At 44.4% G+C, this 279,361-nt stretch overlaps 7 protein-coding genes and 11 pseudogenes across 51 annotated transcripts, besides 30 other annotated features; 1 reads left to right on the top strand and 17 right to left on the bottom strand.

Annotated features, from left to right (window-relative positions):
• Positions 9,260-86,294, bottom strand: ZNF331 (zinc finger protein 331). 30 transcript variants are annotated; one of them, XM_047439053.1, is made up of 13 exons: positions 85,433-85,633; positions 76,482-77,566; positions 76,199-76,331; positions 69,880-70,005; positions 67,445-67,673; positions 66,845-66,912; positions 51,774-52,204; positions 50,247-50,313; positions 33,621-33,684; positions 25,737-25,766; positions 20,144-20,225; positions 17,799-17,925; positions 9,260-12,832 (listed from the first exon to the last, which is right to left on the bottom strand). In XM_047439053.1, exons 11-13 carry the CDS (start codon positions 20,150-20,152, stop codon positions 11,577-11,579), a joined length of 1,392 nt encoding a protein of 463 aa, XP_047295009.1. In that variant the 5' UTR covers positions 20,153-20,225; positions 25,737-25,766; positions 33,621-33,684; positions 50,247-50,313; positions 51,774-52,204; positions 66,845-66,912; positions 67,445-67,673; positions 69,880-70,005; positions 76,199-76,331; positions 76,482-77,566; positions 85,433-85,633; the 3' UTR covers positions 9,260-11,576. The 30 variants fall into 30 exon arrangements, with proteins under 30 accessions (XP_047295009.1, XP_047295005.1, XP_047295007.1 ...); XM_047439049.1 differs by lacking the exons at positions 25,737-25,766; positions 51,774-52,204; positions 69,880-70,005 and having other exon boundaries at positions 76,482-76,670; positions 76,834-76,928; positions 77,381-77,566; positions 85,433-86,294; XM_047439051.1 differs by lacking the exon at positions 51,774-52,204.
• Positions 11,474-12,673: an enhancer, noted in NCBI's record as "P300/CBP strongly-dependent group 1 enhancer chr19:54080110-54081309 (GRCh37/hg19 assembly coordinates)". NCBI's record gives its function as "activates an origin of replication core promoter dependent on BRD2, BRD4, P300/CBP, MED14 and CDK7 cofactors, with strong dependence on P300/CBP, by STARR-seq in HCT116 cells {active_cell/tissue: HCT116}" and the evidence as "EXISTENCE:reporter gene assay evidence [ECO:0000049][PMID:35650434]".
• Positions 35,366-35,565: an enhancer, noted in NCBI's record as "active region_15071". NCBI's record gives its function as "activates an Ori minimal core promoter by ATAC-STARR-seq in GM12878 lymphoblastoid cells {active_cell/tissue: GM12878}" and the evidence as "EXISTENCE:reporter gene assay evidence [ECO:0000049][PMID:35858748]".
• Positions 35,636-35,685: an enhancer, noted in NCBI's record as "active region_15070". NCBI's record gives its function as "activates an Ori minimal core promoter by ATAC-STARR-seq in GM12878 lymphoblastoid cells {active_cell/tissue: GM12878}" and the evidence as "EXISTENCE:reporter gene assay evidence [ECO:0000049][PMID:35858748]".
• Positions 51,140-51,656: an enhancer, noted in NCBI's record as "H3K27ac hESC enhancer chr19:54041127-54041643 (GRCh37/hg19 assembly coordinates)". NCBI's record gives its function as "activates a minimal SCP1, AML or CMV promoter by ChIP-STARR-seq in primed H9 embryonic stem cells {active_cell/tissue: H9 hESC(primed)}" and the evidence as "EXISTENCE:reporter gene assay evidence [ECO:0000049][PMID:30033119]".
• Positions 51,305-51,354: an enhancer, noted in NCBI's record as "active region_15069". NCBI's record gives its function as "activates an Ori minimal core promoter by ATAC-STARR-seq in GM12878 lymphoblastoid cells {active_cell/tissue: GM12878}" and the evidence as "EXISTENCE:reporter gene assay evidence [ECO:0000049][PMID:35858748]".
• Positions 67,483-68,256: an enhancer, noted in NCBI's record as "H3K27ac-H3K4me1 hESC enhancer chr19:54024527-54025300 (GRCh37/hg19 assembly coordinates)". NCBI's record gives its function as "activates a minimal SCP1, AML or CMV promoter by ChIP-STARR-seq in naive H9 embryonic stem cells {active_cell/tissue: H9 hESC(naive)}" and the evidence as "EXISTENCE:reporter gene assay evidence [ECO:0000049][PMID:30033119]".
• Positions 68,257-69,030: an enhancer, noted in NCBI's record as "NANOG-H3K27ac-H3K4me1 hESC enhancer chr19:54023753-54024526 (GRCh37/hg19 assembly coordinates)". NCBI's record gives its function as "activates a minimal SCP1, AML or CMV promoter by ChIP-STARR-seq in naive H9 embryonic stem cells {active_cell/tissue: H9 hESC(naive)}" and the evidence as "EXISTENCE:reporter gene assay evidence [ECO:0000049][PMID:30033119]".
• Positions 68,567-68,766: an enhancer, noted in NCBI's record as "active region_15068". NCBI's record gives its function as "activates an Ori minimal core promoter by ATAC-STARR-seq in GM12878 lymphoblastoid cells {active_cell/tissue: GM12878}" and the evidence as "EXISTENCE:reporter gene assay evidence [ECO:0000049][PMID:35858748]".
• Positions 69,031-69,805: an enhancer, noted in NCBI's record as "H3K27ac hESC enhancer chr19:54022978-54023752 (GRCh37/hg19 assembly coordinates)". NCBI's record gives its function as "activates a minimal SCP1, AML or CMV promoter by ChIP-STARR-seq in naive H9 embryonic stem cells {active_cell/tissue: H9 hESC(naive)}" and the evidence as "EXISTENCE:reporter gene assay evidence [ECO:0000049][PMID:30033119]".
• Positions 84,361-84,586: a silencer, noted in NCBI's record as "fragment chr19:54008197-54008422 (GRCh37/hg19 assembly coordinates)". NCBI's record gives its function as "represses an EF-1alpha promoter that drives an FKBP-Casp9 reporter gene in an ReSE screen in phorbol 12-myristate 13-acetate-treated (for megakaryocytic differentiation) K562 erythroleukemia cells {active_cell/tissue: K562(+PMA)}" and the evidence as "EXISTENCE:reporter gene assay evidence [ECO:0000049][PMID:32094911]".
• On the bottom strand, positions 85,246-86,137 carry VN1R103P (vomeronasal 1 receptor 103 pseudogene; annotated as a pseudogene).
• ZNF813 (zinc finger protein 813) lies at positions 93,274-121,796 on the bottom strand. The gene is made up of 4 exons (NM_001004301.4): positions 121,740-121,796; positions 105,692-105,779; positions 102,771-102,897; positions 93,274-99,154 (listed from the first exon to the last, which is right to left on the bottom strand). Exons 2-4 carry the CDS (start codon positions 105,704-105,706, stop codon positions 97,443-97,445), a joined length of 1,854 nt encoding a protein of 617 aa, NP_001004301.2. The 5' UTR covers positions 105,707-105,779; positions 121,740-121,796; the 3' UTR covers positions 93,274-97,442.
• Positions 93,297-93,697, bottom strand: RPL39P37 (ribosomal protein L39 pseudogene 37; annotated as a pseudogene).
• Positions 96,247-97,446: an enhancer, noted in NCBI's record as "MED14-independent group 3 enhancer chr19:53995337-53996536 (GRCh37/hg19 assembly coordinates)". NCBI's record gives its function as "activates an origin of replication core promoter dependent on BRD2, BRD4, P300/CBP and CDK7 cofactors, and independent of MED14, by STARR-seq in HCT116 cells {active_cell/tissue: HCT116}" and the evidence as "EXISTENCE:reporter gene assay evidence [ECO:0000049][PMID:35650434]".
• On the bottom strand, positions 109,164-110,247 carry TPM3P6 (tropomyosin 3 pseudogene 6; annotated as a pseudogene).
• Positions 120,452-121,014: an enhancer, noted in NCBI's record as "H3K27ac hESC enhancer chr19:53971769-53972331 (GRCh37/hg19 assembly coordinates)". NCBI's record gives its function as "activates a minimal SCP1, AML or CMV promoter by ChIP-STARR-seq in naive and primed H9 embryonic stem cells {active_cell/tissue: H9 hESC(naive and primed)}" and the evidence as "EXISTENCE:reporter gene assay evidence [ECO:0000049][PMID:30033119]".
• Positions 121,015-121,576: an enhancer, noted in NCBI's record as "H3K27ac hESC enhancer chr19:53971207-53971768 (GRCh37/hg19 assembly coordinates)". NCBI's record gives its function as "activates a minimal SCP1, AML or CMV promoter by ChIP-STARR-seq in naive and primed H9 embryonic stem cells {active_cell/tissue: H9 hESC(naive and primed)}" and the evidence as "EXISTENCE:reporter gene assay evidence [ECO:0000049][PMID:30033119]".
• Positions 121,015-121,752: a biological region, named in NCBI's record as "H3K27ac hESC enhancer GRCh37_chr19:53971207-53971768".
• Positions 121,513-121,752: an enhancer, noted in NCBI's record as "active region_15067". NCBI's record gives its function as "activates an Ori minimal core promoter by ATAC-STARR-seq in GM12878 lymphoblastoid cells {active_cell/tissue: GM12878}" and the evidence as "EXISTENCE:reporter gene assay evidence [ECO:0000049][PMID:35858748]".
• Positions 121,823-121,952: a silencer, noted in NCBI's record as "silent region_11011". NCBI's record gives its function as "represses an Ori minimal core promoter by ATAC-STARR-seq in GM12878 lymphoblastoid cells {active_cell/tissue: GM12878}" and the evidence as "EXISTENCE:reporter gene assay evidence [ECO:0000049][PMID:35858748]".
• On the top strand, positions 126,376-126,561 carry VN1R102P (vomeronasal 1 receptor 102 pseudogene; annotated as a pseudogene).
• On the bottom strand, positions 131,268-157,545 carry ZNF761 (zinc finger protein 761). Of its 5 annotated transcripts, none has more exons than NM_001008401.4 (6): positions 157,501-157,545; positions 144,310-144,528; positions 143,192-143,302; positions 142,246-142,333; positions 139,891-140,017; positions 131,268-134,879 (listed from the first exon to the last, which is right to left on the bottom strand). In NM_001008401.4, exons 4-6 carry the CDS (start codon positions 142,258-142,260, stop codon positions 132,781-132,783), a joined length of 2,241 nt encoding a protein of 746 aa, NP_001008401.3. In that variant the 5' UTR covers positions 142,261-142,333; positions 143,192-143,302; positions 144,310-144,528; positions 157,501-157,545; the 3' UTR covers positions 131,268-132,780. The 5 variants fall into 5 exon arrangements, 4 of the variants coding, with proteins under 4 accessions (NP_001008401.3, NP_001276880.1, NP_001276881.1 ...); NR_110551.3 differs by lacking the exon at positions 131,268-134,879 and adding an exon at positions 139,196-139,650 and having other exon boundaries at positions 144,406-144,528; NM_001289951.2 differs by lacking the exon at positions 144,310-144,528.
• Positions 131,268-194,380, bottom strand: ZNF765-ZNF761 (ZNF765-ZNF761 readthrough). The gene is made up of 13 exons (NM_001350496.2): positions 194,336-194,380; positions 191,499-191,586; positions 187,338-187,464; positions 166,027-166,467; positions 164,382-164,458; positions 164,078-164,199; positions 163,314-163,511; positions 162,593-162,781; positions 162,310-162,442; positions 143,192-143,302; positions 142,246-142,333; positions 139,891-140,017; positions 131,268-134,879 (listed from the first exon to the last, which is right to left on the bottom strand). The coding sequence occupies exons 11-13, from the start codon at positions 142,258-142,260 to the stop codon at positions 132,781-132,783; spliced, it is 2,241 nt and encodes a 746-aa protein (NP_001337425.1). The 5' UTR covers positions 142,261-142,333; positions 143,192-143,302; positions 162,310-162,442; positions 162,593-162,781; positions 163,314-163,511; positions 164,078-164,199; positions 164,382-164,458; positions 166,027-166,467; positions 187,338-187,464; positions 191,499-191,586; positions 194,336-194,380; the 3' UTR covers positions 131,268-132,780.
• Positions 144,857-157,555, bottom strand: TPM3P9 (tropomyosin 3 pseudogene 9; annotated as a pseudogene). Its single transcript, NR_003148.3, has 2 exons — positions 157,501-157,555; positions 144,857-147,733 (listed from the first exon to the last, which is right to left on the bottom strand). The product of NR_003148.3 is annotated as a tropomyosin 3 pseudogene 9 (transcript).
• Positions 145,399-145,693: a silencer, noted in NCBI's record as "tiled region #10215; K562 Repressive non-DNase unmatched - State 17:Gen3'". NCBI's record gives its function as "represses a minimal TATA promoter and a strong SV40 promoter by Sharpr-MPRA in K562 cells {active_cell/tissue: K562}" and the evidence as "EXISTENCE:reporter gene assay evidence [ECO:0000049][PMID:27701403]".
• Positions 157,589-157,668: a silencer, noted in NCBI's record as "silent region_11010". NCBI's record gives its function as "represses an Ori minimal core promoter by ATAC-STARR-seq in GM12878 lymphoblastoid cells {active_cell/tissue: GM12878}" and the evidence as "EXISTENCE:reporter gene assay evidence [ECO:0000049][PMID:35858748]".
• ZNF765 (zinc finger protein 765) lies at positions 162,208-194,380 on the bottom strand. 3 transcript variants are annotated; one of them, NR_146721.2, is made up of 8 exons: positions 194,336-194,380; positions 191,499-191,586; positions 187,338-187,464; positions 166,027-166,467; positions 164,382-164,458; positions 164,078-164,199; positions 162,593-163,511; positions 162,208-162,442 (listed from the first exon to the last, which is right to left on the bottom strand). NR_146721.2 is itself a non-coding variant. In NM_001040185.3 (4 exons), the coding sequence occupies exons 2-4, from the start codon at positions 191,511-191,513 to the stop codon at positions 180,402-180,404; spliced, it is 1,572 nt and encodes a 523-aa protein (NP_001035275.1). In that variant the 5' UTR covers positions 191,514-191,586; positions 194,336-194,380; the 3' UTR covers positions 177,520-180,401. The 3 variants fall into 3 exon arrangements, 2 of the variants coding, with proteins under 2 accessions (NP_001035275.1, NP_001337424.1); NM_001040185.3 differs by lacking the exons at positions 162,208-162,442; positions 162,593-163,511; positions 164,078-164,199; positions 164,382-164,458; positions 166,027-166,467 and adding an exon at positions 177,520-181,831; NM_001350495.2 differs by lacking the exons at positions 162,208-162,442; positions 162,593-163,511; positions 164,078-164,199; ... (1 more) ...; positions 166,027-166,467; positions 187,338-187,464 and adding an exon at positions 177,520-181,831.
• VN1R101P (vomeronasal 1 receptor 101 pseudogene) lies at positions 165,840-166,731 on the bottom strand (annotated as a pseudogene).
• RPL39P36 (ribosomal protein L39 pseudogene 36) lies at positions 175,987-176,389 on the bottom strand (annotated as a pseudogene).
• LOC124904793 (putative zinc finger protein 137) lies at positions 178,482-179,654 on the bottom strand (annotated as a pseudogene).
• Positions 194,311-194,510: a silencer, noted in NCBI's record as "silent region_11009". NCBI's record gives its function as "represses an Ori minimal core promoter by ATAC-STARR-seq in GM12878 lymphoblastoid cells {active_cell/tissue: GM12878}" and the evidence as "EXISTENCE:reporter gene assay evidence [ECO:0000049][PMID:35858748]".
• Positions 202,939-223,824, bottom strand: ZNF525 (zinc finger protein 525). Of its 5 annotated transcripts, none has more exons than NR_145446.2 (5): positions 223,635-223,824; positions 218,188-218,310; positions 217,233-217,314; positions 213,633-213,759; positions 202,939-204,559 (listed from the first exon to the last, which is right to left on the bottom strand). NR_145446.2 is itself a non-coding variant. In NM_001348156.2 (4 exons), exons 2-4 carry the CDS (start codon positions 217,245-217,247, stop codon positions 207,510-207,512), a joined length of 1,440 nt encoding a protein of 479 aa, NP_001335085.1. In that variant the 5' UTR covers positions 217,248-217,314; positions 223,770-223,824; the 3' UTR covers positions 202,939-207,509. The 5 variants fall into 5 exon arrangements, 2 of the variants coding, with proteins under 2 accessions (NP_001335085.1, NP_001335086.1); NR_145445.2 differs by lacking the exon at positions 218,188-218,310 and adding an exon at positions 205,473-208,807 and having other exon boundaries at positions 223,770-223,824; NR_145447.2 differs by lacking the exon at positions 218,188-218,310 and having other exon boundaries at positions 223,770-223,824.
• Positions 202,946-203,349, bottom strand: RPL39P35 (ribosomal protein L39 pseudogene 35; annotated as a pseudogene).
• Positions 214,757-215,327: an enhancer, noted in NCBI's record as "OCT4-NANOG hESC enhancer chr19:53877455-53878025 (GRCh37/hg19 assembly coordinates)". NCBI's record gives its function as "activates a minimal SCP1, AML or CMV promoter by ChIP-STARR-seq in naive and primed H9 embryonic stem cells {active_cell/tissue: H9 hESC(naive and primed)}" and the evidence as "EXISTENCE:reporter gene assay evidence [ECO:0000049][PMID:30033119]".
• Positions 219,224-219,723: an enhancer, noted in NCBI's record as "H3K4me1 hESC enhancer chr19:53873059-53873558 (GRCh37/hg19 assembly coordinates)". NCBI's record gives its function as "activates a minimal SCP1, AML or CMV promoter by ChIP-STARR-seq in naive H9 embryonic stem cells {active_cell/tissue: H9 hESC(naive)}" and the evidence as "EXISTENCE:reporter gene assay evidence [ECO:0000049][PMID:30033119]".
• Positions 219,724-220,225: an enhancer, noted in NCBI's record as "H3K4me1 hESC enhancer chr19:53872557-53873058 (GRCh37/hg19 assembly coordinates)". NCBI's record gives its function as "activates a minimal SCP1, AML or CMV promoter by ChIP-STARR-seq in naive H9 embryonic stem cells {active_cell/tissue: H9 hESC(naive)}" and the evidence as "EXISTENCE:reporter gene assay evidence [ECO:0000049][PMID:30033119]".
• Positions 223,427-223,486: a silencer, noted in NCBI's record as "silent region_11008". NCBI's record gives its function as "represses an Ori minimal core promoter by ATAC-STARR-seq in GM12878 lymphoblastoid cells {active_cell/tissue: GM12878}" and the evidence as "EXISTENCE:reporter gene assay evidence [ECO:0000049][PMID:35858748]".
• Positions 223,527-223,776: an enhancer, noted in NCBI's record as "active region_15066". NCBI's record gives its function as "activates an Ori minimal core promoter by ATAC-STARR-seq in GM12878 lymphoblastoid cells {active_cell/tissue: GM12878}" and the evidence as "EXISTENCE:reporter gene assay evidence [ECO:0000049][PMID:35858748]".
• Positions 223,887-223,936: a silencer, noted in NCBI's record as "silent region_11007". NCBI's record gives its function as "represses an Ori minimal core promoter by ATAC-STARR-seq in GM12878 lymphoblastoid cells {active_cell/tissue: GM12878}" and the evidence as "EXISTENCE:reporter gene assay evidence [ECO:0000049][PMID:35858748]".
• Positions 232,623-255,780, bottom strand: ZNF845 (zinc finger protein 845). 5 transcript variants are annotated; one of them, NM_001321522.2, is made up of 5 exons: positions 255,737-255,780; positions 248,604-248,758; positions 248,207-248,294; positions 243,897-244,023; positions 232,623-238,711 (listed from the first exon to the last, which is right to left on the bottom strand). In NM_001321522.2, exons 3-5 carry the CDS (start codon positions 248,219-248,221, stop codon positions 235,941-235,943), a joined length of 2,913 nt encoding a protein of 970 aa, NP_001308451.1. In that variant the 5' UTR covers positions 248,222-248,294; positions 248,604-248,758; positions 255,737-255,780; the 3' UTR covers positions 232,623-235,940. The 5 variants fall into 5 exon arrangements, with proteins under 5 accessions (NP_001308451.1, NP_001308453.1, NP_001308452.1 ...); NM_001321524.2 differs by having other exon boundaries at positions 248,604-248,705; NM_001321523.2 differs by having other exon boundaries at positions 248,604-248,697.
• Positions 234,973-235,936, bottom strand: LOC107987264 (putative zinc finger protein 137; annotated as a pseudogene).
• Positions 255,292-255,381: an enhancer, noted in NCBI's record as "active region_15065". NCBI's record gives its function as "activates an Ori minimal core promoter by ATAC-STARR-seq in GM12878 lymphoblastoid cells {active_cell/tissue: GM12878}" and the evidence as "EXISTENCE:reporter gene assay evidence [ECO:0000049][PMID:35858748]".
• Positions 255,652-255,701: an enhancer, noted in NCBI's record as "active region_15064". NCBI's record gives its function as "activates an Ori minimal core promoter by ATAC-STARR-seq in GM12878 lymphoblastoid cells {active_cell/tissue: GM12878}" and the evidence as "EXISTENCE:reporter gene assay evidence [ECO:0000049][PMID:35858748]".
• Positions 255,772-255,991: a silencer, noted in NCBI's record as "silent region_11006". NCBI's record gives its function as "represses an Ori minimal core promoter by ATAC-STARR-seq in GM12878 lymphoblastoid cells {active_cell/tissue: GM12878}" and the evidence as "EXISTENCE:reporter gene assay evidence [ECO:0000049][PMID:35858748]".
• Positions 255,772-256,664: a biological region, named in NCBI's record as "H3K27ac hESC enhancer GRCh37_chr19:53836118-53836982".
• Positions 255,800-256,664: an enhancer, noted in NCBI's record as "H3K27ac hESC enhancer chr19:53836118-53836982 (GRCh37/hg19 assembly coordinates)". NCBI's record gives its function as "activates a minimal SCP1, AML or CMV promoter by ChIP-STARR-seq in primed H9 embryonic stem cells {active_cell/tissue: H9 hESC(primed)}" and the evidence as "EXISTENCE:reporter gene assay evidence [ECO:0000049][PMID:30033119]".
• On the bottom strand, positions 273,486-274,392 carry VN1R6P (vomeronasal 1 receptor 6, pseudogene; annotated as a pseudogene).

Here is a 279,361-nt window from a genome sequence, read left to right as displayed (position 1 = left end):
AAAAAAATAAAATAAAATAAAATAAAAATAAAGAGGCACATAGAGTAATGGAACAGCATGGAGAACCCAGAAATGAAGCCACACACCTACAACCTTCTGATGGCCAACAAAACTGACAAAAACAAGCAATGGGGAAAGGACTTCCTATTCAATAAATGCCACTGGGATAACCGGCTAGCCATATGCAGAAGGTTGACACTGGGCAGGGTGTAGTGTGGCTCATGTCTGTAATCCCAGCACTTTCAGAGGGCAAGATGAGATACTTTCAGTCCAAGAGTTCAAAACTGACCTGGGCGGGCTGGGCACGGTGGCTCATGCCTGTAATCCCAGCACTTTGGGAGGCCGAGATGGGCGGATCACCTGAGATCGGGAGTTTGAGACCAGCCTGACCAACATGGTGAAACTCTGTCTCTACTAAAAATACAAAAATTAGCCAGGCGTCGTGGCACATGCCTGTAATCCCAGCTACTCAGGAGGCTGAGGCAAGAGAATTGCTTGAAACCAGGAGGCGGAGGTTGCGGTGAGCCGAGATCGCGCCACTGCACTCCAGCCTGGGTAACAAGAGTGAAACTCTGCCTCAAAAAAAAAAAAAAAAAAAAAAAACTGACCTGGGCAACATGGCCAGACCCTGTCTCTGCAAAAATTAAAGAAAAATTAACTGAGAGTGGTGTTACGTGTCTGCAGTCCCAGATACTCGGGAGGCTGAGGTGGGAGGATTGCTTGAGTCTGGTGGGCAGAGGCTGCAGTGAGCCAAGATCACGCCACTGTACTCCAGCCTGGATGACAGAGTGAGACTGTCAGCACTCATAGCGCTGCAATCAACATATGAGTACACATGTCTTTTTGGTAGAATAATTAACGGGATTTTCTTTTCTTTTTGAGACAGGGTCTCCCTCTGTCACCGAGGCTGGAGTGCAGTGGCGCAGTCTCAGCTCACTGCAGCCTCTGCCTCCTGGGTTCAAGCAATTCCCCTGCCTCAGCCTCCTGAGTAGCTGTGATTACAGGTGCCCATCACCACAACCGACTAATTTTTGTATTTTTAGTAGAGACAGGGTTTCACCATGTTGGCCAGTCTGGTCTCGAACTCCTAACCTCAAGTGATCCACCCACCTGGGCCTCCCAAAGTGCTGGGATTACAGGTGTGAGCCACTGCACCTGGCCTAGGATTTTCTAAAAAAAAAAAAAAAAAAAAAAAAGAAAAAAGAATGAAACTGGACTCCTACCTTTCACCATATTGAAAAATTGACTCAAGACTAAAGATTTAAATGTGAGATGTCCAACTGTAAAAATCCTGGAGGGGGCTGGGTACAGTGGCTCAAGCCTGTAATCCCAGCACTCTGGGAGGCCAAGGTGGGCGGATCACCTGAGGTCAGGAGGCCAGTGTGGGAGAATCACTTGAGCCCAGGAGTCCAAGAGCAGCCTGGGAAACATAGCAAAACCCCATCTTTTTTTTTTCTTTCCTAGTTCAGTTCACTGCAACCTCTGCTTCCCAGGTTCAAGCAATTCTCTTGCCTCAGCCTCCCCGGTAACTGGGAGTCTCACTCTTTCTCCCAGGCTGAAGTGCAGTGGTGCGATCTCAGCTCACTGCAACCTCTGCCTCTCTGGTTCAAGCAATTCTCCTGCCCCAGCCTCCTGAGTGGCTGGGATTACAGGCACCCGCCACCACGACTGGCTAATTTTTATATTTTTAATAGAGACGGGGTTTCGTCATGTTGGTCAGGCTGGTCTCAAACTCCCGACCTCAGGTGATCCGCCCACCTCGGCCTCCCAAAGTGCTGGGATTACAGGCATGAGCCACTGCACCCAGGCCAGAGTCTTGCTCTGTTGCCCAGGCTGGTCTCAAACTCCTGTCCTCTAGTGATTCTCCTGCCTTGGCTTCTTTTTTTTGTTTTGTTTTGTTTTGTTTTTTTAATTTTTTTTTTTTTTTTATTGATCACTCTTGGGTGTTTCTCGCAGAGGAGGATTTGGCAGGGTCATAGGACAATAGTGGAGGGAAGGTCAGCAGATAAACAAGTGAACAAAGGTCTCTGGCTTTCCTAGGCAGAGGACCCTGCGGCCTTCCGCAGTGTTTGTGTCCCTGGGTACCTGAGATTAGGGAGTGGTGATGACTCTTAACGAGCATGCTGCCTTCAAGCATCTGTTCAACAAAGCACACCTTGCACCGCCCTTAATCCATTTAACCCTGAGTGGACACAGCACATGTTTCAGAGAGCACGGGGTTGGGGGTAAGGTCACAGATCAACAGGATAAGAATTTTTCTTAGTACAGAACAAAATAAAAAGTCTCCCATGTCTACTTCTTTCTACACAGACACGGCAACCATCCGATTTCTCAATCTTTTCCCCACCTTTCCCCCCTTTCTATTCCACAAAACCGCCATTGTCATCATGGCCCGTTCTCAATGAGCTGTTGGGTACACCTCCCAGACGGGGTGGTGGCCGGGCAGAGGGGCTCCTCACTTCCCAGTAGGGGCGGCCGGGCAGAGGCGCCCCTCACCTCCCGGACGGGGCGGCTGGCCTGGCGGGGGGCTGACCCCCCCACCTCCCTCCCGGACGGGGCGTCCTGCCTTGGCTTCTAAAGTGCTGGGATTACAGGTGTGCACCACTGTTCCAGGATCTTTTTGTACATTCTAGGGGTAAGAGTGGTTTTCACATTTTTCTTTTTTTCTTTTCTTTTTCTTTTTATTTTTTTTGAGACAGGGTCTTACTCTGACTCCCAGGCTGGAGTGCAGTTCTGAAATCACAGCTCACTGCAGCCTTGACCTCTCAGGCTCAAGGGATCCTCCCACCTGAGCCTCTTGAGTAGCTGAGACTACAGGTGAGCGCCATCACCCCCTTCTAAGTTTTCCATTTTTTGTAGAGATGAGGTCTCTCAATGCTGCCCATGCTAGTCTCTTGAACTCAAGAGATTCTCCCGCCTTGGCCTCCCAAAATGCTAGGATTACAAGCGTGACTCACCATACCCTACCAGTTTTCACATTTTTTAAAGCTTGTAAAAATAAAGAGGACTACATGACAGAGAACATATGCGCCCTGCAAAATATGTGTCTAGTAAAATATTTACTAACCGGCCCTTAACAGAGAGTTTGCTGACCCTTGGTGTTGTGAAAACTTGTGAAATAAATGACTCCAGGTTTAGTGCAAACTCAGGTGAGGACACCCCATACATTTGTCCAAAGAGCCTGTGAAATGTGCGCAGAGTTATTCTGTTGATCTTGCTGCGTGCATGGGTTCAGATGGGGCTTGTTTTGGTGATGAGTTTCACTCAGCCACAGGTGCCTAAAAGAGATCAGAACCTTCCCAATTGCTCCTCGGCTTCTATAACTTTGTGTAATTACTGCCTCTCCAGACAATGATGTCTGCTCTGTAGCAAATAATTTCTCATAAATTCTTTATTTCTTATTTTACACATAATAATTACATGTGTTTATGGGATATGGAGTGATAATTTGATTTCTGTACACAATGTGTAATGATCAAATCAGGGTAATTAGCATATCCATCACCTCAAACATTTATTATTTGTATTGTGAACATTCAAAACCCTTCTAGCTTGTATTTATTTATTTATTTTTTATTTTTTTTGAGATGGAGTCTCACTCTATCACCCAGGCTGGAGTGCACTGGCGTGATCTCGGCTCACTGCAAGCTCTGCCTCCTGGGTTCACACCATTCTCCTGTCTCAGCCTCCCGAGTAGCTGGGACTACAGGTGCCCGCCACCATGCCCACCTAATTTTTTTTTTTTTTTGTATTTTTAGTAGAGACGGGGTTTCAGTGTCAGCCAGGATGGTCTCGATCTCCTGACCTCATGATCCCCCTGCCTCAGCCTCCCAAAATGCTGGGATTACAGGCGTGAGCCACCGCGCCCGGCCTATTTATTTATTTTAGAGACAGGGTCTCACTCTGTTGCCCAGGCTGGAGTGCAGTGGCGCAATTACAGCTCACTGCAGCCTCGACCTCCTGGGCTCATGGGCTCAGGTGATCCTCCCGCCTCAGCCTCCTGAGTAGCTGGGACTACAGGTGGGTGCCACCACATCTGGCTATTTTTGTATTTTGTTTTTTAGATATTATACATATAATATTTATGTAATTTTTTTAAGTAAAAAAATTTTTTTTGGAGACAGAAAGTCACTCTGTTGCACAGGCTGGACTGTAGTGGCACAATCTCGGCTCATTGCAACCTTCACCTCCTGGGTTCAAGCGATTCTCCTGCCTCAGCCTCCTGAGTAGCTGGAATTACAGGTGCACAACACCACGCCAGCCATGTATGTATATCCTTTTGCCATTATCGTATACCACACTGTTTTAATTACTATTGCTTTTTAAAATTTTTTTGAAATCCAGGCCGGGTGCAGTGGCTCCATCTGTAATCCCAGCACTTTGGGAGGCCGAGGCAGGTAGATCATCCGAGGTCAGGAGTTTGAGACCAGCCTGGCCAACATAGCAAAACCCCATCTCTACTAAAAATACAAAAATTAGCCAGGCATGGTGGTGGGCACCTGTAATCCCAGCTACTCGGGAGGCTGAGCAGGAGAATTGCTTGAACCTGGGAAGTGGAGGTTGTGGTGAGCCGAGATCATGCCACTGCACTCCAACCTGGGTGACAGAGTGAGACTCCGTCTCAAAAAAAAAAAAAAATTGAAATCCAGAAGTGTGAGTCCTCCACTGTTCTTTATTTTGGCTATTTGGGGTGTCTTGAAATTCCATACAACTCTAAGAGTTGGTTTCTCCATTTCTGCAAAAAATTGTCATTGAGTATTTTATTGATATTGCATTGAATATGTATATATTGCTTTGGGTAATATTGTTATCTTTGAAATTTTATTTAAAAAAATAATACAGAGATGGGATCTTGCCATGTTGCCAAGGCTGGTCTGGAACTCCTGGGCTCAAGCAAACCTCCTCCCTCAGCCTCCCCAAGTGCTAGGATTACAAGCATGAGCCACCGTGCCCAGCCATCATCTTAACAATATTAAATCTTCCAATTCAGGACCATGAAATATCCTTTCATTCCCAGCACTTTGGGAGGCCAAGGCGGGTGAATCACCTGAGGTCAGGAGTTCAAGACCAGCCTGGTCAACATGGCGAAACCCTGGCTCTACTAAAAATACAAAAATTAGCTGGGCATGGTGGCAGGTGCCTGTAGTCCCAGCTACTCAGGAGGCTAAGGCAGGAGTCTCTTGAACCGGGGAGGTGGAGGTTGCGGTGAACTGAGAGTGCACCACTGCACTCCAGCCTGGGCGACAGAGTGAGACTCCGTCTCAAAAACAAAAAAAAACCCTTCCATTTATTTAGGTTTTTTAAAAAAATTATTCTACAACTTCAACTGTTTTGTAGCTTTTGCGTACAACTCATGTACCTCCTTTTTTTTTTTTTTTTTTGAGACAGAGTTTCACTCTTGTTGTCCAGGCTGGAGTGCAATGGGGCGTATTCTCGGTTCACTGCAACCTCCGCCTCCCGGATTCAAGCAATTCTCCTGCCTCAGCCTCCCAAGTAGCTGGGATTACAGGCATCTGCCACCACACCCAGCTAATTTTGTATTTTTAATAGAGATGAGGTTTCCCCATGTTGGCCTGGTTGGTCTTGAACTCCAGACTTCAGGTGATCTGCCTGCCTCAGCCCCGCAAAGTGCTGGGATTACAGGCGTAAGCCACCAAGCCCGGCTCAATAATGACTTACTTTAGTAAAGCTCTTTGACTTCATGGTTACCCTTTACCCCATGGCTTTTACTGCTCTTTGTAGTTTTTTTTTTTTTTTTTTTTGAGAGAGTCTCACTCTGTCGCCCGGGCTGGAGTGAAGTGGTACACCCTCGGCTCACAGCAACCTCCGCCTCCTGAGTTCAAGCGATTCTCCTGCCTTAGCCTCTTGAGTAGCTGGGATCACAGGCATGCGCCACCTTGCCCGGCTAATTTTTGTATTTTTAGTAGAGACGGGGTTTCACCATGTTGGTCAGGCTGGTCTCAAACTCCTGACCTGAGGTGATCCGTCCACCTCAGCCTCCCCAAGTGCTAGGATTACAGGTGTGAGCCACTGTACCCGCCCTGTTTTTTTTTTGTTGTTGTTGTTACTGCTCTTTGTAGGGTTTTTGTTTGTTTTGTTTGTTTTTTTGTCATTATCCAGGCTGGAATCCAGTGATGCAATCATCACTCACTGTAGCCTCCACCTCCTGGGCTCAAGCAATCCTCCTGCCTCAGCCTCTTGAGTAGTTGGGACTACAAGTGAGCACCACCACACCTGGCTAATATTTTTATTTTTTGTAGAGACAGAATCCCACTATGTTGCCCAAGCTAGGGTAAACTTTATTATTATTATTATTTTTTTTTTTTTATGAGACGGAGTCTTGCTCTGCCGGCTAGGCTGGAGTGCAGTGGAGCGATATTGGCTCACTGCAACCTCTGCCTCCTGGGTTCCAGCGATTCTCCTGTCTCAGCCTCCTGAGTAGCTGAGATTACAGGCATGCGCTATCACACCTGGCTAATTTTTGTATTTTTAGTGGAGACGGAGTTTCACCATGTTGGCCATGCTGGTCTTGAACTCCTGACCTCAGGTGATCTGCCCACCTCGGCTTCCTAAAGTACTAGGAGTATAGGCATGAACCACTGTACCGTCTCCACTAAAAATACAAAAATTAGCCACTCTGTAGCTCAGGTTGGAGTGCAGCGAGGCGATCTCAGCTCACCGTAGCCTCCTGGGTTCAAGCCATTCTCCTGCCTCAGCCTCCTGAGTAGCTGGGATTACAGGCGTGGGTCACCACGCCTGGCTAATTTTTGTATTTTTAGTAGAGACAGGGTTTCACTAAGTTGGCCATGCTGGTTTTTAACTGCTGACCTCAGTTGATCTGCCTGCCTAGGCCTCCCAAAGTGCTGGGATTACAGGCATGGGCCACTGCGCCTGGCCACCTCCGGGATTTTTTTTTTTTTTTTTTTTTGAGATGGAGTCTTGCTCTGTCTCAAAAAAGTGCACTGGCTGGATCTCAGCTCACCGCAACCTCCGCCTGCCCGGTTCAAGTGATTCTCCTGCCTCAGCCTCCCGAGTAGCTGAGATTGCAGGTGTGCACCATTGTGCCGGGCTAATTTTTGCATTTTTAGTAGAGACAGGTTTTCACTGTGTTGGCCAGGCTGGTCTCAAACTCCCGACCTCAAGTGATCCACTCGCCTCAGCCTCCCGAAGTGCTGAGATTACAGGCGTGAGCCACCGCGTTGGCCCACCTCTGGGCTTTTTATATAAACTTTGGATTTTGCTCCTTGAGCCAAGAGTCCTGCCTGACACACATTCTTCCCATATTTCCTTCTGGGAACTAACCCTGTCCACCCAGGCTGTCTTCCTGTGCCTTGGCTGTGTCCTGTAAGGCCAGGCCAGTGCTGCCTTTCTGCACAGCCTCCTCGTTTCTCAGTATTCTCCCTACCCCTACTCCCACATTCCTCCAGCCTCCTCTCACTGTCTTCCACCTGCTTCTCCTCTTCACACTCCTTCCCCTGCCCTTCTCCTTACCCCACCCAGCTCCTCCTCTGTTTATGCGGGAATGCTGGGAAGAGCAGTGGCCCCACCATGCGTGTTGCTCTTGGTGGCAAGGAAGGGACCCTGGGCCCCTTCTGCTGAGGCTGGCGTAGGGTCCACAGGGGAAAGGGGCACTAAGCAGGACGGTGCCGCCTATGAGGTTGATTCCTAAGGGTACTGAAGCCTAGACCAGAAAGATACCCAGCTCTGAAACCTGGGTCTGGAACCCCTTCCCCAAACATGCTCCCTCACTTCCCCACCACCCCTGGAGAATCTGAATCCTTAACCTAATGCTGAGGTATTTGTAATCCGAGAACTAAGCAGCTTTGATTGAAACGTAACCCTACCCTTGAGGTAAATCAAACAAGCAGGACTTCAACCCTATATTCTGGATCCTTTGCCAACCTTTATAGGACACCCCTGAGCTCTAACCACACCACCATCCCCCGTGCCTAAGGCTCTCCTGCAGGATGTAGCGTCCGCCCTCCATCTCCGCAGCTGCTCTCAGGAGCACTCCAGTCCTCTCCCAGCCCCAAGGCCTCTCTCCAGGCCTCTATCCCTTCTCTCCCAGAATTCATCCCTGAGCTCTAGCCAGGCCCTCCCATGCCCATTAGCCACTCCTCTGCCCCGTCAAACTCACTCCCATGGGGTCTAGAGTCCTCCCCAATCCATATTCTCCGATTCCTACTATGGGCTCTGGTCCTTTCCCTAAGGTAATCCTACCCTCAGCCTAGGACCATCTTAAGATAGTTCAGGTCTCTCCCCTGAGTCTGTGTCCGCACCTCCCCCAGGACTCTGTCAGAGGTGTTTGAACCAGAGCGACTCCATTTTGAGTGCGGGCTAGGAAAATGAGGCTGAGACTTGCTGGGCTGCATTCTGAGAAATGTAGGCAATTCCGAGCCTCCAGATGTTTACGGTTAAGGGAACAAATTATTAACAGTTACTAAACAGACCCACACTTGGGAGTGTCCAGATATCCTGATATCTGGAGAACAAAGGCATTCCTAGTTTTGCTTTAAAGATAATATCAATTCTTGCAAAATAATGAAGAGAATGAATCCTTCATCACAAACCCTTGTAGCAGAGCACGTCTCCCCATATATGTGAGCATTGGACCTAGGGTGGATGCGTTCCTCCTAACGTCAGGAGCGTCCAACACTGTCTGTGGAGTAGCTGTCCTTTCGCCACTTTTTCTGTTTTTGAGATGGAGCCTCCCTCTGTCGCCCAGGCTGGAGTGCAGTGGTGTGATCTCAGCTCACTGCAACCTCTGCCTCCCGGGTTCAAGTGATTCTCCTGGCTCAGCCTCTCGAGTAGCTGGACTGCAGATGTGTGCCCACACACCTGGCTAATTTTGTATTTATAGTAGAGATGGGGTCTTGCCATGTTGGCCAGGCTGGTCTTGAACTCCCGACCTCAGGTGATCTACCCACCTCGGCCTCCCAAAGTGCTGGGATTACAGGCGTGAGCCACCGCACCTGGTCCCACCACTTTACTTTCTTAATAAAGTTGCTTTTGCTTTGCACTGAGGACTTGTCCTGAATTCTTTCTTGTGTGAGATCCAAGAACTCTCTCCTGGGGTCTGGATTGGCACCCCTTTCCTGTAACAACTCTACTCTGGGCCCTGACCCCGTCCCCAGGACCAGTCCGCTCACCTCCCTCCCGCGCTGTCCCTGCTGTGGGCACCGCTAGGGTTTAGCAGAGGTCCAGTCTGCTGGCGGGGTTCCTTCTTGAATAGGTCGTGTTTGAATATCCAACAAAGAGACCTGCTCATCTTTGATTTTATTAATATTTGATTGACAAATAATAATTGTATTATATTGATGGAGTACAATGTGATGTTCTGATACATGTATACAATGTGGAAGGATTAAATCAAGCTAATTAACATATCCATCACCTCGCTCCCTTATCCTCCTTCTTTGTGGTGAGACATCTGAAATCAGCCTTGTTATTGTGATTTAAATTTAATCATCCTGGTGACTGTCTAGAGTGACAGCACATTGTGGTTTTACTCTACAGTTCCTTGAGGAGCAATGACATTGAATACATTTTCACTTACTTATTGGCCATTTGGTGGTCTTCTGTTGAGACGTGCTGAAGTTTTCTCCCCTTTAAATTGATTTTTTTTTCAACTTGAGGGATTCTTTATATTTTCTATGAGAGTTCCTTTGTCAGGTGTACCTTAGAGCAAACATCTTCTTCCAGTCCTGTTTCTTGTCTTTTCCCTATCTTAACAGCATCATTTGATGAACAGAACTTTGTACTTTTGATGAAGTGTAACAACTTTTTATGTTTGCTGTGTTTTGTGTACTAAGAAATCATTGCGTAACCCACGGCTGTGCCAATAATCTCTTAATGTTTTCTTCTAGAAGACTCAATGGTCTTTTCCAGACTCATTGCACCCACAGGGAGTTTTCTTGTAAAAATTCACTAATGGCAACACAAATGGTAGTAATGATCATAAAAACAACAATAGTTATTATTTATTAAAATTACACAATATTCCAGTTACACTTTCAAAGACTTTACATGTACCAAACATTTAATTTCCATGATAGCAGTCTCAGGTAGATGTGATTATCCTTATGTACAAATAATGCACATAGTGTCTGTGTGCTGGACAACGCACAGGGGTAGTGAGCCTTTGGCCCAGTGTCTCACAGGGAGGAGGGCGGGGGATGGTGGGGACAACTGGTAGAGTGGGTGGCATGACCAAAGGCTTTCTCACGTGTTACATTAGCAGGGTTATTCCACAGATGCCACGGAGTAAAGACAGAATGGTACTGGTAGTCTTTATGTATTCATTAAACTAACCCACACAATAAAAACATCTACACCAAAAACAAGATCATTCAGAAAAAGTGATTTTTCCACTCTTCAAATTTGCCTCTAGAATGACTTCTGATATTCTGTAAGCAGAAGAGTGATCAGTGGGCTAGGTGCAGTGGCTCACGCCTGTAATCCTAGCACTTTGGGAGGGCAAGGTGGGTGGATCACCTGAGGTCAGGAGTTGAGACCAGCCTGGACAACATGGTGAAAACTGTCTCTACTAAAAATACAAAAATTAGCCAGGTGTGGTGGTGCATGTCTGTAATCCCAGCTACTGGGGAGGCTGAGGCAGGAGAATTGCTGGAACCTGGGAGGTGGAGGTTGCAGTGAGCCAAGACCGTGCCACTGCACTCCAGCCTGGGCAAGAGTGAGACTCTGTCTCAAAAAAACAAAAACAAAAACAAAAACAACAGTGATCAGTGAAGCCTTACGTTAAACTGTACCAGGAATTTTCCTCCTGTTGAGGAAGGAATGGATGTAGTCTAGAGGCCTTCCTATATTCTTTGTACAGCAGTCCCCTCTCACCTGAGGGGGGTACGTTTGAAGACCCGCAGTGGACACCTGAAACCACAGATAGTACGTTTTTTTCCTGTACATATATACGATACTATATACTACATTTTTTCCTGTACATACATATCTAAAGTTTAATTTATAAATTAGGCACAGTAAGAGATTACCAACAGTAACTAACAAAATAGAACAATTGTAACAATATATGTAATAAAATTATGTGAACGTATCTCTCTCCCAAAATATCTTATTGTCATGTAGATCTTAGCAACCTCAGTATATGATTTTTTTCTTTTCTTTTTTAAGTTGAGAACTTTCACCTTTTCATTTAAAAGGAAGCACTTTGTGGCTTCTCTTTGGCATATCCGAATCACCAGCATCACTACTCCTGCTCTCTGGGGCCACTGTTAAGCAAAGTGAGGACTGCTTGGGCACAGGCACTGTGATGCTGGGATAGTTGATCTGATCACCAAGACGGCTACTAAGTCACTAGCAGGGTGGGTGGCGTATACAGCGTGGATGTGCTGGACCAAGGGATGACTCACATCCCCGGCCGGCTGGAGCCGGACAGCGAGAGATTTCATCACGCTACTCAGAAGGGCACACCATTTGAGACTTAAAATTCTTTATTTCTGGAATTTTCCATTTAATATTTTTGAACTGCAGTTGACTGCAGGTAACAAACTGTGGAAAGCGAAACCATAGATACGAGCGGGCTACTGCGTTCAAAAGGCTCTTCAACTGTTGTGGATCCTCTGATGTTCTCGGAGATGGTTTAGGTGGTTACATGCCTTCCCGCACTCCTTACATTCGTAGGATTTCGCCCCACTGTGCGTTTTCTGATGTTGTGTAAGCTGATGGCCGTGACTAAAGCTCTTCCCACATTCTGTACACCCATAGGGTTTCACCCCGGTATGAATTCTCTCATGTTTCACGAGGCTCGATCCATAAATGAAAGCCTTCCCACACTCCTTACATTTATACGGGGTTTCGCCTGTGTGGATTCTCTCGTGCTGAGTGAGGTGATAGCCACAATTGAAGGCCTTCCCACATTCTGTGCACTTGTACGGCTTCTCGCCCGTATGTATCCTCTCGTGCTTAACGAGGCTCGAACCCCAGCGAAAGGCCTTCCCACACTCCTTACATTCGTGAGGCTTCTCACCGGTGTGGATCTTCTGATGCTGAGTAAGGTAATTGACTCGAGTAAAGGCCTTCCCACATTCTTGACATTCATAGGGTTTCTCACCTGTGTGAATTCTTTTATGCTGAATGAGGCTTGAACCACAAATAAAAGCCTTCCCACAGTCTTTACACTCGTAAGGCTTCTCCCCACTATGAATTCTCTTGTGCTGAATAAGTTTATACACACGGCTAAAGGTCTTCCCACAGTCTTTGCATTCGTAGTCTTTCTCCCCAGTGTGGAATCTCTGGTGCTGAGTGAGCTCATCACCACGCCGAAAGGCCTTTCCACAGTCTTTACATTCATAGGGTTTTTCACCAGTATGAATCCTCTTATGAATAACGAGGCTTGAGCCCCATCGAAAAGCCTTCCCACAGTCTTTACATTCGTAGGGCTTCTCCCCAGTATGAATTTTTTGATGTTGAGTAAGCTGATTGCCCCAACGGAAGGCCTTCTTACATTCTTTACATTCATAAGGTTTCTCACCAGTATGGATTTTCTGATGTTGACTAAGTTGATAGCCACGACTAAAGGCCTTCCCACAGTCCTTACATTCAAAGGAATTCTCCTTATGATGTCTCTGATGTGTTCTAGGAGGGGTGCCTTCTCTAGTAGCAGGTCTTTTGACATAATTGATGATCATCTGATTGACATACCTCCCTCTGGAGCGCTGTGGTCTTTCAAGCGTACCTTCACATATCCAGTTACGGCCAAGGGATTTACTTCTTCTATCTGAATTCCTTTTGGAAGCCCTTATTTCATGAATGTTTTTTTCTGTAGGTAAACTCTTATTTTCATATGCTGACTCCAAATCTGGGAAAAAAGAACATATTTTCTTTCCTTTAGAGGGACACAAGTACAAACGAACCTAACCACAAACCAAAAACTCGTCTAATAGAAATAAAAATTATCCAGTAGAATAAATGTGAATCACCCAGGGCTCTTGTTAAAATGTAGATTCTACTTCTGGTACAATACTAACTGAGAATTCATTGGAGACATCTATTTTAAAGTCAGACATGAAAAAGGTCCCGACAATTAGTCCTATTATTTCCTATTTTGAAGATGAAAACAAGTATTTGTAGATGATGTGATGATATACTTGGAAAACCAAATATAGAAGTACTGTAACAAAACAATATGCAGTTGGATGGCTGTGTGTAAAGCATTCTGAAACTGATACACGTATATGTCAGTAGTATTATTAAAAGTAACTGGTAAAGGGCCGGGAGTGGTGGCTCATCACGCCTGTAATCCCAGCACTTTGGGAGGCCAAGGCAGGCAGATCACCTGAGGTCGGGAGTCCGAGACCAGCTTGACCAACATGGAGAAACCTTGTCTCTACTAAAAATACAAAATTAGCCGGACATGGTGGCGCATGACTGTAATCCCAGCTACTCGGGAGGCTGAGGCAGGGAAATTGCTTGAACCTGGGAAGCAGAGGTTGCAGTGAGCCGAGATCATGCCATTGCACTGTAGCCTGGGCAACAAGCATGAAACTCTGTCTCAAAACAAAAACAAAAAAACAGACTGGGCACGGTGGCTCACGCTTGTAATCCCAGCACTTTGGGAGGCCGAGGTGGGCAGATCATGAAGTCAGGAGTTCGAGACCAGCCTGGCCAACACGGTGAAATCCTGTCTCTACTAAAAATACAAACATTAGCTGGGCATGGTGGTGGGTGCCTGTAATCCCAGCTACTCCGGAGGCTGAGGCAGGAGAATCGCTTGAACCCGGGAGGCAGAAGTTGCGGTGAGCCGAGATTGTGCCACTGCACTCCAGCCTGGGTGACAGAGCTAGACTCCATATCAAAAAAACAAAAAACAAAAAACAAAAACAAACAAACCCTGTCTGTACTAAAAACGCAAAAATTAGCCAGGCATGGTGGTGTGAGCCTATAATCCCAGCTACTTGGGAGGCTGAGGCAGGAGAATCGCTTGAACCCGGGAGGTGGAGGTTGCAGTGAGCCGACTGAATAAGACTCCGTCTCAAAAAAAAAAAAAAAAAAAAAAGCAACTGGGTAAAAGAATACAACATTCAAAAGCAACAAAAAAGATAATTTACGAGACTAAATTTAATAAAAAATGTGAAAAAGTTTAGAAGAACAATAAGGAAAAGTTTAGAACTTGAGCATCAATAAGGAGGCTAACTGCAAAGGACTGAGAAACAGCAAACGTTTAAATCTATAAGTTCATAATGATACTACAAAATGTTAAATGGCCAGCTCTGGAACACGCTAGGAAACCAGACCTTTATTATAAAAACTGGCAATTGGCTAGGTGCAGTGGCTCACGCCTGTAATCCCAGCACTTTGGGAGACCGAGGTGGGTGGATTACTTGAGCTCAGGAGTTCAAAACCAGCCTGGGAAACATAGCAAAACCCTGTCTCTACAAAAAAAATACAAAAATTAGCCAGGTGTGGTGGTGTACACCTATAGTCCCAGCTACTTGGGAGGCTGAGGTGGGAGGATGGCTTGAGCCCGGAAGTCAAGGCTGCAGTGAGCCCAGACTGCACTACTGCACTCCAGCCTGGGAATCAGAGTAAGACCCTGCCTCAAAAAAAAAAAAAAAAAAGAAAAGAAAAAAATACAACATAAAAACTGACAAAGAAAAAGAACAAAGTTTTTATCCTTCTTATCCAATATGAACAGTGCCACTGCATGAGCAATTAGCAGATGAAACAAAGTTTCTCTTTAAATTATAACAGCTGATAAATGAAGGGGCAGTGATAGGCGCGCACCATTTGAGCCCCCAGTGTGATGAATGTAAGCAGTGCCAATGACTGCCAATGGCAAAGAGGAGCTACAACCAGACACCAGGTGCTTCATGGTGGTGACACATTAACAACACCCGGGAAGCAGTACTGCCAACACCTAGATATGAGAAAAAGAAAACGGGCACTTAAAGCGAGGCTAACCCACTTTCAGGAATGATAAAGGGCAGAGGACCCTGTCACCTCTACCCGCTACTAAAGGCGTGGCCCACAGACCAGCAGCACCAGCAGCACATAAAATGGGGTTAAATATGACAGGAAAAACAAGGTGACAGGGAAATGGGGTGAAGATCAAGTTCGTGGTAAGATCTTTCTTTCCTAGAGGCTTTGGGCCTGAGCTCTTGGAGAAAGCTCTCCAACACCTCAGGGTGTGCCTGTTCCCTGCCCTGTGGGGATGCTCTTTGTACGGGTGGCTGACTGGCTCCCACTTTCCTCCGTATTGTTGTCTTGTCTCTTCCCTCACAACCATCAAGGCTCTTTCCCTTAATTCTATAAGACAGTACCTCTGGCTTAGAAATTATATGCCCTCCTTTAAAAAAACGAAATGCTAGAGGACATAGAACTTGAGGAAAAATTTCAAGCTCAAAACTTCAAAAATTCTTTAAAAATTATTTTTATTTTTTGAGAGGGAGTCTTGCTCTGTTGCCCAGGCTGGAGTGCAGTGGCATGATCTTGACTCACTGCAGCCTCTGCCTCCCAGGTCCCAGCAATTCTCCTGCCTCACTCAGTCTCCTGGGTAGCTGGGATTACAGGCGCACACCAGCACACCGGCTAATTTTTGTGTTTTTAGTAGAGACGGGTTTTCACCATGTTGGCCAGGCTGGTCTTGAAGTCCTGACTTCAGGTGATCTGCCCGCCTTGGACTCCCAAAGTGCTGGGATTATAGGCGTGAACCACCATGCCTGGCCTTAAATTTTTTTTGATTGAGTATTAATCAAATTTATAACAACCAGAAGTCAAAATGCTATTGAGCCAGGTGCAGTGGCTCACGCCTGTAATCCAGCCTCTTTGGAAGGCTGAGGTGGGTGGATTCCTTTAGCCCAGGAGTTCAAGATCAGCTTGGACAACATGGCGAAATCCCATCTCTAAGAAAAAACACAACAATTAGCCGGGTGTCGTGGTGTGCACCTGTGGTCCCTGCTACTCAGGGAGATGAGGCAGGAAGATTGCTTGAGCCCAGGAGGTTGAGGCTGCTGTGAGCTGTGATCGCGCCACTGCACTCCAGCCTGAGTAACAGAGTGAAAAAAAGAAAAAAATCTCAACTTAAAAAAAAAAAGAAATGCTATACCTCTACCTCCCGGGTTCAAGTGATTCTCCTGCCTCAGCCTCCCAAGTAGCTGGAATTACAGGCATGCGCCACCACACCCGGCAAATTTTTGTATTTTCAGGAGAGATGGGGTTTCACTCTGTTGGCCAAGCTGGTCTCGAACTCCTATCTTCGTGATCCGTCTGCCTTGGCCTGCCAGTCTTGTGATCACAGGAGTGAGCCACCGCACCCGGCCTTATTTTTTATTATTTTTGAGACAGAGTCTCGCTTTGTTGCCCAGGCTGCAGCACAGTAGCGTGATCTTGGCTCACTGCAACCTCTGCTTCCCAGGTTCAAATGATTCTCCTGCACCAGCCTCCGGAGTAGCTGAGATCACAGGCGTGCGCCACCATGCCCGGCTAATTTTTATATTTTTAGTAGAGACAGGGTTTCACCATGTTGGCCAGGCTGGTCTCTAACTCCTGACCTCCAGTGATCCGCCCACCTCAGCCTCCCAAAGTGCTGGGATTACAGGCGTGAGCCACTGCGCCTGGCCGAGAAAAGGTCATATTTTAAATTTCTGTAGGCATTATGCCTGGAGGCAAGTGGAACATGGTGGCTGGCAGCAAGGAATCTGGGGACCAAAACTGTTAAATCTGATTCTAGCTCCTGCTCCCTCCGTCTGACTGCATCACTGTGTTTCAGTATCCTCATCTCCAAAATAGACAATGATTGTGCCTGTCTCATCTGCCTGTGAGAACGAAATGCAATGTACTTACACACACAGTGCTTAGCACAGTGCATGGCACACAGTAAGCAGTTTATATATATAATATATACTATATATGTATATATTGTATATGTATATATGTGTATATATAATATATATGTGTATATATAATATATATGTGTATATATAATATATATGTGTGTGTATATATAATATATATGTGTGTGTATATATATAAAATATATATATTCCTATTTGTTTATTGTTTTAGCGATGGGGTCTTGATCTGTTACCCAGCCTGGAGTACAGTGGTATGATCATAGCTAACTATAGCCTTCAACTCCTGGGCTCAAGTGATCCTCCTGCCTCAGTCTCCCGAGTAGCTGGGATTACAGGCAGGGTCACCACAGACAGCTTAGCCATTAATATCATTGTTGTTATTTTTGCTAGAAGAAAAATAAGTTTCCAGGGATGTTTGCAAGATATTGTCATTCAATGTTTAACTCACAGTTCGGGGATTGTAACTTTCAACCTCACTTCAGGTATGGTATGTAAGAAATGAAATACGCCCACTTTGGTTTTACACAAATTCTGTTTGTCTGATCTACTGTACTTCAAACACATAGGCTGGTTTACTAGAACAATTCAGGGCACTGTGTCCACATGTTTTCCCTAGACGTGGGTCCCTAGAGTAACACCGACCACCAATAGCAATTTGGGTATAAACATACTCTCACAGGACAAACTGGCTCCTTTGAAGATGGTCATGAAATAAATATCCCAGAATTCCCACTCATTCCACGGACATTAAGGAAGTGAGATGATTACGGGGGAGTCGACAAAGGTGGGAAGGTAACCGATGGATGGGAGGGGAAGGTTGTGGTGCTCACGGCCACATCAATAAGGCTCAATACATTCCTTGGGGACAGGAAGAAGAAATTCAACTAGTTTCTTGAAAGGCGGTCCTGAAATTCACAGGGGAGAGCGGATATTCCAGGAGGCAGTCTAAGTTATCTGAGGCGTGCAACTCACCCAGTGAGACCAAGTTACTGTAGTTCTCCAGCATCACGTCCCAGTACAGGTCCCTCTGAGCAGAGTTCAGACAGGCCCACTCCTCCTGAGAAAAGTCTATGGCTACGTCGGCGAACGTCACCAAACCCTGAAACAGAAACCCACACGTGCATGATGAAATGAAAGGAAACAGCTTCCAGATGAAGGAGACAGGAGGCCACCCTCTGGGTAGGGTGAACACCGTGAGCAGACTGAACACCCGTGACATCGGCAAGGGGCGGTAAGGACATCACTGTAACTGTGACGGAAGCAGAATGCCTGCATGTCACTGAAGAGCTCTACCGCTGCAGAGAAAATGACTTTACTGTGCAGAATCCTCAGTTAGTCAAACCTGCCAGGAAGTGGATAAAACAATCCAAGTTTTCTTCTTGCTTACAAGCAGTGTCTGCTACGTGCCTGCCTTATAAGTTCTCAACAAGTGTGGATTCCTACAGCATTTTTTCTTTTAAGGGGGGAAGAAAAATCAAGATTTCTGTTTAAGAACTTTTATTTTAGAAAATAGGGTTTGCTGGGGCTGGGCGGGGGGCTCACGCCTGTAATCCCAACACTTTGGGAGGCCAAGGCAGGCGGATCACGAGAACAAGGCAGGCGGATCACGAGGTCAGGAGATCGAGACCATCCTGGCAAACATGGTGAAACCCCATCTCTACTAAAAATACAAAAAAATTAGCCGGGCGTGATGGTGGGCGCCTGTAGTCCCAGCTACTCGGGAGGCTGAGGCAGGAGAATGGCATGAACCCGGGGTGGTCAGAGCTTGCAGTGAGCGGAGATTGTGGCACTGCACTCCAGCCTGGGCGACAGAGCGAGACTCTGTCTCAAAAAAAAAAAGAAAAGAAAAGAAAAGAAAAGAAGATAGGGTTTGCTGGGTGTGGTGGCTCATGCCTGTAATCCCAGCACTTTGGGAGGCTGAGGCAGGCGGATCACCTGAGGTTGGGGGTTCGAGACCAGGTTGACCAACATGCAGAAACCTCGTCTCTACTTAAAATACAAAATTAGCTGGGTGTGGCGGCGCATCCCTGTAATCCCAGCTACTCAGGAGGCTGAGGCAGGAGAATTACTTGAACCCGCGAGGCAGAGGTTGAGGTGAGCCAAGATGGCACCACTGCACTCCAGCCTGGGCAACAAGAGTGAAACTCCGTCCCAAGAAAAAAAAAAAGAAAATACGGTTTGCATGTTTGAATGTTTTCAAGCCTCCAGTTCATCATGCCAAACTACATTTTAAGCAGTCTTCCTTTTAAGCATTTAAAAAATTCCCACACAGGTAAGTCAGACTGTTTATTACAGTTATTCACTTAGGTTGCCCAAAACACCTAAGGCTTTCTCCGATTCTGGGGTATGTGATCATCTCCTACTTCCATACTGGAAGATCTTCATATTTATTACCATCCATAACCCTGCCTTTCCCCCGTTCCTGATTTTTTTTTTTTTTTTTTTTTGAGACAGAGTCTTGCTCTGTTGCCCAGGCTGGAGTGCAGTGGCATGATCTTGGCTCACTGCAACCTCCATCTCCTGGGTTCAAGCAATTCTCCTGCCTCAGCCTACCAAGTAGCTGGGATTATGGACACATGCCACCATAGCCTGCTAATTTTGGTATTTTTAGTACAGATGAGGTTTTACCATGTTGGTCAGGTTGGTTTTGAACTCCTGACCACAAGTGATCCACCCACCTGGGCCTCCCAAAGTGCTGGGATTACAGGTGTGAGCCACCACACCCGGCCCCCTGTTTCTGATTTAGAGGATAAGGATGTCAGATGACTTAGAATCATCTTGTGGTCTGAGAGATCCATTCAATAATAAAATTTATCCTCCAGTTTCCCGGCAGGAACATGACCTCTGTTCAAAGGTCCTAATCACAGCCCCATCCCTTTCCAAAAGTCCCATAAAGCTTGGGATCTGAGCACATACTAAGACAGACCGGCGAATATGAGCATTCCCTCTTATCTACGCAGAAAACATGATCAGTGGAGGATCTGTTTCTCATGTGGTCAGATGGGACCAACATATCTAACTCATCAAACCACAGACTTGACTTAAATATTTCCCTCAAAGGACTTTGCTACTTCACTGCTCCAAAATTACCCTTGCCAAAAAAGGGAGCAAACAGGAGATACTTAATCACCTGCTCAGTGATTTCCCAAAAAGGCAGACACGGAGCTACGTGGCATTATCATTCACTGGAATAGAAAGAGCTGGGAAACAGGTAATTATAAAGAGCTTGACTAGATAAAAGGCTTCAGATAATTCACAAGCAGATGCACAGAACGCAAATATCATAGCTCAAGAAGGAAAGAGAAATATACACTTACCTGGGCCATTGTTTTAGAACTGAAGAACTGATCAGTCTTCTCGGGGTTTCCACTGAAGAAGACAAATTCCGAGAGGCTAGAGCTAGGGGTGGAAAAAAAGAGATTAAAACGAGGTGCATCTGGGGTCCCCATAGTGATGTAATATGACCTTTTGGCTCCTCTGTCTTGGCTTCCCAACACAAACACATAACCGTGACATATCTGGGAAAGGTGAAGAGTATCATGGATCAGGCCAGGTGCGGTGGCTCACGCCTGTAATCCCAGCACTTTGGGAGGCCGAGGTGGGTGGATCACAAGGTTAGGAGATCGAGACCATCTTGGCTAACACGGTGAAACCCTGCCTCTACTAAAAATACAAAAAATTAGCCGGATGTGGTGGCACGTGCCTGTAGTCCCAGCTACTTGGGAGGTTGAGGCAGGGGAATCGCTTGAACCCGGGAGGCGGAGGTTGCAGTGAGCTGAGATTGCGTCACTGCACTCCAGCCTCTGGTGACAGAGCAAGATTCTGTCTCAAAAAAAAAAAAAAAAAAAAAAAAGAGTATCATGGATCAAACCTAAACCAAGCTCTCAATGAAACCTCAGGAAACCTAGCTGCACACAGCAGAGGAGGCTTTACTTTTTTTTTTTTTTGCGCCTCAAAGACAGGCCCAGACAATTTAACAGGAGGGCTCCATTTCTGGCCAGCTCCCTGTCGGGGACGGATGGGTGGGATGTAGTAAAGAATGTGTACTTGCCTAAAAAGTAGTCTGGCCTTTGCCCTCTGGTGCTGAAAGGTAATCTATATTACCTCTAAGAGGAATGTCTTTGTTTCTGATGGGGGCTTGCTATGCCAGAAATACTAATCAAGGGATTCGGGGTAGGAGCTTTTGGTCACGCAGTATCAGCTGACCTGGACACTAAGATTAACCATGTAGACAGTTAATCCACCAACCAGTCAATCATGTCTACATGCTGAGGCCCCAATAAAAACTTCCAACATCAGAGCTCTGGTGAGCTTCTCTAGTTGGCGATAGTTGGTGCCTGTTGTCACACATCAAAGACAGCAGAGTAATGAGTCCTGACTCCACAGGGAGAAGACACCAGAAGCTCTGTGTCTGGAACCCTCCTGGACTTCAACTTACGTACTTTTTTTTTTTTTTTTTGAACGGAGTCTCACTCTGTTGCCCAGGCTGGAGTGCAGTGGCACGATCTCGGCCTACCACAACCTCTGCCTCCCGGGTTCAAGCGATTCTCCTCAGCCTCCTGAGTAGCTGGGACTATAGGCACATGCCACCATGTCCAGCTAATTTTTGTATTTTTAGTAGAGATGGGGTTTCACCATGTTGGCCAGGCTGGTCTCAAACTCCCGACCTCGTGATCTGCCCTCCTTGTCCTCCCAAAGCGTTGGGATTACAGGCATGAGCCACCACACCTGGCCACGTACTTCTTTCCTTGGGTGATGACAATCTGTATCCTTTCCTTGTAATAAACTGTAACCATGAGCATAACATCTCTCAGTGAATTCTGTGGGTCCTTTTAGTGAATAGTTTTTTGTTTTTTTTTTTTAAGACAGGGTCTCACTCTCATCCAGGCTGGAGTGCAGTGGTACAATCTCAGCTCACTGCAGCCTTGACTTCCTGGGCTCGAGCAATCCTCCCACCTCAGCCTCCCGAGTAGGTGGGATTACAGGTTGCACCACTGCACTTGGCTAATTTTTTTTTTTGTAGAGATTGCGTCTCACTATATTTCCCAGGCTGGTCTTGAACTCCTGGCCTCAAGTGAGCTTCCCACCTTAGCTTCCCAAGGTGCTGGGATTATAGGCATGAGTCACCATGCCTGGCTCTAGTGAACTGTTGAACCTGAGGGCGGTTTGAGGAATCCCCACCAAGCTTGCAGTGGTGTCAGAAGTGAGGGTGGTCTTCTATGCAGACCATACCCATGAGCCTCATAGATTAGCTAACTCTGGATGGGGGGATTGTGATCTAGGATCAGACAGTGGGTGCTCAGAGTATTCAGTCTCATTCTGAGCCTACCCTGGCCCCTCCAGACAAGCTTCCAGGGTGAACAGGGGCTGTATTATCCAAACTTGGGCCTCTTCTGGCCTCTAGATTGGGTGATGTTACTCACAACATGGCAGGTGGACAAGAAACTGCTCAGGTAATATACAGAACTGTTTTTTTTGTATACCAGAGGTGACATCTGAGAGCACTTTTGAGTCCAGAAAAGCTGACAGCATAATTACACACAGAATATCAAAGTAAAATAGTAAATGATTACTGAATGTTAAGTTAGAAAGATATTTAAAGACATGAGAGATATTTCAGACATACTCTCAGTAAAGTTAGGTTACCAAAACAGAATGACACAATAACATTTGTAAAATTCCATATATAAAAATACACACACACACGCATCTGTCTATATATACACATACACATACACATGTATATATATGGAGAGAGAGGGAGAGGAGGAGAGAGGGAAGGAGGGAATGCAGAACCATACACGCTGACAAACCAACCCTAAGATATCAGTAGAAAAATAAATAAAATAGAGATATAAAAACAGAGAAACAGAAAGAAAAAATCCGGGAAGTTCTACGACCCCTTATGCAAAACAGTTAACACACTGAACTGGAAACTGCCATGCTTAGGCTGCTCGCAACACTGGCCCATGGCGTCTGAAAACCACACCCGAGTGTTCTCACTCTTCTTTCACGTGTAAGAGTGGCTCGCTGTGCCTAAACTGAGCCTGGTTCCCTGCTAACCTGTCCTATGCAACCTCTCCCTCTTCTGATTTTGCTTTGTATCCCTTCGCTGGAATAATCAGTATAAACAATGTGGTTTACACGGAACCCTTGGTTTCCTCCGGGAGTCCAGAAGATTCAGATTGTGCGAGGCAGTGTGTGCATGAACCCTGATCAAAACCTTGCACTACCATACAAAAATTAGCTGGGCCTGGTGGCGGGTGCCTGTAAACCCAGCTACTTGGGAGGCTGAGGCAGGAGAATCACTTGCACCCAGGGGGCAGAGGTTGCAGCGAGCCGAGATCATGCCACTTCACTCCAGCCTGGACGAAAGAGCAAAACTCTGACCCAAAACCAAACCAAACCAAACCAAACCTTGCACCAGCAGACTCTGGTGAGCTTCCCTGGTCGATAACATGGAACAGGTGTTGTCACAATGTGATGCTGGATGAGCCAGGCACATCCGGTGTGATGCCCCTGGGAGAGGACTGAGGAAGAGGGAGCCTGGTGCCCTGCTAACCTGTCCTATGCAACCTCTCCCTCAGCTGGTTTTGCTTTGTATCCCTTCACTGGAATAAATCGGTCACGAGTAGGTCTAGATGGTGAGTCCTGTTGAGTCCATCTAGAGAAACAAGGAACCTGGTGGTGGTCCTGACAGCTCCTGACACACCCCGTGATCTTGAGTGTCTTCATTTCAGTGCACCTATTTGTTGCAACAAAAGGCATGCATTCCCTTATCAAATATAAATGTGTACTGATTTGAAATGTAGTCAGAGGCAATTAGACTCTCCAAAGACAAAGAAGGTTTCTTTTTTTTTCTTAAAAAGTCTACTCCTAGCCATGGTGGCTCACTCCTGTAATCCCAGCACTTTGGGAGGCTGAGGCGGGCGGATCACCTGAGGTCAGGAGTTTGAGACCAGCCTGGCCAACATGGTGAAACCCCGTCCCTACTAGAAAAATACAAATATTAGCTAGGTGTGGTGGTGCGTGCCTGTAATCCCAGCTACTCGGGAAGCTGAGGCACAAGAATTGCTTGAACCCAGGAGGTGGAGTTTCCAGTGAGCCCAGATCGTGCCACTGCACTCCAGCCTGGGTGACAGACTGAGACTCTGTCTCAAAAAGAAAAAAAAATAAAAATAAAAAAGGATAAAGGACAAAAAAGGCCAGACATAGTGGTTCACACTTGTAATGCCAACACTGCGCTTTGTGGGGCCACAGTGGGAGGACTGCTTGAAGCCAGGAGTCTGAGACCAGCCTGGGCAACATAGCAAGACCCCATCTCTACAAAAAATTTAAAAAGGAAAAAAATTACCTAAGGTATAAAGCCTAGAAAATAAATTCCATTTATCCCAACAAAGAGTCAGTATATTCAGAATCACCTGGTCATGAATTATCAGTGGCTGTCCACAGAATGATGTCCCCTTCCTGGCACCTCTCTGAGTGTGTGACCTGGAATTCTCCACCGGCCTTGACCACAGGCTGCCTTGAGCTTCTTCTATTTAGTTTCCCTTGCTGGATTATAAACACTGTACAGGCAGCAGCTGAGTCCACTGAATCAGACTCTCATTCCAAGTACGAATAGCCACAGCATCTGGCATATTGCAGGCACTGAACAAATGTCTAATTTTGACTAAAAATTCCACATTCTGGAATTTATGACAAGGAAATAGCTATAGTAGTATATGAATGCATGCCTAAGAATGTTCAAAAAATCAGTTTTTTCTAGGAAAGATTGTCTTTTAAACTGAGATAAATGTAGATACACATGTAGTTATAAGAAATACTAGACAGTGGTCTTTTGTACCCTTGACCTGATTTATGCCAACTGTGACACCTTGCAAAATAACAGTAAAATATCACAACCAGGACAATAACAACCCATGGATCTTATCCAGATTTTCCAGCAGATAATGTTTAAAAATGAAAACAACTGAAATATCTCATAGTAGAGAACACATATATAAATAATGTTATATAATGATATGGAATACATTTACTAATGATATTGATGCAGATTAATTGAGAAAAAATTTCTGATGAATTACCAAGGGAAGAAGGTAGATTTAAAAAATTATGTATAGTCCGGGCACAGTGGCTCATGCCTGTAATCCCAGCGCTTTGGGAGGCCAAGGCGGGTGGATCACTTGAGGTCAGGAGTTCCAAAACCAGCCTGGCCAACATAGCAAAACCCTGTCTCTACTAAAAACACAAAAATTAGCCGGGCATGGTGGCACATGCCTGTAATCCCAGCTTCTTGGGAGGCTGAGGCGGGAGAATCGCTGGGACCCGGGAGGCAGAGGCTGCAGTGAGCCGAGATCGCACTACTGTACTCCAGTCTTGGCAACAGGGGAAGACTCCATCTCAAAAAAAATAAAATAAAATAAAATAAAAAGGTACGTATAATCTGGACAGAGATGTTTTGCTGAAATTAAGGACACAGGCTTGGATGAACTGGCCCAGGTCAGAAATAGAGGCAGTCAAAACTCCTGTGCTGATCAGTAGTGGGATGGTACCTGTGAATAGCCACTGTATTGCAGCCTGGGCAACAGAGTGAGACTCTGTCTCAAAAAAAAAAAAAAAAAAAAAGAATGCAGGCTCTGTGCTCTTTTTTTTTTTTTTTTTTTTTTTTGAGATGAAGTCTCGCTCTGTCGCCAGGCTGGAGTGCAACGGTGTGATCTCGGGTCACTGCAACCTCTCCCTCCCGGGTTCAAGCCATTCTCCTGCCTCAGCCTCCTGAGTAGCTGGGACTACAGGTGCGCGCCCACGCCCGGCTAATTTTTGTATTTTTAGTAGAGATGGGTTTTGCCACCGCACCTGGCAGCTCTGTGGTCTTTCAGGATGCAAACCTGAGCTCTGATGATTACTAACCTCACAGTGTCGGTTTCCTCACTGGTAAAGCTGGAATAAAAATACCACAAGGTATGACTGCATGAACTATTAACTAAGATAATCTATCTACAACATGCAGTAATACACAACAATTATTTAATGTAAATTAGCTGTTATTATTGAAGATCAACATTACACATCTCAAATTTTATAAAATAATCAAGTCTGCTTTTTTTTTTACTTACATTAAAATATATTTCTCAAGCCAGTTGCCAATATAATGAATGCAAACTAAAAACAATTTTCAGAGCTTAATGTGTGAAGAATGAAATTCTGTTCATTAGCAAAACTAGCAATAAAGATTCTAAGACACATTTAGGGAAATGTTGCCTCTCCACCAGTAAGTAGAGAAAAGAGACATGATTCTGCATTAAAAAATCCAGCTTGGCTGGGTGCGGTGGCTCACACCTGTAATCCCAGTACTTTGGGAGGCTGAGGTGGGTGGATTACGAGGTCAGGAGTTCAAGACCAGCCTGCCCAACATGGTGAAACCCCATCTCTACTAAAAATACAAAAATTAGCTGAGTGTGGTGGTACAAGCCTGTAATACCAGCTTCTTGGGAGGCTGAGGCAGGAGAATCGCTTGAACCCGGGAGGCGGAGATTGCAGTGAGCTGAGATCACGCCCTTGCACTCCAGCCTGGATGACATAGCAAGACTCCTTCTCGGGGACGGGGGGTGGGGGGGTGTGGAATCCAGCCAGCTTACAGAACCTATTTCGAGAAGATGCCAACTTGCAAACATTAGCAAGAGGGTGAATCTGGTTTTTTGTTTTTTGTTTTTTTAAGAGACAGTCTCACTCTGTTGCTGAGGCTGGAGTGCAGTGGCGCAATCTCGACTCACTGCAACCTCTGCCTCCCGAGTTCAAGCGATTCTCCTGCCTCAGTCTCCTGAGTAGCTGGGATTACAGGCATGCGTCACCATGCCCGGCTATTTTTTGTATTTTTAGTAGAGATGGGGTTTCACCATGTTGGCCAGTATGGTCTCGAACTCCTGACTTCGTGATCTGCCCACCTCGGCCTTCCAAAGTGTTGGGATTACAGGCATGAGCCACAGTGCCCGGAGTTTTTTTTTTTCTTTTTGAGATGGGATTTTGCTCTTGTTGCCCAGGCTGGAGTACAGTGGAGCGATCTTGGCTCACTGCAACCTCAACCTCCCAGGTTCAAGTGATTCTCCTACCTCAGCCTCCCAAGAAGCTGGGATTATAGGCGCTTGCCACCATGCTTGGCTAGTTTTTGTATTTTTAGTAGAGATGGGGTTTCACCATGTTAGCCAGGCTGGTCTCGAACTCCTGACCTCAGGTGATCCACCCGCTTTGGCCTCCCAAAGTGCTGGGGTGACAGGCATAAGCCACTGCACCCGGCGTGAATCTTGTGTTCTATGTGAAATGGAAGATACATGTGAACATTTTTAACTATTGCCATCTTATCACCTCATTATTTTATCTTGCAAATGTTACTTACACAGTCTTTGTTACTTGTATCTATAACCTTGCTAATGTTACCCAGAAAGTCCATATTTGTAAGGCACCTGATGATTACTTAGAATTTATCAGTGATTACTGTCATGTTCTGGGAAAGAAACATTACAATTCTAGAATCTCTAGCTATTTTATCTTATTTTTTGAGACAGAGTCTTGTTCTACCATCCAGGCTGGAATGCTGTGGCACAATCTCGGCTCACTGCAACCTCCACCTCCCAGGTTCAAGCAATTCTCCTGCCTCAGCCTCCCAAGTACCTGGGATTACAGGCGCGCGCCACCACGCCTGCCTAATTTTTGTATTTTTTGTAGAGACGGCGTTTCACCATGTTGGCCAGGCTGGTTTCGAACTCCTGACCTCAGGTGATCTACCTGCCTCAGCCTCCCAAAGAGCTGGGATGACAGGCACAAGCCATTGCACCCGGCCTTCTAGTTTTTTTTTGAGATGGTCTCACTCTTTCACCCAGGCTGGAGGGCAGTGGTGGGATCACGGCTCATTGCAGCCTTAACCTCTTGGGCTGAAGGGATCCTCCCACTTCAGCTTCCTAAGTAGCTAGGACCATAGGCACACACCACCATGCCTGGCTAATTTTTTAAATTTTTGGAGAGATGAGGTCTCACTATGTTGCTCAGGTTGGTCTCAAACTCCTGGCCTCAAGCAATCATTCCACCTTAGAATCTTTAATTTTAAAGGCTTTCTTGATAATTTGCTGCTACAGATTAGATTTAAAACTAGATTTAAAGAGTCTCTGGAGTAGTCACATGATTAATTAGCAAAATTCCAGCTCCAGAAAGAAAACACATACCTGCTTAAGGGCAAAGAGGAGGACTAGAAACATTAATTACAAAAACGAGGACCAGAAACAGTAATGACCTGTGGATCGCACAATTACGGGTAATTTAGAGAGTTTTCTCTAAGAGCTCCTCAGGGACTAATTTGTTTTTTTTTTTTTTTTTTGGCCAGCAGGCCTGCATTAATCCCATTATAATATAAGAAATTTACTGAGATAGTCCCAAATTAAAAGAAAATGCCAAACACAAACATAGTTATGGGGGAGCAGGCACACTGTAGTCATTAAGGAAACTCTGAATGGATAGGCCTGCCTCTCAAATGTGTGTATGTGTGCACATATATTTTGCGACAGGGTCTCACTCTGTCGCCACTGGAGTACAGTGGTGTGAACCCAGCTTACTGCAGCTTCGATCTCCTGGGTTCAAGTGATCCTCCCACCTCAGCGTCCCTAGTAGCTGGGACCACAGTTGCACATTACCACGCCTGGCTAACTTTTGTATTTTTGTAGAGGTGGGATCTTGCCACTTTGCCCACCTCTCAAATGTGTCTCTATGGTAATTCCAGTACTTTCAAATATGTTACCTTGTATGGCAAAGGAAAATTAAGGCTGCAGATGGACTTAAAATGGCTAATCGGCTGCCTCTAACATACGGAAGATTCTCTTGAGTTATAGAAGCAAGCGCAATGTAATGACCAGAGTCCTTAAACTTAGAGGAGGAGGGTCAGAGTGGTGTGACGGAAAAAGGACTTGTCTTTTCAGGCTTTGCTGATGGAAGAAGGGGTCACGAACTAAGGAGTGTGGGCGGCGTCTAGAAGCCAGCAAAAGCAAGGACACAGAATATCTCCTACAGCCTCCAACAACCTGGTTTTAGCCCGGTGAGACCCACTTCAGACTTCTGACCTCTATGACAGTAAGATAATACATTTGTGTTGTATGACGCCAATAATCTACAGTAATTTGTTAAAACAGCAAAAATAAACTGATATAAGGCCTAATATTGAAAAAGTAGTGTCACTGAATCAGGCATAACCTTCCTGTTATGGAACATCCTTTCACTGTGTCTCAGTAATACAATCAGACCTTGTGATATAATTGTGTGTATGTTTGTGTATATGTGTGTCTATCTGTGGGTGTGTATATGTGTCTGTATATATATGGTGTTTATATATGTGTATGTGTGTGTATATGGTGTGGGTGTATATATATATGTGCATATATATGGTGTGTGTATATATGTGGGTGCATGGTGTGTGTATATATGGTGTGGATGTGTATATATGTGTGTATATATATGGTGTGTGTATATATGTGTGTGTATGGTGTGTGTATATATGGTGTGGATGTGTATATATGTGTGTATATATATGGTGTGTGTATATATGTGTGTGTATGGTGTGGGTATATGTGTGTATATATGTGTGTGTATGGTATGTATATGTAGGTGTGTATATGTATATATGAGGTATGCATGTGTATGGGGTGTGTGTGCGTATATGTGTGTGTATATATGGTGTGTGTATATATGTGTACGGGGTGTATATGTGTGTGTGTGGTGTGTATGTATGTGTGTATGGTGTGGGTATGTATGTGTACATATGTGTGTGTATGGCATGTGTGTGTATATGCTCGTGTGTGTATGGTATGTATATGTGTATATGTATATATGTATATACGTGTGTTATGGTGTGTATATATGTATATACGTGTGTGTATATATATATGTATATATGGGTATGTGTGTGCATGTGCGTATGGTGTATATGTGTATATATGTAGGTGTGTATATCTGTGTATATATGGGGTGTGTATATGTGTGTATGGTTTTTATATGTGTGTATATATGTAGCTGTGTATATATGGGATGTGTGTGTATATGTGTGTATATATGGGGTGTGTATGTACATGTATGAATGTGTATATATGTGTGTATATATGTAGGTGTGTATATGTGTGTATATATGGCGTGTGTGTATATGTGTGTATATATGTAGGTGTGTATATATGCATATATATGGTGTGTGCATGTGTGTATGGTGTGTATATATGTGTGTATATATGTATATATGGTGTGTGTGTACGATGTGTATGTGTGTATATATGTAGGTGTGTATGTGTATATATGGGGTGTGTGTGTATATGTGTGTATGGTGTGTATATGTGTGTGTCTCTATATGTAGGTGTGTACATGGGGTGTGTTTGTATACGTATGGTATGTATATATGTAGTTGTGTATATGTGTGTGTACATGGGGTGTGTGTATGTATGGTGTGTATATATGTGTCTCTATATGTAGGTGTGTACATGGGGTGTGTTTGTATATGTATGGTGTGTATATATGTAGGTGTGTATATGTGTGTGTACATGGGGTGTGTGTGTATGTATGGTGTGTATATATGTGTCTCTATATGTAGGTGTGTATATGTGTGTATACGGGGTGTGTTTGTATATGTATGGTGTGTATATATGTGTCTCTATATGTAGGTATGTATATGTGTGTATATATGGGGTATGTGTGTGTATATGTGTGTATGGTGTGTATATGGTATGTGTATATGTGTGTATGGTGTGTATGTGTGTGTATATATGTAGGTGTGTATAGGTGTGTATATGTGTGTATATATGGGGTATGTGTGTGTATATGTGTGTATGGTGTGTATATATGTAGGTGCCTATATGTGTGTATATATGGGGTATGAGTGTGTCTGTATGTTCTTGTCCATGGTTCCTGGCTCATAATTCCATAACCCTTGGTAAAATCTTAATATTAGGGCACTTTCAGCCTCAGAAGCAGGCCTCGGGAAGCAGAATCTCTCTCTCATCTTCTCTTGCCCTCCTTTCACCTGCCCAAAGCAGGACTCTCACTCCAGAGAGGGTCCTGCCCTGTACCTGTAGGAAGGAATGCTGCACTGAGAGGCCAAGAAGAATCTGAACAGACGGGCCTTGAGTTTCCCCACTCAATCAATTAGCATTAAATCAACTCTTATTTGTCCAATCACGTTTCAACACATTCGTGCATGCTTCAGTCACACCTATCCAATGAAGTCTCCATAAAAGGCCTAAGAAGACAGGGTGAGGAGAGCTTCTGGACAGCTGAACAGGAGGTGGCTGCTAGGAAGGTACAAAAGAACTCTGAAAAGGTGGCGCACCCCAATTCCACGGGAACAGAAGCTCCTGTGCTTGGGACTCTTCCAACCCTAGTCCTACATATCTCTTCATCTGGCTGTTCATTAGTATCCTTTAAAATATCCTTTGTAATAAACTGGTATATGTGTTTCCCTGAATTCTGAGTCAATCAAATACACTAATAGAAGCCAAAGAGTATAAGAACCCCAACCTGTAGAGGGTTGGCAAGATGTCCCAGAGGCCTGGTCTTGTGGCTAGTGGGGCAGAGTGGGACAGTCTTGCTCACAACCTGTGGAATCTGATGCCATCTCCAGGTAGATGGTGTCAGAACTGAACTGCAGGACATCCGGCTGATGTCCACTACAGCTTGCTTCTCCCCACACATTTAGTCACAAAGCTTATTTTTTTCTGAGACAGAGTCTCGCTCTGTCACCTAGGCTGGAGTGTGGTGGCGTGATCTCAGCTCATCACAGGTTCACAGCCTCCCAGGTTCAAGCGATTCTCCTGCCTCAGCCTCCTGAGTAGCTGGGATTACAGGCATGCGCCACCACACCCAGCTAATTTTTGTATTTTTAGTAGAGACAGGGTTACGCCATGCTGGCCAGGCTGGTTTCAAACTCCTGGCCTCAAAGTGATCTATCCGCCTCGGCCTCCTAAAGTCCTGGGATTACAAGTGTGGGCCACCGCACCCGGCCAAGTCACAAAGTTTTCTGTGTTGATTATCGTTGTGGTGTGAGAGAAGAAAAATGAGTTGGTTTTGTACACACTGACCCTGAGCACAATACTGTACCTAAATAGCCTCTGAAGATACCTGACAAAACTAAGTATTTTATTCCTCCCCAGATTCCTATATTGAAATTCTGTTCCCCAATGTGATGGTATTAAGACGTGAGGCCTTTGGAAGGTGATTAGGACATGAGGGAGGAGTGCTCAGGAATAGGATTAGTGTCTTATAAAAACGATCCCAGAGAGCTCTCAGCTCCCTTTCACCATGTGTGGCCATGGCACGAGGGTGGTCGCCTGCAACCTTGAAGAAGGCCTCACCGGAAGCTGCTTGCACTGGCACCCTGGTCTCAGGCTTCCAGCCCCCAGAACTGTAAGAAATAAATGCTTGCTGTGGCCGGACACGGTGGGTGATGCCTGTAACCCCAGCACTTTGGGAGGTGGAAATGGGAGGATTGCTTGAGCTCAGGAGTTTGATACCAGCCTGGGCAACATGGCAAGACCCTGTCTCTATAAAATATTAAAAAATTGGCTGGGTGTGGCGCCTCACGCCTGTAATCCCAGCACTTTGGGAGGCCGAGGCAGGCAGCAGATTGCTTGAGCTCAGGAGTTCACGACCAGCCTGGGCAACATGGTGAAACATTGTATCTACCAAAAAAAAAAAAAAAAAAAAAAAAAAAAGAGCCAGGTGTGGTGGCTCACACCTGTAGTCCCAGCTACTCAGAAGGCTGAGGTGGGAGGATTGCTTGAGCCCAGAAAGCAGAGGTTGAAGTGAGCCAAGATTGTGCCACTGCACTCCAACCTGGATGACAAAGCGAGACCCCGTCTCAAAATAAAAATAAAAATATACAGCCACATGTGGTGGCACACACCAGTAGCCCCAGCTACTTGGGAGGCTGGGGTGGGAAGATTGCTTGAGCCCAGGGGGCTGAGGTTGCAGTGAGCTATGATCACACCACCGCACTCCAGCCTTGATGACAGAGTAAGACCCTGTCTCAAAAACAAAACAAAACAAAAACAATAAAAAAGGCCCAACATGGTGGCTCACATCTGTAATCCAAGCACTTTTTGAGGCCAAGGTGGGAGGAAAGCTTGAGCTCATGAGATCAAGACCAGCCTGGGTAACATAGTGAGACCCTGTCTCTAAAAAAAAAAAAAATTAAAAAAAAAAAGTTTGCCCTTTTAGTCACACAGTCTATGGTACTTTGTTATCACAGACTGAATCAACTAAGACAAGAATTAAGAGGTGTGTGCAAAATAGACAAGAGACAGTTTAGTACAGAGAATATGTGCTTAATAAATGTGACCAGGCTCCTCTCTTCCTTCACTGAATAATCAGTCGTCATCTTGGATAGGATATTTACAAAACGTCTAATTCAATAGGATTTCCTTTTTTTTTTTTTTTTTTTTGAGATGGAGTCTCGCTGTGTTGCCCAGGCTGGAGTGAAGCGGTGCGATCTCGGCTCACTGCAAGCTCCGCCTCCCGGGTTCCCGCCATTCTCCTGCCTCAGCCTCCCGAGTAGCTGGGACTACAGGCGCCCACCACCACTCCCGGCTAATTTTTGTATTTTTAGTAGAGACGGGGTTTCACCGTGTTAGCCAGGATGGTCTCGATCTCCAGACCTTGTGATTTGCCCACCTCGGCCTCCCAAAGTGCTGGGATTACAGGCGTGAGCCACTGCGCCCGCCGACTAAGTCTCATAAACACATATGATTTAATTAAAAAAAAAAAAAAGATACTCACCTGACCTAAGATGTTTAACGATTCGTCTTCCTCCTCGGGGATGCTTTTTCTGAAGGATGCTGGCCTGGGGAAAACAGAACCAGAAGGGTAACACCTGCCATACCTAATAAAACCAATGAGAAATACGAGGCCCCGAGATGGAGTTTCTGGGAGATTCCTGAAGAGCACGCTGTGGTAACTGAGATGATGAAGCGTGGAGCTGCCCCTCTCCCTGTCTCCCACATCAGGGACGTGTCCCTCTACAGGAGGAATTCTACTCCTGAGGCCACCGTCTCCTGTCACTCAGGCGCCCTGAGTGGAGAGCACTTCTAGCTCTGAAAGCGTCACCTCATGGCTGTTTCTGCCTTCTTGTTGGTGAATTTCCTGGCAGGGCTCAGGCACTCCCGTCCTTCCGCGGCCCTTGTTCTCAGGCAGGTACCGCTTGGTTAGGAGGTGAAGGCAGGGGAAGCAGCAGAGACGCTGGAGCTACAGGTTGTGCTGTCACACACACCTGCGTCACCCAGAAGGCCCGATCATCCATCCCAGCACAGAGAAGCTGGAGCTACAGGTTGTGTTGTCACACACACCTGCGTCACCCAGAAGGCCCGATCACCCATCTCAGCACAGAGACGCTGGAACTACAGGTTGTGCTGTCACACACACCTGCGTCACCCAGAAGGCCCGATCACCCATCCCAGCACACAGAAGCTGGAGCTACAGGTTGTGTTGTCACACACACCTGCGTCACCCAGAAGGCCCGATCACCCATCTCAGCACAGAGACGCTGGAGCTACAGGTTGTGCTGTCACACACACCTGCGTCACCCAGAAGGCCCGACCAACCATCCCAGCACAAGCCTGCACTGATGGCTCAGCCTCACCACAGCACACACTGGCCTGAGACACATCTGCGCCCCTCATACCCACTAACGCCCAGCACGGCCACGCTGCCGGCCCCGCCACTCCACACAGTGCAAAGGCACATCCGTGGGCCACGGAGACCCGTCCTGATCGCCGCCCCCACATATCCCCCAGAGCGCACCTCACAGAACAGAGTCCCGGGGACGCACTGCCGAGGTTCACAGGTGCGGGTTCCGTCGCCCCAAAGCCTCGGGAGCACCCCAGCCCTAGTTATGGGGAGAGCCCGGCTGCGTCACCCCACACCCTCTCCAGCAAGTGCGTCACCGCTAGAAGCTCCGTGCCCGTCTCCCCTTGGAGCCATGGGCGCCAATCTCACCTGCGCGGACTGGCGGAGACACAGCGGTTGCGTCACCGGTGCAGAAGCGCACCGAGCACGGCCCCCATCACCCCCAATGACGCTTGCGTGCACCCGTGTCACAGTTACGGGAGATAGAGCCGCCGCGTCAGCCTCGCACTCCCACGCAAGTGCGTCACACAGTCGGTCCCGCCACCCATGGAGGCCAGCGCGCATGCGCACCCCGGACTCGGGAGGGGCCTCCCGCACCCAGCGGCCGGAGCGCGCAGGCAGCAGCAGAGCCCGACACGCATGTGCGTGCACACAGATCCTGACACGCATGTACACCCAGACCGCGACATGCACGTGTACGCGCACACAGACCCCCAACGCATGCGTGTGGCCAGACCTTGATCCGCATGTGCGACCAGACCCCGACACACATGTGCGCGTGCACAGACGCTGACACATGCACACACTGACACGCGTGCGCGCCCTTCCCACTCCTTCCTTCTTTGGCCTCTCCCGAAGCCACAGGCGCACTCGGCGGTCCCCCTACCCCCATGCTTGGCGCGCACCCCTGGGTTCCTCCTAGGAAGCGAATGCCCTACTCAGGCCCAAACACACAGGGGCTTCGGGAAGGGGTGAGAGGCTTGAGGAGGGCGATGTCTGGGGAAACCAGAGCCCCAAGCCCCGTGTCCCAGCATGCAGCGCCTTAAGTTCCTGGGGGGCCTCTGGGAAACGTAGTCTGGGCCGGTCCCAGGCAGGGGCCTCAGGGCGCGTTCCAGGCAGGCAGCCCCACACTGAGTCCATCTTGCTCCCTGCAGACGCCCGTTCCCGGCTGGGAGAGGGGCTGTGTCACCCCAGCTGGGAGCCCGTCTGGCCTCTGAGTGGGGTGATGCCGGGTGAGCCATGGCTGTCATCAGAAGGGTATCCTCTCCTAGCCCCTCTGGAGCATCACCTGGAATTCTCTGCAGGCCGCCAGCACAGGCTGCCCGAGGTGCTATTCGGTGTCCCTTGCTTGCTGGATTGTAAACAATGTACAGGCAGCAGTTATGCCCAGTTAGTCCCGCTCTCATTCCAAGTACTAATGTCACAGGGTCTACAGGATGTTGCAGGTACTACTTAACCACAGTCTCATTTTGACTCAAAATCCCACTTTTTAGAATTTATCCCAAGGAAATAGCTAGAGTAGTACACACATGTATGCCCAAGATGTTTGGAGATTATCTTGTGTGGGAAAGTTTTTCTTTTAAATTGATACAACCGTAGATTCTTAGGTAGTTGTACACATAATACTGAGAAAGCCTATGTATCTTTCACCTGGTTACACCAATTGGTGATTATAGTATACAGTATAATATCACCGCCAGGACATTCACAATGACATCATCCATTGATGTTATGCAAATTTCAAGACACTAATTTTTTTTTTTTTTTTTTGAGATGGAGTTTCACTCTTGTTGCCTAGGCCAGGATTACAGGCATGAGCCACTGCACCCAGCCAAGACAGTAATTTTTAAAAATGAAAATCTTGCAGAAGATAGAGGAAAATATCACAGTAGAGTACAGAATAAATAAATTAGTCTGTTATATAATGGCATAAAATACATTTACTAATAGTGATACTGATTCATGTAAATTGAAAGACGGTATCATTAATTACTAAGAGAGGAAGGTAGGTTTGAAAGGGTATGTATAATTTGGGAGGAGATATTTTGGTGAAATTAAGAACATAGGCTCTATGTTCTTAATTTCTATAACTTTCAGAATGTGAATCTGAGCTCTAACAGTTATTAACTGCTTGTTTCCTCACTAGTAAAATTGGGATAATAATACTATAAGGTATGACTGTCTCAGCTATTAAATATCAGAATATCTAATACATACGGCAATATGTAAAGATTTTTTAAGTTTGTGGTTACTATTGAAGATCAGTAACATTACACTGATCCTGAATCCAGTTTTAAAAAAGAAACTCATCTGCTGTTTTTAATTTTTTTGAAACAGGGTCTCGCTTTGTCACCCAGGCTGGAGAGCAGTAGTGCAATCTCAACCACACTGCAACCTCTGCCTCCTAGGCTCAAGTCATCCTCCCACCTTAGCCTCCCAAGAGCTGGGACTACAGGTGCACGCCACCACATCTGGCTAGTTTTTGTAATTTTTTTTCTTTTTTTTTTGGTAGAGACGGGGTCTTGCTATGCTGCCCAGGCTGGCCTTGATCTCCTGAGCTCAAGCAATCTGCCTCCTTGGCCTCCCAAAGTGCTGGGATTACAAGCAAGGGCCACTGCACCCGGCCTGCTGTTTTTTTCTTATGCTAAAATATGTACTTGTCAAACCAGCTGTCAATATAGCAAATGCTAACTAAAAGGAACTTTCAGAGCCTGATGTTAAGAATGAAATTTGTTTTGTTTAAGCATGTTAGGTAAAAATATTCTAAGACACATAAGGAGGAAATGTTCCCTCTCACAAGCGAGTAGGGGAACAGAGAGATGATTCTGCATCAAAAATTGTGCTCAAATAATATGATCTTAGAAGATGCCAAACTGGGAACATTAGCAAGAGGATGAATCATGTGTTCCATGTGTTATAGGACATTTATGCAAACCATTTTAATTGTCATCGTACTCAATTTCACTGATCTTGGATTTGTTATTTGTATAGTGGGTATTTTTTACTTGTACATATAATCATGGAAATGTTACTTGTACAAGCAGATTTGTAAGGCAACAGGCGTCAGTGATTACTGTCATGGTCTTTGAAAGAACCATTAAAATCATAGAAAATTTAATTCTGAAAGGCTGTAGAGCCATCCCTCAGTATCCAGATTTGTTCCAGAACCCCCCTGAATATCAAAATCCTCGAATGCTTCAGACTCTTATACAAAGTGGTATAGTATCTGCATATAACCTATCCACATCCTCCTGTACATTTTAGATTCTAGATTCTTTATAAATTATCTTATATGCTATGCTAATAATTTTCATACTGTATGGTTTAGAATAATGAGAAGAAAAGTCTGTACATGTTCAATACAGATGTTAGCATCTGTAAAATAGGATGCAAACCTCCTATTTTTTTTCCCAAGGATATTTTTGATCTGTGGCTGAATCCACAGATGCAGAACTCATTCCAAGGGTGCACTATATTTTTTGATAATTTGTTGCCATGGGATTAGTTTCAGATGATGTGTCTCTACTCCTATAAGGTGTAAATATATGAGAGGTTTTCCAAAACAAGACAAAGATCACTGGCACACCCCTCCCATCCCCACATGCTCACAGGTATAACGTGACCCGTGGCTGGGCTGGATGCCTTTCACAAACTACCATTTGGAAAGTCTTTGATTCATTTACTTTATCAATTAGAAGGATTTAATGTTCCAGAAACAAAAGCACATACATGTTTAGAGGGGAAGTGGAGGACTATAAACATATATACCAAATATGATTAACAGTAATTATCTCTAGATGGAATTATGGGTAATTAATTTTGAGATTCTTCTTTATGAACTCCTTAGAGGACTGAATTTTTTTGCAGTTGGCCTGCATTAATCCCGTTATAAGGAGTGAAAGTTAAGGGAGTCCTAATTTTAAAAAATGATTGGCCAGGCGCAGTGGCTCAAGCCTGTAATCCCAGCACTTTGGGAGGCCAAGGTGGGTGGATCACGAAGTCAGGAGTTCGACACCAGCCTGACCAACATGGTGAAACCCCATCTCTACTAAAAAATACAATAATTAGCTAGGCATAGTGGTGCACACTACTCAGGAGGCTGAGGTAGGAGAAGAGCTTGAACCCGGGAGGCGGAGGTTGGGCCGAGATTGCACCTTGCACTCCAGACTGGGTGACAGAGCAAGACTCTGTCTCAAAAAAAAAGAAAAAAAAAAAAAAAGATTAACGGCCAGGCATGGTGGCTCACGCCTGTAATCTTAGCACTTTGGGAGGCCAAGGTGGGCAGGTCACTTGAGGTCAGGAGTTTGAGACCAGTATGGCCAACATGGCAAAACCCCATCTCTACTAAAAACACAAAAATTAGCCTGGCGTGGTGGCAGGAGCCTGTAATCCCAGGTACTCGGGAGGCTGAGGCAGGAGAATCGCTTGAACTTGGGAGGCGGAAGTTGCAGTGAGCCAAGATCGGGCCAATGCATTCCAGCATGGGTGATACAGCGAGACTCTAACTCAAAAAAAAAAAAAAAAAAAAAAAAAGACAAAATAGACTTTAAATCAAAAACTGTAAAGAGAGGCAAAGAATGTCATTATATAATAAAATTAGTCCATCAGTCAAGATGATATATTAATTATAGATATGTATGCATCCAGCATTGGAGCTCTTAAATACATAAAGCAAACATTAAGAAATCTCAAGGGAGGGTTAGATTTTAATACAATGACAGAAGAGGACTTCAAATCCTACTTTCAACAAAGGAAAGATCATTCGGACAGAAAATCAACAAGTAAACATTGGACCTGAATTACGCTTTAGACCAAATGGACCTAACAGTTGTATTCTGCACCATCTCTCTAATAGCGGCAGCATGTACATTCTTCTCAAGTACACAGGAAACATTCTCCAGGATAGATCATGTTAGGACATGATACAAATCTTAAGAAATTTACAATGACTGACATCATATGAATGACCTTTTCCAACCACAAGGGCATAAAACTGGAAATCAATAACGGGAGAAATTTAGGTAAATCAAAAAATATGTGGATATTAATCGACATGATGCTAAACAACCAATGGGCCAGGGAAGAAACTGTAAAAATATTTTGAGACAAACGTAAATGTAAACACAACATCCTCAAATCTTAAAGAAGGCAAGAGAGGCAGTTCTAAGCCGGAAGTTTATAGCAGTAAATACTTATATCACGAAAGAAGGAAGATCTCAAACAAACATTTCAAGGAACCAGAAAATGAACAAATGGAGTCTAAAGATAGGAAGGAAGGAAATAATAAAGATTAGAGCAAAAAATAAATAAAATACAGACTGGAAAACAATATGAAAAGATTTTTAAAAAAAAATTTTTTTTTTTTTTTTGAGACAGAGTCCCCACTGTTCCCATACATAGGATTTCTAACGTTAGAATCATGAGGCTTTTAAGAATTGCACAAGATGTTTCTCAGGTCCCAAATTCCAGTGAAATAGCTGATGCCAAGCAGTCTGAAGACAACCACAGAGGAACAGAATCAGCATGAGAATAGTTTCTTCATCTTCCTGTCTCATGACTCCACACTGCACTCTTTAAGCAGTGATTTCCACACTTTAAAACCCTTAAAAACCCTAGCTCCAAACTCCCTGGGAGGACGGATTTCATTTTCATCCTACCTCCTTGTTCTGCAGCCTTACAGTAAACCGTCTTTCTTTGCTGCAACCTGCTGTATTGACATGCTGTGCTCATGGGGCAACGGACCTATTACGGTTATAATACTGGCATGAAAACACACACAATGGAAGAACAGAGCTCAGAAACAAATCCAAACTCATGGTCAACTGATCTTTGACAAAGGTGCCAACATCACACAATGGGGAAAGGACGATCTCTTAAATAAATGCTGTTGGGAAAACTGGATATTTGCATGCAGAAGAATGCAACTGGACCCTTATTTTACTTCATAGAGAAAAATGAGGCCAGGTGCGGTGGCTCACCTGAGGTCAGGAGTTTAAGACCTGCCTGGCCAACATGGGGAAACTCCGTCTCTACTAAAAATACAAAAATTAGCCAGGTGTGGTGGCAGGAGCCTGTAATCTCAGCTACTGAGGAGGCTGAGGGAGGAGAAATCACTTGAACCTGGGAGGTGGAGGTTGCAGTGAGCCGAGATCGTGCCACTGCACTCCAGCCTGGGTGACAGAGTGAGACTTGGTCTCAAAAAAAAAAAGAAGAAAAAGAAAAAAAGAAAAATGAAGTCAAAATGGATTAAAGACATAAAAAGTAAGACCAGAAACTGTAAAACTACTGGGAGAATACATAGGGAAAATTCTCCTTCACATCGCCCTTGGCAATGAGTTTTTAGCTATCACACCAGATCATCCTACAAAAGCAAAAATAAGCAAATGGGACTACATCAAACTAAAAATCTCCCACACAGCAAAGGAAACAAAATGAAAAGGTAGCCTATGGATTGGGAGAGACTATTTCAAACCATATATCTGATAAGGGGTTAATATCCAAAATAGGGCTTGGCATGGTGGCTCACACCTGTAATCCCAGAACTTTGGAAGGCCGAGATGGGAGGACTGCTTGAGCCCAGGAGTTTAAGATCAGCCTGGGCAACATGGTGAGACCCCATATCTACAAAAAATTGAAAAATTAGTCGGGCATTGGCCGGGCACCGTGGCTCACACCTGTAATCCCAGCACTTTGGGAGGCTGAGGCAAGTGGATCATGAGGTCAGGAGATCGAGACCATCCTGGCTAACAGGGTGAAACCCTGTCTCTACTAAAAATACAAAAAAAAAATTAGCCGGGCGTGGTGGCACGCGCCTGTAATCCCAGCTACTCGGAGGCTGAGGCAGGAGAATCGCTTGAACCCGGGAGGCGGAGGTTGCAGTGAGCCGAGATCACGCCACTGCACTCCAGCCTGGGTGACAGAGGGAGACTCCATCTCAAAAAAAAAGAAAAGAAAAGAAAAGAAAAATTAGCCGGGCATGATGGCATGTGCCTGTAGTCCCAGCTACTTGGGAGGCTGAGGTAGGAGGATTGCTTGGGTCCAGGAGGTGGAGGATGCAGTGAACTGTCATTGCACCACTGCACTCCAGCCTGGATGACAGAGCAAGACCCTGTCTAGAAAACAAACAAAAAAAAACAAACAAAAATGACAAAACATAGAACTCAAACAACTTAACAGCAAAAAACCAAACAACCCTGATAATAAATGGGCAGAAAACTTGAACAGCCATTTCTTGATAGAACACATACAAATTGCTATAGGTCTGTGAAAAATTGCTCAGGATCACTACTATTATTCAGGGCAACAAAAAGTTAAACCACAATGAGATATCACCTCATACATGTAAGAATGGCTTTTATTAAAAAACAAACAAAAAAAATAACATGTTGGCAAGGCTGTGAGGAAAAGAGGACCCTTATACACTGTTGGTTAGAATGTAAATTAGCCATGATGGAAAACACCGTGGAGATGCCTGAAAAAACTAAAACTATCAGATGACGCAGCAATCCCACTCTGGGTATATATCCAAAGAAAATGAAATTAGTATGTCATGGCGATACCTGTGCTCCCGTGTTCACTGCAGTAGCATTATTCACAGTAGCCAAGATAAGGAATCAACCTACATACTCATCAGGAATTAATAAAGAAAGTGTGGTAGAGATAACACAATGCAATGCCATCCAGCCTTTATAAAGAAGGAAATCCTGTTATTGTGACAACATGGGTAAATCTGGAGGACATTGTACTAAGTGAAATAAGCTAGACAGACAAATCCTGCATGATGTCATTACATGTGGAGTGTAAAAAAAATCCAACTCACAGAAGAAGAGAGGTGGTCGTCAGGGCCTGGGAGGGTGATGGGGAATGAGAAGATTAAAGGAGATAAAGTGGGAATAATTTCTGGAGATTTATTGTCTAGCATGGTGACTAAATATAATGAATAATATTGAATATGCCAAGAGACTAGATTTAAATGTTCTCATTGCAAATATGATTATCAGTGAGTTGAGGGAGGGATATGTTAATCAGCTTGATTTAATCTGCAGTATAAACACAGATCAAAGCCTCTGTAGACCATAAACATACACAAATTGCCATTGAAGACAGCTGCCAACCTCTGCCCTAGATCCAGAACTCATACTCAACATTAAACCATATGGTTTCTCACAGTTCACACAAACGGGGAACTGAAGAAAAACAGAAGCTGTCCGCCCAAAGAAGTCCAAGTGAATAGAACAAATTTCGATTTACTGCATATTGAAAAACATCTCTGCCTTTGATGACACAGAAATTAGCTCAAACTCCGCTCTTAAAGGCCTCACAAAACTGACAACTTTGCCAGGTACAGACTAAACAAACTAACTTTCTCTTTTCTTGTGCTCTAAAAATCAGTCCCATGGAAAAGACCAAAGATATCTGTGTTTGACTCCACCTAAAAACGAATCCCCTCCTTACCCAAGCACACTGTAAAATAAAGCGCGCTAACATGAACCTCTAGGAGGGAGTTGTTTTTTTTTTTTTTAGGGGGGATTTTTCTATACCATCAGATCTTAGAAAACCAGAGCACACAGCAGGATGTCAACAATTTGACAAATGGGTTTGTGGATACTCAAAGGAGAGGGCTGGTCAACCAGGGGGTACAGAGAGGAATATACCTGCCTGGCCCTTGCCACATCCCCTGGGGAGGAATTACTGGGATAAATTGCTATTAGGGAGGATATTTGGGGCCATAAAGAGTAAAGAGTCCTAAGTCATATAAACACAAATCATTTAATGAACAAAAAAGGTAACTCATGTGGAGAGCCGACTTTCAGATATATAATATTAGGTCAGTGCAAAAGCAATTGACATTAGACATAATGGCAAAAACCGCAATTACTTTTGCACCAACCTAAATAATAATTTTTTTTTTTTTTTTTTTTTCCCCCTCAGGATGCTTTTTCTGAAGGATGCCAGCCTAGGGGAAAGGAAGAATGAGAACCTAGGGTCTTTCTGGAGCACAGGCTGCATTAGCAAATACCCTCCAGGGCACGCCTGTCCCCAGGCCACAGCCGAAACCAATCCGAATGGAGAGGACACTGGCATTTGTGAGTTTCAGAGTTCTTGGGGACTAACGTGTATTTACTGGATTCTAGAACACGTGATGCTCCCGACACTCACCTACCAAGTTAGTCACCTCTCCCTCCACAAGGACTCCCACTCCTGAGGCTTCCCGTTACTGTGACACAGGAGCCGGTACGGAGAACACGTCCGGCTTGAACACTTATCTATGACAATGGCTGTGCCCTTTGTGTTGGTTCAGTTAATGACAGGGTCCTGGCTCTCATGTCCCACTGGGGGCCGCTGCTCTCAGGCAGGTACCACACTGTTGGAAGGTGAAGGCAGAGGAAGCCCAGAGACAATGGAAATACAAGTGGCAGACTGTGAGTCAGTGACTGATCTAGGACTGTGGCTGGGTGATCGGGAGTGTGGCCTACTGAGTGTCCATGAGTGGATGTGACTGGCGCTGTGTCACCCCAGCTGGGACCCCGTCTGGCCTCTTGAGTGGGGTGATGCCGGGCGAGCCACGGCTGTTCTCAGAAGGGTATCCTCTCCTAGGCCCTCTGGGGCGTCACCTGGAATTCTCTGCAGGCCACAGCACAGGCTGCCCGAGCTGCTGTTCGGTGCCCCTTGCTTGCTGGATTGTAAACAATGTGCAGGCAGCAGTTATGCCCCGTTAGTCACGCTCTCATTCCAAGTACTAACGTCACAGGGTGTGGCATAGTGCGGGCCCTTAACAAACATCTAATTTTGACTCAAAATTCCACATGTGGAATTTATGGGTCCAGGAGGAGGAAACAGTTAGAAAGACAAGAAAACAGAAGTACATAAATGTATGTGAAAGAGCGATCAAGAAAAATTTTTTTCTAGGTAAGTTATTTTTCTAAAAAACTGAGATAACTGTAGATTCACATGTAGTTGTAAATAATAATACAGAGAGATCCAGTGCACCCTTAACCTGACTTACACCAGTAGTGATACCTTATAAAACTACAGTACAGGCCGGGCATGGTGGCTCATGCCTGTAATCCCAGCACTTTTGGAGGCCAAGGCAGGCAGATCACAAATTCGACACCAGCCTGGCCAACATGGTGAAACCCCGTCTCTACTAAAAATACAAAAATTAGCTGGCTATGGTGGTGGGAGCCTGTAATCCCCGCTACTCAGGAGGCTGAGGCAGGAGAATTGCTTGAACCCAGAAGGTGGAGGTTGCAGTGAGCTGAGATTGTGCCACTGCACTCCAGCCTGGGTGACAGAGAAAGACTCCGTCTCAAAAAAAAGAAAAACAAAACTGCAGTACAGTATCACAGCCAGGATAGTGACACAGATTCCCTCCTTGATCTTATCTATGATTTCCAGAGAATACAGTTTCAACAACGAAAAAAATAGCAGTATCTCACAGTAGAGGATGGGTTAAATTATGGTCTGCTATATGATGGCATGGAATACTAACAATATTGATTCTTTTTTTTTTTTTTTGAGACGGAGTCTTGCTCTGTCGCCCAGGCTGGAGTGCAGTGGCGTGATCTCGGCTCACTGCAAGCTCTGTCTCCTGGGTTCACGCCATTCTCCTGCCTCAGCCTCCCGAGTAGCTGGGACTACAGGTGCCCACTACCTCGCCCGGCTAATTTTTTGTATTTTTAGTAGAGATGGGGTTTCACCGTGTTAGCCAGGATGGTCTCCATCTCCTGACCTCGTGATCCGCCCACCTTGGCCTCCCAAAGTGCTGGGATTACAGGCATGAGCCACCACACCCGGCCTAATAATATCGATTCTTATTGAGAATTTTTTTTTTTTTTTGAGACGGAGTCTTGCTCTGGCCAAGCTGGAGTGCAGTGGCGTGATCTCAACTCACTGCAACCTCCGCCTCCCGGGTTCAAGCGATTCTCCTGCCTCAGCCTCCCGAGTAGCTGGGACTACAGGTGCATGCCACCACGCCCAGCCAATTTTTGTATTTTTAGTAGAGATGGGATTTCACCATGGTGGCCAGGACGGTCTCGATCTCCTGACCTTGTGATCTGCCCACCTCGACCTCCCAAAGTGCTGGGATTACAGCCATGAGCCACCGCGTCTGGCTTGAGAAAATTTTTATGATGAATTACCAAGTGAAGAAGGTAGATTAAAAAGGTGTATATAATTTGGGCAGAGATGTTTTGATGAAATTAAGAATACAGGTTGTGTGGTCTGACTTTAGAGATGTGAATCTGAACCCTGGCAGTTAGCCTCATAGTGTCTGTTTCGTCACTGATAAAATGTAATAAAAGTACTACATGGTATGATTGTTACAACTGGCAAGTATGATAATCTATGTAAAACACTCAATAATATGTGACATTTGTGTAATAGAAGTTACCTGTTATTATTGAAGACCAACTCATGTCGGCCAATCTCCTTGCTTTTTTTCTTTAAAAAAAGTTTTTCTTTTTATAGTTTTTATTTTTAAAAAATTCATAATAAGGCTGGGCGTGGTGGCTCATGCCTGTAATCCCAGCACTTTGGGAGGCCAAGGCAGGCGGATCGGATCACGAGGTCAGGAGTTTGAGACCAGCCTGGCCAACGTGGTGAAACCCCGTCTCTACTAAAGATACAAAAAACTAGCTGGGCATGGTGGTGCGCGCTTGTAATCCCAGCTACTCAGGAGGTTGAGGCAGGAGGATTGCTTGAACTGGAAGGTGGAGGTTCAGTGAACCAAGATTGCACCATTACACTCCAGCCTGGGAGACAGGGCGAGACTCCGTCTCAAAAAAATAAAAAAATTCATAATAGAGACAGGGTCTCACCATGTTGCCCAGGTTGGTCTTGAACTTGTGGGCTCAAGCGATCCTCCTGCCTCACAGCCTGCCAAAGTGCTTTGGATTACAGGTGTGAGCCACCATGCCTGGCCCCCTCCTTTTTTTTCTAATGGTAAAATGTGCCACTGGGCGCGGTGGCTCATGCCTGTAATCCCAGCACTTTCGGAGGCTGAGGCAGGTGGATCACCTGAGGTCGGGAGTTCAAGACCAGCCTGACCAACATGGAAAAACCCTGTCTCTACTAAAAATACAAAATTAGCTGGGCGTGGTGGCACTTGCCTGTAATCTCAGCTACTTAAGAGGCTGAAGCAGGAGAATCGCTTGAACCCGGGAGGCAGAGGTTGCGGTGAGCCGCGATTGCGCCATTGCACTCCAGCCTAGGCAACCAGAGCGAAACTCTGTCTCAAGAAAAACAAAAGTGCCTTCCTTGAACCCGCTGTCTGCGTAATCAATATTAACCAAAAATAACATTCAGAGTCTGATGTTAAGAATGAAATTCATTTTGTTTAACAAAATGAATACATTAGCAAAAGAGATTCTAAGAAATATAACGAGGAAATGTTCCCTTTCCATCAGCAACTAGGGGGACAGAGACATTGTTCTGCATAAGAAAATCTAATTTAATGACTCTAATCTGAGAAGATGCCAAGTTGAGAACATTAGCAAGAGGCTGAATTTTGTGTTCCACGGGATAAGGGAGATACATATGAGATACTGTCATCTAATTCTTTTTCTATCTTGGAAATGTTACTTATACAGCCCATATTTGTTACTTGTACAAATAATCTTGCTAATGTCACATGGAAAGTCCGTATCTGCAAGGCACCCAGTGATTAGTGTTCATGGGTGATTATTGTGATGTCCTGGGAAAGGAACATTAACATTCTATAATCTAATTCTAAAAGGCTGTCTTTCTTGAAAATTTGTTACCATAGGTTAGATTCAGATGATGGATTTCTAATCCTACAAGGTAGAAATATGTGAGATATTTCAAAACAAGGCAAAGATCACTGGCATAGCCCTTCCCCTCCCAACACACACACAGGTGTAATGCGACTCATGGCTGGGTTGGATTCCTTTTATAAATTAAGATTTGGAGTCTCTGACTCATTTATGATGAATTAGCAAGATTCAATACTCCAAAAACAAAACACACACATGCTTAGAGGCAAAGAAGAGGCCTAGAAACATAAATACCATTTCAGATGTTTTTTTCTTGTTTTTTTTTTTGAGACACTGTCTCCCTTTGTTGCCCAGGCTAGAGTGCAATGGCTCACTGCAGCCTGGAACCCCTAAGCCCAAGTGATCCTCCCACAGCAGCCTTCTGAGTAGCTGAAACTATAGGTATGCATCACCATGCCTGGCTAATCTTTTTCAATTTTTTATTTTAGTAGAGATGGAGTCTCACTGTTGCCCAGGCTGGTCTCAGACTCCTGGCCTCAAGTGATCATCCCGCTTTGGCCTCCCAAAGTGCTGGCCATTTAAAATGTTCATCAGTGATTATCTCTGGATGGTACAATTATGGGTAATTTGGAGATTCTTCTTTAAGGGCTCCTTAGGGACTGTTTCTTTCTTTGCCCCCAGCAGGCCTGCATTAATCCTATTATAAGAAATATAACAAGATAGGAGCAGGGTACAGTGGCTGGTGCCTGTAATCCCAGGTACTTGAGAGGCCGAGGTGGGAAGACCACTTTAGCCCAGGAGATTGAGGCTGCTGTGAACTATTATCAACCCACTGCACTCCAGCATGGGCAACAGAACACAACCTTGTCTATAAGGAAAAAACAAAACAAAACAAAACAAAAACACATAAAAGAAGAAATATAGGCCGGGCACGGTGGCTCACGCCTGTAATCCCAGCACTTTGGGAGGCCGAGGCAGGCAGAGCACCTGAGGTCGGGAGCTCGAGACCAGCCTGACCAACAAAAGAGAAACCCCGTCTCTACTAAAAATACAAAATTAGCTGGGTGTGGTGGCGCATGCCTGTAATCCAAGCTACTCAGGAGACTGAGGCAGGAATTGCTTGAACCCAGGAGGCAGAGGTTACGGCGAGCTGAGATCACGCCATTGCACTCCAGCCTGGGCAACAAGAGCGAAACTCTGTCTCAAAAAAAAAAAAAAGAAAAGAAATATGATTATTGTTCTCTCGTTGCCTCTCTCAAACATGTCAATATGGTAATGCTGGCACCTATGATGATATTACCTTACATGGCAAAGGGGAATTAAGGTTGCAGGCGGACTAAAATTGCTAATGGGCTGACACTAAAATAGGGAAGATTATCCTGAGTTACCTCAGCGGGCCTAATGTAATCACCAGGGTCCTCAAAATGAGAAGAGGGTGAGATGAACAGAAAGAAGTAGGGTCAGAGTGACGTGATGGAAAAGGGACTTGGCCTGTCTTTGCAGCTTTGATGATGGAAGAAGGGGTCACAAACCAAGGCATGTGGGGCAGTGTCTAGAAGCCAGCAAAAGCAAGGACATAAAATACCTCCCACAGGGCAGGCTCGGTGGCTCACACCTGTAATCCCGCACTTTGGGAGGCTGAGGCCGGCTAATTAATCACCTGAGGTCAGGAGTTCGAGACCAGCCTGATCAACAAGGAGAAACCCTGTTTCCACTAAAAATACAAAAATTAGCTGCGGATGGTGACATGTGCCTGTAATCCCAGCTACTCGGGAGGCTGAGGCGGGAGAATCACTTGAATCTGGGAGGTGGAGGTTGCAGTGAGCCAAGATTGTGCCACTGCGCTCCAGCATGGGCAACAGAGCAAGCCTCCATCTCAATTACAGAAAAAAAAAGACTATCTCCTAGAGCCTCCAAGCACACACACCTCCTAGAGCTCTGCCAAAGAGCCTCCAAGCACACACATGTCCTCCGTGAGAGGACACAGCAAGATGGTGACAGTCTCCAACCTGGAAAAGGGCCCTCATCAGAACCTGACCATGCTGGTACCCTCTTCTCAGACTTCCAGCCTCCAGAACTGTGAGCAATAAATGTTTGTGGTTTCAGCCACCGGTCTATGGTACTTTGTTACAGACTAAGGTAAGAATAAATTAAGGAGTGTGTGCAAAACACAATAGAGTATGGTACAAAAATGCGCTCAATAAATGTGGCCAGGCTCCTCTCTTTTGAAGGATTCATGAATAATCCTAAATAATATACTAAAATGTCATGTTGGATAAGGTATTTACAAAAATCTTATTCAATGGAATTTGTAGGCAACTGAAGCATTTCCTTCATTTACTATTGTTAATAACTATTAGTAGTGTTTAATATTATGTCAGGTGCATTTTTCTTTCTTACGGTTATAACTAAACTTACTTCTTTGTAGCTGCAGAGTATTCCATGAAATGAACGTGGTATAATTACTTAACCATTTCCACCATCCTGAACAATAATTGTGGTCAAGGTACACAGCCTTCGATTGTAGACCAATGGGTCTAAATGTCTTTGGGGCATGTCCATCCTTCTTAATGCCATGAAATTACAGAGTATCTCCTTAGGGTGGTGGTGGTGGGGGACAGATACACTAACACTGATAATCACATACAGTAAATATACACAGAATGTCCCTTGGAAAGTTGTAAGTGGAGTTAAAGGCAGGCCCTCAGGTTAAGGATAACAGTTCTAGGCCATTTGAGGCTGTGGTTCATTTTGTGAACCTGCAAACACCCATCCCAGTTACCTTCATATGTACGTTGCTCCTGATGTACAGACATCCAGACTTAGCACAAAACAGCAGCACTCACTGTGCACTCCCACTCAGGGGTGCGCGTCTATGGGTTTTATGCGTGTTAATGCATTTCACCCTCCTCACAAGCCTATCTTCAGAAGGCTCAAAAAGCTAAGAGGCAGAAACAGGACTCAAATCTTGGTCATCTACCTTTAATGTTTGGTCTTAAGTCTTATAAACACATATCATTTAATATAAAAAAAAAAGGATACTCACCTGACCCTTTCAGATGTTTAACGATTCGTCTTCCTCCTCGGGGATGCTTTTTCTGAAGGATGCTGGCCTGGGGAAAACAGAACCGGAAGGGTAACACCTGCCATACCTAATAAAACCAATGAGAAATACGAGGCCCCGAGATGGAGTTTCTGGGAGATTCCTGAAGAGCACGCTGTGGCGATTGAGATGATGACGCGTGGAGCTGCCCCCCTCCCTGTCTCCCACATCAGGGACCTGTCCCTCTACAGGAGGAATTCTACTCCTGAGGCCACCGTCCCCTGTCACTCAGGTGGCCTGCATGCACAGCACTTCTGGCTCTGAAAGCGTCACCTCATGGCTGTTTCTGCCTTCTTGCTGGTGAATTTCCAGGCGAGGCTCAGGCGCTCACGTCCCTCCGCGGCCCTTGTTCTCAGGCAGGTACCGCTTGGTTAGGAGGTGAAGGCAGGGGAAGCAGCAGAGACGCTGGAGCTACAAGTTGCACTGTCACACACACCTGCATCACTCAGAAGGCCCGATCATCCATCCCAGCACAGAGACGCTGAAGCTACAGGTTGTGTTGTCACACACACCTGCGTCACCCAGAAGGCCCGATCACCCATCCCAGCACAAGTCTGCACAGCTCAGCCTCACCACAGCTCACTCTGTCCTGAGACACATCTGCGCCCCTCATACCCACTAACGCCCAGCACGGCCATGCTACGGGCCCCACCACCCCACACGGTGCAGAGGTGCATCCGTGGGCCACGGAGACCCGTCCCGACCGCTGCCCCCGCACAACCCCCAGAGCGCACCTCACGGAGCAGAGTCCCAGGGACGCACCGCCGAGGTTCACAGGCACGGGCTGCGTTGACCCAAAGCCTCTGGAGCACCCCCGGTCACCAGTTATGGGGAGAGCCCGGCTGTGTCACCCCACACTCTCCAGCAAGTGCGTCACCGTCAGAAGCCCCGTGCCCGTCTCCCCTCGGAGCCACGCGCACCAATCTCACCTGCGCGGACTGGCGGAGATGCAGCGGCTGCGTCACTGGTGCAAACGCGCACCCAGCACGGCCCCCATCGCCCCCAATGACGCTCGCGTGCACCCGTGTCACAGTTACGGGGACAGGGCCGCCGCGTCAGCCTCGTACTCCCACGCAAGTGCGTCACACACTCGGTCCCGCCACCCCCTGGAGGCCAGCGCGCATGCGCACGCGCACCCAGCGGCCGCAGCGCGCAGACAGCAGCAGAGCCCGACACGCATGTGCACACAGACCCCTACACGTATGTGCACGTACCCAGACCCCGACACGTATGTGAGCGTACACAGACCCCCGATACATAGCGTGCTCAGCTGTTGACGTGCCTGTGCGGGCACACAGACCCTGACGGGCGTGTGCGCACGCACAGATGCCGACACGCATGTGCAGACACAACAGAGCCCGACACACACGTGCGCCTGCACAGATGCTGACACGCGGACACACTGACACGTGTGCGTGCACCCCTCCCATCCCTTTCCCTCCTCCCACTCTCCCAAAGCCGCAGACGCACCCGGTAGTCCCCCAACGCTGGGGCCTCGGGAGAGGGTGAGGCTAGAAGAGGACGCGGGGCCGTCGGGGGAAACCAGAGCCCCAAGCCCCGTGTTCCAGCATGCAGCACGGCGTACTCCTGGATGGTCTCTGGGAAATGTAGTCCGGGACGGTCCCAGGCAGGGGCCTCAGGGCGCGTCCCAGGTCGGTGCCGGAGCGGGCAGCCCCAAGCTAAGCCCTTCCTGGTCCCTGCAGACGCCCCTTCCCGACTGGGAAAGGAGCTGTGTCACCCCAGCTGGGACCCCGTCTGGCCTCTTGAGTGGGGTGATGCCGGGCGAGCCATGGCTGTCCTCAGAAGGGTATCCTCTCCTAGCCCCTCTGGAGCGTCACCTGGAATTCTCTGCAGGCCGCTAGCACAGGCTGCCGGAGCTGCTATTCGGTGTCCCTTGCTTGCTGCATTGTAAACAATGTACAGGTAGCAGTTATGCCCCGTGAGTCCCGCTCTCATTCCAAGTACTAACGTCACAGGGTCTACAGGATGTTGCAGGTACTTAACCACAGTCTCATTTTGACTCAAAATCCCACTTTTTGGTATTTATGCCAAGGAAGTAGCTATAGTTGTACACAATGTTGAAGTATGTTCACAAAATGCTTTTTTTCTGAAAATCTTTTTCTCTTTTAATTAGATAGACTTTAGATTCATATGTAGTTACAAGAAATAAAATTGAGAGATCTTGTGTACCTTTCACCTGGTTACCTCAGCTGGTGATTGTAGTATATAATACCACAACCAGAAGATTAACATTGATGTAATCCACTGACGTTACCCAGAATTTCCAGAGAATAATTTTTTGTTTGTTTGTTTGTTTGTTTTGAGACGGAGTTTCGCTCTTGTTGCCCAGGCTCAAGTGCAATGGTGCGATCTCGGCTCACTGCAACCTCCGCCTCCTGGGTTCAAGGGGTTCTCCTGCGTCAGCCTCCCCAGTAGCTGGGATGACAGGCATGCGCTACCACGCCCGGCTAATTTTTTTTGTATTTTTAGAAGAGACGGGGTTTCTCTATGTTGGTCAGGCTGGACTCGAACTCCCGACCTCAGGTGATCCGCCTGCCTCGGCCTCACAAAGTGCAGGAATTACAGGCGTGAGCCACCACACCCAGTCGAGAATAATTTTTAAAAATGAAAATCTTGCAGTGGAGGATAAAGGAAAATCAGATTAAACCATGGTCTGTTATACAATGACATAGAGTACATTTCCTAATAATACTGACTCATTAATTAAGAAAACTTCTGAAGAATCAACAAGGGAAAAGGGTAGGTTAAAATGGTACATATAATTTGAGCAGACATGTTTTGGTGAAATTAACACAGGCTCTGTGGTCTGATTTGAGGGTGTTAATCTGAGCTCTGATAGTTATTAACTTCACAGTGTGGTAAAGTTTCCTCACTGGTAAAACCACAAGAAAGATAGTACAATGTATGACTGTTTGAACAGGATCATCCACATGAAACACACAGTCATATATAACAATTAAGATAAGGTAGCTGTTATTACTAAAAAATCAGTAACATATCTCAATCCATTTTCATAAAAGTAACAAGTCTGCTATTTCCTTTTAACTAGGGAGACAGAGACATGATAGTTCCTTAAAAAATCTAGTTTAAAGATTCTTATCAGCTAGGTGCAGTGGCTCACACCTGTAATCCCAGCACTTTGGGAAGCCAAGGTGAGCGGATCACTTGAGGTCAGAAGTTCAAGACCAACCTGGGCAACATGGTGAAACCCTGTCTCTACTGAAAATACAAAAATTAGCCGGGCATGGTGGTGAGATTGTAATCTCAGTTTCTCAGGAGGCTGAGTCAGGAGATTCGCTTGAACCTGGGAGGCAGAGGTTGTAGTGAGCCAAGATTGCGCCACTGCACTCCAGCCTGGGTGACAGAGTAAGACTTCATCTCAAAAAAGAAAAAAAAAAAAAAAGTGAACATTTTAAACTAGTGCTATCTCATTCTATTTCATATACCTTTGAAATGTTACAGTCAATATTCGTTACTTGCACATATAACCTTGGGAATATTTCCAAAGTCCATATTTGTAAGGTATCCAGTGACTATTTTCATATTCATCAATGATTAATTTTTCAAAGCAAGGAAACATGACTGGTATCTCTCTTCTCTCCACATGCACACAGACATAATGTGACCCGTGGTTGGGCTGGATTTCTTTTACAAACTATGATTTGGAGAGTTTTTGCCTCATTTACATGATTAATAGGATTCAATGTTCCAGAAACAAAACACACACATGCTTAGAGGTGGAGGGGAAGACAGTAAACATACATACTAAGTGTTAACAGTAATTATCTTTAGATGGTATAAATATGGGTAATTACGGCCGGACAGTGGCTTACACCTGTAACCCCAGCACTTTGAGAGGCCAAGGCAGGTGGATCACTGGAGGCCAGGAGTTCGAGACCAGCCTTGGCCAACATGGCGAAACCCCATCTCTACTAAAAATACAAAAATTAGCTGAATGTGTGGCAGACACCTGTAATCCCAGCTACTCAGGAGGCTGAGGCAGATCTCTTGAACCCGGGAGGCAGAGGTTGCAGTGAGCCGAGCTTGTACCATTGCACTCCAGCCTGGGCAACAAAAGCAAGACTCTGTCTTAATAAATAAATAGATAAATAAATAAATAAGGGTAATTTTTAGTTTCCTCTTTGTGTGCTTCTTAGGGGAATAATTTTTTTTTTTTTTTTTTTTTGGTTACAGGCTTTCATTAATCCCATTATAAAGTATATAATTATAGGGAGCCCCAAATTTAAAAAAAGATTAGTAAGGAAAACAGACCATTGTTATAGGGGAGTGGGTACATTCTAGCTATTCAGGAAAGTTTGATGGACAGGCCTGTTACTGGCAGAATATATCCACATCCTACATCTGGAACCTGGGAATATGTTATGTTACAAGGCAAGATAAAGAAGGTTGCAGATGGACTTAAATTGCTAACCAGCCACCCTTCAGATACGGAGATTACCCTGAATTATCTAGGTGGGCCTGGTGCAATTACAAAGTTCCTTAAAAGTAGGTGAGGGAGTTCTGAAGAAGAGAAACATGTGATGACAGAAACAGGTGGGGAATGAGGTGATACAAGAAGAACTTGACTTGTCTTTTCTGGGTTTAAAGGTGTAGGATAGGGCTGGACGCAGTGGCTCACACCTGTAATCCCAGCATTTGGGAGGCCGAGGTGGGCGGATCACTTGAGGTCAAGAGTTCGAGACCAGCCTGGCCAACTGGTGAAACCCCATCTACTAAAAAAATACAAAAATTAGCCGAGTGTGGTGGTGCATGCCTGTAATCCCAGCTACTCAGGATGCTGAGGCAGAAGAATCGCTTGAATCTGGGAGGTGGAGTTTGCAGTGAGCTGAGATGGTGCCACTGCACTCCAGCCCAGGCAACAGAGTGAGACTCTGTATCAAAAAAAAAAAGTAGGATGGGGTCATGAGCTAATCTGGGCAGCCTCTAGAAGCTGGGAAAGGCCATGAAAGAGAATGCCTCCTAGAGCCTCCAAAAAGCAACACAGTCTTCAACATGTTGGTTTTAGCCCAGTGAGACCCACTTTAGACTTTTGACTTCTAGGACTTAAGATGTCACCCCCTGATCTTGAATGACCTTTCACTGTGTCTCAGCAATACAGTTGTCTTAGTCCGTTTTGGCTGCTATAACAGCTGCTATTACAGGCATGAGCCACCATGCCTGGCATATTTTCCTAATAACATTTTCTTTTCTCTAGCTTACTTTATTGTAGGAGTATTGCATATAACACATATACCATTCTATATTTGTGTTAATCTACTTTATGTAATCAATAAGGCTTCCATTCAACAGTAGGCTATTACATTTTTAGGGAGTCAAAAGTTAAATGTGGAGTTTTGACTGCATGGTGAGTTGTCGCCCCAGCTCCATGTTGTTCAAGGGTCAACTGTACGTATATCAGACAAAATAGAATTTAAGTCAAAAACTATAAGAAGAGAAAGAAAGTCATTATAGAATTATAAAGGGATCAATTCATGAAGAAGATGTATCAATTGTACATATGTATGTACCCAACATTGGATCGTGTAAATATATAAAGCACACATTATAAGATCTGAAGGGACAAACAGACTGCAATACAATAATTGAAGGGGACTTCAAATCCTACTTTCGACAAAGGACAACTTATTCAGCAGAAAATCAATAAGGAAACACTGGAATTGAATTTTACTTTAGACCAAATGGACTTATCAGATGTATACAGAGCATCCCTCCCAACAGCAGCAGAATACATATTCTTCTCCAGCACACATGAAAGATTCTCCAGGACAGATAACATATTAGGCCAAATAACAGGTCTTAAGAAATTTAAGGCAACTGAAATCCTATCAAGCATCTTTTCAACCACAGTGGTATTAAGCTAGAAATCAATAACAGGAGGAATTTAGGTAAATTCACAAATATGTGGAAATTAAACAACATGATAAGTACCAGTAGGTCAAGGAAGAAGTTAAAAGTTTAATTTAAAAATATTTTGAAATAAATGCAAAAGGAAACAACATACCAAATCTTGAGAAACGCAGGAAAAGCAGTTCTAAGAGGGAAGTTTATAGCAATAAACACCTACATTAAGAAAGGAGAAAGACCTTAAACAAACATTACTTCTCAAGGAACTCGAAAAAGAACAAATGACACTCATAGTAATGAAAGGAATAATAAAAGTCGGAATAAAAATAAATGGAGACTAAATAAACAATATGGGAAGATTAATGAAACTAAGAGTTGATTTTTTGAAAAGATAAACAACATTGAAAAACCATGAGACTTTCAAAGACAAAAAAGGGAAGACTCAAAAATCAATAAAATCAGAAATGAAAATGGAGACATTACAACTCATACCACAGAAATACAAAGAATCGTGAGAGACTACAATGAACAATTAGATGCCAAAAAAGTTGGATAACCTAGAAGATTAATTCCTAGAAACACACAACCTACCAAGATGGAATCATGAATAAACAGAAAAATCTGAACACATCAGTAATGAGTAAAAAGATTGAACAAATAATACAGAATTTCTGATCAAAGAACAGCCCAGGACTTGATGATGGCTTCATTGCTGTATTCTACCAAATATTCACAAAATATTCTTCTGAAACTCTTCCAAAAAGTTGTAGAGGAAGGAATGCTCCCAAGTTGCTGCAGTATTATTCACAATACCCCAGGGGGAAACAAAAAAAAATCAACCTACATGTTAATCTGTAGAGGAATGGGTAAAGAAAATGTGGCATATATCACAATTAAATACTATTCGCCTTAAAAACCAGGAAAATCCAGTCATTTGTGATAACATGGGTGAACCTAGAGGACATCATATTAAGTGAAATAAGCCAGGCATAGAAAGGTCCACCTGCATTATCTCACCTATTTAAGTGTCAAAAAGCTGAACTCATAGAAGCAAAGAGTGGAATGATGGTTACCAGAGGCTGGGACAGGGGTGGGAATAGGGAGATGAATGGCTACAAAGGCTAGAGAGGAGGAATAAATTCTGCGTATCTATTTTATAACCTGGTGACTATAATGAATAACAATGTATATTTGAAAATTGCTGAGAGATGTTAAATGTTCTAATCACAAAAATGATAACTAGTAAGGTGAAGGGTATGTTATTCACTTTGGTTTCATCACTCCATAATGCACACACATATCAAAACATAATGTTGTACATAATAAGCACATAATTTGTTATTTATCAAATAAAAATAAAAAATAAAGGATGTCATTTTAATAAACAAAACAACAATAATCCGAATAAATAAATAAAAAGAAGAAAAATACAGAACTATATGTGGCCCATAAATCCCTTTACTGCTGAACGTTTTACAGAAAAAAATTTGCCAACTCTGTCCTAGATCCAGAACTCATACTCAAAATCAAACCACATTGCTTCTCACTGTGCACACAAAGCAAGTGGAAAAAAACAACTCTGAGGCTGTCAGCTTCAAAGAAAATCTAGTAAACAGAAAAAATTTCAATTTATTGATTACTTGGAAAACATTTATGCCTTTGATGACACAGAAGTTTGCTCAAACTCCACTCTTAAAAGCCTCACAAAGCTGACAACCTTGTCACGTACTCAAACGATCTACTTTCTGGCTGTGATATGAAAATCAGGCTTAGGGAAAAGACTAAAGATAGGTGGTGTTTGATTCCACTTAAAAACGAATCTTTTCCTTAGCAAACCACATTCTAATATCACGCACTAATGTTAAGCTCCAGGAGGTATATTTTTCTATATCATCAGATTCTTAGAAGAGCAGAGCACACAGAAAAAGCTACACAGTTTGCCAAAGAGGCACATGAATAACATTCAGAAGAGAGACTTGGTCAATGGGGAGTACATTGAGGGATATCCCTGTATGAACCCCCAACACCTCTTTGGAAAGGATGACCGGGATAAGTTGTTATAGTGAGAATATTTAGGGGCAAGGAAAGTAAATAGTCCTGTCTTATAAACGCTAATCATTTAATGAATAAAACGTAACTCACTTGAACCTTGATTTTAAGATGGGTAAATGATTCCTCCTCTCAAGGCGTGCTTTTTCGTAAGAATGTTGGTTTAGGGGAAAGAGGAGGATAAGACTGAGAAGCTAGGGTCTTTCTAGGTGCGCAGCCTACATTAGAAAATACCTCATAAGGCACAGCTGCCCTCAGGCCATATCTATGACAATCAGAAGTCAGAGGGCACTGGGATCAGAGTGTTTCAGAGATTCCTGGGGTCTACATTGTATTAACTGGGGTTATAGACTGTGTAGCTGACCTCCCTCTGTAAGGATGGTCACCCTGCATGGGTCCCATTGCCCCCAAGATACTCGCACACCTGTCACAATTATGGGGACAGAGCTGGCACATCAACCCCACACACGCCCACGCAAGTGCGTCTTCTACTCACACATCAGGTCCCGGTTACCCCTGCGGATGCCAATGTACATGCACACACAGACACATATTTCCACATGTGCTGGAGCACTGACTGGAAAAATGGCCAAAATGCCAAGTGATGCCCTGTACATACCGACAGTTGTTTTGAGGCTGCTTCCTTTTACGTCTGAGGGGAGTGTGAATTTTACCTCTGAACTTGTCCTTCAAGCCATGATGGCCCAGCAGACAAGCATTAATTCGCCTTACCCTATTGGTCTTCCCTTTGCATCAAACATTATTAGAAAAATACAAGTTATAAAACAAATTGTATTTACCTACACATGGAACCTGTGAATTCAGAATTATTTGGTTATAAATCGACATCCGTGGGCGGTATGGCTTGAATACTTGCCCCGTCTAAATCTCCAGTTGAACTGTCATCCCCAGTGCTGGAGGTGGGGCCTGGTGGGAGGTGAACTGTCATCCCCAGTGCTGGAGGTGGGGCCTGGTGGGAGGTGAACTGTCATCCCCAGTGCTGGAGGTGCGGCCTGGTGGGAGGTGTTTGGGTTATGGAGGCAGATCCCTCATGTCTTGGCCATGGTGAGTGAGTTCTTGCAAAATCTGGTCATTTAAAAGTACATGGCATCCCCCGCACCTCCCGCCAGCGCTGTGTCCCAACCTTACCCCTCCTTTTGCCATGTGACGTGCCTGCTCCCACTTCACCTTCCAAGTAAAGTGGAGTAAAAGCTCCTGAGGCCTCCCTAGAAGCCAAGTGGATGCCAGATGTCGATACCATGCTTCCTTTTCAGCCTTCAGAAGCATGAGCCAATATAATCTTTATAAATGACCCAGTCTCAGGGATTTCTTGATAGCAATGCAAGAATGGCCTACCCGAGCGGGTGCTGTCAGAATGATGTTCCCTTCCTAGCACCTCTCAAGGTACATCACCTGGAATTCCCCACAGTCCGTGATCACAGGCTGCCCTGAGCTGCTTCTACTCAGTTTCCCCTCCTTGCTGGGTTATAGACAACATACAGGTAGCAGCTGTGTCCTTTTAGTTATTCTCTCATTCTTCGTGCTAATATCACAGAGTTTGGCGTACTGCAGACACTTAACAAGTCTTGATTTTGACTCAAAATACTGGTTTTCAAAATTTATCTGAAGGACACAGCTATAGTCATACACAATTGTTTGTGCAAGAATATTCAGGGAATTTTTTCTCTGTGAATTTTCTTTAGAATGGAGATAAAGATTCACATGCAGTTGTAAGAAACAATACAGCGAGAGAGATCCTGTTTACCTTTTACCTGATTTATACCAATGATGATTGAACTACAGTGTAATACCACAACTAGGACACTGTCATTGATGCAATCAATTGATATTATTCCACTTCTCCAGAGAATAATTTTTTTTTTTTTTTTAAAAGACAGAGTCTTGCTCTGTCGCCCAGGCTGGAGTGCAGTGGCATGATCTCGGCTCACTGCAAGCTCCACCTCCCGGGTTCACGCCATTCTCCTGCCTCAGCCTCCTGAGTAGCTGCGACTACATGCGCCTACCACCACGCCCGGCTAATTTTTGTATTTTTAGTAGAGACGGGGTTTCACCGTGTTAGCCAGGATGGTCTCGATCTCCTGACCTCGTGATCCACCCGCCTCAGCTCCCAAAGCGCTGGGATTATAGGCGTGAGCCACCACGCCCAGCCTTCAGAGAATAATTTTAAAAAAATCAAAAAAATAGGTTGGGTGCGGTGGCTCATGCCTGTAATCCCAGCACCTTGGGAGGCCAAGGTGGGCGGATCACCTGAGGTCAGTTGTTTGAGAGCAGCCTGGCCAACATTGTGAAACCTCGTCTCTACTAAAAATACAAAAAAATCATCCAGGCGTGGGGACAGGCAGCTGTAGTCCCAGCTACTCGGGAGGCTGAGGCAGGAGAATCGCTCAAACCTGGGAGGCGGAGGCTGCAGTGGGCTCTGATTGCGCCACTGCACTCCAGCCTGGGCAACAGAGCGAGACTCTGTCTCAGAAAAAAAAAAAGAAATATCTGACAGTAGAGGACAGATTAAATAAATTATGATCTGCTATATCATGACATAAAATACATTTACTAGTGATACTGATCCATATAATTGAGAAAGCATTTATGATGTATTACCAAATGAAGAAAGTAGATTTAAAAAGGTACATGTAATTTGGGCAGAGGTACTTTGGAGAAATTAAGAACACAGGCTCTGCAGTACAACTTTCAGGGTGTGATTCTGAACTCTGACAGTTACTAACCTCGCAGTGTCTTTTTCCTCACTGGTGAAACTGGAATATAAATACCATGAGATATGGCTATCTCAATTATCAAGTAAGATAATCTACATAAAACATAGTAATACATAACAATTACTTTACATAAGTTAGCTGTTTTTATTAAAGATCACTGACATTACATATCCCTTAATCCATTTTTAGAAAAGAAACATGAGGCTGCTGTTTTCTTATGCTAAAATATGTGCTTCTCAATCAGCTATCAATATCATGAATGCTAACTAAAAATAACTTTCCAAGCCTGATGTTAAGCATGAATTTATTTGAATCAGCAGAATTAGCAAAAACGATTCTAAGACACGTAAGAAAATGTTCCCTCTTTACCAGCAACTAGGGAAATAGAGACATGATTCTGCATCAGAAATCAAGTTTAAAGAATCTAATCTGAGAAGAGATACCAAATCAAGAATATTAGCAAGAGACTGAATCATGTGTTCTATGTGATATGGGAGATTCGTGTAATTATTTCAAATTGTTGCCATCTTAGTCATTTCATATATTTGGATTTCATATACCTTGGATTTGTTACTTGTACATATAATCATGGAAATGTTACTTGTGTATATTTGGAAGGCATCAGATATCACTGATTATCATTCTCTGTCAAAGAAACATTAAAATCATAGAAAATCTAATTCTGAAAGGCTTTCTTGATAATCTGCTGTCATGGGATTAGTTTGAAATGGCGTATCTCTAATTCTATAAGGTGTAAACGTGAAGCCTTTCAAAGCAAGAGAAAGATAACTGGCCTGCCTCTCTCTTCTCCACATGTACACAAATGTAATGTGACCCATGGCTGGGTTGGATTTCTTTCACAAACTAAGATTTGAAGAGTCTTTAACTCATCTACATGATCAATTAGCAGGATTTAATGTTCCAGAAACAAACATACACACGTGTTTAGTGGGGGAGTGGGAGACAGGACACATACCTGTTAACAAAATGTTAACAGTAAATACAGTTAACAGTAAATCCTCACCTCTTTCTCTTCTTCTGGCACCCCTCATCTACTTCTAATACCCTGTGATTACATTGGGCCCACTGGCACAATTCAGGATAATCTCCCTATCTTAAGGTTAGCTGATTAATAACTTCAGTCCATCTACAACTGAAATTTCCCTTGCCGTGCAACATCACATATTCCTGCATTCATGAATTAGGGTGTGGACATTTTTGAGATACACTTGTTATGCTTCCCACAAGCCTATCCATTCAAACATTTATTAATAACTACAAGGTACCAGCACCTTCATAACTCTGATTTTTTTACCTTGAGTAATCATTTTTTTAAATTCAGGACTTCCTTAAGTTATATTTCCTTTTTTTTATTTTTTAAGATGGAGTCTCGCTCTGTCACCCAGGCACAATCTCGGCTCTCACTGCAACCTCCAACTCCCGGGTTCAAGTGATTCTCCTGTGTCAGCCTCCTGGGTAGCTGGGATTACAGGCACATGCCACCATGCCTGGCTAATTTTTGTATTTTTAGTAGAGACGGGGTTTCACCATGTTGGTCAGGCTGGTCTCAAACTCCTGACCTCGTGATCCGCCTGCCTTGGCCTCCTAAAGTGCTGGATTACAAGCATGAGGCACTGCGCCCAGCAAGTTATATTTCTTATAATGCAATCAATGCAGGCCTGGTATAAAAAAAATTAGTTCCCGGGCCAGGCGCGGTGGCTCACGCCTGTAATCCCAGCACTTTGGGAGGCCGAGGTGGGCGGATCACGAGGTCAGGAGATCGAGACCATCCTGGCTAATATGGTGAAACCCCGTCTCTACTAATAATACAAACAACTAGCCAGGCACAGTGACAGGCGCCTGTAGTCCCAGCTACTCGGGAAGCTGAGGCAGGAGAATGGCGTGAACCTGGGAGGCGGAGCTTGCAGTGAGCCAAGATCGCACCACTGCACTCCAGCCTGGTGACAGGGCGAGACTCCGTCTCAAAAAAAAAAGAAAAAAAAAATTTCTACGCCAAAAAATTGAATAATGTAGAAGAAATGAATAAATTCCTAGTAATATATAATCTATCAAGATTGAATCATGAAGAAATACAAAATCTGAACACACTAACAACAGGTAAGGAGGTTGAATAAGCAATAAATATCTCCCATGAAAGACCAGAACCTGATGCCCTCACTGCTGAATTCTACCAAACATTCGAAGACCTAATACAATGCTTCTCAAACTCTTCCAGAAAATCCAAGAGAAGGGACTATCTCCAAGCCCATTTTATAAGAACAGCATGACCAAACCCAACAAGGACACTGCAAGACAAGAAAAATCACCGGCCAGTACCTTTGATAAACCTAAAAGCAAAAATCCTCAGCAAGATACTAGCAAACTGAACTCAGTAGCATATAAAAAGGATCATTCAACATGATCAAGCGGGATTTATCCCAGGAATGCAAGGATGGTTCAACATATACAAATCTATAAATCTGATATAGCACATTAACAGAATGAAGGATAAAATCCATATGATCATCACAATAGATCCAGAAAAAGCATCTGACAAAATTCAACAGGCTTTCCTAACAAAAACTCTCAACAGATTAGGTATTGAGGAATGTACCTCAATATAATATAGGTGATATAACACAAGCACATAGCTAACATCATAATCAATGGTGAAAAGTTGAAATATCAGGAACAAGACGAGGATTCCCACTCTTACCACTTCTAATCAATGTAGTACTAGAAGCCTTAGGCAGAGCAATTAGGCAACAAAAAGAAAAGCCAATCAAATAGGAAGTGAAGAAGTTATACTGTTCCTGTTTGCAGATGACATGATCTTATACATATAAAAAACCCTAAAAGCTCCATCAAAAAATGACTAGAAATAATAAATGAATTCAGTAAAGTTGTAGTATGCAACGTCAACATTAAAAAATCAATAGTATCCCTTACAAAATCAATGTGCAAAAGTCACAAGCATTCCTATACACCAATAACAGACAAACAGAGAGCCAAATCATGAGTGAACTCCCATTCACAATTGCTACAAAGAAAATAAAATACCTAGGAATCCAATTTACAAGGGATGTGAAGGACCTCTTCAAGGAGAACTACAAACCACTGCTCAACAAAATAAAAGAGGAAACAAATGGAATTCCATGATCATGGACAGGAAGAATCAATATCGTGAAAATGGCCATACCGCCCAAGGTAATTTATAGATTCAATGCCATCCCCATCAAGCTACCAATGACTTTCTTCACAGAATTGGAAAAAACTACTTTAAAGTTCATATGGAACCAAAAAAGAGCCCGCATTGCTAAGACAATCCTAGGCAAAAAGAACAAAGCTGGAGGCATCACACTACCTGACTTCAAACTATACTACAAGGCTACAGTAACCAAAACAGCATGGTAATGGTACCAAAACAGAGATATAGACCAATGGAACAGAACAGAGGCCTCAGAAATAACACCACACATCTACAACCATCTGATCTTTGACAAACCTGACAAAAACAAGAAATGGGGAAAGGATTCCGTTTTTAATAAATGGTGCTGGGAAAACTGGCTAGCCATATGTAGAAAGCTGAAACTGGATCCCTTCCTTACATCTTATATAAAAATTAATTCAAGATGGATTAAAGACTTAAATATTAGACCTAAAACCATAAAAACCCTAGAAGAAAACCTAGGCAATACCATTCAGGACACAGGCATGGGCAAGGACTTCAGGACTAAAACACCAAAAGCAATGGCACCAAAAGCCAAAATAGACAAATGGGATCTAATTAAACTAAAGAGCTTCTGAACAGCAAAAGAAACTACTATCAGAAGGAACAGACAACCTACAGAATGGGAGAAAATTTTTGCAATCTACCTATCTCACAAAGGGCTAATATCCAGAATCTACAAAGAACTCAAACAAATTTACAAGAAAAAAACAAAAAACCCCATCAAAAAGTGGGCCAAGGATATGAACAGACACTTCTCAAAAGAAGACATCTATGCAGCCAACAGACACATGAAAAAATGCTCATCATCACTGGTCATCAGAGAAATGCAAATCAAAACCACAATGAGATACCATCTCACACCAGTTAGAATGGCAATCATTAAAAAGTCAGGAAACAACAGATGCTAGAGAGGATGTGGAGAAACAGGAACACTTTTACACTGTTGGTGGGAGTGTAAATTAGTTCAACCATTGTGGAAGACAGTGTGGCGATTCCTCAAGAATCTAGAACTAGAAATACCATTTGACCCAGCAATCCCATAACTGGGTATATACCCAAAAGATTATAAATCATGGTACTATAAAGACACATTCACACATATGTTTACTGTGGCACTATTCACAATAGCAAAGACTTGGAACCAACCCAAATGTCCATCAATGACAGACTGGATTAAGAAAATGTGGCACATATACACCATGGATTACTATGCAGCCATAAAAAAGGATGAGTTCATGCCCTTTGCAGGGACATGGAAGAAGCTGGAAACCATCATTCTGAGCAAACTATCACAAGGACAGAAAACCAAACACCGCATGTTCTCACTCATAGGTGGGAACTGAACAATGAGATCAATTGGACACAGGGTGGTGAATATCACACACCAGGGCCCGTCGGAGTTGGGGGGCTGGGGGAGGGATAGCATTAGGAGAAATACCTAATGCAAATGACGAGTTGATGGGTGCAGCAAAACAACATGGCACATGTATACCTATGGATTAAACCTGCATATTGTGCACATGTACCCTAGAACTTAAAGTATAAAAAAAAAATAGTATCCCTATAGACTAACAACTATTTGAAAAAGAAATCAAGGCTGGGCATGGTGGCTAACAGACAAATGAATTGCATCATTAAAAAACTTATGCACAGCAGAGCAATCAACAGAGTGAAGACAGAACCTATGGAGTAGAAGGAAATATTTGCAAACCATACATCTGACAAGCAGTTAATATTCACGATATATAAGAAACTCACACAACTCAAGAGTGTGAAAAAAAAATTTGATTAAAAATTGGGACAAAGGCAGGGCATGGTGGCTCACACCTGTAATCCCAGGACTTTGGGAGGCTGAGGCGGGCAGATAACTTGAAATCAGGAGTTTGAGACCAGCCTGGCCAACATGATGAAACCCCGTCTCTACTAAAAATACAAAAATTAGCCAGGCATGGTGGTGGGTGCCTATAATTCCAGCTACTTGGGAGGCTGAGGCAGGAGAATCGCTGCAACCCAGGACGCAGAGGTTCCAGTGAGCTGAGATCATGCCATTGCACTCCAGCCTGGGGGACAAGGGCAAAAGAAAAAAAAAATAAAAAAAAAATATAGTATATTTGAAAATTGCTAAGAGAGTAGAGTTTAAATGTCCTCATGACAAAAATAATAATTAGTGAGGTGATGGATATGTTCATCAGCCTGATTTAATCATCTCATAATGTATACATATATATAAAAACATATACACAATAAATACAATTTGTCATTTGCCAATTATATAAAAATTTAAAAAATTAACCATGTTAAAAAATAACTACAATAATAAAAAATAAACAAAAGACCAAAGATATCTGGTGTTTCCTTCCACCCAAAAATAAATCCCTTCCTTACCAAACCACACTGTAATATAAAGTGTTAGAATTAATCTCTTCTGTACCATCAGATTCTTAGACAATTTTTAGACATTTTAGAAGAGGGTAGGTCAATGGAGTATACACGGAGGAATGACCTGCACCGCCCTGTCACATCCCTTGGGGAGGAATTAGTGGGATAAATGACTATTTGGGAAGAAATGGGCCCAAGGAAAGTAAATAGTCTTAAGTTGTATAAATACAAATCATTGAATGAACAAAAAGCTAACTCACCTGAAACCTTACTTTAGGACATATAACACTTCTTCTTCCTCCTCCGGGATGCTTTTCCTGAAGGCCAGCTGGCCGGAGGGGAAAAGGAAGATAAGAATGAGGCACCAGGACCTTTCTGGATCACAAGCTACGTTAGAAAATAGCGCACACGTCCAGGCGCGGTGGCTCACAACTGTAATCCCAGAACTTTGGGAAGCCGACGGGGGCGGATCATGAAGTCAAGAGATCGAGATCACCTATGCCAACATGGTGAAATCCCGTCTCTACTAAAAATACAAAAATTAGCTGGGCATGGTGGCGTGCGCCTGTGGTCCCAGCTACTTGGGAGGCTGAGGCAGGAGAATCGCTTGAACCTGGGAACCGAGATCGCACCACTGCACTCCAGCCCTGGGCGACAGAGCAAGACTCTGTCTCAAAAAAAAAAAAAACAAAGAAAGAAAATAGGGCACACTTGTCCCCAGACCACAGTTAAAATCAATCAGAAATAAGAGGGCACAGGCATGTGAGTTTTTCAGAGAAATGCTGGAAAACTCTAGGAACTGGGGTTCTGAAACATGGAGCTGCCCCTCTCACCACCTCCCCGCCTCCCATGTCAGGTACCTCTTTCTTCCCCAAAAGGAATTCTATTCTTGAGGTTACTTCCTCTTGTCGTCCAGGTAGTGTGCACGGAGAGCACTTCTGGCTCCAAAACTGCCATCTCGTGACTTGTGAAGCCTTCTTCTTGGTCATTTTCACAATAGCGTAGAGCCTCTCACGTCACTTTGGGACCACTGCTCCCTAGCAGGTACCACATGGCTGGAAGGCCAAGGCACAGGAAGCAACGGAGACACTAGAAAGACAGGTGACATGGTCGCACACACCTGTGCTCACTCAAAAGGCCATGCACCCAGGCCCGATCCCGACCAGTCACAGCCGCACACTCGCTGGCCCTTTCACACCCACAGACGCTCACACCAGAGGGACACTGCCTGTCCCTGTCAACCTGACAGAAGTGCAAAGGCACATTTCAGAGACACGGAGACCCGTCCTGGCCGTGCCACCTCTGCAGACCCCACCAGCATTGACCTCGCACAGAACGGAGGTGCAGAGACACAGCCCGGCTGCGTCACCCCTACAGATGCCCTTACAGCCCGGCGCTATGGCCCTCATAGACGTCTACACACACCTGTGTCACAGTTTATGGGGACAGAGCCCGGCCGCGTCAACCCCGCATGCATCACGGCTTAGGGGAACGGGGCTTGTTCGCATTACCCCACAGACGAAGACAATTATCTCAGTCACTGGGCCACGGCGGGGCCCCACCAGGCAGCCTCTGGCTTATTCACACACACACACACACACACACACACACACTCACACACACTCCCACTTCCCTGCTCGCCGCTCCCGAAGCCTCAGGCCGAAGCTTCTTCATTTTAGGGCCTCCGCGTCCCGAGTGGCTCCCTCACCGCCATTCCCCGCGGAACCCTGCCCTGGCTTCCTCCTGGGAGGCAAATAGCTCCCGGCTCGAGGCCTAACCACACCCAGCACATCAGGAGGTGAAACAAGGTCTCAGGCGCAGTTGGGATAAGATCCAGGAGAAACCATTTTTAAAAATCCCGCGAGCATGAAGCACGCCCCTCAGCCGGCCACCCGGCTCGCTCCTCATTGGACTGTGCCCCAAGGCCCTCTGGGAAATGTAATGCGAAACCAGAGAAGCTTCGACGCAGCTGGAAGGGCGCCCGTCAGTGTTTCCCAGCATGCAACTCTACACGGCGCAAATGGAGCCGTGACCCAGAGGCCTCTGGGAAATGTAGTCCATAACCCGGAAATCCACAGAGTTGGAAGCGGCTGTCAGGATTTCCCAGCATGCAACTCTACGCGACCCTAAGGGCGTCCTGCCTTGAGGGCTTCTGGGAAATGTAGCTCATAACCCGGGAATCGACGTATCTGGAAGGGCGCCCATCAGTGTTTCCCTGCAGGCAACTGCACACGGCCCTAATGGAGCCATGCCCCAGAGACCTCTGGGAAATGCTCACTACGCGGGAATCCTTAGCGCTGGAAGCGCGGCCGTCAGAATGCTTTTCGTCGGTGTCTCCTCCCACTGTTAGAGCAGCTGCACCCCCCATAGACTTCTGGGAAAGCGTATTTCAGACTGGCAGAATCTTCAAATGCTGGAAGCCCTGTCGGCCTTCTCCTGCCCTGAAACTTTGCTTGCTCCTAAGGCGCACCACAAAAAATTCCTGGGAAAAGTGGTTCAGGCTCTAGGGGCCTACAGTTATAATTGCTTACAACTTGCATTTGGGATCCGTCCATAGGGAAGGCGTGTCCCCGCGTCCTTCTGGGAAGGAAATGTAGTCTGAAACGACCAGAAATCACGCCTGTAATCTCAGCACTTTGGGAGGCCGAGGCGGGTATATCACCTGAGATCAGGAGTTCGAGACCCTCCTGCCCAACATGGTGAAACCCCATCGCTCTAAAAATGCAAAAATTAGCCAGGCGTGGTGGTGTGTGCCTGTAATCCCAGCTACTTGGGAGGCTGAGGGAAGAGAATCGCTTGAACCCAGGAGGCAGAGGTTGCAGTGAGCCGAGATCACACCACTGCACTCCAGCCTGGGCGATAAGAGTGAAACAATGTCTCAAAATAATAATAATAATAATAATAAGCCCGGAAAGCTTAAAAGCTGTGATTTGGGAAAAGTTCAAAAATTTCCCAGCATGCAACATGGCCCTCCTTAGAAAAGAGCTGTGCCTCCAGAGCGTTCTTGGAAATACAGCCCCGAGCTGGAAATGCCTCTAGAAAGTGTTAGGTAGGGTGTTTACATGTGAGATTTTGGGGACGTTTCAGCACTGCCCTTTCCCCCACCCCCCAGTAGATTGGGGAGCTCCAGGCATGTGTGTAGGGACCTTGAGTAGGTTCCACGGGAGTGACCTGGTCCTGACTGGGTCTGTGCCAAGGCTCTCTCTGTAAGGGCAGGACTTTGCGTTTCGTTCTCTGATGCTGTCCCAGACTTGGGAGCACTGCCTGGCTCTTCAGATGTCTCTGTGAGTGTTACCTTGGTATGGGCGGGAGAGGCCTGGGCTGTATGGCTTGCTGCCCGGCAGGATATTGACAAGATGTTCTTATGATCAGGCGGTTTGGCCCTTTTTCCGGTGGGATCTCATCAGGATGTTCCTTGGACCTTTGCCAAGAAAGATATGATAGGGATGGTTTTTGTAGTTGGGCCTTTGCCCAGTAGGACATGATGAGAATGTTTCTTTAATTGGGTCTTTGTTCGCCTTGTGGTCAGGTGGTTAGGCAGGATATTTCTCACTGCCTGAACCCCTGTGAAATGTTTCACTTTGACCAAGGTCTGCAAAAGAGCAGGGGGCTTCCGAAATGGTGCAATTTAGACAAACACTGGGGTGTGAGATGCTTTGCCCTAAAAAATATATGCTGTTGTTGGGAGAGAATCATTGGTGGGTGTGACTGGATTTGTGATTGTGTGGACTCATCAGGGAGCCTCCTGGAGCTCAGGTAAGGGAGGGCGCCTGTGAGGTTTTTGGCCTTCATTATGACATGGATGAGATTGTATGTTTCTATGAACGTGTGGGTAAGACTACTGTATAGAGTACCCTTGACATAAGTAACTCCATCTTAGAAAAAGACTCCATCTTGCATTCCACAGGGCACTTTGCCAACAGGGACAAGATGTTTTGCTTAATAAATAAATAATAAAGACTGCATCCAACCAGATAAGGATATAAACAAGCACATTCTTCCACCATCTGTCCTCCCCAGAGGACTCTGTGGCCATAAAAGGAGCAAGGCTTCAGTGGCTTGAAATAACCATCTTAACTGCAACCGTCCTGCTGTCATTTGTGATGAGCACTTGGCATCTGCTGCTGAAGCCTCAAAGACTTCTTGCAAGACCAATGGGCCTGCCCAGCCCTGACCAAGGGTTTTGTTACTCTCCTTGGACTGACTTGTTAACCCTTTTCTCCTATCTCTTTTCTCTTGATGTTAAACATTACTTTGTTTATTGTGAAATGTTTAATCTATAACATTTATATATATTGATTAAGTACACTACTATGTATGGTTTGCAATATTGACTGACTTGTGAAGTGGCTTGAGCCTGCGTGTCTATGGCTCTGACTACCAAGTGAAGGGGCAGTACCAAAGAGAATTGCCTTGTATTAGTCAGGGTTCTCCAGAGAGACAGAACTAATAGGATATATGTCTATAGGAAAGGAAGTTTATTAGGGAGAATTGGCTTAGACGATCACAAGGCCCAGTCCCATGATAGGCCATCTGCAAGCTGAGGAAAAAAGAAGCCAGTAGTGGCTCAGTTCAAGTCCAAAAGCCTCAGAAGCAAGGAAGCCAACTGTGCAGTCGTCAGCCTGTGGCCAGAGGCCACAGGGCCCCCGGCAAACCACCAGTGTAAGTCTAAGAGTCCAAAGACCAAAGAACCTGGAATCTGATGTCCAAGGGCAGGAGAAGCAGAAGGAAGCATCCAGCACGGGAGAAAGATGAAAGCCAGAAGACTCAGCAAGCAAAGGTATCCCACCTTCTTCTGCCTTCTGTGTTCTACCTGAGCTGGCAGCCAATTGCATGGTGTCCACCTACATCGAGGGTGGGTCTTCCTCTCTCCATCCACTGACTCAAACATCAGTCTCCTCTGGCAACACCCTCACAGATACACCCAGAAACAATCCTTTACCAGCTGCCTAGGCTTCCTTCAATCCAATCAAGTTGACACTTAATATTAACCATCACAAGCCTCTTTGGGAACTCCAGGCGGCTCATGGCTTTTGTGATTGAAATAGCATCAATCAAAGCCTGACACTGTGGAAAGATACAAACGTGTGTGGACCTGGTTATCTCTGGACCACTGGTGGTTTGCTGGGGGCTCTCGGGCCTTTGGCCACAGGCTGAAGGCTGCACTGTTGGCTTCCTTGCTTCTGAGGCTTCTGGACTTGGACTGAGCCACTACTGGCTTCTTTCTTCCTCAGCTTGCAGATGGGTTATCATGGGACTTTGCCTTGTGATCGTGTGAGCCAATTCTCCCTAATAAATCAGAGATAAACCAAATCTCAGCAGACTTGAACCTGCGTGGGGAGAGTAATGAAGACATAAACAGTCTCCTGGTCTGGGCTGAGTTGTCTGTTGATCTTGCAAAGAAGAATCTTTGATGTGGGTAGAAACTTTGGCAGCAGATGTCAAGTGCTTATCACAAATGACAGCAGGATGGTTGGCAGTTAAGATGGCCGTTTTGAGCTGCTGAAGCCCAGCTTCTTTTATGGCCAGAGTCCTGTGGGGAGGACTGATAGTGGAAGAATGTGCTTGTTTATGTCCTTATCTGCTTGGATGCAGTCCTTATTATTTATTTACTAAGCAAAACATCTTGTCCCTGTTGGCAAAGTGCCCCATGAAATGTAAGATGGAGTCTTTTTCTAAGATGGAGTTACTTATGTCAAGGGTGCTCCATACAACTACTAACTATACAACTACTATACAACTCTGTACATCAGGTGTTTTCATTTTGATGGTTGTGCTGTTGTGCGCGTTTTCTAGTGGTTTTACAGAGCTCTGTTGGGGGATTTGTCAAATGGCATTGCAAGTCATTACTGTCCATGATGATCTTAGCCTACTCTACCACGTGTGCCTGTGGAATTAGATCTCTGTGAGTGTGTACTTGTGAACATAAGCCCAGTCTCATCTGAAACAAAGTGAATAATGCTGTTTCTTTTGAGAACATCAAATTTGTTAAAATTTGGTATACAAATTCTCAATTTATCTGGCACTAAAGTAGACATTTCATATTGAATCAATATATTGTATTTTTATGGAGAAGTGTGTAAGTCAACACAACCTGTTTTTTAATTTTTAAATAAGAAAGTAGAATAAAAAAGATGTCACTTTAATTAATCCAAAATAAGCAACAAAAAAGCAGCAGCTACTTTGTCTCTTTCACAAGTTGTAAGGAGTTAGCTTCCATTTTCTTGTGCTGTTTAGGGGCCTGGATAACTATATTTAAAAAGCTCTGGACTACAGATGTAACTTTTCTCTTGGACATAGGTTTAGGGCCTAGAATCAGGAAGTCAGGGACCCTCCTGGGTGTTAGGTGAGGCATCCTGGATCTTTTCATTCTCTGAACAAGAAAGGTTGACTCAGAAAACAGAAGTGCTCTGTTTAAGAGTCTTCAGTTTATCCTTCAGAAACTACTTGCATTTTTTAAAACCATAGGCAATTAATACTTTTTTTTTTTTTTTTTGAGATGGAGTCTCGTTCTGTTGTCCAGGCCAGAGTGCAGTGGCCCATCTCGGCTCACTGCAACCTCTGCCTGCTGGGTTCAAATGATTCTCCTGCCTCAGCCTCCTGAGTAGCTGGGATTAAAGGCACGCACCCCATGCCCAGCTAATTTTTGTATTTTTAGTAGAGACAGCGTTTCACCATGTTAGCCAGGCTGGTCTCGAACTCCTGACCTCAGGCGATCCGCCCACCTCGGCCTCCCAAAGTGCTGGCGTTATGGGTGTGAGCCACCACGCCCGGCCCAATAAATACATATTTTAATGAGCAGTCTAAAATACAAAACTAGCCTGCCACATCTTAGTAAGGACCTCGTTTCTGAGGCCTCCCCAGAAATGAAGAAATGAATATCATGCAATATTTCTCTTTCTGTGTCTTCCTTATTTCTCTTGGCATAACATCTACCAGCTTTTTTCTTGTTGTCATAAATGGCAGAATTTCTGTGTTTTCATGGCTGAATAATATTTTAATGTGTATATATCACATTTTCTTTACCCATTTGTCCTTTGAAGGAAATTTAGGTTGTTTCCGTGTCTTGGCCATAGCAAATAATACTGTGGTGAACATGAAGATGGAGACAGAAAGGGTTTAAAAGGAGCTTCGAAAGAAGTCAGGGCAGCCAGGCACAGTGGCTCATGCCTGTAATCCCAGTACTTTGGGAGGCCGAGGAAGGCGGATCACCTGAGGTCGGGAGTTTGAGACCAGCCTGACCAACACAGAGAAACCCCGTCTCTACTAAAAATACAAAATTAGCCGGGCGTGGTGGCACATGCCTGTAATCCCAGCTACTCAGGAGGCTGAGGCAGGAGAATTGCTTGAACCCAGCAGGCGGAGGTTGCAATGAGCCGAGATCGCGCCATTGCACTCCAGCCTGGGCAACAAGAACGAAACTCCGTCTCAAAAACAAACAACCAACCAAACAAAGTCAGTGCTCCACAATGAACGAAGGATGGAGGGTGACAGAAATGCCCATGTTAAAATGACACAAATGCTGCTGTCTTACTGAAGTTTGGTACTTTCTGTGGGATAGATACTTTTCACTTTGTTCTGTGGCTTTGGTAAATTTCAGAAGTCTGAAATGATTGATTTTAGTGACTTTGCGAGTGTTTTCATCATTTTGCAGAGGAGACTTGGTTTCTTGTGGTTTGCATTCATCAATGTTAGAAGCTGATCTCTCTATTCAATCTTGCAGTTTTAAGTAATGCATTGAACAGTCACATAACAGAACGCGGAGCAGGAGAACTAAATTTCTAGTGTAATCAGAATGGCAGGCACTAAATGAATTATTTTACAATAAGCCTGTGTCCTTTTTATTAACTGTTCAGTGAAGAAGTTTGGAGTCTATAAACTTGTAATAAATGTGGCCTGTAAGAACTACAAATACTGGAAAGCTTCTCTGAGGATGTAATTTCTAATTTGATGAAGAAAACATTCTCTTTAATTAACTTGGCAAGGAGAAGGCTTTGGCGGGGCACCATGGCTCCCGCCTGTAATCCAGCACTTTGGGAGGCCGAAGCGGGTGAATCAGGAGGTCAGGAGATCAAGACCATCCTGGCTAACATGGTGAAACCCCATCTCTACTAAAAATACAAAAAATTAGCCGGGCGTGGTGGCGGGCTTCTGTAGTCCCAGCTACTCGGGAGGCTGAGGCAGGAGGATGGCGTGAACCCGGGAGGCGGAGCTTGCAGCGAGCCGAGATCGCGCCACTGCACTCCAGCCTGGGCGACAGTGTGAAACTCTGTCTCAAAAAAAAAAAAAAAAGGAGAAGGCTTCAATAAAAAGAAAAGCAACTATGCCTGGGGCGGAGCTGGAGTGGAAATAAGATGGCAGACATTGGACGTCATTGAAGGCCTAGTGATGTGGTTTTAGTCCATGTGCCAAGAGCAAAAAGTTATTTAAAATATATTAGTTAGGGCTAGGCGCGGTGGCTCACGCCTGTAATCCCAGTACTTCGGGAGGCCAAGGCGGGTGGATCACCTGAGGTCAGGAGTTTGAGACCAGCCTGACCGATATGGTGAAACCCCGTCTCTACTAAAAATACAAAAAAATTTGCCGGGTGTGGTGGCATGTGTCTGTAATCCCAGCAACTCGGGAGGCTGAGGCATGAGAATCACTTGAACCTGGGAGGCAGAGGTTATAGTGAGCTGAGATCGTGCCACTGCACTCCAGCCTGGGCAACAGAGCAGGACTCCGTCTCAAAAAAAAACAGAGAAAAAATATATTAGTTATTGGGGAATATCAGCATATATAAATGTGTTTTCAGGCAAAAACCACAATAACCTGGATACAGACACATGGAAATATATTAGGAATTTTTTCAGGTGTTCAAGAGGGAGCTGTGAAATATAACTTAGTGATATTGGGGCATGATAATGGGAGAAAATATGTTAAACCATATATACCCTATGCGTGATAAGGAGTTTATATCCAAAATATATAAGGAACACCCACAACTCAAAAGCAAATATGATAATAGTAATAACCCTATTAAAGATGAGCAAAGGGGCTGGGCGTGGTGGCTCACACCTGTAATCCCAGCACTTTGGAAGGCCAAGCATAGTGGATCACCTGAGGTCAGGAGTTTGAGACCAGCCTGGCCAACATGGTGAAACCTCATCTCTACTAAAGTACAAAAATTAGCCAGGTGTGGCGGCTAATCACGCCTCCCCGGAAGGCGGAGGTTGCAGTGAGCCGAGATCGTGCCATCGCACTCCAGCCTGGGCAACAGAGTGAGAATCCATCTCAAAAACAACAACAACAACGAAAAAAAGTAAAGGGCCTGAATAGACTAATCATCTGGAAAATGCCAATCAAAATCACAGTGAGGTATCACTTCACATGTCTTAGGATTGCTATTATTAAAAAGACAAAAGGTAACAAGTGGTGAGGATGCGGAGGAAAAAAAATACCCCTGTACGTTGTTGTTGGGACAGTCAATTGGTAGAGCAATTATATTTTTAAAAATTCTAAAAAACATGGAGTTGCCTTACAAGTTATAATTTAATTTTACTCAAAACAATATGAGAATTAAAATTCTTTTTAATTTTAAAAATCAAAATGACCAAACAATCCAGCAATCCTACCTCTGAGTATGCGTCTGAAGGAAATGGGTATTTCCAAGAGCTATCTGCACTCCCACGCTTGCTGCAGTGTTATTCGCATCAGCCAAGGCACGTCAGCCGTATGAGGGTCCTTCATGATGCACGGATAAACACACTGTGAGACAGACAGACAGATTTCTCAGCGGCTGAGAGGGTTTTAGAGATCCTGACACCCAGAGAGGAACTGGGGACAGAAGAGGATGCAGCTTTCCATTACCAAAGCTGAGGAGGTCCAGAAGGAAGAGGAGAGGCCAGTGGGGCTCACCTGCAGGAGCCTGCTGAGACTCCGGAGCATGGTCCGTGGGAACGATTCTGATGCTTCTCAACCATGTGCTTCCTTAGCAGAGAACTGTCTAGATTAGCGGTTCCCAGCGTTTTTGGCACCAGGGACTGGTTTGGTGGAAGGCAGTTTTTCCACAGACGGGGGGATGGTTTCAGGATTAAACTGTTCCACCTGAGATCATCAGGCATTAGTTTGATCTCATAAAGAGCATGCAACCCAGATCCTTCGCATGCACAGTTCACAGTAGGGTTGGCACTCCTCTGAGATGCAGTGGCGCTGCTGATCTCACAGGAGGCAGAGCTCAGGTGGTCATGCGCCCTCACCCACTGCTCACCTCCTGATGTGCGGTCCAGTTCCTAACAGGCCACCCATGGGGACCGGTCCGCAGCCCAGGGGTGGGGATCCCTGGTCTAGATTAGTGCAGCTTGACTTTGGAAAAGAAACAAAAACCCTCTGATGTGGGCACAGCAGCCACATCACGCAGACCCATGATGCCCAACTTAAGAGCTCCCCGCGGGCCCTCACTGGGTAAGGGAAGTAAGCAGCCCAGATCCTGCTACCCAGGAGACCACCTGCCACCACTTCAGAAAAGCCAGGGGATCTCCCTGCACTCTAGGTCTGAGGCCATTTGTGAAGACGTAGCTCAGGTGCTTGCAGATTCAGCAGGCACATTCCCCGCTGACCCCAGAGCAGCTTTCTGGCCTCACCCAGCTCCGGGGCCTCTGTGCACCATGGTGCAGACCTTCCAGGCCTCGGCCACGCAGGCATCTCTGTCTTCCCTGCTGAGGGTGGCTTCTCCCAGTCCCACTGGCGCGTCCCTGGGGCCCATCCCTGGATGAAGGAGAAGCTCAGCGCTCCTCCCAGGATGGAGAGAGGCCCACCTCTTCCCCGGACCGGAGATAACAGACCCTGTTGGTGGATCAGATTGGGCTTGAGATGAGGTGCCCAGCCCTGTCCAGCAGAGGGTGCTGCTCTGAGAGTCAGAAGAAAGACCTGCCCCTTCTCAGATTCCTCCAGATGACCAGCAGGGATGACTTTAGACACACGGTGTTAATACATGCTAGAACCTGCGGAAGGAAAATAGGAAAATAACTTGAACGATATACTCAGAATGGTGAACTCTGTGGTTCATTGAGGATGAAGTTCACTATTCAGTTTCGTGTGAGATATTTGCTGTCTTTTGGATGTCTCCTGAGAGTCATGCATTTCTGTAGAATCACAGCAAATATTAGGGTGTAATCATCCATATGTGTTTGTATATTATAAAGTATAGCAAAAATAAATATATATATTTATATCCTTCTACTTTAATTGAGAAAAGGCTGTGTCTCTTCACTCTCTCACCTGCAGTCCATGAGGGACTCAGACCCACAAACCTGAGACGCATCTCTATTGAGAAAGGTTATCTTTTTACGCTTGATGACATCATGGCAAAACCACCATGTTATTGTTTGATTTTTCTTTCTTTTATATCTAAACTGAGTCAAGATGTATTAAATGCTTATTGATTATATTTATTTAGTTTATTTAGTTTTTGGCTCATATGATTTACTTGGATTTAAATTTTCTTCTATTTTATAGTTTTAATTTACCCTGTTTTACTATAGGATATTAAATCTAACATACATATTGTCACTTGTTTTACATATTGTTATATGTTTTCCTATTTTCATTTTACACTGCGATAATGCAATCTTTTACCATATAAATGTATATATTTTTATGTAGGGAATATATAAGTAATTGGGTATTCTTTTGTCTTTTCCTTATAATTTCCATATTGTATAGTATGAGATAAATATTAATATTTTCTAAGTATTTTATACTTTAGATAATTACATATTGATCCATAGGGAGGTTGTTTTGCTGCATGCGTGGGTTAGATAATGTTTTCTCTTCACTTTTGCTTCATCTCCACCCTGATTTCCCTCAACCCAACAGCTCTTGTTGTGGATATGGAATAGTAGTCATTCCAGTGAATGGGGAAAATTGAATGGTTGATGTTAGGAATCAGTTTGAACCCATGACATGGCCTTAAATTACACGCAGCAGGTATTTACATATATATGAGATAATAATTTACAAGTTAGATTTGGGGTGGGGATGCAATTACAAAATAACAATAAAATAAAATATACTTAGGAATAATTTTAACAAATATGTTAAATGTATATAAGAATTAAATAGAAAATTTCTGAAATATACAAATGTACACATAAGAAGTTACAGCATGGACTTGGGTAAAAAAAATCAATATTATAAAAATCAATTGCTCATAAGCTAATTTATAAATTTAATTTGGTTCAAATATAGATACATTCAGTTGGGAGTTATGGATGTTATTGCAAGAATCTCATAGGTGAAAACACAAATAAGAATAATCAAGAAAACTCTGAAAAAGAACGAAATGAGGGTAGCTAGTCTTGTAAGACATGTTGGTTGATGGGCAGACTGATAGATGGGTGGAGCTCACAACTCAGAAATAGACTGCAGTGCATAAGACACATTACAAAGTGACAAAATCGATTCTTTACAACACATAGTAAGATAAAGGTCTGATTTAAAATAAAGCTACATGGCAAAAAAAAAAAAAAAAAAGTTCAAGTTTCGATCAGGTTAATTCTGGCAGGTTGTGCTGGGCCTTCTGAGATTTCTGGGGATGGACAGCTCCCACTCCTACCCCGAGTTCCCTAATCTGCCATTTTTACTGAAGTCACTCCCCACCATCACTCGAACTGAAAGTGGGTAAAATGTTTCCTCTGAATCCTTTTTCAAGAAACTCAGAAGAAAGAAAGCCTATCTATACATGGTCCTCAAGTGACTATTGTAAGTGTTTCTCTGCCAAGAAAGAGCAAAGACTGTCACGCCCACAGAAGCAGGATGTTCCATCACATAGGACACTTCTCCATGAGCTCTAACATGGTTTACTCTGTGTCCCCACCCAAATCTCATGTCTAATTGTAATCCCCACGTGCCAGGGGCAGGCCTGGTGGCAGGTGATTGTATCATGGGGGCGGATTTCCCCCTTGCTGTTCTGCTGATAGTGCGTTCTCACGAGATCTGATGGCTTAGAAGTGTGTGCTTTTCTTCACTCTCTCTGTCTCTCCTTTTCACAATGGTAAGACATACCTTGCTTCCCCTTCTGCCATGACTGTAAGTTTCCTGAGGCCTCCCCATCCATGTGGAACTGTGATTCAGTTAAGTCTCTTTTCTGTATAAATTACCCGCTCAGGTAGTTCTTTGTAGCTAGGGGAAAACAGACTAATAGAAGCCCAGAGTTTCATCTTCCACATGTGATCAGAGCTTTCCCAGGCTCTGCATTGCTCTGCAGATCAGCCCTACCACAGAGGCTTAGCTGTGAGAATCTGACCTCGGAAGTGGCTGCTGAACCTGTGTCCTGCTACTCTGCTCTCCTGCAGGGATCCTGCCTGCTCTAAATAATCTCTTCCTGGGCTCTAGGATCTTTCCTGGATCCATCTACTTCCTGTGTATACACTTGTAGTATCAGACACAAGCTTTGATTCTCAGGATTGGCAGGATTGGACTCCTGCCATCTCCAACCACCTTCTCTACACGTATGGTGTTGCAATCTGTTCTGAGAGACCCCACCTCAGGGTATCTCTGCACCGACATGATGAAATTAGTACAGTGGGAAGAGGAACAGAAAAGAATCAGGCTATGTTGGAGGCTGGGTCTGGGGTTCCATTACTTGATTTGTTTCTCTGGTTTATCCAAATAGGAATAAACATACATTCATCTCTACGTGGAAGAAAAACAGGAGGAGGAGACGCAGCTCACAGAGGAAGGAGGGCAGATGGGTACCGAAAGGGCACACTCCTCACTAGAATCCCAGAGGGAGGGAACAGTCCCAAAGGATTCTTCTGGGTGACGTGGAGACCAAACGCACAGGAACCCCCAGCACCTGCCCTGTCATCTGGCTTAACTGAAACTAACACAGTCCTGGCCCAACATCATTTCCAGGGAGACTCTTTCTGGGACTCACGGAGGTGATTATGAGGGAAAAAAGGTGATGAATGTCCCTCCATTCTTCAGTGCTCCTAGGACCTAAGTTGACTGCTCTCCAGGTTTCAGGTTGTCACTCTCCCTCTCCCTCCACAGAATCAGTCAGTCCCATTCTGGTACCTATAATTTCATCTTTATTCTCATGATCCCCTACTGTCTCCAAGACATTTTGTCCCTAAGAGCAAGGTGAAACAGGGATAAAGATTTTTGTATAAAACTTAATTGTAACTAACTTTGAGTCCCATAACTCGCTTTTAGCTGGGCTGCCACTCATCGTGGGCAAAGTAGACTGGCCTGTTCAGAGAAAGAATGACATATTGTGCCTGGAATGGTCAGAGAGAGAAATCTCATATTTTGGAAATAGATTCATAACCCCCAGTGATTTCATCCTGATCCTGGAGGCTGTCAAGAAGAGATCATTCCTGGAGGCTGTCAAGAAGAGATCACGTCAAGAAGAGACATCCAAAAGGATGTCTCCTTCTGGAGACAGCCACATTCAATCAACAAATTCCCTAAACAACATTGATGGATCAAGAGGGGAAACAAGGAAGTAAAATCAGACAGTTGGCCCATTTTTAGTAGATTTAGTGATTAAAGACTCAGTATGTCAGAGTGAAAATGGTCCCAAAAGTCTAAAAGGTGACATGAATGAGTTTCAAGGGTCACGTGGTGCGGCTGGAGTCAGCTGGCGTGACATGATTGAAACCTCCAGAAGTGGGTCAAAAGTCCAATGCACTCATTCTGCCAGGAATGGTCAGGGGCCTCCCCAACCGCCAGATAAACAGATCAACTTTCACCAAGAACCACAAGCCCGGCCTGCAGTGACAAGCTCTGCATGAGACAGATTCAGGCTCTGTCCAGAGCTTGATTTTGGTCAGGTGCTTCAGAAAACAGTCCTTTACCATGGACTCCTAAATCACGGATGCAACTGTTAGATCAGCAGCTGAGATTGTTTCCAGTTTGCAGCCTCAAAGAGGGTATGCTTCCTCAGACAGTCTCTAGTTTGAATGGGGATGAACAAACAGCTAGAATGTGGGCAGTGGCCAAAACCCTGAGTTTTGATGATTTTTTTTGTAACCTCCATGTTCAAGCGATTCTCCCACCTCAGTCTCCGAAGTAGCTGGGATCACAGGTGCCTGCCACTACGTCCAGCTAATTTTTTGTATTTTTAGTACAGATGGCATTTCCCTATGTTGGCCAGGCTGGTCTTGAACTCCTGGCCTGAAGACATCCGCCTACCTCAGCCTCCCAAAAGGCTGGAATTACAGGCTGGAGCCCCCACACCTGGCCCCAAGTCTGACCGTTGAGCGGAACAAACGCCCCTGCTGCAGGTTCCACGTGGCTGGCACTGAGCCCGAACAGCCTCTGCTGTGGCCACCGTGAGGAATCTACTTCCCTGACCCATCAGTGAACCTGGACCAGGCATTTAGGGGTTACATGGTAAATTTGGGACCCCATAATGCCATAGCTTTGCTTCAGACCGTGGAGAAGGGCATAAAATTTTCACCGATGATAGATCTTGATTTTTCCTTTAGAGCTGAGATGTTGCTGGGCCGGTCCATTTTCCTCCCAGAATACACCATTTCTGTGTCATAAGCAAGGCTTTCGGGGGGTTTTGTAGAGTTTGGACTAACCCATCTCAAAATTGGAATATCAAGGTGGGGAGCCCCAAGCTGTCTGTGGGACAGGATTTGGTGATGACGAGAGCTCAGCAGCAAAGTAACAGATAATGTTCAAAATCAGCGTGACTATTATTGTGTCAGGATTGCGTCAGGGCAACTAGGACCCCACAGGCACCTCTAGGTGGAGGCTGCCTCCCTTTTCCAGAGGCTGCAGATGACAAAATCATTTTGTCATCTACAACTTTTGTCGACCACTGAAATCATTGAGCAATGTAAGTCTGCTCACATACTTTCAATAAGCCTGCCCCGGAAAACAGAAGGCTGCATTTCTTTGGGTTCTGTCAGTTACCTCTGCTGGCAGGGCGGGGATCACACCCCACACAGGAAGATTGAGAGCAACTCCTCTCACCTGCCGAGACACACAACATCATCTGCATAGTGAGGATTTGGGACATCAGAGGCTAGAGGCACTCATAGGAATCCTAATGACTCGCCCCCAACGGGTGGCAAATGGCAGGAGAGTTAGTCTCACACGTCCCTACCTGCACCCAACCCAGACTGGAATAATTTCCTCTGGTACATAGGGACACGAAGCCCAAAAACACACAACACATCAATTCCTACTGTCTATTCTGATGCAGAAACCGAACAGGACATTGAATTAGCACAAAAGACCCTCTTTCCGCCCTCACTGGGAACCCTGCCTAAACCCTGTCTGTTGAGTTTGTTTCTTGTTTTTGTGTTTTGTATTTTTTCTCCGTGTAATCACAGACTAATAAGTATAATACACTATACAATGGCATGGGTAAGGGACTGCGAAGGGCCAGTAGACCAGAGGAAGCTAGGATAGGAGTGTGTGTGAGAGAGAGAGAGAGACAGAGAGAGAGAGAGAGAGAGACAGACAGAGAGAGAGAGAGAGAGAGAGAGAGAGAGAGAGAGACAGAGAGAGAGAGAGAGAGAGAGAGAGAGAGAGGAGAGAGAGAGTGTGTATGTGGTAGGGGCCAGGACAATGGGGGAGGTGTGATTCTTTTCTTTTTTTTTTTTTTTTTTGAGACGGAGTCTCGCTCTGTCGCCCAGGCTGGAGTGCGGTGGCGCGATCTCCGCTCACTGCAAGCTCCGCCTCCCGGGTTCACGCCATTCTCCTGCCTCAGCCTCCCGAGTAGCTGGGATTACAGGCGCCCGCCACCACGCCCGGCTAATTTTTTGTATTTTTAGTAGAGACAGGGTTTCCCCATGTTGGGCAGGATGGTCTCGATCTCCTGACCTCGTGATCCACCCGCCTCGGCCTCCCAAAGTGCTGGGATTACAGGCACTAGCCACTGCACCCAGCCGGTGTGATTCTTTTTTAGCTTTTCAGACCATGGTCTGCGCTGCACTTTTTTTCTTTTCTTTTTCTTTTTTTGAGATGGAGTCTTGCTCTGTCGCCAGGCCAGAGTGCAGAGGCACGATCTCGGCTAGTGCGACCTCCGCCTCCCATGTTTAAGTGATTCTCCTGCCCCAGCCACCCGAGTAGCTGGGACTACAGGTGCCCACCACCACGCCCAGCTAATTTTTGTATTTTTAATAGAGAGGGGGTTTCACCATGTTGGCCAGGATGGTCTCGATCTCTTGACCTCATGATCCACCCACCTTGGCCTTCCAAAGCGCTGGGATTACAGGCGTGAGCCACCACGCCCGGCCTCTGCTGCATTCTTAGCATTGCACCATCCAGCATTTGGTGACTATTCAGGGCCAGAAGCTTGTCTCTTTCTGCCTGTTTGCAGCCACACTTCACCCCACCATCCTTAGCACCTTTACCCACCCCTGCGTCTACTGACCCTTCTTGCTGGAATCCACGTACGTTGGTGACTTAAATCCTTGCATGCAACAGGACTAAAAGTGTTTCAGTCCAGGTATGGTGGCTCACGTCTGTAATCCCAGCATTTTGGGAGGCACAAGCGGGCAGATCACTTGAGCCCAGGAGCTCGAGACCAGCCTGGGAAACATGGCACGAGGCTGGAGCCCAGGGCGGGGAGGTTGCAGTGAGCCAAGATGGCACCATTGCACTCCAACCTGGGGGACAGAGTGAGATTCCATCTAAAAACAAAAACAAAAACACAACAAAATGAAAAAACGGAGTTTCAATGTCTTCCTCCCAAAAACCTCTAAGCTGATTCCACTCTTTCCACAGACCTGCTGTAGTGCGGTGTGGGTGGAGGGAGGGATCAGAAGGTACAGAAAAAAAAGACTGCTCCCTCCTGGCAAGCACAGCACTAACAAGCCTCGTGTGCTTACAGTTTATGACAGCCTGTTGGCCGCTGTCAGCTCAACCCCATGAACTCAGCATCAGCTTCGGGGACTCTTCGTCCTTTCCTGCTCCTGCCAGGAGGAGAATGAGCAACAAATAAATCACATTCGGACAGTTCATTTCAATCCTCCCTCTCACACAACAGCCCCATTCCAGGGTTAGAGAGTGGAGGAATTTTACTCTCATTTCACTCCAGTTTGGGTGAGAGAATTTGCTGCTTGTTCCAGAAAGCCGTTTTCTGTCCGCTAACCACACCGGTGAAGAACCTTTCTACCTTCCTCTTACACAAAGTCACATCTGTCCCAGCATCACCAAACCTATCAGAAATTGCAAAAGGTTTTAAATTTTAACCTTACTTGCAAGCCAACAAGTAAGATTGTCAGTTTATGGATGTTGACTGAGGGCATGAGATTTCTGGATCTGAGAAAATATATATTTTACTATTCATCACGAAAATGACAGCAAGAACTTCGCATCTGCGCACATTCCCCCCGTCTACTCCGAGGGACACAGAGATGAGGCACGTGTGTTTGTGCACCGTCACTTTCTTATAACGTTTACGTTTCAGTGTCTTCCTCCCGAAAACCTCTAAGCTGATTCCACTTTTTCCACAGAGCTGCTCCAGGGCGGTGTGGGTGGAGGGGGGATCAGGAGGTACAGAATAAAACAGTGGCCCCTGCTGGCAAGCACAGCACTAACAAGCCTCGTTTCATAACCGTGTTTATGGGTCTCTAGAGATCAATGAAGAAACATAAACATTGTACAAACATGTCCAATTCACATATTTCTGATAAGATTAGGGGGTTTTGTGTTACTTATCTAAGCAAAGCAAAGCTTGGATACACAGGAGTCCCCACTCATGAGAAGAAAGGGGCTGACAGCTGGGAAACCTGCACTGATCATTGCAGAGATGTTCACCACCAGCTGACTGGGATTATTCAAAAGAGCCAAACAAACTTGAAAGGTGAAGAGAGAGTGTAAAAGGACACAAACGTGCTCACCAGGAGGATGGTTTTGGTAGCTCCGGACTCAGGGGAGGATGTGGGGGAGACGCTGGTCCTATGAATGTGCTGGACCCGCCGCTTGTGCCTGTGCAGGATGCAAACGATGGAGCTGCTGCCCCAGAGCATGAGCCCCAGGCAGATCACATCAGGGAAGGACAGCAGTGCCGCGTCAGCGACTCTCTGGTGTCCTCGTGATCAGCAGCAGAACAGTATCCCAGATCTTTTGTCTTTGTGGTATTTTTGTTGCTCCACTTGCCGGTCACGTGCATGAGAACAATGATATTGACCAGGGAGGAGCCAGCTGAGGAACACACAGGAGCCAGCGTGCTTGGGGGCGTTCCCTTTAAGCTCTGCCCACCTGAGCTCCTGGGGCTGATGGTGATGGCCTGGGAGACACTCAGGAGGCAGGTGCTGCCAATGGACACTCCCCTGACAACTCTGTGGACACAAAAAAGAAATTTACATCCAGAATCACTCCGGAAATGCCTAAACCCAAAAGCTGCCATTGTCTGTGGGACTCCTCTAGGGAGGAGGAATACGGTGTTGGCTACAATTAGGTGTCTGATCATCAAATCTGTGGACCTTAACCTGCACCCAGTGATGTAAAAGGACAGATAATGGTAAATAAGAGAGAAATCCCCAGGATTCCAAGTACAGTCTGCGATAAGAAGATCGTTCCCATGGCCACATCCCAGCAGCCATTCTGTCAGTTCCCACAGGCTGCTACTTATCTTCAGAGACACAGGATCCTGCAGGGAACGTGATGCATGAGCGACATTTAAAAGGCAGCTGGTACTTGGTGGGGGCTGAGGTAGGAGGATCCCTTGAGCCCAGGAGATTGAGGCTGCAGCGAGCCGAGATCCCGCCACTGCACACCAGGCTGGATGACAAAGTGAGACCCTGTCTCAAAACATAAAAAATAAAAATAAAAAATAAAGTCAGCTGAAATGCAATAGAAATACTTAATAAAGTTACTTTCTAGTATGAAGAGTTTGCCATATTTGGATGTGTCCCATTTTAAGTGTATTTGCAATGAATTGCTCTTTGCTATGAAGAACAGACATGTATTCACCTCCATATTCTTCATAATCTATGAGCCAGGTACCACCATTATAAAGACAAAGAGGACTCAAGCACAGAGAGGTGACATGATTTGTGTAAATTCACACCGTGTTTGGAGTAGAATAGGGACTGATCTTGTCTGGGCTGATTTCAGAGTGCATTAACCACCATGCTCTACTGTCAAAGCCAGTTAGCGGGGTTCTTCCAATAATGAACATACATATTTAATTTTTTTTTTTTTTTTTTTTTTTTTTGAGGCGGAGTCTCGCTGTAGCCCAGGCTGGAGTGCAGTGGCGCGATCTCGGCTCACTGCAAGCTCTGCCTCCCGGGTTCACGCCATTCTCCTGCCTCAGCCTCCCGCGTAGCTGGGACTACAGGCGACCGCCACCTCGCCCGGCTAATTTTTTGTATTTTTAGTAGAGACGGGGTTTCACCGTGTTATCCAGGATGGTCTCGATCTCCTGACCTCGTGATCCGCCCGCCTCGGCCTCCCAAAGTGCTGGGATTACAGACGTGAGCCACCGCGCCCGGCCACATATTTAATTTCTATTTTATACCTTGTCTCTATATTTTACGCAGGTGACATTTAATTTTATAATTTTGGTTTTGACCAGTTTCCATTGATGTATAAAATATTAGCCCATAGACTGATAGCAATTATGAATAAATCTTTAAAGACCTTGATAAAATGTAGATACACTGATTGGAGTATAAAATTATAGGAATCTGCCTCACGACTAAATTAGATTTAAAAAGATTGACCCCATATCAGGATAGCCACAGAGACTTACTTCTTTTTACACCAGGAAAGAAAGTACGATGGCACCTACCACAGGAATTAATGGACAATCTGATATCATGTCCTAACTACGTAATGTGACATACTAAAGGATCATAAAATAGAGTCGGGTAGAAATTATCATTCTTTTCAGTTCATATACTCATAAATTAATGAGTATATAAATTAACTAAAATAGTAAGTGTTGAGATTTGTCAAAGGTGTTAATATAGAATATATATGGAAAATTAAATCTGTAAGCCATGGGATCTTGTGCATTTGATAAATTGAAATGGTAGATTTGGAGATTAAGTGAGATTTCCTTCATTTTTAAAAGACTTTTAAATTCAGGGGTACATGTGCAGGTTGGTTACATAGGTAAACGTGTGTCATGGGAGTTTGTTGTATAGATCATTTAATCACCCATGTATTAATTCTAGTACCCATTAGTCATATTCCCTGATCCTCTCCCTTCTTTCACCCTGCACCCTCCAATTGGTCCTAGTGTGTGTTGTTCCCCTCTATGCATCTCTCTTCTCATCATTTACCTCCCACTTACAAATGAGAACGTGGCATTTGGGTTTGTGTTCCTGTGTTACTTTGCTAAGGAAAATGGCCTCCAGCTCCATCCGTGTCCCTGCAAAGGACATGATCTCGTTCTTTTTTGTGGCTGCATAGTATTCCATGGTGTATAGGTACCACATTTTCTTTACCCAGTCCACCAGTGATGGGCATTTTGGTTGACTTCATGTTTGCTATTGTGAATAGTGCTGCAACGAACATACACATGCATGTGTCTTTATAATAGAACAATTTATATTCCTTTAGGTATATATCCAGTAATGGGATTGCTGGGTCAAATGGTATATCTGTCTTTAGGTCTATTTTCTGGAAGACAGAGTGGTGAGTTCCAAAATTTCTAATGTGAACTAATGGCTTCATGTTCTTCCTTTTACTTTTTTTTTTTTATCTCTCAAAATCCTTCTTAGGTACTTTGCCTGATTCCATTTATCTGCATATAACTTAAAAGATCAAAGGTCTAAATATTATAAGGAAATCTACTTTGGGTGGAAAGACTTCTCAGGGATTCAGAGAATCCACTGAGACATACCTGGTGTGCGTTCAGTCCCTGATGTACCAGAGCTCAGTATTTCCTGCTTCCTTCTTGTGAGACCCTCTCTGCCTCCAGGGATCAAGAAGAAAGAATCTCCCCAGACACTCCAAAATCCCTTTGGAGATGCTATCTAGGAATTAGTAAACGTTTTCTTGGTAATTACAACAGGGAAATGAAGTTTTTAAAAAAGAATAGCTTCCCAGGACTGCACTGTCACAGCTGTGACAGGTAAAATGATCATTGCGGTTGTGACAGCAGGTGAGGTCACAGAATCACAAGCCCATATCTAGCAGCCTGGCTGCTGCCCTCTCATATAATGCTGACTGGCATGACCAGCACACTGAGCTCACCATCCAGACAGAGGGGTGGGTCAGGTGAGTATTTTCTATTTCAGTTTGACAGGTAGAGTCCGCAGTAGAAGGAGGTATATAAGAAGTCCAGATATGGCCGGGTGTGGTGGCAGACGCCTGTAATGCTAGCACTTTGGGAGGCCTAGGCAGGCGGATCACCTGAGCTCAGGAGTTTGAGACCAGCCTGGCCAAGATGCTGAAATCCCGTCTCTACTAAAAATACAAAACTAGTTGGGCGTGGTGGCATGCGACTGTATTCCCAGCTACTTGGAAGGCTGAGACAGGAGAATTGCTTGAACCCGGGAGGCAGAGGTTGCAGTGAGCCAAGATCGCAACACTGCTGCCCAGCCTGGGCTACAGAGCAAGACTTGGTCTCAGAAAATAAATAAATAAATACATAAATACATAAATAAATGGACTTGTGAGCACAACTGAATACCAAATTATATAGAAATTTCATAGAAACATTGTTTAACAATATTTAAATACATATTACTATATAATTATATTGATGTTTAGTTATATAACTATGTTAAATACAGTATCACCAATATAGTTTAGTAATATATAGTATACCAGTTTCTCTTAACAGAAATATCCCAAATGATAATAATTTTCTAGCTAGATTGACATATTATTTTCTCAGTGCCAAAAAGTTTACTGGTCCTATGATGTTGTAGCCAGGTCTCCAACTCCTGGTGCTACTCCTGTGTTTATGTTATGTTGCCAAAAGTTTGGCTGGTAATTTACTGATTAATGAAGGCTAACAGTCATTTGAATTTTTTTTTTTTTTTTTTGAGACTGAGTTTCGCTCAATTGACCAGGCTGGAGTGTAGTGGCGTGATCTCGGCTCACTGCATCCTCCGCCTCTCAGGTTCAAGCGTTCCTCGTACCTCAGCCTCCTCAGTAGCTGGGATATAGGCACCCACCACCATGCCCAGCTTCATTTGACTTTGAAAGAGAAACCTGTGTGTAATCCCAGCATTTTGGGAGGCCGAGGCAGGCGGATCACTTGAGGTCAGGAGCTCAAGACCAGCCTGGCCGACATGGTGAAACCCCATCTCTACTAAAAATACAAAAATTAGCCAGGCATGGTGGGGAGTGCCTGTAATCCCAGCTACTCTGGAGGCTGAGGCACGAGAATCGCTCGAACCTGGAGGTGGATGTAGCAGTGAGCCGAGATCCTGCCACAGCACTCTAGCCTGGTCGACAGAGCAAGACAGGCTCAAAAAAAAAAAAAAAAAAAAAGAAGAAGAAAAGAAAAATAAAAGAAAGTTATCCTGGATTATCTGGGTGGGTCCTATGTGTCCTTAAAGAAGAAATATATGTCAGAGAGATGCAATAGTGGAGGAAGTTAGGACTCAGGAGCACGAGAGTGATTTCACATGCTGTATATTGAATATATGGGAACCAGGAGAAAGAAATGAATTCTGACAACAATCTGAATGAGCTTAGAAGTGAATTCTGCCCCCACAGTCTCTAGAATAGAACCCATGGCTTTGACTTTGATTTTGGCCTTGTGAGACCAGACAGAGTACCCAGAAAAACCTGACACATTTCTCATCTATGAACTGTGAGAAAATAAATGAGTGCTGTAGTAAACTGCTGGCTAAACCGTGGCAATTCATAAATAGAAAATACACATCTGAACAAATGTAACGATAAAACATTTAAACACTAAAATAAAAAGCAACCATTTATATCATAGAATATCTAATATCAATTTCATAGAATATCTAAAATTGCATCTGAAATCACATACAAAATATATATGTATATACACACCATTCAGATATTCATTATTCAATATTTAAATATATATTTGCAGAGTTACATTTCTAATTCAATAGCTTTCACCAATCAGTGATGGGGTTTTTTGTTTTTTTGTTTTTTTGTTTTTTAAGATGGAGTTTCACTCTTGTTGCCCAGCTGGAGTGCAATGGCGCAAGCTCAGCTCACCGCAACCTCCGCCTCCCAGGTTCGAGCGATTCTCCCGCCTCAGCCTCACTAATAGCTGGGATTACAAGCATGCGCAACCACGCCCAGCTGATATTGTATTTTTAGTAGAGATGGGGTCTCACCATGTTGGTCAGGCTGGTCTCAAACTCCCAACTTCAGGTGGTCTGCCTTCCTCGATCTTCCAAAGTGATGGGATTACAGGCGTGAGCCACTGCGCCCGGCCAATCAGTGATGAAGGGGTGGCCTGCCCCTCCACACCTGTGGGTGTTTCTTGTCAGGTGGGACGAGAGACTGAGAAAATAAATAAGAGACGGAGACAAAGTATAGAGAAAGAACAGTGGGCCCAGTGGACCGGCGCTCAGCATATGGAGCACCCGCCAGCACTGGTCTCTGAGTTCCCTCAGTATTGATCATTATCTCTACCATCTGGGAGAGGGGATGTGGCAGGACAATAGGGTAATAGTGGGGAGAAGGTCAGCAGGAAAACATGTGAGCAAAGGTCTCTGTGTCATAAATAAGTTTAAGGAAAGGTGCTGTGCCTTCATGTGTACGCACACAAACATCTCGGTGTAATAGAGAGCAGCATTGCTGCCAGCATGTCTCACCTCCAGCCCTAAGGCGGTTTTCTCCTATCTCAGTAAATATAATATACAATTGGGTTTTACACCAAGACAGTCTATTCCCAGGAGGAGCAGGAGACAGATGCCTTCCTCTTATCTCAACTGCAAAGAGTCCTTCCTCTTTCACTAATCCTCCTCAGCACAGACCCTTTACGGGTGTCAGGCTGGGGGATGGTCAGGTCTTTCCCTTCCCACGAGGCCATATCTCAGGCTATCACATGGGGAGAAACCTTGGACAATACCTGGCTTTTCTGGGCAGAGGTCCCTGCGGCCTTCTGCAGTGTTTGTGTCCCTGGATACTTGAGTTTAGAGAATGGTGATGACTTTTACCAAGCATACTGCCTTCAAGCACTTTTTAACAAAGCACATCCTGCACAGCCCTAAATCCATTAAATCTTGAGTCAACACAGCACACGTCTCTGCCAGCACAGGGTTGGGGCTAGGGTTACAGATTCACAGCATCTCAAGGCAGAAGAATTTCTCTTAGTACAGAACAAAATGGAGTCTCTTATGTCTACTTCTTTCTACATAGACACAGTAACAGTCTGATCTCTCTTTCTTTTCCCCACAAGTGATGTTTTCATACCAGTTGCAACAGATCTACGCATTTTTTAAAATGCCACATCAGATTCCATGGTGACTGTGAATAAACCATGTCATTGCAACACTCCCTGTTTACACATTGACAGAGCTGAGTGTGTCCGTCTGTGCCCTGCCAGAGCACACATCATACCATGTGGATCACGCTGATTGAGCGCCTGCGGTGACCTGTGTGGTCCTTGGATAGAGGATTATTGGACCATGGCGACTGCACATTCTCCCCAAGACAGACAACTGATAACAGACCTTAGAATAGCCATAAAATGCCACATCCCGACAAATGCGCACCCAGGTAACTCCACCCAGTACTGCCTTCTCTAGGCCCCTGTCATCCCGTAGAAGGCCAGACAAGAATGGGATTTGCAAGAATGTCTAAGGTAGTTTTCACTGGGAGCCCGCAGTTTGTGGAGGGAAATGGGAACTGCTTTATATGGGCTTTTCCCCAGGGTGTGTGTGTGTGTGTGTGTGTGTGTGTGTGTGTGTGTGTGTGTGTGGTGGGGAGGGTCAGTCCATCCTACATCCCCACTGCTGTAGGAAAATGTGGGGGCATCTCTGGGAAGGCACCTGAGGACCGAGTAGAAACTCATATTTTGTTCTCCACGTAGGAACTTATCATACCTGAGTCTCTTCTGTGGCAAAGGATTATTATAACATATGATGTTTGCTGGAAGTTTTTTTTTTTTGAGAGGGAGTCTCACTCTGTCACCCAGGCTGGAGTGCAATGGCGCAATCTCGGCTCACTGCAACCTCTGCCTCCTGGGTTCAAGCAATTCTCCTGCCTCAGCCTCTCAAGTAGCTGGGATTACAGGCGCGCACCACCGCACCCCGCTAATTTTTGTATTTTTAGTAGAGACAGGGTATCTCCATGTTCGTCAGGCTAGTCTCAAAGTCCCAACCTCAAGTGATCCACCCGCCTCGGCCTCCAAAAGTGCTGGGATTACAGGCATGAGCCACCGTGCATGGCCTCTACGTAGCTTTATTTTAGTCTTTGTGGCTATCTCATTTAGGAATAAAATGGGAGGCAGGTTTGTCTGATGCAGTTCTCAGGTTGACTTTTCTCTTTGGCTTAGTAATTTTTATTTTCCTTTCACGAGCTTGTGACAGACATAATGCTTTGACACACTGATATTGCTTAATATAGATTTTTCCATAACAGTAAAGTCCAAGGGTCTCTCATGAATTGGGTTAGGGGAGATGAGAACATTCCCAGGAGACTCCTGGTCTCAAGCAATCCTCCCATCTCAGCCTCCCAAAGTGCGAGGACCACAGGTGTGATCAGCTGACCCAGTGGAGTCTTGATCTCAAAAAAAAAAAAAAAAAAAAAAGCAAAACAGAAATTAAGGTACTCTATGCAATTACATCATTTGCCTTTTTTATTTTGAAATGAAAAGTCTCACATATTTATTACTGAACCCACCCAACTGACGTGTTCATAGCAGATTCAGAGAAAAAACATATTCCCAATAAAACATTTCCAACACTCCAGATAGTGGTGACATTTTCAGCTTGATATGGTAACGCGATTGTAATGCTCACACAGCATAAATATGTGTGCCATCTCACGTGCAATTCCTTATAGACCCCGCTTCGTTCTTCTCCAATGTCTCCTTTTGGAGTCGTACCTGATTTTATTACCAGTTTTGATCTGAATCCACTGGGGGAATGGAATGATTTTGCTTTTGTTTCTTGGCCAGGTATTGCTTAAATCTGAAAGTCCTGTGAGATCTGGCGAGAAGGGGAGTCAAGTACACACCACGAGAGGAGACAGGAAGAGAAGGGGCTTGACATATTTTATTTTTTATTTATTTATTTTTTTTTGAGACAAAGTTTTGCTCTTATTGCCCCCATCTTGGCTCACTGCAACCTCCGCCCCCCAGGTTAAAGCGATAATGCAGCCTCAGCCTCCTGAGTAACTGGGATTACAAGCACCCGCCACCACACCCAGCTAATTTTTGTATTTTTAGTAGAGACGGGGTTTCACCATGTTAATCAGCCTGTTCTCAAACTCCTGACTATTGTTTCTGCTGTTACCTGTCAGTCCTCTTCATTGTGGCACAAACAAGATAAATTTTTTTGTAAAACTGATGTGCAAGGGGCATGGTGGCTCATGCCTGTAATCTCCACACTTTGGGAGGCTGAGGTGGGCAGATCGTGAGGTCAGGAGTTCAAGACCAGCCTTGCCAACATGGTGAAACCCCGTCTTACTAAAAATACAAAAATTAGCTGATGTGGTGGCACGCGCCTGTAGTCCCAGCTACTAAGGAGGCAGAGACAGGAGAATCACTTGAACCCGGGAGGCAGAGGTTGCAGTGAGCCGAGATTGCACCACTGCATTCCAGCCTGGGAGACAGAGCGAGACACCATCTCAAAAAAACAACAACAACAAAAACAAACAAAAAAACTGATGTGGATGGTGTGCCTGCCACTCCATGCATCACCTTCAACATTGTCTTGTCCCAACTCAAACTAAGTTATCCATTTACAAACTGTTTATTTCTTCTGGGCATCATCTCCATAATCTTTTCATAAAGCATCAATGATTTCATTATTCCTCTACCCAAACTTTACAAGAAGTATTTTTTTTTTTGAGCCAGTATCTCGCTCCATCACCCATGCTGGAATGCAGTGGCATGATCATAGCTCACTGCAGCCTCAACCTCCCAGGCTCGAGCTATCCTCCTACCACAGACTCCACAGCAGCTGGCCCTGCATGCATGTGCTACCGTGCCCAGCTAATTTTTGTATTTTTTGTAGACAAGGGGGTTTCACCATGTTGCCCAGGCTTGTCTTGAATACCTGGGCTTACATGACCCACCTGTCTTGGCCTCTGAAAGTGCTGGGATTACAGGCCTGAGCCACTGCATCTGGTCTCACTGTAAATTTGATGCTCCTTTTTGTTTCAATTTTAGCAGGATTTATATTGCTTTGATAGAGTCTCTTTTCTTTTCTTTTCTTTTTTTTTTTTTTGAGACAGAGTTTCGCTCTTGTTGACCAGGCTGGAGTGCAATGGTGCAATCTCGGCTCACAGCAATCTCTGCCTCCCGGGTTCAAGCCATTCTCCTGCCTCAGCCTCCAGAGTATCTGGGATTACAGGCATTTGCCACCATGCCTGGCTAATTTTGTATTTTTAGTAGAGATGCTGTTTCTCCATGTTGGTGAGGCTGGTCTCGAACTCTGGATCTCAGGTGATCCACCCACCTTGGCCTCCCAAAGTGTTGGGATTACAGGCATGAGCCACTGCGCCCGGCAGAGAAAGTCTCTTTTAAAACTCATGTCTTATCCTTCTGGGTGCCTCAAACTAGGACCTGTTCAGACATAACAGATTCGTACCAGTTTATTTTGGTGCAAAAACTGGGAAATTCATACACAATTTTCTCATAATATGCAAAATATGTATTTTTCCATGAACTTCTTGAAGACCCCTTGTACTAAAAAGCTGTATTCAAGAGGATGTAAAAAGGACTGTAGATACTCAAGTGCCACTTATTTCTGGGATGCAAGGATGGTTCAACATAGTCAAGCAAATCAATGTGATATGCCACTTGAACAGAATGAAAGATGAAAACCACATCATCTCAATAGATGGAGAAAAAGTATTTCACAAAATTCAAAATCCACTCATCATAGAAATTCTGAACAAAATAGACAGAAAAGGAAATTTACCTCAACAATAGAAAGGCCATCCATGAAATGACCAACGAGTAGATAACGAAGCAGGGAACATGGAATGATTTTCCTGTAGGATCTCACATGATGGAAGAATGCTCTCACCCCTTCTATTCAATAAATACTGGCTGTCCTAGCCAGAGCAATGAAATAGCAAAAGAAATCAAACCCATCCAAATCAGAAAGAAAGAAGTAAAATTATATGTGTTTGTAGATGACATGATCTTCTGTGTAGAAAATCACAAAGACTCAACCAAAATACTACTGGAAGTAATAAACAGATTCAGTGTATCTGCACAGTACAATATCAGCACCAAAAATTAGCTGAATTTCCATACATTAACAATAAACAATTTTAAAAGAAAATTTAAAAACACTTCCATTTGCTAGAGAACTTAAAGTAAGAAATACTTAGGAATAAAAGCAAAAAGATGAGAAGTTTGTAACAATAAACAATTTTAAAAGAAAATTTAAAAACACTTCCATTTGCTAGAGAACTTAAAGAAATAGAAATAAAAGTAAAAAGGTGAGAAGTTTGTACCTTGAAATCTACAAATATACATCAATATGATTAAAAACATATACAGACATATAACCCATATTGATGGATTGGAAAAATTAATATTGTTAAATGATTATATAACCCAATGTGATTTAGATTCAACACGGTACCCATAAAAATCCCTATCAGTTTTTGTTAAAGAACAAAAAGCAAACTGGGAAAAGTGGCTCATGTTTGTTGGCCAGACTGATCTGAAACTCCTGACCTCAAGTGATCTACCCGCCTTGGCCTCCCAAAGTGCTGGGATTACAGGTGTGAGACACTGTACCTGGCCCAATCCTCTTAACATAAACACTTTAATGTCAATTACTGCTTGATGGTTTGCTCTACTCATTGCATTTGGAACAATTATCTCAAAATGAATTTTCTGATATTCTGCAAGGAGTGAAGTCAGACTGAAAACCTTGCCACACTGATGACATTTGTAAGATTTCCGTCCAGTGTGCATTCTCTGATGTCTAAGGAGGTGTGAACGTGAAGTAAAGGCTTTGCCACAATCATCACACGTGAGGTTTCTCTCCTGTATGAATTCTCCTATGTTTTGCATAGGATGAAGCTTGACTGAAGACCTTGCCTCAATCATGACATTTATAAGGTTTGTCTCCAGTATGAGTTCGCCAATGAACTGCAAGGTATGGACGATGTCTGAAAAATTTGCCGATTATTACACTTGTATGATCTCTCTTCCTTATGGGTTCTCCAATGATTTGCAATGGTTGTAGCGTTACTGAAGACTTGGTGACAATCATTACATTAGTCAAGTTTCCTTCACCATGGATTGCCTGATGGTGAGTAAGTGTTGACTGCTCATTAAGGCTTTGCCAGACTCATTACACTTGTAAGGTTTCTCTCCAGTATAAATTCTAGGATGTTGTGCCAGGTGTGAGTCATGCCCGAAAGCCTTGTCACGAACTCTTACAATTTTATGGTTTCTCTGCAGTATGATTTATTTTATGTCTTTCAAGGTTTGACTTGTGACTGAAAACTCTGTGATATTCTTCACCTTTGTAAGCTTTCTCTCCAGTATGAATTCTCCTGTCTTTTGAGGCTCGATTTGCCACTGTAAACTTTGTCACATGCTTCACATTTCTAAGGTTTCTCTCCACTATGAAGTCTATGATGACGTGGAAGGTGTGCTTGTTGATTAAAAATTTTGCAACGTTCATTACACTTGTTTCTCTCCAGTATGAATTCTTATGAATTACAAGGACTGAATTGTGACAGAAGGTCTTGCCACACTCATTGCACTTGTTTCTTTCCAGTATGAATTGTATGATGATGTGCAAGCTTTGCTTTTCAATTAAAAGCTTTGCCACACTCATTAAACTTGTAAGGTTTCTCTCCAGTATGAAGTCTATGATGACGTGCAAGGTTTGCTTTTTGATTAAAAACCTTGCCACATTCATTACACTTGTAAGGTTTCTCTCCAGTATGAAGTCTATGGTGACGTGCAAGGTGTGCTTTTTGATTAAAAACCTTGCCACATTCATTACACTTGTAAGGTTTATCTCCAGTATGAAGTCTATGATGATGTGCAAGGTGTGTTTTTCGATTAAAAACCTTGCCACATTCATTACACTTGTAAGGTTTCTCTCCAGTATGAAGTCTATGATGACATGCAAGGTGTGTTTTCCGATTAAAACCCTTGCCACATTCATTACACTTGTAAGGTTTCTCTCCAGTATGAATTGCCGTATGAATTACGAGGGCTGAAATTCGACTGAACGTCTTGCCACACTCATTACACTTGTAACGTTTCTCTCCAATATGAATAGCCTTATGAATTACAAGGGCTGAATTTCGACTGAACGTCTTGACACACTCAGTACACTTGTAGGGTTTCTCTCCACTATGAAGTCTATGATGACGTGCAAGGTTTGCCTTTTTATTAAAAACCTTGCCACATTCATTACACTTGTAAGGCTTCTCTCCGGTATGAAGTCTACGATGGCATTTAAGGGTTAACTCCTGACTGAAGGTCTTGCCACATTCATTACACTTATAAGGTTTCTCTCCCGTATGAAGTCTATGATGGCATGTAAGGGATGACTTCCGACTAAAGGTCTTGCCACACTCATTACACTTGAAAGGTTTCTCTCCAGTATGAAGTCTACGATGGCATGTAAGGGATGACGTCTGACTAAAGGTCTTGCCACATTCATTACACTTGTATGGTTTTTCTCCAGCATGAATTCTCCTATGTCTTTTAAGGTTTGATTTGAAACTGAAAGCTTTGTCACATTCTTCACATTTGTAAGGTTTCTCTCCAGTATGAAGTCTACGATGGCATGTAAGGGAATACGTCTGACTGAAAGTCTTGCCACACTCATTACACCTGTAAGGTTTCTCCCCAGTGTGACATCTACGATGGCACACTAGGTTTCGCTTCCGATTAAAGACCTTGCCACATACATCACATTTATATTGTTTCTCTCCTAAATGGATTATTTGATGTTTCCTTAAGAGTGAGCTATAATTAAAGGCTTTGCCACTCTCATTACATTGGAAAGACTTTTCTCTCATGTGTACCTCCTGTTTTTGTGTGAGTAACGAAGAATTCCGGAAATTATTCCCATAGTTATTAGAAATATGGGTTTTGGGCCTACAAGAAATTCTTTGGGATGTTGAAATTGAGGAAGCATCGTTGATAGACTTCTCCACTTGATTACCAATTTTCCCTTGGGTCTGAAACATGTGGAGTTCAGGCAGATGCGAATGAAAGCTTGATCCAAGCTGATCTTTAATAGGCTTGTTTCCAGCATGCCTTTGATCATATCGGTCTGCACTACCAGTCAACTTTTTGATTTCTGTCATGGGTGCTTCATGGCTATTTCTTTCATCTTCTTGCCACTGAAACTCTAAGTTATGAATATCTTTATCAATTTCCTGAAAGCGAAAGTCTCCAGTGTGATGACTTTCATGTCTTTGCAATGTCCCTGTGTGGATCACTTCTCTATTGCCTTGTGCTGTTGATGAGAACTCCTTCATCATGCATTTGGAAGAGATATCTACAAAATATAAACACGAATAGGTTTCCAGTTCAGTACAGATGGTAAATAATACTGAAATGTGTAAATGTGACACAAAAAATACTCATTTTAAACTTCCCCAACATGATCTTCAAAGTTTAGGAACACAAAAGCGTAAGATTCTTTATTAGATAAAGGGCTATTACATGTGCTTCAAATCATCTCTACGGAACCCTATTTCCAATATCACGACAAAACACTGACAGTGCACAAATGTGTATAAGCCTAAAGTAAGGAGTATTTTTCCACTGTGACCGTAAAGTGTCTAACAGTTTGCAAAAAACATATCACCGTCACACCAATGAAAAGTATATATTCTTCATATTTACAGCATATTTGCTGTATACAAATAAATGCTAAAGGACCACATGATATACCATATTGGTAAATAATCCACAACAAGCTCATGTAAGGATAACCAAAATCAATGGAAATTCTGTATTGTCAAACAATCATAGCACTGAAAAGGTAAGAAACGATTACAAAATGTAGCCAGGCGTGGTGGCCTACGTCTGTAGTCCCAGCTACTCAGGAGGCTGAGGCACAAGAATCGCTTGAACCCAAGAGGCAGAGGTTGCAGTGAGCTGAGATTGCAACACTGTACTTCAGCCTGGGTAACAAAGTGAGACTTAATCTCAAAATAAAAGTTAATACAATATTTTTCTGAATTACTGTCATAAAATTACCTATACCTATGCAGAAAAGGCACGTTATGACGTTCTTTTAAAAATTTTTGTATTTTTTTATTTTCGAGATGAAGTTTCACTTTGTCACAACAGGCTGGAGTGCTATGGCCCAATCTTGGCTCACTGCAACCTCCACCTTTTGGGTTCAAGCCATTCTCTTGCCTCAGCCTCCTGAGTACCTGGGATAATAGGCACATGCCAGCATGCTTGGCTAATTTTTGTATTTTTAGTAGATAGAGGGTTTCACCATGTTGGCCAGGCTGTGGTCGAACTTTTGACCTCAATGATCCACCCGCCTCAGCTTCCCAAAGTCCTGGGACTACAGGCACGAGCCACAGTGCCCCAGTTAATGTGACATTAATGCCAGGCACGGTGGCTTATGCCTGTAATCCTAGCACTTTGGGAGGCCAAGGCAGGCGGATCACCTGAGGTCAGGAGTTCGAGACCAGCCTGACAAACATGGAGAAACCCCGTCTCTACTAACAATACAAAATTAGCCGGGTGTGGTGGCTCATGCCTGTAATCCCAGCTACTCGGGAAGGCTGAGGCAGGAGAATCACTTGAACCCAGGAGGCAGAGGTTGCAGCGAGCCAAGATCACGCCATTGCACTCCAGCCTGGGCAACAACAGTGAAACTCTGTCTCAAAAAAAAATGACATTAACTAGTGGACTGTGTCAGTTATATTGCATACCACATACCGAAAAGCTTTATGTACAATCATAAAAATTAGTTAGTAAAATATTGTAACTCATAAAACTAGCAAGCAAATAACAAGTACATTTATACAACCTGCAGAATTCTAAACAATTCCCTGTTAAGAAAAAAGCCACAACTTCTATATACCACCAGAACACAATATAAGAACTGAAATACATGTTAAGATCACTACATGTTAATTTATGAGGTCAAAAATATACACAGCATTATAAGGAATAAGAATTGACTAACGGCTGGGCGCGGTGGCTCACGCCTGTAATCCCAGCACTTTGGCAGGCTGAGGCAGGAGGATCACGAGGTCAGATCGAGACCATCCTGGCTAACACCATGAAATCCTGCCTCCACCTCTACAAAAAAAAAAAAAATACAAAAAATTAGCCGGGTGTGGTGACATGTGCCTGTAGTCCCATCTACTTGGGGGACTGAGGCAGGAAAATCACTTGAACCCAGTAAGCAGAGGTTGCAGTTAGCCAAGATCATGCCACTGCACTCCAGCCTGGACAACAGACCAAGACTCCATCTCAAAAAAAAAAAAGAAAAAAAAGGAAATGAAAGAAGTCTAAAGAGTCACTCCAACCCACAAATATATATAAAGTTCTCCAGTAAAGGTAAATTAAAAGACAGACAGGCAGGGCGCGGTGGTTCACACCTGTAATCGCAGCAGTTTCGGAGGCTGAGGTTGATGGATCACCTGAGGGCAGGAGTTTGAGATCGGCCAGACAAAAAAGGAGAAACCCTGTGTCTATTAAAACACAAAATTAGCCAGGCATGGTGGCACATGCCTGTAATCCCAGCTACTCGGGAAATTGAGGCAGGAGAATCACTTGAACCTGGGAGTTGGAGGTTGGAGTGACCCAAGATTGTGCCACTGCACTCCAGCATGGGCGACAAGAACAAAACTTCATCTCACCAACAAATAAATAAATAAATGAATAGGCAAATAAAAGTACAGATACAGAAACTGTTGTAAGTGTACCTTTTCTTCATAATTCAACTTTTTTTCTATTATTTAAAAGAAAAAAAGCATGAAAACACAATATACATATATGTTGATGAAAATGCAACATACACAAATAATTCTGACATAAATAAAGAGTTCTGGTGGAGAAAGAGAAGTTTTTGCAGGTTATGGAATTTTTTTTTTTTTTTTTTGAGACAGAGTCTTGTTCTGTTGCCCAGGCTGGAGGGCAATGGCACAGTCTCAGCTCACTGCAACCTTCACCTCCCAGGTTCAAGCGACTCTCCTGCCTTAGCCTCTTGAGTAGCAGGGCTTACAGATGCCCACCACAGTGTCCGGCTAATTTTTGTATTTTTAGTAGAGATGGAGTTTTGCCATGTTAGCCAGACTGGTTTTGAACTCCTGACCTCAGGTGATTTGCCTGCCTTGGCCTCTCTACGTGCTGGGATTACAGGCATGAGCCACTGGGGCACAAGGATCGGTTGAGCTGGAGAGGCAGAGCCAGTTGCGGTGACCCAAGATCGCACCACTGAACTGTAGCCTTGGCGACAGAGTGAGACTCCATCATAAACAAACAAACAAAAAAAGTAAATAAGAAGGGAGTCAAAGCATGTCTACACAAAAAAGCAATTAAACACAAAAAGTAGTAAATGAGAAATGAAGAACAAAAAAAATCTACAATACAGATAATATGTAACAGAAATGCAATGGTAAGGTCTTCTCCATCAGTAATACTTCAAATGTAAATATTTAACTCTGCACTCAGAAGGCAAAGACTGGCTGAATCAACAGGAACCAACTACATGTTTTCTACAGAAGACTCATATTGGCCTTAAGGACATACATATGCAAAAATTTTAAAAGTAAAAGCCAATAATTAGTTATGGGGGTTGGTGCCTGTAATCCCAGTTACTCAGGAGGCTGAGGAGGATCTCTTGAGCCCAGGAGATCAAGACCAACTTCAACAACGCAGTAAGAACATTCTCTAAAAAAAAAAAAAAAAAAAAAAACTAAAAAAGTAGCCGGACATGGTCACATGCACCTGTACCAGCTACTGGGGGAGGCTGAGGTGGGACAATCACTTGAGCCCAGGAATTCAAGATCGCAGTGAGCCATGATCACACCATTTCACTCCACCCTGGGTGACAGAGCAAGACACTGTATCTAAAAACAAGAGAAAATACAAAGATACACAAGGGCACATCCCCACTTCTGGAGGGAAGTTATCCTCACCCAGGGAGACCAGGTTCCTATAATTCTCCAGCATCACGTCCCTGTATAGAGTCCTCTGAGCAGGGTCCAGGCATTTCCACTCCTCCTGAGAGAATTCTATGGCCACATCCCTGAATGTCAATAGACCCTGAAATGAAAACACATTTTAAGGAAATTGTTATGGGAGGAGTTCTTATCTTCACAGAAAATGAGAAGAGGAGAGAGGGGAAAGCATGGATTTAATTGCAGTGAATGTTCTGACAAATCCGAGTAAGGGGTTCTTCACCACATTTTGTCTTCCCAGCTGTGTTTTATTATGCTTTTTTTTTTTTTGAGGTGGAGTCTCACTCTGCTGCCCAGGCTGGAGTGCAATGGCACAGTCTCCACTCACTGCAACCTCCACCTCCCAGGATCAAGCGATTCTCCTGCCTTAGCCTCCTGAGTAGCTGATATTACAGGCACGCACCACCATGGCCAGTTAATTTTTGTATTTTTAGTAGAAACGGGTTTTCACAATATTGGCCTCAAACTTGTGACCTTGTGATCTGCCTGCCTCAGCCTCTCAAAGTGCTGGAATTACATGCGTGATCCACCGCGCCCGGCCCAGAAACTTTTATTGACACAGCAAGTGACATTCAGTATCTAGATGAGACAGAGTATGGGTGATGCCTTCAGAGATGACAACGTCCACAGTGAAAGATCAGAAACTAAAATCCAGCTGGGCATGGTGGCACACGCCTGTTATCCCAGCTACCCGGGAGGCTGATGCAGCAGAATTGCTTGATCCCAGGAGGCAGAGGTTGCAATGATCCAAAATCGCACCATTGCACTCCGGCCTGGGCAACAGAGACTCCATCTCAAAACAAACACACAAACAAACAAACAAACGAAAACAAAAAAACCACATAAAAATTAGCCTGGCATGGCACCTGTGGTTCCAGCTACTTGGGAGCTTGTGGTAGGAGGATGGTTTGAGCCTGAGGGTGGAGGTTGCAGTGAGCTAAGATCACGCCACTGTGCTCCAGCCTGGGCAATACGGTGAGACCCAGTCTTAAAATAAAAGAAAATACATGAAAACTAGATTTCTCAAAGTATGAAAATCCATTGTGTGTGTATGTGTATATATGTCATGACATACATGTATATATCACGACATGCATGTATATATCACGATATATATCATGACATACATATGTCATGACATACATGTATATATGTCATGACATACATATATGTCAACAAAATAATGAAACCTACAGAGACTCACAAAAAACTAGATGTTAATACAAAGGGTTGTCATTTTCCCCAGATTTTCAAACTGTAAAAGTTGTTCAAAATATATACATTTGTGTGTGTGTATATGTATGGAGATGTATATGTGTGTGTATATTGTATATGTGAGTGTGTATATAAAGTTTTTACAAATATAAAAAGTAGCAAGTTTTGTTGAACTGAAGAGGGATCTCATCTTGCTGGAAAAGGACACATTGGCAGTTGGGGGCAGGGTGGAATCCTCTCAGATCTAAGAAAACAGGAAATGCCCCATCCTAGAGGAAGCAATCACCCTTTCAACTGCCTGACCTGGAGGGATCTTCAGATATCTGTAGTAATGCAGGTGTGCTCAGCTAATTTTTGCAAAAAAGTATTTTTTTTTAATTTACAGCAGAATTTTTTTTAAGTCTCATAGTGATGCAGAAATACACGTGTATGAGACTTGCTCTGACACCTGACACCGAACTGACAGTAGCGGCTCCCCAGTGAGGCTGGAAGGAGGGTGGAGGACGTGACAGGGAAAGGAGATGCTTTATAGCAAAAAGTCTAAGCTGCAGCTTTGCTTGGAGTTTTACCACAAAACAAATATATACATCATGTGATGGTTAAATATAAAAATATGTATTTAATAATAATTGGTGGGGCTGGGCACGGTGCCTCGCACCTGTAATCCCAGCACTCTGGGAGACTGAGGTGGGCAGATCACCTGAGATCAGCAGTTTGAGACCAGCCTGGCCAACATGGTGATACCCGTCACTAATAAAAATACAACAAAATTAGCTGGGCGGGGTGACGCACGCCTATAATCCCAGCTACTTGGGAGGCTGAGGCAGGAGAATCACTTGAACCTGGAAGATGGAGGTTCCCATGAGCCAAGATCATGCCACTGCACTTCAGCCTAGGTGACAGACCAAGACTTCATATATTTAAAATACAATAATATTATCATAATTTAATAATAATGACAATACAAATTATAACCATTTTCCTGAAAACACCTGTTTCACAAGCCTCTCCACAGTAACCCCACAGTCTCCATGAGCGTAATGTGCTAAGAATGGTTGAATGAATCTCCTGCTATGATTCAGGTTGATTTCCTATTCTTAAAGTAATGATGGGATAAAACATCTTCTATCATTCATGTCTGTATGAACTTTCCATTCTAATTACTAAGATTTTTGGAGTCAGAAACACAGTAACTCACTCAAAAAACTAAAAATGTACTATAAAATCAGGCAGAAAACATTTCCCCATATTGGTTGCCTTTTCTAGAATTTACCACGTACTTTGTGCACATGAATATGTGACTTCCATTGGCAGCTGCTCTAATCCTAGTCCACAGAGAGCTGAGAGAGCATCCACATGTGGCCACTGAACAATCCCTGCTGCCCAACAGCACTGACACCATGGGACCCTCACCCCGTCTCCATCCATGTCTGGGTGTGAGCCCTTCCCAGGACCATGCCCAGTGCAGCCTCTTCCCAAGTTCATGTCACTCGGTCACAAGAGATGGAATCTAAGTGAGAAAAGAGGGACTGAGGGAAGGCATGGGTGAATGTGAGCAAACCTGTCAGGCAGGATGCTTCAGACTCAGAGAAGATTCCCAACTCCAAGGCCCAGCATTTCTGAGGGGAAGGAGACAGAACAATCCACCAAAAATATCATCTCACCTGAGGAAGAGCCATCCCTGACTCCTTTGCTTTCCTCTTCCTCTTCCAGGTTTCTTCCTCACATACCAAGAGTCTTTAGAAGTCAATCCTGAATGTTAGAAATATGTTGTTTATTGCTCAGAATCAACACATCCCCTCCCTGTAACACAACAACACATACAAAGGAGACCTCATCCTGAGGAAATACGGTCCCCTATGCTGCCGACCACACCAGGGACAATAAACTCCTACAGGAAAACTCCCACTCCCCTCCCGGAGAAGCCCACACACACGCTGCAGCAGTGGGGAGCTGGGGTGGGATGAGCTCCCCTTTAGGGCACAGACCCAGGCCTGACCAAACCTCATGCAAAGGCTGGGTGCGGTGGCTCATGCCTGTCATCCCAGCACTCTGGGAGGCCGAGGTGCGTAGATCTCTTGAGCTCAGGTTTGAGACCAGCCTGGGCAACATGGTGAAACCCCATCTCTACCAAAAATACAAAAACTTAGCCAGGCATGGTTGTGCACATCTGTGTGTCTGTGGTCCCAGTTACTTAGGAGGCTGAGGTGTGAGGATCGCTTGAGCTCAGGAGTTCAAGACCAGCCTGGCCAACATGGTGAAACCCTGTCTCTACTAAAAATACAAAAATTGAGCCGGGCACGGTGGCTCGTGCCTGTAATACTAGCACTCTGGAAGGCCAAGGAGGGTGCATTACTTGAGGTCAGAAGTCAGAGACCAGCCTGGCCAACATGGTGAAACCCCATGTCTACTAAAAATATAAAAAGCAACTGGGCTTGGTGGGTGTCTGTAATCCCAGCTACTCAGGAGGCTGAGGCAGGAGAATCACTTGTACCCAGGAGGTGGCAGTTGCAGTGAGCCAAGATCGTGCCACTGCACTCCAGCCTGGGTGACAATGTGAGACTCAAAAATAAAATAAAATAAAATAAAATAAAAATAAAAATACAATAATTAGCTGGGTGTGGTGGCACACACCTGTACTCTCAGCTACTTGGGAGGCTGAGGCACAAGAATCACTTGAACCCAGGAAACAGAGGTTGCAGTGAGCCAAGATCACAAGACTGCACTCACAGCCTGGGCAATAGAGTGAGATTCTGTCTCTCAAAAAAAAAAAAAAAAAAAAAAAAAAACAAAAAGCATTCCTGATGTGATTGATGCAGAGATAATAGAACCTGAGTAACGTGATAGAGACTGACGGGCAGAGGGAACATCAGATGGGGGTGGGAGGGCATGGGAGACAGCTCTGAGCCTAGACCTGAAGGAGGAGAAAGGGACAGTGCCGTGATCATTTAGGGACATAGAGTAAGAGGAGGGACAATGACCAGAGACAGGAAGGGTTTTGATGTTTGGGAAAAGAGAAAAGCAAATGTGACTGGGGCAGAGGGAGTCATAAGATGAGGGCAAGCTCCCAGGAGGAGGCTGGACACTGGCAGGGGCCCTGGTCACAGGGCTGTGGAGCCACAGTGAGGAGTTGGCCTTTTGTCCTGGGGAACACGGGAAGCTGGTGGAGGGTTCCCTGCCAGGGACTGACGTGACCTGCTTTAGATTTTGCTGTGATGTCCTCATACAGAGAAAGGCCTCGAAGATGGTCTCTGTGTCTGAGTCTACAACTCTGTTTCTTCCATTCTTTTGCATTTTTTTATTCTTTTTTATTTTTGGGGTACTGCATCCCATTTAAAATTCTAATTACAACTGGGCACTCCCCTCTCCCATGAGAAAAGCCATACCCAGACACGTACTCTATTTTGCCAATCATTTCAGGGACCAGGGTCATTCAGGTTGAGCTTTTCTGGTCTAGCCCCTCATCTCCTAGTTGCAGGGAGGCTCACTGGGGCTCAGAGAAAGAGAAATTTTCACCAAGCTACCCTGAGAATGTCTGAGATGAGTGAAAATGTGTGCCTGAATTCTTCTTACATTGGGGCCTGGAAATGCTAATGGGAAGGGTTGGTCTTCATCACCCCTATCCTTGAAAATTAGAGAAGCATCTTTCATATGCCTGGGCTAAAGAAACTTCATTTGCAAGGTTCTGATGCCATTGATTCCCAAATTTTAATTTTTCCTTACAAGAAAATCACAGTAACATTTATAAAACACAGAAGTGTGAACACACAGCTATTGACCTTGAAAACAGTGAAAGAGGGTCAGCTGTAGAACTAAGACATAAGCAAAGTTTTTCAATCAAGAATACATGGGTGGCCAGGTTCAATGGATCATGCCTGTAATCTCAGCACTTTGGGAGGTTGAGGTGGGTAGATCACCTGAGGTCAGGAGTTTGAGACGAGCCTGGTCAACATGATGAAACCCCATCTCTACTAAAAATCCAAAAATTTAGCTGGGCATGGTGGCTGGGTGCCTGTTGTCCCAGCAACTTGGGAGGCTGAGGCAGGAGAATCACTTGAACCCAGGAGGCAGAGGTTGTAGTGAGCCTAGATCACACCATTGCACTCTAGCCTGAGCAACAAGAGTGAAACTCCATCTCAAAAAAAAAAAAAAAAAAAGAATACATGGGTGCTTTTAGAATAGCATTCCATGTTGGGGAAAAGCTGAGGCAGGGCTTGCTAGTCTGACATAATATAAAAAGAGTCTTGGAACATGCCAGGGTCCAGGGCCTAAAACCCCTCGTGGCCTCTGGAATGTGCCCAGACTTGCTGCTTCCTTGCTTCTAGCACTCCCAGGCTCATAAAATGATTGTATCTTAAACTAGAAGAACATGATCTCAAGTTCCCCATGATCTCAAGTCGCAGAACATGTTCCATATAAATGCTAAACTGACACATCTATAGATCATGTGCTTGATGCACCACTTCCTACCAACCCCCACATCCTCACCACCTGCTTCTTTGTTTGATCACCAATAAATAGTGTGGGCTTCCAGAGCTTGGGTCTTTTGCAGCCTCCATACTAGCATTGGCCCCCTGGACCCACCTTATGCATTCTTAACTTGTCTTTTCTCATTCCTTTGACTCCGCCAGAGTTCGTAGCCCCCATGGCCTGGTGTTGGGTCTGGCCACCCCAAAAGTTCCATGCCAATCCAACCCATCTTTCAACATTAGTCCAGAATGGACCAGAGGGCCTTGAGGGAAACATGCACTTAATAGCTCACAGCTCAAGATGTCCACAGATGACATAAGGAAAGAAAACTGAAAAATACACTAACTGGTTAAACTACATTTTGATGTTAAGGTAAAAGGTCACTGACATCTTTACCAGGTAGGCACTGAAATAATCAAACTTCTGTATTCGGTACTAAAGGTTTTCAATAAATAATAAAGACTAGAAAGCATGCAGACCTTGATCTGAACCAGATGCAACTAGTTTCAAACAGAAACTATTTAGAAATTGTCTTTCAAAAATCTAACAAATTCTGGGGTCAACAGGTAAATAACTGGGAAATGTACAGAAAAAAAATGATGTGAGCTGATTATAGGATGTGACAAAGGCATCTTCCAGAAGTAATTATGTTTTTTTTTTTTTTTTTACATCACAACATGCTTTTTAAAGACATGCATTGGGCTCACATTCCCTTAAATGTTGTTTGCAAAGGTTCTCAGCCTCTAGCCCAGCTGGAATCTCCAGGAAGAGGCAGAGACAGTTTGGTGAAAAAGAGGCAGGGGAGGAGGGGGTGGTGAGAGGAGAAAGCAGCCTTCCAATTGAAGATCAGCCCTCAGGTAAAGGTCAGCTTCGGGCAGGCTGGCCTCAGGCGGAGTCAGGGTCAGAGGAAGGAGCAGCAGCAGGGTGGGACTGGGGCATTCTACATCTCATTCAGGTCAAGCAGAGTCTGGTCCAGCATCCTTTGTGTACAGAGGTGTTCCTCTTTGGTGCATTTCAGTTTATCTTCCAAGTCATCAATTGTCTTTTCCAGCTTGGCTACTGATCTCTCAGCCAACTCAGCATGGGTCTCTGCCTCCTCGAGATTATCAGTAAGAATCTTCATCTCTTCCTCACATTTGTCTTCTTTTTGAGGGTACTTTTCTTCAGCTGCACTCAGACACTTCAGGTTCTGGTCCATCAGTCTGATCTGCTCATCCATCTCTCAGCAACGGGACTCTGCCAGCTCAGCTCATTCTTCTGTGCATTCCATGTCTCTTTCAATGATCACCAACTTACGAGCCACCTCTTCATACTTCCCATCTGCCTCATCTGCAATGTGCTTAGCTTCTTTGAGTTGGATTTCCTGGAGTTCCATCTTCTTCATCTTTTAAGGCCCAGATTTCAATAACCTTTGTATCTCTCTCACTCTCATCAGCAGCTTTTCCCGCTTCTTCCAGCTTTTGCAGGGCAGTGGCCAGGCGCTCCTGAGCACAGTCCAGCTCCTCTTCAACCAGCTGGATCCTACCGTTCACGGAGGCCACTTCAGCCTCAGCCTGTTCCCGGGCCCACCTTTCTCTCTCAGCTTCTCACTGGAGGTGCTCAGCTCACTCCTCATCATCTGCCTGCAGCTGCAGAACCTGGATCTTGCGCTTCACTGCCTCGATGGTGGTGATCCCAGCCATGGTGCCCACCCAGCTACTGCTCACACTCCGGTTCCTGCCTCCTCCATTCGGCATTGCAGCCTCCTCTCCATGATTATGTATTAAAAGAGAAATTTTGAAAACTAAGATTTATCTCAGCTGGGCGTGGTTGCTCACACCTGTAATCCCAGCACTTTGGGGGGCCGAAGCAAGTGGATCACCTGAGGTCAGGAGTTCAAGGCCAGCCTGGCCAACATGGTGAAACCCCATATCTGCTAAAAGTACAAAAATTGGCCTGGTGTGGTGGCGTGGGCCTGTAGTCCCACGTACTCGGGAGGTTGAGGCAAAAGAATCACTTGAACCCAGGAGGCAGAGGTTGCAGTGAACTGACATCATGCCACTACACTCCAGCCTGGGTCACTGCATAAGATTCTGCCAAAAAAACACAAAAAACAAAAAACAAAAACCTACAATTTATCTCAAACTGAAAAAAAAAAAAAGCAATGAAGAGGAAACAAAGAAAATAAAGTAAATCTATTACACATAAGAACAAATGTACTTTTGATGTCCCTTTTGTTTTTTATTTTATTTTTTGTTTGCTTGCTTGTTTTTGTGAGATGGAGACTCGCTCTGCCACCCAGACTGCAGTGCACTGGCACAATTTCGGCTCATTGCAACCTCTACCTCCCAGGTTTAAGCGATTCTTGTGCCTTGGCCTTCCCAGTAACTGTGACTACAGGTGCACACCACCACGCCTGCCTAACTTTTGTATTTTTAGTAGAGACCAGGTTTCACCATGTTGGCCAGGCTGGTCTTGAACTCCTCACCTTAGGTGACCCACTCACCTCCATCTCCCAAAGTGCTGGGCTTACTGGCAGGAGCCACCACGTTTTGATGTCCCCTTTAAAAAGTACTATGTAGGCTAGGTGCGGTGGCTCATCCCTGTAATCCCAGTATTTCGGAAGGCCAAGGCAGAAAGATCCTTTGAGCTCAGGATTTTGAGACCAGCCTGGGAAACATAGCGAAACCCGTTTCTACAAAAAAAAAATACAATACTTGTCCGACTTGGTGGCTCACGCCTGTGGTCCCAGCTACACAGGAAGCTGAGGTAGGAGGATCGCTTAAGCCCAGGAGGTCGAGGCTGCAGTTAGAAGAGATCATGCTGCACTCCATCCTGGGTGATAGAGCCAGGCCCTGTCCCAAAATATTAATTATTAATTAATTTAATTAAAAGTATTATGTAATAACAGAAAGTCATTTTTTTCCCACTTCATTGCCCTACTTCCTACCCCAGCCCTGCGAAAAGGGAATAGAGTGATTCACAACTGAATAAGTCACTGCTCTCTGGCTGAATAGGGATTCCAAGTGGAAGCTGACCTCTATGCCAAGATTTATACAATGTACATGCCTTATAGATAGGAATTTTTAAGTTCTCAATCTCATCTGTATAATTTAAACAAATTTTAAGTTATTAGATTATATACACAGAAGTCAACATGTCACAAGTAATCATACCCAGTGAACTCACCCACTCATCTGAACACAAAGTCCCCCACCCCTTTTATTCTTTTGAGACAGGGTCTCACTCTGTTGACCAGGCTGGAGGGCAGTGGCATGATCTCGGCTCACTGCAGCCTGGACCTCCTGGGATCAAGTGATCCTCCTGCCTCGGCCTCCAGAGTAGCTGGGAGTACAGGTGTGCACCATCACATCTGGTTAATTTTATTTATTTATTTTGGCAGAGATGGGGGTCTTACTATGTTGCCCAGGCTGGTCTCATATACCTGGACTCAAGCAATCCCCTTGCCCCAGGCTCCAAAAATGGTGGGATTACAGGAGTGAGCCACTGTGCCCAACCCCTTTTTCAGGCACCAATGCAACCTCACACTCAAGTAGAAGAAAAATTATTATTCCAGTTAGTTAAAGACATTCCTGGAGTACAGGCTGAGGACAACCCACGTGGGTTAGCTGTAAATCATGCGCCAGTAGTAGCAGAATCAAAACCAGGAGCAACTCCTGTTTCAGGTTCGTCAGTACCCAGTTCCCCAAAAATCCATACAGGGCATCTGCAAGCGTTCAGAAAGGCTCTATAAACATAAGATTTTAGTCCAATGCTAGTCGCCTTAGAACACTCCACTTTTGACAGTTCAGAAGCCATTGCCAGGGCCAGGGTCTAATGAATATAGGCTGGTGCAAGATTTGCATGTTGTAAACCAGGCCACGGTAACTATCCATCCAGTGGTACCCAACCCGTACACTGTGATAGGACTCCAGCAAGTGCTACCTAGTTTACAGTCTTAAACTTAAAGGATGCTTTCTTTTATATCTGTCTGGCACCAGTTAGTCAGCCTATCTTTGCATTTCATAAGACAATGAAGCGTCACAGTTCACCTGGACTAGACTCCCACAAAGGTTTAAAAACTCTCCCACAGCCAGGCGCGGTGGCTTATGCCTGTAATCCCAGCACTTTGGGAGGCCAAGGCGGGTGGATCACGAGGTCAGGAGATCGAGACCATCCTGGTTAACAAGGTGAAACCCCGTCTCTACTTAAAATACAAAAATTAGCCAGGCGTGGTGGCGGGCCCCTGTAGTCCCAGCTACTCAGAAGGCTGAGGCAGGAGAATGGTGTGAACCCAGGAGGCGGGAGGAGGCGGAGCTTGCAGTGAGCCAAGATCGCACCACTGCACTTAAGCGTCGGCGACAGAGTGAGACTCCGTCTCAAACAAACAAAAAAACTCTCCCACAATCTTTTTTTTTTTTTTTGAGATGGAGTCTTGCTCTGTTGCCCAGGCTGGAGTGCAGTGGTGCCATCTCAGCTCACTGCAACCTCTGCCCCCCGGGTTCAAGCAATTCTCCTGCCTTAGCCTCCAGAGTAGCTAGGATTACAGGTGCCAGCCACCGCATGTGGCCAGTTTTTGTATTTTTAGTAGAGACCGGGTTTCACCATCTTGGCCGGTCTGGTCTTGGACTCCTGACCTCGTGATCCAGCCACCCCAACCACCTGAAGTGCCGGGATTACAGGCGCGAGCCACCATGCCCGGTTCTCTCCCACAATCTTTAGAGAAACATTGGCTTCAGACCTCATGGCTTATACCCTGCCAAATAGCAACTGCACCTTGTTGCAGTATGCAGATGAGCTTCTTTTGCCGGCCCCAATCTAAGAGGACTGTTATCGGGGAACCCAGGATCTCTTCCATTTCCTATAGAAAATAAGTTACAAAATATCAAAAAAGCAAGCCCAAATTTGCCTTGAAGAGGTTCCATATATCTAGGTGTCATAGTGAGCCACAAGGAACACTGGCTTGGCTATGAGTGGAAGCAAGCCATTTGTGCCCTTCCAACCCCGGCCACCCAACGTCAAATAGGAATTTTTAGAGGCAGCAAGATTCCGGATTCCAAATTGTTCACTGATGGCTAAGTCGTTAATAGGAAGCCACAAAAAGAGGAGAAAAGGAGCCCCTCCTTTGAAAACCTAATCAAGAAATAGACTTCAAGCAGGTCAAGGAAGCTTTAACTCAGGTCCCAGCCTTAAGACTATGAGACATAACTAAGTCTTTCTATATGTTCATGAACAAAAAAACAATGACTATAGGGGCTCTGACTCAACTTATAGGATCGTGGCATCGCCCAGTGGCACATTTATCCAAACAACCAGACTCCGTGGTGTTAAGATGGCCTCTTTGCCTTAAGGCATTAGCTGCCACCATCTTGTTAACACAGGAAGCTAGCAAATTAACTCTAGGACAGCAACTAACCGTCTGGGTGCCACACTGAGTCATAACTTTGATGGATCAAAGAAGGCACCATTAGTTATCAAACCTGAGGATGACTCAGTACCAAGGGCTTCTATGTGAAAACCCTTACACAATTTTAGAACAGTAAACACCCTAACCCGGCTATTCTGCTCCCAGTCGAACAGGCAGCTCCTCTCCATAACTGTGTCAAAACAGTAGACGAGGTATTCCCCAATGAGAAAGATCTTACAGACAGACCCCTCAGAGACCCAGATGTCAAGTACTTCACAGGTGGAAGTAGTTCTGTGCTAGAAGAGTTTGGACATGCCGGGTATGCAGTGGTAACATCAGACTCAGTAGTAGAGGCTCAGCCTCTGCCTACCGGAACATCAGCTCAAAAGGCAGAATTAATAGCCCTGACAAGAGCACTGTTGCTAGCAAAAGAGAAGTCAGTATTTACACTAATTCTAAGTATGCTTTTACTACCTTGCATGTACATGGAACTATATATAAAGAGAGAGGACTTTTATCAGCTAGAGGCAAGAAATAAAGTACAAAGAAGAGATTCTACAGCTCTTAGAGGCAGTATAGGCTCCAGAGAAAGTAGCTATAATGCACTGCAGAGGGCACCAAATGGCAAGGATGCCAGAAGCCACAGGAAACAGAAAGGCAGAGAGGCAAAGCAGGCAGCAATGATCACGCTGCATTTTAAAGAGGAAGCCTTAGCTATGCCTCTCCTCCCAGAACCTCCTCTCCAAGACAACCCAAGTTATACTCCAAATCAAAGATCCTGGTTTGCCCAAGAAGATAAAAAATATATTAAAAGAAGGTAGTAGAAGTTCTTTGATAGGAGACTAGCCATTCCAAAGATGTTAGCTCCTAAGTTTGTGAAGCAAACTCATCAAGAAACTCATATAAGAAAAACAGCATTAGCAACGTTATGAAAGTGCCATTTCTGGTTTTTTTTTTGAGATTGAGTCTCGCTCTGTCACCCAGGCTGGAGTGCAGTGGTGCAATCTTGGCTCACTGCAACCTCTGCTTCCCGGGTTCAAGTGTTTCTTCTGCCTCAGCCTCCCCAGTAGCTGGTATTACAGGCACCTGCCATCATGACTGGCTACTTCTTTTGTTTTTTCAGTAGAGACTGGACGTCACCATGTTGCTCATACTGGTCTTGAACTCCGGACCTCATGATCTGCCCACCTTGGCCTCCCAAAGTGGTAGGATTACAGGCATGAGCCACCGCGCCCGGCCACGAAAGTGCCATTTCTATGTGCTGTGGCTCTCTGCTGTCATTTGAGCCATTTGTAAACAATGTTTAACCTGTGCTCAGAATAACCGTTATGGGGGCCCACTTGGCCCCCAAGAATTCAAGAAGCAGGAGCCATGCCTTGTGAAAACTTGGTTATAAACTTTACCGAACTGCTCCGTGCATCCGACAGAGGATGTCGGTATATGCTAGTGCTTATTTGTACCTTTTTCAAGATAGGTTAAAGCTTTCCCCACCAGGACAGAAAAAGCATGAGAAGTGACTGAAGACTTCTTCCCAGGTTTGGACTGCCTCTATCTCTAAAGTCAGACAATGGGCCAGCATTTGCAGCTGAAATAGTGCAAGATTTAACAAGACTGCTAAAAATAAAATAGAAGTTACACATAGCCTATTGGCCGGAAAGTTCAAGAAAAGTAAAATACATGAACCAGACGTTAAGCAGCTACTGAAGAAATACTGCCAAGAAACTCACCTGAGATAAGATCAGGTCTTTCATATGGTTGTCCTCTGAGTCAGGTGCACCCCCACCAAATAAACTAGGTATTCACCTTATGAGAGTTCGTTCAGTCGGCCTCTCCAATCATAAGTCAAATTAAAAGTGATCTCCAAGAACTAGAGGAATTAACTTTAAGAAAACAAATGCAGGCTTTAATAATAGCCATGCAAGAAGCCCATAACTGAATATGAGAAAGAATGCCGATAAGTCTGACAGATCCAGTACACCGCTTAAACCTGGAGACTCTGTTTAGGTTAAAAAGTAGAATCCAACTTCTCTAAGACCCATATAGAATGGGCCCTATATTGTAATCTTGTCCACTCCCACTGCTATTAAATTTGCAGGAATCATGCCGTAGATCCACCACAGTCAGCTGAAACTGGCAGCTCAGGGCAAGTGGACCAGCCAGCAAGACCCAGACCATCCAACTCAGCTGATCCTGAGATGAGACCAAGCTGCTGCTGAGGACGACAGCCCTGCTCTGGTCACTCTGGAGGCTGACCAGTCTATGCACAGCTGAAGCTGGAGGGGACGACAAGCCCAGCTCTAGTCACACACCGGAAGCTGACTAGCCTATGCACAGCTGAAGCTGGAGGGGACAAGCCCTGCTCTAGTCACACACCAGAAGCTGACTAGTCTACGCACAGCTGAAGCTTGAGGACTCATCAAGCAAGTAAATGTGGTTAGAAATCTTAAGACTAGTAGTTTTCCTTGTAATACTAACTGTTTTATTATTGTTCTGTCGTTGTGCTCAACCTCCTCTGCCAGGCAAGGCCCTCTTCTGTCCTTGCTGGATATGAACATGCTGTACACTGTTTTGCTGTTGCTACCCTCCTTAACCATGGTAGAAAAAGCAACTATAGAAATGTGTCCCCACTGTACACATACTACCTACCTGGTCAGGGAACAGGATAACTAAGACTCTACTGCACCATACTTATTATGAGTGTACAAGGACTCGCTTAAGAACTTGTACTTATAAAGGCCAGGTGTGGTCACTCATGCCTGTAATTCCAGCACTCTGGGAGGCCGAGGCAGGTGGATCACCTGAGGTCGGGAGTTCGAGACCAGCCACACCAACATGGAACAACCCCGTCTTGAATAAAAATACAAAATTAACCAGGCATGGTGGTACATGCCTGTAATCACAGCTATTCAGGAGGATGGGGCAGGAGAATTGCTTGAACCCAGAAGGTGGAGGTTGTGGTGAGCCATGATCATGTCATTGCACTCCAGCCTGGGCAACAAGAGTGAAACTCCATCTCAAAAAAAAAAAAAAAAAAGAAAGACTTGTACTTATAATCAGACCATCTACTCAATTTGTGACCCAGGAAATAACCAACCTTATGTATGTTATAACACAAAGTTTTCACCTGGTGAATAGTTTAAAATACATGCAAGGTCAAAAGAAAGTTCCCTCTTAAACCAAACCAAGGTCCCTCCCTTTTACCGATGGCCTATTTCTCTGTATTTTGATGCTTGTCCAGCAGCAGACCTAGACTCATCCGTCTGTGGTAACCTACCTGTATAAAGATACTATAGAAATGACTACAAATATGTATGCATGCCACCTTGTCCCCTGGGACCCAGAAAAAGATTCTCAGTATTGCATATCGTGGCACCCCAGCACACAACAAAGGCCAATTATGCTTATCGAAATGCCAGTAAAACCAGACTGTGAAACAAAAACCTGTCATCCAGTAAATTTCACCATTCTAAAGCCAGACCTACCCGTGTGGACTGCAGGTTACCCCATACATGTCTCCACACACACCTACCCAGAAACCTACCTATATGTTATCAAAAAGGAACCCGGACCAGCAACAATTCCGAGTTTTTAAATCATTCCATAAGCATGCAGACTAGAAGTTACGAGAGCATCATCCTTTAGCTAAAAACCTGTTTGCTCGGCTAGCTGAAAACATTGCTAGCAGCTTAAGCATTTTCTCATGTTATGTTTGTAGAAGGACTAACATAGGAGACCAATGGCCTTAAGAAGCAAAAGAGTTAATGTCACAAGATAATTTAACTCTAACTGACTCTTCCCCCGAACCGATGCACCTAGCACTTTTTTTTTTTTTTTTTGAGACAGTCTCACTCTGTCACGCAGGCTGGAGTGCAGTGGCGTGATCTCGGCTCACTGCAAGCTCCGCCTCCCAAGTTCACGCCATTCTCCTGCCTCAGCCTCCCGAGTAGCTGGGACTACAGGTGCCCGCCACCAAGACTGGCTAATTGCTTTTTGTATTTTTAGTACAGACGGGGTTTCACCGTGTTAGCCAGGATGGTCTTGATCTCCTGACCTTGTGATCCACCCGCATCAGCCTCCCAAAGTGCTGGGATTACAGGTGTGAGCCACCGCACCCAGCCTTAAGCCCCTAGCTCTTAAAAACTTCCATTATCAGGAGATACTGTGTTGCTCACTAAGGAAAAGCTTTTACAGACTCCCTAGAAGAATTAACTTGTTTAAGACAGGAATATTATAATAAAACACTAAAGAAAACTTTGTGGCAAGGCAAAGATGACTCCAGATCACCTCATCCAAACCCATTCTCCTGTTTCTCTTCTCTAAACCACACATAGTATCAGCTTGAAGCTCCAAATACCTGGCAAGCACCCTCTGGTCTCTATTAGATCTGTGCACCAAGGGCCTACCGACAGTTGCCAGGAAAAAGGACAAGGGCTTGTGTACTTGAAACAATTAGACCATGTTTCTTCTCACTCCCACTGCAACAGGGAGAAACTTGAAGGTATCCTGTCTACAATAAAATTAAAGAAAAAAACAAAAGAGATATAGACATAAGAAAAGACATAAAAATAGAAGACTAGAAAGACACAGATTGGCCCCCTGAAAGACTAATTCAGTACTCTAGGCCAGCTACCTGGGCACAAAATAAGTCATAAAGGTACCGCACCCCAATTTACATGCTTAACCGCATCATAAAGTTGCAAGCAGTACTTGAAATCATCACTAATGAAACAGCAAATGCATTAGACTTACTGGCCCAGCAAGCCACAAAAATGAGAAATGCCATCTACCAAAATAGATTAGCTTTCGACTACCTCCTAGCCCAGGAAGGAGGAGTATGTAGAAAGTTTAATCTAACTAATTGCTGCCTAGAAATCAATGACAATAGGAAGGCTGTTATAGAAATAACTGCAAGAATAAAAAAATTATCCCATGTTCCAGTCCAGACTTAGACAAAGTAGACTCCTGAGTCCCTCTTTAGCGGCTGGTTTTCCTCCTTCAGTCGATTCAAAACCTTAACAGGAGTGGTTCTAGAAATACTAAGAATTGGTTTAATACTCCCTTACCTCTTACCTCTCCTTGTTAAGGAACATTCAATCAACTATAGAAGCAATTGTCACTAGGCAGACTACCACTCAGCTAATAGCTCCATATAAATATCAGCCTGTGCCTAAAGAAGAAAACCTGCTTTTTCATGAATAATCAAGTAATAGTGATGCTTTCTATTAAAATCTTGTTTATAAAAAGCAAAGGGAGAAAACTCAGGCAGAAATTAAAAAAAAAATATGCATTCATTCACTCCAAGAAAAGTAACAGGCAAGGCAAGGGTTAAAAAGAGAAGAACAAGTTTTCCTCTGCCTAGCAAGCTCACTTAGAGAACAGTTATAACATAACGCTGTTTGCGAAGTCGAAGCCAAAGGAATGGGCTCCAGACACCTCCTCCCCTTTAGAACAAGAGTGAAAGAAAGAAAGAAAGAAAAGAAAAGAAAAAGAAAGAAAGAAAGAAAGAAAACAAATGTATTTAGCTGTTCTTGCTTTTCTTTCAATGCAGCTGCAAGACCACCAGCTATGCAAGGCCACAAGTTATGCTATGCTATAGATTATGTGACCAATCATTACATGATTAACTGCTTTTATTTTGCTTCTGTAAGCCTGCTTATAAAAACCCCACTCTTTGTTGAAATGCTCAGCTTTTTAGATGTAAATCCACTGAGCCGGTGCGTACCTTAAGTAAACATCCTTCTGTCTCCCCCATAGCAGTCTCTCTAGTCCTCAGTTTCCCGCAACACCATCTCTGCGCCTCCTCTGCTCTCCCCGTTAAATTCTCTCTTCCCTGTTATACCCCCTGTCCCCACTCTCTGGCAGCCTAGATCCCCAGGTGTCCTCCCTGCTGTGCTTCTCCCTCTGTTCTTGCCACCAGCACCACTCTGCTCTGTCTGCCCTGGCTCCAAATCCCTCCTCCTCTCCCTCACCCTGATGAGCCTCCCTCTTTGCTGCCCCTCTCCCTACCTTGCTGTCCTTCATCTCTCTGTACATCTAGCTTTTCTCTGCATGTCTCCAGTTGCTTTTCTCCTCCTGCTTTCTTATATATATTTTTTTCACTTTCGTTGTCTCTTGGCAAATCCCTCACCCATTCTCTACTTTGCCATCTGTTATGAGTCTTTCTCATTCTTTTCTTTCTCAGGTTTTCTACTGCGTGTGTCTCCTGATCCCTTTAGCCCACAGAATCACATGACGGTTTGGAGTAAGATGGCTACATACCAGGGGAGCGCATTTTCAAGGGGCTGGAGCTGGGCAGGGAAGAACACCCCATGTCACAGGATATGGGGAAAAGAAAGAGAAATCAGACTGTTACTTTGTGGATGCAGAAAAGGAAGACATAAGAAACTTCATTTTGATCTGTACTAAGAAAAATTGTTTCTGCTTTGAGATGCTGTTAATCCGTAACTTTAGCCCCAACCCTGTGCTCACAGAAACATGTGCTGTATTGAATCAAGGTTTAATGGATTTAGGGCTGTGCAGGGTGTGCCTTGTTAACAATATGTTTGCAGGCAGTATGCTTGGTAAAAGTCATCGCCATTCTCCATTCTCAGTTAACCAGGGACACAATGCACTGCGGAAAGCCGCAGGGACCTCTGCCCTAGAAAGCCTGGGTATTGTCCAAGTTTCCCCCCACTGAGACAGCCTGAGATATGGCCTCGTGGGAAAGGAAAGACCTTACATCCCCCAGCCGGACACCCGTAAAGAGTCTGTGCTGAGGAGGAGTAGTGAAAGAGGAAGGCCTCTTTGCAGTTGAGATAAGAGGAAGACTTCTGTCTCCTGCTGGTCCCTGGGAATGGAATGTCTAGGTGTAAAGCTGACCATTTCCATTCGTTCTATTCTGAGATAGGAGAAAACCGCCCTGTGGCTGGAGGCGAGATATGCTGGCAGCAATACTGCTCTGTGACTCTTTGCTACACTGAGATGTTTGGGTGAAGAGAAACATAAATCTAGCCTACGTGCACATCTGGGCACAGTACCTTTCCTTGAACTTATTCATGATATAGATTCCTTTGCTCACATGTTTTCTTGCTGACCTCTCCCCACCTGTTGCCCTGCTACACTCCCCTCACTAGGACAGTAAAAATAATGATCAATAAATACTGAGGGAACTCAGAGGCTGGCACTGGTGCCGGTCCTCCGTATGCTGAGCGCCGGTCCCCTGGGCCCACTGTCCTTTCTCTATACTTTGTCTTTGTGTCTTATTTCTTTTCTCAGTCTCTCTTCCCACCTGACGAGAAATACCCACAGGTGTGGAAGGGCTGGCCTCCTTCAACAGGACAAGCCCCGGGCACCTCCCCAACGTGGGCTCAGGGGAAGCCGTGACTGCGGAGGGGAGACCTAGGAAGCAGCAGGGCCCGGCAGGAGGAGGGAGGTGGGGGGGGGGGGGCGCGAGGGCGCCTTAAGACAAGGGTGGGGTCTGCAGGATCCCGGGACCAGACAGAGGACGCGGCCTTCCCGGGACTGGGGCCGCGGTTCTGCGCTCCACCGGCCGAAGTGGGCGAGAATCCACCCCTTGGGTGAGGACTTCAAAAAGCGCGGGGTGGGAGGAGTCAGAGAAAGGTTTAGAGCAGGAAAAATGCGCGATAGAAAGTGTATACATTGCCCTATAGCAGAAAGACCCGGGACGGGACCAGCCTCAGGGCGACCTTAAACACAAAAGGAAGCGACCCCCGGACTCTCACGGGGTCGTCTCAATTTGCTCTGGGTGAAGGAAGACGGCTGAGAATTTCCAGGTTTGTGGGGACCCCACGCCCCAGGTACAGAAGCGCCAGGGACCTGGGAAGTGCAGACCTAATACAACACAGAGCCAAACTCACGCGCTGCCGTGGGACCGTCACTCCACGCGATCCGCTTCCGGGTTTTCGCGAATCTGCGCGCAGGACAGAAGCCAGGCCTGGGCGGGACCTGGGAGGTGGGCGGGGCCTGACGAAGCAGGGGCGGGGCGAGAGGCGGAGAGACTTTGCCCTTTGGAAGGCGCAGAGGGCGGGGCCGGGGTGGGACCTGTGAGTCCGTCACCCTCGCTCCAGCGCCTGTTTTAGGGTTTTGGAGTCGAGACCGGCCAGTAAGGTTGAGGCACTATTCAAAAGCCCTGGAATTGTCTGGAACGGGGATGCAAACTAGAATGTGAAATGCAAAGCCCTGCCTGGGCGGAAGGTACGATTTCATGCTGACGGCCCACAAAACAAAATAGAAATCCTCCCCCTTTCTATTCTCCATTCACTCAGGAGGGCAAGTCCACCCCGTGCTCAACTTCAGAGATTTCCCTAAAGCCACCGCCATGGATGCGGGACGGAGTGCTCAGGCCAGGGAGGAGTGAGGTGACCACCTGCTGGATGGGGCGCCGGGGTGGGAGGGATGCGCGCGCGGGGGCAGGAGCCTGAGGTCCCAGCTACTCAGGAAGCAGCGGCGGGAGGATCGCTGAGCCTGGGGGTCCAGGCCAGCCTGAGCGACAAAGTAACACCCCCTCCCGCAGCGCTTCCTTCCTCGTCTCTTTTTTTCCTTTTTTTTTTTTAATGTTTTAAAATACAATTTTGATTGTGTGAGATAGGGATCCAACAGTATTCTTTTCCATCTGGATATTCAGTTAGTTGTCTCAGCACGTTTGTGGAAGAGATTTATTACTTTATTTATTTACTTATTTCTTTTGAGACAGAGTATTTCTCTGTCGCCCAGGCTAGAGGGCAGTAACGGGATCTCGGTTCACTGCAGCCTCTTCCCTCTTGGGTTCAAGCGATTCCCCTGCCTCAGCCTCCGGAGTACCTGCCATTACATTCGCGTGCCACCATGCCTGGCTAATTTTTGTATTTTTGTAGACGGGTTTCACCATGTTGGCCAGGCTGGTCTCAAACTCTTGACTTCAAGTGATCCGCCTGCCTCGGCCTCCCAAAGTGCTGGCATTACAGGCGTGAGCCACTGCACCTGGCCCAACAAATACTTTTTACTTCACTTTCCAATTGTTGAGAAAACATAATTGAAAACAAACAAAAAGTCTTCCCCCCAATGAGAAATCATCTCCACGACGACAATAGAGAAAGAAATTAAAACCATTTCATTAATAAATAAGCCTTAGGCCAGATTATGATGCGAAATAGACAAACAGCTAAGAGGTTGAAAAGAGAGAAAGAAACTTCACTGTTCTATACAACCCATTAAGTACATGTTTTCAAGATAAACACTAATCAGTCCTCAGGGAAGAGGACTTGACAACACCCTTGGTCACACATAGTTCATCCTGGCTCTACTTGGTAATGGAGGTAACCATCTGTGTCAGCTAAGTAGCTTCATGCCGAGGAGGGGAAGAAACCCTAACCCATGTTTTTTTGACAAGTGTGAGTTTTACAACATGGCGACAGGTGCCCTCTGTAGTGAGGCTCCTAAAATCCGACAGAAACTGATGTCAGCAGTAAATAATAAAATTTAGAATTTATGATTAAATATAGAGTTTATCTGAACACAAAGCATGAGGATAGCCACTGGCAAACATCAACTCCAAATGAATGGGATCAGCGTTCCATAGTAGAGACGTTTAGGTTTCACACACAGGGAAAGACAGAAGCTTTAGGACAATCACATTTTCCATTCAAGACCAGTGCATAGGTTGCAGCAAGTTGATTGGTGACAGAGTGATACACTTCAAGGAAGGTTACTTTATCACTCCATAAAAAGGGACAATGATCTCAGGAGGTCTTATCTCTGGGGTTGCTTAGTCTTTCTAATTATTTACATGAAAACTTTTCCTGTAAATAAGAGGAAGACTTGCATAGGCTGGAGTGCAGTGGGGCGACCTCGGCTCACTGCAACCTCTACCTCTCAGATTCAAGCAGTTCTCTTGCCTCAGCCTCCCAAGTAGCTGGGATTACAGGTGCATGCCACCATTGTTTTTTTTTGTTTGAGACAGAGTCTCGCTCTGTTGCCTAAGCTGGAGAGCAATGACACGATCTCAGCTGCTTACTGCAACCTCTGCCTCCCGGGTTCAAGCGATTCTCCTGGCTCAGGCTCTCGAGTAGCTAGGAGCCCAGCTAACTTTTGTATTTTTAGTAGAGATGGGGTTTCACCATGTAGGGCAGGCTGGTCTCAAACTCCTGACCTTGTGATCCACCCGCCCAAGCCTTCCAATTTTCTGGGATTACAGGTGTGAGCCACCACGCCTGGCCTTTTGTTTTGTATTTTTAGTAGAGAGGTGGTTTCACCATGTTGGCCATGCTAGTTTCAAACTCTTGACCTCAAGTGATCTGTCCACCTCGACCTCCCAAAGTGGTGAGATTACAGGTGTGGGCCACCACACGTGGCAAGGAAAACTCGTAGAAGTTACGCCTGCATTCCACTGGACTCAAGCTGAATGAGCACATTTCTCTCAAGGTGTAGCAGGACGAGCCACAGACAAAAGCCCTCACACACAGGGTTAAAGAAGGAAGTTGCTTTATTTGGCCGGGAGCATCGGCTGACTGGCATCTCAAGAACCGAGCTCCCCCAAGAAGGAGTTCCTGGTCCTTTTAAGGGCTTACAACTGTAAGGGGTTCCACGTGAAAGGGTCATGATAGATTGAGAGCACATGTGGTTAGAGTTGGGGGTTAATATTTTAACCTCAGGCCTGGTCATCAGTGGCACCAGCTGGTCTTGCCACTGACTTCATTCCTGTTGTTTTTCAGCTTTTACTTCAGAGACAGGAGACAGTAAGAGAAATGGCCTCTCTCTTCAAAGGCTCATAATTATTTAAAGGTCATAGCTTTAAATTGGAATTATTTGATGTATGAATTATTTAATTTCCTACTGAGATACAGGTACTGTCTCCCTTGTATTTTGCCTTTCAAAGAGAGCTCCCAAGTCCTTCAGAAATACATCCCTGGGTCATCAAGCTGAAAAAAGGTTTAGTTAGTTTCTAAAAAATACCACTTCAGACCAGGTGTGGTGGTTCACACCTGTAATCCCAGCACTTTCAGAGGCCAAGATGGCGAATCACTTGAGGTCAGGAGTTCGAAACCGGGCTTGTACCCGGAAGTTGAAGGCTGCGGTGAACTGGGATCGTGCAATTGCACTCTAGCCTAAGCAACAAAAGCAAAACTCCATCTAAAAAACAAACAACAAAAACAAAACAACAAAAAACCTCAGAAGACAGACAAAATCCATTTACAAATTTTCTAAATAAGTCTCCTAAGAAAAGAGACGAAAGGAAAGTAAATCTCTTTATTTTCACAGGAGGAATTACACCTCTCATTTATTTGCTTGTTTGTTTGAGACAGGGTCTAGCTCTGACACCCAGGCTAGAGTGTGGTGGTGAGATCAGGGCTCACTGCAGCCTCCAACTCCCTGGCTCAAGCGATCCTCCCACCTCAGCGCTCCAGCAGCTGGGACCACAGGCGCGCACCACCACACTTGGCTGATTTTTTTATATTTTTATTAGAGACGACGTCTCATCATGTTGCCCAGGCTGATCTCAAACTCCTGGGCTCAAGCGATCCTCTCACTTCGGCCACTCAAAGTGCTGGGATTACAAGTGTGAACCACCGCTCCGGGCCCTGACTTTATTTCCATGAAATATGAAATTGTCCTTCACCTCCTGTGTATAATAGGCAGTTCTGCTTGTCACCCTTCAGTTTCCATTATCCACTCAAACAACCCAACCCAGGACCTTGCTTAGTTTAATAAGCCGTTCTAATTGTCTGTGCCCGCTGCAACCAGCGCCCCACTCCACCCCTTTACCGAGGTCCCTGACCCTCTCCACCGCCCTGCCCCAGACTGAGGGGAGCTTGCCCCGCCTGCAGGACGCGCGACTCTACCTTCTCCAAAAAAGCTCTTTGCATTGAAACTATTTTCAACTTAAGAGGAAAAACGATTCAACGTTCAGTACAGGTGGCCCACTACAATATGTTGTTTTACCTTCGATTGTTCGAAATAGTAACTTCAACGGGCAGGAAGCATCCCTGTGATATTAGGGGTAATATCATGGCACATCAGAAACAATCCACCAATCAGAACCCGGAGGACCCAGTCCTGGAGGGCAAGAGGATGAGAGCAGGCGACATCCACGGCCCAGCTGAGAAAAGAATCCGGACCCGCCCCCTCCAGGCCCCGCCCTTCAGAACAAAAAACCCCTTCCAGACCCCACCCCCAAGATGACGCTAACCCTCGGGTCCCGCCTTTTCCTGCTGTCCAGCCCGGCCCCCAGGCAGCCTCCTCCCTCTTGCCCCGCCCACTCCCATTCCAGGCCCCACCCCCACCCTCTAACCAGGCCCGGTTTCCAAAGCTGCCTCCACCCTCTCTCCCCGACCCAGCACCTGTTCTGGCCCGGCCCCCTCGGCGACCTTTACCCCTCCCGTTCCGTCCCCGCTCTCTGTCCAGAACCCGCCCAGAAGGAATCTGGGTGCTTCGGGATGTTGAAATCCCCACGCGAGTTTGTGCAGTTGTCAGGGAGTCCCGGCTTCCCCATGGGAAGCTCGCAGGCCCAGTGGCTCTGCAGCTTTTGTATCGTTTTAGACCGTGTCCTCCGCCTTTCAATACCCTATTGCCCTTTCCAATAATCCCAGTTGGCGGCTGCTGAGCGCCTCACCCTTCATCCACCCATGTTTCCCAGCTGTCAGCCCCTTTGTTCTCGTGAGCGCTGACTCCACAGTGTGGATCTTTGCTTGGCATGCTGGATGAGGACTACCAAATTCCTGCTTTTGTGAGAATTGGATTAATTGTCTGTTTTTGTATAACGTTCAGTCGTTTTGTTGCCTAAAATGGTGTCACAGTCCACACCCCATGTGAGAGTTCTTGGATCTTGCGCAGTAAAAAATTCAAGGCGAGGGTCCGAGTGTAGTGAGGCGAGAGAGTTTATTGAAAGCTACCAGTTACGCAGTAGGGCGTCCTCAGAAAGCAGGGGGAACGCCTCCTCCTGAAGTTTTTCTTACATAGAGGCCTACGTAAAAGCTTTTTTTTTTTTTTTTTTTTTTTGAGATGGAGTCTCGCTCTGTTGCCCAGGCTGGAGTGCAGTGGCGCGATCTGGGCTCACTGCAAGCTCCGCCTCCCGGGTTCACGCCATTCTCCTGCCTCTGCCTCCCAAGTAGCTGGGACTACAGGCGCCCGCCACTACGCCCGGCTAATTTTTTGTATTTTTAGTAGAGACGGGGTTTCATCGTGTTAGCCAGGATTGTCTCGATCTCCTGACCTCGTGATCCACCTGCCTCGGCCTCCCAAAGTGCTGGGATTACAGGCGTGAGCCACCGCGCCCGGCCAAAGCCTACGTAAAAGCTAAGGTATGTCTACCTGCGGGTGGGCTGACACTGTAACAAAACTTATTACTTTGTTGATTTAAAGCTATCCTTGGCCAGGCGCAATGGCTTACGCCTGTATTGACAGCGCTTTGGAAGGCCGAGGCAGGTGGATCACCGGAGGTCAGGAGTCCGAGACCAGCCTGCTATCTTAAAAGCATACATTGTCATGGGATATTGGGTCATCTGGACATTGTGTTTCTGTAGAAATTTGTCCTTGCAGGTATCAATAAGCTGCTTTCCTTAACCATAAACATCTTATGACGGTGACTCGTGCATGAGCTGTAAGGAATATGTCTTGCTAGTTTTAATGGACTTGAACTTTGTCACCCTAGCTCTCCTAGGTTCCTGCTTAACAGTTTATCCATTCATGCAACATAGTCCTAAGCACAATTATGGAGACACCAGTCTCTCGTAATGTATCTGACAGACTGAGCTTCTGCCCCAAGAACATAGTAATAGCAATACTAAGTGAAATATTAGGAAGTTTTATGTATGTATATAATTGATCATTTATTATTTGCAGTTTAAGTTGGCTAAAATTACATAGAATGGGTTATTTTAATCAAATACTAGAAATATATATCATTCGCAAATGGAATCTAATCACACAAAGTTGAAGAGCATTTCCCTATGTTGAATAAATATGAAGGAGTTCAGATTTTGGAACTGATTTCGTGCTTTCCATGACACCTAGCTTTTTTCTTATTCTCTCAATTTCTTCTGCGTTCATGAGCTTGTGAACTAAAAGTATCTACTAGGTCTCAGTCAATTTAGAAATCTATTTTGCCAAGGTTAAAAATGCCCCCGTGACACAGCCTCAGGAGGTCCTGACAATGTGTGCCCAAGGTGTTCAGGCTGCAGTTTGGTTTTACACATTTTGCAGAGACATAATACATCAATCAATACATGTAAGATATGCATTGGTTCAGTCTGGAAAGGTGGAATAACTGGAATTGGGGGGCTTCCGGGTCACAGGTAGATAACAAATGATCACATTCTTTGAGTCTTTGATCAACCTTTCACTAAATACACAATTTATATGTGAGAGCGGGAGGAGGAATAGTCACTTATGCCTTCGACTGCCTCAGTGACCCTGCGTTTTTATGTAAACAATAGGGCAGGGGAAGCAATCAGATAGGCATTTGTCTCAGGTGTGCAGAGGGATTGGTTCTGTCCCACACCTGTGCAGATAAGCTCTCGGTTTACATTGCCAGGGGGAAATTCAAAATAACTATTTTAGGGTGGAGATCTTGAGGTCCCCAGTTTGTGAGGGGAGTATATAGCTTTTTTTCTTTTCTTAGGGGAGTATATATCTTTTTTTCTTTTCTTTTCTTTTCTTTTTGAGACAGATTTTCACTGTTATTGCCCAGGCTGGAGGGCAATGGCGCAATCTCGGCTCACCACAACCTCCTCCTCCTGGGTTCAAGTGATTCTCCTTTCTGTGGGGAAAAGAGAGAGAGATCAGATTGTTACTGTGTCTATGCAGAAAAGGAAGACATAAGAAACTCCACTTTGATCTGTACTAAGAAAAATTGTTCTGCTTCGAGATGCTGTTAATCTGTAACTATAGCCTCAACCCTGTGCTCACAGAAACATGTGTTGTATTGAATCAAGGTTTAATGGATTTAGGGCTGTGCAGGGTGTGCCTTGTTAATATGTTTGCAGGCAGTATGCTTGGTAAAAGTTATCGCTGTTCTCCATTCTCTGTTAACCAGGGACACAATGCACTGCGGAAAGCCGCAGGGACCTCTGCCCTAGAAAGCCTGGGTATTGTCCAAGTTTCCCCCAACTGAGACAGCCTGAGATATGGCCTCATGGGAAAGGAAAGGCCTTACCATCCCCCAGCCTGACACCTGTAAAGGGTCTGTGCTGAGGAGGAGTAGTGAAAGAGGGAGGCCTCTTTGCAGTTGAGATAAGAGGAAGACTTCTGTCTCCTGCTCATCCCTGGGAATGGAATGTCTCAGTGTAAAGCCGACCATTCGTTCTATTCTGAGATAGGAGAAAACTGCCCTATGGCTGGAGGCGATATGCTGGCAGCAATACTGCTCTGTGACTCTTTGCTACACTGAGATGTTTGTGTAAAGTGAAACATAAATCTAGCCTACGTGCACATCCACAGTACCTTTCCTTGAACTTATTCATGATACAGATTCCTTTGCTCACTTGTTTCCCTGCTGACCTTCTCCCTACCGTCACCCCGTTGCCCTGCCGCACTCCCCTCGCCAAGATAGTAAAAATAGTGATCAATAAATACTAAGGGAACTCAGACCAGCGCCAGTGCGGGTCCTCGCATGTTGAGCGCCAGTCTCCTGGGCCCACTGTTCTTTCTTTATACTTTGTCTCTGTGTCTTATTTCTTTTCTCAGTCTCTCATCTGATGAGGAATACCCACAGATGTGGAGGGGCAGGTCCCCTTCGCTGTCTCAGCCTCCCGAGTAGCTGGGATTACAGGCATGCGCCACCACACCTGGCTCATTTTGTATTTTTAGTAGAGACAGGGTATCGCCATATTGGTCAGGCTGGTCTTGAACTCCCGACCTAAGGTGATTTGCCTGTCTCCACCTCCCAAAGTGCTGGGATTACAGTCATGAGCCATTGCGCCTGGCCTCTACGTAGCTTTTGGGCAACAGATCGAGACACTGCCTCAAAGCAAACAAACAAACAAAACAAAAAACTGATGTGATCTGCCTGCCGCTCCTAGCATCACCTTCAACACTGTCTTGTCCCAATTCGAAATGAGTTATCCATTTACAAATGGTTTATTTCTTTTGGGCATCATCTCCATAACCTTTTCATAAAGTATCAATGATTCCATTATTCCTCTTCCCAAACTTTACCATAATTTTGTTGTTGCTGTTGTTGTTTTTTTGAGACGGAGTCTCACTCTGTCCCCCAGGCTGGAGTGCAGTGGCATGATCTCGGCTCACTGCAAGTTCTGCCTCCCGGGTTCATGCCGTTCTCCTGCCTCAGCCTCCCTGAGTAGCTGGGACTACAGGCACCCTCCAGCATGCCCGGCTAATTTTTTTTTTTTTTTGTATTTTTAGTAGAGACGGGATTTCACCGTGTTAGCCAGGATGGTCTCAATCTCCTGACCTCATGATCCACCCGCCTCAGCCTCCCAAAGTGCTGGGATTACAGGATTGAGCCACGCCGCCCGGCCCATAATTATTCTTTTATTGAGACAGTATCTCACTCCATCACCCACGCTGGAGTGCAGTGGCATGACCACAGCTCACTGCAGCCTCGACCTCCCAGGCTCAAGCCATCCTCCACCACAGACTCCACAGTAGCTGGCCCTGCAGTCAGATGCCACCATGCCCAGCTAATTTTTGTATTTTTTGTAGACAAGGGGGTTTCACCATGTTGCCCAGGCTCGTCTTGAATACCTGGGCTCATGTGACCCACCTGTCATGGCCTCTGAAAGTGCTGGGATTATAGACCTGAGACACTGCATCTGATCTCATCGTAAATTTGATGTTTCTTCTTGTTTCAATTTTAGCAGAATTTATATTGCTTTGATAGAGTCTCTTTTCAAACTCATGTCTTATCCTTCTGAGTGCCTTAAACTACAGCCTGTTCAGACATAACAGACTTGTACCAGTGTTTTGTTGCAAAAACTAAAATTCATGCAAATTTTCTCATAATAGGTATTTTTCCATGAACTTCTTCAAGATCCATTGTACTAGAAAACTGTATTCAAGAGGACATTAAAAAAATGTAGATATTCAAGTGCCACTTATTTCTGGGATGCAAGGATGGTTCAACATATTCAAGCAAATCAATGTGATATACCACTTGAACAGAACAAAAGATGAAAACCACATCATCTTAATAGAGAAAAAGCATTTCACAAAATTCAAAATCCAGTCATCATAGAAATCCTAAACAAAATAGACAGAAAAGGAAATTTACCTCAACAATAGAAAGACCGTCCATGAAATGACCAATGAGTAAACAGTCAAGCAGGGAAAATGTAATGCCTTTCCTGGAGGCTCTCACATGATGCAAGAATGCTCTCACCCCTTCTATTCAATCAATACTGGCTGTCCCAGCCAGAGCAATGAAATAGCAGAGGAAATAAAACTCATCCAAATCAGAAAGTAAGAAGTAAAATTATATTTGTTTGTAGATGACATAATCTTCTGTGTAGAAAATCACAAAGAGCCAACCAAAATACTACTGGAACTAAGTAACATAGTCAGTGGATTTGCACAATACAGTATCAGCACCAAAAATTAGTTGAATTTCCATACTTTAACAATAAACAATTTTAAAAGAAAATTTTAAAACACTTCCATTTGCTGGAGAACTTAAAGAAATACTTAGAAATAAACGTACAAAGGTCAGAAGTTTGTACCTTGAAATCTACAAACATTGATCAAAATGATTAAAAACATTGAGCTACAACCCATATTGATAGCTTGGAAAAATTAATATTGTGAAATGATTATATAATAACCCAATGTGATTTAGATTCAACATGATATCCATAAAAATCCCTATCAGTTTTTTTAAAGAAACAAAAAACAGGCTGGGAAAATGGCTCACGTCTGTTGGCCAGGCTGATCTCAAACTCCTGACCTCAAGTGATCTACCCACCTTGGCCTCCCAAAGCGCTCAGATTACAGGTGTAAGCTGATGTGCCTGGCCCAATCCTCTTAACATAAACACTAATGTCAATTAATGCTTGAACTCAATGTTAAGTCAATACAAACTCAAGTCAATGCTGAATTGACCCTAATGTCAATTAATGCTTGATGGTTTGCTCTACTCATTGCATATGGACCAACTACCTCCAAAATGAATTTTCTCATATTCTGCAAGGAGTGAACTCAGACTGAAGACCTTGGCACATTGATGACATTTGTAAGATTTCTGTCCAGTATGCATTCTCTGATGTCTCATGAGGTGTGAAGTGAAGGCTTTGCCACTATCATCACACATGTGAGGTTTCTCTCCTGTATGAATTCTCCTATGTTTTGCATAGGATGAAGCTTGACTGAAGACCTTGCCACAGTCATGACATTTGTAAGGTTTCTCTCCAGCGTTGAGTTCACCGATGAACTGCAAGGTATGAACAATGTCTGAAAAATCTGCCACATTTATTACCCTAGTATGATCTCTCTTCCTTATGGATTCTCCAGTGATTCACAATGGTTGTAGCATTACTGAAGACTTTGTGACAATCATTACCTTAGTAAAGTTTCCCTACACCATGGATTGCCTGACGGTAAACAAGTGTTGACTGCCTACTAAAGGCTTTGCCACACTCATTACACTGGTAAGGTTTCTCTCCAGTGTGAATTCTAGCATGTTGTGCCAGGTGCGAATCATGCCCAAAAGCCTTGTCACAAACTCTTACATTTTTATGGTTTCTCTCCAGTATGAATTCTCCTGTCTTTCACGGTTTGATGTGCGACTGTAAACTTTGTGACATTCTTCACATTTATAAGCTTTCTCTCCAGTATGAATTCTCCTGTCTTCTGAGGCTTGATTTGCCACTGTAAACTTTATCACATGCTTCACATTTCTAAGGTTTCTCCCCAGTATGAATTCTATGATGACCTGCAAGGTGTGCTTGTTGATTAAAAACCTCACCACATTCATTACACTTGTTTTTCTCCAGTATGAAGTCTACGATGGCATGTAAGGTTTGACTTCTGACTAAAGGTCTTGCCACACTCATTACACTTGTAAGGTTTCTCTCCAGTATGAAGTCTATGGTGGCATATAAGGGATGACTTCTGACTAAAGTTCTTGCCACACTCATTACACTTATAAGGTTTCTCTCCAGTATGAAGTCTATGATGGCATATAAAATATGACTTCCGACTAAAGGTCTTGCCACACTCATTACACTTGTAAGGTTTCTCTCCAGTATGAATTCTCCTATGTCCTTCAAGGTTTGATTTCACACGGAAAGCTTTGTCACATTCTTCACATTTGTAAGGTTTCTCTCCGGTATGAAGTCTACGATGGCATGTAAGGGATGACGTCCGACTGAAGGTCTTGCCACACTCATTACACTTGTAAGGATTCTCTTCAGTATGAATTTTCTGATGTATTTCAAGGTTTGATTTGAAACTGTAAGCTTTGTCACTATCTTCACATTTGTAAGGGTTCTCTCCACTATGAAGTCTACGATGGCGTTTAAGGGTTAACTGCTGATTGAAGGTCTTGCCACACTCCTTACACTTGTAAGGTTTCTCTCCAGAATGAAGTCTACGATGGCAGGTAAGGGATGACTTCCAACTAAAGGTCTTGCCGCACTCATTACACTTGTAAGCTTTCTCTCCAGTATGAAGTCTATGATGGCATGTGAGGTATGACTTCCGACTAAAGGTCTTGCCACACTCATTACACTTGTATGGTTTCTCTCCAGTATGAATTCTCCTATGTCTTTCAAGGTTTGATTTGAAACGGAAAGCTTTGTCACATTCTTCACATTTGTAAGGTTGCTCTCCAGTATGACGTCTACGATGGCATGTAAGGGATGATGTCCGGCTAAAGGTCTTTCCACACTCATTACACTTGTAAGCATTGTCTTCAGTATGAATTTTCCGATGTATTTCAAAATTTGATCTGAAACTGTAAGCTTTGTCACATTCTTCACATTTGTAAGGTTTCTCTCCAGTATGAAGTCTACGATGGCATGTAAGGGATGACTTGTGACTAAAGGTCTTGCCACACTCATTACATTTGTAGGGTTTCTCTCCAGTATGAAGTCTATGATGGCATGTAAGGGATGACTTGTGACTAAAGGTCTTGCCACACTCATTACACTTGTAAGGTTTCTCTCCAGTATGAAGTCGATGATGGCGTGTAAGGATTGACTTCTGCCTAAAGGTCTTGCCACACTCATTACACTTATATGGTTTCTCTTCAGTATGAATTATCCTATGTCTTTCAAGTATTGATTTGAAATGGAAAGCTTTGTCACATTCTTCACATTTGTAAGGTTTCTCTCCAGTATGAAGTCTACGATGGCATGTAAGGGATGACGTCTGACTGAAGGTCTTGCCACACTCATTACACTTGTAAGGATTCTCACCAGTGTGACATCTACGATGGCATGCTAGGTTTCGCTTCTGATTAAAGAGCTTGCCACATACATCACATTTATATTTGTCTGCTAAATGGATTATCTGATGTTTCCTTAAGAGTGAGCTGTAATTAAAGGCTTTGCCACTCTCATTACATTGGAAAGATTTTTCTCTCATGTGTACTTCCTGTTTTTGTGTGAGTAATGAAGAATTCCAGAAATTATTCCCATGGTTATTAGATATATGGGTTTTGGGCCTACAAGAAATTCTTTGGGCTGTTGAAACCAAGGAAGCATCGTGGACAGACTTCACAACTTGATTATCAATTTTCTCTTCGGTCTGAAATATGTGCATTTCAGGCAGATGCGAATGAAAGCTTGATCCAAGCTGATCTTTAATAGGCTTGTTTCTAGCATGACTTTGATCATATCGTTCTGTAATACCTGTCAACTTTTTGATTTTTGTCATGGGTGCTTCATGGCCATTTCTTTCATCTTCTTGCCATTGAAATTCATAGTCATGAATATCTTTATCAACATCCTGGTAGCAAAAATCTCCATTGTGATGACTTTCATGTATTTGCAATGTCCCTGCATGGAACACTTCTCTGTTGCCTTGCGCTGTTGACAAGAACTCCTTCATCGTGCATTTGGAAGAGATATCTACAAAACATAAACACCGAAAGCTTTCAAATTAAGTACAGATGGTAAATAATGCTGAAATGTGTAAATACGACACAAAAAACAATAGTTATTTTAAACTTTCCAAACATGACCCTCAAAGTTTAGGAACAGAAAAGCATAAGATTCTTTAACAAATAAAGGGCGATTACATGTGCTTCAAATTATTTTTACGGAAGTCTATTTCCAAGATCGTGACAAAACATTGACAGGGCACAAACATGTGTAGCCTAAAGTAAGGAATATTTTTCCATTGTGACCCTAAAGTGTCTAACAGTTTGTAAAAAACATATCACTGTCATATCAATGAAAAGTATATATTCTTCATATTTACAGCATATTTACTGTATACAAATAAATGCTAAAGGACCACACGATATACTATATTGGTAAATAATCCACAACAAGCTCATGTAAGGATAACCAAAATCAATGGAAATTCTGTATTGTCAAACAGTCATAGCACTGAGAAGACAAGAAAAGATTACAAAATGTAGCCAGGCGTGGTGGCCCACATCTAGTCCCAGCTACTCGGGAGGCTGAGGCACAAGAATTGTTTGAACCCAAGGGGCAGAGGTTGCAGTGAGCCAAGATTTCACCACTGTACTTCAGCCTGGGTGACAAAGTGAGACTCTACCTCAAAAAAAAAAAAAGTTAATACAATGTTTTTCTGAATAACTGTCATAAAATTACCTATATCCATGAAGAAAAGGCACGTTGTGACATTAAAACATTTTTTTTATTTTTATATTTTTGAGATGAAGTTTCACTCTGTTGCAACTGGCTGGAGTTCAATGGCCTGATCTCGGCTCACTGCAACATCCACCTTTTGGGTTGAAGCCATTCTCCTGCCTCAGCCTCCTGAGTACCTGGGATTACAGGCACACACCACCATGCTTGGCTAATTTTTGTATTTTTAGTAGAAATAGGGTTTCAACACGTTGGCCAGGCCAGCCTCGTACTTTTGACCTCAAGTGATCCACCCGCCTCAACCTCTCAAAGTCCTGGGATGGCAGGTGTGAGCCACAGCATCTGGTGGCACTGTGTGACATTAGCTAGTGGACTGTGTCAGTTATATTGCATACCACATACCGAAAAGCCTCATGTACAATCATAAAAATTAATTAGTAAAATATTGTAATCCATAAAACCAGGAAGCAAAGAATAAGTACATTTATACAACCTGCAAAATTCTAAACAATTCCATTAAGAAAAACGCCAAACTTCTACTTACAACCAGCACACAATATAAAAACTGAAATACATGTTAAGATCACTACCATCTGATTTATGAGGTCAAAGAAGTGCACAGCATTATAAGGAATAAGAATTGACTAACAGCCGGGCACGGTCTGTAATACCAGCACTTTGGGAGGCTGAGGCAGGCGGATCATGAAGTCAGGAGTTCGAGAGTAGCTTGGCCAACATGGTGAAATCCCAACTCTACTAAAAATACAAAAAAATTAGCTGGTCGTGGTGGTGGGTGCCTGTAATCTCAGCTACTTGGAAGGCTGAGGCAGGAGAATCATTTGAACCCAGGAAGTGGAGGTTGTAGTAAGCCGAGATTGCACCTGTGCATTGTTGACCTTAATTATCTAGCTCACTATGCACAAAATATAAAACACAGAATGTGCACTGGGAAAAATTTTAAACTAAGATCAGAGAAAACATTTTATAAATCAAATTGCACAATAAAAACATAAAAAATATGATGCAGGCTACCTGGTCTGAATGTTCATATTGGCCAAAAGCCATGTTCAGAGTTCTTATTCTCCAAAAGGATGTTCTGCAGATGGGGCCTTTGAGACAATTTGGTCACGGGTGTTGACTACTCGTGAATAGGACTTGTGCTTTCATAAAAAGAGATATTAAAGAGCTCGTTGCCTGTTCCTGTTTCCACCATGTCAGGACACGGCAGGAAGATGGCTGGGCTAAACCATGAAGAATGCTCTCACCAGGAACCAATTTGGCTGGCACCTTGCTCTTGGATTTCCCACTTTCCAAATTCATGAGAAATAAATTTCTGTGTCTGAAGCCTCCCAGTTTAAGCTATTTCTCTTTTTGTTTGTGTTTGAGACCGAGTCACACTCTGTCACCCACATTGGAGTGTAGTGGCATGATTCTCCTGCCTCAAGAGATTCTCCCGCCTCAGCCCGAGTCTTACTTTGTCACCTGGACTGGAGTGTAGTGGGGCAATGTTGGCTCACTGCAACCTCCACCTCCCAGGTTCAAGTGATTCTCCTGCCTCAGCCTAGTGAGTACTTGGGATAACAGCCATGCGCCAGCATGCCCAGCTAATTTTTGTATTTTTGGTAGAGACAGGGTTTCACCACGTTGGCCAGGCTGGCCTCGAACTCCTGAAATCAGGTGATCTGCCCCTCTCAGCCTCCCAAAGTGCTGGGATTACAGGCTTGAGCCACCACAACTGGCCAATTTCTTGTATTTAGTAGATTCGAGGTTTCACCATGTTGGCCAGACTGGTCTCAAACTCCTGATTTCAAGTGATCAGCCCACCTTGGCATCCGAAACTGTTGGGATTAGAGGTATGAGCCACCTCGGGTGGCCAGTCTAAGCTATTTCTGACAGGACAGTGAAATGACTGAGACAGGAACAGGAGCATCTCATCAACATCACCGAGGGCTGAAAAATCTGATTAAACAAAGGAAGTTTAGAGCCTGTACTATAAATCTTAACAATACTTGAAGCCATCTAATAGCAATAACATGTTTTAAAAACTTTGAGGCTGGCCAGGCATGGTGGTTCACACCTGTAATCCCAGCACTTTGGGAGGCTGAGGCAGGAGGATCACGAGGTCAGGAGATCGAGACCATCCTGGTTCACACGGTGAAACCCCGTTTCTAAAAAAAAAAAAAAAAAAAAAATTAGCCGGGTGTGGTGGCATGTGCCTGTAGTCCCAGCTACCTGGGAGACTGAAGCAGGAGAATCACTTGAACCTGGGAGGGAGAGGTTGCAGTTAGCTGAGGTCGCACCACCGCACTCCAGCCTGGGTGACAGACCGAGACTCCATCTTAAAAAAAAGAAAGAAATGAAAGAAGTCTAAAGAGTAACTCCAACCCACAGATATATATAAAGTTCTCCAGTAAAGGTAAATAAAAAGACAGACAGGCTGGGTGCGGTGGTTCAACCTGTAATCCAGCAGTTTAGGAGGCCGAGGTTGGTGGATCAGTTGAGGGCAGGGGTTTCTGACCTGCCTAACCAAAAAGGAGAAAGCCTGTGTCTATTAAAATACAAAATTAGCCAGGCGTGGTGGCACACATCTGTAATCCCAGCTACTCATGACACTGAGGCAGGAGAATTGCTTGAACCTGGGAGTTGGAGGTTGGAGTGACCCGAGATTGTGCCATTGCACTCCAGCATGGGCGACAAGAACAAAACTTCATCTCATCAACAAATAAATAAATAAATGAACAGGCAAATAAAAGGACACATAAACTGTTATAAGTGTACCTTTTCTTCATAATTCAACTTTTTTTCCTATTTAGAAGAAAAAAGCATGAAAACACAGTATCCATATAGGTTGATGAAAGTGCAACATACACAGAAATAATTCTGACATAAATACAGAGTTCTAGTGGAGAAATAGTTTTTGCAGGTTATGGAATTTTTTTTTTTTTTTTTGAGACAGAGTCTCGTGCTATCGCCCAGGCTGGAGTGCAGTGGTGCAATCGGCTCACTGCAACCTCCACCTCCTGGGTTCAAGTGACTCTCCTGCATTAGACACTTGAGTAGCAGGATTACAGGCGCCCATCACAGTGTCCGGCTAATTTTTGTATTTTAGTAGAGATGGAGTTTCGCCATGTTAGGCAGGCTGGTTTTGAACTCCTGACCTCAGGTGATTTGCCTGCCTCAGCCTCCCAAAGTGCTGGGATTACAGGCGTGAGCCACTGGGGCACAAGAAACATTTGAACCCGAGAGGCGGAGCTGGCTGCGGTGAGCCAAGATCGTACCACTGAACTGTAGCCTTGGCGACAGAGTGAGACTCCATCATAAACAAACAAACAAAAGAAGTAAATAAAAGAAGGGAGTCAAAGCATGTCTACACAAAAAAGCAATTAAACACAAAAAGTAGTAAATGAGAAATGAAGAACAAAAAAAACCTACAAGAAACACAGATAATATGTAACAAAATCACAAGGGTAAGGTCTTCTCCATCAGTAATACTTCCACTGTAAGTAACTCTGCATTCAGAAACCAAAGACTGGCTGAATCAATAGGAACCAACTACATGTTGTCTACAAGAAACTCATAGACTCATATTAGCCTTAAGGACACACATATGCAAATATTTCATTTTATTTTATTTATTTTTTTGAGATGGAGTCTCACTCTGTCACCAGGCAGATGTGCAGTGGTGATCTTGGCTCACTGCAACCTCCGATTCCCAGGTTCATGTGATCCTCCTGCTTCAGCCTCCCAAGTAGCTGGGATTACAGGCCCATGCCACCACACCCGGCTAATTTTTCTATTTTTAGTAGAGACGGGGTTTCACCATGTTGGCCGGGCTGGTCTCGATCGCCTGACCTCGTGATCCACCCACCTTGGCCTCCCAAAGTGCTGGGATTACAGGCGTGAGCCACCAAGCCCGGCCACACATATGCAAAAATCTTAAAAATAAAAGCCAATAATTAGGTATGGTGGTTGGCACCTGTAATCTCAGCTACTTGGGAGACTGAGGAGGATCTCTTGAGCTCAGGAGATCAAGATGAATTTCAACAACACAGCAAGACCCTGTCTGGAAAGAAAACAAACTAAAAAATTTGCCCAAACATGGTGGCATGCACCTGTACCAGCTACCGGGGGAGGCTGAGGTGGGACAATCACTTGAGCCAAGGAATTCAAGACTGCAGTGAGCCATGATCACACCATTGCACTCTACCCTGGGTGACAGAGCAAGACACTGTATCTAAAAACAAGAGAAAATACAAAGATACACAAGGGCACATTCCCACTTCTGGAGGGAAGTTATCCTCACCCAGGGAGACCAGGTTCCTATAATTCTCCAGCATCACGTCCCTGTATAGAGTCCTCTGAGCAGGGTCCAGGCATTTCCACTCCTCCTGAGAGAATTCTATGGCCACATCCCTGAATGTCAATAGACCCTGAAATGAAAACACATTTTAACCAAATGGTTATGAGAGGAGTTCTTATCTTTACAGAAAATGAGAAGAAGAGAGGTGAAGGCATGGATTTAAATGCAGTGAATGTTCTAACAAATCTGAGTAAGGGATTTTTCACCGCATTTTGTCTTCCCAGTTGTGTTTTACTAAAATTTTTTTTTTTTGAGGTGGAGTCTCAGTCTGTCACCCAGGCTGGAGTGCACTGGTGCTGTCTGCGCTCACTGCAACCTCCACCTCCTAGGATCAAGCGATTTTCCTGCCTTAGCCTCCTGAGTAGCTGAAATTACAGGTGCATGCCACCACAACCAGTTAATTTTTGTATTTTTAGCAGAAACGGGGTTTCACCGTAATAGCCAGGTTGGTCTCAAACTCCTGACCTCGTGATCTGCCTGACTCAGCCTCTCAAAGTGCTGGAATTACATGCGTGATCCACCGCGCCCGGCCCAGAAACTTTTATTGACACAGCAAGTGACATTCCGTATCTAGATGAGACAGAGTACGGGTGATGTCTTCAGAGATGACAACATTCACAGTGAAAGATGAGAAACTAAAATCTGGCTGGGCACAGCGGCACATGCCTGTTATCCCAGCTACATGGGAGGCTGATGCAGGAGAATTGCTTGATCCCAGGAGGCAGAGGTTGCAATGATCTGAAATCCCACCACTGCACTCCAGCCTGGGCAACAGAGACTATATCTCAAAAAAAAAAAAAAAAAAATTAGCTAGCCATGGTGGCAGGCACCTGTGGTTCCAGCTACTTGGGAGCCTGAGGTAGGAGGATGGCTTGAGCCTTAGGGTGGAGGTTGCAGTGAGCTAAGATCACGTCACTGTGCTCCAGCCTGGGCACCACAGTGAGACCCAGTCTCAAAAGAAAATATATGAAAACTAGATTAGTCAAAGTATGGAAATCCATTATATCTCATCGATTATATCTCATAACGATATCATCTCATAAGTCTCATAACGATGTAGAAATACACGTGAACGGGACTTGCTCTGACACCTGGCACAGAACTGACAGTAGTGGCTCCCCAGTGAGGCTGGAAGGAGGGTGGAGGACGTGACAGGGAAAGGAGATGCATTATGGCAAAAAATCTAAGCTGCAGCTTTGCTTGGAGTTTTACCACAAAACAAATGGATACATCATGTGATGGTTAAATATAAAAATATGTATTTAATAATAATTGGTGGGGCTGGGCATGGTGCCTCACACCTGTAATCCCAGCACTCTGGGAGACTGCGGTGGGCAGATCACCTGAGATCAGCAGTTCGAGACCAGCCTGGCCAACATGGTGATACCCGTCGCTAATAAAAATACAACAAAATTAGCTGGGCGTGGTGACGCACGCCTATAATCCCAGCTACTTGGGAGGCTGAGGCAGGAGAATCACTTGAACCCGGAAGGTGGAGGTTCCCGTGAGCCAAGATCATGCCACTGCACTTCAGCCTGGGTGACAGAGCAAGACTCTGCATATTTAAAATATAATATTATCATAACATAATAATAAAAATTATAAAAACGTTTAATGAAAACACCTGTTTCACAAGCCTCTCCACGGTAACACCACAGTCTCCATGAGCGTAATGTGCTAAGAATGGTTTAATGAATCTCCTGCTATTGTTCAGGTTGATTTCCTATTCTTAAAATAATGACAGAATAAAACATCTTCTATCTTTCATGTCTGTGTATGAACTTTCCATTCTAATTACTAAGATTTTTGGAGTCAGAAACACAGTAACTCACTCAAAAAACTAAAAATGTATTATAAAATCAGGCAGAAAACATTTCTCGATCTTGGTCACCTTTTCTAGAATTTACCACATACTTTGTGCACATGAATACATGACTTCCATTGGCAGCTGCTCTAATACTGGTCCACAGAGAGCTGACAGTACGTCCAGATGTGGCCCCTGAACAATCCCTGCTGTCCAACAGCACTGACACCATGGGACCCTCACCCCGTCTCCATCCATGTCTGGGTGTGAGCCCTTCCCAAGACCATGCCCAGTGCAGCCTCTTCCCAAGTTCATCTCACTGGATCACGAGAGATGGAATCTAAGCGAGATAAGAGGGACTGAGGGAAGGCATGGGTGAATGTGAGCAAACCTGTCAGGCAGGATGCTTCAGACTCAGAGAAGATTCCCAACTCCAAGGCCCAGCATTTCTGAAAGGAAGGAGACAGAACAATCCACTGAAAATATCATCTCACCTGAGAAAAAGCCATCCCTGACTCCTTTGCTCTCCTCTTCCTCTTCCGGGTTTCTTCCTCACGTACCAAGAGTCTTTAGAAGTCAATCCTGAATGTTAGAAATATGTTGTTTATTGCTCAGAATCAACACGCCACCTCCGTGGAACACAACCACACATACAAAGGCGACCTCACCCTGGGAAATATGGTCCCGTCTGCTGCCCACTGCACCAGGGATGATAAACTGCCACAGGAAAACTCGCACTTCTTTCCTAGAGGAGCCCACACACACGCTGCAACAGTGGGAGCTGGGCTGGAATGGGCTCCCCTTCCTGACCCAGCCCTGGGTCCCTAGACCCAGCCCTGACCAAACCCCATGCAGATGCTGGGTCTGGTGCCTCATGCCTGTCATCCCAGCACTCTGGGAGGCTGAGGCAGATAGATCTCTTGAGCTCAGGAGTTTGGTGAAACATGGTGAAACCCCATCTCTACCAAAAATACAAAAACTTAGCCAGGCATGGTTGTCCAAGCTACTTAGGAGTCTGAGGTGTGAAGATCACTTGGGCTCAGGAGTTTGAGACCAGCCTGGCCAACACTGTGAAACCCTGTCTCTACGAAAAATAAAAAAACTGAGCCAGGCTTGGTGGCTTATGTCTGTAATACCAGCACTCTGGAAGGCTGAGGAGGGTGGATTACTTGAGGTCAGAAGTTTGAGACCAGCCTTGCCAACACAGTGAAACCCCATCTCTACTAAAAATACAAAAAGTAACTGGGCTTGGTGGTTGTTTGTAATCCCAGCTACTCAGGAAGTGGAGGCAGGAGAATCGCTTGAACCCAGGAGGTGGCAGTTGCACTGAGCCAAGATCATGCCATTGCACTTCAGTCTGGGGTGACAGTGTGAGACTCAAAAATAAAAAAATATATAAAAATAAAAATACAATAATTAGCCAGGTGTGGTAGCACATACCTGTAATCTCAGCTACGTGGGATGCTGAGGCACAAGAATCACTTGAACCCAGGAAACAGAGGTTGCAGTGACCCAAGATCATGAGACTGCACTCACAGCCCGGGCAATACTCTGTCTCCAAAAAAAAGAAAAAAAAATTCTGATGTGATTGATGTAGAGATAATAAAACCTGAGTAACATGATAGAGACTGATGGGCAGAGGGAACTTCAGATGGGGTTGGGAGGGCATGGGAGACATCTCTGAGCCTAGACCTGAAGAAGAAAGGCACAGGGCCGTGATCATTTAGGGACATAGGGTAAGAGCAGGGACAGCAACCTGAGACAGGAAGGGTTTTGATATCTGGGAAAACAGAAAAGCAAATGTGACTGGGGCAGAGGGAGTCATGAGATGAGGGCAAGCTCCCAGGAGGAGGCTGGACACTGGCAGGGGCCCTGGTCACAGGGCTGTGGAGCCACAGTGAGGAGTTGGGCTTTTGTTCTGGGGAACACGGGAAGCTGGTGGAGGGTTCCCTGCCAGGGACTGACGTGACCTGCTTTAGATTTTGCTGTGATGTCCTCATACAGAGAAAGGCCTCGAAGATGGTCTCTGTGTCTGAGTCTACACCTCTATTTCTTCCATTCTTTCACGTTTTTTTAAAAAATTTTTTTTAATTTTATTTTTGGGGTACTGCATCCCATTTAAAATTCTAATTACAGCTGGGCACTCCCCTCTGCCAGAAGAAAGGCCACGCCAAGACATGCACTATTTTGCCGATCATTTCAGGGGACTGGGTCACTCGGGTTGAGCTTTTCTGGTCTAGCCCCTCATCTCCAAGTTGCAGGGAGGCTCACTGGGGCTCAGAGCAGGGAAATTTTCACCAAGTTACCCTGAGAAGGTCTGAGATGAGTGAGAAGGTGTGCCTGAATTCTTACATGGGGGCCTGGAAGGGCTAATGGGAAGGCTTGGTCTTTATCACCCCTATCCTTGAAAATTACAGAAGCATCTTTCACAGGCCTGGGCTAAAGAAACTTCTTTTGCAAGGTTCTGATGCCACTGATTCCTGACATTTAATTTTTCCTTAGAAGAAAATCACAGTAACATTTATAAAATGCAGAAGTGTGAACACACAGCTATTGACCTTGAAAATAGCGAAAGAGGGTCAGCTGTAGAACTAAGACATAAGCAAATTTTTTCAATCAGGAATACATGGGTGGCTGGGAGCAATGGATCATGCCTGTAATCTCAGCTACTCGAGAGGCTGAGGCAGGAGAATCGCTTGAACCCGGGAGGCGGAGGTTGCAGTGAGCCGAGATCACACCATTGCACTCCAGCCTGAGCAACAAGAGCGAAACTCCATCTGAAAAAAAAAAAAAAGAAAAAAAAGAAAAAAAAGAATCATGGGTGCTTTTAGAACAGCGTTCCATGTTGGGGAAAAGCTGAGGCAGGGCTTGCTAGTCTGACATAATATAAAGAGTCTTGGAACATGCCGGGGTCCAGGGCCTAAAACCCCTTGTGGTCTTTGGAACACCCAGCTCTGTGCCAAAGGGTGGAAGGCTGCCCTGCCAAATTACAACCTAAGCCCAAGGCATAAAACCCTGAAGGGGGGCCAGTCCCTCCACACCTGTGGCTATTTCTCATCAGCTGGGATAAGAGACTGAGAAAAGAAATAAGACACAGAGACAAAGTATAGAGAAAGAACACTGGGCCCAGAGGACCGGCGCTCAGCATACGGAGGACCCGCATCGGCACTGGTCTCTGAGTTCCCTCAGTATTTATTGATCACTCTCTCTACCATCTCAGTGAGGGGAATGTGGCAGGACTACAGGCTAATGGTGGGGAGAGGGTCAGCAGGAAAACGTAAGCAAAGGTCTCTGTGTCATAAATAAGTTTAAGGAAAGGTGCTGTGCCTCAATGTGCATGTAGGCCAGGTTTATGTTTGACTTTACACAAACATCTCAGTGCAGTAAAGAGCAGTATTGCCGCCAGCATGTCTCACCTCCAGCCATAAGGCGGTTTTCTCCTATCTCAGTAAATAGAATGTACAATCAGGTTTTACAGCGAGACGTTCCATTGCCAGGACGAGCAGGAGACAGATGCCTTCCTCTTATCTCAACTGCAAAGAGGTCTTCCTCTTTCACTAATCCTCCTCAGCACAGACTCTTTACGGGTGTTGGGCTGGGGGACAGTCAGGTCTTTCCCTTCCCATGAGGCCATATCTCAGGCTGTCTCAGCAGGCAGAAACCTTGGACAATACCCAGGCTTTCTGGGGCAGAGGTCCCTGTGGCCTTCTGCAGTGCATTGTGTCCCTTGGTATTTGAGACTGGAGAATGGTGATGACTTTTACCAAGCATACTGCCTGCAAACACATTTTAAACAAAGCACATCCTGCACAGCCCTAAATCCATTAAACCTTGAATCAACACAGTACGTTTCTGTGAGCACAGGGTTGGGGCTAGGGTTACAGATTAACAGCATCTCAAGGCAGAAGAATTTTTCTTAGTACAGAACAAAATGGAGTTTCTTATGTCTTCTTCTTTCCACATAGGCACAGTAACAGTCTGATCTCTCTTTCTTTCCCCAACAAACCCCTTGTGGCTTGGATGGAATCCAGGTTTCAGGGCATAAAACCCCTCGTGGCCTCTGGAATGTGCCTAGACTTGATGGTTCTTTGCTTCTAGCACTCCCAGACTCATAAAATGATTGTATCTTAAACTAGAAGAATATGTTCCCCATGATCTCAAGTAGCAGAACATGTTCCATATAAATGTTAACCTGACACACCTATAGATCATGTGCTTGATGCACTGCTTCCTTTCAAACCCCACATCCTCACCACCTGCTGCTTTGTTTGATCACTAATAGTGTGGGCTTCCAGAGCTCAGGTCTATTGCAGCCTCCATACTAGCGTTGGCCCCCTGGACCCACCTTATGCATTCTTAACTTGTCTTTTCTCATTCCTTTGACTCCACTGGACTTCTTAGCCCCCACAGCCCGGTGTTGGGTCTGATCACCCCAACAGTTCCATGCCAATCCATCCCATCTTTCAACATTAGTCCAGAATGGACCAGAGGGCCTTGAGGGAAACATGCACTTAATAGCTCACAGCTCAAGATGTTCACAGATGACATAAGGAAAGAAAACTGAAAAATACATTAACTGGTTAAACTACATTTTGATGTTAAGGTAAAAGGTCACTGATTCTTTACCAGGTACACACTGAAACAATCAAACTTTTGTATTAGGTACCGAAGTTTTCCAATAAATAATAAAGACTAGAAAGCATGCAGACCTTGATCTGAACTGGACGCAACTAGTTTCAAACAGAAACTATTTAGAAATTGTTTTTTTAAAAATCTAACAAATTCTGGGGTCAACAGGTAAATAACTGGAAAATATACTTGTACAGAAAAAAATGATGTGAGCTGATTATAGGATGTGACAAAGGCATCTTTCAGAAGTGATTATGTATTTTTTTTTTCACAACATGATTTTTAAAGACATTATGCATTGGGCTCACATTCCCTTAAATGTTGTTTGCAAAGGTTCTCAGCCTCTAGCCCAGCTGGAATCTCCAGGAAGAGGCAGAGACAGTTTGGTGAAAAAGAGGCAGGGAAGGAGGGGGTGGCAAAAGGAGAAAGCAGCCTTCCCGTTAAAGATCAGCCCTCAGGTAAAGGTCAGCTTCGGGCAGGCTGGCCTCAGGCAGAGTCAGGGTCAGAGGAAGGAGCAGCAGCAGGGTGGGACTGGGGCATTCTACATCTCATTCAGGTCAAGCAAAGTCTGGTCCAGCATCCTTTGTGTACAGAGGTGTTCCTCTTTGGTGCATTTCAGTTTATCTTCCAAGTCATCAATTGTCTTTTCCAGCTTGGCTACTGATCTCTCAGCCAACTCAGCATGGGTCTCTGCCTCCTTGAGATTATCAGTAAGAATCTTCATCTCTTCCTCACATTTGTCTTCTTTTTGAGAGTACTTTTCTTCAGCTGCACTCAGACACTTCAGGTTCTGGTCCATCAGTCTGATCTGCTCATCCATCTCTCAGCAACGGGACTCTGCCAGCTCAGCTCGTTCCTCTGTGCATCCCATGTCTCCTTCAATGATCACCAACTTACGAGCCACCTCTTCATACTTCCCATCTGCCTCATCTGCAATGTGCTTAGCTTCTTTGAGTTGGATTTCCTGGAGTTCCATCTTCTTCATCTTTTAAGGCCCAGATTTCAATAACCTTTGTATCTCTCTCACTCTCATCAGCAGCTTTTCCCGCTTCTTCCAGCTTTTGCAGGGCAGTGGCCAGGCGCTCCTGAGCACAGTCCAGCTCCTCTTCAACCAGCTGGATCCTACCGTTCACGGAGGCCACTTCAGCCTCTGCCTGTTCCCAGGCCCACCTTTTTCCCTCAGCTTCTCACTGGAGGTGCTCAGCTCACTCCTCTGCATCATCTGCCTGGTGCTGCAGAACCTGGATCTTGCGCTTCACTGCCTCGATGGTGGTGATCCCAGCCATGCTGCCCACCCAGCTACTGCTCACACTCCGGTTCCTCCTTCCTCCACTCGGCATTGCAGACTCCTCTCTGTGATTATGAATTAAAAAAGAAATTTTGAAAACTAAGATTTATCTCAGCCGGGCATGGTCATTCATGCCTGTAATCCCAGCACTTTGGGGAGGCCAAGGCGAGTGGATCACCTGAGGTCAGGAGTTCAAGGCCAGCCTGGCCAACATGGTGAAACCCCATCTCTGCTAAAAGTACAAAAATTAGCTGGGTGTGGTGGTGCGGGACTGTAGTCCCACATACTCAGGAGGTTGAGGCAAAAGAATCACTTGAAACCAGGAGGCAGAGGTTGCAGTGAACCGACATCATGCCACTACACTCCAGCCTGGGTGACTGCGTGAGATTCTGCCAAAAAAAAAAAAACAAAAAACAAAAAAACCCGAAACTAACATTTGTCTCAAACTGCAAAATAAATAAATAAGTAAAATAAAGAATTGAAGAAACAGAAATAAAATAAAGTAAATCTATTACACATGAAAACAAAAGCACTTTTGATGTCCCTTTTGTTTTTTATTTTTTGTTTGCTTGTTTTTGTGAGATGGAGACTTGCTCTGCCACCCAGGCTGCAGTGCAGTGGCAGGATTTTTGCTCACTGCAACCACTACCTCCCAAGTTTAAGTGATTCTCATGCCTCAGCCTCCCCAGTAGCTATGACTACAGGTGCACACCACCATGCCTGGCTAACTTTTGTATTTTTAGCAGAGACCAGGTTTCACCATGTTGGCCAGGCTGCTCTTGAACTCCTCACCTTAGGTGACCCACTCGCCTCTGTCTCCCAAAGTGCTGTGGTTAATGGCAGGGGCCACCACGTTTTGATATCCCTTTTGAAAAGTACTATGTAGACCAGGTGTGGTGGCTTATCCTTGTAATCCCAGTATTTTGGGAGGCCAAGGCAGGAAGATCCTTCGAGCTCAGGATGTTGAGACCAGCCTGGGAAACGTAGTGAAACGCGTTTCTACCAAAAATGTACAAAACTTGCCTGACTTGGTGGCTCATGCCTGTGACCTTAGCTACTCAGGAAGCTGAGGTAGGAGGATGGTTTGAGCCCAGGAGGTCGAGGCTGCAGTTAGAAGAGATCATGCTGCACTCCATCCTGGGCGATAGAGCCAGCCCTGTCTCAAAATACTAATTATTAATTAATTTAATTAAAAGTATTATGTAATAACAGAAATAGATTTTTTTCCCACTTCATTGCCCCACTTCCTACCCCATCCTGCAAAAAGGGAACAGAGTAATTCACAACTGAATAAGTCACTGCCCTCTGGCTGAATAGGGATTCCAAGTGGAAGCTGACCTCTATGCCAAGATTTATACAATGTACATGCCTTATAGATAGGAATTTTTAAGTTCTCAATCTCATCTGTATAATTTAAACAAATTTTAAGTTATTAGATTATATACACAGAAGTCAACATGTCACAAGTAATCATACCCAGTGAACTCACCCACTCATCTGAACCCAAAGTCCCCCACCCCTTTTATTCTTTTGAGACAGGGTCTCACTCTGTTGACCAGGCTGGAGTGCAGTGGCATGATCTCAGCTGACAGCAGCCTGGACTTCCTGGGCTCAAGTGATCTTCCTGCCTTGGCCTCCAGAGTAATTGGGAGCACAGGTGTGCACCATCATGCCTGGTTCATTTTATTTATTTATTTATTTTTGGCCAAGACGGGGGGGTCTCACTATGTTGCCCAGGCTGGTCTCGAACTCCTGTACTCAAGCAATGCCCTTGCCCCAGTCTCTGAAAATGGTGGGATTATAGGAGTGAGCCACAGCACCCAGCCTCTTTTTCAGGTACCAGTGCAACCTCATATGCAAGAAGAACAAAAATCATTATTTCAGTTAGCTAAAGAAATTCCTGGAGTATAGGCTGAGGACAACCCACCTGGTTTAGCTGTAAATCATGCACCAGTAGTAGCAGAATTAAAACCAGAAGCAACTCCTGTTCGGGTTCATCAGTACCCAGTTCCCCAAAAGTCTGTACAGGGCATCTGCAAGCATTTAGAACGGCTCTATAAACATAAGATTTTAGTCCAATGCCAGTCGCCTTAGAACACTCTGCTTTTGCCAGTTCAGAAGCCATTGCCAGGGCCAGGTTCAAATGAATACAGGCCAGTGCAATATTTGCATGCTATAAACCAGGCCACAGTAACTATCCATCCAGTGGTACCCAACCCGTATACTTTGATAGCTCTTATTCCAGCAAGTGCTAGCTTACAGTCTTAGACTTAAAGGATGCTTTCTTTCTTTTGTTATCTGTCTGGCACCAGTTAGTCAGCCTATCTTTGCATTTCATAAGAGAAAAGAAGCGTCACAGCTCTCCTGGACTAGACTCCCACAAAGGTTTAAAAACTACCACAATCTGGGGGCCTGTGGTCCCACCTATTCGGGAGGCTGAGGCAGGAGAATGGCGTGAACCAGGGAGGCAGAGCTTACAGTGAGCCGAGACCACGCCAGTGCACTCCCGCCTGGGTGACAGAGCAAGACTCCATCTCAAAAACAACAACAACAACAAAAACAACTACCACAATCTTTTTTTTTTTTTTTTGAGTCAGAGTCTTGTTCTGTCACCAAGGCTAGAGTGTAGTGGCACGATCTCAGCTCACTGCAACCTCTGCCCCCTCGGTTCAAGCAATTCTCCTGCCTTTGCCTCCTGGGTAGCTGGGATTACAGGCGCCTGCCACCATGGCTGCCTAATTTTTGTATTTTTGGTAAAGACAGGGTTTCACCATCTTGGCCAGTCTGGTCTTGGACTCCTGACCTCATGATCCAGCCATGTGGCCGCCCAAAGTGTTGGGATGAGAGGCGCAAACCACCATGCCCCGTTCTCTCCCACAATCTTTAGAGAAACATTGGCCTCAGACCTCATGGCCTATACCCTGCCAAGTAACAACTGTGCCTTGTTGCAGTACATAGACGAGCTTTCTTTGCCTGCCCCAACCTGAGAGGAGTGTTATCGGGGAACCCAGGATCTCCTCCATCTCCTATAGAAAGCAAGTTACAAAATATCAAAAAAGAAAGCCCAAATTTTCCATGAAGAGGTTACATATCTAGGTGTCATATTGAGCCACGAGGAACACTGGTTTGGCTATGAGAGGAAGCAAGCCATTTGTGCACTTCTAACTCCGACTACCCGATGACAAATAGGAATTTTTAGACGCAGCAACATTCTGCCACATCTGGATTCCAAGTTTTTCACTGATGGCTAAGCTGTTATATGACGCCACAAAAGGAGGGGAAAAGGAGCCCCTCTTTTAAAAAACTAACCAAGAAATAGCCTTCAAACAGATCAAGGAAGCTTTAACCCAGGCCCCAGCCTTAAGACTATGAGACATAACTAAGTCTTTCTATATGTTCATGAACAAAAAACAATGACTATAGGGGCTCTGACTCAACTTATAGGATCATGGCGTCACCCAGTGGCATATTTATCCCAACAACTAGACTCCATGGTGTTAAGATGGCCTCTTTGCCTTAAGGCATTAGCTGCCACCATCTTGTTAACACAAGAAGCTAGCAAATTAACTCTAGGACAGCAACTAACTGTCCCGGTGCCACATTCAGTCATAACTTTGATGGATCAAAGAAGGCACCATTAGTTATCAAACCTGAGGATGACTTGGTACCAAGGGCTTCTATGTGAAAACCCTTACACAACTTTAGAACACTAAACACCCTAACCTGGCTATTCTGCTCCCAGTCGAACAGGCAGCTCTTCTCCATAACTGTGTCAAAACAGTAGACGAGGTATTTCCCAATGAGAAAGATCTTACAGACAGACCCCTCAGAGACCCAGATGTCAAGTACTTCACAGGTGGAAGTAGTTCTGTGCTGGAAGAGTTTGGACATGCCAGGTATACAGTGGTAACATCAGACTCAGTAGTAGAGGCTCAGCCTCTGCCTACCGGAACATCAGCTCAAAAGGCAGAATTAATAGCCCTGACAAGAGCACTGTTGCTAGCAAAAGAGAAGAAAGTCAGTATTTACACTAATTCTAAGTATGCTTTTACTACCTTGCATGTACATGGAACTATATATAAAGAGAAAGGACTTTTATCAGCTAGAGGCAAGAAATAAAGTACAAAGAAGAGATTCTACAGCACTTAGAGGCTGTATAGCTTCCAGAAAAAGTAGCTATAATGCATTGCAGAGGCCACCAAAAGGCAAGGATGCCAGAAGCCAAAGGAAACAGAAAAGCAGACAGGGAGGCAAAGCAGGCAGCAATGATCACGCTGCATTTTAAAGAGGAAGCCTTAGCTATGCCTCTCCTCCCAGAACCTCCTCTCCAAGACGACCCAAGTTATACTCCAAATCAAAGATCCTGGTGTGCCAAGAAGATATAAAATGTATGAAAAGAAAGTAAAAGAAGTTCTTCTATAGGAGACTAGCCATTCCAAAGATGTTAGCTCCTAAGTTTGTGAAGCAAATCCATCAAGAAAATCATATAAGAAAAACAGCATTAGCAACGTTATGTAGTGCCATTTTTTCTTTTTTTTTTTTTGAGATGGAGTCTTGCTCTGTCGCCCAGGTTGGAGTGCAGTGGTGCGATCTTGGCTCACTGCAACCTCTGCTTCCCAGGTTCAAGTGTTTCTTTTGCTTCAGCCTCCCTAGTAGGTGGGATTACAGGCGCCTGCCAACACGACTGGCTATTTTTTTTGTATTTTTAGTAGAGATGGGTTGTCACCATGTTGGTCAGACTGGTCTTCAAATCTGGACCTCATAATCTGCCTGCCTCAGCCTCCCAAAGTACTGGGATTACAGGCATGAGCCACTGCGCTGGGTCACGAAAGTGCCATTTCTATGTGCCGTGGCTCTCTGCTGTCACTCAAGATGTTTGTGAACAATGATTAACCTGTGCTGAGAATAACCCACGACAGGGGCCCACTCAGCCCCAAGAATTCAAGAAGTAGGAGCCGTGCCTTGTGAAAACTTGCTTATAAACTTTAGCGAACTGCCCCGTGCCAGAGGCTATGGGTATATGCTATTGCTTATTTGCACCTTTTCAAGATAAGTTAAGGCTTTCTCCACCAGGGGAAAAGTGCAAGAAGTGACTAAAGTACTGATAAAAGACATTATCCCCAGGTTTGGACTGGCTCTACCTTTAAAGTCAGACAATGGGCCAGCATTCGTAGCTGAAATAGTGTAAGATTTCACAAGTCTGCTAAAAATAAAATAGAAGCTACACACAGACTATCAGTCACAAAGTTCAAGGAAAGTAAAGCGCATGAACTGGACACTCAAGCAGCTACTGAAGAAATACTGCCAAGAAACTCATCTGAGATAAGATCAGCTCTTTCGTATGGTCCTCCTCCAAGTCAGGTGCACCCCCACCAAACAAACTAGGTATTCACCTTATTAGAGTTTGTTCAGTCGGCCTGCCCTAATCATAAGTCAAATTAAAGGTGATCTCCAAGAACTAGAGGAATTAACTTTAAGCAAGCAAATGCAGGCTTTAAGAACAGCCATGCAAGAAGTCCATAACTGAATACAAGAAAGAATGCCTATAAGTCTGACAGATCAAGTACACCCCTTTCAACATGGAGACTCTGTTTAGGTTAAAAAGTAGAATCCAACTTCTCTAGGACTCATATAGGATGGGCCCTGTACTGTAATCTTGTCCACTCCCACTGCTGTTAAATTTGCAGGAATCATGCCATAGGTCCACCACAGTCAGCTGAAACCAGCAGTTCAGGACAAGTGGAACAGCCAGCAAGACCCAGATCATCCAACTCAGCCGATCCTGAGATGAGACCAAGCTGCTGCTGAGGACGACAGCCCTGCTCTGGTCACTCTGGAGGCTGACCAGTCTATGCACAGCTGAAGCTGGAGGGGACGACAAGCCCAGCTCTAGTCACACACCAGAAGCTGACTAGTCTACGCACGGCCGAAGCTTGAGGACTCGTCAAGCAAGTAAATGTGGTTAGAAATCTTAAGACTAGTAGTTTTCCTTGTAATACTAACTGTTTTATTATTGTTCTGTCGTTGTGCTCAACCTCCTCTGCCAGGCAAGGCCCTCTTCTGTCCTTGCTGGATATGAACATGCTGTACACTGTTTTGCTGTTGTCACCCCCCTTAACCATGGTAGAAGAAGCAACTATAGAAATGTGTCCCCACTGTACACATACTACCTGGTCAGGGAACAGGATAACTAAGACTCTACTGCACCATACTTATTATGAGTGTACAAGGACTCACTTAAGAACTTGTACTTATAAAGGCCAGGCACAGTTGCTCATGCCTGTAATTCCAGCCCTTTTGGAGGCCACGATGGGTGGATCACCTGAGGTCGGGAGTTCGAGACCAGCCTCACCAACATGGAGAACCCCGTATTGAATAAAAATACAAAATTAAACAGGCATGGTGGCGCATGCCTGTAATCACAGCCTTTCAGGAGGCTGAGGCAGGAGAATCGCTTGAACCCAGGAGGTGGAGGTTGTGGTGAGCCGTGGTCATGCCATTGCACTCCAGACTGGGCAACAAGAGCAAAACTCCATCTCAAAAAAAAAAAAAAAAAAAAAAAAAAAAAAAAGGACTTGTATTTATAGCCAGACGACCTACTCAGTTACTCAATTTGTGACCAGGAAATAACCAACCTTATGTATGTTATAACCCCAAGATTTCACCTGGTGAATAGTTTAAATTCGTGCAAGGTCAAAAGAAAGTCACCTCTTAAACCAAACCAAGGTCCCCCCCTTTTACCGATGGCCTATTTCTCTGTATTTTGATGCTTGTCCAACCTGTAATCCTGTAAATTTCACCATTCTAAAGCCAGACTTACCCATGCGGACTGCAGGTTACCCCATACGTGTCTCCACACACACCTACCCAGCAACCTACCTATATGTTATCAAAAAGGAACCCGGACCAGCAACAATTCCGAGTCTTTAAATCATTCCATAAGCATGTAGACCAGAAGTTACCAGAGCATCATCCTTTAGCTAAAAACCTGTTTGCTTGGTTAGCTGAAAACATTGATTGCTAGCAGCTTAAGCATTTCCTCATGTTGTTTGTAGAAGGACGAACATAGTAGACCAATGGCCTTAAGAAGCAAAAGAGTTAATGCCACAAGATAATTTAACTCTAACTGACTCTTCCCCCGAACCGATGCCCACAAGTTCAAGCACCTAGCTCTTAAAAACTTCTATTATCAGGAGATACTGGGTTGCTCACTAAGGAAAAGCTTTTACAGACTCACTGGAAGAATTAACTTGTTTAAGACAGCAATATTATAATAAAACACTAAAGAAAACTTTGTGGCAAGGCAAAGATGACTCCAGATCACCTCATCCAAACCCATTCTCCTGTTTCTCTTCTCTAAACCACACCTAGTATCAGCTTGAAGCTCCAAATACCTGGCAAGCACCCTCTGGTCTCTATTGGATCTGTGGGCCACAGGCCTACCGACAGTTGCCAGGAAAATGGACAAGGGCTAGTGTACTTGAAACAATTAGACCATCTTTCTTCTTACTCCCACTGCAACAGGGAGAAACTTGAAGGTATCCTGTCTACAATAAAATTAAAGAAAAAAACAAAAGATATATAGACATAAGGAAATACATAGAAATAGAAGATTAGAAAGACACAGATTTGCCTCCTGAAAGACTAATTCAGTACTCTAGGCCAGCTACCTGGGCACAAGATAAGTCACGAAGGTATTGCACCCCAATTTACACACTTAACCGCATCATAAACTCGCAAGCAGTACTTGAAATCATCACTAATGAAACAGCAAATGCATTAGACTTACTGGCCCAGCAAGCCACAAAAACGAGAAATGCCATCTACCAAAATAGATTAGCTTTAGACTACCTCCTAGCCTAGGAAGGAGGAGTATGTAGAAAGTGTAATCTAACTAATTGCTGCCTAGAAATCAATGACAATAGGAAGGCTATTAAAGAAATAACTGTAAGAATGAAAAAATTAGCCCACGTTCCAGTCCGGACTTAGACAAAATAGACTCTTGAGTCCGTCTTTAGAGGCTGGTTTTCCTCCTTCAGTAGATTCAAAACCTTAATAGGAGTAGTTCTAGCCATACTAAGAATTGGTTTGATACTCCCTTACCTCTTACCTCTCCGTGTTAAGAGCATTCAATCAACTATAGAAGCAATTGCGACCAGGCAGACTACCACTCAGCTAATAGCCCGATATAAATATCAGCCAGTGCTCTTTCATGAAGAATCCAGTAATAGTGATGTCTTCTAGTAAAATCTTGTTCATAAAAGGCATCTAAGGGAGAAAACTGAGGCAGAAAGTTAAAAAACAAACATGCATTCATTCACTCCAAGAAAAGTAACAGGCAAGGCAAGGGTTAAAAAGAAAAGAAGAACAAGTTTTCCTCTGCCTAGCAAGCTCGACTTGGCGAAGTCGAAGCCAAAGAAATGGGCTCCAGACAGCCCCCCACCTTCCCAGAACAAGAGTGAAGAAAAAAAAAAAAAGGACAAATGTGTGTATTTAGCTGTTCTTGTTTTTCTTTCAACTCAGCTACGAGGCCACCAGCTATGGAAGGACACAAGTTATGCTATGCTATAGATTACATGACCTATCATTATATGATTAACTGCTTTTATTCTGCTTCTGAAAGCAAAAAACCCCACTCCGTCTTTGTTGAAATGCTCAGCTTTTTAGATGTAAATCCACTGAGCCGGTGCGTATCTTAAATAAACATCCTTTTGTCTCCCCCATATCAGTCTGTCTAGTCCTCAGTTTCCCGCAACACCATCTCTGCGCCTCCTTTGCTCTCCCCGTTAAATTCTCTCTTCCCTGTTATACCCCCCTGTCCCCACTCTCTAGCACCCCAGATCCCCAGGTGTCCTCCCTGCTGTGCTTCTCCCTCTGTTCTCCTTGCCACCAGCACCACTCTGCTCTGTCTGCCCTGGCTCCAAATCCCTCCTCCTCTCCCTCACCCTGATGAGCCTCCCTCTTTGCTGTCCCTCTCCCTACCTTGCTGTCCTTCATCTCTCTGTACATCCAGCTTTTCTCTACATTTCTGCACTTGCTTTTCTCCTCCTGCTTTCTTATCGTTTTCTTTTCACTTTTGCTGTCTCTTGGCAAATCCCTCACCCATCCTCTACTTTGCCATCTGTTATAGGTCTTTCTCATTCTTCTTTTCTGTCTCAGGTTTTCCACTGCTCTCTGTCCGTCTCCTGATCCCTTTGGCCCACACAGTCACAGGAGGGTTTGGAGTAAGACGCCTGCATCCCGGGGGAGCGCATTTTCCAGGGGCTGGAGCTGGGCAGGCAGTAACACCCCGCGTCACAGGACAGGCCCCGGGCACCTCCCCAACGCGGGCTCAGGGGAAGCGGTGATTGTGGAGGCGAAACCCGTGGAGCAGCAGGGCCCGGCACAAGGAGGGAGGTGAAGGGGCGACAGCACCTTAAGGCAAGGGTGGGGTCTGCAGGATCCTAGGACCAGGCAGAGGACGCGGCCTTTCCGGGACTGGGGCAGCGGCGCTGGGCTCCAGGGGCCGACAAAGGCGAGAATCCACCTCTCAGGTGAGGACTTTAAAAAGCGCGGGGCGGGAGGAGTCAGAAAAAGGTTTACAGCAGGAAAACTACAGGTTAGAAAGTGTATACATTGCCCTGTAGCAGAAACACCCGGGACGGGACCAGCCTCAGGGGGACCTTAAACCCAAAAGGAACCGACCCACGGCCTCTCACGAGGTCGTCTCAATTTGCTCTGAGTGAAGGAAGACGGCTGAGAATTTCCAGGTTTGTGGGGATCCCAAGTCCCAGGTACAGAAGCGCCAGGAACCTGGAAGAGCAGACTTAATACAAGACAGGGCGAAACTCACGCGCCGCGGTGGCACCGTCACTCCACGCTATCCGCTTCCTGGTCTGCACGAATCTGCGCGCGCAGAGCAGAAGCCAGGCCTGGGCGGGACCCGCAAGGAGGTGGGCGGGGCCTGGACGAGGCAGGGGCGGGGCGCGAGGCGGAGAGACCTTGCGCTTTAGAGCCGGCAGAGGGCGGGGCCGGGGCGTGACCGGTGCTCCTCTCAGCTTCTCTCCTAGCACCTGTTTTCGGGTGGTGAAGGTGAGACCGCCCAGGAAGGCTGACGCATGGACTCAAAAGCCCTGGAATTGTCTGGAACGGGATACAAACTAGAATGTAAAATGCAAGGCCCTGCCTGGGCGGAACGTACGATTTCATGCTGACGGCCCACAGAACAGAACAGAAATCCTCTCCCTTTCTATTCTCCACTCACTCAGGAGGGAGAGTCCACCCCGTGCTCAGCTGCAGAGACTTCCCTAGGGCCTCCCCCTGGGATGCGGGACGGAATGCTCAGGCCAGCCAGGGGCGACCTGCTGGATAAACACAGCAAGGATTCAGGCGCGGGGGCGGGAGCCTGAGTTCCCAGCTACTCAGGAAGCAGCGGCGAGAGGATCGCTGAGCCTGGGGGTCCAGGCCAGCCTGGGCGACAAAGTAACACCCCTCCCTCAGGACTCCCTCCCTCGTCTCTCTCTCTTTTTTTCTCCATTTTTTAACGTTAAAATAAAATTTTGATTGTGTGAGATAGGGATACATTATTCTTTTCCATGTGGATATCCAGTTAGTTGTCCCAGCACATTTGTAGAAGAGATCTATTACTTTCTTTTATTTATTTACTTATTTCTTTTCTTTTATTTTGAGACAGAGCATTTCTCTGTCGCCCAGGCTGGAGTGCAGTGGCAGGAACTGGGCTCACTGCAGCCTCTGCCTCCTGGGTTCAAGCGATTCCCCTGCCTCAGCCTCCGGAGTACCTGCCATTACAGGCGCGTGCCACCATGCCCGGCTAATTTTTGTATTTTTGTAGGTGGGTTCCCCATGTTGGCCAGCTGGTCTCAACCTCCTGACTTCAAGTGATCCACCTGCCTCGGCCTCCCAAAGTACTGGGATTACAGGCGTGAGCCACTGTGCCTGGCCCCCCCAAAATACTTTTTACTTCACTGTCTAATTGTTGAGAAAATATAATTGAAAACAAACAAAAAGTCTTTCTCCAAATGAGAAATCATCTCCACGATGATCATAGAGAAAGAAATTAAAACCATTTCATTAATAAATAAGCCTTAGACCAGATTGTGATGCGAAATACAGGCAAACAGCTAAGAGGTTGAAAAAAGAGAAAGAAACTTTACTGTTCTATACAACCCATTAAGGACATGTTTTCAAGATAAACGCTAATCAGTCCTCAGGGAAGAGGACTTGACAACACTCTTGGTCACACATAGTTCATCCTGACTCTACTTGGTAATGGAGGTGACCATCTGTGTCAGCTAATTAGCTTCATTCTGAGGGACGGGGAGTAACACTAACCCATGTCTTTCTGACAAGTGTGAGTTTTACAACATAGCGACAGGTGCCCTCTCTGGTGAGGCTCCTACAGTCTGACAGAAACTGATATCAGCAGTAAATAATAAAATTTAGAATATATGATTAAGCACAGAGTTTATTTGAACACAAAGCATGAGGATAGCCACCTGGAAACATCAACTCCAAATGAATGGGATCAGCGTTCCCTTAGGTTTCACACACACGGAAAGACAGAGAAGCTTTAGAAGAATCACCACATTTTCCATTCAAGACCAGTACATAGGGTGCAGCAAGGTGATTGGTTATGGATTGATATACTTCAAGGAAGGTTACTTTATCACTCAATATAAAGGGACAATGATCCCAGGAGGTCTTATCTCTGGGGCTGCTTAGTCTTTTTAATTATTTACAGGAAAATTCTCTCTCTCTTTTTTTTTTTTTTTGGACGTAGTCTTGCTCTCTCACCCAGGCTGGAGTGCAGAGGCATGATGTCAGCTCACTGCAACCTACACCTCTCAGATTCAAGCAGTTCTCCTGCCTCAGCCTCCCAAGTAGCTGGGATTACAGGCATCCACCACCACATCTGGCTAATGTTTGCATTTTTAGTTGAGACAGGGTTTCACCATGTTAGCCAGGCTGGTCTTGAACTCTTGACCTCCGGTGATCTGCTCACCTCAGCCTCCGAAAATGCTGGAATTACAGGCGTGAGCCACCGTGCCCAGCCTATAAGTGGCTTTTTTACAGCGAATGCTATGCAAAACTTCTCATCAGTCATCATCATATTCAATAGCATTGCTTTTATCATATCACGGAAACCATTATTCTCATTTGGAACAGTCTGCCATCAACCTTCACAAATGCATATGGAAGCCCTCATGCTGGACTTCTCCTCACCCTAGAATCACCTGGGGGCAGGGTAGTTAATTGAAACAGCATGGATGTTTCCCCCGACACCAATAGACAGACGCTATGGGGAGGGCACAGGTGATGGTAGTAACTGAATATGACCATTTGATCCAACTGGAAGCCTGGGCTGAGAGCCTCTTAGCTAAGCACTGACTCTCAAGCTTTAAGGTGAATATAAGTCATCTGGCACTCCACAACCCACTGTAATAATGTTTGATTCTGCAGGTTTGAGGTAGCATTTATAAATTGGCATCTTTAACAAGTTCCCTGTTAATGCCAATGTTTCTCCCCTCGGACCCATTGTCAGAAGCACTGAGCTACAGAAGGCATGCCCTGCACACCAGAGCCCCTTCCACCCAAATATCTGCTCTCAGCACAGATACTGTTGGTTCCCAGGGGAGACCATAAATCACAGTCTTGAAAAGTCACTTTCTCTTTTTTTTTTCTTTCTTTTTTTCAGATGGAGTCTCGCTCTGTCGTCCAAAGTGCTGGGATTACAGGCTTGAGCCACCGCGACTGGCCTGATAGGAGGTGTTTAAAAGGAGCTTCAAAAGAGGTCAGTGCTCTACACTGAACGAAGGATGGAGGGTAATGGTAATGCCTCCACATTAAAATGACACAAATGCTGCTGTCTTACTGAAGTTTGGTACTTTCTGTGGGATAGATACTTTTCACTTTGTTCTGTGGCTTTGGTAAATTTCAGAAGTCTGAAATGATTGATTTTAGTGACTTTGCGAGTGTTTTCATCATTTTGCAGAGGAGACTTGGTTTCTTGTGGTTTGCATTCATCAGTGTCAGAAGCTGATCTCTCTATTCAATCTTGCAGTTTTAAGTAATGCATTGAACAGTCACATAACAGAACGCTGAGCAGGAGAACTAAATTTCTAGTGTAATCAGAATGGCAGGCACTAAATGAATTATTTTACAATAAGCCTGTGTCCTTTTTATTAACTGTTCAGTGGAGAAGTTTGGAGTCTATAAACTTGTAATAAATGTGGCCTGTAAGAACTACAAATACTGGAAAGCTCTGAGGATGTAATTTCTAATTTGATGAAGAAAACATTCTCTTTAATTAACTTGGCAAGGAGAAGGCTTCAATAAAAAGAAAGGCAACTATGCCTGGGGCGGAGCTGGAGTGGAAATAAGATGGCAGACATTGGACGTCATTGAAGGCCTGGTGATGTGGTTTTAGTCCATGTGCCAAGAGCAAAAAGTTATTTAAAATATATTAGTTAGGGCCGGGTGCAGCGGCTCATGCCTATAATCCCAGCACCTTGGGAGACCAAGGGCGGGTGGATCATATGACGTCCGGAGTTCAAGACCAGCCTGACCCATGTGGTGAAACCGCATCTCTAATAAAAATACAAAAAAATTAGCTAGTGGTGGTGGCATGTGCCTGTAATCCCAGCAACCTGGGAGGCTGAGGAAGGAGAATCACTTGAACCTGGGAGGCAGAGGTTGCAGTGAGCTGAGATCATGCCACTGCACTCCAGCCTGGGTGACAGAGCAGGACTCCATCTCAAAAAAAAAAAAAAGAGTAAAAATATATTAGTTATTGGGGAATATCAGCATATATAAATGTGTCTTCAGGTAAAAGTGACAATAACCTGGATACAGACACATGGAAATAGGAAATTTTTTCAGGTGTTCAAGAGGGAGCAGTGAAATGTAACTTAGTGATATTGGGGCATGATAATGGGAGAAAATATTTCAAACCATATATACCATACCTGTGATAAGGAGTTTATATCCAAAATATATAAGGAACACTCACAACTCAAAAGCAAATATGGTAATAGTAATAACCCTATTAAAAAAGAGCAAAGGGGCTGGGCGTGGTGGCTCACACCTGTAATCCCAACAATTTGGGAGGCTGGGCAAAGTGGATCACCTGAGATCAGGGGGTCGAGACCAGCCTGGCCAAGATGGTGAAACCTCATCTCTACTAAAATACAAAAGTTAGCCGGGCGTGGTGGCTAATCACGCCTCCCCGGAAGGCGGAGGTTGCAGTGAGCCGAGATCGTGCCATCGCACTCCAGCCTGGGCAACAGAGTGAGAATCCATCTCAAAAACAACAACAACAACAAAAAAAAGTAAAGGGCCTGAATAGACTAATCATCTGGAAAATGCCAATCAAAATCACAGTGAGGTATCACTTCACATGTCTTAGGATTGCTATTATTAAAAAGACAAAAGGTAACAAGTGGTGAGGATGCGGAGGAAAAAAAATACCCCTGTACGTTGTTGTTGGGACAGTCAATTGGTAGAGCAATTATTTTTCTTAAAAATTCTAAAAAACATGGAGTTGCCTTACAAGTTATAATTTAATTTTACTCAAAACAATATGAGAATTAAAATTCTTTTTAATTTTAAAAATCAAAATGACCAAACAATCCAGCAATCCTACCTCTGAGTATGCGTCTGAAGGAAATGGGTATTTCCAAGAGCTATCTGCACTGCCACGCTTGCTGCAGTGTTATTCGCATCAGCCAAGGCACGTCAGCCGTATGAGGGTCCTTCATGATGCACGGATAAACACACTGTGAGACAGACAGACAGACTTCTCAGCGGCTGAGAGGGTTTTAGAGATCCTGACACCCAGAGAGGAACTGGGGACAGAAGAGGATGCAGCTTTCCATTACCAAAGCTGAGGAGGTCCGGAAGGAAGAGGAGAGGCCAGTGGGGCTCACCTGCAGGAGCCTGCTGAGACTCCGGAGCATGGTCCGTGGGAACGATTCTGATGCTTCTCAACCACGTGCTTCCTTAGCAGAGAACTGTCTAGATTAGCGGTTCCCAGTGTTTTTGGCACCAGGGACTGGTTTAGTGGAAGGCAGTTTTTCCACAGATGGGGGGATGGTTTCAGGATTAAACTGTTCCACCTGAGATCATCAGGCATTAGTTTGATCTCATAAAGAGCATGCAACCCAGATCCCTCGCATGCACAGTTCACAGTAGGGTTGGCATTCCTCTGAGATGCAGTGGCGCTGCTGATCTCACAGAAGGCAGAGCTCAGGTGGTCACGCGCACTCACCCACTGCTCACCTCCTGCTGTGCGGTCCAGTTCCTAACAGGCCACCCATGGGGACCGGTCTGCAGCCCAGGGGTGGGGATCCCTGGTCTAGATTAGTGCAGCTTGACTTTGGAAAAGAAACAAAAACCCTCTGATGTGGGCACAGCAGCCACATCACGCAGCCCCATGATGCCCAACTTAAGAGCTCCCCGCGGGCCCTCACTGGGTAAGGGAAGTAAGCAGCCCAGATCCTGCTACCCAGGAGACCACCTGCCACCACTTCAGAAAAGCCAGGGGATCTCCCTGCACTCTAGGTCTGAGGCCATTTGTGAAGACGTAGCTCAGGTACAGATTCAGCAGGCACATTCCCCGCTGACCCCAGAGCAGCTTTCTGGCCTCACCCAGCTCCGGGGCCTCTGTGCACCATGGTGCAGACCTTCCAGGCCTCGGCCACCCAGGCACCTCTGTCTTCCTGCTGAGGGGGGCTTCTCCCAGCCCCACTGGTGGGTCCCTGGGGCCCATCCCTGGATGAAGGAGAAGTTCAGAGCTCCTCCCACGACGGAGAGAGGCCCACCTCTTCCCCGGACAGGAGATAACGCCTGTATGCGGAGATGAGAGATTGTAATAAATAAAGACACAGACAAAGAGATGCCACCACGCCCAGCTAATTTTTGTATTTTTAGTAGAGACGGGGTTTCACCATGTTGGCCAGGATGGTTTCGATCTCTTGACCTCATGATCCACCCACCTTGGCTTTCCAAAGCGCTGGGATTACAGGTGTGAGCCACCACGCCCGGCCTGTGCTGCATTCTTAGCATTGCACCATCCAGCATTTGGTGACTATTCAGGGTCAGAAGCTTGTCTCTTTCTGCCTGTTTGCAGCCACACTTCACCCCACCATCCTTAGCACCTTTACCCACCCCTGCGTCTACTGACCCTTCTTGCTGGAATCCACGTACGTTGGTGACTTAAATCCTTGCATGCAACAGGAGTAAAAGAGTTTTAGGCCAGGTACGGTGGCTCACGTCTGTAATCCCAGCACTTTGGGAGGCCCAAGTGGGCAGATCACTTGAGCCCAGGAGTTTGAGACCAGCCTGAGAAACATGGCAAGACCTTGCCTCTACAAAATACAAAAATAAAAATAGCCCATGGTGATGAGGCACACCTGTAGTCCCAGCTACTTCAGAGGCTGAGATGGGAGGATTGTTGGAGCCCGGGGTGGGGAGGTTGCACTGAGCCAAGTTGGCACCATTGCATTCCAGCCTGGCCGACAGAGTGAGATCCCATCTGAAAAAAAAAAGTAGGACTTTCAGTGTCTTCCTCCCAAAAACTTCTAAGCTGATTCCACTTTTTCCCCAGAGCTGCTGCAGTGCGGTGTGGGTGGAGGGAGGGATCAGGAGGTACAGAAGGAAACAGTGACCCCTGCTGGCAAGCACAGCACTAACAAGGCTCGTTTCATTAGCGTTTACCACAGCCTGTTGGCCGCTGTCAGCTCAACCCCATGAACTCAGTGTCAGCTTCGGGGACTCCTTGTCCTTTCCTGCTCCTGCCAGGAAGAGAATGAGCAACAGATAAATCACATTCGGACAGTTCATTTCAATCCTCCCTCTCACACAACAGTCCCATTCAAGGGTTATAGAATGGAGGAATCTTGGTCGGGCACTGTGGCTCAAGCCTGTTATCCCAGCACTTTGGGAGGCTGAGGTGGGCGGATCACCTGAGGTCAAGAGTTTGAGACCAGCCTGAACAACATGGTGAAACCCCGTCTCTACTAAAAAATACAAAATTAGCCAGGCTTGGTGGCGCATGCCTGTAATCCCAGCTATTTGGGAGGCTGAGGCAGGAGAATCACTTGAACCTGGGAGGCAGAGGTTGCAGTGAGCCGAGATCGTACCATTGCACTCCAGCCTAGGCAACAAGAATGAAACTCCGTCTCAAAAAAAAAAAAAAAAAAGAATGGAGAAGTCTTACTGTCATTTCACCTCAGTTTGGGTGAGAATTCGCTGCTTGTTCCAGAGAGCCATTTTCTGCCTACTAACCACGCCAGTGAAGAATCTTTCTACCTTCCTCTTACACAAAGTCATATCTGTCTCAGCATCACCAAAACTATCAGAAATTGCAAAATGTTTTAGATTTTTTTTTGAGACAGAGTATCACTCTTGTCACACAGAATGGAGTGCTGTGGCGCGATCTCGGTTCACCGCAACCACCGCCTCCTGGATTCAAGTGATTCTGCTGCCTCAGCCTCCCAAGTAGCTCGGATTACAGGCAAGTGCCACCATGCCTGGCTAATGTTTTTTCTTTTTTCTTTTCTTTTTTTTTTTTTTTTAGTAGAGATGAGGTTTCTCCATGTTTGTCAGGCTGGTCTCAAATTCTCGACCTCAGTTAATCCGTCTGCTTCGGCCCTCCAAAGTGCTGGGATTACAGGCGTGAGCCACCGCGCCTGGCCAGTTTTAGATTTTTACCTTACTTACAAGCCAACAAGTTAGACTGTCAGTTTATGGATGTTGGCTGAAGGCATGAGATTTCTGGATCCGACAAAACATATATTTTATTATTTGTCACATAAATTACAGCAAGAGCTTCGCATCTGCGCACATTCCCCCATCTGCTCCAAGGGACACAGAAATGAGGTATGTATATTTGTGCACCGTGACTTTCTTATATCGTTTACGTTTCAGTATCTTCCTCTCCAAAACCTCTAAGCTGATTCCACTTTTTCCACAGAGCTGCTCCAGGGCGGTGTGGTTGGAGGGGGGATCAGGAGGTACAGAATAAAACAGTGGCCCCTGCTGGCAAGCACAGCACTAACAAGCCTCGTTTCATAACCGTGTTTATGGGTCTCTAGAGATCAATGAAGAAACATAAACATTGTACAAACATGTCCAATTCACATATTTCTGATAAGATTAGGGGGTTTTGTGTTACTTATCTAAGCAAAGCAAAGCTTGGATACACAGGAGTCTCCACTCATGAGAAGAAAGCGGCTGACAGTTGGGAAACCTGCACTGATCATTGCAGAGATGTTCACCACCAGCTGACTGGGATTATTCAAAAGAGCCAAACAAACTTGAAAGGTGAAGAGAGAGTGTAAAAGGACACAAACGTGCTCACCAGGAGGATGGTTTTGGTAGCTCCGGACTCAGGGGAGGATGTGGGGGACACGCTGGTCCTATGAATGTGCTGGACCCGCCGCTTGTGCCTGTGCAGGATGCAAACGATGGAGCTGCTGCCCCAGAGCATGAGCCCCAGGCAGATCACATCAGGGAAGGACAGCAGTGCCGCGTCAGCGACTCTCTGGTGCCCTCGTGATCAGCAGCAGAACAGTATCCCAGATCTTTTGTCTTCGTGGTATTTTTGTTGCTCCACTTGCCGGTCACGTGCATGAGAACAATGATATTGACCAGGGAGGAGCCAGCTGAGGAACACACAGGAGCCAGCGTGCTTGGGGGCGTTCCCTTTAAGCTCTGCCCACCTGAGCTCCTGGGGCTGATGGTGATGGCCTGGGAGACACTCAGGAGGCAGGTGCTGCCAATGGACACTCCCCTGACAACTCTGTGGACACAAAAAAGAAATTTACATCCAGAATCACTCCGGAAATGCCTAAACCCAAAAGCTGCCATTGTCTGTGGGACTCCTCTAGGGAGGAGGAATAACGTGTTGGCTACAATTAGGTGTCTGATCATCAAATCTGTGGACCTTAACCTGCACCCAGTGATGTAAAAGGACAGATAATGGTAAATAAGATAGAAATTCCCAGGATTCCAAGTACAGTCTGTGATAAGAAGATCATTCCCATGGCCACATCCCAGCAGCCATTCTGTCAGTTCTCACAGGCTGCTACTTATCTTCAGAGACACAGGATCCTGCAGGGAACGTGATGCATGAGTGACATTAAAAAGGCAGCTGGTACTTGGTGGGGGCTGAGGTAGGAGGATCCCTTGAACTCAGGAGGTTGAGGCTGCAGTGAGGCAAGATCGCGCCACTGCACGCCAGCCTGGATGATAAAGTGACACCGTCTCAAAATAAATAAATAAGTAAATATATAAAAATAAAAATAAAAATAAACCCAGCTGAAATGCAACAGAAATAATAAAGTTACTTTCTAGTATGAAGAATTCGCCATATTTGGATGTGTCCTATTTTAAGTGTATTTGCAATGAATTGCTCTTTGCTGTGAAGAACAGACATGTATTCACCTCCATATTCTTCATAATCGATGAGCCAGGTACCACCATTATAAAGACAAAGAGGACTCAAGCACAGAGAGGTGACATGATTTGTGTAAATTCACACCATGTTTGGGGTAGAATGGGGACTGATCTTGTCTGGGCTGATTTCAGAGTGCATTAACCACCATGCTCTACTGTCAAAGCCAGTTAGCGGGGTTCTTCCAATAATGAACATACATATTTAATTTCTATTTTATACCTGGTCTTTATATTTTACACAGGTGACATTTAATTTCATAATTTTATTTTTCACCGGTTTCCATTGACATGTAAAACATTACCCCAGAGGCTGATACCAATTATGAATAAATCTTTAAAGACCTTGATAAAATGTAGATACACTGATTGGAGTATAAAATTACAGGAATCTGCCTCATGACTAAAGTAGGTTTAAAAAGTCGACCCCATATCAGGACAGCCACACAGAGACTCATTTCTTCTTATGCCAGGAAGGAAAGTACGATGGCACCTACCACAGGAATTAATGGACATTCTGATATCATGTCTTAACTACATGACGTGAAACACTAGGGCATCATAAAATAAAGTAGGGTAGAAATTAAATTATCATGGCTGGGCGTGGTGGCTCATGCCTGTAATCCCAGCACTTTGGGAGGCAAAGGTGGGCGGATCACCTGAGGTTGGGAGTTTGAGACCAGCCTGACCAACATGGAGAAACCCCATCTCTACTAAAACACAAAAATTAGCCAGGAATAGTGGCAGGCACCTGTAAGCCCAGCTACTAGGGAGGCTGAGGCAGGAGAATTGCTTGAAACCAGAAGGCAGAGGTAGCAGTGAACCGGGATCGTGCCACTGCACTCCAGCCCGGGTAACAAGAGTGAAACTCCGTCTCAAAAAAAAAAAATAAATAAATAAAATTAAATTATGTCTATTTTCTGAAGGGGGCCAGCCCCTCTACACCTGTGGATGTTTCTTGTCAGTTGGGACGAGAGGCTGAGAAAAGAAATAAGAGACAGAGACAAAGTATAGAAAAAGAACAGTGGGCCCAGGGGACCGGCACTCAGCATAAGGAGGTCCTGCGCCAGCACTGGTTGCTGAGTTCCCTCAGTATTTGTTGATCACTATCTCTACCATCTCCGAGAGGGGGATGTGGCGGGACAATAGGGTAATAGTGGGGAGAGGGTCAGCAGGAAAACATGTGAGCGAAGGTGTCTCTGTCATAAGTAAGTTTAAGGAAAGGTGCTGTGCTTTGATGCGCACGTACACAAACATCTCTGTGCAGTAAAGAGCAGTATTGCCGCCAGCATGTCTCACCTCCAGCCCTGAGGCGGTTTTCTCCTATCTCAGTAAATAGAACATACAACCAGGTTTTACACTGAGACATTCCATTCCCAGGGATGAGCTGGAGACAGATGCCTTCCTCTTATCTCAACTGCAAAGAGGCCTTCCTCTTTCACTAATCCTCCTCAGCACAGACCCTTTATGGGTGTCGGGGTAGGGGTCTTTCCCTTCCCATGAGGCCATATCTCAGGCTATCACATGGGGAGAAACCTTGGACAATACCTGGCTTTCCTAGGCAGAGGTCCCTGTGGCCTTCCACAGGGTATTGTGTCCCTGGGTACTCGAGACTGGAGAATGGCGATGACTTTTACCAAGCATACTGCCTGCAAGCACTTTTTTAACAAAGCACAGCCTGCACAGCCCTAAATCCATTAAACCTTGAGTCAACACAGCATACGTCTCTGCAATGACAGGGTTGGGGCTAGGGTTACAGATTAACAGCATTTCAAGGCAGAGGAATTTTTCTTAGTACAGAACAAAATGGAGTCTCTTATGTCTACTTCTTTCTACATAGACACAGTAAGAGTCTGATCTCTCCTTCTTTTCCCCACAATTTTCAGTTCATATACTCATCAATTAATGAATACATAAATTGAGTAAAACAATAAGTGTTGAGGTGAGTTTTGTAAAAGGTGTTAATATAGAACATATATAAAAAATTAAATCTGTAAGGCATGGAATCTTGTGCATTTGATAAACTGAAATGGTAGATTTGGATTTGATTACATTTATTTATTTATATTTTATTTTTTGAGATGGATACTTGCTCTGTCACCAGGCTGGAGTGCAGTGGTGCGATCTTGGCTCACCGCAACTTCTGACTCCCTGGTTTAAGCATTTCTCCTGCCTCAGCCTCCTGAGTAGCTGGGATTACAGGCATGCGCCACCACGCCAAGCTAATTTTTGTATTTTTAGTAGAGATGGGGATTCACCAAGTTGGCCAGGGTGGTCTCAATCTCCTGACCTTGTGATCTGCCCGCCTCGGTCTCCCAAAGTGCTGGGATTACAGGCATGAGCCACTGCACCCGGCCACATTTATTTATTTATTTTATTATTATTTTTGAGACGGAATCTGGCTGTGTTGCCCAGGCTGGAGTGCAGTGGCATGGTCTCGGCTCACCACAACCTTCGCCTTCCTGGGTTCAAGAAATTCTCCCTGCTTCATCCTCTCAACTAGCTGGGATTACAGGCGCCTGCCACCATGCCCAGGTAATCGTTTGTAGTTTTAGTGGAGATGGGGTTTCGCCATGTTGGCCAGGCTGGTCTCGAACTCCTGACCTCAGGTGATCCACCCGCCTCGGCCTCCTAAAGTGCTGGGATTACAGGTGTGAGCCACTGCCCCGGCCACATTTATTTATTTTTAATTGGCCAATAATTGTGTCTATTTAGGGGATATAATGGGATGTTTTGATCTCTGTATACATTGTAGAAAGATTCAATCAAGCTAATTAACGTATGCATCACCTCACCAACTTACCGAATTGTTGTGATCAGAGCCGGATATTAGACTTTCTTTTAAGCCAGACAACAGCATTACAATTCAAGACTGACAACTGCTATCTAAAACTGATTATTAAAACTTTCCTGTTCCCTAAATGTTGCCTTCCTAACTTCAAGACTGAAAAGAGTCTCACCATAATCAACAGACTCCTTATGTTTTCAATAGAGAAACAATGACTCTCCATTTAGCCCTTCAAAGAGGAGACTTTGAGATAACATTTCTAGCCCCAGAACTGCCACTTGAGGGTGTGGATTCTGCACAGAATTAGGTAATTCTTGTAGATTTATCCCAATCATTTCCAGTATGTGGGTCATAAGGGCATACTTCTAATTATCCTTAAAACTCTTTCTATGATTTGTGTAAAGTAGGCTGAACCACAGATAGATTTTAGAATTCCAGTCTTCAAGCACCTTAAAACCCAGGTTTCATTATCATGTGGATTAAACACCAAAAAAATCATTATTATTGAAGGATTAAACTAAACTACATTAGGAGCTATCAGGGACTGGTATAGGGTCTACAGTCCCCAACTCTCTTTCCTGGCTCAACTCATGCCTCAGGAATTATTCCTCCTTCCTGTGTGGCTTTGACATTAAACTAGTTTCAAACCCCTAAGATTCGCTTTTCTTGATGTGATCACTTATCTGGACTTTTTTTTTTTTTTTTTTTTTCCTCCCACAACGGAGTTTCGCTCTTATGCCCAGGCTGGAGTGAAGTAGAGTGATCTCGGCTCACAGCAACCTCCGCCCCCCAGGTTCTAGCGATTCTCCTGTCTCAGCCTCCAGAGTAGCTGGGATTACAGGGGCCCACCACTAAGCCCGGCTAATTTTTGTATTTTTAGTACAGATGGGTTTTGCCATGTCGGGCAGGCTGGTCTCCAACTCCTGACCTCAGGTGATCCACCGCCCCCCCCACCATTGGCCTCCCAAAGTGTTAGGATTACGGGCATGAGCCCCGATGCCCGGCCATATCTGGACTTCTTATATACCTCCTTCTATTCCATACTCTACCTGTCAAAGTGAAGTATAAAACAGTCACCTCACCCATCCTTCTGTCTGGATGGTGAGCTCAGTGTGCTGGTCATGCCAGTCAGTATTATATGAGAGGGCAGCAGCCAGGCTGCTAGATATGGGATTGTGGTTCTGTGTACTCACCTGCTGTCACAACCGCAATGATCATTTTACCTGTCACAGCTATGACAGTGCAGTCCTAGGATGCTACTATATTTTTATTTATTTATTTAGAGATGGAGTCTCACTCTGTCACCCAGGCTGGAATGCAGTGGCCCGAATAGCTGGGACTACAGGCACCCGCCACCACGCCCGGCTAATTTTTTCTATTTTCAGTAGAGAAGGGGTTTCACCATGTTAGCCAGGATGGTCTCGATCTCCTGACCCGTGATCCTCCCGCCTTGGCCTCCCAAAGTGCTGGGATTACAGGCGTGAGCCACCGTGCCCAGCCAGGACGCTATTATATTTTTAAAACTTTTATTTCCCTGTTATAATTACCAAGAAAACATGTACTAATTCGCGGGTAGCATCTCCAAAGGGATTTTGGAGTGTCTGGGGAGATTCTTTCTTCTCCTTGATCCCTGGAGGCAGAGAGGGTCTCACAAGAAGGAAGCAGGAAATACTGAGCTCTGGTACATCAGGGACTGAACGCACACTACGTATGTCTCAGTGGATTCTCTGCCTCCCTGAGAAGTCTTTCCACCCAAAGTAGATTTCCTTATAATATTTAGACCTTTGATCTTTTAAGTTATATGCAGATAAATGGAATCAGGCAAAGTACCTAAGAAGGATTTTGAAAGACATGAAAGGAAGTAAAAGGAAGAACATGAAGCCGTTAGTTTACATTAGAAATTTTTGAATTCCCACTCTGCTTTCCACAAAATAGACCTAAAGAGAGATATATCCTTCGACCCAGCAATCTCATTACAGGATATATGCCTAAAGGAATATAAATTGTTCTATTGTAAAGACGCATGCACGTGTATGTTCGTTGCAGCACTATTCACAATAGCAAACATGAAGTCAACCAAAATGCCCATCACCCATGGACTGGATAAAGAAAATGTGGTACCTATACACCATGGAATACTATGCAGCCATAAAAAAGAACGAGATCATGTCCTTTGCAGGGACATGGATGGAGCTGGAGGCCATTTTCCTTAGCAAAGTAACACAGGAACACAAACCCAAATGCCACATGTTCTCACTTATAAGAGGGAGGTAAATGATGAGAAGACAGATACATAGAGGGGAACAACACACACTGGGGCCTATTGGAGGGCATAGGGTGGGAGAAGGGAGAGGATCAGGAAATATGATTAGTGGGCACTAGAATTTATATCCTGGTGATGAAGTGATCTGTACAACAAACTCCCATGACACACGTTTACCTATGTAACAGACCTGCACATGTACCCCTGAACTTAAAAGTCTTTTAAAAATGAAAGAAACCTGGTCGGGCATAGTGGCTCACGTCTGTAATCCTAGCACTTTGGGAGGCCTAGGTAGGCAGATCACCTGAGGTCAAGAGTTAGGGACCGGCCTGGCCAACATGGTGAAACCTCGTCTCTACCAAAAAGACAAAAATTAGCTGGACGTGGTGGTGCGCGCCTGTAATCCCAGCTACCTGGAAGGCTGAGAGAGGAGAATTGCTCAAACCTGCGAGGCAGAGGTTGCAGTGAGCTGAGATCACAACACTGCTCCCCAGCCTGGGCTACAGAGCGAGACTTGGTCTCAGAAAAAAAAAAAAGAAAAGAAATCAATGGACACGTGAGCACAACTGAATACCAAATAATATAGAAATTTCATAGAAACGTAGAGTTTACCAATATTTAAATATATATTACTATATAATTATATTGATGTATAGTTAATTATATTGATGTATAGTTATATAACTATGTAAAATAGAGTATTACAAATACAGTTTATCAATATATAGTATACAAATTTCTCTTAACCGAAATATCCCAGACGGTAATAATTTTCTAGCTAGATTGACAAATTATTTTCTCAGTGCAAAAAGGTTTACTGGTCCTATAATGTTGTAGGCAGGTCTCCAACTCCTGGTGCTAATCTTGTTTATGTTACCTGCAAAAAGGAATTTGTCTGGTAATTTATTAATTAATGAAGGCTACTAGTCATTTGAATTTTATTTTATTTTTTGAGACTGAGTTTCGCTCTGTCGGCCAGGTGGGAGTACATTGGTGCGATCTCGGCTCACTGCATCCTCTGCCTCTTGCGTTCAAGCGATCCTCCTACCTCAGCCTCCTGAGTAGGTGGGACTAAAGGCACCCGCTACCATGCCTGGCCTCATTTGACTTTGAAAGAAAAAACTGTGTGTAATGCCAGCATTTTGAAAGGCCGAGGTGGGTGGATCACTTGAGGTCAGGAGTTCAAGACCAGCCTGGCCAACATGGTGAAACCCCATCTCTACTAAAAATATAAAAATTAGCCAGCACGGTGGTGCACGCCTGTAATCCCAGCTACTCGGGGGGCTGAGGCAGGAGAATCACTTTAACCTGGGAGGCAGAGGTTGCAGTGAGCAGAGAAGGCACCACTGCACTGCAGCCTGGTTGACAGAGCCAGACTCAGTCTCAAAAACAAAAAACAAAAAACAAAACAAAACAAAAGAAAGTTATCTTGGATTATCTGGGTGGGTCCTATGTGTCCTTGAAGCAGAAATATATGTCAGAGAGATGCAATAGTGGAGGAAGTCAGGACTCAGGAGCACGAGAGTAATTTCACATGCTGTATTTTGAAAATATGGGGACCAGGAGAAAGAAATGAATTCTGACAACAATCTGAATGAGCTTAGAAGAGAATTCTGCCCCCACAGTCTCAAGAGTCGATCCCATGGCTTTGACCTTGATTTTGGCCTGGTGAGACTAGACAGAGTACCCAGAAAAACCTGACACATTTTTCATCTGTGAACTGTGAGAAAATAAATGAGTGCTGTAGTAAACTGCTGGCTATACTGTGGTAATTCATTAGAAAGTTAATACACACCTCAACAAACGTAATAAAATATTTAAACACTAAAATAAAAAGTAGTCATTTATATCTACACATAATTTTCACCAGTTTGAGGTGTATCCTTCTGCCTACACAATTTCATAGAATATCTAAAATTGCATCTGAAATCACATACAACATATATATGTATATACACACCATTCAGATATTCTGTTCACTATTAAATATTTAAATATATATTTGCAGAGTTACATTTCTGTCTAATTCAATAGCTTTCACCAATCAGTGATGTTTTCTTTTTCTTTTTCTTTTCTTTTTTTTTTTCGAGATGGAGTTTCACTCTTGTTGCCCAGGCTGGAGTGCAATGGCGTGATTTCCGCTTACCCCAACCTCTGCCAACTGGCTTCAAGTGATTCTCCTGCCTCAGCCTCTGGAGAAGCTGGGATTACAGGCATGTGCCACCATGCCAGGCTAATTTTGTACTTTTAGTAGAGACAAGTTTCACCATGTTGGTCAGGCTGGTCTCAAACTCCCGACCTCAGGTGATCTGCCTGCCTCAACCTCCCAAAGTGCTGGGATTACAGGTGTAAGCCACCGTGCGTGGCCAATCAGTGATGTTTTCATAACAGTTGCAATAGATCTACGCATTTTTTAAAATGCCACATCAGATTCCATGGTGACTGTGAATAAACCATGTCATTGCAGCACTCCCTGTTTACACATTGACAGAGCTGAGTGTGTCCATCTGTGCCCTGCCAGAGCACACATCACACCATGTGGATCACACTGATTGAGCACCTGTGGTGACCTGTGTGGTCCTTGGATAGAGGATTATTGGACCATGGCGACTGCACATTCTCCCCAAGACAGACAACTGATAACAGACCTTAGAATAGCCATAAAATGCCACATCCCAACAAATGCGCACCCAGGTAACTCCACCCAGTACTGCCTTCTCTAGGCCCCTGTCATCCCGTAGAAGGCCAGAAAAGAATGGGATTTGCAAGAAAGTCTATAAGGTAGTTTTCACTGGGAGCCCGCAGTTTGTGGAGGGAAATGGGAACTGCTTTATATGGGCTTTTCCCCGGGGGGGGGGGGGGGGGGGGTGTGTGTGTGTGTGTGTGTGTGTGTGTGTGTGTGTGTGTGTGTGTGTGTGTGTGGTGGGGAGGGTCAGTCCATCCTATATCCCCACTGCTGTAGGAAAATGTGGGGGCATCTCTGGGAAGGCACCCGAAGACAGAGTAGAAACTCACATATTGCTCTCCATGTAGCAACTTATCATACCTGGTTCTCCCCTGTGGCAAAGGATTTTTATATCATACCATGTTTGCTGCAAGTTTCTTTTTTTTTTTTTTGAGATGGAGTCTCACTCTGTCGTCCAGGTTGGAGTGCAGTAGCGCGATCTCGGCTCACTGCAACTTCCGCCTCCTGGGTTCAAGCGATTCTCCTGCCTCACCCTCCCGAGTAGCTGGGATGACAGGCATGTGCCACCATGCCTTGCCAAGTTTTGTGTTTTTAGTAGAGACGGGATATCTCCATGTTAGTCAGGCTGGTCTCAAAGTCCCAACCTCAGGTGATCCGCCCGCCTCAGCCTCCCAACGTGGTGGGATTAGCGGCATGAGCCACCGTGCCCGGCCTCTATGTAGCTTTTTTTTTTTTTTTTTTGTCTTTCTAGCTATCTTGTTTAAGAATAAAATGGAAGGCAGGTTTGTCTGCTGCAGTTCCCAGCTTGACTTTTCTCTTTGGCTTAGTAATTTTTATTTTCCTTTCACAAGCTTGTGACAGACATAATGCTTTGACACACTGACATTGTTTTATGTAGATTTTTCCAATATAGTAAAGTCCAAGGGTCTGTCGTGAACTGGGTTACAGGAGACGAGAAGATTCCCAGGAGACTCCTGGTCTCAGCCAATCCTCTCACCTCAGCCTCCCAAAGTGCAAGGATCACAGGTGTGATCCACTGACCCAGTGGAGTTAAAAAAAAAAAAAAAAAAACCTAAAAAGCAATACAGAAACTAAGGTACTCTATGCAATTACATCATTTGACTTTTTTTTTAAATGAAAAGCCTCACATATTTATTACTGAACCCAGCCAACCAACATGTTCCTAACAGATTCAGAGAGAAAAAATATATTCCCAATAAAACATGTCCAACTCTCCAGATAGTGGTGACATTTTCAGCTTGATATGGTAACATGATTGTAATGCTCAGACAGCATAAATATGTGTGCCATCTCACGTGCAATTCCTTATAGACCCAGCTTGATTCTTCTCCAATGTCTCCTTTTAAAGTTGTACCTGATTTTATTACCAGTTTTGATCTGAATCCACTGGGGAATGGAACGGTTTTGCTTTTGTTTCTTGGCCAGGAATCGCTTAATCCTGAAAGTCTTATAAGAAGATCTGGTGAGAGGCAGAGTCAAGTACACACCACAAGGGGAGAGAGGAAGAGAAGAGGCTTGACATCTTTTTTTTTTTCTTTTTGAGACAAAGTTTCGCTCTTGTTGCGCAGGCTGGAGTGCAATGGCGCCATCTCGGCTCACTGCAACCTCTGCCTCTGAGGTTCAAGTGATTCTCTGGCTTCAGCCTTCCCAGTAACTGGGATTACTGGCATCTGCCACCATACCCAGTTAATTTTTGTATTTTTAGTAGAGACGGGGTTTCACCATGTTAACCAGCCTGTTCTCGAACTCCTGACTACTATTTCTGCTGTTACCTGTCAGTCCTCTTCATTGCGGCACAAACAAGGTTAATTTTTTTTTGTAAAACTGATGTGGGCCAGGTGCAGTGGCTCATGCCTGTAATCCCAGCACTTTGGGAGGCCGAGGCGGGTGGATCACGAGGTCACGAGTTCAAGACCAGCCTGGCCAATATGGTGAAACCCCATCTCTACTAAAAATACAAAAATTAGCAGGGTGTGGTGACACTGCATCTGATCTCATCATAAATTTGATGTTTCTTTTTGTTTCAATTTTAGCAGAATTTATTTTACTTTGATAGAGTCTCTTTTCAAACTTATGTCTTATCCTTCTGAGTGCCTTCAACTACAGCCTGTTCAGACATGTTATAACAGACTTGTACCAGTTTAATTTGGTGCAAAAACTGTGAAATTCATGCACAATTTTCTCATAATATGTATTTTTCCATGAACTTCATCAAGATCCCTTGTACTAGAAAACTGTATTCAAGAGGATGTAAAAAGGATTGTAGATATTCAAGTGCCACTTATTTCTGGGATGCAAGGATGGTTCAACATATTCAAGCAAATCAATGTGATATGCCACTTGAACAGAATGAAAGATGAAAACCACATCATCTTAATAGAGGGAGAAAAAGCATTTCACAAAATTCAAAATCCAGTCATCATAGAAATCCTAAACAAAATAGATAGAAAGGAAATTTACCTAAACAATAGAAAGACCATCCATGAAATGACCAATGAGTGAATAATCAAGTAGGGAAAATGGAATGCCTTTCCTGGAGGATCTCACATGATGCAAGAGTGCTCTCACCCCTTCTATTCAATCAATACTGGCTGTCCTAGCTAGAGCAATTAAATAGCAGAAGAAATCAAACTCATCGAAATCAGAAAGAAAGAAGTAAAATTATATTTGTTTGTAGACGACATGATCTTCTGTGCAGAAAATCACAAAGAGTCAACCAAAATACTACTGGAACTAAGTAACATATTCAGTGGATTTGCACAATACAGTATCAGCACCAAAAATTAGTTGAATTTCCATACTTTTAACAACAAACAACTTTAAAAGAAAATTTTAAAACACTTCCATTGGCTGGAGAACTTAAAGTAAGAAATACTTAGAAATAAACGTAAAAAGGTCAGAGGTTTTTACCTTGAAATCTACAAACATTGATCAAAATGATTAGAAACATAGAGCTACAACCCATACTTATGGTTTGGAAAAATTAATATTGTTAAATGATTATATAACCCAATGTGATTTAGATTCAACACGGTACCCATAAAAATCCTTATCACTGGGGCTGGGCGCAGTGGCTCACGCCTGTAATCCCAGCACTTTGGGAGGCCGAGGTGGGTGGATCATCTGAGGCTGGGAGTTCAAGACCAGCCTAACCAACATGGAGAAACCCCATCTCTACTAAAAATACAAAATTAGCTGGGCGTGGTGGCTCATGCCTGTAATCCTAGCTACTCTGGAGGCTGAGGCAGGAGAATTGCTTGAACCTGGGAGGCGGAGGTTGTAGTGAGCTGGGATCGCTCCATTGCAGTCCAGCCTGGGCAACAAGAGTGAAACTCCATCTCAAAAAAAAAAAAAAAAATCCCTATCAGTTTTTGTTAAAGAAACAAAAAACAGGCTGGGAAAATGGCTCACGTCTGTTGGCCAGGCTGACCTCAAACTCCTGAACTCAAGTGATCTACCGGTGCTGGCCTCCCAAAGCGCTCAGATTACAGGTGTGAGCCACTGTGCCTGGCCCAGTCCTCTTAACATAAACACTTTAATGTCAATTAAGGCTTCAACTCAATGTTAAGTCAAACTCAAGTCAATGCTGAACTGACTCTAGTGTCAATTAATGCTTGATGGTTTGCTATACACATTGTATTTGGAACAACTATCTCCAAAATGAATTTTCTGATATCCTGCAAGGAGTGAGCTCAGACTGAAGACTTTGGCACACTGATGACATTTATAAGATTTCTGTCCAGTATGCATTCTCTGATGTCTAGTGAGGTGTGAATGTGAATTAAAGGCTTTGCCGCAATCATCACACTTGTGAGGTTTCTCTCCTGTATGAATTCTCCTATGTTTTGCATAGAATGAAGCTTGACTGAGACCTTGTCACAATCATGACATTTGTAAGGTTTCTCTCCAGTACGAGTTCGCCGATGAACTGCAAGTTATGAACAATGTCTGAAAAATTTGCCAAATTTATTAAACTAGTATGATCTCTCTTCATTATGGATTCTCCAATGATTCGCAATGGTTGTAGTGTAACTGAAGACTTTGTGACAATCATTACATAAGTAAAGTTTCCCTACACCATGGATTGCCTGATGGTAAACAAGTGTTGACTGCCCACTAAAGACCTGTCACATTCATTATACTTGTAAGCTTTCTCTCCAATGTGAATTCTAGGATGTTGTGCCAGGTGCGAATTATGCCTGAAAGCCTTGTCACAAACTCTTACATTTTTATGCTATCTCTCCAGTAGGAATTCTCCTGTGTCTTTCAAGGTTTGAGTGTGACTGAAAACTTGGTGACATTCTTCACATATGTAAGCTTTCTCTCCAGTATGAATTCTCCTGTCTTTGGAGGCTTGATTTGCGACTGTAAACTTTGTCACATGCTTCACATTTGTAACGTTTATCTCCAGTATGAATTCTATGATGATGTGCAAGCTTTGCTTTTTGATTTAAAACCTTGCCACGTTCATTACACTGCTAAGGTTTCTCTCTAGTATGAATTCTATGACTATCAAGGTTTGATTTGAATCTGAAAGCTTCATCACATTCTTCACATTTGTAAGGTTTCTAATACGACTTCACCCATGAACTGCAAAGGTATGAAGGATGTCTGAAAAATTTTCTGCATTTATTCTGCATTTATCACACTTGTAGGATCTCTCTTCATTATGGATTCTCCAATGATTTGCAATAGTTGTAGCATTACTCAAGACTTGGTGACAATCATTACATTTGTAAAATGCTGACTGCCCATGAAAGGTTTTTCTACACTCATTATCCTTGTAAGGTACCTCTCCAGTATGAAGTCTACGATGGTGCGTAAGGTATGACTTCAGACTAAAGGTCTTGCCACACTCACTACACTTTTAAGGTATCTCTCCAGTATGAAGTCTATGATGGCATGTAAGGTATGAGTTCTGACTAAAGGTCTTGCCACACTCATTACATTTGTAAGGTATCCTCCAGTATGAAGTCTACGATGGCGTGTAAGGTATGAGTTCTGACTAAAGGTCTTGCCACACTCATTACACTTGTATGGTTTCTCTCCAGTATGAATTCTCCTTTGTCTTTCAAGGTTTGATTTGAAATGGAAAACTCAAATTCTTCACATTTGTAAGGTTTCTCTCCAGTACGAAGTCTACAATGGCATGTAAGGGATGAGGTCTGGCTGAAGGTCTTGCCACACTCATTACACCTGTAAGGTTTCTCACCAGTGTGAATTCTCCTATGTCTTTCAAGGTTGGATTTGAAACAGAAAGCTTCTTCACATTCTTCACATTTGTAAGGTCTCTCCACTATGAAGTTTATGATGGTACACAAAAGATGACGTATGACTCAAGGTCTTGCCACACTCATTACACTTGTAAGATTCTCTTCAGTACGAATTTTCTGATGTATTTCAAGGTTTGATTTGAAATTGTAAGCTTTGTCAAGTTCTTCATATTTGTAAGGTTTCTCTCCACTATGAAGCCTACGATGGCATGTAAGGGTTAACTCCTGATTGAAGGTCTTACCACACTCATTACACGTGTAGTTTCTCTCCAGTATAAATTCTCCTATGTCTTTCAAGGTTTGATTTGAAACTGAAAGCTTCATCACAATCTTCACATTTGTAAGGTTTCTGTCCAGTATGAAGTCTATGATGGTATGTAAGGGATGACGTCCGGCTGAAGGTCTTGCCACACTCATTACACTTGTAAGGATTCTCTTCAGTATGAATTTTCTGATGTATTTCAAGGTTTGATTTGAAACTGTAGGCTTTGTCACATTCTTCACATTTGTAAGGTTTCTCTCCACTATGAAGTCTACAAATGTTAAGGGTTAACTGCTGATTGAAGGTCTTGCCACACTCATTACACTTGTAAGGTTTCTCTTCAGTATGAAGTCTACGATGGTATGTAAGAGATGACTTGTGACTAAAGGTCTTGCTACACTCATTACACTTGTAAGGTTTCTCTCCAGTATGAACTCTATGATGGCATGTAAAATGTGACTTCCGACTAAAGGTCTTGCCACACTCATTACACTTGTAAGGTTTCTCTCCAGTATGAAGCCTACGATGGCATGTAAGGTACGACTTCTGACTAAAGGTCTTGCCACACTCATTACACTTGTACGGTTTCTCTCCAGTATGAATTCTCCTATGTATTTGAAGCTTTGATTTGAAATGGAAAGCTTTGTCACATTCTTCACATTTGTAAGGTTTCTCTCCAGTATGAAGTCTACGATGGCATGTTAGGTAATATGTCTGACTGAAGGTCTTGCCACACTCATTACACTTGTAAGGTTTCTCACCAGTGTGACATCTACGATGGCGTGCAACGTATCGCTTCGAATTAAAGACCTTGCCACATATATCGCATTTATATTGTTTCTCTCCTAAATGGATTAACTGATGTTTCCTTAAGAGTGAGCTACAATTATAGGCTTTGCCACTGTCATTGCATTGGAAAGATTTTTCCCTCATATGTACTTCCTGTTTTTGTGTGAATAATGAAGAATTCAGGAAATTATTCCCATAGTCATTAGAAATATGGGTTTCAGGCCTACAAGAAATTCTTTGGGCTGTTGAAACCAAGGAAGCATCGTGGATAGACTTCACAACTTGATTATCAATTTTCTCTTCAGTGTGAAATATGTGCAGTTCAGGCAGATGCGAATGAAAGCTGAATCCAAGCTGATATTTAACAGGCTTGTTTCCAGCATAATTTTGATCATATCGCTCTGTACTACCTGTCAACTTTTTGATTTTTGTCATGAGTGCTTCATGGCCATTTCTTTCATCTTCTTGCCACTGAAACTCAATGTCATGAATATCTTTATCAATATCCTGGAAACAAAAATCTCCATTGTGATGACTTTCATGTCTTTGAGATGTCCCTGCATGGAACACTTCTCTATTGCCTTGTGCTGTTGACGAGAACTCCTTCATCATGCATTTGGAAGAGATATCTAAAAAGTATACACACCAAAAGGTTTCAAATTAAGTACAGATGGTAAATAATGCTGAAATGTGTAAATATGACACAAAAAACAATACTTATTTTAAACTTTGCAAACATGACCCTCAAAGTTTAGGAACAGAAAAGCATAAGATTCTTTAACAAATAAAGGGCGATTACATGTGCTTCAAATTATTTTTACGGAAGTCTATTTCCAATATCGTGACAAAACACTGACAGGGCACAAAAACGTGTAGCCTAAAGTAAGGAATATTTTTCCATCGTGACCCTAAAGTGTCTAACAGTTTGTAAAAAACATATCACTGTCACATCAATGAAAAGTATATATTCTTCACATTTACAGCATATTTACTGTATACAAATAGATGCTAAAGGACCACATGATGTACTGTGTTGGAAAATAATCCACAACAAGATTATGTAAGGATAACCAAAATCAATGGAAATTCTGTATTGTCAAACAATCATAGCACTGAGAAGATAAGAAAAGATTACAAAATGTAATTTTTAATCTTTTTTAGTCCCAAATTTTTAGTCCCACGTACTCATGGGACTCACGAGGCACAAGAATCGTTTGAACCCAAGAGGCAAAGGTTGCAGTGAGCTGAGATTGCACCACTGTACTTCAGCCTGGGTGACAAAGTGAGATTCCATCTTGAAAAAAAATGTTAATACAATGTTTTTCTGAATAACTGTCATAAAATTACCTATATCCTTGCAGAAAAGGCACATTTTGACATTTTTAAACAAATTTTTTATTTTTATATTTTTGAGATGAAGTTTCACTCTGTCACAACCGCCTGGAGTTCAATGGCCCGATCTCAGCTCACTGCAACCTCCACCTTTTGGGTTCAAGCCATTCTCCTGCCTCAGCCTCCTGAGTACCTGGGATTACACGCACACACTACCACGTTTGGCTAATTTTTGTATTTTTAGTAGAGATAGGGTTTCAACATGTTGGCCAGGCTGGCCTCGAACTTATGACCTCAAGTGATCCAGCCACCTCAGCCTCCCAAAGTCCTGGGATTGCAGGCGTGAGCCACAGCATCCGGTGGCACTGTGTGACATTAACTAGTGGACTGTGTCAGTTATATTGCATACCACATACCGAAAAGCCTCATGTACAATCATAAAAATTAATTAGTAAAATATTGTAACCCATAAAACCAGGAAGCAAATAATAAGTACATTTATACAACATGCAAAATTCTAAACAATTCCCTGTTAAGAAAAATGCCACGACTTCTACTTGCCACCAGCAGACAATATAAGAACTGAAATACATGTTAAGATCACTACCTTCTGACTTATGAGGTCAAAAAAATACACAGCATTATAAGGAATAAGAATTGACTAACGGCTGGACACGGTGGCTCAGGTCTGTAATCCCAGCACTTTGGGAGGCTGAGGTGGGCAGATCATGAGGTGAGGAGTTCAAGAGTAGCCTGGCCAACATGGTGAAATCCCCACTCTACTAAAAATACAAAAAAATTAGCTGGGCATGGTGGTGGCTGCCTGTAATCTCAGCTACTTGGAAGGCTGAGGCAGGAGAATCATTTGAACCCAGGAGGTGGAGGTTGTAGTGAGCCGAGATTGCACCTGTGCACTCCAGCTGAGTGACAGAGTGAGATTTCATCTCCAAAAAAAAAAAAAAAAAAATTGACTAACGGTGTCAGAGGGTGCAATTATGATGTCACAACTACATTTATGAAACAGCCAGGCAATACAGCAATTTTATATATATATATATATATATATATATATATATATATATATATATATAGTTGGTATTAATTATCTAGTTCACTATGCACAAAATATAAAACATAGAATGTGTACTGGGAAAATTTTTAAACTGAGATCAGTGAAAACATTTTATAAATCAAATCATACAATAAAAACACAAACAATATGATGCAGCCTCCCTGGTCTGAATGTTCATATTGGCCAAAAGCCATGTTCAGAGTTCTTATTCTCCAAAAGGATGTTCTGCAGATGGGGCCTTTGAGACAATTTGGTCATGGGTGTTGACTACTCGTGAATAGGACTTGTGCTTTCATAAAAAGAGATATTAAAGAGCTCGTTGCCTGTTCCTGTTTCCACCATGTCAGGACACGGCAGGAAGATGGCTGGGCTAAACCATGAAGAATGCTCTCACCAGGAACCAATTTGGCTGGCACCTTGCTCTTGGATTTCCCACTTTCCAAATTCATGAGAAATAAATTTCTGTGTCTGAAGCCTCCCAGTTTAAGCTATTTCTCTTTTTGTTTGTGTTTGAGACTGAGTCACATACTATCACCCATGCTGGAGTGTAGTGGCATGATTTTCCCACCTCAGCCCGGAGTCTTACTTTGTTGCCTGGACTGGAGTGTAGTGGGGCAATCTTGGCTCACTGCAACCTCCACCTCCCAGGTTCTAGTGATTCTCCTGCCTCGGCCTCTCAAGTACTTGGGATAACAGCCTTGCGCCACCACGCTCAGCTAATTTTTGTATTTTTAGTAGAGACGGGGTTTCAACATGTTGGCCAGGCTGGTCTTGAACTCCTGACCTCAGGTGATCTGCCCCTCTCGGCCTCCCAAAGTGCTGGGATAACTGGCTTGAGCCACCGTGCCCGGCCAAATTCTTGTATTTAGTAGATTTGAGGTTTCACCATGCTGGCAAGACTGGTCTCAAACTCCTGACTTCAAGCGATCTGCCCACCTTGGCATCCCAAACTGTTGGGATTAGAGGTGTGAGCCACCTCGGGTGGCCAGTCTAAGCTATTTCTGACAGTGAAATGACTGAGGCAGGAACAGGAGCATCTCATCATCAACATCACTGAAGGCTGACAAATCTGATTAAACAAAGGAAGTTTAGAGCCTGTACCATAAATCTTGCAATACCTGAAGCCATCTATAGCAATTACGTGTTTTAAAAACTTTGAGGCTGGCCAGGCATGGTGGTTCACGCCTGTAATCCCAGCACTTTGGGAGGCTGAGGCAGGAGGATCACGAGGTCAGGAGATGAAGAACATACTGGCTAACAGGGTGAAACCCCATTTCTACACAAACACACACACACACACACATTAGCCAGGTGTGGTGGCATGTGCCTGTAGTCCCAGCTACTTGGGAGACTGAAGCAGGAAAATCACTTGAACCTGGGAGGCAGAGGCTGCAGTTAGCCAAGATCGCACCACCGCACTCCAGCCTGGGTGACAGACCGAGACTCCGTCTTAAAAAGAAAAAAAGAAAGAAATGAAAGAATTCTAAAGAGTATCTCCAACCCACAAATATATATAAAGTTCTCCAGTAAAGGTAAATAAAAAGACAGGCCGGGCACGGTGGTTCACACCTATAATCCCAGTAGTTTAGGAGGCCGAGGTTGGTGGATCACTTTAGGGCAGGGGTTCGAGACCAGCCTGACCAAAAAGGAGAAAGCCTGTGTCTACTAAAATACAAAATTAGCTAGGTGTGGTGGCACATGCCTGTAATCCCAGCTACTCAGGACACTGAGGCAGGAGAATCACTTGAACCTGGGAGTTGGAGGTTGGAGTGACCCGAGATTGTGCCATTGCACTCCAGCATGGGCGACAAGAACAAAACTTCATCTCATCAACAAAGAAATAAATAAATGAATAGGCAAATAACAGGACACATACAGAAACTGGTGTAAGTATACCTTCTCTAGATAATTCAACTTTTTTTTCTGTTATTTAGAAGAAAAAAGCATGAAAAAACACTACATATATGTTAATGCGAATGCAACATACAGAGAAATAATTCTGACATAAATACAGAGTTCTAGTAGAGAAAGAGTGGCTTTTGCAGGTTATGGAATTTTGTTGTTGTTGTTTTTTTTTTTTTGAGACAGAGTCTCGTGCTGTCACCCAGGCTGGAGGGCAGTGGCACAATCTCGGCTCACTTCAACCTCCACCTCCAGGGTTCAAGCGACTCTCCTGCATTAGACTCTTGAGTAGCAGGATTACAGGCGCCCACCACAGTGTCCGGCTAATTTGTGTGTTTTAGTAGAGACGGAGTTTCGCCATGTTAGGCAGGCTGGTTTTGAACTCCTGACCTCAGGTGATTTGCCTGCCTCGGCCTCCCGAAGTGCTGGGATTACAGGCGTGAGCCACTGGGGCACAAAAATTGTTTGAGCCTGAAAGGCGGAGCCGGCTGCGGTGAGCCAAGATCGTACCATTGAACTGTAGCCTTGGGGACAGAGTAAGACTCCATCATAAACAAACAAACAAACAAAAGTCAATAAGAAGGGAGTCAAAGCATGTCTACACAAAAAAGCAAATAAACACAAAAGTAGTAAATGAGAAATGAAGAACAAAAAAACCTACAATAAATACAGATAATATGTAACAGAATCACAAGGGTAAGGTCTTCTCCATCAGTAATACTTCAACTGTAAGTATTTAATCTGCACTCAGAAGGCAAAGACTGGCTGAATCAACAGGAATCAACTACATGTTGTCTACAAGAGACTCACAGACTCAGCCTTAAGGACACACATATGAAATTTTTTTTTCTTTTTTTTTTTGAGACAGAGTCCCGCTCTGTCGCCAGTCTGGAGTGCAGTGGCAATCTTGGCTCACTGCAACCTCTGACTCCCAGGTTCATGTGATTTTGTTGTCTCAGCCTGGATTACAGGCACGTGCCACCACACCTGGCTAATTTTTGTATTTTTAGTAGAGAGGGGGTTTCACCCTGTTGGCCAGGGTGGTCTTGATCTCCTGACCTCGTGATCCACCCACCTCAGCCTCCCGAAGTGCTGGGATTACAGGTGTGAGCCACCATGCCCAGCTGCACATATGCAAAAATTTTTAAAATAAAAGCCAATAATTAGGTATGGGGTTTGGCACCTGTAATCCCAGCTACTCGGGAGACTAAGGAGGATCTCTGGAGCCCAGGAGATCAGGATGAATTTCAACAACACAGCAAGACCCTGTCTGGAAAAAAAACAAACTAAAAAAGTTGCCCGACATGGTGGCATGCACCTGTACCAGCTACCAGGGGAGGCTCAGGTGGGACAATCACTTGAGCCCAGGAATTCAAGATTGCAGTGAGCCATGATCACACCATTGTACTCCACCCGGGCTGACAGAGAGAGACACTTTATCTAAAAACAAGAGAAAATATAGGCCGGGCACGGTGGCTTATGCCTGTAGTCCCAGCACTTTGGGAGGCCGAGGTGTGTGGATCACGAGGTCAGGATTTCAAGGCCATCCTGGCTAACATGGTGAAACTCCGTCTCTAGTAAAAAATAGTACAAAAAATTAGCCAGGCATGTTGGTGGGTGCCTGTAGTCCCAGCTACTTGGGAGGCTGAAGTAGGAGAATGGCGTGAACCCGGGAGGCGGAGCTGGCCGTGAGCCGAGATCATGCCACAGCACTCCAGCCTGGGCGACAGAGCGAGACTCCATCTCAAAAAAAAAAAAAAAAAAAAAAAAAAGGAGAGAAAATACAAAGATACGCAAGGGCACATCCCCAGGAGGGAAGTCATCCTCACCCAGGGAGACCAGGTTCCTATAATTCTCCAGCATCACGTCCCTGTATAGAGTCCTCTGAGCAGGGTCCAGGCATTTCCACTCCTCCTGAGAGAATTCTATGGCCACATCCCTGAATGTCAATAGACCCTGAAATGAAAACACATTTTAACCAAATGGTTATGGGAGGAGTTCTTATCTTTACAGAAAATGAGAAGAAGAGAGAGGTGAAGGCATGGATTTAAATGCAGTGAATGTTCTAACAAATCTGAGTAAGGGATTTTTCACCGCATTTTGTCTTCCCAGTTGTGTTTACTAAAGTTCTTTTTTTTTTTTTTAAAGGTGGAGTCTCACTCTGTTGCCCAGCCTGGAGTGCAATGGCACAGTCTCTGCTCAATGCAACCTCCAAGTCCCAGGATCAAACGATTCTCCTGCCTTAGCCTCCTGAATAGCTGAAATTATAGGCACGTGCCACCACGACCAGTTAATTTTTGTATTTTTAGCAGAAACGGGGTTTCACCATATTGCCCAGTTTGGTCTCAAACTCCTGACCTCCTGATCTGCCTGACTCAGCCTCTCAAAGTGCTGGAATTACATGCATGATCCACCGTGCCCGGCCCAGAAACGTTTTTTTTTTTATTTTTATTTTTTTGAGACGGAGTCTCGCTCTGTCGCCCAGGCTGGAGTACAGTGGCGCGATCTCGGCTCACTGCAAGCTCCGCCTCCCCGGTTCACGCCATTCTCCTGCCTCAGCCTCCCGAGTAGCTGGGACTACAGGCGCCCACCACCACGCCCAGCTAATTTTTTGTATTTTTAGTAGAGACGGGGTTTCACCGTGTTAGCCAGGATTGTCTTGATCTCCTGATCTCGTGATCCGCCCACCTCGGCCTCCCAAAGTGCTGGGATTACAGGCGTCAGACACAGTGCCCGGCCCAGAAACATTTATTGACACACCAAGTGACATTCAGTATCTAGATGAGGCAGAGTATGAATGATGTCTTCAGAGATGACATTCACAGTTCACAGTGAAAGATGAGAAACTAAAATCTGGCTGGGTGCAGTGGCACATGCCTGTTATCCCAGCTACCTGGGAGGCTGATGCAGGAGAATTGCTTGATCCCAGGAGGCAGAGGTTGCAATGATCCGAAATCGCACCACTGCACTACAGTCTGGGCAACAGATACTCCATCTCCAAAAAAAAAAAAAATTAGCGAATTAGCGAGGCATGGTGGCAGGCACCTGTGGTTCCCAGCTACTTGGGACCCTGAGGTAGGAAGATGGCTTGAGCCTCAGGGTGGAGGTTTCAGTGAGCTAAGATCGTGCCACTGTGCTCCAGCCTGGGCAACACAGTAAGACCCAGTCTCAAAACAAAAGAAAATATATGAAAACTAGATTACTCAAAGTATGAAAATCCATTTTATGTATGTGTGTATATATATATATATATATATGTCAACAAATAATGAAACCTACACAGACTCACAAAAAACTAGATGTTAATACAAAGGGTTGTCATTTTCCCCAGATTTTCAAAATGGAAAAGTTGTTCAAAATATATATATTTGTGCATGTGTATATGTATGTATATGTATATGTGTATGTGTATATTGTGTGTGTGGGTGTGTATACATATAAAGGCTTTAAAAATATAAAAAGTAGCAAGTTTTGTTGAACTGAAGAGGAATCTCATCTTGCTGCAAAAGGATACATTGGCAGTTGGGGACAGGGGGGAATCTTGTCAGATCTAAGAAAACAGGAAATGCCTCATCCTAGAGGAAGTAATCACCCTTTCAACTGCCTGACCTGGAGGAATCGTGAGATATCTGTAGTAACGCGGGTGTGCACAGAGGCAGCCACTATGGCACTCTTTATACAGGGAAAAGTTGCAAAGGCCCATTTGTCATTCAGCCAATTTCCAATGCAGATGTCAAAGAGCAAGCTATCCACGTTTACTAACATGAGAACATGTAAATTTTCACAACCAGCAGGATCAAATATCGAAGTAAAATATTTACTGGAGCACAAAGAAAACAACAGACACTGGCGTCTACTTGAGGGTGGAGGGTGGGAGGAAGGAGAAGACTAGAAAAAATAACTACTGGGGGCCAGATGCGGTGGCTCATGCCTGTAATCCCACCACTTTGAGTGGCTGAGGCAGGTGGATCAAATGTCAGGAGTTCAAGATCAGCCTGGCCCACATGGTGAAACCCTGTCTCTACTAAAAATACAAAAATTATCAAGGCATGGTAGCAGGCCCCTGTAATTTCAGCTACTCAGGAGGCTGAGGCAGGAGAATCACTTGAACCCGGGAGGCAGAGGTTGCAGTGAGTTGAGATCATGCCATTATGCTCCAGCCTGGACAAAAAGAGCAAAACTCAGTCTCAAAAAAATAAATAAATAAAAAATAACTATTGGGTACGGGACTTAACACCAGAGTGATGAAATAACCTGAACAACAAACCCCGATGACCCTAGTTTACCTATGTAAGAAACCGGAACATATGGCCCCAAACGTAAAAATTTTTTTTTTTTTTTGAGATGGAGTCTTGATCTGTGCCCAGGCTGGGGTGCAGTGGCACAATCTCAGCTCACTGCAATGTCTGCTTCCCAGGTTCAAGTGATTCTCCTGCCTCAGCTTCCTGAATAGCTGGGATTAGGGGCACGTGCCATCACGCCAGGCTAATTTTTGTAAAAAAGTTATTTTTTTTTCAATTTATTGAATAATTTTTTCTAAAGTCTCATATGATGCAGAAATACATGTGTATGAGACTTGCTCTGACGCCTGGCACAGAACTGACAGTGGTGACTCCCCAGTGAGTTTGGAAGAAGGGTGGAGGATGTAACAGGGAAGGGAGATGCCTGATGGCAAAGGGTCTAAGCTGCAGCTTTGCTTGGAGTTTTACCACAAAACAAATATATTCACTATGTGATGTTTAAATAGAAAAATATATATTTTGGGGACTGTTGTGGGGTGGGGGAGGGGGGAGGGATAGCATTAGGAGATATACCTAATGCTAAATGATGAGTTAATGGGTGCAGCACACCAATATGGCACATGTATACATATGTAACTAACCTGCACATTGTGCACATGTACCCTAAAACTTAAAGTATAATAATAATTTTAAAAAAAAGAAAAATATATATTTAATAATAATCATTGGGGCTGGGCATGGTGGCTTATACCTGTAATCCCAGCACTCCAGGAGGCTGAGGCAGGCAGATCACCTGAAGTCAGTAGTTTGAGACCAGCCTGGCCAACATGGTGATACTCGTCACTAATAAAAATACAACAAAATTAGCTGGGCGTGGTGGTGCACACCTATAATCCCAGCTACTCGGGAGGCTGAGGCAGGAGAATCACTTGAACCCGGAAGGTGGAGGTTGCTGTGAGCCAAGATCATGCCACTGCACTTCAGCCTGGGCGACAAAGCAAGACTTCATATATGTGAAATATAATAATATTATCATAATATAATAGTACTGATAATAAAAATTATAACCAAAACACCTGTTTCACAAGCCTCTCCACAGGAACCCCACAGTCTCCATGAGCGTAATGTGCTAAGAATGGTTGAATGAATCTCCTGCTATTATTCAGGTTGATTTCCTATTCTTAAAATAAAGACGGAATAAAACATCTTGTATCATTCATGTCTGTGTATGAACTTTCCATTCTAATTAGTAAGATAGTTGGAGTCAGAAACACAGTAACTCACTCAATTACCTAAAAATGTAGTATAAAATCAGGCAGAAAAAATTGCTCCATATTGGTCACCTTTTCTAGAATTTACCACATACTTTGTGCACATGAATACATGACTTCCATTGGCAGTTGCTCTAATCCTGGTCTACAGAGAGCTGACAGAGCATCCAGATGTAGCCCCTGAACAATCCCTGCTGCCCAACAGCACTGACACCATGGGACCCTCACCCCATCTCCATCCATGTCTGGGTGTGAGCCCTTCCCAGGACCATGCCCAGTGCAGCCTCTTCCCAAGTTCATGTCACTGGATCATGGGAGATGGAATCTAAGCAAGATAAGAGGGAATGAAGGAAGGCATGGGTGAGTGCGAGCAAACCTGTCAGGCAAGATGCTTCAGACTCAGAGAAGATTCCAAACTCCAAGGTCAGCATTTCTGAAAAGAAGGAGACAGAACAATCCACCAAGAATATCATCTCACCTGAGGAAGAGCCATCCCTGACTCCTTTGCTTTCCTCTTCCTCTTCCAGGTTTCTTCCTCACATACCAAGAGTCTTTAGAAGTCAATCCTGAATGTTAGAAATATGTTGTTTATTGCTCAGAATCAACATATCCCCTCCCTGTAACACAACAACACATACAAAGGAGACCTCATCCTGAGGACATACGGTCCCCTATGCTGCCGACCACACCAGGGACAATAAACTCCTACAGGAAAACTCCCACTCCCCTCCCGGAGAAGCCCACACACACGCTGCAGCAGTGGGGAGCTGGGGTGGGATGAGCTCCCCTTTAGGGCACAGACCCAGGCCTGACCAAACCTCATGCAAAGGCTGGGTGCGGTGGCTCATGCCTGTCATCCCAGCACTCTGGGAGGCCGAGGTGCGTAGATCTCTTGAGCTCAGGTTTGAGACCAGCCTGGGCAACGTGGTGAAACCCCATCTCTACCAAAAGTACAAAAACTTAGCCAGGCATGGTTGTGCACGTCTGTGTGTCTGTGGTCCCAGTTACTTAGGAGGCTGAGGTGTGAGGATCGCTTGAGCTCAGGAGTTCGAGACCAGCCTGGCCAACATGGTGAAACCCTGTCTCTACTAAAAATTCAAAAATTGAGCCGGGCACACTTAAGTTTACACGCTTAACCGCATCATAAAGTTGCAAGCAGTACTTGGAATCATCACTAATGAAACAGCAAATGCATTAGACTTACTGGCCCAGCAAGCCACAAAAATGAGAAATGCCATCTACCAAAATAGATTAGCTTTCGACTACCTCCTAGCCTAGGAAGGAGGAGTATGTAGAAAGTTTAATCTAACTAATTGCTGCCTAGAAATCAATGACAATAGGAAGGCTGTTATAGAAGTAACTGCAAGAATAAAAAAATTATCCCATGTTCCAGTCCAGACTTAGACAAAGTAGACTCCCGAGTCCCTCTTTAGAGGCTGGTTTTCCTCCTTCAGTCGATTCAAAACCTTAACAGGAGTGGTTCTAGAAATACTAAGAATTGGTTTAATACTCCCTTACCTCACCTCTCCTTGTTAAGAACGTTCAATCAACTATAGAAGCAATTGTGACTAGGCAGACTACCACTCAGCTAATAGCTCCATATAAATATCAGCCTGTGCCTAAAGAAGAAAACCTGCTCTTTCATGAAGAATCCAGTAATAGTGGTGCTTTCTATTAAAACCTTATTTATAAAAAGCAGCAAAGGGAGAAAACTGAGGCAGAAATTTAAAAAATCAATATGCATTCATTCACTCCAAAAAACTAACAGGCAAGGCAAGGGTTAAAAAGAAAAGAAGAACAAGTTTTCCTCTGCCTAGCAAGCTCACTTCAAGGACAGTTATAAGATAACGCTTTTTGTGCAGCTGAAGCCAAAGGAATGAGCTCCAGAAAACCCCACTTTAGAACAAGAGTGAAGAAAAAAAAAGTCTGTATTTAGCTGTTCTTGTTTTTCTTTCAATGCAGCTACAAGACCACCAGCTATGCAAGGCCACAAGTTATGCTATGCTATAGATTATGTGACCAATCATTACATGATTAACTGCTTTTATTTTGCTTCTGTAAGCCTGCTTATAAAAACCCCACTCTGTCTTTGTTGAAATGCTCAGCTTTTTAGATGTAAATCCACTGAGCCGGTGCGTACCTTAAATAAACATCGTTCTGTCTCCCGCATACCGGTCTCTCTAGTACTTAGTTTCCCGCAACACCATCTCTGCGCCTCCTCTGCTCTCCCTGTTACATTCTCTCTTCCCTGTTATACCCTCATCCCCACTCTCTAGCACCCCAGATCCCCAGGTGTCCTCCCTGCTGTGCTTCTCCCTCTGTTCTCCTTGCCACCAGCACCACTCTGCTCTGTCTGCCCTGGCTCCAAATCCCTCCTCCTCTCCCTCACTCTGATGAGCCTCCCTCTTTGCTGTCCCTCTCCCTACCTTGCTCTCTGTCCTTCATCTCTCTGTACATCTACCTTTTCTCTACATTTCTCCAGTTGCTTTTCTCCTCCTTTTTTTTTTTTTCCCCCACATTTGCTGTGTCTGGCAAATCCCTCACCCATCCTCTACTTTGCCATCTGTTATGAGTCTTTTTTATTCTTCTTTTCTGTCTCAGGTTTTCTACTGCTCTACGTCTGTCTCCTGATCCCTTTAGCCTACACAAGCACCGGAGGCTTTGGATAAGACACAGGAGGGTTTGGAGCAAAACGCCTGCATCCCGGGGGAGCGCATTTTCCAGGGGCTGGAGCTGGGCAGGCAAGAACACCCCGTGTCACAGGACAGGCCCCGGGCACCTCCCTAACTCGGGCTCAGGGAAAGCAGTGACTGTGGAGGCGAACCTGGGGAGCAGTAGGGCCCGCAAAAGGAGGGAGGCGGCGGCGCCACGGCGCCTTAAGACAAGGGTGGGGTCTGCAGGATCCCAGGACCAGACAGAGGACGCGGCCTCCTTGGGGCTGGGGCCGCCGCGCTGCGTCCAGCTGCCAACGAGGGCGAGACTGGGAGGCGCTCAGGGAGGGAATTCACCTCTCGGGTGAGGACTTTAAAAAGCGCGGGACGGGAGGAGTCAGAAAAAGTTTCAGAGCAGGAAAACTACGTGATAGAAAGTGTATACATTGCCCTATAGCAGAAACACCCGGGACGGGACCAGCCTCAGGGGGACCTTAAACCCAAAAGGAAGCGACCCCCGGACTCTCACGGGGTCGTCTCAACTTGCTCTGGGTGAAGGAAGACGGCTGAGAATTTCCAGGTTAGTGGAGACCCCACGCCCCAGGTACAGAAGCGCCAGGGACCTGGGAAGCACAGACTTAATACAAAACAGAGCGAAACTCACCCGCGGCGGTGGGATAGTCACTCCACGCCGTCCGCTTCCGGGTCTGCGCGAAGCTGCGCGCGCAGGAAAGAAGCCAGGCCTGGGCGGGACCCGCGAGGAGGTGGGCGGGCTTGGGCGAGGTAGGGGCGGGGCAGAGAGACTTTACCCTTTAGAACCGACAGAGGGCGGGGCTGTGGCGGGACCTGTGAGTCTCTCAGCCTGGCTCCCAGGGCCTCAGTTTTCGGGTTTTGGAGGCGAGACCGGCCAGGAAGGCTGAGGCATGATTCAAAAGCCCTGGAATTGTCTGGAACGGGGATGCAAACTGGAATGTAAAATGCAAAGCCCTGCCTGGATGGAACGTACGATTTCATGCTGACAGCCCACAAAACAGAATAGAAATCCTCTCCCTTTCCAGTCTCCATTCACTTGGGAGGGAGAGTCCACCCTGTGCTCAGCTGCAGAGACTTCCCTAGGGCCACCGCCTGGGATGTGGGACGGAATGCTCAGGCCAGCGAGGAGTGAGGTCACCACCTTCTGGATAAACACAGCAGGGATGTGGGCGCGGGCGCGGGAGACTGAGGTCCCAGCTACTCAGGAAGCAGCGGCGGGAGGATTGCTGAGCCTGGGGGTCCAGGCCAGCCTGGGCGACAATGTAACACCCCCTCCCGCAGGGCTCCCTTCCTCGTCACTCTCTCTTTTTTTTCCTTTTTTTTTAAACGTTTTAAAATAAGAGTTTGATTGTGTGAGATAGGGATCTAACAGTATTCTTTTCCATGTGGATATCCAGTTAGTTGCCTCAGCACATTTTTGGAAGAGATTTATTCCTTTATTTATTTACTTATTTCTTTTGTTTTGAGACAGAGTATTTCTCTGTCGCCCAGGCTAGAGTGCCGTGATGGGATCTCGGCTCACTGCAGCCTCTGCCTCCTGGGTTTCAGCGATTCCCCTGCCTCAGCCTCCAGAGTATCTGCAATTACAGGCGCGTGCCACCATGCCCGGCTAATTTTTGTATTTTTGTAGACGAGTTTCACCATGTTGGCCAGTGTGGTCTCAAACTCTTGACTTTAAGGGATCCACCTGCCTGGGCCTCCTCAAAGTGCTGGGATCACAGGCGGGAGCCACCGCGCCTGGCCAAATACTTTTTACTTCACTTTCTAATTGTTAAGAAAATACAATTGAAAACGAAACAAAAAAATCTTCCCCCAAATGACAAAACATCTCCATGACGATAATAGAGAAAGAAATAAACACCATTTTATTAATAAGTAAGCCTTAGACCAGAATGTGATGGGAAATAGAGGCAAAGAGCTAAGAGGTTGAAAAAAGAGAAAGACACTTCACAGTTCTATACAACCCATTAAGTACATGTTTTCAAGATAAACACTAATCAGTCCTCAGGGAAAAGGACTTGACAACACCCTTGGTCACACATAGTTCATCCTGGCTCTAGTTGGTAATGGAGGTGACCATCTGTGTCAGCTAATTAGCTTCATGCAGAGGGAGGGGGAGAAACACTAACCCATGTCTTTTTGACAAGTGTGAGTTTTACAACATGGCTACAGGTGCCCTCTCTGGTGAGGCTCCTACAATGTGACAGAAACTGATGTCAGCAGTAAATAATAACATTTAGAATTTATGATTAAGTATAGAGTTTATCTGAACACAAAGCATGAGGATAGCCACCGGCAAACATCAACTCCTAATGAATGGGATCAACGTTCCCAAGTAGAGACGTTAAGGTTTCACACACAGGGAAAGACAGAGAAGTTTTAGGAGAATCAACACATTTTCCATTCAAGACCAGTGCATAGGTTGCAGCAAGTTGATTGGTGACGGAGTCATACACTTCAAGGAAGGTTATGTTATCACTCCATAAAAAGGGACAATGATCCCAGGAGGCCTTATCTCTGGGGCTGCTTAGTCTTCCTAGTTATTTACAGGAGAACTCTTTTCCTGTAAATAAGGGCAAGACTCGCCCAGGCTGGAGTGCAGTGGGGCGATCTCGGCTCACTGCAACCTCCACCTCTTGGATTCAAGCAGTTCTCCTGCCTCAGCCTCCCAAGTAGCTGGGATTACAGGCACACGCCACCATGCCTGTCTAATTTTTTGTTTGTTTGTTTGAGACAGAGTCTCGCTCTGTTGCCTAGGCTGGAGTGCAGTGACACGATCTCACCTGCTCACTGCAACCTCCACCTCCCGGGTTCAAGCGATTCTCCTGGCCCAGCCGCTAAATTTTGTATTTTTAGTAGTGACAGGGTTTCGCCATGTTGGGCAGGCTGGTCTCAAACTCCTGACCTTGTGATCCGCCCGCCTCAGCCTTCCAAAATGCTGGGATTACAGGCGTGAGCCACCGCGCCTCGCCTTTTGTTTTGCATTTTTAGTAGAGAGTGGGTTTTACCATGTTGGCCAGGCTGGTTCCGAACTTCTGACCTCAAGTGATCTGCCCGCCTTGACCTCCCAATGTGCTGGGATTACAGGCATAAGCCACCGCAGCCAGCCAGGAAAACTCGTAGAAGTTACGCCTGCGTTCCGCTGGACTCAGGTTGCATGAGCACATTCCTCTCAAGGTGTAGCAGGAGCAGCCGCGGATAAAAGCCCTCAGACACCCGGTTAAAGAAAGAAGTGGCTTTATTCAGCCGGGAGCATCGGCCAACTCACGTCTCAAGAACCGAGCTCTTTGAAGACTTTGTTTGGCCGGGAGTGTCGGCAGACCTGCCTCTCAAGAATTGAACCCCCCGAAGAAAGAGTTCCTGGCCCTTTTAAGGGCTTACAGCTCTAAGGGGTTCCACGGGAAAAGGTCATGACAGATTAAGAGCACATGTGGTTAGAGTTGGGGGGCAGTTAATCTTTTAACCTCAGGCCTGGTCATCAGTGGCGCTGGCTGGTCTTGTCACTGAATTCATTCCTGTTGTTTTTCAGCTTTTACTTCCTCCTCTTCAGAGACAGGAGACAGTAAGAGAAATGGCCTCTCTCCTCAAAGGCTCAGAATTATTTAAAGGCCATAGCTTTAAATTGGAATTATTTGATGTTTGAATTACTTAATTTCCTACTGAGATACAGGTACTGTCTCCCTTGTATTTTGCCTTTCAAAGAGAGCTCCCAAGTCCTTCAGAAATACATCCCTGGGTCATTAAGCTGAAAAAAGGTTTAGTTCGTTTCTAAAAAATACCACTTCAGACCAGGCGCGGTGGCTCATGCCTGTAATCCCAGCACATTGAGAGGCCAAGGCGGGCAAATCACTTGAGGTCAGGAGTTCAAAACCAGGCTTGTACCCGGGAGTCGGAGGTTGCGGTGAGCCAAGATCGTGCAATTGCACTCCATCCTAAACAACTAGAGGAAAACTCCATCTGAAAAAAAAAAAAAAAAAAAACTCAGAAGACAGAGAAAATCCATTTGCAAACTTTCGAAATCAGTGTCCTAAGAAAAGAGATGAAAGGAAAGAAAATCTCTTCCTTTATTTTCAAGGGAGGAATTACACCTCTCATTTATTTACGTGTTTGTTTGAGACAGGGTCTAGCTCTGTCACTGAAGCTAGAGTGTGGTGGCGAGATCAGGGCACTGCAGCTTCCAACTCCCTGGCTCAAGTGATCCTCCCACCTAAGTGCCCCGAGCAGCTGGGGCCACAGGCGTGCACCACCACACCGGGCTGTTTTGTTTTTTTTTTTAGTAGAGACGAGGTCTCATCATGTTGCCCAGGCTGATCTTGAACTCCTTGGCTCAAGAGATCCTCCCACCTCTGCCTCTCAAAGTGCTGGTGAGAGGTTAAGCCGGCTGGGCTTCTGGGTCGGGTGGGGACTTGGAGAACTTCTCTGACTAGCTAAAGGATTGTAAACACACCAATCAGGCCTCTGTGTCTAGCTAAAAGTTTGTAAACGCACCAATCAGCACTCTGTAAAAATGCACCTATCAGTGCTCTGTGTCTAGCTAAAGGTTTGAAAATCACCAATCAGCACTCTGTAAAAATGGACCAATCAGCACTCTGTAAAATGGACCCATTAGCAGGACATGGGCAGGGCCAAATTACTGCGAAGGTCTGCAGCTTCACTCCTGAAGTCAGCAAGACCACGAACACACCAGGAGGAAAAAACAACCCCAGACGCGACAGTTTCAAGAGCTGTAACACTCGCTGCAAAGGTCTGCCGCTTCAATCCTGAAGTCAAGCGAGACCACAACCCACCAGAAGGAAAAAACCCCGGACACATCTGAACATCTGAAGGAACAAACTCTGGACATGCCATCTTTAAGAACTGTAACACTCACCGCGAGGCTCTGTGGCTTTACTCTTAAAGTCAGCGAGACCAAGAACCCACCAGAGGGAACCAATTCCAGACACACTGGGATTACAGATGTGAGCCACTACTCTGGGCCCTGACTTTATTTCCATGAAATACGAATTGTCCTTCACCTCCTGTGTGTAATAGGCAGTTTTGCATGTCACCTTTCAGTTCCCATTATCCACTCAACCCAGGATCCTGCTTAGTTTAATAAGCCTTCTCGTTGTCAGTCCCAGCTGCAACCAGCGCCCTACTCCAGTCCTTTACCGAGGTCCCTGCCCCTCTACCCCGCCCTGCTTCAGACTGAGGGGAGCGTGCCCCGCCTGAAGGATGCATGACTCTACCTGCTCCAAAAAGGCTCTTTGCATTAAAACTATTTTCAACTTAAGAGGAAAAACGATTAAGCGTTCGGTACAGGTGGCTCACTACATGTAATATTAGGGGTAATATCACGGTACATCAGAAACAATCCACCAATCAGAACCCGGAGGACCCAGTCCTGGAGGGCAAGAGTATGACAGCAGGCGACAGCCATGGCCCAGCTGAGGAAAGAACCCGGATCCGCCCCCCTTCAGGCCCCGCCCTTCAGAACAAAACCCCTTTCAGACCCCGCCCCGAAAATGATAACCCTCTGGCCCCAGCCCTTCTCGCTGTCCTGGGCGGCCCCAAGGCAGCCTCCTCCCTCTTGCCCCGCCCCAGTCCCGTTCCAGGTCCCACCCCCACCCTCTAACCTGGCCCGGCTTCCAAAGCGGCCTCCACCTTCTGGCCCCGCCCAAGCACCGGTTCAGGCTCCGCCCCCTCGACGACCTTTCCTTCTCCCTCCGGGTCACCGCCGACTGTCCAGAATCCGCCCAGACGGGGTGGAGGGCCTGCCCATGGTTGTTCTGCAGCGCCCGGGGCTGGCTCAGATGAGTGTTTTCTTGGTCTTTCTGCTTCAAACCTGTCTTTCGCAGCACCTTATCCCCGAGTCTAGCCACAGCAGGAATCTGGTTGCTTCGGGATGTTGAAATCCACACGCAAGATTGTGCAGTTGTCAGGGATTTCCAACTCCCCCATGTGAAGCTTGCAGGGCCAGTGCCTCTGCAGCATTTGTGTCGCTTTATACTGTGTTCTCCCCCTTCCAAGATCCTATTGCCCTTTTCAATAATCCCAGTTGGCAGCTGCTGAGCGCCTCACCCTCATCTACCCATGTTTCCCAGCTGTCAGCCCCTTTGTTCTCATGAGCGGTGACTCCACAGTGTCGATCTTTGCTTGGCATGCTGGATGAGGACTACAAAATTCCTACTTTTATGAGAATTGGATCAATTGTTGTTTTTGTATAACGTTCAGTCATTTTGTTGCCTAAAACGAGGTCACAGTCTACACCCCATGTTAACATTCTTGGATCTTGCGTAGTAAAGAATTCAAGGCAAGTGTCCGAATGCAGTGAGGAGAGTTTATTGAAAGCTACCAGTTACACAGTAGGGTGTCCTCAGAAGGCTGGGGGAGTGCCTCCTCATGAAGTTTTTCTTACATAGGGGCCTAAGTAAAAGCTAAGTTATGTCTACCTGCCGGTGAGCTGACAGTGTGACAAAACTTATTACTTTGTTGATTTAAAGCTATCTTTGGCCGGGCACAGTGGCCCAAGCCTGTAATGACAGAACTTTGGAAGGCTGAGGTGGGCAGATCACCTGAGGTCAGGAGTTTGCGACCAGCCTGCTTCTTAAAAGCATACATTGTCATCGGATATTAGGTTATCTTGGACATTGTGTTTCTGTAGGAGTTCGTCCTTGCAGGTATCATGAAGCTGCTTTCCTTAACTGTAAACATCTTATGACCGTGACTCATGCATGAGCAGTAAGGAATATGTTTTGCTAGTTTTAATAAACTTGAACTTTGTCATTCTAGCTTTCCTAGGTTCCTGCTTAACAGTTTATCCATTCATGCAGCACGGAGTTCTAAGCACAGTTATGGAGACACCACTCTCTTGTATCTGACAGGCTGAACTTCTGTCCCAAGAACATAGTAATAGCAATACTAAGTGAAATATTAGGAAGTTTTATGTATGTATATAATTGATCATTTATTATTTGCCATTTAAATTGGCTAAAATTACATAGAATGGGTTATTTAATCAAATATTAGTATGGAATGAGGCCACCACTTCTCCTGTTGTCCTTCCCAGCTTCTCCCCAACCTCCCCTTTTGCCTGGTTTATAAGACAGGAGAAAAGGGAGAAAGCAAAAAGTTGGAAAGAAGCAGAACTAAGATAAATAGCTAGACGACCTTGGCGCCACCACCTGACCCTGGTGGTGAAAATAATAATAATAATAATAATATTAACCCCTGACCAAAACTACTGGTGTTATCTGTAAATTTCAGACATTGTATGAGAAAGTACTGTAAAACTTTCTGTTCTGTTAGCTGATGTATGTAGCCTCCAGTCACATTCCTCACACTTACTTGATTATGACCTTTTCACGTAGACCCCTTAGAGCTGTAAGCCCTTAAAAGGGCTAGGAATTTCTTTTTTGGGGAGCTTGGCTCTTAAGACGCGAGTCTGCTGACACTCCCAGCTGAATAAAAAACCTCTTCCTTCTTTAATCTGGTGTCTGAGGAGTTTTGTCTGTGACTCATCCTGCTACATTAGAAATATGTATCTTTCACAAATGGAATCTAACCACCCAAAGTTGAAGAGCATCTCCCTATGTTGAATAAATATGAAGGAGTTCAAATTTTGGAACTGATATTGTGCTTTCCACTACACCTCATTTTTTTCTTATTCTATTTTGATTTCTTCTGTGTTCATGAGCTTGTGAACCAAAAGTATCTACTAGGTCTCAATCAATTTAGAAATCTATTTTGCCAAGGTTAAAAATGCCCCCGTGACACAGCCTCAGGAGGTCCTGACAACGTGTGCCCAAGGTGTTCAGGCTGCAGTTTGGTTTTACACATTTTAGGGAGACATAATACATCAATCAAAACATGTAAGTTATACATTGGTTTGGTCTGGAAAGGTGGAATAACTGCAATTGGGGGGCTTCTGGGTCACACGTAGATAACAAATGATCACATTGAGTCTTTCATCAGCCTTTCACTGAATACACAATTTTTTTTTTTTTTTCCGTGACAGAGTCTCGCTCTGTCACCCAGGCTGGAGTGCAGTGGCCCGATCTCCACTCACTGCAAGCTCTGCCTCCTGGGTTCACGCCATTCTCCTGCCTCAGCCTCCCGAGTAGCTGGACTACAGGCTTCCACCACCACACCTGGCTAATTTTTTGTATTTTCAGTAGAGACAGGGTTTTACCGTGTTCATGTTTGCCAGGATGGTCTCGATCTCCTGACCTCAGGATCCACCCACCTCGGCCTCCCAAAGTGCTGGGATTACAGGCGTGAGCCACCACCATGCCTGGCCCTGAATACACAATTTACATGTGAGAGGGGGTGGAGGAATAGTCACTTATGCCTTAGACTGCCTCAGTGACTCTACATTTTTACATAAATAGGACAGGGGAAGCAATCAGATAGGCATTCATCTCAGGTGTGCAGAGGGATGGGTTCTGTCCCACACCTGTGAAGATAAGCTATTAGTTTACATTGGCAGTGGGAAATTCAAAAGAACTATTTTAGGGTGGAGATCTCGAGGTCCCCAGTTTGTGAGGGGAGTCTATAGCTTTGTTTTGTTTTGACATGGAATTTCACTCTTGTTGCCCAGGCTGGAGTGCAATAGCGCAATCTCGGCTCACCACAACCTCTGCCTCCTGGGTTCAAGCGATTCTCCTGCCTCAGCCTCCTGAGTAGCTGGGATTACAGGCATGCGCCACCATGCCCGGCTAATTTTGCAGTTTTAGTAGAGACAGGGTTTCTCCATATTAGTCAGGCTGGTCTGGAACTCCTGACGTACTGTGGTTTGCCCACCTCGGCCTCCCAAAGTGCTAGGATTAGAGGCATGAGCCACTGCGCCCAGTCTGTATGTAGCTTTCTTTTAGTCTTTGTAGCTATCTCGTTTAGAAACAAAATGGGAGGTAGGTTTATCTGATACAGTTCCCAGCTTGACTTTTCTCTCTGGCTTAGTCATTTTTATTTTCCTTTCATGAGCTTGTGACAGACATAATGCTTTGACACACTGATATTGTTTTCTATAGACTTTTCCATAACAGAAAGGACAAAGGTCTGTCATTAACTGGGTTAGGGGAGACGAGAAGATTCCCAGGAGACTCCTGGTCTCAACCAATCCTCCCACCTAAGCCTCCCAAAGTGGCAGGACCACAGGTGTGATCCACTGAACCCAGTGGAGTCTCGATCTCAAAACAAAACAAAACAAAACAAAAAACAGAAATTAAGGTACTCTATGGAATTACATCATTTGACTTTTGTTTTGAAATGAAAAGTCTCACGTTTATTACTGAACACAGCCAACCAATGCGTTTATAACAAATTTACAGAGAAAAAACATATTCCCAATAAAACATGTCCAACTGTCCAGATAGTGGTGACATTTTCAGCTTGATATGGTAACGTGATTGTGATGCTCAGACAGCATAAATATGTGTGCCATCTCACATGCAATTCCTTATAGACCCAGCTTGGTTCTTCTCCAATGTCTCCTTTTGGAGTCGTACCTGATTTTATTACCAGTTTTGATCTGAATCCACAGGGGAGTGGGATGGTTTTGCTTTTGTTTCTTGGCCAGGAATCGCTTAATCCTGAAAGTCTTCTGAGAAGATGTGGCAAGAAGCAGAGTCAAGCACACACCACGATGGCAAAGAATGGAAGAGAAGGAACTTGACAATTTTTTTTTTTTTGAGATGGAGTTTTGCTCTTGTTGCTCAGGCTAGAGTGTAATGTTGCCATCTCAGTTCACTGCATCCTCCACCTCCTGGGTTCAAGAGATTCCCCTGCCTCAGCCTCCTGAGTAGCTGGGATTACAGGCGCATGCCACCATGCTGAGCTAATTTTTGTATTTTTACTAGAGATGGTGTTTCACCATGTTAACCAGGCTGTTCTCTAAATTCTGACTATGTTTCTGCTGTTTGCTGTCAGTCCTCTTCATTGCAGCATGAACAAGATTAATTTTTTTTTCTGTAAAAATGATGTGGAAGGTCTGCCTGCTGCTTCATGCATCACTGTCAACATTGTCTTGCCCTAACTCAAAATAAGTTATCCGTTTACAAACTGTTTATTTCTTTTGGGCATTGTCCCCATAACCTTTTTATAAAGCATCAATGATTTCATTATTCCTCTACCCAAACGTTACCACAAGTATTCTTTTTTTAAGACAGTATCTCTCTCCATCACCCATGCTGGAGTGCAGTGGCATGATCATAGCTCACTGCAATCTTGACCTCCCAGGTTCATGCCATCCTCCCTGCACAGACTTCACAATAACTGAGACGGCAGGCATGTGCCACCATGCCCAGCTAATTTTTGTATTTTTTGTAGAAAAGGGGATTTCCCCACGTTTCCCAGGCTGGTCTTGAATACCTGGGCTCATGTGGCCCACCTGTCTCAGCCTCTGAAAATGCTGGGATTACAGGCCTGAGCCACTGCATCTGGTCTCATCATAAATTTAATGTTTCTTCTTGTTTAAATTTCATCAGAATTTATATTGCTTTGATGGAGTCTCTTTTTATACTCATGTCTTATCCTTTTGAGGGCATCAAACTAGAGCCTGTTCAGACATGTTATAACAGACTAGCACTAGTTTATTTTGGTGCAAAAATTGTGAAATTCATGCACAATTTTCTCATAATATGTATTTTTCCAGAACTTCTTGAAGATCCCTTGTCCTAGAAAACTGTATTCAAGAGGATATTAAAAAAATGTAGATATTCAAGTGCCAGTTATTTCTGGGATGCAAGGATGGTTCAACATATTCAAGCAAATCAATGTTATATACCACTAGAACAGAATGAAAGATTAAAACCACATCACCTTAGTAGATGGAGAAAAAGCGTTCCACAAAATTCAAAATCCAGTCATCATAGAAATCCTAAACAAAATAGAAAAGGAAATTTACCTCAACAATAGAAAGAACATCCATGAAATGACAAATGAGTAAATAACCAAGCAGGGAAAATGGAATGCTTTCCTGTACGATCTCACATGATGCAAGAATGCTCTCACCCCTTCTATTCAATCAATACTGCCTGTCCTAGCCAGAGCAATTAAATAGCAAAAGAAATCAAACTCATCCAAATCAGAAAGAAAGAAGTAAAATTACATTTGTTTGTAGACGACATGACCTTCTGTGTAGAAAATCACAGACTCAACCAAAATAGTACTGGAACTAACAAACATATTCAGTGGATTTGCACAATACAGTATCAGCACCAAAAATTAGTTGAATTTCCATATTTTAATAATAAACAATTTTAAAAGAAAATTTTAACACACTTCCATTTGCTGGAGAACTTAAAATAAGAAATACTTAGGAATAAACGTAAAAAGGTGAGACGTTTGTACCTTGAAATCAACAAAAATTGATCAAAATGATTAAAAACATATATAGAGACACAACCCATATTGATGGTTTGGAAAAATTAATATGTTAAATGATTATATAACCCAATGTAATCTAGATTCAATACGATACCCATAAAAATCCCTATCAGTTTTTGTTAAAGAAACAAAAAACAGGCTGGGAAAAGTGGCTCAGGTCTGTTGTCCAGGCTGATCTCAAACTCCTGACCTCAAGTGATTTACCCACCTTGGCCTACCAAAGTGCTGGGATTACAGGCGTGAGCCATGCCACACAGCCCAGTCCTCTTAACATAAACACTTTAATGTCAATTAAGGCTTGAACTCAATGTTAAGTCAACTCAAACTCAAGTCAATGCTGAACTGACTCTAATGTCAATCAATGCTTGATGGTTTGCTATATTCATTGCATTGGGAACAATTACCTGAAAAATGAATTTTCTGATATTCTGCAAGGAGTGAAGTCGGACTGAAGACCTTGCCACACTGATGACATTTGTAAGATTTCTGTCCAGTATGGATTCTCTGATGTCTAATGAGGTGAGAATGTGAAGTAAAGGCTTTGCCACGATCATCACACTTGTGAGGTTTCTCTCCTGTATGAATTCTCCTGTTTTGCAAAAGATGAAGCTTGACTGAAGACCTTGCCACAATCATGACATTGTAAGATTTCTCTCCAGCATGAGTTCGCCAATGAACGGCAATGTATGAACGATGTCTGAAAAATTTGCCACAATTATTACATTTGTAAGATCTCTCTTCATTATGGCTTCTCCAGTGATTTACAATGGTTGTAGCATTACTGAAGACGTTGTGAGAATCATTACGTTAGTCAAGTTTCCCTACACTACGGATTGCCTGATGGTGAATAAGTGTTGACTGCCCACTAAAGGCTTTGACACACTCATTACACTTGTAAGGTTTCTCTCCAGTGTGAACTCTGGGATGTTGTGCCAGGTGTGAATCACGTCCGAAAGCCTTGTCAAAAACTCTTACATTTTTATGGTTTCTCTCCAGTATGAATTCTCCTGTCTTTCGAGGTTTGATTTGCGACTGTAAACTTTGTCACATTCTTCACATTTCTAAGGTTTCTCTCCAGTATGAATTCTATGATGACGTGCAACGTGTGCTTGTTGATTGAAAACCTCGCCACATTCATTACGCTTGTTTCTCTCCAGTATGAATTGTTTTATGAATTACAAGGACTGAATTGTGATGGAAGGTTTTGCCACACTCATTACACTTGTAAGGTTTCTCCCCAGTGTGAATTGTCTTATGAATTACAAGGACTGAATTGTGAGAGTAGGTCTTGCCACACTCATTACACTTGTAATGTTTCTCTCCAGTATGAGTTCTATGATGACGTGCAAGGTGTGCTTGTTGATTAAAAACCTCGCCACATTTATTACACTTGCAAGCGTTCTCTCCAGTATGAAGTCTATGATGACATGCAAGCTTTGCTTTGCGATTAAAAACCTTGCCACATTCATTACACTTGTAAGGTTTCTCTCCAGTATGAATTGCCTTATGAATTACAAGGGCCGAATTTTGACTGAACATCTTACCACACTCATTACACTTGTAAGGTTTCTCTCTAGTATGAATTCTCCTATGACTTTCAAGGTTTGATTTGAATCTGAAAGCTTTATCACATTCTTCACATTTGTAAGGTTTCTCTCCAGCATGAGTTCGCCCGTGAACTGCAAGGTATGAACGATGTCTGAAAAATTTGTCACATTTATCACACTTGTAAGGTCTCTCTTTATTATGGATTCTCCAATGATTTGCAATAGTTGTAGCATTACTGAAGACGTGGTGACAATCATTACATTTGTAAAGTTTCCCTCTGCCATGGATTGCTTGATGGTAAATAAGCGCTGACTGCCTATGAAAGGTTTTGCCACACTCATTGCACTTCTAAGGTTTCTCTCCAGTATGACGTCTATGATGGCATGTGTTAACTCCTTACTGAAGGTCTTGCCACACTCATTACACTTATAAGATTTATTTCCAGTATGAAGTCTATGATGGCGTGTAAGGCATGACTTCTGACTGAAGGTCTTGCCACACTCATTACACTTGTACGGTTTCTCTCCATTATGAATTCTCCTATGTCTTTCAAGATTTGATTTGTATCTGAAAGTTTCATCACATTCTTCACATTTGTAAGGTTTCTCTCCAGTATGAAGTCTATGATGGCATGTAAGGGATGATGTATGACTGAAGGTCTTGCCACACCTATTACACCTGTAAGGTTTCTCACCAGTGTGAATTCTCCTATGTCTTTCAAGGTTTGATTTGAAACTGAAAGCTTCATCACATTCTTCACATTTGTAAGGTTTCTCTCCACTATGAAATTTATGATGGTATACAATGGATGACGTATGACTGAAGATCTTGCCACAATCATTACACTTATAACATTTCTCTCCAGTATGAATTTTCTGACGTATTTCAAGATTTTATTTGAAACTGTAAGCCTTGTCACATTCTCCACACTTGCAAGGTTTCTCTCCACTATGAAGTCTACAATGGCAGGTAAGGGATAACTCCTGACTGAAGGTCTTGCCACACTCATTACATTTGTACAGTTTCTCTCCATTATGAATTCTCCTATGTCTTTCAAGACTTGATTTGAAACGGAAAGCTTCATCACATTCTTCACACTTGTAAGGTTTCTCTCCAGTATGAAGTCTACGATGGCATGTAAGGGTTGACATATGACTGAAGGTCTTGCCACAATCATTACACTTGTATGGTTTCTCTCCAGTATGAGTTATCCTATGACTTTCAAGGTTTGATTTGAAACTGAAAGCTTTGTCACATTCTTCACATTCGTAAGGTTTCTTTCCAGTATGAATGCTACGATGGCATGCAAGGTATGACTTCTGACTAAAGGTCTTGCCACACTCATTACACTTATGTGGTTTCTCTCCAGTATGAATTCTCCTATGTCTTTGAAGGGCTGAATTGTGTCTGAAAGCTTTGTCACATTCTTCACATTTGTAAGGTTTCTCTCCAGTATGAAGTCGATGATGATATGTAAGGGATGACATCTGACTGAAGGACTTGCCACACTCATTACACTTGTAAGGTTTCTCACCAGTGTGACATCTACGATGGCGTGCAAGGTATCGCTTCCGAATAAAGACCTTGTCACATACATCACATTTATATTGTTTCTCTCCTAGATGAATAATCTGATGTTTCCTTAAGAGTGAGCTATAATTAAAGGCTTTGCCACTCTCAATACATTGGAAAGATTTTTCTCTCATGCGTACTTCCTGTCTTTGTGTGAGTAATGAATAATTCAGAAAATTATCCCCATAGTTATTAGATATATGGGTTTTGGGCCTACAAGAAATTCTTTGGGCTGTTGAAACCGAGGAAGCATCGTTGATAGACTTCTCCACTTGATTATTAATTTTCCCTTTGGGCTGAAATATGTGGAGTTCAGACAGATGTGAATGAAAGCTTGATCCAAGCTGATATTTAATAGGCTTGTTTCCAGCATGCCTGTGATCATATTGCTCTGTACTACCCATCAATTTTTTGATTTTTGTCATGGGTGCTTCATGGCCATTTCTTTCATCTTCTTGCCACTGAAACTCAAAGTTATGAATATCTTTCTCAATTTCCTGGAAGGAAAAATCTCCAATGTGATGACGTTCATGTCTTTGCAATGTCCCTGTGTGGATCACTTCTGTATTGCCTTGTGCTGTTGATGAGAACTCCTTCATTGTGCATTTGGAAGAGATACCTACAAAATATAAACACTAATAGGTACACAAAAGACAATACTGATTTTAAACTTCCCAAACATGATCTTCAAAGTTTAGGAACACAAAATCGTAAGATTCTTTAATAAATAAAGGGCGATTACATGTGCTTCAAATTATTATTATGAAAGCTTATTTCCAATATCATGACAAAACACTGAAGGGCACAAACATGTGTAAGCCTAAAATAAGGAGTATTTTTCCACTGTGACCCTAAAGTGTCTAACAGTTTGCAAAAGACATATCACTGTCACATCAATGAAAAGTATATATTCTTCATATTTACAGCATACTTACTGTATACAAATAAATACTAAAGGACCACACAATATAATATACTGGTAAATAATCCACAGCAAGCTCATGTAAGGATAACCAAAATCAATGGAAATTCTGTATTGTTAAATAATCATAGCACTGAGAAGATAAGAAAAGTTTACAAAATTTAGCAAGGCATGGTGGTGCACGTCTGTACTCCCAGCTACTCGCAAGGGTGAGGTACAAGAATTGCTTGAACCCAAGAGGCAGAGGTTGCAGTGAGCCGAGATCGCACCACTGTACTTCAGCCTGGATGACAAAGTGAGACTCCATCTCAAAAAAAAAAAAATATTTTTCTGAATAACTGTCATAAAATTACCTATATCCATGCAGAAAAGGCATATTGTAACATTTAAAATTTTTTTTTTATTTTTGTATTTTTGAGACAATGTTTCACTGTGTCACAACAGGCTGGAGGGCAATGGCCTGATCTCAGCTCACTGCAACCTCCACCTTTTGGGTTCAAGCCATTCTCCTGCCTCAGCCTCCTGAGTACATGGGATTACAGGCACATGCCAGCATGCTTGGCTAATTTTTGTATTTTTAGTAGAGATAGGGTTACATCATATTGGCCAGGCTGGCCTTGAACTTTTGACCTCAAGTGATCCACCCGCCTCAGCCTCCCAAAGTCCTGGGATTGCAGGCGTGAGCCACAGCACCCGCTGGCACTTTGTGACATTAACTAGTAAACTGTGTCAGTTATATTGCATACCACATACCGAAAAGCTTTATGTAAAATCATAAAAATGAATTGGTAAAATAACTGTAACGCATAAAACCAGCAAGCAAATCATAAGTACATTTATACAAACTGCAGAATTCTAAACAATTCCCTGTTAAGAAAAAAGCACAACTTCTACTTACCACCAGCACACAATATAAGAACTGAAATACATGTTAAGATCACTACCTTCTGATGTATGAGGTCAAAAAAATATGCAGCATTATAATGAATAAGAATTCACTAACAGCCGGGTGCAGTGGCTCATGCCTGTAATTCCAGCACTTTGGGAGGCCGAGGTGGGAAGACCATGAGGTCAGGAGTTCAAGAATAGCCTGGCCAACGTGGTGAAACCATAACTCTACTAAAAATACAAAAAAATTAGCTGGGTGTGGTGGCGGGTGCCTGTAATCTCAGCTACTCAGAAGGCTGAGGCAAGAGAATCGTTTGAACCCAGGAGGTAGAGTTTGTGGTGAGCCAAGGTCCCACCACTGCACTCCAGCTTGAGTGACAGGGTGAGACTTCGTCTCTAAGAAAAAAAAAAAGAATTGACTAATAGTGCCGGAGGGTGCAATTATGATGTCACAACTACATTTATGAAACAGCCAGGCAATACAGCAATTCTATATATATATATACATTGCCCTATGTATCTAGTTCACTATGCATAAAATATAAAACATAGAATGTGTACTGGGAAAATTTATAAACTGAGATCAGAGAAAACATTGTATGAAACAAATTAAACAATAAAAACATAAATAAGATGATGCAGGCTCCCTGGTCTGAATGTTTGTATTGGCCAAACGCCATGTTCAGAGTTCTTATTCTCCAATAGGATGTTCCTGCAGATGGGGCCTTTGAGACAATTTGGTCACGGGTGTTGACTACTCGTGAATAGGACTTGTGCTTTCATAAAAAGAGACATTAAAGAGCTCGTTGCCTGTTCCTGTTTCCACCATGTCAGGACATGGCAGGAAGATGGCTGGGCTAAACCATGAGGAAGGCTCTCACCAGGAACCAATGTGGCTGGCACCTTGCTCTTGGATTTCCCACTTTCCAAACTCATGAGAAATAAATTTCTGTGTCTTAAGCCTCCCAGTTTAAGCTATTTCTTTTTTTGTTTGTTTTTGAGACCGAGTCACGCTCTATCACCCAGGCTGGAGTGTAGTGGCACGATTCTCCTGCCTCAAGAGATTCTCCCGCCTCAGCCTGTAGTCTCACTTTGGTGCCCAGACTGGAGTGCAGTGGTGTAACCTTGGCTCACTACAACCTCCACCTCCCGGGTTCAAGATTCTCCTTCCTCAGCCTCTCGAGTACTTGGGATAACAGCCATGTGCCACCACGCCCAGCTAATTCTTGTATTTTTAGTAGAGACAGGGTTTCACCATGTTGGTCAGGCTGGTCTCAAATTCCTTAACTCAGGTGATCCGCCCCTCTCGGCCTCCCAAAGTGCTGGGATTACAGGCTTGAGCCACTACACCTAGCCAATTTCTTGTATTTAGTAGATTCGAGGTTTCACCATGTTGGCCAGACTGGTCTCAAACTCCTGACTTCAAGCTATCTGCCCACCTCAGCATCCCAAACTGCTGGGATTAAGGCATGACCCACCTCAGCTGGCCAGTCTAAGCTATTTCTGACAGGACAGTGAAATGACTGAGACAGGAAAAGAAGCATCTCATGATTCACATCACTGAAGGCTGACAAATCTAATTAAACAAAGGAAGTTTAGGGCCTGTACTATAAATTTTGCAATACTTGAAGCCATCTAATAGCAATAACATGTTTTAAAAACTTTGAGGCCGGCTGAGTGAGGTGGTTCACACCTGTAATCCCAGCACTTTGGGAGGCTGAGGGAGGAGGATCATGAGGTCAGGAGATCGAGACCATTCTTGCTAACACAGTGAAACCCCGTCTCTACAAAAAACAAAAATACAAAAAATTAGCCTGGTGTGGTGGCACATGCCTGTAGTCCCAGCTACTTGGGAAACTGAGGCAGGAGAATCGCTTGAACCTGGGAGGCAGAGGTTGCAGTTAGCCAAGATTGTGCCACTGCACTCCAGCCTGAGTGACAGACCGAGACTCCATCTCAAAAAAAAAAAAAAAAGAAATGAAAGAAGCCTAAGAGTAACTCCAACCCACAAATATATATAAAATTCTCCAGTAAAGGTAAATAAAAAGACAGATAGGCCGGGCGCAGTTTTTCAAACCTGTAATTCCAGCAGATTAGGAGGCCGAGGTTGGCAGATCACCTGAGGGCGGGAGTTCAAGAAAAGCCTGACCAAAAAGGAGAAATCCCATGTCTATTAAAATACAAAATTAGCCAGGCATGGTGGCATATGCCTATAATCCCAGCTACTCGGGAAACTGAGGCAGGAGAATTGCTTGAACCCAGGAGTTGGAGGTTGCAGTGACCCGAGATTGTGCCATTGCACTCTAGCATGGGTGACAAGAACAAAACTTCGTCTCATTAATAAATAAATAAATAGGCAAATAAAAGGACAGATACAGAAACTGGTATATGTGTCCCTTCATAATTCAACTTTTTTTCCTATTATTTAGAAGAAAAAAGCATGAAAAAACACTGTACATATATGTTAATGAAAATGCAGCATACACAGAAATAATTCCGACATAAATAAAGTTCTGGTGGAGAAAGAGAAGCTTTTGCAGGTTGTGGAATCTTTTTTTCTTTGAGACAGAGTCTCACTGTGTTGCCCAGGCGGGAGTGCATGGCACAATCTCAGGTCACCACAACCTCCACCTCCAGGGTTCAAGTGACTCTCCTGCATTAGCCTCTTGAGTAGCAGGGATTACAGGCACCCACGACCGTGTCTGGCTAATTTTGTATTTTTAGTAGAGACGGAGTTTCACCACGTTAGACAGGCTGGTTTTGAACTCCTGACCTCAGGTGATTTGCCCACCCCCGGCCTTCCAAAGTGCTGGGATTACAGGCATGAGCCACTGGGGCACAAGAATTGTTTGAGCCCGAGATGTGGAGCCGGCTGCGGTGAGCCAAGATCGCCCCACTGCGCTGCAGCCTTGGCCACAGAGGGAGACTCCATCATAAACAAACAAACAAACAAAAGTAAAGAAGAAAGGAGTCAAAGCGTGTCTACACAGAAAAGCAATTAAACACAATAAGCAGGAAATGGAGAATGAAGAACAAAAAACAAACCTGAAAAAACAAAATAAGAACAAAATAACAACAAAAAAAATCAAGAAATACAGATAATATGTAACAAAAAGGCAATGGTAAGGTCTTCTGCATCAGTAATATTTCAAATGCAAATATTTAACTCTGCACTCAGAAGGCAAAGACTGACTCAATCAACAGGAACCAACTACTTGTTGTCCACAGAAGACTCATATTAGCCCTAAGGACACACATATGCAAAAAGTTTAAAAACAAAAGCCAATAGTTAGGTACGGGGGTTGGCGCCTGTAATCCCAGCTTCTTGGGAGGCCGAGGAGGATGTCTTGAGCCCAGGAGATCAAGACCAACTTCAACCGCACAGCAAGAACCTGTCTCTAAAAAAAGAAACTAAAAAAGTATCCTGGCATGGTGGCATGCACCTGTACCACTACGAGGGGAGGCTGAGGTGGGACAATCACTTGAGCCCAGGAATTCAAGATTGCAGTGAGCCATGATCACACCATTGCACCCCACCCTTGGGGACAGAGAGAGAGATACTCTATCTAAAAAAAGAGAAAATACAAAGATACGAAAGGACACATCCCCACTTCTGGAGGGAAGTTATCCTCACCCAGGGAGACCAGGTTCCTATAATTCTCCAGCATCACGTCCCTGTATAGAGTCCTCTGAGCAGGGTCCAGGCATTTCCACTCCTCCTGAGAGAATTCTATGGCCACATCCCTGAATGTCAATAGACCCTGAAATGAAAACACATTTTAACCAAATGGTTATGGGAGGAGTTCTTATCTTTACAGAAAATGAGAAGAGGAGAGAGGGGAAAGCATGGATTTAATTGCAGTGAATGTTCTGACAAATCCGAGTAAGGGGTTTTTCACTGCATTTTGTCTTCCCAGTTGTGTTTTGTTATACTTTTATTTTTTTTGAGACAGAGTCTCACTCTGTCACTCAGGCTGGAGTGCAATGGCATAGTCTCCGCTCACTGCAACCTCCACCTCCCAGGATCAAGCGATTCTCCTGCCTTAGCCTCCTGAGTAGTTGAAATTACAGGTGCATGCCACCACGCCAATTTAATTTTTGTATTTTTAGTAGAAACGGAGTTTCACCATACTGGCCAGGTTTGTCTCAGACTCCTGACCTCGTGATCTGCCTGATACAGTCTCTCAAAGTGCTGGAATTGCAGGCCCAATTCTGGGCCCTGCCTGGCGCAGAAACTTTTGTTGACACACTAAGTGACATTCAGTATCTAGATGAGACAGAGTATGAGTGATGTCTTCAGAGATTACAACGTCCACAGTGAAAGATCAGAAACTAAAATCCAGCCAGGCACGGTGGCACATGCCTGTTATCCCAGCTACCCAGGAGGGTGATGCAGAACTGCTTGATCCCAGTAGGCAGAAGTTGCAATGATCCAAAATTGCACCAATCCAGCCAGGGCAACAGAGACTCCATCTCAAAAAAAAAAAAATTAGCTGGGCATGGTGGCAGGCACCTGTGGTTCCAGCTACTTGGGAGCCTGACGGAGGAGGATGGCTTGAGCCTGAGGGTGGAGGTTACAGTGAGCTAAGATCACACCACTGTGCTCCAGCCTGGGCAACACAGTGAGACCCAGTCTCAAAATAAAAGAAAATACATGAAAACTAGATTACTCAAAGTAGGAAAATCCATTATATAGATATATTTGTCAACAAAATAATGAGACCTACACAGACTCACAAAAAAACTAGATGTTAATACAAAGGGTTGTCATTTTCCCCAGATTTTCAAAATGTAAAAGTTGTTCAAAATATATACATTTGTGTGTGTCTATACGTATGTATATGTATATGTGTGTGTGTATGTATATATAAATACAGGTTGTAAAAATATAAAATAGCAAGTTTTGTATAACTGAAGAGGAATCTCATCTTGCTGGAAAAGGACACTTTGGCGGTTGGGGGCAGGGAGGAATCTTGTCAGATCTAAGAAAACAGGAAATGCCCCATCCTAGAAGAAGCAATCACCCTTTCAACTGCCTGACCTGGAGGAAATTTCAGATATCTGTAGGAATGCAGGCACGTGCAGAGGCAGCCACTATGGCACTCTTTATACAGGGAAAAATCACAAAGGACCCACATGTTGTCATTCAGCTAATTTCCAACGCAGATGTCAAAGAGCAAGCTAGCCATGTTCACTAACATGACAACATGTAAATTCACAACTAGCAGGATGAAATATCAAGGTAAAATATTTCCTGGAACACAAAGAAGAAAACAAAACACACTGAGGTCTGCTTGAGAGTGGGGAGAGTGGGAGGAAGGAGAGGAGCAGAAAAAATAACTATTGGGGGCTGGGCAAGGAGGCTCACACCTGTAATCCCAGCTGTTTGGGAGGCCGAGGTGTGTGGATCATCTTAGGTCAGAAGTTCAAGATCAGCCTGGCTAACATGGTGAAACCCTATCTCTACTAAAAATACAAAAATTAGCCAGGTGTGGTAGCAGGCCCCAGTAATTTCAGCTACCCAGGAGGCTGAGGCAGGAGAATCGCTTGAGCTCGGGATGCAGAGGTTGCAGTTGGGCTTAATACCAGAGTGATGAAATAATTTGTACAACAAACCCTGATGACCCTAGTTTACCTATGTAACAAACCTGCACATGCAGCCCCAAACCTAAAGTAAAAACATAAATATAAAAACTATTTTTTTTTTTTTGAGACGAAGTCTTGCTCTGTGCCCAGGCTGGAGTGCAGTGGCACAATCTCATCTCACTGCAACCTCCGCTTCCCAGGTTCAAGTCATTCTCTTGCCTCAGCCTCCTGAGTAGCTGGGATTACAGGCATGCGCCACCATGCCTGGTTAATTTTTGTAAAAAAAAAATTTTGTAATTTACTGCAGAATTTTTCCGGAGTCTCATAACGATACAGAAATACATGAGTACCACACCTGACACCTGACACCGAACTGACAGTAGCGGCTCCCCAGTGAGGCTGGAAGGAGGGTGGAGGACACGACAGAGAAAAGAAGATGCTTTATGGCAAAGGGTATAAGCTGCAGCTTTGCTTGGAGTTTTACCACAAAACAAATATATTCATCATGTGATGTTTAAATATAAACATATATATTTAATAATAATTGATGGGGCTGGGCATGGTGGCTCATGCCTGTAATCTCAGCACTCCTGGAGGCTGAGGCAGGCAGATCACCTGAGGTTAAGAGTTTGAGACTAGCCTGGCCAACATGGTGATACTTGTCACTAATAAAAATACAACAAAATTAGCTTGGCATGGTGGTGCATGCCTATAATCTCAGCTACTGGGGAGGCTGAAGCAGGAGAATCGCTTGAACCTGGGAGGTGGAGGTTGCCATGAGCCAAGATCATGCCACTGCACTTCAGCCTGGGTGACAGAGAAAGACTTCTTATATTTAAAATATAATAATATTATCAGAATATCATAATAATAATAATTGTAACAGGTGGAATGAGAATATGGCTCCATCCTCTAGGATAAAAATGAAGTACTGCTCTCATATGTGAGAAAAGTTATAACCATTTTTACTGAAAACACCTGTTTCACAAGCCTCTCCACAGTAACACCACGGTCTCCATGAGCTTAATATGCTGCAAATGGATTAATGAATCTCCTGCTATTATTTAGGTTGATTTCATATTCTTAAAATAAAGATGGAATCAAACATCTTGTATCATTCATGTCTGTGTATGAACTTTCCATTCTAATTACTAAGATTTTGGAGTCAGAAACACAGCAACCCATTCAATTACCTAAAAATATAGTATAAAATCAGGCAGAAAGGATTTCCCAATATTGGTCTCCTTTTCTGGAATTTACCACGTACTTTGTGCACATTAGTGCGTGACTTCCAGTGGCAGCTGCTCTAATCCTGGTCCACAGAGAGCTGACAGTGCATCCAGATGTGGCCCCTGAACAATCCCTGCTGCCCAACAGCACTGACACCACGGGACCCTCACCCCGTCTCCATCCATGTCTGGTTGTGAGCCCTTCCCAAGACCATGCCCAGTGCAGCCTCTTCCCAAGTTCATGTCACTGAGCCACAAGAGATAAAATCTAAGTGAGATGAGAGGGACTGAGGGAAGGCATGGGTGAATGTGAGCAAACCTGTCAGGCAGGAAGCTTCAGACTTAGAAGATTCCCAACTCCAAGGTCAGCATTTCTGAAAGGAAGGAGACAGAACAATCCACTGAGAATATCGTCTCACCTGAGGAAGAGCCATCCCTGACTCCTCTGCTTTCCTTTTCCGGGTTTCTTCCTCATGTACCAAGAGTCTTTAGATGTCAATCCTGAGTGATAAAAATATGTTGTTTATTGCTCAGAATCAACACACACCCTCCCTGTAACACAATGACACATACAAAGGAGACCTCACCCTGATGAAATACAGTCCCCTCTACTGCCCTCCACACCAGGTACCAGGTACAATAAACTCCTACAGGAAAACTCCCACTCCCCTCCTGGGGAAGCCTACACACACGCTGCAGCAGTGGGGAGCTGGGCTGGAATGAGCTCTTCAGGGCACCGACCCAGACCTGACCAAACTTCATACAGAGGCTGGGTGCAGTGGCTCACAGCTGTCATCCCAGCACTGTGGGAGGCTGAGAGGGGTAGATCGCTTGAGCTCAGGAGTTTGAGACCAGCCTAGGCAACATGGTGAAACCCCATCTCTACCAAAAATATAAAAACTTAGCCAGGCATAGCGGTGCATGTCTGTGTGTCTGTGCTCCCAGCTACTTAGGAGGTTGAGGTGGGAGAATCACTTGAGCTCAGGAGTTCGAGACCAGCCTGGCCAACATAGTGAAACCCTGCCTTTACTAAAAATACAAAAATTGAGCCAGTCACAGTGGCTCACGCCTGTAATACTAGCACTCTGGAAGGCCAAGGTGGGTGGATTACTTGAGGTCAGAAGTCTGAGACCAGCATGGTCAACATGGTGAAACCTTGTCTCTATTAAAAATACAAAAAGTAACTGGGCTTGGTAGGTGTCTGTAATCCCAGTTACTCGGGAGACTGAGGCAGGAGAATCGCTTGAACCCTGGAGGTGGTGGTTGCAGTGAGCCGAGATCATGTCACTGCACTCCAGCCTGGGTGACAGAATGAGACTCAAAACTAAACTAAAAATAAAAATACAATAATTAGCTGAGTGTGGTGGCACACACCTGTAATCTCAGCTAATTGGGAGGCTGAGACACAAGAATCGCTTGAGCCCAGGAGACGTAGGTTGCAGTGAGCCAAGATCATGAGACTGCACTCACAGCCTGTGCGACAGAGTGAGACTCTGTCTAAAAAAAAAAAAAAAAAAGCGTTTCTGATGTGATTGATGCAGAGATAATAAAACCTGAGTCATGTGATAGAGACTGATGGGCAGAGGGAACTTCAGATGGGGTGGAGGGCATGGGAGACAGCTCTGAGCCTAGACCTGAACGCAGAGGAAAGGGACAGGGCTGTCATCATTTAGGGACATAGGTTAAGAGCAGGGACAACGACCTGAGACAGGAAAGGTTCTGATGTTTGGGAAAAGCGAAAAGCAAATGTGACTGGGGCAAAGGGAGTCATGAGATGAGGGCAAGCTCCCAGGAGGAGGCTGGACACTGGCAGGGGCCCTGGACACAGGGCTGTGGAGCCACAGTGAGGAGTTGGGCTTTTGTCCTGGGGAACACGGGAAGCCGGTGGAGGGTTCCCTGCCAGGGACTGACGTGACCTGCTTTAGATTTGGCTGTGATGTCCTCATACAGAGAAAGGCCCCGAAGATAGTCTCTGTGTCTGAGTCTGCAACTCTGTTTCTTCCATTCTTCTGCATTTTATTATTTTTTTTTCATTTTTGGGGTACTGCATCCCATTTAAAATTCTAATTACAACTGGGCACTCCCCTCTCCCAGAAGAAAAGCCACACCCAGACATGCATTCTATTTTGCCAACCATTTAAGGGGCCAGGGTCACTCGGGTTGAGCTTTTCTGGTCTAGCCCCTCATCTCCAAGTTGCAGGGAGGCTCACTGGGCTCAGAGCAGGGAAATTTTCACCAAGTTACCCTGAGAAGGTCTGAGATGAGTGAGAAGGTGTGCCTGTTCTTTTTTTTTTTTTTTTTTGACATGGAGTCTCGCTCTGTCTCCCAGGCTGGAGAGCAGTGGCAGGATCTCGGTGCAAACTCCGCTTCCCACGTTCACACCATTCTCCTGCCTCAGCCTTTCGAGTAGCTGGGACTACAGGCATCCACCCAACATCTGGCTAATTTTTTGTATTTTTAGTAGAGAAGGGGTTTCACCAAGTTAGCCAGGATAATCTCGATCTCCTGACCTCCTGATCTGCCCGCCTCAGCCTCCCAAAGTGCTAGGATTACAGGCGTGGGCCACCGCACCCAGCTACCTGAATTATTACATGGGGGCCTGGAAGAGCTAATGGAAGTGTTGGTCTTTATCACCCCTATCCTTGAAAATTAGAGAGGTATCTTTCACATATCTGGGCTAAAGAAACTTCTTGGCCGGGCGCGGTGGCTCACGCCTGTAATCCCAGCACTTTGGGAGGCCGAGGCGGGCGGATCACGAGGTCAGGAGATCGAGACCATCCTGGCTAACACGGTGAAACCCCACCTCTACTAAAAATACAAAAAATTAGCTGGGCGTGGTGGCGGGCGCCTGTAGTCCCAGCTACTGGGGAGGCTGAGGCAGGAGAATGGCGTGAACCCGGGAGGTGGAGCTTGCAGTGAGCCCAGATCGCGCCACTGCACTCCAGCCTGGGTGACAGCGAGACTCCGTCTCAAAAAAAAAAAAAAAAAAAAAAAAAAAAAGAAACTTCTTTTGCAAGGTTCTGTTGCCTTTGGTTCCCGACGTTTAATTCTTCCTTACAAGAAAATCACAGTAACATTTATAAAATGCAGAAGTGCGAACCCACAGCTATTGACCTTAAAAACAGTGAAAAGAAGGTCAGCTGTAGAACTAAGACATAAGCAAATTGTTTCCATCAAGAATACATGGGTGGCCGGGAACAATGGATCATGCTTGTAATCCCAGTACTTTAGGAGGTTAAGGCAGGTGGATCACCTGAGTTCAGGAGTTTGAGACCAACCTGGCCAACATGGTGAAACCCGTCTCTACTAAAAATACAAAAAATTAGCTGGGCATGGTGGTGGGTGCCTGAGAGGCTGAGGCAGGAGGATCACTTGAACCTGGGAGGTGGAGGTTGCAGTGGGCCAAGATTGTGCCATTGCACTCCAGCCTGGGCAACAAGAGCAAAACTCCAGCTCAAAAAAAAAAAGAACTTGTACATAGACAATCTACTCAATTTGTGACCAAGAAAATAACCAACCTTATGTATCTTATAACTCCAAGTTTTCACCTGGTGAATAGTTTAAAATTCATGCAAGGTCAAAAAAAAGTTCCCTTTTAAACCAAACCAAGGTCCTTCCCTTTTACCGAGGGCCTATTTCTCTGTATTTTGATGCTTGTCATCAGCAGACCTAGACTCATCTGTCTATGGTAACCTACCTATAAAAAGATACTATAGAAATGACTACAGATACGTATGCATGCCACCTTGTCCTTCTGAGACCCCAGAAAAAGATTCTCAGTATTGCATATCGTGGCACCCCAGCACACAACAAAGGACAATCATGCTTACCAAAATGCCGGTAAAACCAGATTGTGAAACAAAAATCTGTCATCCCGTAAATTTCACCATTCTAAAGCCAGACTTACCCGTGTGGACCGCAGGTTACCCCATTCATGTCTCCACACACACCTACCCAGCAACCTACCTATATGTTATCAAAAAAGGAACCCCGACCCTTCTGGCCCAGCAACAATTCCAAATCTTTAAATTATTCTACAAGCAGGTAGACCAGAAGTTACCAGAGCCTCCTCCTTTAGCTAAAAGCCTGTTTGCTTGGCTAGCTGAAAACATTGCTAGCAGCCTAAGCATTTCCTCATGTTATGTTTGTAGAAGGACTAACATAGGAGACCACTGGCCTTAAGAAGCAAAAGCGTTAATGCCACAAGATAATTTAACTCTAACTGACTCTTCCCCCAAAGCAATGCCCACAGTTTCAAGCCCCTAGCTCTTAAAAACTTCTATTATCAGGAGATACTGTGTTGCTCACTAAGGAAAAGCTTTTACAGAGTCACTAGAAGAATTAACTTGTTTAAGACAGCAATATTATAATAAAACACTAAAGAAAACTTTGTGGCAAGGCAAAGATGACTCCAGATCACCTCATCCAAACTCATTCTCCCGTTTCTCTTCTCTAAACCACACATAGTATCAGCTTGAAGCTCCAAATACCTGGCAAGCACCCTCTGGTCTCTATTAGAACTGTGTGCCACAGGCCTACTGACAGTTGCCAGCCAAATGGACAAGGGCTTGTGTACTTGAAACAATCAGACCATCTTTCTTCTAACTCCCATTGCAACAAGGAGAAATTTTAAGGTATCCTGTCTACAACAAAATTAAAGAAAAAAAACAAAAGAGATATAGACATAAGAAAAGACATAAAAATAGAAGATTAGAAAGATACAGACTGGCCCCCTGAAAGACTAATTCTGTACTCTAGGCCAGCTACCTGGGCACGAGATAAGTCATAAAGGTATCGCACCCCGATTTACACGCTTAACCACATCATAAATTTGCAAGCAGTACTTGAAATCATCACTAATGAAACTGGCCCAGTAAGCCATGAAAATGAGAAATGCCATCTACCAAAATAGATTAGCTTTAGACTACCTCCTAGCCTAGGAAGGAGGAGTATGTAGAAAGTTTAATCTAACTAATTGCTGCCTAGAAATCAATGACAACAGGAAGGCTGTTATAGAAATAACTGCAAGTATGAAAAAATTATCCCATGTTCCAGTCCAGACTTAGACAAAGTAGACTCCCGAGTCCCTCTTTAGAGGCTGGTTTTCCTCCTTCAGTCGATTCAAAACCTTAATAGGAGTAGTTCTAGAAATACTAAGAATTGGTTTAATACTCCCTTACCTCTTACCTCTCCTTGTTAAGAACATTTAATCAACTATAGAAGCAATTGTAACCAGGCAGACTACCACTCAGCTAATAGCTCTGTATAAATATCAGCCTGTGCCTAAAGAAGAAAACCTGCTCTTTCATGAAGAATCCAGTAATAGTGATGCTTTCTATTAAAATCTTGATAATAAAAAGCATCTAAGGGAAGAAACTGAAGCAGAAATTTAAAAAAAAAAATGTATTCATTCACTCCAAGAATAGTAACAGGCAAGGCAAGGGTTAAAAAGAAAAGAAGTTTTCCTCTGCCTAGCAAGCTCACTTCAAGAACAGTTATGAGACGCTGTTTGAGAAGTTGAAGCCAAAGGAATGAGCTCCTGACACCCCCACCTCCAGAACAAGGGTGAAGGAAAAAAAAAGGACAAACGTGTGTATTTAGCTGTTCTTGTTTTTCTTTCAATGCAGCTACAAGGCCACCAGCTATGGAAGGACACAAGTTATGCTATGCTATAGATTACGTGACCTATTATATGATTAACTGCTTCTACTCTGCTTCTGAAAGCAAAAAAAACCCACTCTGTGTTTGTTGAAATGCTCAGCTTTTTAGATGTAAATCTGCTGAGCCGCTGTGTACCTTAAATAAACATCCTCCTGTCTCCCCCATATCAGTCTCTCTAGTCCTCAGTTTCCCGCAACACCATCTCTGCGCCTCCTCTGCTCTCCCCGTTAAATTCTCTCTTCTCTGTTATACCCCCTGTCCCCACTCTCTGGCACCCCAGATCCCCAGGTGTCCTCCCTGCTGTGGTTCTCCCTCTGTTCTCTTTGCCACCAGCACCACTCTGCTCTGTCTGCCCTGGCTCCAAATCCCTCCTCCTCTCCCTCACCCTGATGAGCCTCCCTCTTTGCTGTCCCTCTCCCTACCTTGCTGTCCTTCATCTCTCTGTACATCTAGCTTTTCTCTACATTTCTCTAGTTGCTTTTCTCCTCCTGCTTATCTTTTTTTTTTTTTTTTTCACTTTTGCTGTCTCTTGGCAAATCCCTCACCCATCCTCTACTTTGCCATCTGTTATGGGCCTTTCTCATTCTTCTTTTCTCTGTCTCAGGTTTTCTACTGCTGTCTGTCTCCCGATCCCTTTGGCCCACACAATCACAGGAGGGTTTGGAGTAAGACGCCTGCATCCCGGAGGAGCTTATTTTCCAGGGGCTGGAACTGGGCAGGCAAGAACACCCCGTGTCACAGGACAGAACCCGGGCACCTCCCCTAACGCAGGCTCAGGGCAAGCTGTGACTGCGGATGGGAGACCTGGGGAGCAGCAGGGCCCGGCATGAGGAGGGACGTGGGGGGCGACGGCGCCTTAAGACAAGGGTGGGGTTTGTAGGATCCCAGGACAGGCAGAGAACTCGGCCTCCCCGGGACCGGAGCTGCGACGCTGCGCTCTAGGGGCCGACGAGGGCGAGGCTGGGAGGCGCCCAGGGCGGGAATTCACCTCTCGGGTGAGGACTTTAAAAAGCGCGGGGCGGGAGGAGTCAGAAAAAGGTTTAGAGCAGGAAAACTACGCGATAGAAAGTGTATATATTGCCCTATAGCAGAAAGATCCGGAACGGGACCAGCCTCAGGGAGACTTTAAACCCAAAAGGAAGTGACCCCCGGGCTCTCACGGGGACGTCTCAATTTGCTCTGGGCGAAGGAAGACGGGTGAGAATTTCCAGGTCTGTAGGGACCCCACGTCCCAGGGACAGAAGCGCCGGGGACCTGGGAAGAGCAGACTTCATACAAGATGGAGCGAAACTCACGCGCCGCTGAGGGACCTTCACTCCACGCGATCTGCTTCCGGGTTTGCGCGCGTCTGAGCGGGGAAGGACAGAAGCCAGGCCTGGGCGGGGCCTGCGAGGAGGTGGGCGGGGCCTGGGCCAGGTAGGGGTAGAGGCGGAGAGACCTTGCCCTTTAGTACCGGCAGAGGGCGGGGCGGGGCTGGGCTGGGGCGGGATCTGTGCGTCTCTCAGCCTCCCTCCCACCGCCTCTGTTTTTGGGTTTTGGAGGCGAGATGGCCAGGAAGGCCGATCCATGATTCAAAAGCCCTGGAATTGTCTGAAACGCGGATGCAAAGTAGAATGTGAAATGCAAAGCCCTGCTTGGGCAGAACTTACAATGTCATGCTGACGGCCCAGAGAATAGAATAGAAATCCTCTCCCTTTCTATTCTCCATTCACTCCGGAGGGAGAGTCCACCCTGTGCTCAGCTGCAGAGACTTCCCTAAAGCCACCGCCTGGGATGCTGGACGGAGTGCTCAGGCCAGCGAGGAGTGAGGTCACCACCTGCCGGATAAACACAGCAAGGATGCGGACGCGGGCGCGGGAGCCTGAGGTCCCATCTACTCAGGAAGCAGGGCGGGAGGATCGCTGAACCTGGGGGTCCAGGCCAGCCTGGGCGACAAAGTAACACCCCCTCCCGCAGGGCTCCCTTCCTCGTTTCTCTCTTTCTCTCTTTATTTTTCGTTGTTTTTTTTTTACGTTTTAAAATAAGAGGTTGATTGTATGAGATAGGGATCCAACATTGTTCTTTTCCATGTGGATATCCAGTTAGTTGTCCATTCCACATTTGTGGAAGAGATCTGTTACTTTCTTTTATGTATTTACTTATTTCTTTTCTTTTGTTTTGAGACAGAGTATTTCTCTGTCATCCAGGCTGCAGTGCAGTGGTGGGATCTCGACTCACTGCAAGCCTCTGCTTCCTGGGTTCAAGTGATTCCCCTGCCTCAGCCTGAAGGGGGCCTGCCCCTCCACACCTGCGGGTGTTTCTCATCAGGTGGAGATGAGAAACTGAGAAAAGAAATAAGACACAGAGACAAAGTATAGAGAAACAGCAGTGGGCCCAGACAACCGGAGCTCAGTGTGCGAGTACCCGCACCGGCGCTGGTCTCTGAGTTCCCTCAGTATTTATTGATCACTATTTTTACTATCTTTGTGAGGGGAGTGTGGCAGGGCAACAGGGTGATGGTGGCGAGAAGGTCAGCAGGGAAACGTGAGCAAAGGAATCTGTGTCATGAATAAGTTCAAGGAAAGGTACTGTGCCTGGATGTGCACGTAGGCTAGATTTATGTTTCTCTTCACACAAACATCTCAGTGTAGCAAAGAGTCACAGAGCAGTATTGCTGCCAGCATGTCTCACCTCCAACCACAGGGCGGTTTTCTCCTACCTCAGAATAGAATGAATGGTCGGCTTTACACCGAGGCATTCCATTCCCAGAAATGAGCAGGAGACAGAAGCCTTCCTCTTATCTTGACTGCAAAGAGGCCTCCCTCTTTCACTACTCCTCCTCAGCACAGACCCTTCACGGGTGTCGGGTTGGGGGATATAAGGTCTTTCTTTTCCCATGAGGCCATATCTCAGGCTGTCTCAGTGGGGGGAAACTTGGACAATACCCAGGCTTTCTAGGGCAGAGGTCCCTGCGGCTTTCCGCAGTGCATTGTGTCCCTGGTTAACAGAGAATGGAGAATGGCGATAACTTTTACCGGGCATACTGCCTGCAAACATATTGTTAACAAGGCACACCCTGCACAGCCCTAAATCCATTAAACCTTGATTCAATACAGCACATGTTTCTGTGAGCACAGGGTTGGGGCTAAAGTTACAGATTAACAGCATCGCAAAGCAGAACAATTTTTCTTAATACAGATCAAAATGGAGTTTCTTATGTCTTCCTTTTCTACATAGACACAGTAACAGTCTGATCTCTCTTTCTTTTCCCCACATTTCCCCCTTTTCTTTTTGACAAAACCACCATCGTCGTCATCACCCATTCTCAATGGTCGCTGTCTCTTCGGAGCTGCTGGGTACACCTGCAGACTAACAACAGACAGAACAGGAACACAAGGATTAATATGAAATTTACAATAGTGGAACTTGCGATGGTTTTAACCCAAGTGACCGGGTTAAGATTTGCGAGGCCATCAGCAGCTTTCGCGATTGCCTCAGTTCCTGGCACCAAATTTAAATGGGTTTTTGATGCCTCAAAAATTTTTCTTTTAATTTTGAAATGTCTAAAGTAAGATCATCTTCTCTTCCTTGTAGATGGCATCTAACCATGTCCCAATGATGCTCAGACTCATTATAGGCTTAGGATGTAATACAAAAATGTGACATATTCCAGTCACAGTGTAACCAGAAATGATGTTTCAAGCTCGTGAGCCTATCTCCCATCCAAACAACATTGTGTCTAAGGTCATTAATTTGATTTGCCAATTTTTGATCAATACCAGATTATGAATTCCACAATCTTGTAGAATTCTTTTGCCAATAATTAAAAAAGTTTACTGTCTGAGCAGAAGAGTACAATGAAACTCCTGCCACAGAGGCCGTAGCTGTGACTGCAATTAGTCCCATAATCACTGCAATTAAAGAATATTTTGGATCTATTTAAAATGGCTTTGAATACTTCAGTCAAAATATGGACGGATGGCGAGGCCTCCCACGGTCAGTCCATGGACACAGGGACCCACACGCCTTCTCTTGCTCTCACTAGCAGAATATGGTGCTGCCAATTAAAAGTCGAATCAATGCAAGTAAACAATCTGCAGTTTTCACAGGTTATAGTTTGGGAGTCTGGTTTAATAACTATATTTCCTACAACTAGCATATAAGGGGGCTTTATACAACTTTGCAAAGGAACTGTTAGACTGGAATTTAGGTCGATAGTATAAAATGGCTTGCGATCTCTTCTTTATATAGCTTGATTTCCAGATCAAATTCTAATGCAATATGAGGCCACAGTAAGCATCCATAATTGTGGATGTTCAGGACCAGAAACAAGACTTATTATTTTTAGTCTTGGAGTAGAGATTCCTTTTTCTCCCCATTCCAAAGGGTAGAAAGACTGTAATTTTTTGTGCTTATGTTTGTCTAAACTTTCTGTTAAGTCACTGTTAACAGCTGGACTCACTTGTGCACTGGGACATGACTGAGTTTGTCCTGTGCAATTGTGGTAGAATTGACCTCGACATGTCCAATCTATAATAGTTCCGAATTCATTGTTTTGTAATATCTCCGCACTATCGGCCACACATTCTTCCCAAACTAAAACTTCTGTGCCTTTTGATTCTTTGGGAATTACCTTGGGGCAAGGCTTTTGTTTAGGCCTAAATTGTAATGATCATTGATAAGAAAAGTCCTGTAAATAATTTACCTGTGGCCTGAGAGACATTCCACTTACCGTGTGATAAGTGAATCTACTGGTGGTACCGACAGTAGGTACTTCTACCAACCAATTTTGGATTGCAGGCATTAAACATGCTGGTGCTCTCCCTAGGCAAATAGGAGGATAACGATACCCAGTGGAAATATTTATCATCATTCCTTCTTCCTCAGGTTTGGCAGGGCAACGATCATCTGTGGGGCCAGGTACCCATGCACTATTATTAACATATACTTCAATAGGATTATCCATCCATGTGACTGCCCGAATTAAGGGCGGGAAAGGCACATAGGCCCAGTAGGTATAATTAGCTGCAGCTGCCCCTGCAGGCAAGGGGAGACTTACCACCGTTGATACAATCATCAAAGCTGCAAGCAGCGTGTTCTCTGGAGTTTGTGTCACCTTTGTGTTCTCTAGGCTTTTTTTTGGTAACTGTGTCAGCTTCTTTAATTGTGCCCAAGTCGGCGGCTCTGCTTTCTTGGTGGATGGCAACTTCATCTGTTCTTCTGACATCACCATTTTGTTCACCTTGTGAATCGATGGTGTTTGATTGTGGTGTTTCCATCTCCGTGGAGGTGCTTTTCTTTGCATCTCTGATGGGTTCATTGTAGAACTTTAAATGTCTAGTGGGTATCTAAACAGGAAGCTGATTTTCTCCTGGTGAAACACAAGCAAAACCTCTCCCCCAAGTTACCACCTTCCCTATTTCTCATGTCTTATTGTTGTTGTCTTTTTATCAAATCAGTTTTCCTTCATGTGGGCTGTTCTTTTGACCAGTAAGATGTTCTGCAGAGGTAGTAGTCTGATTTCTATACATGTTTAAAACATTTAAAGTATAGAATGCTAGATTAAGTTGCATCTGAGGAGTGGTACACTCCTTACTGTCTCCCCCTTCTCTTTAACTAATTGAGTTTTGAGTGTTCTATTAGTTTTTTTTAACTATGGCCTGTCCTTGAGAATTATAGGGAATTCCTGTTGTGTGTGTAATTTTCCACTGATTTAAGAATTTTTGGAAAGCTTTACTACAATATCCTGGTCCATTGTCAGTTTTGATTTTTTCTGGAACTCCCATGACAGCAAAACAAGACAATAAATGTTTTTTCACATGGGAAGTACTTTCTCCTGTCTGGCAAGTTGCCCACATGAAATGTGAATAAGTATCAACTGTTACACGGACACATCATAATCTTCCAAATGAAGGTACATGTGTGACATCCATTTGCCATAATGCATTAGGACACAGACCTCTGGGATTAACTCCTGCCTCTTGAGTGGGCAGGTGTAGGACTTGACACTGGGTACCATGTTGTAGAATATTTTTTGCCTGTTTCCATGTGACATCTGTGGGCGGCAAGCCACCCAGGCGCTGAGGCAAGAGAGCAAGGACACGAGCTGTTCCAGTATAATAAAATATAAAACAAGAATAGTTATACCAGATCTAGATCATAGACATGATTATATATGAATATCATTAATCATTAGTTTGTAGCAATTACTCTTTATTCCAATATTATAATAATCCTCGCTCTATAATCATAACCTAGGAAAAGCCAGGCCATACAGAGATAGGAGCTGAGGGGACACAGTGAGAAGTGACCAGAAGACAAGAGTGCGAGCCTTCTGTTATGCCCGGACAGGGCCACCAGAGGGCTCCTTGGTCTAGTGGTGACGCCAGCGTCTGGGAAGACGCCCGTTGCCAGGCGGACCGTGGTCTAGCGGTAGCATAAGTGTCAAGGGAAAACACCCGCTACTTAGCAGACTGGGGAAGGGAGTCTCCCTTTCCCCGGGGGAGTTTAGAGAAGACTCTGCTCCTCCACCTCTTGTGGAGGGCCTGACATCAGTCAGGCTCGCCCGCAGTTATCCGGAGGCCTAACCGTCTCCCTGTGATGCTGTGCTTCGGTGGTCATGCTCCTAGTCCGCCTTCATGTTCCATCCTGTACACCTGGCTCTGCCTTCTAGAAAGCAGTAGTAAATTAGTGAAAGTACTAAAAGTCTCTGATATGCAAAAATAATGGTGTAAGCTGTCTTTCTCTTTGTCTCCTCTCTCTCTCTGCCTCGGCTGCCAGGCAGGGAAGGGCCCCCTGTCCAGTGGACACGTGACCCACGTGACCTTACCTATCACTGGAGATGACTTACACGCTTTACCCTGCCCCTTTTGCTTTGTATCCAATAAATAACAGCGCAGCCCGACATTTGGGGCCACTACCGGTCTCCGTGCATTGGTGGTAGTGGTCCCCCGGGCCCAGCTGCCTTTTCTTTTATCTCTTTGTCTTGTGTCTTTATTTCTACACTCTCTCATCTCTGCACATGGGGAGAGACCCACCGACCCTATGGGGCTGGACCCTACAACATGAAATTTGTTTTTTAATCCTGCTGCATTTACATGAGTGAAAGCATGAAGTTCTTGTGCTTTTATGAATGCAGATGGTACCAGTAAGTCAGCTTGTTCATTTGCTTTAGTTAAAGGCCCTGGTAAATTAGTGTGTCCTCGAATATGAGTAACATAAAATGGGAAATTTCTTTTTTTTTTACAGTTTGTTGTAATAAATTGAACTGCTGGTTTAACTGATCATCTATGCTATATTTAATTAGAGCTGTCTCAACATCCTTTGTAGCCTGCACTACATATGCAGAATCTGATACAATATTAATAGGTTGATCAAAGTCTTGTAACACTGTAATGACTGCAACCAACTCTGCTCTTTGAGCCAATTGATATTGAGTTTTGATGACTCGCTCTTTTGGCCCTGTGTAAGCTGCTTTTCTATTGCTGGAACCATCAGTAAACACTGTCAGAGCATTTTCTAAAGGTTTATGTCTGGTAATTTTAGGTAGAATCCAAGTAGTCAATTTTAAAAACTGGAAGATTTTTGTTTTCGGGTAATGATTATCAATAATTCCCACAAAATTAGTAAGACCAATCTGCCATGCACCAGAATTGATAAAGGCTTGTCTAACCTGTTCCTTGTTTAAAGGAACAACTATTTTGTCTGGGTCATTTCCACACAATTTTACTATTCATAACCTTTTCTGACCAATTAATGTAGCTATTTGATCCACGTACAATGTAAAAGTCTTAATTGTACTGTGAGGAAGGAATGACCACTCCACAAGATCAGTATTTTGAACAATGATGCCTGTTGGAGAATGTGCAGTAGCAAAAATCAAAAGTTGGAGTGAGACTAAGGGATCTATTTATTTGTGCTGACTGAATTTTTTCTTCCACTAATTTAATTTCTTTTGTTGCCTCTGGGGTTAATATCCTTTTACTCAGTGGGGAGCTTCTAAGACTCATTGTCCAGGAGAAGGAATGTCACAAGGTAATGTCATCAGTTAAGGCAGGAACCGGTTATTTTCACTTTTTTGTGGATCTTCAGTTGCTTCAGGCCATCTGGATGTACACGTGCAGGTCACAGGGGATACGATGGCTTAGCTTGGGCTCAGAGGCCTGACAAGGAGTTCAAGACCAGCCTGGCCAAGATGGTGAAACCCTGTCTATACCAAAAACTACAAAAATTATCCAGGCACGGTGGCAGGTGCCTGTAGTCCTGGCTACTCAGGAGGCTGAGGCAGGAGAATTGCTTGAACCTGGGCTGCAGAGGTCATGGTGAGCCAAGATTGCGCCACCGCACTCTAGCCTGGGCGACAGAGTGAGACTCTGTCTCTGCAAAAAAAACCCCAAAAGGAAGCGACCTGCAGACCCTCACAGGGAAGTCTCAATATGCTCTATTTGGAGAAAAGGGGGTGGGAATTTCCAGGTCTCTGGGGACCCCACGTCCCAAGTATAGCAGAGCCAGGGGCCTGCGAAGGGCCGACTTAACTAGAGACAGAGCCAAACTCAGGCGCTGCAGTGTGACCTTCACTGAGGTGATCCGCTGCCGTGTCTGTGCGAATCTGCGCAGGACAGGAGCCAGGCCTGGGAGGAACCCTGATAAGGTGGGCGGGGCCCGGGCGAGGAAGGGCGGGGCGCGAAGGGCAAGGGGCGTGGCACGGAAGTGGATAAGTGGCCCGCGGGGTAGGGATCCCCGGGGCGGGGCGGGGCTGGGCTGGGCAGGGCGGGGCCTACAATTTGCTCCGCCTCGCTCTGCAGCCTGTGTTTTCCAGGTTTTGGAGGCGAGACCCGCCCGGGATGCTGAAGCATAATTCAAAAGCCCTGGAATTGCCTGAAACGGGGATGCAAACTAGAATGTAAAATGCAAATCTCTGCCTGGGTGGAAAGAGCAATTTTATGCTGAAGGCCCACAGAACAGAGTAGAAATCCTCTCCCTATTCCTCATTCACTCGGGAGGGAGAGTCCACCCTGTGCTCAGCTCCGGAGACTTCCCTAGGGCCACCGCCTGGGATGCGGGACAGAGTACGCAGGCCAGGGATGAGTGAGGTTCTTAATGATCTACTAAACAAGGGGTGAATTATTCATGCTTCCCCTCTTCAGACCTTATAGCGTAGCTTTCTGACGTTGCCATGGCATTTTTAAACTGTCATGGAGCTGGTGGGGGTGTAGCAGTGAGGACGACCACAGGTCACTCTCCTAGCCATTTTGATTTTGGTAGGTTTAGGCTGAGGTAGGATAATTGCTTGAACCTGGGAAGCAGAAATTGCAGTGAGCTGAGATAGCATCATTTCACTTCAGCCTGGGCAACAAGAGAAACTCCATCTCAAAAAAAAAAAAAAGAAGAGGCTGGAGGCAGTGGCTCATGCCTGTAATCCCAGCACTTTGGGAGGTCAAGGTAGACGGATCACTTTCTTCAGGTCTGGAGTTGGAGACCAAGCTGACCAACATGGCAAAATCCCATCTCTTCTAGAGATACAGAAATTAGTTGGGCGTGGTGGCACATGCCTGTAATACCAGCTACTCCGGAGGCTGAGGCAGGAGATTCACTTGAACCCGGGAGGTGGAGGTTGCAGTGAGCTGACATTAGGCCACCACACTCCAGCCTGTGATGCAGAGGGGTACCCCATCTCAAAAAAAAAAAAAAAGTAGGATTATTTAAAGGTCCAACAGCTTTAAATTGGAATTACTTGATTTTTTTTTCTTTTTTTTTGAGAAGTAGTTTCACTCTTGTTGCCCAGGCTGGAGTGCAGTGGTGCAACCTCCACTCACTGCAACCTCCTTTGTATCTCAGAGATGGGGTTTTACCACGTTGGTCATGCTGGTCTCGAACTCCTGACCTCAGGTGATCCACCTGCCTCACTGTCCCAAAGTGCGTGAGGCACCGCACCCAGCTTCATTTTGAATTACTTAATTTACTACTGAGATAGATGTACTATCTTTTTTGTTGTTGGCATTTCAAAGACAGAACTCCCAAGTCCTTTAGAAAAACACCCCTGGATCACCACTAAGATGAAAACAAGTTTTATTGTTTCTAAAAAATACCACTTCTGAAGACAGAGAAAATACATTTACAAATTTTCTTTTTTTTTTTTTTTTTTTTTTGAGACAGAGTCTCGCTGTCACCCAGGCTGGAGTGCAGTGGTGCGATCTCGGCTCACTGCAGGTTCCGCCCCCCTGGGTTCACGCCATTCTCCTGCCTCAACCTCCCGAGTAGCTGGGACTACAGGTGCCTGCCACCTCGCCCAGCTAATTTTTTGTATTTTTAGTAGAGACGGGGTTTCACCGTGTTAGCCAGGATGGTCTCGATCTCCTGACCTCGTGATCCGCCCACCTTAGCCTCCCAAAGTGCTGGGATTACAGGCGTGAGCCACCACGCCCGGCCTCATTTACAAATTTTCTAAATAAACGTCCTGAGAAAAGAGACAAAAGGAAGGGAAATCTTTTCCTTTATTCTCAAAGGAGGAATTATGCCTCTCATTTATTTGCTTGTTTGAGACAGGGTCTAGCTCTGTCACCCAGGCTGGAGTGCAGTGGTGAGATCAGGGCTCACTTCAGCCTCAAAATCCCTGCTTCAACTGATCCTCCCACTTCAGTGCCCAGAGTAGCTGGGACCACAGCAGTGCACCACCACACCTGGCTGACTTTTTTTACTTTTAGCAGAGAAGAGGTCCCCTATGTCGCCCAGGCTGGTCTTGAATCCCTAGGCTCACGTCACCCACCTGCCTGGGCCTCTAAAACCGCTGGGATTACAGGCCTGAGCCACTGCGTCTGGTCTCATCGTAAATTTGATGTTTCTTCTTGTTTTAACAGAATTTGTATTGCTGTGATAGAGGTTCTTTTCAAACTGATGTCTTATCCTTCTGAGTGCCTCAAACTAGAGCCTGTTCAGACGTTATAACAAGTTTATACTGGTTTATTTTGGTACAAAAAGTGTGAAATTTATGCACAAATTTTTCATAATATGTATTTTTCCATGAACTTCTTGAAGACCCTTATACTAGCAAACTGTATTCAAGAGGATATAAAAAGGGATTGTAAACATCCAAGTGCTACCTATTCATGGGATGCAAGGATGGTTCAACATACTCAAATCAATGGGATACACACTTGCACAGAATGACAGATAAAAAACACATTATCTCAATAGATAGAGAAAAAGCATTTCACAGAACTCAATATTCATTCTTCGTAAAAATCCTAAACAATATAGGTAGAGTTTTACCTCAAAAATATAAAAATCATCCATGAAATGACCACAGCTGAAATAACCAATGAAGGAAAATGGAATGGTTTTCCTGTAGGATATCACATGATGCAAGAATGCTCTCACCCCTGATATTCAATAAATACTGGCTGTCCTAGGCAGAGCAATTAAATAGCAAAAGAAATAAAACTCATCCAAATCAGAAAGACAGAAGTAAAATTACATTTGTTGGGGCCGGGCTCATGGCTCACACCCATAATCCCAGCAATTTGCAAGTCCGAAGTGGGCGGATAATGAGGTTAGGCGATCTAACATATTCTTTCAAGTTCTCTTCAAGGTACTCACCATGTTGGCCCACCATCTGGGCCAACATGGTGAAACCCCGTCTTTACTAAAATAAAAAAAATAAATAAATTAGCTAGGTGTGGTGACATGCGCCTGTAGTCCCAGCTACTCAGGAGGCTGAGACAGAATTGCTTGGACGTGGGAGACAGAGGTTGCAGTGAGCAAAGATCATTCCACGGCACTCTAGCCTGGCGACAGAGAGAGACATTGTCTCAAAAAAAAAAATTATTTCCTTGTAGATGATACGACATTCTATATAGAAAATCACTGGCTGGGTGCGGTGGCTCACACCTGTAATCCCAGAACTTTGGGATGCTGATGGGGGCGGATCACCTGAAGTCAGGAGTTCAAGAAAAACCTGGTCAACATGGTGAAACCCCGTCTCTACTAAAAATACAAAAAAATTATACGGACATGGTGGCAGGCACCTGTAATCTCAGTTAGTAGGCAGGAGAATCACTTAAACCCGAAAGGCAGAGGCTGCAGTGAGCCAAGATCGTGCCATTGTACTCCAGTCCAAGTGACAAGAGTGAGACTCCTTCTCAAAAAAAAAGAAAAGAGCCTGGGTAACAGAGTGAGACTGTCTCAAAAAAAAAAGAAAGAAAATCACAAAGAATCAACCAAGATTTTACTGATACTAATAAACCCACTCAATGTATTTGCAGAATACAAAATCAGCACCCAAAATTAGTTGAATTTCCTTACATTAACAATAAATAATGTTTAAAGAAACTTATGAACACACTTCAATTTGCTATGAAACTTAATACTTACAAATAAACTGAATTAAGGAGGTGAGAAGCTTGTACCTTGAAATCTACATTGATCAAAAAAACTAAATAGACATACAACCCATATTGATGGATTGGAAGTCTTAATATTGTTGAATGATTATACAAACAAATGTGATTTAGATTCAACAGATACCCATAAAAACCCGTAACAGTTTTTATTAAAGAAACAAAATACAGGGTGGGAAAAGTGACTCATGTCTGTTGGCCAGTCTGGTCTCAAACTCCTGACCTCAAGTGATCTATTGGTCTTGGCCTCCCAAAGTGCTGGGATTACAGGCGTGAGCCACCCCGCCTGGCCCAATCTTCTTAACATAAACACTTTAATGTCAATTAATGCTTGAACTCAATGTTAAGTCAATTCAAACTCAAGTCAATGCTGAATTGACTCTAATGCCAATTAATGCTTGATGGTTTGCTATACTCATTGCATTTGGAACAATCATCTCAAAAATGAATTTTCTGATGTTCCTTAAGGGGTGATCTCAGACTGAAGACCTTGCCACACTGATGACATTTGTAAGATTTCTGTCCAGTATGGATTCTCTGATGTCTAATTAGGTGTGAACGTGAAGTAAAGGCTTTGCTGCAATCATCATACTTGTGAAGTTTGTCTCCTGTATGAAGTCTCCTGTTTTGCATAAGATGAAGCTAGACTGAAGACCTTGCCACAATCATGACATTTGTAAGGTTTCTCTCCAGCATGAGTTCACCGATGAACTGCAAGGTATGAACAATGTCTGAAAAATTTGCCACATTTATTACACTTTCAAAATCTCTCATTATGGATTCTCCAATGATTTGAAACGGTTGTAGTGTTACTGAAGACTTTGTGATAATCATTACATTAGTAAAGTTTCCCTATACCATGGATTGCCTGATGGTGAATAAGTGTTGACTGCCCACTAAAGGCTTTGCCACACTCAGTACACTTGTAAGGTTTCTCTCCAGTGTGACTTCTAGTTTGTTGGGCCAGGTGTGAATCACGCCCAAGATTCTTGTCACAAACTCTTACATTTGTAAGCTTTCTCTCCAGTATGAATTCTCCTGTCTTTCAAGACTTGATTTACAACTGTAAACTTTGTCACATTCTTCATATTTCTAATGTTTCTTTCCAGTATGAATTCTATGATGACGTGCAAGTTTTGCTTTTCGATTAAAAACCTTGCCACATTCATTACACTTGTAAGGTTTCTCTCCAGTATGAATTGTCTTATGAATTACAAGGACTGAATTGTGACGGAAGGTTTTGCCACACTCATTACACTTGTAAGGTTTCTCTCCAGTATGAATTCTATGATGACATGCAAGGTGTGCTTGTTGATTAAAAACCTTACCACATTTATTACACTTGTAAGGTTTCTCTCCAGTATGAAGTCTATGATGACGTGAAAGGTTTGCTTTTCTATTAAAAACCTTGCCACATTCACTACACTTGTAAGGTTTTTCTCCAGTATGAATTGCCTTATGAATTTCAAGGGCTGAATTGTGACGGAAGGTCTTGCCACACTCATTACACTTGTAAGGTTTCTCTCCACTATGAATTGCCTTATGAATTACAAGGGCTGAATTGTGACGGAAGTTCTTGCCACATTCATTACACTTGTAAGGTTTCTCTCCAGTGTGAATTCTAGTATGTTGTGCCAGGTGTGAATCACGCCCAAAAGCTTTGTCACAAACCTTACATTTGTATGGTTTCTCTCCAGTATGAATTCTCCTGTGTTTTTCAAGGCTTGATTTGCGACTGAAAACTTTGTCACATTCTTCACATTTGTAAGGTTTCTCTCCAGTATGAAGTCTAAGATGGCATGTAAGGGATGACTTCTGACTGAAGGCCTTGCCACACTCATTACACTTGTAAGGTTTCTCTCCAGTATGAATTGCCTTGTGAATTATAAGGGCTGAATTTCGACCGAAGGTCTTGCCACACTCATTACACTTGTAAGGTTTCTCTCCAGTATGAAGTCTACGATGGCATGTAAGGTATGACTTCCGACTAAAGGTCTTGCCACATTCATTACACCTGTAAGGTTTCTCTCCAGTATGAATTCTCCTATGTCTTTGAAGGTTTGATTTGAAACTGAAAGCTTCATCACATTCTTCACATTTGTAAGGTTTCTCTCCACTATGAGTTCGCCAATGAACTGCAAGGTATGAACGATGTCTGAAAAATTTGCCACATCTATTACACTTGTACGATCTCTCTTCATTATGGATTCTCCAATGATTTGCAATGGTTGTAGCATTACTAAAGACTTGGTGACAATCATTACATTTGTAAAGTTTCCCTATACCATGGATTGCTTGATGGTAAATAAGTGCTGACTGCCCACGAAAGGCTTTGCCACACTCATTACACTGGTAAGGTTTCTCTCCAGTATGAAGTCTACAATGGCGTGTAAGGGATGACTTCCGACTAAAGGTCTTGCCACATTCATTACACTTGTAAAGTTTCTCTCCAGTATGAATTATCCTATGTCTTTCAAGGTTTGATTTGAAACTGAAAGCTTCATCACATTCTTCACATTTGTAAGGTTTCTCTCCAGTATGAAGTCTACGATGGTATACAAGGGATGATGTCTGACTGAAGGTCTTGCCACAATCATTACACTTGTAAGGTTTCTCTCCAGTATGAATTCTCCTATGTCTTTCAAGGTTCGATTTGAAACTGAAAGCTTCATCACATTCTTCACATTTGTAAGGTTTCTCTCCAGTATGAAGTCTACGATGGTATACAAGGGATGACATCTGACTGAAGGTCTTGCCACAATCATTACACTTATAAGGTTTCTCTCCAGTATGAAGTCTACGATGGCGTGTAAGGGATGACTTCCGACTAAAGGTCCTGCTGCATTCATTACACTTGTAAGGTTTCTCTCCAGTATGAATTTTCCTATGTCTTTCAAGGTTTGATTTGAAACTGAAAGCTTTGTCACATTCTTCACATTTGTAAGGTTTCTCTCCAGTATGAAGTCTACGATGGTACACAAGGTATGACGTTTGACTGAAGGTCTTGCCACATTCATTACACTTGTAAGATTTCTCTCCAGTATGAATTGCCTTATGAATTACAAGGGCTGAATTTCGACTGAAGGTCTTGCCACACTCACTGCACTTGTAATGTTTCTCTCCAGTATGAAGTCTATGATGGCATGTAAGGGTTAACTCCTGACTGAAGGTCTTGCCACAATCATTACACTTGTAAGGTTTCTTGCCAGTGTGACATCTACGATGACATGCAAGATATCGCTTTTGATTAAAGACCTTGCCACACACATCACATTTATATTGTTTCGCTCCTAAATGGATTATCTGATGTTTCCTTAAGACTGAGCTATAATTAAAGGCTTTGCCACTCTCATTACATTGGAAAGATTTTTCTCTCATGTGTACTTCCTGCTTTTGTGTGAGTAATGAAGAATTCAGGAAATTATTCCCATAGTTCTTAGAAATGTGGGTTTTAGGCCTACAAGAAATTCTTTGGGATGTTGAAACCAACGAAGCACTGTTGATAGACTTCTCAACTTGATTACCAATTTTCCCTTCGGTCTGAAACATGTGGAGTTCAGGCAGATGCGAATGAAAGCTTGATCCAAGCTGATCTTTAATAGGCTTGTTTCCAGCATGCCTTTGATCATGTCGGTTTGTACTACCCGTCAACTGTTTGATTTCTGTCATGGGTGCTTCATGGCTATTTCTTTCATCTTCTTTCCACTGAAACTCAAAATCATGAATATCTTTCTCCATTTCCTGGAAGCAAAAATCTCCAATGTGATGACGTTCATGTCTTTGCAATGTCCCTGTGTGGATCACTTCTGTATTGCCTTGTGCTGTTGATGAGAACTCCTTCATCATGCATTTGGAAGAGATATCTAGAAAATATAAACACCAATAGGTTTCCACTTAAGTATAGATGGTAAATAATACTGAAATGTGTAAATGTGACACTAAAAACAATACTTATTTTAAACTTCCCAAACATTATCTTGAAAGTTTAGGAACGCAAAAGGGTAAGATTCATCAATAAATAAAGGGCGATTACATGTACTTGAAATCATTTCTATGGAAGCCTATTTCCAATATCATGTCAAAACACTGACAGCACACAAATGTATATAAGCCTAAAGTAAGGAGTATTTTTCCACTGTGACCCTAAAGTGTATAAGACTTTGCAAAAAACATATCACTGTCACATCAATGAGGAGAAAAGCATATATTCTTCATATTTACAGCATATTTACTATATACAAATAAATGCTAAAAGACCACACAATATACTATATTGGTAAATAATCCACAACAAGCTCATGTAAGGATAACCAAAATCAATGGAAATTCTGTATTGTCAAACAATCATAGCACTGAGAAGATAAGAAAACATTACAAAATTAAGCAAGGCGTGGTGGCCCATGCCTGTAGTCCCAGCTACTCAGGAGGCTGAGGCACAAGAATTGCTTGAGCCCAAGAGGCAGAGGTTGCAGTGAGCTGAGATTGCACCACTGTACTTCAGCCTGGGTGACAAGAGTCCATCTCGAAAAAAAAATTAAAAAGTTAATACAATATTTTTCTGAATAACTGTTATAAAATTACTTATATTCATGCAGAAAAGGCAAGTTGTGACATTTTAAGAAATTGTTTGTATTTTTATATTTTTGAGATGAAGTCTCACTCCATCACAACAGGCTGGAGTGCAATGGCCCAGTCTTGTCTCACTGTAACCTCCGCCTGCTGGGTTCAAGCCATTCTCCTGCCTCAGCCTCCTGAGTAGCTGGGATTAAAGGCATGCATCACCATGCTTGGCCAATTTTTGTGTTTTTAGTAAAGATGGGGTTTCACCATGTTGGACAGGCTGGCCTCGAACTTTAGACTCAAGCAATTTAGGCGCCTGAGCCTCCCAAACTCCTGGGATTATAAGTGTGAGCCATAGTGCCAGGCAGCACTTTGTGACATTAACGAGTGGACTGTGTCAGTTATATTGCATACCACATACCGAAAAGCCTTATGTAAAATCATAAAAATTAATTAGTAAAATAACGTAACCCATAAAATCAGCAAGCAAATAATAAGTACATTTATACAGCCTGCAGAATTCTAAACAATTTCCTATTAAGAAAAAAGCCACAGCCGGGCACAGTGGTTCACGCCTGTAATCCCAACACTTTGGGAGGCTGAGGCGGGCAGATCATGAGGTCAGGAGATCGAGACCATCCTAGCTAACAAGGTGAAACCCCATCTCTACTAAAAATAAAAAAAAAAAATTAGCCGGGTGTGATGGCGGGTGGCAGTAGTCTCAGCTACTCAGGAGGCTGAGGCAGGAGAATGGCATCAACCCAGGAGGTGGAGCTTGCAGTGAGCCGAGATCGCGCCACTCTGTCTCAAAACAAAAACAAAAACAAAAAACAGAAAAAAAGCCACAATTTCTACTTACCAGCAGCATACAATATAAGAACTGAAATACATGTTAAGATCATTACCTTCTGATGTACGAGGTCAAAAAAACACACAGCATTATAAGGAATAAGAAGTGACTAACGGCTGGGCGCTGTGGTTCATGCCTGTAATCCCAGCACTTTGGGAGTCCAAGGCAGGTGGATACAAGGTCAGGAGTTCAAGAGCAGCCTGGCCAATATGGTGAAACCCTAACTCTACTAAAAATGCAAAAAAAATTAGCTGGGCATGGTGGCGGGAGCCTGTAATCCCAACTACTCGGGAGGCTGAGGCAGGAGAATCGTTTGAACCCAGGCGGTGGAGGTTGCAGTGAGACGAGATCGCATCACTGCACTCCAGCCTGGGTGACAGGGTGAGACTCTGTCTCACAAAAAAAAAAAAAAAAAAAAAAAAATTGACTAACAATGTCAGAAGGTGCAACTACGATGTCACAACTACATTTATGAAACAGCCAGGCAATACAGCAATTCCATATATAAGCATTGGCCTTAGTTATCTAGTTCACTATGCACTAATATAAAACATAGAATGTGTACTGGGAAAATTTATAAACTGAGATCAGAGAAAACATTGTATATAACAAATTGCACAATAAAAACATTAACAAGATGATGCAGGCTCCCTGGTCTGAATGTTCTTATTGGCCAAAAGCCAGGTTCAAAGTTCTTATTCTCCAATAGGATGTTCCTGCAGATGGGGCCTTTGAGAGAATTTGGTCATGGGTGTTGACTACTCATGAATAGGACTAGTGCTTTTATAAAAAGAGATATTAAAGAGCTCGTTTCCTGTTCCTCTTTCCACCATGTCAGGACACAGCAGGAAGATGGCTGGGCTAAACCATGAAGAATGCTCTCACCAGGAACCAATGTGGCTGGCACCTTGCTCTTGGATTTCCCACTTTCCAAATTCATGAGAAATAAATATCTGTGCCGTAAGCCTCCCAGTTTAAGCTACTACCTTTTTTGTTTGTTTTTGAGATTGAGTCACGCTCTATCACCCAGGCTGTAGTGTAGTGGCATGATTCTCCTGCCTGAAGAGATTCTCCCACCTCAGCCTGGAGTCTCACTCTGTCACCCGGGATGGAGTGAAGTGGCACAATGTCGGCTCACTGCAACCTCCACCTCCTGGGTTCAAGTGATTCTCCTGCCTCAGCCTCCCGAGTTACTTGGGATAACAGGTGCCCGCCACCATGCCCAGCTAATTTTTGTATTTTTAGTGGAGACGGGATTTCACCGCGTTGGCCAGGGTGGCCTCAAACTCCTTAACTCAGGTGATCCGCCCGTCTCAGCATCCCAAAGAACTGGGATTACAGGCGTGAGTCTGTGGGGTCACTTGGCCAATTTTTTGTATTTAGTAGATTTCATGTTTCACCATGTTGGCCAGACTGGTTTCAAACTCCTGACTTCAAGTGATCCACTCACCTCTGCCTCCCAAACTGCTGGGATTAGAGGTGTGAGCCACCTTGGCTGGCCAGTCTAAGCTATTTCTGAGAGGACAGTGAAATGACTGAGACAGGAACAGGAACATCTCATCATCAACATCACCGAAGGCTGACAAATCTTATTAAACAAAGGAAGTTTAGAGACTGTACTATTGCAATACTTGAAGCCAATCTAATAACAATAACATGTTTTAAAAACTGTGAGGCTGGCTGGGCACGGTGGTTCATGCCTGTAATCTCAGCACTTTGGGAGGCTGAGGCAGGAGGATCACAAGATCAGGAGATCAGCACCATCCTTTCAGCACCTTTCTGGCTAACACGGTGAAACCCCATCTCTACAGAAAAAAAAAAAAAAAAACAGCCAGGTGTGGTGGCATGTGCCTGTAGTCCCAGCTGCTTGGGAGACTGAGGCAGGAGAATCACTTGAACCTGGGAGGCAAAGGTTGGAGTTAGCCAAGACTGCGCCACTGCACTCCAGCCTGGGCAACAGACAGACTCCTTCTCAAGAAAGAAAAAAAAAAAAAAGAAAGAAAGAAATGAAAGAAGTCTAAAGAGTAACTCCAACCCACAAATATACAAAAAGTTCTCCAGTAAAGGTAAATAAAAAGACAGATAAGCTGGGCGCGGTGGTTCACACCTGTAATCCCAGCACTTTAAGAGGCCAAGGCAGGCGGATCACCACCTGAGGGCAGAAGTTCGAGACCAGTCTGACCAACAAGGAGAAACCCTGTCTCTACTAAAAATACAAAATTAGCCAGGCATGGTGGCACAGGCCTGTAATCCCAGCTACTCGGAAAACTGAGGCAGGAGAATCACTTAAACCCAGAAGTCGGAGGTTGCAGTGACCTGAGATTGTGCCATTGCACTCCAGCCTAGGCAACAGAACAAAACTTCGTCAAATAAATAAATAAATAAGCAAATAAAAGGATAGACACAGAAACTTGTATAAGTGTACCTTTTCTTCATAACACAACTTTCCTATTATTTAGAGGAAAACAGCATGAGAAAACACTGTACGTGATATTGAAAATGCAACACACACAGAAATAATTCTAACATAAAGAACAAAGAGTTCTAGTGGAGAAAGAATAGTTTTCACAGGTGATGAAAATATTTTTTTGAGACAGAGTGTCGCTCTGTCTCTCAGACTCTAGTGCAGTGGCATGATCTTGGTTCACTGCAACCTCCGCCTCCCGGGTTCAAGCAACTCTCCTGTGTCAGCCTCCTGAGTAACTGAGATTACAGGCACCCACCATCGTGTCTGGCTAATTTTTGTATTTTTAGTAGAGACAGAATTTCGCCACGCTAGCCAGGCTGGTTTTGAGCTCCTGACCTCAGGTGATTTGCCTGCCTCGGCCTCCCAAAGTGCCGGGATTACAGGCATGAGCCACTGGGGCACGAGAATTTTTTGAGCACGAGAGCGAAGCCGGCTGCGGTGAGCCAAGATCACATACGGCACTGCTGCCTTGGCGACAGAGTGAGACTCCATCATAAACAAAAGTCAATAAGAAGGGAGTCAAAGCATGTCTACACAAAAAAGCAATTAAACGCAAAAAGTAATAAATGAGAAATGAATAACCAAAAAAACCTACAAGAGATACAGATAACATGAAACAGAAACACAACGGTAAGGTCTTCTCCATCAGTAATACTTCAAATGTAAATATTTAACTCTGCACTCAGAAGGCAAAGACTGGCTCAATCAACAGGAACCAACTACATGTTGTCCAAAGAAAACTCATATAAACCCTAAGGACACACATATGCTACAATTTAAAAAATAAAAACCAATAATTAGGTATGGGGGTTGGCACCTGTAATCCCAGCTACTCAGGAGGCCAAGGAGGATCTCTTGAGCCCAGGAGACCAAGACCAGCTTCAACAACACAGGAAGACCTTGTTTGTAAACAAAAACAAAAACAACAACTACAAAAAAAAAAAAAAACTAAAAAAGTAGCCCGGCATAGTGGCATGCACCTGTACCAGCTACTGGGGGAGGCTGAGGTGGGACAATCACATGAGCCCAGGAATTCAAGATTGCAGTAAGACATGATCACACCATTTCACTCCACCCTGGGTGACAGAGCAAGACATTGTATCTAAAAAAAAGAGAAAATACAAAGATACACAAGGGCACATCCCCACTTCTGGAGGGAAGTTATCCTCACCCAGGGAGACCAGGTTCCTATAATTCTCCAGCATCACGTCCCTGTATAGAGTCCTCTGAGCAGGGTCCAGGCACTTCCACTCTTCCTGAGAGAATTCTATGGCCACATCCCTGAATGTCAATAGACCCTGAAATGAAAACACATTTTAAGGAAATGGTTATGGGAGGAGTTCTTATCTTTACACGAAATGAGAAGAGGAGAGAGGAAAGCATGGATTTAATTGTAGTGAATGTTCTGACAAATCCGAGTAAGGGATTCTTCACCACATTTTGTCTTCTGAGTTGTGTTTTATTACACTTCTTTTTTTTTTTCTTTTTGAGACGGAGTCTCGCTCTGTCACCCAGGCCGGAGTGCAGTGGCACGATATCGGCTCACAGCAACCTCTGCCTCCCAGGTTCAAGGAATTCTCTTGCCTCAGCCTCATGAGTAGCTGGAATTACAGGCTGGTGCCACCGCGCCTGGCTAATTTTTGTATTTTTAGTAGAGACGGAGTTTCACCATATTGGTCAGGCTGATCTCGAACTCCTGACCTCGTGATCCACCTGCCTCGGCCTCGCAAAGTGCTGAGATTACAGGCATGAGCCACCACACCGGCCTTCTTATACCTTTTGAAGAGGTCACAATACCCTCTCAGTATGAATTTCTGATGTTTGTGGATAATACTAAAAATACACACAAAAGAAATCAATGCAGGAGCCGGGCACAGTGCCTCATGCTTATAATTTCAGCATTTTGGGAGGCTGAGGCAGGCAGATCACCTGAAGTCGGGAGTTCAAGACTTGCCTGACCAACATGGAGAAATCCCGTTTCTACTAAAAAAGAAAAAATACAAAAATCATCCAGGCGTTGTGGCACATGCCTGTAATCCCAGCTACCTGGGAGGCTGTGGAAGGAGAATTGCTTGAAGCAGGGAGGCGGAGGTTGTGGTGAGCTGAGATTGTGCCATTACACTCCAGCATGGGCAACAAGAGTGAAACTCCATCCCAAAATAAAATAAAATAAAATAAAATAAAATAAAATAAAATAAATAAAATAAAATAAAAATCAATGTAGGGTTCTCGTTACAGAAATGTTAGAAACTTTTTTTTTCTTTTTGAGACAGAGTCTCGCTCTGTCACCCAGGCTGGAATGCAAAGGTGCCATCTCAGTTCACTGCAACCTCCACCTCCCAGGATCAAGTGATTCTCCTGCCTCAGTCTCCTGAGGAGCTGGGATTCCTGGCATGCACCACTATTCTTAGCTAATTTTTGTATTTTTAGTAGAAACGGGGTTTCACCATATTGGCCAGGTTGGTCTCAAAACTCCTGACTTCATGATCTGCCTGCCTCAGCCTCTCAAAGTGCTAGGATTACAGGCGTGATCCACCGTGCCTGGCCCAGAAACTTTTACTGACAATGCAAGTGACATTCAGTATCTAGATGAGACAGGGTATGAGTGATGTCTTCAGAGATGACAACGTCCGCAGTGAAAGATCAGGATCAGAAACTAAAATCCAGCCTGGCACAGTGGCACATGCCTGTTATCCCAGTTACTCAGGAGGCTGACGCAGAATTGCTTGATCCCAGGAGGCAGAGGTTGCAGTGATCCTAAATCTCACCATTGCACTCCAGCCTGGGTAACAGAGACTCCATCTCAAAAAAAAAAAATCAGCCGGGCATGGTGGCAGGCACCTGTGGTTCCAGCTACTTGGGAGCCTGAGGTAGAAGGATGGTTTGAGCCTGAGGGTGGAGGTTGCAGTGAGCTAAGATCGCGCCACTGTGCTCCAGCCTCGGCAGCACAGTGACACCCAGTCTCAAAATAAAAGAAAATACATGAAAACTAGATGACTCAAAGTATGAAAATCCATTTTATATATACATATGTCCACAAAATAATAAAACCTACACAGACTCACAAAAAACTAGATGTTAATACAAAGGATTGTCATTTCCCCCAGATATTCAAAAAATAAAAGATGTTCAAAATATATACGTGTGTGTATATATGTATGTATATGCATGTGTGTGTGTATACTTGTGTAGGTGGGTGTGCATATATAGAAAGGTTTTAAAAATATAAAAAGTGGCAAGTTTTGTTTAACTTAAGAAGAATCACATCTTGGTAGAAGAGGATACATTGGCAGGTGGGGGCAGGGGGGAATCTTGTCAGATCTAAGAAAACAGGGAATGCCCCATCCTAGAAGAAGCAATCACCCTTTCAACCGCCTGACCTGGAGGAATCTTCAGGTATCTGTAGTAACGCAGGTGTGCACAGAGGCAGCCACTATGGCACTCTTTATACAGGGAAAAATTGCAAAGAACACACAGGTCATCCAGTCAATTTCTAATGCAGATGTCAAAGGGCAAGCTAGCCATGTTAACTAACATGACAACATGTAAATTTTCACAACCAGTAGGATCAAATATCAAAGTAAAATATTTACTGGAACACAAAGAAGAAAACAACAGACATTGGGGTCTACTTGAGGGTGGAGGCGGGGAGGAAGGAGAGGACTAGAAGAAAATAACTATTGGGGGCTGGGCGCGGTGGATCACGCTTGCAATCCCAGCACTTTGGGAGGCCAAGGTGGGTGGATAACCTGAGGTCAGGAGTTCAAGACCAGCCTGGCCAACATGGTGAAACCCTGTCTCTAGTAAGAATACAAAAACTAGCCAGGAGTGGTGGCAGGCACCTGTAATGTCACCTACTCGGGACGCTGAGGCAGGAGAATCGCCTGAACCTGGGAGGCAGTGGTTGCAGTGAGCCGAGATCATGCCATTATACTCCAGCGTGGGCAACAAGAGCAAAACTCAGTCTCAAAAAATAAATAAATAAATAAATAACTATTGGATACGGGGATTAATAGCAGAGTGATGAAATAATCTGTACAACAAACCCTGATGACCCTACTTTACCTATGTAACAAACCTGAACATGGCGCCCCAAACCTAAAGTAAAACCATAAATATATATTTTTTAAATTTACCGCAGAATTTTTTCTAAAGTCTCGTAACGATGCAGAAATACAGACGCGCGAGATTTGCTCTGACCCATGGCACAGAACTGACAGTAGCGGCTCCACAATGAGGCTGGAAGGAGGGTGGAGGACGTGACAGGGAAAAGAGATGCTTTATGGCAATGGGTCTAAGCTGCAGCTTTCCTTCGAGTTTTACCAGAAAACAAATAAATATATCATGTGATGTTTACATATAAAAATATATATTTAATAATAATTGGTGGGGCTGGGCACGGCTCATGCCTGTAATCCCAGCACTCTGGGAGGCTGAGGCAGGCAGATCACCTTAGGTCAGAAGTTTGAGACCAGCCTGGCCAACATGGTGATAGCCCGTCACTAATAAAAATGCAACTAAATTATCCGGGTGTGGTGGTGCGTGCCTATAATCCCAGATACTTGGGAGGCTGAGGCAGGAGAATCTCTTGAACCCGGGAGGTGGAGGTTGCCGTGAGCCAAGATCATGCCACTGCACTTCAGCCTGGGCGACAAAGCAAGACTTTGTATATTTAAAATATAATAATATTATAATAATATAAAAATAATAATAGGTGGAATGAGAATATGGCACCATCCTCTAGGATAAAAATGAAGTACTGCTCCCATATTTGAGAAAAATTATAACCATTTTTCCTGAAAACACCTGTTTCACAAGCCTCTCCGCAGTAACCCCACAGTCTCCATGAGCTTTAATGTGCTAAGAATGGTTGAATGAATCTCCTGCTATGATTCAGGTTGATTTCCTATTCTTAAAGAAATGATGGAATAAAACATCTTCTATCATTCATGTCTGTGTATGAACTTTCCATTCTAATTACTAAGATTTTTGGAGTCAGAAACACAGTAACTCACTCAAAAAACTAAAAATGTAGTATAAAATCAGGCAGAAAACGTTTCCCCTTATTGGTCACCTTTTCTAGAATTTACCACCTACTTTGTGCACATGAATACATGACTTCCATTGGCAGCTGCTCTAATCCTGGTTCACAGAGAGCTGACAGTGCATCCAGATGTGGCCCCTGAACAATCCCTGCTGCCCAACAGCACTGACACCATGGGGCCCTCATCCCATCTCCATCCATGTCTCGGTGTGAGCCCTTCCCAGGACCATGCCCAGTGCGGCCTCTTCCCAAGTTGATGTCACTGTGTCACAAGAGATGGAATCTAAGCGAGATGAGAGGGACTGAGGGAAGGCATGGGTGAGTGCGAGCAAACCTGTCAGGCAGGATGCTTCAGACTCAGAGAAGATTCCCAACTCCAAGGCCCAGGATTTCTGAGAGGAAGGAGACAGAACAATCCACCCAACATATCATCTCACCTGAGAAAGAGCCATCCCTGACTCCTTTGCTTTCCTCTTCCTCTTCCGGGTTTCTTCCTCACGTACCAAGAGTCTTTAGAAGTCAATCCTGAATGTTAAAAATATGTTGTTTATTGCTCAGAATCAACACACCCCCTCCGTTAACACAATGAAACATACAAAGGAGACCTCACCCTGAGGAAATATGGTCCCCTCTGCTGCCCACTGTACCAGGGACGATAAACTCCTACAGGCAGTGGAAGGTGAAAAAACAGAAAGAAGCATGCAGAGCAGCCAATATGGACCAGAGGAGGGGGTGAGGGTGTAGCTGGAGTGTGAAATGGGAGGTGGGTCACAGAAGTCCCCACTGAGAAGGTGATATCAGAACAGAGACCTGGGGAAGGAGGGGTGTTTGCACCTGCAGCTGAGGGGCCAGCGAGTTCCAGCAGAGGGACAGCCCACATGAACGCCTTGAGGCAGGAGCAACCTCGGCCCAGGAACAGGAAAGACGCCTGCATGGCTGGAGCAGAGGGAGGGAGGAGGACACGGGAAACAGATGAGGTCAGAGAGGACCTGGGAGGGCAGATCAGGCAGGGATGAGGTCTTCTAACATTTTTCTCCCACACCTCCAAAGAATTTTTAAAATGATGAATTTCTTCACCCATTGTGAGTAAACATGTAATTTTTTCTTTATATTACAAATTAAAACCCTTATAAACAATGTAATTATCCTTTACATTTTAAAAGCATGCTGAGATTTTAGTGATATCCTAGGAAGCACAAGGTCACCCTCATCTGAGAAGGGCAGGAGCATGGGGGAATGCGTTTACGGAAGTTCGGGAAGTCACCTTTGGACACATGAAGGTGGAGATGCCTGTTCATCCTCCCAGCAGAGAGTTAAGGAGTCAACTGGACACAGGACTGTAGCGTTCAGGGGAGAGGTCTGCAGGGGCCATGGGGCCATGGGGGTAAAGTTTAAAGCCACGAGATGAGGCTGGGCACAGTGGCTCACACCTGCAATCCCAGCACGTTGGGAGGCCAAAGCGGACAGATCACTTGACGTCAGAAGTTCGAAACCAGCCTGGCCAACATGGTGAAACCCTGTCTCTACCAAAAATACAAAAATTAGCTGGGCATGGTAGCACACGCCTGTAATCGCCACTGCTCAGGAGGCTGAGGCATGAGAATCGCTTAAACTCCAGAGGCAGAGGTTGCAGTGAGCCAAGATCACGGCACTGCACTCCAGCCTGGGACACAAGAGCAAAACTCTGTCTCAAAATAAATAAACAAATAATTAGCCAGGCATGGTGGCGTGTGCCTGTAGTCCCAGCTACTTGGGAGGCTGACGCACGAGAATCGCTTGAACCCAGAGGTTGGAGGTTGCAGTGAGCCAAGATCGCACCACTGCACTTCAGCCTGGGTGACAGAGTGAGACTCCACCTCAAATAAATAAAAATGAAAAATAACCTGGATAAAGCAGGGAAGGATAGTCTGTTGGTTTAACATTTTGATCCCTGGCACAGACAGCACCTCTATTTGTGTCCCCTGGCATATACTATAGCTTCATAGCTACTGAGTGAGTGAATGAATGAGAATGACTGAGTGATACTAGTATGTCCCCTCTGGGGTCTCACATGTGCCAGGGTCCTGGTTGACCTCAACTCTGCAGAAAGAGGAGAGGCTTCCTGGCTGCCCAGACTCTCAATGAAGAAAAATTCCTGGGGTCTAAGACTTCTGACTTGGCAATGACATTGGCTTAAATATTCCCAGACTCAAATCCTTGGGTCTTAGTTGGGTCTTGGGATGGTGCAAACCGATAGAATTGCAGGCAATGAGTGTCAGAACAGAACAGCGGACACGAAGGTGGAAGACTTGAGGGAGGGGATCAAGGACAGGCAGGGAAACCACTCCCCTCCCTCAGACGCCCACCTGGGGAAGCATCAACTTTGTCATTCTAGAGAAGACAACGGGAAAGGGAGGACTGTGCATAGGGTGGGTGACGGTGTGTGCTGGGTGGAGAGAAAAACCCCTTTTTCTAAATGTCACTCCATTAGATCAGCCCATCTGTTCACAGGAGCATCCTGTGAGGATAAATACAGCTTTTCCTTCCTCCAGTTCCTAAGTCTTCTGGCCATGACCAGGGCTATAACCCTCAAACTCCCTTCCCAGGAACCAGTGGCCCCTCTTTGTGGAAAAAATATTTGTGCTCCACATTTACATTATAGCACATTTATTTATTTATTTAGAGATGGAGTCTTGCTCTGTCACCATGCTGTAGTGCAATGGCGCGATCTCGGCTCACTGCAACCTCTGCCTCCCAGGTTCGAGCCATTCTCCTGCTTCAGTTTCCCGAGTAGCTGGGATTACAGATGTGCACCACCATGCCTGGCTCATTTTTTTTTCTTTCTTTCTTTCTTTTTTTTTTTTAGTAGAGATGGGATTTCACTATGTTGGCCAGGCTGGTCTCGAACTCCTGACTTCATCATCTGCCTGCCTTAGCCTCCCAAAGCTGTAGGACTACAGGCGTGAGCCACCACACACGGCCACACATTTACATTATAGCATCTTGACCTTCGACTCCCCAGCTGCCTTGTGACTGTGTGTGTGGGAGTGTGTGTGTGCGTGTGTGTGTGTGTGTGTGTGTGTGTGCTCACGTGTTGTGACAGGCAAGGAAAAGCCAGTAGAGCGTCATCACCACTGGCCTGGCAGGAGGAGGTGGCCCTCGGGCTGCAGTTCACGGTGCTGTTTGCACTCTTGATTCTTGGAAGAATCTTTCCTAAAGTCACGGAGCCTCCAGCTGCTCCGGAACAGAACTAGTTGTGTAGGAGTGTGTCCTTCATGCCCCTCAGGTCCCTGACCTTCTCCCCACCCTTCCTGAAGGGAATCCAGGACCCTTGACGCTGAGCGCATCACCTACTGGTGGCAAAGCCCCTGCCCATAATGGCCAAACTGGGTCCTGGTGATGTACAGAGCACGGAGACCCGGGAGCTGGAGTGAGGCAGTGACACAGATGACAAAAATGGAGATGCCTCGGCACTGCCTGAGGACACAGGGTCTGGTCTGTAGGGCTTTCTGACCTTAGTGAGGCCTTCTCCTTTTATTTTGACTGAAATAAATAGCCACAGGAAGTTCAGATCAATTAGAATTGAAATTTCCAGAAGAAATGTGGGACCATCCTTGCACTTGCCCCAGGCCCTGAGTCTTCCCTGAAGACGCCTCAGCATCTGAACCACAACCCCAGAGTAGGTGCTGCAGTTGTCCTGTGGCCAAGATGGGAACTGTGCATCCTCCAAAGAAGGGAGACACAAAACACTCAAAATAATCCATGCAGAAAGGCATCTCTGGGCGGGCACTGTGGCTCTTGCCTGTAATCCCAGCACACGGGTAGGCCTAGGCAGACGGATCACCTGAGGTCATGAGTTTGAGATAAGCCTGGCCAACAAGGTGAAACCCTGTCTCTACTAAAAATACAAAAATTGGGGCGGGCGCGGTGGCTCATACCTGTACCCTAGCACTCTGGGAGGCCAAGGCAGGTGGATTACTTAAGGTCTGGAGTTCGAGACCAGCCTGACCAAGATGGTGAAACTCCATCTCTACTAAAAATACAAAAAGTAGCTGGGCTTGGTGCGACTCTGTAATCCCAGCTACTCAGGAGGCTGAGGCAGGAGAATCACTTTAACCCGGGAGGAGGAGGTTGCAGTGAACCATGATTACGCCACTGCACTCCAGCCTGGGAGACAGATTGAAACTCAAAAGTAAAATTAAATTAAATTAAATTAAAATTAAAATACAAAAATTAGCTGGCTGTGGTGGCACACACATTTAATTTCAGCTGCTTGCAAGGGTGAGGCAGAAGAATTGCTTGAACCTAGAAGACAGAGGTTGCAGGGAGAGAAGGTCACCAGACTACACTCACAGCCTGGACGGTAGAGTGAGACTCTGTCTAAAAAAAAGAAAATAAAATAAAAAGAGTGTTTCTGATGTGACTGATGCAGAGATAATAAAATCTGAGTAACGTGATAGAGACTGACGGGCAGAGGGAACTTCAGATGGGGGTGGGAGGGCATGGGAGACATCTCTGAGCCTAGACCTGAAGGAGAAGAAAGGCACAGGGCCGTGATCATTTAGGAACACAGGGTAAGAGCAGGGACAGCAACCTGAGACAGGAAGGGTTTTAGTGTTTGGGAAAAGAGAAAAGCAAATATGACTGGGGCAGAGACAGTCATGCGATGAGGGCAAGCTCCCAGGAGGAGGCTGGACACTGGCAGGGGCCCTGGACACAGGGCTATGGAGCCACAGTGAGGAGTTGGGCTTTCAACATTTGTCCACATGGACCAGAGGTGCCTTGAGGGAAACATGCACTTAATAGCTCACAGCTCAAGATTTTAACAAATGACAACAAAACTGAAAAACAGGCTAACTCGTTAAACTACATTTTGATGTTAAAGGTTTCCAATAAATAATAAAGACTAGAAAGCATGCAGACCTCGATCTGAACTGGACGCAACTAATTTCAAACAGAAACTATTTGGAAATTGTTTTTTAAAAAATCGAACAAATTCAGATGTCAATGGGAAAATAACTGAACAATGTGAGCTGGTTATAGGATGCTGCAAATGCATCTTTCAGAAGTGATTATGTATTAAAAAAGAAATATTTAAAACTAAGATTTATCTCAAAGTAAAACTGCAAAAAAAAAAAAAAAAAAAAGAAAGAAAGAAAGGAAGGAAGAGGAACCAGAAAGAAAAAAAAGAAAATATGTTACACAACGAGAACAAAAGCACTTTTGATGTGCCTTTTGCTTTCATTTTTTGGTGGTGGTGTTTGTTTTTTTGAGATGAAGCCTCGCTCTGCCCCCCAGGCTGCAGTGCAGTGGTACCATTTCGGTTCACTGCAACCTCTACCTCCCAAGTTCATGTGATTCTCATGCCTCAGGCTCCCGAGCAGCTGGAACTACAGATGCATGCCACCATGCCCAGCTTACTTTTTTAGTATTTTTACTAGACACAGGGTTTCACCATGTTGGCCAGAATGATCTCAAACTACTGACCTTAGGTGATTGGCTCCCAAAGTGCTGGGATTACAGGCATGAGCCACCACGCCCAGCTTTGATGTTCCTTTTTTTTTTTTTTTTGAGATGGAGTCTCGCTCTCGCCCAGGATGGAATGCAGTGGCGCAATCTTGGCTCACTGCAACCTCCGCCTCCTGGGTTCAAGTGATTCTCCTGCCTCAGCCTCCTAAGTAGCTGGAATTAGAGGTGCATGCCACCATGCCCAACTAATTTTTGAATTTTTAGGAGCAATGGGATTTCACCATGTTGGTCACGCTGGTCTTGAATTCCTGACCTTGTGATCCTTGTGATCCACCTGCCTCCGCCTCCCAAAGTGCTGGGATTACAGGCATGAGCCACTACGCCCTGATGTCCCTTTTAAAAAGTACTATGGGCCAGGCGTGGTGGCTCATGCCTGTAATCCCAGCATTTGGGGGGCCAAGGCGGGTGGATCATCTGAGGTTGGGAGTTTGAGACCAGCCTGACCAACATGGAGAAACCCCGTCTCTACTAAAAACACAAAATTAGCTGGATGCAGTGGCTCATGCCTGTAATCCCAGCTACTTGGGAGGCTGAGGCAGTAGAATCAGTCTGAACCTGGGAAGCGGAAATTGCAGCGAGCCGAGATTGTGCCATTGCACTCCATCCTGGACAAGAGTGAGATTCCATCTCAAAAAAACAAAAACAAAAACAAAAACAAAAAACAAAAAACGACTATGTAGGCCAGGCACGGTGGCTCCTCTCTGTAATTCCACCTGTAATCCCAGTAATTTGGGAGGCCAAGGCAGGACGATCCTTTGAGGCCAGAATTGAGACCAGCCTGGGAAACAGTGAAACCCCATTTCTACAAAAAAAAAATACAAAACCTAGCCGGACTTGGTGGCTCACGCCTGTGGTCCCAGCTACTCAGGAGGCTGAGGTAAGAGGATCGCTTGAGCCTAGGAGGTCGAGGCTGCAGTTAGAGGAGATCACACCACTGCACCCCAGCCTGGGCGACAGAGCCAGACCCTGTCTCAAACTATAAATTAATTAATTAAATTAAAATTATTACATAATAACAGAAAGTGATTTTTTTCTCCCACTTCACTGCCCCATTTCCTACCTCACCATGGGAAGAGGGAAGAGAGGCTCTCACAATTGAATTAAGTCACTACCCTCTGGCTGAATAGGGATTCCAAGTGGAAGCTGACCTCTAATGCCAAGATTTACAGAATGTATGTGTCTTATAGATAGGAATTTTAAAATTCTCAATATCATCTGTATAATTTAAACAAGTTCTAAGTTATTAGATTATATAAACAGAAGTCAACATATCACAACTAATCATATCCAATGAACTCACCCACTCATCTGAACCCAAAGTCCCCCACCCCTTTTAATCTTTTGAGACAGGCTCTGCTCTGTTGACCAGGCTGGAGTGCAGTGGCATGATCTCTGCTCACTGCAGCCTGGACCTCCTGGGCTCAAGTGATCCTCCTGCCTCAGCCTCCAGAGCAGCTGGGATTACAGGTGTGCACCATCACGCCCAGTTAAATTTTTTTTTTTTTTGACAGAGATGGGGGGGGGGGTCTCACTATTTTGCCCAGGCCGGTCTTGAACTCCTGGACTCAAGCAATCCCTCTGCCCCAGTCTCCTAAAGTGCTAGGATTACAGGCGTGAGCCACTGCGCCCAGCCCCCCTTTCTTCATTACTGTGCTTCCCTCCCTAATTCTGTACATATCTCTCATTCTCCCCTTCTCTCTCTAGCTCTTGTTTTCTTTTTCCCTGGGATCTGCTCCTCCTGCTGTTTTTTGTTTTGTTTTGTTTTTTTCATTTTTGCTCTCTCTTGGCAAATCCCTCACTCATCCTCTACTTTGCCATCTGTTATGGTCTTTCTCATTCTTCTTTTCTCTGTCTCAGGTTTTCTACTGCTCTCTCTCTCAGTCTCCTGATCCCTTTGGCCAACACAATCACAGGAGGGCTTTGGAGTAAGACGCCTGCATCCCGGAGGAGCGCATTTTCCAGGGGCTGGTGCAGGGCAGGCAAGAACACCCGGTGTCATAGGACAGCCCCGGGCACCTCCCCAACGCGGGCTCAGGGTAAGCGGTGACTGCGGTGGGGAGACCTGGGGAGCATAAGGGCCTGGAACGAGGAGGGAGGTGGGGGGCGACGGCGCCTTAAGACAAGACTGGGAGGCGCCAAGGGCGGGAATCCGCCTCGCGGTAAGGACTTTAAAAAGTGCGGGTCGGGAGGAGTCAGAAAAAGGTTTTGAGCAGGGAAACTACGCGATGGGAAGTGTATACATTGCCCTATAGCAGAAAGATTCGGGAAGGGACCATCCTCAGGGCGACTTTAAACCCAAAAGGAAGCGACCCCTGGACTCTGACGAGGACGTCTAAATTTGCTCTAGGTGAAGGAACACGGGTGAGAATTTCCAGGTCTATGGGGACCCCACGTCCCAGGTACAGAAGCGCCGGGGACTTGGGAAGCGCAGACTTAACACAACACAGAGCAAAACTCACCGCTGCGGTGGGACCATCACTCCATGCGATCCGCTTCCGGGTTTGCGCGAATCTGCGCGCGCAGGACAGAAGCCAGGCCTGGGCGGGACCCGCGGGGAGGTAGGCGGGGCCTGAGCGAGGTAGGGGCGGGGCGCGAAGCGGAGAGACCTTCCCCTTTAGAATTGGCAGAAGGCGGGGCCGGGGTGGGACCCGTGCGTCTCTCAACCTCGCTCCCAGCGCCTCTTGTTTTCGAGCTTTGGAGGCGAGACCGGACAGGAAGGCTGAGGCATGATTCAAAAGCCCTGGAATTGTCTGAAACGGGGATGCAAACTAGAATGTGAAATGCAAAGCCCTGCCTGGGTGGAACATACGATTTCATGCTGACGGCCCACAGAACAGAATAGAAATCCTCTCCCTTTCTATTCTCCATTCACTGGGAAAGGAGAGTCCACCCTGTCCTCAGCTTCAGAGATTTCCCTAGGGCCTCCCCCTGGGATGCGGGACGGAGTGCTCAGGCCAGGGAGGAGTGAGGTCACCACCTACTGCTTAAACACAGCAGAGATGCGGGCGCGGGGCGAAAGCCTGAGGTCCCAGCTACTCAGGAAGCAGTGGCAGGAGGATCGCTGAGCCGGGGGGGGGGTCCAAGTTAGCCTGGGCGACAAAGTAACACCTCCTCCGGCAGCGCTCCCTTCCTCGTCTCTCTCTCTCTCCTTTTTTAAAATTTCTTTAAATAAAATTTTTGATTTTGTGAGTTAGGGATCCAACATTATTCATTTTCACGTGGATATCCAGTTAGTTGTCCCAGCACATTTGTGGAAGAGATCTATTACTTTCATTTTTATATTTAGATTTTTCTTTTCTTTTCTTTTCTTTTTTGAGACAGAGTATTTCTCTGTCACCCAGGCTGGAGTGCAGTGGCGAGATCTCGGCTCACTGCAACCTTCACCTCCCGGGTTAAAGTAGTTCTCTTGCCTCAGCCTGCCAACTAGCTGGGATTACAGACGCGCGCCACCAAGCCTGGCTAATAGTTTTGTATTTTTAGTAGAGACTGGGTTTCACAACGTTGGCCAGGCTGGATTCGAACTCCTGACGTCAAGTGATCCACCTGCTTCGGACTCCCAAAGTGTTGGGATTACAGGCGTTAGCCACCGCGTCTGGCCAGGAAAACTCTTAGAAGTTGCGCCTGCATACCACTGGACTCAGCTTGCATGACCACATTCCTTTCAAGGCTCAGAATTATTTAAAGATCCATACATTTACATTGGAATTATTTGATGTTTGAAATATTTAATTTCCTACCGAGATACGGGTACTGTCTCCCTTGTTCTTTGCCTTTCAAAGAGAGACCCCAAGTCCTTCAGAAATACATCCATGGGGGTTATTAAGCTGAAAAAAGGATTACGTGGTTTCTAAAAAATACCACTTCAGGCCAGCGCGGTGGCTCACGCCTGTAATCCCACCACTTTGGAAGGCCGAGGCGGGCGGATCACTGGAGGTCAGGAGTTCAACCCCAGCCTGCTATCTTAAAAGAATACGCTGTCATGGGATATTGGGTCATCTGGACATTGTGTTTCTGTAGGAGTTTGTCCTTGCAGGTATCAATAAGCTGCTTTCCTTAACCGTAAACATCTTATAACCGTGACTCGTGAGTGAGCAGTAAGGAATACATCTTGCTATTTGTTTTTTTTGTTTGTTTGTTTTTTTGAGACAGAGTCTTGCTCTGTCGCCCAGGCTGGAGTGCAGTGGCGCGATCTCGGCTCACTGCAACCTCCGCCTCCCGGGTTCAAGCAATTCTCCTGCCTCAACCTCCTGAGTAGCTGGGACTACAGGCGCCCGCCACCACGCCCAGCTATTTTTTTTGTATTTTTAGTAGAGACGGGGTTTCACCATATTGATCAGGCTGGTCTCGAACCCCTGACCTCGTGATCCACCTGCCTCAGCCTCCCAAAGTGCTGGGATTATAGGCGTGAGCCACCGCGCCCGGCCTACGTCTTGCTAGTTTTAATGGACTTGAACTTTGACACCCTAGCTCTCCTAGGTTCCTGCTTAACAGTTTGTCCACTCATGCAACACAGAGTCCTAAGCACAATTATGGAGACACCACTGTCTTGTAATGTATCTGACAGGCTGAGCTTCTGCCCCAAGAACATAGAAATAGCAACACTAAGTGAAATATTAGGAAGTTTTATGTATGTATATAATTGATCATTATTTGCAGGGTTAAATTGGCTAAAATCACATAGAATGGGTTTTTATTTTAATCAAATGTTCGTAATCTATCTTTCACACAAAGTTGAAGAGCATTTCCTTATGTTGAGTACATATGAAAGAGTTCAGATTTTGGACCTGATTTTGTGCTTTCCATTACATCTAGTTTTTTTCCTATTCTCTCTAGATTTTTTTCTCTTGATTTTTTCTGTGTTCATGAGCTCGTGAACCAAAAGTATCTACTGGGTCTCACTCAATTTAGAAATCTATTTTGCCAAGGTTAAAAATGCCCCCGTGACACAGCCTCAGGAGGTCCTGATGACATGTGCCCAAAGTGTTTAGGCTGCAGTTTGGTTTTACACATTTCAGGGAGACATAATACATCAATCAAAACATGTAAGATATATATTGGTTTGGTCTGGAAAGGTGCAATAACTGGAATTGGGGGGCTTCCGGGTCACAGGTGGATAACAAAGTAAAGTCCAAGGGTCTGTCATAAACTGGGTTAGAAGAGACGAGAAGATTACCAGGAGTCTCGGTCTCAAGCAATCCTCCCACCTCAGCCTCCCAAGGTGCGTGGACCACAGGTGTGATCCACTGAACATAGTGGAGTCTCCAGCTCAAAAAAACAAAACAAAGATCAAGGTACTCTATCGAATTACTTCATTTGACATTTTTTTTGAAATGAAATGTTTACATATTTATTATTGAACCCAGCCAACCAATGCATTCATAACAGATTCAGAGATTAAAAAATATATTCCCAATAAAACATGTCCAACTCTCCAGGTAGTGGTGACACTTTCAGCTTGATATGGTAACATGATTGTGACCTTATTGCCAGTTTTCATGCAAGTCCACTGGGAAATGGGACAATTTTGCTTTTCTTGGCCAGGACTCGCTTAATCCTGAAAGTCTTGTGAGAAGACATGGCAAGAAGCGGAGTCAAGCACACACCACGATGACGGAAAGAGGAGGAGAAGAGGCATGACTTTTTTTTTTAGACTAAGTTTCTTTTCTTTTCTTTTCTTTTTTTTTTTTTTTTGCCCAGGCTGGAGTGCAATGGTGCAATCTCAGCTCACTGCAACCTCCACCTTCTGGGTTCCAGTGATTCTCCTGCCTCGGCCTCCCAAGTAGCTGAGTTTCATCAAAATATGAACTACAAATGCAGGAATGTGGCCAAAGGTGGGTAGCTTGAATGTTATTACATATTCCTGCTTGACCTGGACTGCCAACACCAACACAAATGGCCAGAAATCTCTTATGTGAAAATCTTCATGATCTCGTGGGAAAACCCTGATATTTGTAAATGCTGCAAAACAGGCTCAAAAAAAAAAAAAAAAAAGTCAGTCGCAGTGGCTCATGCCTGTAATCCTTCCACTTTGGGAGGCTGAGGTGGGTGGATCAGCTGGGGTCAGGAGTTCTAGACCAGCCTGACCAAAATGGAGAAACCCCCTCTCTACTAAAAATACAAAAATTAGCCAGGCATGGTGGCAGGCACCTGTAATCCCAGCTTACTCAGGAGGCTGAGGCAGGACAATTGCTTGAACCTGGGAAGCAAAGGTTGCAGTGACATCACACCACTGTACTCCAGCCTGGGTGACAAGAGCGAGACTCCATCTGAAGACAAAAATAAAATAAAATACAAAATAAAAATAAATAAAAATACAAAAATTAGCGTGATGTGTTGGCGCACACCACTAATCCCAGCTACTCCGGAGACTGAGGCAGGAGAATTGCCTGAATGCAGGAGGCGGAGGTTCCAATGAGCTGAGATTGTGCCACTGCACTCCAGCCTGGGCGACAGAGCAAGACTCCGTCTCAAAAAAAAAAAAGAATTTTCTGATGTTCTGCATGGAGTGCCCACAGACTGAAGACCTTGCCACCTTTATGACATTTGTAAGATTTCTGTCCAGTATGGATTCTCTGATGTCTAATGAGGTATGAACGTGAAGTAAACGCTTTGCCACAATCATCACGCTTGTGAGATTTCTCTCCTGTATGAATTCTCCTATGTTTTGCATAGGATGAAGCTTGACTGAAGACCTTGCCACAGTCATGACATTTGTAAGGTTTCTCTCCAGTTTGAGTTCACTGATGAACTGCAATGTATGAACGATGTCTGAAAAATTTGCCACATTTATTACACTTGTAAGATTGTGGTGGAAAGAGAGATCAGACTGTTACCGTGTCTATGTAGAAAAAGGAAGACATCACAGAGATTCAAATGGCTGCAAATGAGGACCATCATGTAGTTGGGCAGAAAAATAACCCACAGACCGGGAAACTTCCTGGGGCGGGGCGAAACTAGGAAGGCCAGGCTCCGCCCCTTTCCCAGACCCGCCCCTATCTCGGCTCCCACCTCGGATCCAGCCCTCTCCATTGCGAGACCAGCCAGGGTCTAGGCGCTGGTCCAGGACGCTGCGACCCCGCCCTGCCATGAGAGGGATTGCCCGCAGACCCGGAAGCGGATGGAGAGGTCACGCGTCAGTGAGAAGGGTTTCCGTCTTCCTCTTTCAAACTTGCACTCCTATTCTACAGTGTTCCGCACCGATGTCCGGGATCCTCTAGACTTTAAAATCTGCACACCCATTCCTCTCTTGAGAGTCCCGGCGTCATTATGAGACGCTGGGAATCCAGTTGCTCCCCTGCGCATCTGTATCCCCTTAAAGTCGTCCTCAGGCTAGGTCCTTGAAACGACGTTTGTGCCTCGAAGCTCTGTAGACACTGCCTGCTGTTGGAGAGACACAATTAAAAACAAAATCTTTTCCCAGTGTAGAAAACCTCTCTGCAAAGATGGTAGAGAAAGAAAATAGTTTGAAAAAGCATTAAACCCAAATGTGATGTGCGTCACAGGCAAGCCACTAAGCCATTGCAAAGACGCAAAGAAATCTCGCACTTTTATGTAGCCAAGTAGAACATACTTGTCTTCAAGGCAAATAATAGCTAGTTCTCAAGTAAGAGGACTTGACTGCCCCATTGGTCACACATAGATCATCCTAGATTCACCTGGTAGTTGGGGTGACCATCTGTTATAGGTAATTGGCTTTATCCAGAGGAAACACAAACTTCATACACTTTATGACAAGAAGTCGTTTTGCAGCTTGGATTAAGGCTCCAAGAGCCTGATGCGAGGCTCCTACACTCCCACAGAAACTAGGGGATGGGGTGCTATTTTCCTTAATGTTTACATTTCAAAGAGAAGTTTCCCAGGTTCTTTAGAAAGACATCACTGGGTCATAAAGCTGGCAAAAGAACGACCCAGTTTTCGGAGGCATTCAAATGCATGTCTAAGAGAGAAGTGCTTACAAGTTTTCTAAAGTAAATGTTCTAAGAAAAAGGACGGTAGGGCATCTCGTTTTCAACAGGGAGAATTAAGCCTCTTCACACTGCTGAGTCATTTTCCTACTTCAGTCCCTTCACTGTCTTCCCTCCCCTGCCTTATTCCCTATAAATCCCTGACTCAGGAGATAGAGTCAAGCTCTTGAGCTCTGCCTCCCTCACCGTTTTAGGCCTCTCAAGTGCAGCCCTGAATGCTGCATCTTCTTCCTGGGCCTAGGATTCTGCAGGCCTTACTGCTTCCCTGAAAGTCCCTATCCTGAAGTCCTCCCTGGGTCAGCATCTGCCTCTCCCTAGAACTCCCCTTCACACGAGGTCGTTGTCTTCAGGAGTCCCCTGGGTCTCGGGAGATGACAGACTCCTGTCCTGTGACACTATGAGTTTCTTCTGTCCCGAATCACATATGTTAGCTGTGAGGCAGGCAAATAGGATCTGGAGGCATGAAACATAAGGCCACTTCACACTTCAGCTATGACAGGAAATAGCCCCTCCATAGGGCGTACACCGAGTAAATGACTTTGTAACTTTACTTCATCCTTTTTATTTACATAGGGCATGCACCAAGTAACCACTGGAATCCTCTAGATGGTATTTAACTCCTGAAAATTCTGTAACGGGGCCCTTGAGACCCTATGCTTGGGCCAGCTCCCACACTGTGGAGTGTACTTTCATTTTCAATAAATCCATTTATTCCTTCCTTAATTTATGCATTTTGTCCAATTCTTTGTTCAAGACACGAAGAACCTGGACACCCTCCACTGGTAACAACTGTGGTGTGTTGCGGTCTCAATTCCCCACCAGAAATTGCTATTCCCCAGCAGCCTATATTCCATTCCTATATTCACAAATTTAACTTGGATCCTGAATTCATTCGATTTTTCTTTATAATTTCTAAATTACTTTCAAATTACTTTACCATCATAGAAATATCTCTTTGATTAGGATATTACAGAGGTGTATGACTTTGGGAGAGGGTGTTGTAAGTGGAAATATGGGCTCCTGGATCATTGGGTCCATGGGTCAATTTATGTATGTCATTACAACATGAATAGATATGTTATTAGGGCTTGCAATGTGCTGTGGGATTTCATAGCAGAATGGGGGAATCATTATGGGCTCTCAAGAGTGAATTGGACCCCATGGAGCTTCCAGGATTGTGTGACTCCAGAAAGAAGGTAAAGAGTGAGGGGCTAAGACTCAGGAAACTGGTAGTTTTCACTGGAGGAGGGTTTCCTAGGGATGGGTCTCTGGGCACAACTAAAGAGGGGTATTGGGGTCCCTGGCTTAAGAGCACACATTATCCCAATAAAGAATGTGCAGACACCACCCACAGCAACTATGCAGTTCAAAGGCTTATCTTTGGGGGAATATTCTTGAGGAAATGTCAGTGCTGGTTACATGGTTACACAATATTGGCCTCTCTCTGTCACCTCCCCATTTGTCCCAACACAACACACAGAATCACAAGGTAACTGAGGGAGGTCAAGGCAATGTTTTGTAGTTTTCTATGTATAAGTCTTGCAATTTTCTTGGTTAAGTTTATTATTATGTACTTTATAATTTTTATGCTATTATAAAGTTGTTTTCTTAATTTCCTCTTTAGATTGTTCATTGCTAGCACAGAAATACAACTGATTTTTGTGTGCCCATCTTGTATCAGCAACTTTGCTGAATTTATTCTTTAGCTTTAATAGTTTGTTGTGTGTGGATTCTTTAGGATTTTCTATATCCATCTGCTAATAAAGATAGATTTCATCTTTTTTCAAATTTGAAATTTTTTTCTTGTCTAATTTCTTTGGCTAGAATTTCTAATACAGTGTTGAATAGAACTGTCAAAACTGGGCTTGTCTTGTGATCTTAGGGGGTAAGTTTTCAGTCTTTCACCCTTGAGTATAATGCTAGGTGTGGGTTTTTCATAAGTGCTCTTTATCATGTTGAAGAAGTCTCTTATATTCCCAGTTTGTTGAGTGTTTTTTTAATCATGAAAGGCTGTAAAATATTGTAAAATGCTTTTTCTGCATCAACTGAAATGACCATGTGGTTTGCTTCATCTTATTAATGTGGTGCATTATAATTCATTTTCATATGTTGAAGCATTCCTGTTTTCCTGGGATAAATCTCACTTGTTCATGGTGTATAATCCTTTTGGTAAGCCACTGCATAGGATTTGCTTGTATGCTGCTGAGGATTTTTGCACCTGTATGCGTGAGGGCTATTGGCCCGTGGTTTGCCTTTCTTGTTATTTCATTGTCTGGCTTTGATAAAAAAGGTAATGCTGGCTTCATAGGATAAATTAAGAAATGTTTCCCCCTTCTACTTTTTGGGAGAGTTGGGGAAAGATTGGTGTTAACTCTTCTTTAAATGTTTGATAGACATCATCAAGGAAGATATCTGATCCTGCCCTTTTCTTTGTGAGTAGTTTTAAAATTATTCCCTCTCTTTTCTTGTTATAGATTGTGATATAAAATAAAAAATATATGTTTGATCTAGGTCCCAGGTTCCTGGCAGAGAGACTGTAAAACCGTTGAAACTTCTTGAGTGATAGGAGTAAGTCTTTTGTTATTATATTAAGCCTCAACCATATCTGAGTTTTTGTTGAGATGACTCTTGGTGGGCCCCTTGCCAGAGGAACCAACCATGTGATTAAAGGGTTGGAACTTTCAGCTGTACACCCCTTTTTCCTCTCCAGGGAAGGAAGAAGGGCCAAAAAAGTTTGAGTTAATCACCAATGGCCAGTGACTTAGTCAGTCATGCCTACATAAGGGAACCTTCATGGAAACCTGAAACAAGGTCCAGGGAGCCTCTGGGTTGATGAATGCACCTATTTGCAAGGAGGGTGGTGCAATCCAACTCCATGGAACAGAAGGTCCTGCACTTCTGACCCTTTTGGACCCCACCCTACGTACTTCTTCATCTGGCTATAAATTTGTATGCTTTATAAAAGTGGTCCCCAGTCATTCTGGCTCCAGGGACTGGTTTCATGGAAGACAGTTTTTCCATGGATGGCAGAAGGGGGATGGTTTCAGGATGAAACTGTTCTACCTCAGATCATCAGGCATTAGATTCTCCTAAGGAATGGGCACCCTAGATCCCCCGCATGTGCAGTTCACAATAGGGTTAATGCTTCTATGAGAATCTCATGTTGCCACTCATCTGAAGGCAGTGCTCAGGCAGTAATGCTCACTCCCCCGATGCTCACCTCCTGTTGTGCAGCCCAGTTCCTAACAGGCCATAGACTGGTACTGGTCCACAGCCTGGGGGCTGGGGACCCCTGCTTTATAATATCCTTCAACATAAGCTGGTAATAAGTATACTGTATTCCCTGAGATGTGTGAGCCATTCTAGCAAATTATTGAACCCAAGGAGGGAGTTGTGAGAATGCTCATGTTGTAAAAATTCTTTCTAATTTGGTCTTCAGATCTCTCTCTGAAAAGTGGCTTAAATTCTAGGCCTGCCCTGATGGGGCTCTAGGGAAGATGATTGTGGATGTTTACAGTGTGCCTTTCATGGGATACTGCTTTATCCTGGCAGACTGCCTAATGCCTAAGTGTGTGACCTGTGGCCAGGTGTTCCGCTCACAGGAAACTTGTTTATACTGGCAGATGCCCTTGTGGCTCTTGTCTGATTGGTGTCAGACAAGATAACTCTTGATAACCACTCTCTAGGAAAGCTCTAACCATGAAAAAAGCGAGGCTCGAGTGTGTTGGCCAGGTAAGACACAGAGAAGGCAGCACAATCATACGTATGAAACATCAGAAGCCATCTATTACTTACAGATCCGAGAGAAGACAGCAGCACACATTGCAGGGCCAGTGGGAAGTGGGAAGCCATTCAAGACAGGCATGTGCAACCAGTGGGTGGGGAGTGACAGAGAGGGAGGATATGTGGCCCTAAAGCCTTAACTAGGGACTGGGAAATTACCCAAGCAGATTTTGGAGGGGAATTCTAATTGGTGGATTTATTATTTATTTATTTGAGACGAAGTTTTTTTCTCGTCGCCCAGGCTGGAGTGCAATGGCACGATCTCGGCTCACTGCAACCTCCGCCTCCCAGGTTCAAGCGATTCTCCTGCCTCAGCCTCCTGAGTAGCTGGGAATACAAGTGCGTGCCACCACGCCCGGCTAATTTTTGTCTTTTTAGTAGAGACGGGGTTTCACCATGTTGGCCAGGCTGGTCTCAAACTCCTGACCTCAGGTGATCCACCCACCTCAGCCTTCCAAAGTGCTGGGATTACAGGCATGAGCCACGGCGCCTAGGCCAACTGGTGGATTTAAAGCAAGGCGGCATGAGTTCCATGGGGTCATGCGGTGACCAAGAGGTGGTCACTGTGGCATACCTGCGCAGTCCATGCCCAGTGCAGAAGTTGTTGGGGGAGGGGTCAGTGGGTGAGGCAAGTAGGTTGTATGTAGCTCCTCTATAGAGGGGTGGTGACCAGCAGGCAATTATATAAAGCAAATGTCTGGATTGACCACACTGAGGACCTGTGAGGAGGCAGAGAACTGGAAACTGGGTCAAGGGTGACTAAGCCCTACTACTGGTGTGGGAAAATCTAGCTTATATTTAGAATGGATGCTAAGGCAACATAAAATTATAGGATTTCACGGCACCTTGATTTATAGCCAGTTAATCAGAAGTATGGGTGGCCTAGACTTGTGATTGGTGTCTGATGTGCAGGGCAGTCTTGTGGAACTGAATCCTTAACCTACGGAGCTGCCCTAATTGCAGGTCATGTCAAATTGAACTGAATAATTGGACAAGCAGTTGGTGTCTGGAGAGTTGGAGAGTTTGTTGTTGGTGGGAAAAACCCCTACATACTTGGTATCAGGAGTGCTGTGAGTAGAAACAGATCATAGTAGAATAGGTCTATTCAGAATTAGTATTTCTTCTGAGTCACGTTTGCTAGTTGTGTTTCTAGAAATTTATTCATTTAATCCAGGTTATCTAACTTGTTGTACAATTGTTCATAACAGTCTTTTATGATCTTTTTAACCACTTTCTACTTCAATTGCTAAATTTATCTTTATTCTTAATAATCTTTAAAAGTAAGTAGAATGTTCCCATTTTCATTTCTGATTTGGGTTATCTGCATGTTTCTCTTATTTTTTATTTTTTAGTCAGTCTAGCTAGAGATTTATTAATGTTTAGCTGATCTTTTAAAGAATGACATTTTTATTTCATTGTTTTCCTCTACTGTTTTTCTGTTGTCTATTTATCTCTCTTCTAATATTTATTTCCACCCTTCTGCTAGCTATGAGATTAGTTTGGTCTTCTTTTCCCAGTTCCATAAGGTGCAATCTTAGGTTACTGATTTTACAGCTGCCTGGAAGCTCAAAGTTCTACTTACCCATCTGGCTTACCACTGCCACTGCCGGCATCTGAGCAAGCTGCCTGAAGGCCTGAGAATTGGTCCACCTGGACTCACTAACATTGGTGCCTGCATATGCCTCTTAAGGGCCCAAGGAAAGCATGCATGGCTCGCTGCTGCTACCACAGAGGCCTAAGGCTGGCCCAGCTGCCGTTCTTATTCCTAGGAAAGCCTCACCATGGTCTGTGCAAAGCTAAAGTATCCTTCCCAGTTATCATCATAGAAACATCTTCAGGAAAAAGTCTTCCTCTACGAAAGTCAATGAAAAATTGAAAGGAGTGATTGTTACACCAGCTGCATGGATATCTACATAAAGACACCAGAAACGTGAACAACCAAGGCAATTTGACAAAGGATCAGAATAATTCTCCAACAGCAAATTCCAATAAAAATAAATTCATGAAATGCCAGAAAAAGATTTCAAAATTATCATATTAAGAAATTTCAGTGAGGTAAAAGAGAATGCAGATAAACAACAAAAAAAAATCAGAAAAACAGTTCAAACTGTGAATGAGAAATTCATCAAAGAGATAGATTTTATAAAAAAGAACTAAAGCAAAGTTCTGGAACTGAAGAATTCAATACACAAAATAAAAAATACACTTGAGAGGCACAGCAATAGACTAGACCAAGCAGAAGTCTTTTGAAATAACCCAGATAAGAGAGAGAGAGAGAAAAAAAAAATAAGAATGAACAAAACCTATGTGACATATAGGACACCATAAAGAGACTAAGTATTTCAAATTTTGAGTATTCTAGAAAATGAGAAGGTCAAAGGCATAAAAACACTAACAAAATAATAGCTGAAAACTTTCCAAGTCTAGCAAGAGAATTAGACATTGAAATACAGGAGGCTTAGAGATTTCCATATAGGTATAAGCCACAAAGATCATCTATATAGCATATGATAGTCAAACTGTCATATGCTATATATGACATATGACGTATTACAAAGAAACTTTGTCTCTTTGAGACAAAGAGAGAATGGAACTGGAGGTCATTCTGTTAATTGAAATAAGCCAGACAGAAAGACAAATATCCCATGTTCTCACTCATATGTGGGAGCTAAAAAAGTTGTTCACAAGGAGGTAGAGAGTGAAATGATAGACATGAGACTGGAAAGGGTGTGTGTCGGCGTGGGGGATGAAGAGAGGTTGGTTAATGGGAACAACCACACCGTTAGACAGAAGGAATAAGTTCTAAGGTTTCATAGCAGAGTATAGTGGCTATCGTTAACAACACTCTTGTATATTTCAAAATAGCTAGAGAAGACTTGAAATGTTCCCAGCCCATAGAAATGATAAATACTCAGGTGATGGATACTCTGAATATTCCGATTTGATCATTACACAATCTATGCATGTAACAGCATTTCACACATATCCCATAAATATGTACAAATATAATGTAAGAACAAAATAAATTTTTAAAAACTATAAAGTCTTTGTTTTTGTTTGTCTTTATGTTTATACTTTTTCCTGTCTATATGTTATTCATATATTTTTTTCTGCCAAAATAGATGAACGAGCACTATTGGGTTAAAGAGGGAGAGAAGCACTAAGATCAAGTAATTTGTCAGGAAAAATAGGTCAATCAATTACATGTCAGTTCCACATTAAAAATTGTTTCCTACAATATTTTCCAGCTATTATGAAATACATTCATAAAATGTTAATATTTAACAGCTCAAAATTACTAAGTTTTTATTAAAATTTAGTGTTCCTAAGAATTAAAAGTTCTAATTAGTACATGTAATTATGAATACAAAATGTATACTAAAAGTATTTTTGTCTGAGAAAGTATCCTGTGTGGTCTCAATTATAACAGAAAATAGAAAGTCAATTTTTGTACCAGAATAGAATGATTGGTTGTTCCAATATAAAAAAGGAGAAAGGTAGGAAAAAGTCTGGGGTTTTTAAAAATAATGGAAAGCCTGAGCAAGACATGGAGGGTTTCTTTCTTTCTTTCTTTCTTTCTTTCTTTCTTTCTTTCTTTCTTTTTTTCTTTCTTTCTTTCTTCTTTCTTCTTCTTTTTTTTTTTTTTTTTGAGATGGAATATCGCTCTGTCACCCAGGTTGGAGTGCAGTGGCGCGATCTTGGCTCACTGCAGCCTCCGCCTCCTAGATTCAAGCAATTCTTGTGCCTCAGCCTCCCAAGTAGCTGGGATTACAGGCATGTGCCACCACGCCTGGCTAATTTTTGAGGTTTTGGTAAGAGACAGGGTTTCACCATGTTGGCCAGTCTGGTCTCAAAACTTCTGACCTCAAGTGATCCACACACCTCAGCCTCCCAAAGTCTTGGGATTACAGGTGTGAGCCACTGCGCCCAGCAACGTGGAGGGTTTCTGAAGGATGGGTCTTGGGAAAGAATTTTTGTGTGATGGGGTTGGCTGGCATTGAGAGGAAATTGTTTATAAGTTTTCCTAAGAATTGAGCATTGATGTCAGGGGTGCACTGATGTAATTCAGAATCTGGTCTATTATGTGTGGAGCAACGGGGTTTTCTTGAAATGTTGACCTGCTCTTAATAAAAATTACAATAGGATTTGATTTTTAGTTCTGAAATCTGTTTCTATCCATTTTCAACCATCGTCTGCATTGCAAGGTTTTTTCCTGTTTTACAGTTTACATTTAATCTACTTAATTCCAGATTTAAAATGTGATCTTCTCCATTTAAATAGTAATTTCATTTCTCAAAATAGAGGGATTTTGAAGCTTTTCAGATTCATATTTCAGAAGTACAACTTTTGCTACATCTCATGCATCATTGCCTTCAGCTCTTCCTCCTTTTCTTCTTGAGGGGGTACAACTTTTTGCTTGGCTGAAATAAATAACTCTCTCTCTCAACTTTTCATCTGCTTCTACAGCATTTTTTTTTTTTTCAGTTCTGACTCTGCTATTGACCTGACACTGAAAATATTTATCTTCCTCCAGTGTAACTTGATTCTATGTTCTTGGTTTTTCTTGATGTGTCTGAGTTTTTTCCATGTAACCAGAAAATTTCACATAATTTTACTTTTTCTAAAAGCCACATGCTCCCCTGCCCAAGGTACTAGTTGTTTTGTTTACTTATTCTGTAATAGGGTGTATGCTTATAACTTTGGACACACACTCTTCCAGTATCTAATTGAATTTAAGTACCTTTTCTTCAGGTTCAAATTCCAGGTTATCTGAACAGGCTTCCCATAGGGAGAAGCAATCACATTGCAGGAAGTTTTTCTTTACCTTTTGGTAACTGGCCTAGAGAACAAACATGTTATGTTTCATCAAGATGATTTCCTGTGCACTTCCTGTTATCGTCATTATGCTTTAATTACTCAGCAATGTTGAGCTTTAAATAAAGTTAAGGGTATTTTTAAAAATTTAACATCCATGTAATTTTCTGTATTTATTTTTTAAATATTTTAATTGTCACTCTGGTCAAGTGAATAATTTATTATTGATGTGAGTGTTCCAAAATTTATGTAAAATTTATAGAAGTCTAATGGTCTTGGCGTCAACTTATAATTCATGATTCTAGTGAATCCATGATGCATGAAATAGAGATAACTAAATTTCCTCATCGATGGCTAAATATCATCAGATTCTTTTTTTTTTTTTTTTTTTTTTTTTTGAGACAGAGTTTCGCTTGTGTTGCCCAGGCTGGAGTGCAATGGCGCTATCTCGGCTCACGGCAACCTCTGCCTCCCGTGTTCACGTGATTCTGCCTCAGCCTCCCGAGTAGCTGGGATTACAGGCATGTGCCAGCACACTCGGCTAATTTTGTATTTTTAGTAGAGAGGGGGTTTCTCCATGTTGGTCAGGCTGGTGTCCCACTCCCGACCTCAGGTGATCCGCCCGCCTCGGCCTCCCAGAGTTCTGGGATTACAGGCATGAGCCACCGTGCCCAGCCTAGATTCTTAATTGTAGCTAGTCTAAGTCTTTGCCATCCACTGTTGTAATTCTTCTCTAATGGCATTTGCAATCGGATTCATGGAGAAGACTCTGACAAATACTCCTGAAGACAGGTTTCTGATAACCTTAAAAACAATAGACTAAGTAAAAATTTTCGGAACTCTAATAAGGGAACTAATGGCTTCATGAAACTGCTAATTGAGATCAAATACAACAAAAAATAATTACGGGAGACTTAATAACTTATGAAGATCATATTTTAATGACTTTTTGGATACAGTTTTGGTTATTTAACCTAAAAGATTTGTTTTCCAGATTTCAGAAAACGTTCTCTATTAAGCTACCTAAAGTTTACAGCAATTTGGTAATATATACTTTTATGAACAGAGGTGGAAATGTGATCCCTATTTGATCTGCCTAAAATTTGAAGCTCTTCATGTGTATTTTTATTTTATGGCAATAGAGTTGTTTGCATAAGTTCAATAAGAATCTGCTTTCTTTGTAACAGGATAGAATTTAAAACATTGATTGTATTACCAAGGTTTTGACCGTGATATTATATTTAAATTGTTTTTGGGTACTGCAGACAAAGTCTGAAATCTGCCTTGATTTGGTTTCCTAGATTCAAGAGGTTTTTAAATCTAAGATTTCTGCAGACCAGTCACTATTCTTATTTATGTAAGAAGTATCCTGCAAGAGAAAAGAGGCAAATAACACTCAAGGGCGCTCCAAATTATCTCACAACAGACTTTTCAACAAAAACTGTACAGACCAAGAGGAAGTGGGGCAACATTTTCAAAGTGCTGAAAGAAAAAAAAAAGCTGCCATCCAAAAATATTATACAGCAAAGCTACCCTTCAAATAGGAAGAGGAAACTGTCTTTCCCGGACAAACAAAAGTTGACAGCATTCATCACCATCAGATCCAGCGGACAAGAAATGCTACAAGGAGTTATTCAACATGAACTAAACACCAATTGGCACACACACAAAAATTGAAGGCACAACACCCACTGGTAAAATGAAGTATAAAAGGAAGCCCAGAATACTCTAATACTGTAATTGTGCCTTGCAGTCCACTCATAACTCTAGCATGAAACCCAAGGGCCAAGTCTATCAAAAACAGTAATACCTACAGCAAGCTGTTAAGAGTGAGGCAAGGCCGGGCGCGGTGGCTCACGCCTGTAATCCCAGCACTTTGGGAGGCCGAGGCGGGCGGATCACGAGGTCAGGAGATCGAGACCATCCCGGCTAAAACGGTGAAACCCCGTCTCTACTAAAAATACAAAAAATTAGCCGGGCATAGTGGCGGGCGCCTGTAGTCCCAGCTACTTGGGAGGCTGAGGCAGGAGAATGGCGTGAACCCGGGAGGCGGAGCTTGCAGTGAGCCGAGGTCCCGCCACTGCACTCCAGCCTGGGCGACAGAGCGAGACTCCGTCTCAAAAAAAAAAAAAAAAAAAAAAAGAGTGAGGCAATACAGAAATATATAGATGGAGAGCACATAAGTCAAAAGTGGCTGGTATGAAATTCAAGTGTAAAGATGTTTTTCAGTTTTTCTTTGTTTCTATTCTTTTTTGTGATCTAAGATAAGTTGTCATCTATTTAAAATAAATGCTTGTATTTATAAGATATTTCATTGTTAATTCTTTTGTTTGTTTAGTTCTCTGTTATTTCAAGTAAATTTTAATAAAATGAGTGGTTGTGCTTGCTTGCTCGCCTTAGGGATATGAGAACACCCACCCCAAAATCTCTTTCTTTCTAACATGATCAATTGGCATCGTCACATGATAAAGAAAAAAAAATTACCCTCTACTGATTTAGATCCTGAACATCTGCTTTTTTTTTCTTTTTTTTGTGAGACAGGGTATCACTCCCTTAGCCCAGGCTGGAGTGCAGTGGTGTGATCACAGCTCACTGCAGCCTCTACTTCCTGGGCTCAAGTGATCTTCTCATCTCAGCCTCACAAGTGCCTGGGACTACAGGCATGTGCTAACACGCCTGGCTAATTTTTTTTTTTTTTTTTGTATTTTCAGTAGAGACGAGGTTCCTACATATTGCCCAGGCTAGTCTCAAACTCCTGAGCTCGAGCCATCCTTCTGCCTTGGCCTCCCACAGTCCTGGGACTACAGGCATGAGCCACTGCACCCAGCCAGCATTGGTTTTTTAATAGACAGCACTCACCTGATGTTTTTATTTTGGCATAAATATATTTTTTGTACTCTCCTTTGTCTTACTGTCGATCAGTCTAACTGTTTATATATGTAAGTGATTTAAATATGCTATACTAATTTCCTTCCATATAATCATATTTTAAATGACTACTATCTGTCTGATTTTATAACTTGGTCCCCAGTTCTGGTATTGACCAAAACCTTATCTCCATGCTACGTCATCACTACCGGAGAACATTTCCTTCTTCAGTTTCTTGAATGATCACCTCACACATTGCTACTTCCCCATGTAACTTTCTTCAGCAATCTCATGCTTACTTAATTTCTGCATAGATTTATTATATCAGACTGAAGGTTGCACACTCAAAAAGATCCCCATAATTTCCAGTTTGATTCAGGACCTAATTTTTTTTAATTGCATAGATGTCTAACGACTCCACTGCAGACATTAATAAAACTGTAATAATGAGTATTTACATAATAATTTCATCATGATTCATGACCTAATTTAAATTGCATGGACCTCTAATGACTCTACTGCAGGTATTAATAAAGCTTTAATAATATGAGTATTTACATAATAATTTCATCGTTTCATTTATAATTGTTCTTACTAGATATTGTTTACCATTGGGATGGAAGTTCACCCTGTCTTGTTCATCACCTTCTCATGATTGTGACAGGTTCATAATCATGTGTACATTACTGCAGGGAAGAGGGAATCATCAATTAAACAATGAGCAAATATATACAACTTACATGTTTTCACATGTTTATGATCAGTTTAGGGGATCTTGTCATCTTTTCCAAGCAAAGCAAAGCCTGTATACACTGGGGTCACAGCTCATGAGAACAAAGGGACTGAGAGTTGGGAAACATACACTCATTAAGGCTGAAGTGTTCACCAGTAAACTATTGGGATTATCCAAAAGAGCCATCAAACTTGGAAAAGGCAGGAGAGAGTGTAAGAAGACACAAAGGTGCTCACCAGGATGAGGATGCTCTGCGTAGCTCTGTTCTCTGGGGAGGCTCTGGGGGAGAGATCGCTCCTATCAATGTGCTGGACCCGCTGCTTGTGCCTGTGCAGGATGCAAACCATGGAGCTGCTGACCCAGAGCATGAGCCCCAGACACAACACATCAGGGAATGATAACAACATTGCACGCAGTGTCTGTGCGATTTTGTTGTTGCCTCCCCCAGAACAGTATCCCAAATCCTCGTTCACTGTGATGTTTGTGTAGTTCCATTTGCCAGTCACATACATGGGAAAGATGATGTTTACCAACATGCACACGATCCAGCACAGGAGAACAGAAAAGCCAACATGCTTGGGGGCTTTCTCTTTAAGTTTTCCCACCTGGATTTCCTGGAGCTGACCGTGATCACCTGGAAGACACTCAAGAGGCAGGTGGTGCCAATGGACACTCCCCTGCCCACTCTATGGAGATAGAAAACAAGTTTGCACCCAAGAGCATTAAGAAAATATCTAACCCCAAAAGCTGCCATTGTCTGGGGGACTCCTTTACAGCGGAGAGCTAAGAAGTTGGCTACAATCAGGTGCTTAACAATCAAATCTGTGGACCTTAACCTGTACCCAGTGCAGTAAAGGGAGAGATAATGGAGAAGAAGAGAGAAGCTCCCCAGGACTCCCACCACGGTCTGTGATAAGAAGATCATTCCCACTGCCACATACCGGGAGGCCATTCTGCCACTGATGTCTGTCACTGATGTTTGTCTTCAGGGCTGGGAGGTCCTGCATGGAAATAGGAGGCATGAGCTACGTTTATAGTGTCACCTGCAACCCAGCATTCTCCACCTCCCATTGCTCTGCCCTTAGAAATACTTAAAGTCACTCTTCTCTTAAGAGGCTTTTGAGAGTTGAATGCGTAACCTTTAAAGAGCACTTCCCATGTGGGAATCACTGCTGTGCAGATCATACGTGCGGCAACTTCTTTTTTCACAAACCTATGAGGCAGGCATTACTATTACTTTCATTGTAAATATGAGAAGGACATAGACACAGAGAGGTGAAGTGGCTAGTGACATTTCCACCCTACTTACAGGCAAGCACGAACTTGAACCTGCCTTGTTTTTTTGCACAGAGAGTGCATTTAGCCATTATAGTTTACTAACAAAGCTAGATAGCTGTGTTCTTTGAATAAGACACACACATACAGAGACCTTTGTTTTTATTCCTTGTCATTATATTTTAGTCTTGTAGTAGGTTACTGTATATTGTAATGATTTTATATCATGTGCAAAAATTTATTCTATTTGTCAATATCTGAATAAATAAAGGTTTAGAGATCTTAAAAAATGTAGATGAATGAATTACAGTTTAACACTATAGAAACCTGTGCCATAACAAATTGGATTTAATGACTGCAAGCACGGATCAATATTAGAATGGAAAGAGAGTAAAAAACATTGTGAGCATTTGCTTTTGTGCCAAGGACAAAGGCATAAAGGCACCTACCACAATCATGTCTTACCCAAAACAATAGGACATGAAACACCAATATGGGATAAAATAGTGTACGGTAATAACCAAATTCTTACAAATCTTAGATGACATATCTAGAGCCATTAGTAACTGAGTTAAAGAAATTATTATCCTTAGGACAATATTTGCATAATTAAATTAAAGTGTGACAAACATGAAAATTGGAAACTCTAATGGATGTGTGTTATATAGTTGATAAACAGAAATTAGAGAGTTTGGGTGATGTTAGAATCTATTTGAAGCAGAGAACACATTAGAGGACACATTTGAGTCTGACAGCTGCTCTCTTTAGCTCGTTATTATAAAGTTACCTTTTCCTTAAATTCTGCCTCCTTAACATCAAGAGGAAAGACAGTCTCACCATAATCAACAGACTATGGTGGTTTTCAGTGGAGACACAATTAATGCTCCCATTAAGCCCTGCACACTCTCAGAATTAGAGAAAACATTTTCGTTCCAGCAACTACCATTTAGATACACTGTTTGTGTAAGGAATTACATGACTCCTGTAGAGTCAGTCTACTCATTACAAGCATGGTGATATTATAGTCACGTCCTCAGCAATCCTGAAATTTTAGTCTATGATTCCTGTTGGGTAGGCGGAACAGCAGATTGATTTTAGTACCACAGTCCTTAAGAATGCAACCAGCTTTCATTATTACGACAGATTGATTTAAGAATGTTAATCCTTAAGAACGTAGTCAAGTTTCACTATGATTGGGTGAAACACCAACAATGCGGGTCAGTGTGGATTCTCCTAAATCACGTCAGGACCCCCCAGGGATTGGTGTGGGGCTAGGACCCCATTTCGGTTTGCTAGCTCAGCTCATGGCTCCGAACTATTCCTCTTTTTTCTGTGACTTGGGAACTAGACCAGTTTTCAATCTAGAACAATTTCTTATTATAATAGGATAACTTACCCTGGCTCCTGGGAAGCACCCTTCCCTACAGACCGAAAGAGACTTTCTCCCCAGCTCCATCTTGCTGCTAAGACGGTGGGCTCAGTGCGAAGGTTGCCACAGCCAGGATCGTGTGGGAGGGAAGCAGCCAGACCTTGAGATATGGTTTTGTGGTTCTGTGACCTCACCTCCCCTCAGAACTGCAATTATCTTTTCACCTGCAGTGGCAACGACAGTGCAGCCTTGGGGAGCTGAGAACGTTTCAGAACAACTTTTCTTCCCAATTGCTAATCACCAAAAGCAATGACAAGTTTCTGGCCAGCATCTCTTCAGAGACTATGAGGAGTGTTTGGGAGAGGCTCTTTCGTCTCCATTCCCTGGAGAGACACAGTCTTACATGGAGGGAGCAGGAAACGCTGAGTTCTGACCTGTGACACACTCACAGTGAGGGACGAGTGTCCCCGGATACTCTGCTTTGCTGGGAGGTTCTGCCCCAAAGCGAGCTCTTTCCTAATCTTCACGCCACTCAGCTGCAGCATCATTAGGTTATGTGCAGAGAAATGAACCCAGACAGAGGGCCTGAGAAGGATTTTCAAAGGGATACAAGTAAAAGGACAAACAGGATGCCAACGGCTCAATGCCAATTAATTTGGAATCTAGATGATGTGGATCAGGTGGCTAAAAAGTCACTTCTTGATCAATCCAGGGAAGCAAATGCTGCTTACTCGATTCAAGAGCATTGGATGGTTGCCACAGTCCTCTGCACTTGTTTTTTGCTAAGTTTTCAGCAATGATCACTGGTTGTTTTTGTAATAAAATAAGAAATATGAAATATGAGCTCAAATTAATGCTTTCTTTTTTCCTACAAAGAAGAGTCCATTTTATTCTTGTCTGGCATTCAATGCTTCTCAATTTCCACATCAGGGATTAGAGCCATAAGATGAACAACCTCTATAATACACACACACACATATATTCACATACAGATGTACACACACAGATGCAAACACATACGTACATGCACAGCAGCACAAATCAAAGGAACATCACGTACATACACAGCTAGACACTCGCCCTCACATACACATTCCACCACAGGCTCACACCCATCCACACACCCACCACAAACCCACAGTCATATTCAAACACACTCACTATGCCCTGCACTCACACAGACTCACACAGTCCCACTCACCTTTAAACACCACACTCGCAGCGTCAGCACACGTATTTGTATCTTGACACCAGGTTCCTATCTGGAGAATAGCGGCGGTCATGGCTCTATTGTGATTCAGCCTGTATACTTCTTTCCACTTTGCACCACTCATGATGATGACGTCACCATGTGCAACGTATAAAATGATGTGCACGTTGCTAATTTGGCCCAAGGCATTAAGTAGAAAAGCTGGAGAATTGGGGTCGACATTGCCTGGGTGTGTGACAGAGGGTCTGACATTGCATGAGTGTGTGACAGAGAGTGTGACATTGCACGGGTTTGTGACATAGGGTAAATCTGCGGGCTCATGGAAAGGATGCCGTTGAGACAGAGTGCCTGTAAATGCAGGGAACTGATACTGAACAGGAGACAGAGCACAGAGGCTTAAAGGCACAAGGAGGTTAATTTTCAGACAGTAGAGTACGCTGCAGGTTTTAAGAGTGCACAGGGGAAAAGCGTGCAAGGAGCTAAGCATATGGGGGATACTAGATGCTGTGGGGACAAGAGGTGCCAGGGTCATGGAATGAAAGGAGTTTATTTTGTGTCCCAAGTTCGAAAGGATGAGCTCCTTTTACTTACTGTGGTATTTCCAAAACATAGCACATGCTTTATGAAGAAAATAAAACACAGAATTCAACATTCTAGTATTCTTTCCCCTTGCTTTTCTCTCACCAGAAACCATCACAAGAGATAAAGAGTGGTAATCATTTTGCTGATACTTTGAGAATATTTTTTTCAATAATATTTTACCATAAAAAAATGCATTGGTTGGTTCTCCAATCCCTGATGTTATCGTGTGGTTATGTTAAGTTCCACGTAGGCAAAAGAGACTTTGTGGATGTAATTAACAATCAGCTGAAATGAACTCGGGAGATTATCCTGGATGATCCAGGAGTCTAACGTAATCAAGTGAGCTCTTAAAGCAGACAAAGAAGTTAGAGACACCGCAGAAGAGGAAGTCACGGCTTAGAGGGAAGAGGGGGATTTCACAGGCTGCTGCTGGCTCTGAAGAGGATAGGCAGGTAGAAATCATGAGAAGAAAAGGAGATTTGTCAGCCGCCTAAATGATCGTGGAAGCAGATTCTCCCCCGAGCTTGGAGAGAAAAGCCCAGGCAGCTGACCCCGGGATTCGGTCCTTGTGAGACCCTGAGTGGAGGACACAGCCAAGCACTGTGGGCTTCTGACCTATGGGGAGAAAATAAATGGGTGCTGTTGTAAGGCGCTGACGTTGTGTAATGGTGGAGTCATGGGAAACGGATATGTACAGGATCCAATTTAATGATAAAATGTTTAAACAGTTAAATAAAGTGAGCTATAAATACCCCAGCAAAGATACAAGGCTGATCCCAGGCATAACGATTGTTACCAGTTTGAGGTGTATCCTCCTTTATATATTGATATCTCTGTATAAATAAATACATCTCTCTATATAGATACATGTACAAAGATCTTATATATAGACAGATATAGATCTATATCTTCATATCTATATCTAAATGTAGAGATACAGAGACATAGATCTATAGAGATAGACACAGATACAAATATAGACAAATCTCTACGTAGACACACGTATATGTTTGCATAGATGGACATATACATAGGTCTATTTGTATATACACATACACATATACATGATTAAGGCATTTTGTCTTCCTTCAAAATTCATATAAATGTGTTCATGTTGGAGTCATTGTTCGTGTTGCTTCACCCAGTCAGTGATGAGTGTGGAAGATGTTTCTATACCTCCTTCTCGGAAACACTGCATCCTATTTCCTGGTGCGTATGAATGAAGCATGTTACTGAATCGCTCCTGTTTACCCCTGTACAGAGTCGCATGTGCTTGTCTGTCTCCTGCTGTGAAACGCTGCCGGGAGTGTAGGTGGCTGAACACACTGATGTGCGAACATGCAGATTATTGGGTGGTTCTGACACGTGTACTGCGGCTCCACCGTGATTGCATGTTGTTTCTTTCTTTCTTTTCTTTCTTTTTTTTTTTTTAGACGGAGTCTTGCTCTGTCGCTCAGGCTGGAGTGCAGTGGCACAATCTCGGCT

Source organism: Homo sapiens, chromosome 19 (genome assembly GCF_000001405.40).
Source record: "Homo sapiens chromosome 19, GRCh38.p14 Primary Assembly".
In the NCBI taxonomy this organism is placed as follows: domain Eukaryota; kingdom Metazoa; phylum Chordata; class Mammalia; order Primates; family Hominidae; genus Homo; species Homo sapiens.
This window is presented reverse-complemented; position numbering and strand designations above follow the sequence as displayed.

Bases quoted from the DNA above. Each gene is read 5' to 3' on its own strand.
- ZNF331 (XM_047439049.1), bottom strand. The intron at 12,833-17,798 runs GTGAGTTGCACG...CTTTTTTCCCAG, and splicing joins CAGTAACTTGGTCTCACTGG to ATTTGGAGTCAGCATATGAA.
- ZNF813 (NM_001004301.4), bottom strand. The intron at 99,155-102,770 runs GTGAGGATAACT...TATATTTTGTAG, and splicing joins TAGGAACCTGGTCTCCCTGG to ATATCTCTTCCAAATGCATG.
- ZNF761 (NM_001008401.4), bottom strand. The intron at 134,880-139,890 runs GTGAGGATAACT...TATGTTTTGTAG, and splicing joins TAGGAACCTGGTCTCCCTGG to ATATCTCTTCCAAATGCACG.
- ZNF765-ZNF761 (NM_001350496.2), bottom strand. The intron at 134,880-139,890 runs GTGAGGATAACT...TATGTTTTGTAG, and splicing joins TAGGAACCTGGTCTCCCTGG to ATATCTCTTCCAAATGCACG.
- ZNF765 (NM_001040185.3), bottom strand. The intron at 181,832-187,337 runs GTGAGGATGACT...TATACTTTTTAG, and splicing joins TAGGAACCTGGTCTCCCTGG to ATATCTCTTCCAAATGCATG.
- ZNF525 (NM_001348156.2), bottom strand. The intron at 208,808-213,632 runs GTGAGGATAACT...TATATTTTGTAG, and splicing joins TAGGAACCTGGTCTCCCTGG to GTATCTCTTCCAAATGCACA.
- ZNF845 (NM_001321522.2), bottom strand. The intron at 238,712-243,896 runs GTGAGGATAACT...TATATTTTCTAG, and splicing joins TAGGAACCTGGTCTCCCTGG to ATATCTCTTCCAAATGCATG.